The following is a 288,358-nucleotide window of genomic DNA, read 5'->3' on the forward strand; positions in this document are numbered from 1 at the left end:
TCTATGACTCACACTCCAATCAGGAACAGACTTTTAAAATGGAGGATTACTTGGCAATCAAAATACTAAAGTACACTCTAGAAACAAATGATTTGCAATAATTATTCTGAATATACACGTTACTTATTTTAAAGGGTATAAATTGCATTGAGAAAGGTAATGAACATTGACGTTTTACCATTTTTTTCCTTAACCACATTGACTGAATCACTGAAAGATAATTTTATATTTGTTATGTATCAGGAAGGGTGTCAGATTTTGGTTCATCGCTTTTCTTGCTCTGAATCTCAATCAGCCAACTCACAAAACCCAGAGAATTTCCAAATATTTTTGAATGTAACACATGCATGTTATTATTTTTCTTTTTACGATCCTATACTCCTTTTTATTGGGGTGGAGTTGGAGTGACTGAATGGAGTTGAGCATTTACTAGTCAGATGCCCTTCCTAATGTGGAGTTCACAGCAAATATTTTCTCTTTGTGCCCTAACAGAGAAACATCTGTCGCTGCCTAGGACTGAACTCTCAACTTTCTGAGTGGGAGGTGAGCGTCTTCACCTCTAGGCCACCGTGCTGCTCAATCTTAGATTGATATAATTGCTTAAAAAGTAATGTTTTTTGTCAATTAGACATAGCTAGTATAGTTTGGAACCTTTTATTGGAACATGTATTCAGACAGATTACATACAAAATTACAATTAGAATATGGCATTCTAACTATCAAAGTATTGTATAATTTTGCCTTTTTGGAATATGGTAATTTAGTTTGGAAAATTTAGTTTAATTTAGTCTGGAAAATATTTTTTTCACCCAGATTTTTAAGATTAAAGATTTTTCCACGAGTGTGTTATTGCAACATGTTACAGCAATTCACTGTTTCCAATCTGAATTCTTCACAGTTTGCAAACACTGTTATTGCACCAACTTGTTTGGGATGGGGACAGTGAAGAAAAAGAGAAAACAGAACAAAGTTATATGATGTTTCCAACAAATGCAGCTCTTTTTTTTGAAAGTTTATGTTTAAGTTTATGTTTATTGGACTTATATACCGCCCTTCTCCCATAGGACTCAGGGCGGTTCACAAGGTATTTAAAATAACAATACAAATTACAAAAGTTAAGAACAATTAAAATAATTAAATTTAGTCCTTGAAAAAATAAAACCCCTATTAAACTCCAATTAAAACCCAATTAAAATAAAATTACAATTAAAATTCTCAGTCCTGGCCGGAAAGCTCAAAGAGCCAGGTCTTCAGGTCTCGGCAGAATGAACGAAGGTCAGGGGCAGTCCTGAGCTCTAACTAAGGAACTATGAAAGATAGTTGAACTGTGTAAACTAGTTATATCTCTTAAAAAATATTACAATTATACAACATTCTAGCTTTAGGTCTACAATTCTTAAACTAAAAGGAATCTTTCACAAGTTAGCTTGTGGGGGTGGGGATTGCATCAGATTATCACTTCATGCCAGATATCAATGGCAGTATGTTTTAAAAAAAATAACCTCACATCAAATTGTCATAGTGTCTGAAAAATGTGCCACCCTAAAATACTATTTTAGAAAAGAACCAGAATTAAACTGGGAATAGAACCAGGAATAGAAAGTAAGTGAAATTCAATCACTTGTAAAAACAAAACAAAACATAAGCTATAAGTATTAAAACTTGATCAGGGATGATTTGGATCATGACATCATATTTCTTTAACACTACGAGTCTGGGAAAGACCACTATTGTGACTGAATCACAAGATGCTTTCAGCAAGAAATAGCAGTGAAGACTTTCCCACAAGAATGTTAACTGAACTTTCAATCTTATTGCATCAAGCAGACTCCCAAAAGCCACTTTAAATGAATGTTGCCATGTTGTAATAGATTTGTTGTAAGAATACAGGTGCCCATGTTACAATAAATTTGAAATCTCAGTTAAAGAGTCGTGTGCAAGGGTAAAAATGACACCATATTTACCAATTATGATGCTTGTTGTATATGTCACACATCTATAATGACATATATGGTATTATCATATTAACCTATATGGATACTACTATTTCTTTCAATACCTGCATTCTAATTATAGAACATGATTAACACCCACTATCCTAGCTTTCATCCTCTTGGATCACTATAAAAAGGGCTTAAATAAAGTCACTCTTGAGGACAATTTCAGACATTCCAACACTGCTGTGTCCAGTAGCTATCGGCTATCTAGGAAGGCATCAAGACTATATGGATGAATAAACATTACATTAACCCCAAATTAAACTTGTTTGCTTTTGCTTTAGCATAACATGCAAGTTTCTAAAAGATGATTTATAATTTAACATGACTTATGGAATGTAGTCAGTTGTGATTCATTCAGGAAACAATGGTCAAACAAAATACAGTTAATTCAGTGGGTGACCCCATGCTTGTATAGTTGCTATTCATCAACTATCCAAGCAACTGATTGTCTTCTGGGTTCAATTTAAATCTTTTCTAACCTGATCCATCCAACTTATTTCACGTACAACTATCATCAGTTCCAGCAAGCATGACTAAATACCAAGAAAATGGAAGATTTTTTTTTTATCATATGGGGGGTTAATTTGGGAATATCTGCTTAAAAGTCTTATTGAAATATGTATTATCACTTTGAAAAATCATCTCTTCCTATATGAATTTGCATGACTATTGTAGCCAGAGGCCATATTCCAGATGCCCATACCAAAGGAAGCATCACCACAATCTTCTTCTTCTCTTCTCTCTCTCTCTCTCTCTCTCTCTCTTTGCAGAGACATAAGAAATGCAACCAAGTGCTTCATGTGGCTTGTCAGCATCCCCTCTGAAACCCCAGACTGAGCAAAGTTTAAAACATCAGCCTTTTTTTTAAGGAAAGTTGGGGGCCTCAAACTTTGTAGAAGGTAAATACATGGATTTGACCTGTTAAAACACCTCAGCAGAAAAGGATCCTGGCTACCCAAACTTTTGAGCTCTGAACATGATGTAACAGATATAATAGGCACTTGGCAGCATGAATCCCATGACTGGTGTATAGCAACTGAAAATTAATGTTGTTCAAAAGGAACAAGAAGCTATTGGGGAGGGGGGGAGAGGTTACACCACATACATCCTTACATTTGTTAGAGGTAAATCTGCCAAACATAATCCTTCCAGGAAATTTTTGCAATTTTCTCCTTCAGGGACTACAGGATCAGCAATCATTGATTTGATACTAATAAGGGAAAATTTAGTCAAAGAAGTGGAAGAAACTGGGGATACTGAGGAAAATGACTATGTAATCCTAGAATTATGGATTTTAAGAGAAACCAAGAAAGTAGTTGAAAGTATATTTTGGATTTAAACAGTGATTTAAAAAAAATGGTGGTAATAGCAATAGGACTCCATGGTAAGAGAAGCTAATGGAAAAAGGAGTTCAAAGTGAGTTACCTGTTCCTAAACCTGAGATCCTAAAAGCATTAAGGCAAACAATTCCAATAAGGGAAAATGGAGGATAACAGAAGCAGCCGAGGTGACTGTATAAAAAGCTTAATGAATATCTGAAAATAAAAACTGCATACATACATACGATAATGGAAAGGGGTGCAAGTGATCCAGTGTTAGTACATACAGATAACCTGACCTAGGACAGATGTTATTAAGAAAGTTAAAGCTGAATATGAACAGAGATGTCCAAGAATGTTAAGAATCTTGACTTGATCTGCTCCTATAAGAAAATATGTGTTCTATCAGGCAAATATTGAAATTAATATAAAATTGTCAGGGAACACCTACTTGCTTTGAATTAGTTTAAATATTCAGGATGAAATGAATCGCATCCTAGGACGCTGAAGGAAGTTCCTAATGAGCTGGCCAAAATTTTATGCATTGTCTTTTCCCATTGTCCTGGGAAAATTATTAACTACCACATGACTGTAGGAAGAAATGTTGTTCCTCTATTCAAAAGGGCAGAAAAAGAAGAAGAGAGAACTACAGGCTATTTTAAGGAAGATAATAAAAATATTGCTCCATATGTACCTTAAAATAATGTGATAATTATCAAGTCACCATGGATTTTCTCAAGAACAAATCCTGCTAGCTTAACCCAAACAAAATGAGATAAAGTAACTGCTTTAGAAATGGGAATGCTGCAAATTTCAGCTAAGCATTTGGCAAAGTAAACCATAATATGTGAACAGGATGGTATGACACTGAGATAGAAACACAGCTGCTCAAAAAACATACTTAACTGTTGTTCAGCAATATTGCTTTATCAAACTAGAATGAGGTACCGTAAGTTACCACAAAGTTCAGACTTTAGCCTGTCACTCATCAACATTTTTATTAATGACTTGAACAAAAAAGCAAAGAGAATATTAAATCTTAAAATATAAAAAAAAATATCTGCTAGAAGTGTGAAACACTAAACAATCATATTTAACTACTTTGTGTAGTGATTAAGGTGCTGGCCTAGAAAACAGAAGACTGAGTTTTAAACCTGCCTTAGACATGAAAAACCAGCTGGGTGACATTGGGGCAATCTATCTCCTTTCAGCCCAACTCACCTCACAGATTTGTTGTTGTGGGGAAAATAGGAGGAAAGAACATTAGTACGTTCCACACCTTGAGTAGTGCAGGAAAAAAAGGCAGGATAAAAAAATATTTTAAAAAATGTTAGGGAAATTGGTTAAAAATAAATAAATTTAACAGATAAAAATTCAACTTCTTCATTTAAACATAAATTAATTAATTATACCTCTTTAGTTTGGGGAATACCTGGCTTACTAATAAATGCCTGTGAAAAAGATATTACAGTTGATTGTGACTACAATAAATGTAAATGCGTTTTTAGGGAAGATCAACAGAAACATTCCTTCCAATTCATTGGAAGTAATAAATCCATTTTTCTATATGTTAATGACTCGGTTTGCCTATCTTTGTATCTAGTTCTGAACACTACATTCAGGATTTAAACAAACTGGGACGGGTTCAGAGAAGGGTAAAGAAGATTAATAACGTCCTGTGAAGAAGAATAGCCTGGAGAAAAAAAAAGGCTGAAAGCAGTCTTCTAGCATCAGAAATAATGTTACTTTTCTTACCATAAGAGGAATAATTTAGTGCAGGGGTGGGCAACTATGGCCCCTTTATGACCTGTGGACTTCAACTCCCAGAATCTTTGAGCCAGCATGGCTGACTCAAGAATTCTGGGAGTTTAAGTTCACAAGTCATAAAGGGGCCATAGTTGCCCACCTCTGGAAAAATGGACCAGAGTAATGATGGCCTCTTCTTCATTGAATATGTTCAAATAGTGATTGGAAAACCGTGAATCTGGGATGCTTTAATCTGGTTTCTTGCTTATGAGTTCTAAAGATGAGACTTGATGAGCGCCTCTTACAACTCAAGATTGTATGAAATGCAGTGTAAAATGGCCCTTGAATCAACTAAGTTGATTCAAGTCCCAGTGCCAGGAAACGGAAACCAAAGCATGCTTTAATAGGAATAAGATGCATATATTTATAAATCTTTGCTATTTCTCTCCTATTAATTATCACTGCACAATGACATTTCATATAAGCCGAAAAATGTTTTAAAATAACAAATCTTTTAATATATGTTCTGACAACAAACTACTTTTCTTTAGTATCTTTTTTCAGCTGAAGGAATTTGCTTGGGTTCTTACTAAATATAGGAGTGTAGTATTTATATTTATATTTAAAATTTCCATGTCCGCATCATTCTTGGATACATATTTTCCAGCAGTTTTTCTGTGCTTTCTGATTCTTTTGACAGATTTAAGGGCCTGTTAATTGGTTTCTCCTATCAAAAGAGCTGCATATATACAGATCCGGTGGCTTTGTTTTGTTAATTGACAACTAATGCTATAGCCCAAAGCAGCAATTTCCTAAGAGCTGTTTCAAGTAAAAAAACAAAACAAGATAAAATGTACTTGAAGTCTATCTTCCGTCTAAAAGTTCCCATGAGTTTTGCGGTCATTCCAGTGGTATGGTGGGTAAGGGGAGAAGGGTTTAGCTATCAAAAATAAAGTAATGGGTTCATACAAACATACTTTTCTTCAAAGTTGGAGACTTTCACTCCTGCATAAAAATACGTACTTCAGAATTCCTGTAGATTTAAAACCTTTAAAAATACGAATTTAGGATATTTCACGAGGCACTTATCATCCAAGGGAAAAGCTGCCCTTTGGTCTTTACTCATCTGTTGACTTTCAAGTTCAGTGGCACTCAATACAAAATAGGATGTTGAAATACCACAAGCATTTCAATTCAGTTATCTCGTGCCCTTGGTACAACATGAGCGATTTCATGGTGAAGAAATCATGGGGTCTCCTACAGGTACGTAAGCTATCTGGATAGCTTCTTTAGCAAAACAAGAGCATTTGATCAGAGCAAATGCCTGAAAGGGTGGTATATGTGAGAGCAGAAGCTGCAGCCACCCATGTCTGCCAAACTGTCTTGAATCAAGCAATTCAGCTGGCTTTTTGTCTTTTATTTACAAAGCCCCTATACAAACCATTTCTGCTGACCAAATGCATCCATTTCCGTGTTTGCCAGTGGTAGATAGCAAGCTTTTCCTTTTCAAAGGCTTAGTTCAAAAAAGGAAGAGCAAGGAGAGATTTTCATTTCAGGCTTTAACACTGTGTGTACAGACTGGGGAGACAGCTCTGAAACACATAATAGAGCTTGTTTTTCACCAAGGCACCACAGAATTGGGCTATCTGGTTCATTTGCAATCATTTTTAAAGCATTTATCAATATCCCACAATTTAAAAAATATTTTGAATAAAAAACCCTGTTGCCTTAATCAACAAAAGATCTGGTCTATAAATACATTCAGAGTGACAGTATCATATTAAAAAGTTTGCATGTTAAACAGATGGACTAATCAAACATCAATAAACTAGGAGAAACTGATTGCAGCTCCCACTGTATTCTCATTTCATTGACGTTCATTTCCATTCCTTAAATAAAACAGAACCATTCCCCAAACCAGTTATTTAGTTTTAATAAAACTGAAGCAGGAAAAATCTACTCAATTTCTTCAACCTTCCCTCCCAACATTCACAAACTACAATACTAAATGTTGGTTTTCTATCATGTTAATGAAAAAAACACATTAGGGGGTGGGGAAAAAACCTTAGAAGAGATAACAAAAGGGAAAACCTATCTGCCCAAATAAGCATAGGAAAAAACATCTCCTGTAGATGAGTAAGAGTCAGCATAGTCCATACACCTGTTGTAATCCCAGGTGTATTATCTAGCAAGTTCAGTCCAATTCACGTGAAAGCAAGTTAATTTCCCTTGGCCAGGTATGGAGTGCATTCAGGTCTTTCGAACTGCCAGCATGGAGATGCCCAGGTACTTCTAAGGCTGCCATGATCCAACACTGAGGAAGTGGTGTATCTCAGCATAGCCAAAGATGCCTACATAATTCTGCTGCCAGGGTAGCTACTGCTGACTGCTTCCTCAATTCTCTCCTCTAGGCCTCCAGCAGGTGCAGCTGAAACATTCATCTCTCTCTCTCTCTCTCTCTCTCTCTCTCTCTCTCTCTCTCTCTCTCTCTTTCTATGCAGCATTTTTTTTAAGGTGGCACCCAACAAACCTCCAGTTGCCACCGTCACTAACTCTTCAGGTCACAACTATATTTTGCCTCCTTAGACAGCCAACCATAGTGCTGTGTAAAAAAGGTTCCTTCACTCTTTTAGAAATCCACAGTTTTATCCACCAGTGAAATTTGGATTCAGCCTGCTAGAGTTGTCAGGTAGTAACTACTATAGTGAGGCTCTTTTTAAGGGCATAAGCAGTGCCCTGCTGGATCAGACCCTGGCCCAGCTTGTCTAACAGTCTGTTCCCATGGTGGCCAACCAGCTGCACAAAGAAGTCCACTACTCTCCCGACATATGGCTTTCAGAGGCAGTCACAGGGCCACCATGGCTAATACCAACTGATCCCCATGATTTCCAAGAATTGGTCCAACGCTTTTTTGAAGCCAGCCAAGCTGGTAGCCACCACATCTCATGATACTGAAATTAAATTCCAAAGTTTATTTACTGTATCTGGTGTCTGTCTGTCTGTCTGTCTGTCTGTCTATCTATCTATCTATCTATCTATCTATCTATCTATCTATCTATCTATCTATCTATCTATCCTTTTGTCTGTCCTGATTTTTTTCAGTATTCAATTTCACTGGATCAGCTGTGGTTTTAGTGTTTAGAGCTTTTTGTCTACTTCATCCACATCATGCATAATTTTATACACCTCAGTCACACCCTCTCTTTTTCATATACTTTCTAGACTAAAAGACCCAATTGTTACAATCTTTCTTCATAGGGAAGCTGTTCCAGTCCCTTGATCATCTTCGTTGTCCTTCTTTGAAACTTCTCTAGTTCCCCTAAATCCTTTTTGAGGTGCAGCGACCAGAAGTATATGCAATATTCCAGCTGTGGTTGCACTACTAATTTATATAAGGGTATTATGATATTTAAAGGATGACAGGGGGATGACTATGGCAGATCTGAAAGAGGCGGAGAGAGAGAGAAGGGCATGGAGAATGCTGATCCATAGCGTGGCCAAAGGTCGGACACAACTGAATGGCTGATGACGATGACGATTATGATATTAGCATCTCTATTTTCAATACTGTTTCTTATTATCCCTAACATGCTGTTATCTCTTTTTACAGCTTCATTGAACTGTTTACCATTACTCTAAGATCTCTTTCCTCATCAGTCACTGCTAGTTTTGATCCTATTAATTTGTGTTAGTAGTTAGAACTTTTGGTACCCATGTGCATCACTTTATATTTGTTCACGTTTAAGGATATTTGCCATATTTGACGCCCACCCGCTCCATGTGCACAGATCCCTTTGGAGCTCTTTGCAGAGCTTTATTCTTTTTACCATTCTGAACGATGTGGTGTCATCAATATACCTGACTGATCCATTAATTAGAGCAGATTCCATATAATTTATAAATTATAAAGCACCAATCCTAAGACAGAATCCTCCTACTCTTTGTTTTCTATTCTTTAGACATTTGCTTATCCACAAGAGGATCTGTCCATTTAGTCCATGCTTATTAAATTTACTGAGACATCTGTGATAAGGCACTGCTTTGAAAATCTAAGTAAATGATATCTACTAGCTTGCCCTTACCTACATATTTATTAACACCTTCAAAAAAACTCTAGTAACATCCTAAAAATTCTAACATTCTTCTATGATCTTGAGGAAGTTCTTTTCCACATATACTTGTCGCAGTCATTTTAAACTATCCAATCTTCAAAAAAACTGCTTGGAATCTGGAAGGATTCAGCAGCATGCAGCTTAAATGTTAATACTAATATGGAATTTTAAAAAATAAAAAATAGTCACACATAGGTTGAACTTCAACTAATTGATCCAAACGGCCACACACTGTGTTTTGTATCTCAGATAGCCAGTACTTTCTAAATAATGGCAAGGTGGACTGCTATCACTCTTACGCACTAGTGACATTCATCAGATAAAATGATTAAATCTACATCAGTCGCTAAAAGCAAAAGAAATAAAGTCGCTGTAACAGAAACCTGCCATAAACGTGCAATGTCTCTTGCGTGATAAAAGAGTCCCTGGGCTCTGCATAGAATTTGTTTTTGATAAATGGGAAGCCATGCCAAGATGTTTATCTAGCAGTAGCAGACTACTATCCCATGCCAATATTCCATTCCGCTAACATCATCTGTTAAATTCTATTATCTGTTACTGACTCTCATTTTGGACCCAAGCACTTTTGGCTAAGATTCCAAGAACATTTATATGGAAATGTGTACCATCTGAATCAAGTCAGTTCCACATAGCAGTACTCCCACTCCCCGGTTCATTCAAACATTTTTGAAGCTGGCTATCTGGTTGTTTTCCTTGTTTCAAACCTCAGAACCCACAGAGCCAGGCAGAGAAAAAGCAGAGTGCTCTCCTCCAGCTGGCATTTTGAGACAGCAAATAATAACACTTATTAGTGCCCCACTCCAAACCACTGTAAGTTCTGGAACAAAATCCTCTTGCTCCCTTCTCTTCTGTCCAGAATGGAGGAAAAAATAGATTGCTATTATTCTATTCTTTCCAATCACATAAGAATTGCTTTGCCAACTGCAGCAGAAGCAAAAGAACGGCACAAAAAAGAAAAAGAAAAAAAAGAAATCTTGTCAATTTCATCCTAGTACTTTTCTCTGGGCTTCTGTGCAAGGAGGAAGAACTGCAATGATATATAAAGAGTCAAAACAGGCCAGATCAGTCTTCACATTTTAAAGATGAATCAGCAGAACATGGGCATTTGTTGGGTCATATGGGGGAAAAAACTCTGAACAACTATTATGAAGAGTGACTTGCAAAGCCATCCAGGCATCTTTCTCCTTTAAAGACCTATGAGCCAAATCCTGAAGTCTAAGGGATAGACATTTGAGAACTCCTGCCAATGGGAAAGTATTTACAAATACAAACACTGGTGCTTGTTCTATGCATCAATCCATAAAAGGATCTGTTTGTGGCTTAACATGATGTGCAAACATCCTTATGACTTAGTTTTGAATGCAAACTCAGCTATTGCAGCCTGTTTACTAACCACTATTGTATCTGTCTTATTGCTAGGCATGAACTCAGCCTGAATTGCTTCTGAATACTACGAAGATCTTCTAAAGGGAATAACTCAACAGTGGTTGTGCTCTCATAACTTATAAATCTCATTTAACTATAATTTATTCAATTAATTCAACAAATCATGACACACTGAATAAGAAATAAATACTCTGCCTAAAATTGCAAGCATCCTGGGCAATAAAGAGTTGGCTAATTTGTCCAATGAGTTGTGCAGACACAATCATTGATTTGGCTATAAGACAATGCCTAGGAAAAGTAGTATAGCTCTGCTCAGGCAACACATTACACCGGATTATTTTTAAATTAAGCTTGCCACACAAATCCAAAACTTATTTAGTAGAAAATAAATCTTGAATCTACCAACAGGTCAAATGAAAATTTGTCATTTTACTAAATGTCATACACCATAAAACAATAATACAATAAGAAAATGCAATGTCATATAAGATAAAAAAAGGTAAAGGTAAAGGTTCCCCCGCACATGCGTGCTAGTCGTTTCCGACTCTAGGGGCTGGTGCTCATCTCCGTTTCAAAGCCAAAGAGCCAGCGCTTGTCCAAGGACGTCTCCGTGGTCATGTGGCCGGCATGACTAGACGCCTAAGGCGCACGGAACGCTGTTACCTTCCCAATGTAGTGGTCCCTATTTTTCTACTTGCATTTTTATGTGCTTTCGAACTGCTAGGTTGGCAGAAGCTGGGACGAGTAACAGGCGCTCACTCTGCTACACGGCACTCGGGATTCGACCCACCAAACTGCCGACCTTCTGATCGACAAGCCCAGCGTCCTAACCCACTGAGCCATCGCGTCCCTGTCATATAAGATACAACAGCTTAAACAACAAACGAAGGTAGATATGTCTTCATTTAAACCCTGAATTGTGGAAGGCAGTTCTTGAATTCATTGCCCATCTTCAATTATATAGTACCTTTAAAACTACTTCTCTACTTCTCTCTGCCACCATTTTTCTCCATTATCAGAAATATTTCACCCAACAGTTTTGCAATACTGACATAGAGGTACTTTGGTAAAGGAAGGGAAAGAAAAAAAAAAGAAATCAAAACTGTCAAATGATAAAATGCCATAGCCAGATACAGAAACCAAAATGTTTATGGATTAAACTATTTGATACATTCTTTCATTTGTGAGATCCAGTTTGTTATGCTTGTCCCCAAAATTTGATGGAACAGAGTCATGTGCATGTGTTCATGCTTACTTTATGGTTTATGGTTAGAACAGTATGTGAAAGATGCACATATATTTAACTTACAATGCAATTGTAGGCATATAAAATTATTTCACTTTTTTCCCCTGTTATAAAAAAATGAACTCTAAATAATAACAGCACAGAGAGAGGTTTGGGTTATTTTGTTTTCTAAAATATAAACCTCTGTAAAAGACAAAAAAACACACCTTAAGGTGCAAATTACTACATAATTTTTAGGAAAAAAACAGTGATATCTAAATTGGAAGAATAATATTGGCAAAAATTGACCCTAATAATGTTTACTACTTACAGATATGAGAGGCAGAGAATGAAGTAGCAACACTTTTTCTATTTAGTGCAGTAAATCAATGCCCTCACTATTAAGAGAAAAAGAGAGAGAAACATTGTTCCATTACGAAGCGCACAGAAGGCATGAATATAAATACGAATTACTAGTCAGGACTTTATGCAATATATTGCTAGGAAACAGTTTTATCTAGGCATAGGACTGTGGGTGAATGTATGTTTGCATATATATGTGCATATGTATGCATGCACATATATGTGACATCCACCTACAATATTTGTAGATCACGTAATTTATTTTTGTGTACCATTCAAATGTCTATAAATGTGAAAGAGACACAAACTAAGCAGACATGTGGAAAATACCAATATAAGGAAGAGGAAATTAAAAGGGTATAATTGGGACAAGAATACTGTCATACAGAGCAGTTAAGAAGAAACCCTGTGTTGATTTTGCAGTGATGCCTAATTACCAACAGTTTGAAGCTAGAGAGAAATTAATGCTCAACGGGGTTCTAACTTTGATTCTTCCATTATTGTGTATGTTCTTCTAGCTTGTTTTTAGAAAAGGTTATGCTGTAACACAGAATGTAACTAATGCATCAAAAAAGAAAAAGATTTGCTTTCCTTCTCTTGGAAACAGCACAACCTAATACAGTAAATGATTATGTTTACCGTGATATAGAGTTGCATGGCACAATGAACTAAAAATGAGACCAAACTTTAGCCTAACAAGTTGTGCAAACACAACCCAAATTATGAGGATGCTGCATGTCATATGACAACATAACATGTATTAAGTTGGGTATGGATAAGCATTCCATGTAAGTACTCTATATCAGGGATCCCCAAACCCCGGTCCATTGCCCAGTACCGGGCCACGGCATGCCAGCAACCAGTCCGCACAAACAAGCAAAGCCCCATCTGTGGGATGCAGGCAGCACACGAAACCATGCACCCTCTGATCTGCGGAAAAAACTCTCTCCACGAAACCGGTCCCTTGTGTCCCAAAGGTTGGGGACCTCTGCTCTATATGTTTTAAAGGTTTTTTTTCCCCAAAATCTTAAATAGTATTTCTATAAAAAGAAAGGGTTAAGATTCAAGGTTTTAATTCCTTACCCCCAAAGTTGCTATTTTCTAATAGAGACAAAGTGCAGTGGGAAATGATAACTTTCACTGGGATTATAATGTAGGCAAAATAATAAAATAACTTTCCCACGTCTTATAGTCATGATCCATAGCTCCCCCCATATTTAATAAAACATTATTAAACCCTGTGTATATGGGAGTTCAGATGAGATAAACCACATTTTCATTAAGCTTAACATATAATCTGAACCCAAATCAGGCCTAAATTGGGGCTGAAGCAGAAAGTTTTAACAACAGCCTAAAATTATTATATATTTTATGCTAGCTTCCCTTAACTACAGTCCTGAGAAACTTGCCATTGGTTAACTCCTCCCTTTCAGTTTCTGGATACAGAGCCTCCACAAGTAGATTTACTTGGGGAATAATGTGAAGCAGGAATAAAAATACACAGGAGAATGAAAGTTAACTCTAGGCTTTGCAAATGATAACTTTGACTATCTCTGAACCTGCCTGTCTGCACATGTGTACATTCTGTAAACAACAAACTTCTGTAAGGGTGGTTGCAGAAAATTTGCATGCTTGCTATAAAGATGCAACTCCTCTTCTTATATACAGTGCGTGTTCTTTCTTTCCAGAATAAATTGACAGGTTTTAATGAACAAACTGCATGAAGACTTCGTCATACAGAACTGGAAACCATTCCAAGACTGCTTTCCTAGTTCTGGTTCAGATGGAAATGGATGACCACAGTTTTAAACATCTTGACAGACTGCACTTGTGCTAAAATAAAACCTGAAGGTATAGATCAGTTTAAGAGGGGGGAAAACTCAATGTCAATCTTCCAAATTAACTGGGCTCTGCTCTAATTTTCCCCCTTATCTTTAATGGCTAACTAGCATTATTTCAGAAAGAAGGAGAAAGAACGAGAGGGGAAAGTGACAAAGGAGCAATTAGCAGGCAATACATCACTAAAGCCGTGCCATGCTCAACTGTGAGCCATTGGCAGAAGCCCTAAAGAAGTGGTTTTGTGTGAATCATTGCTGAATAGAATTACTCCTAAGTAAGATCTGGAGAAGAATCTTGCCCGTAGAGATGGCAAAAGAGCTAGTATAATATAGATAATATAGAATAGGTAAAAGGTAAAGGTTCCCCCGCACATGTGTGCTAGTCGTTTCCGACTCTAGGGGCCGGTGCTCATCTCCGTTTCAAAGCCGAAGAGCCAGCGCTTGTCTGAGGACGTCTCCGTGGTCATGTGGCCGGCATGACTAGACGCCAAAGGCGCACGGAACGCTGTTACCTTCCCACCGTAGTGGTCCCTATTTTTCTACTTGCATTTTTTACGTGCTTTTGAACTGCTAGGTTGGCAGAAGCTGGGACGAGTAACAGGCGCTCACTCTGCTACACGGCACTCGGGATTCGACCCGCCAAACTGCCGACCTTCTGATCGACAAGCTCAGCGTCCTAACCCACTGAGCCACCGCGTCCCTTTAATATAGAATAGAGCTATACTAAGTGCTATGTAGAACTGTCATTTCATTTCATTTCCAGCTGACTGTAAAACAGCAAGAACAAAACTGCCTCAGCAATGCTACTGAATCCAGTTTGAAAGCAGCCACTGATTTCAACAGTTTTGTGGCTGACAAGACCTAGAAGACACAGAGAACTACTTGTGATTTTTTTTATAAATATGTCTACCAGAATTTTTATTTCAGGATTCAGTTCCTAGTTTGTATCCTCGGCCTCCTCAACATTCTATTAATATTCCCAATATACCTCTGAGGCAAATATTAAAGGACAGGTATGTAGCTGTGTAGGCACATTAATCGCTATCAGAAGCCATTTGCTGTGGATTGTGATTGCTATAATGGTTATCTCACGCTGCTGAACATTTTTGATTGAAACTGGTTATAATGTTAAATAGAAATTACTTTTTCTGGAGTTGAGAGACAATTAAGTGTTTGATGCCTAAGCCTTCTATAAACATACTTATCTTTGGGTACGGTTGGAGCTCTCTATCATGAAATGATTGATCCTTTAAGTAAAGTTTGTACATCACTAAGATTAGCCTCTTAGGTATCAGAAGCTTGGACAGCTGCCAAAGAAACTTTGATTTAAAAAAATAAGATGCAGGGAATTAGAAATCTGTCCAGCTAAACTCTCTCCCATTCAAACAGGTTAAAATAATGTTAGAGTATACAACATGCAATCTCCAAAGGCTTGCTGCTTAGCTCCTCTCTCTACCAAAGCAATCACTAAGGACAGAAAATGGACGGTTGAAGCACAACGCTTAGGCAGCCTCAGCTCTAAGTATATTATAAAGGGGATTAAACCTTCTATCTTCAAACCTTTGAGTGTGAGCAGCAGTAGGCTATAATACTACAGAAAGAGCATGAAAGTATGGGAAGGAGTAGAAGTACTCCTACTTCCTACTCCTTCCCATACTATAAAAAAAAGTGGGAGGGGAGGGCACCCACAGCTTGAAACATCATCCCTCTGGAGATTAAATTGGCCTTGATGTTCAAAGACATGGCTTGTGTCACAGCTTGTGGATCTGTATACTGTGTGTCACAGAGCCTGTGCAGCAGTCATGCTGATTTTTTGTGGGTTGTTTAGTTTTTTTCCCTTGGTTGCCAATTTGTATTATTTTTATTGTTATACAGGTGGTCCTAAACGTATGATCAGTCACTTAGCAACTGTTCAAAGTTACAACAGATCCCCAGAAAGATACTCACAACTCAGTAAGTACAAGTTCTGGCAGCCAATCTCCCCATGGTCAGGTGATAGCCTTTTGGGCACTTGGCCTGCATTTATGGCCACTTGCAGCATCCCACTGTCAAGTGACCACAATTTATGAGTCTTTTTGTGGGAAATTGACATTTACTTCTGGTTTTCAGCAAAAACTGCCCATTGCAGTCAACAGCTTTGCTTAATGACTAGTGTTTGCTTAATGTCTGCAATTCGCTTAACGGCCACGGTGATTTGCTTAACAACTTAACCACAAACATGATAAAATCATCTCAGTCATGTGATGATTCTGCATTACAACTGGCATAATTTATAAACATAATTCTGGGATCAATTAAAGTCATAAGTCAAGGACTACTTGGATGATTTTATATGGCATCTTTAATTGCTATTACCCACCAAGAAAAATGAATTTGAGAACGGTAACCCATATAAATTGAAGTACAAATAAATGCTGAAAAAGAAAAATGTCCTTTTATGATTAGAAGAATAGTTAGAAATAAAATAGAGGAGTTTGCAAAAGTGAAAATTTTTGCAGGATTTTTTAAATAGGAGTAACTGGGACATAGTGCATAATTTACCCACCCCATTCAATCTTTACCTGCTGTTCTGTTTATATTTCTACATGCTAGCAGTCCATACACATAGAATGCTGTCCTTATATTGGGGTTAGACAAGCAGTAGCAACAATGATTACATTTATTCTTTCAAGAATAAATGCTTGTGGATAAATGCTCATATTGATGTGATGGCATTCTTTTTGCAATTACATTCTCATCACCTATATCAGAAAATGCTATGCACTTTATATAAGCTATTTTTCTAATGGGGAGGGTAGTGGAAGAAGTTTAAAGGTGCTCTGGAAGAAGGCCTATGGAGGGAAGGAATTATCAGCCTCACTTAATAGTTGAATTTTGAGGTAGGGGCAAGGACATCAGAGAAGATTGCTGCATTTCCAATGACCCAGAAGATCATTAGATCACTGATACAGGGAGTGCAGAATTATTAGGCAAATGAGTATTTTGACCACATCATCCTCTTTATGCATGTTGTCTTACTCCAAGCTGTATAGGCTCGAAAGCCTACTACCAATTAAGCATATTAGGTGATGTGCATCTCTGTAATGAGAAGGGGTGTGGTCTAATGACATCAACACCCTGTATCAGGTGTGCATAATTATTAGGCAACTTCCTTTCCTTTGGCAAAATGGGTCAAAAGAAGGACTTGACAGGCTCAGAAAAGTCAAAAATAGTGAGATATCTTGCAGAGGGATGCAGCACTCTTAAAATTGCAAAGCTTCTGAAGCGTGATCATCGAACAATCAAGCGTTTCATTCAAAATAGTCAACAGGGTCGCAAGAAGCGTGTGGAGAAACCAAGGCGCAAAATAACTGCCCATGAACTGAGAAAAGTCAAGCGTGCAGCTGCCAAGATGCCACTTGCCACCAGTTTGGCCATATTTCAGAGCTGCAACATCACTGGAGTGCCCAAAAGCACAAGGTGTGCAATACTCAGAGACATGGCCAAGGTAAGAAAGGCTGAAAGACGACCACCACTGAACAAGACACACAAGCTGAAACGTCAAGACTGGGCCAAGAAATATCTCAAGACTGATTTTTCTAAGGTTTTATGGACTGATGAAATGAGAGTGAGTCTTGATGGGCCAGATGGATGGGCCCGTGGCTGGATTGGTAATGGGCAGAGAGCTCCAGTCCGACTCAGACGCCAGCAAGGTGGAGGTGGAGTACTGGTTTGGGCTGGTATCATCAAAGATGAGCTTGTGGGGCCTTTTCGGGTTGAGGATGGAGTCAAGCTCAACTCCCAGTCCTACTGCCAGTTTCTGGAAGACACCTTCTTCAAGCAGTGGTACAGGAAGAAGTCTGCATCCTTCAAGAAAACATGATTTTCATGCAGGACAATGCTCCATCACACGCGTCCAAGTACTCCACAGCGTGGCTGGCAAGAAAGGGTATAAAAGAAGGAAATCTAATGACATGGCCTCCTTGTTCACCTGATCTGAACCCCATTGAGAACCTGTGGTCCATCATCAAATGTGAGATTTACAAGGAGGGAAAACAGTACACCTCTCTGAACAGTGTCTGGGAGGCTGTGGTTGCTGCTGCACGCAATGTTGATGGTGAACAGATCAAAACACTGACAGAATCCATGGATGGCAGGCTTTTGAGTGTCCTTGCAAAGAAAGGTGGCTATATTGGTCACTGATTTGTTTTTGTTATGTTTTTGAATGTCAGAAATGTATATTTGTGAATGTTGAGATGTTATATTGGTTTCACTGGTAAAAATAAATAATTGAAATGGGTATATATTTGTTTTTTGTTAAGTTGCCTAATAATTATGCACAGTAATAGTCACCTGCACACACAGATATCCCCCTAAAATAGCTATAACTAAAAACAAACTAAAAACTACTTCCAAAAATATTCAGCTTTGATATTAATGAGTTTTTTGGGTTCATTGAGAACATGGTTGTTGTTCAATAATAAAATTAATCCTCAAAAATACAACTTGCCTAATAATTATGCACTCCCTGTACAACAAAAAGATGGTGGTGTGTGCACATTCATTTTAGTAGCACTAACACAAATTAGATTCACATATCATACTCAGGTCTTAGAAGTATGTGGTATAAACCCATTCAGAGCCTCAGCTATTTGTTCCCCTTGACTTTTCAGCACCAAATCATTCCTATGCAACTTGGAAAACAGAATCCAGTAATATTTTCAGTACGATAACCAAGAATGAATTTTAAAGCTTTAAGAAAGCAATCTTAAATTACAATGCAGAGTTTCTACATTTATAGGGATAGTAAAACAGCTATTTAAAAGTAATCTGAACAATATATTGGTGCTATTTATTGTGAAGATTTAATAATGCTAAAGTGTTAAATGTGAAAAGATTTAAATATGCTAAAAGAAGTTAAGTTCAGATTGATGTAGGATAATTCAAGAATGCACAAAGTTCATCTCTAGATTCCCTTTGATGTCCACAATCTGATTCTTTGTCAAAATGTTCCTTTCTTCCAAGTTATCACCTCCTTTCCCAATATGCAATCCATTTCTGCTTTCATTTGCAATATGTAATCTAGACAAGGAGAGATTACATTATTTAAATCCTGAACTACAATATTCCCCAACTTCAAAAAGAATAAGATTACCGTAAATCTGAAATACCTGAGTGAACATCTGGGCATAGAGAAGTTCAACTGCAAGCAAAATTTTAAATGCTGCTTCTACTTACATGAGATGGAAGTTATAATGATTCCACTCATTTAGGATAGCTTGCCTCGAGTGACAGAGATGATTTTGTCCCTGCTGATATTTCCGAAGTGATTTAGACCTGGCTTTTCCTCAAAGCTGCTAGTTATGGAGTGTAAAGAGGTTGTTGAAAGTCAATCTCAAATTAACAATTACAGCGAATTGTTGATGGAGTATAGATTATGTTTAGAATCTGTCTTTCTCCATAGAGTTGGTGGACTGAAATTGCACATAAAACACTTTACACTTAGGTAAAGGTAAAGGTTCCACCGCACATGCGTGCTAGTCGTTTCCAACTCTAGGGCCGGTGCTCACCTCCGTTTCAAAGCCAAAGAGCCAGCGCTTGTCCGAGGACATCTCCGTGGTCATGTGGCCGGCATGACTAGACGCCAAAGGCGCACGGAACGCTGTTACCTTTCCACCGGAGTGGTACGAGTGACAGGCACTCACTCTGTTATGCGGCACTCGGGATTCGACCCGCCAAACTGCCGACATTCTGATCGACAAGCTCAGCGTCCTAACCCACTGAGCCACCGCGTCCCTTTTACACTTAAGTGATATGTAATAAACATATGACATATGCCCACTTTTTTGTTCACAAAAAATAATTGTAAGGAACTCCTGAAACTGAACACTTTTCTGATCTCACAATGTCCTCATTTATTTTTAAAGAAAAATATTAACCTCAAATTAAAGTGACGCTTTATCAAACAAACCAACTCTCTTTCTAATGCATTCTACCAAGATGTTGCCATAGCACCAGATTTCATGAAATAGTCACTGAAAATAAACTATGGATGGATGATTTGTATCCATTTAGCCTTTATTTCAACCTATCCTCTTGATGACGGGCCCAATTATTGGGACCCTGAGAGATGGTTGGGCAAGGACAGGAGCCTCTGTCATAAATTTAATAAGAGGCCCCTGGTGCACTTTTTAGCTCAAATTTTTGTGGGGTTAGTGAGGGGGGAGGGTTCTCAAAAGGTTTGGTTGGAGACTGGGGGGGTTCCACCAACCGTTTCTCAGACCAGGCCTGGGATTGATCGCGCCGTGACGAGGCTTGGGTTGGGCGCTCCGACCCTCTGGTTTCGGCCCATGGTTCCAGAAGCCAGGATGAGCAGCCACCTGAGCTCAGGCTCGTGTATTTCAATGCCAGGTCCGCAGCTAATAAGGCTCCTCTTATACGTGATTTGATCGAGGAGCATGCGGACCTGGCTTGCATTACGGAGACCTGGTTGGGCCCAGAGGGCGGTGTCCCTCTGGTTGATCTTTGTCCATTGGGTTTCTGGGTGCTGCACCAGCCTCGGGCTCAGGGTAGGGGCGGAGTGGTGGTAGTCATGAGGGAGACCTTATGTCCGCGGGAGGCCACCATTGTCCAAATAGTCAGGTGTGAGTCCCTCCTCCTGAGATGTGGCCCTAGAGCTCAGTTGGGCTTGCTGCTGGTGTACCTTTCGCCTAGTCGCGCAGCAGCAGCCCTGCCTGAGCTTCTCGACATCCTCTCAGGGTTGGTGATTGAGTTCCCCAAGCTTATGGTTTTGGGTGACTTTAATCTACCATCCCTGGGGGGATCATCTGAGTTAGCTCGGGAGTTCATGGCTTCCATGACGGCCATGGACCTGACGCAAGTTATTCAGGGTCCAACTCATGGGGGGGTCACACGCTCGATTTGGTTTTTCTATCTGGACGGTGGTTAGATGATCTGAGTGGGGGTTCCCCAATTGTTATGCCCCTGTCATGGACCGATCATCACCTCCTGCGGTTGGTCTTCCGTTTTGCCACTCCCTGTCGTGGGGTAGTTGAACCAATGAGATGGTTCTGCCCTAGGCACTTAATGGACCCTGAGCGGTTCCAGGCGGTGCTTGGGTCCCCACCTGCCTCCTTTGCTCACAGCTCGGCCGATGCCCTAGTGGAAGCCTGGGAAAAGGCGGCCACGGAGGCACTCGACTGAGTTGTACCCATGCGGCCCTTGACCCGGTGCAGATCCCAATGGGCTCCATGGTTCTCCGTGGAGCTCTGGGAGATGAAGCGTCGGAGACGGGGCCTAGAGAGCTGTTGGAGATCCAGCCGATCTGAATCCGACCGGTTGCGACTAAGGTCTTTTATGAGATCTTATCTCGTGGCGATGAGGACGGCAAGGTCTAATCACTTTGCTGCCCTCATCGCGTCCGCAGATAATCGCCCGGCTGCCCTGTGTAGGGTGACCCGCTCCCTCCTTAATCAGGAGGTGAGGGAGGAGCCCTTGCAGGGTCGTGCCGAGGAGTTTAGTCAACATCTGTCAGACAAAATCGCTCGGATTCGGACCGGTTTGGACTCCGACTGGGCAGAGTCTGACGATGAGGACGAGGGCAGTCTTGTCGATATTATCTGGGAGGAGTTTGATCCTGTGACTCCTGAAGATGTGGACAGGATCATGGGGAAGCTGAGCTCTACCACGTGTTTATTGGACCCGTGCCCCTCCTGGCTGGTTTATGCAGCCCGGGATAGGACACGAGGCTGGCTCCAGGCAGTGATAACTGCTTCTTTGAGTGAGGGTAGTTTTCCCGCCACCTTGAAGGAGGCAGTGGTGAGACCCCGCCTCAAGAAGCCTACCCTGGACCCAGCTGTATTAAATAACTTTCGTCCGGTCTCCAACCTTCGCTTTCTCACGAAGGTTGTTGAGAGCGTGGTGGCGCATCAGCTCCATTTGTTCTTGGAGGAAGCTGATTATCTGGACCCGTACCAATCGGGTTTCAGGCCCGGGTACAGCACGGAGACGGCATTGGTCGCGCTGGTGAATGATCTCTGGCAGGCTCGGGACAGGGGTTGTTCCTCTGTCCTAGTCCTGTTAGACCTCTCAGCGGCTTTTGATACCATCGACCATGGTATCTTGCTGTGGCGCCTCAGGGAGTTGGGAGTGGGAGGCACAGTTCTTCAGGGGCGTTCGCAGTCCGTGTTGGCAGGGGGGCAGAGGTCGACCTTGAGGCCTCTCGTTTGTGGAGTTCCTCAGGGATCGCTCCTCTCGCCTCTCCTGTTCAACATCTATATGAAGCCTCTGGGTGAGATCATTCGTGGTTTTGGAGTTGGTTATCATCAGTATGCTGATGATACCCAGCTTTTTATTTCAACCCCAAACCACCCCAGTGATGCCCTCGATGTGATGTCCCGTTGCCTGGAGGTGGTCCGGGTCTGGATGGGGAGGAACAGGCTTCGGCTCAACCCTGACAAGACTGAGTGGCTGTGCGTGCTGGCATCTCGGGAAATGCAGATTATTCCATCTCTTAATATGGGGGGGTGAGTTATTACTCCCCGTAGATAGGGCTCGCAACTTGGGGGTCCTCCGAGATTCACAGCTCTCCTTAGATCATATAGGAGCTGTGACTAGGGGGGCCTTCGCCCAGGTTCGCCTGGTGCGCCAGTTGCGGCCCTATCTAGACCGGGATGCTTTGTGTACAGTTACTCATGCACTCGTGACCTCTCGTTTGGACTACTGCAACGCTCTCTACATGGGGCTGCGCTTGAGGACCACTCGGAGGCTTCAACTGGTGCAGAATGCAGCCGCGCAAGTGGTGTTGGGGGTCTCCCGATACTCCCATGTTACACCTCTGCTCCGCGAGCTGCATTGGCTGCCAGTTGCCCTCCGGGTGAGATTCAAGGTGCTGGTAATGACCTATAAAGCCCTACATGGCATGGGTCCGGATTACCTACGGCAGCACGTGCTGCCGGCATCAACCTCCCTCCGTCCAGTGCACTCCCACAGAGTGGGCCTCCTCAGGGTGCCTCCGGTCAGAGAATGTCGATTGGTGGCCCCCAGGGGGAGGGCGTTCTCTGTGGGCGCGCCAGACCTATGGAACCGCTTGCCAGTTGAGCTCCGGATGGCCCCCAACCTTCGCTCCTTTCGACGCGATCTAAAAACCTATCTATTTGAACAATCCGGCCTGGTGTGATGGGTTTGGAGTTTGGATTTGATTTTAACATAGTTTTAATTGTTGTATTATATTGGGCATAATTATTTAATCTTTTTAACTTTTGTATTTATATTTCGATATTTATTGCCCTGTACACCGCCCTGAGTCCTTCGGGAGAAGGGCGGTATAAAAATTTAATAAATAAATAAATAAATAATGGTACTTAGGCATCACTGGCACATTCATGGCTAAACCGTGTTGGTTGATACCATGTCATACAAATGTGTCGACTGACTTCTCACTGCTGCAACTTGCTTATTCTGATTAGAGAAAGAGAGAAAGATCCCACTAACTGATAGTGTTCTACTTGCCCAGGATGGTCTATCTACCATCAGTGTAACTTTTCATCTTAAGCATATACAAGTTTCATTCCCAAAGTTCTAATAAATTCTTGACGAAATTATATGTATCTTTCAGCACACCAAAGCTCTATTAAAGGGCAATACAGACATGTTTTAAAAATAAATTTGTCATTTGACATGTACTAAGTTATTTTCTGCTAAGATAAAGTAATAAACATGATAGCATCCTCCCACCAGAAGCAAAAAAGTGAAATTTTATGCCTTTAACAATCTTTAAACGTAAACCCTCACAGAAGTTTAGATGTAACCCTAAACTATTACAAAGGTCAGGAAGTACCCATTAATGAACACTTAATGAAAACAACAAGAAAGAACAAAGGTCCAGATACTGTATTTTTGGCTAACAAATACAATGATTAAACATCTGCAGTATTTTGTTATAGTAATCCAACACAAAACTCATCATGCTTTTAATCTTCTCAGAAATTGGAAAAACATTAACATTTGAGTCCACTTACTGAGAATTTATCTCTACCGTAATTTATTTCTATATAACTTTGTGTTCATAGGTATTTCTAAAGAGGACTAATAAATTAAATTAATGCTTTAAGCAAAGAACAAAATTGTGTCCTCTTATTCTGCATTCAAAAACATCTGATAGTTGGTCTTTTTCAGCTTCCCTGTGGTAAACATCATCCTACTTGCTGAAAGAAACAGGTTGCTTAAGGCAGGGGTCCCCAACCACTGGTCCGTGGACCAGTACCGGACAGCAGCATGCCAGCAACTTGTCCGCACAAACAAGCAAAGCCCCATTCATGGGATGCAGGCAGCACATACCCTCTGGTCCACGAAAAAACCTTTCTCTATGGAACTAGTCCCTGGTGCCCAAAATGTTGGGGGCCTCTGACTTAAGGAGTGCTAGTCAGACTACATACCATACACATCTGTCTTTTAATATCTTGTCACTACTCCATAACATCAGCTGCTGAGTGACCACTATGGCCACTGATCAACTATAGTGCAAACCAGCATATAATTTTCATTAATATTTTTATTCAACTAGAGGGGATAATATGTGTATATGTGGGATTTTTTATGCACTTTTTAAAATGTTTTGATTGCTTTGTGTTTTTTGTCCTTTTCTTTTTTTGTCTTTTTTTGGATTATTATTTTTTTTTGGTATTTTAACCTCGTCTTGAGCAAAATAAAAATATATATAAATAAATTATTTTTGGAATTTTTTAACTTTTAAACAGCCACGAATGTTCCTACAAAACTGACCAATATACTAGCACAGGCTTTTTACTCCACTATTATCTGAACTTTTTTTTACACAAGTTAACTTAGGTTCCCACTCAAAGGAAGATGGTTTTTAATCGTATAACAAGCTGCTATTTGTGTGCTACAGCACCAACCTAGGGCACAATAAAGTATTATAGAAAAATTGGATCCAATAATGGTTATACATTTAAGATATAATTAGGCCTTGAAGGTATTTAGCTCAAGGTTTATGATAAAGCCTCAGTAGCACCACTAAATGAATTATAGTCAATCAACAAAACAGAGGATGGAGATAAGAGGAGAGAGGAAAATATTATCAAACTGATACCTCAGATCAATCTCCAAATTATTATATGCAAGGAAATCCATTTCAAGAGTGATTAGCTCAACTGAAGCTGGCATGATAGAAACCCAAACTACTATACATAATTACATGAATGGAATAAACAGAAACCTTAAATTTAAATATAATACAATCATCATCTATTCTGTGAAGTAGGACTGCACTTAAAATTAGATCACTTAGGAAGCTATGCTCATTCTGAACACTCCAAACCAAATCTGTGTGAGATATGTTTTTTCTTATTCACTTTAAAAGTATGACTTTTCAGAAACTCTTAGGAAAGTATATGCCACAAGAAATCTTTGAAACTTCACTTCCTAAGTCACAACATTCCATTTTGATTCTGAAGGGTCATGAGATAACAAATCTGAAAACGGTCAAGAGTGGATGTTTTGTTATATTTTGTCTGCTCTTGCCCTCTGAAACTTGAGAAATAGTTTCACAAGCTTTTATTTCATTTCAAAATTGCTGCCTGGAATCTCTCCTACAGAAAGATTTACTAAATGATAGTAGGAAAACTACTGAACTATCTTATAAACCAATTATGTTATAAGGAATAGGAAGAGATGTGGCTCATACTCCAGCAGTAATAATGCTGTATTTGTAGATATCCAGTCCAGGATAGGAAAACAGGAAACTCCAAAACAGTGCAAAAAAGATAGAACATCACTATCCCAGATACATTGAATCCCAAATAGAGCTAATTACCTCAAGGCAACATATAATAAGTACAGGTAGACCTCGACTTATGACCACAATTGAGCTCAAAATTTCCATTTCTAAGCAAGGCAATTGTTAGGTGAGTTTTACTCCATTTTATGACTTTTTTTTTGAAAACTTGTTAAACATATCGTTGTACTCATTAACTAAATCATGTGATTGTTAAGCAAATCTGGCTTCCTCCATGGACTTTGCTTGTTGGAAACTGGCTGGGAAGGTTACAAATGGTGATCACATGACTCCAGGACATGGAACTGTCTGGGTGTCTAGAGTCCTTCCGTGCTACAGTTGTGATTGCATACCTTGGATATTATGAAGAGAGGCAGTAGTACATTATCTTCTGAAATGTTCATCTCAGGGATTTTAGATAACTATTGTCCAATCACTAACTTCCCTTTCTTAGGTATGACTATTCAGAAAGAAGTGTAGACAACTTAGAATAAGCAGATGATTTGCGCCCTTCTCAAATAGGGTTCACATCTGGATACAGGACAGAGACCACACTGATTGTTCTCTTGGATGATTGATGCCAAGACTTAGTTGGGGAAAGTGCTTCCTTTGTGGTTCTGTTTGTTAAGCTCTACAAGGCAGGCAAACTCAAGAAACAAGAACCGCTTGGACTTCTGCAAAGGTCTTGATTCCTATTATGGTAATGTAAAGAATCTTGAAAGCCTACAAAGGAATTCTCCACCTTATTAACAGAATTGAGATGGGAGTCTCTTTCTGATGTTTTCCCCTTCTCCTGGACTCAAATATCTTTATTAAATTTATATGCCATGCGTCTCGCTATCCCAAGCAATTCTGGGTGATTTATTACAATTAAAGTATCAGAATGAAAATAACAAAAGTTAAGTACAGACTAAAAACTAGGAGCTGGAACGATGCGGAGGTAGTGCCTTCTCTGTCACTGCACCAACCGCCTCCATTCCTAGAGTGCCCCATAGTCCTGTTTCTCAGGATCTGTTAGACAGTCCATCACATTAGACCAGGCATGTCAAACTTGCGACATCACGTGACATGTCTGCCTTTTTTTGACATGCCTGCATTAGACTTTTTAAGTGGCTTTCAATACCATGAATTATGGTACCTTAATTTATTTATTTAATGGACCGTGTTATAATAATAATAATAAAAGAATATGAGAGGAGTGCTGATATATATGAATAACAAACATAGACGTACTTTGGAAGCTAGAAGGAAAGAATTGGAGAATGAAATTAAGGAAAAAGAGAATGCTTTGATTTTGAATCCATTGGATATGAAGACTAAGGAGGCTATCAAGCTATTAAGAGGACAATTTAATAAATTAATGGCTGATCAAGTGGCAACCAACTTGAGGTTTGCGAGGCATAATACTTTTTGCAATGCTAATAAGCCAGGTAGATGGCTAGCTTATAGACTAAGGAAAAAGCAGAGGGCCTCTAACATAGACAAAATTGAACATAAGGGGAAGATAGTGTTTCAACAGGACTTTATTAAGGAAGCCTTTGTGGATTTTTATTCTAAATTATATGCTAAGGAGAAGATTAATGAAAAGGACATTGATGAATATTTGGAGAATGCTAGCATCCCGGTTCTTACGCAAGTACAAAAAGAGGAGATTAATCAATTGATTACAGAAGAAGAAATATTTACAGCAATTAAGGAGTTGAAGGTCGACAAAGCGCCAGGTACAGATGGTTTGACTGCGGCCTACTACAAAAACTTACAATTAGAGATGGTTAAACCGTTAAAGGAATTGTTCCAGACAATCCAGAGAGGGGGGAAGGTGCCTCCATCTTGGAGAACTGCTTTTATCTCTCTGATTCCGAAGGAAGACCAAGATGCTACTCAAGTAAAAAACTATAGACCGATATCACTATTAAATACAGACTATAAAATATTTGCTAAGGTGCTGGCTAATAGATTGATGAGGGTTCTGCAACGGGTGATTCATGGGGATCAAACTGGGTTTATTAGTGGTAGGCAAATGAAAAATAACGTGAGGCATATAGTTGATGTGTTGGAATTTTTGGAAAGGAACAACCAGATCCCTGCGGCGCTAATTTTTTTAGATGCTGAAAAAGCTTTTGATCAATTGAATTGGCAATTTTTGATGAAAGTTTTAGATAAAATGAATTTTGGGGATAAATTTTTGCAACCAATTAGGGCATTATATCAAAAACAAACAGCTCGAATAATAGTTAACAATAGTTTAGCAGAAGTATGTAATATTGAGAAGGGTACAAGGCAAGGGTGCCCGCTATCGCCTTTGTTATTTGTGTTAACATTGGAGATATTATTGGTAAAAATACGAAATTCGGAAGGAATTAAGGGTATACAGATTAGAGATCAGGATTATAGATTGAGAGCGTTTGCAGACGATCTGGTTGTTACAGTGACCCAGCCGGAGAGCTCTGTTGTGGACCTGATGGAGATAATAATGCAATATGGGAAGGTTTCTGGATTTAAAGTTAATGTACAAAAAACTAAAATTTTGGCCAAAAACATGACAACATTGCAAAAGGCCCTTTTAGAAGGCTTAACTGGATTTGAGATTGTCAAAAGGGTCAAATATTTGGGGGTGCTTTTGTCGCCCTCTAATACAAAATTATATAAAAATAATTATGAAAAATTATGGGGAAAAATCCAAAAAGAAATGGAGAGTTGGGAAAAACTGCAATTGTCTTTGTTGGGGCGAATCGCAGCAGTAAAAATGAATGTCCTGCCTAAATTCTTATTTTTATTTCAAATGATACCGGTTCTTAAGAAAGATTCTAACTTGGAGGAATGGCAGAGAGGTATCAATAAATTTGTTTGGGCAGGGAAAAGGCCACGAGTTAAACTTAAGATTATGCAGGATACTCGTGAGAGAGGTGGTCTTAAAATGCCTAATCTTAAATTATATTATGAAGCTGCTACGTTAGTAGGTATAAGTGATTGGATTAATTTGACACAAGAGAGATTATTAAATCTTGAGGGCCACGACTTGTTGTTTGGTTGGCATGCATATTTGTTGTATGATAAGAAGGTAGATAATGTGTTTAGAGTGCATATTTTAAGACAGGCATTGCTAAGAGTTTGGAAGAAGTATAGACATAAGCTAGACTGTAAGATACCATTGTGGGCAATTCCAAAACACGCAATAGAAAATATACATGCTGGTTTCAAACATGATGTGACTACGTACAAGGAGATTCTAAGCTTGGAAAGAAATGTCTGGTGTTTGAAACCATATAGTCTCTTGCGAGATGAGAAGATTGTTCAGAATTGGTTTCAATATACTCAGCTACGGGCCAGGTGGAAAGAATATCAGAAAAATGGTTTTACAATGACTGATGAAAATCTGATAAAGCAAATCAGAAATCAGGGTCCAGCACACATTAAACGGATATATCTTGCATTGATAGAGATTGACTCAGAAACAGAGCTTGTTAAGGACTGCATGATAAAATGGGCCCAGAATATTCAAGAAGTTATTACAATGGACACATGGGAAAAGATTTGGGTGAGGAACGTAAAATTTACACAAGCTCAAAATCTAAGAGAGAACTTTTATAAAATGTTTTATAGATGGCATTTAGATCCTAAAAAGCTTGCAAGTATGTATCCGAATTATCAACCAAAATGTTGGAGGTGTGGTGATGAAGATGCAACATATTTTCATGTATGGTGGACTTGTAAAAAGGTTAAGGCCTTTTGGATAAAAATTTGGTGGAATATGCAGAAGATTTTCAAGCAAAGGATAAAGTTTTGTCCGCAACTCTTCTTGTTGGGAATAATCACAGATGCTACGGTTGTGGACACTAAGTTGATGTTGAATTTAATTACGGCAGCAAGACTTTTAATAGGTCAGTACTGGAAGAGAGAGGAACTGCCGACCATAGAAGAGTGGACTTTAAAGGTTTCCGACCTGGCAGAGATGGCAAAGATTTCGGCTTACTTGAAAGATCACTCGCAAGAACGTTATATTATGGAATGGAGAAAATGGGTTGAGTATATCCAGAACAAATATAGGGTTAAGAAGTTTCATGTAGCATTTGAATAAGTCTTCCTTCTCTTTTTCTTTCTTTATTTTTTTTCTTCTCTATATATATTTAATATCATTAAGGTTTGTATTATCCTATATAAGCTAGAGAGTGATGGATTTTAGAGTTTATGGTTGTTAGCATATGGTTGTTTATGATTGTTTTTTCCCCCTATACCTTGTATTTAGCTCTGGGAAGTCGGGGGCTGGGGAGGGGGGGGAGGGGGAGGGAGGGAGGGAGAGGGGAGGGGGAGGGGGGACTGTTAAAGATAAACTGTATGTTAAAACTTTTCAATAAAAATAATAATAATAATAAAAGAATAGAGCTGGAAGGGACCTTGGAGGTCTTCTAGTCCAGCCCCACCCCACCCCCACCCCGCTTAAGCAGGAGAACCTATACCATCTCAGACAAGTGACTGTCTAGCCTCTTCTTAAAAATCTCCAGTGATGGAGCACCCACAATTTCTGGAGGCAAGCTGTTGAGGGGCTAGGCTAGGGATTGGAACCATTGTTTTGAAGTAGTTTCACCCTTCCTCAGTGGTTTCTGTCTGTTTCAATCTGGGATTCTGCAATGTGGGATGCTGCAGGGCTTGATTCTCTTTCCCTTGCTTTTTTAGCAGCGACACAAAACAGAACAGAATGAAGAGAGAGCCAGTTTGGTCTAGTGCAGGGGTAGGCAACCTTGGCTCTTTTATGACTCATGGACTTCAACTCCCAGAATTCCTGGAATTCTGGGAGTTGAAGTCCATGAGTCATAAAAGAGCCGAGGTTGCCTACCCCTGGTCTAGTGGTTAAAGCACTATGCTTCAAACCAGGAAACTGAGCTGTAGTCCCACCTTAAGCACAGAAGCTGACTCTGGATCAGTCATTTGCTCTCAAGCCCAACTTATCTCAAAGGGTTATTGTTGTGGGGAAAACAGGAAGAGGAAGAAGTTATTAGGTATGTTCGCCAGGCAGGATAAAAGAAATCCTATAATAAAAGTGCTGGAAGAGGGTTGGAGTGTGATATTATCAGCCCACTTAATAATACTCAGCTTTATACCACCCCTGCAGATTGTGCTGTTGATGTCCTGTCCTGGTGTCTGGAGGCTGTAAAGGCCAAGATGGGTAAAAACAGACTGAAGTGGAACCCAGATTAGACAGTTATTGTTTGTACATTAGATTTTTCTGATGACACCAGCATCATCTCCAGATGGACAAAAGAGCATTTGGGGATTTTTCTGGGCTCATGACTCCTGTCTGAACAGCAGGAAGAGGCCATGGCTAGAAAGCCTTTAACGCTGTGTGAAATATAACACCACAGTATTGGAGGAACTAGCTCCAATATCATATGCCCTCATTATTTTTAAGCTGGACTACTACAGCACACTTTACATAGGGCTGCTCCTTTAAAGGCGAAAGATTTATACGATCTGAAGAGAAACCAGAGTATGGATGTGAGGGCGATCTGGCTGCGACATCTGTCACCCCATTGATCGCCAGGGTTGATTCGGCTGATCTGGCTGGCTAGGTGGGTGTCCCCTTCCTCCCTCACCGCTCCATGTGCGTCCCTCCCGAAGCTGCGCGCTCGGTGGAAGAGGACGACCATCCCAGATAGAAGGAGTGTACCGATCTTCGGTCAAGGGTATACGATAGCTGCTCCTTTAAAAGATAGTGTGCCATCAAGTTGTTTTGATTCCTAGTGAACACATAGCTAGATTTTTCTCCATGATTTATCCTTAACTTGTTCTTTCAAGTCTCTCAACCAGGCAGACATCACCAGTGTAATTGGATCTATCCACCTTGCTTCTGGTTATCCTCTTCTCTTTCCCTTCACCTTTTCTACCACTAGAATCTTTTCCAGAGAGCTGAATCTTTGCAAAATATGTTGCAAGTAGGATAATTTAAGCCTGCTCGTGTATGCCTTGAGTGACAAGTCTGAATTGATTTGTTTAATGATCCCTCGGTTTGTTTTCTTGATTGTCCATGATATTCTTAAATCTTCTCCAACACCAAAGTTCAAAGTCATCAATACTCTTCCTATCTTTCTTCTTTGAAGTCCAATTTTCACTGCCATAGAGTATCACTATGACTCACAGTTTTGTAGATCAGGGCACTTGAATATCTTTTTCAAGGTCTTCATGGCTGCTTTGCAGAGCCCTACTCTGTGACATAGTTCTGAGTATCCCCTTAATCGCATTTACTACTCAGTAAACGCAACTAGTCCAGAATGCAGTAGCCTATGAATTCACTGGCTCTCACAGCTGGAAATATTTAATATTGATTCTGCAGGCCCTGCATTGTTTGCCAATTAGTTTCCAGGTACAATTTAAGGTGCTTGTATTGATTCATAAAGGTTTTTATAGCTTGACACTGGGTACCTGCAGGACTGCCTATTGTAGCTGGAATCAATCTGACCCACTTCTGATCTCACACTTCTAAAAGGTGAGAAGGGCTGAAGTTAGAGGATTTTGCTTTTCTGAGACAACAATGATGACTCCTAACGGAGGTCAGGTCAGCATCCTTCTTGTTGATCTCCAGGAAGATTTCAAAAATAGATTGGAAAGGGAATTTTGTGTTTTCATTTAAGAACCATGCCACCTTTTATTTCTTTCCTTTTGTTTTCACATTTATTATTGATTTTACGTTTTGGCTTTTATTATGTTATCTTTTGATCACACTAGGGATTCTTTAAATTTTACTGCATGGAAGCTGACAAGAATCATATTGCAGTGGCATATAAATAAATTAAATAATTACTATGTGCAAAGGAAGGGCAGAAATGCCAAGTCAAACTTTTGGTATAAACACATAGTGTTGTTCTCATTCTTACTCATTTTTACACAAGCACCCCCTCCCCATGTTGTTGGTTTTAAAAAAAACTTATGAAAGTTTATTGATCTCAACTATACTGCTCAAAAAAATAAAGGGAACACCTAAACAACACAATGTACTGCATTTAATAGTAGGATGTCTTATCTTGTGTTCCCTTTATTTTTTTGAGCAGTATATAATGTATGAAAAACAGCTGCAACTCCACACATTCAGAAACATTTAAAATCTTGCTTTGTAATTATCAGGAAAATTAAGGAGTAGAAGTGCAATGCTAGTTTAATCATGAATTGTCCTATCACACGCTAATACTCTTATAAGCTGAAGATCTCTTATTAGCAAGCACCATGTGAAATACTGTTCCATCTTAGATGACCTGTTAAGTACTCACATATGCAATTATCTTTCACACATACACTGTAACTGTTACATACAGCTACCCACTTAATAATTAGCTTTTAGCAATAATTGCAATATAGTTAGAAATAAAAGATTCAATATGCTCAAAATCTGCACTTGAGAGTTGATCCACATGCAACAGAATGTTTCAGGAATATGCTTTTTAAGAGTCAGTACCCAGATAAAGAATAATTTATTGTATCCATATATTTATCTTGTAATACATGTATTGAAAATAACATCTTTTAACTCCACAACAGTAATTAAACTAATTTCAATATATATTTAAAGGTTCAAATCTAAGATGGCAAAGCCATTTTATTAGGATATTGCCAACTAAGAATAAAGAGTGATGAAGTTGTTGCAGTAAACATTCATTGCACATTTGTTGAAAAGCAGCCATACAAATTTTTAGTAATTAAGGGAACCCCAGAAAACTAAGTTTATTGCCCTATAATAAACAGGGAATGTGACTAGGTTTAAAAAAAAACATTTCTGGAAGCTAGAATGTTTTATGCATGAGCAAACAAGAGAAAGATAAAAATAAAAAGATAACAGTGTAATTCCGCTGGCATTATTTCTAAAAAGCCAATCTCACTAAAACCAGTGGGGTTTAACTTAGGACACAGATGCGCTAAATCAAGTTTTTCTCCCCAGTGCTTCTAGAATTCTCCCTTCTTATACCGTATAAGCCATTTTGCCTGTTCCTCCATTCCAACTCTTTCCACACGTTAGTCCTTCCCGGTATCCCTCGCATACACACGTACGTACAGACAAACACACGACAACCCCCCCCCCTCCCACCCCCGAAAGACGCAAATACCCCGCCTCGCCTGAAGGAACTGCAGCTCCCTAGCCCTCGGCCGGTCTCTTCACAGCATCGGTAACCTTAGCAACCGCAGGTGCGGGAGCCATTGGCCAGTTTGACACGAGGCCGCGGCCAATCGGGATTTGACTGAGCCGGGCTCCGCCAATCTGAGCCAGGCATAGGGCAGGGCGCCTTGTTGACGTCTAAGGAGGGGGAAGCGGGGGCGCGAGGGGCGGGAAGAAGCGGGAGGAGAGCCCGCGAGGGAGGTGGAGGGAGAATTTGTGCTGCTCGGCGGTGGCACGTTAGTCTCACTAGCATGGACACCCCGGGGTAGGGCCCTTCCCGGCGGGGTGGCCGCGGCCCCTCCGCGCCCACGAAGACCCAGCGCCGGCGGGGGAGGGGCTCCTGGCTCGAGTCTACGCGGTGAGTTTGACCCCCTTCCCGGCTTCTCTCCCGGAGAAGCGGGGAGAAGAGCCGAGAGCTCCGCACCCGAGAGCTGCGGTGGGCGAAGTGCAAAGCGGGGCACGGAGGGAAAACGGCCTGCCGGAGATTCCCGCTGAGGAGGTGGAATTCGGCGCTTCTTATTTTTTATTTTATTTTTTGTGATCCTGCCTTCCTCGTCCGGTCCCCGCCGCTTTTCCTTGCCTACCTGCCCCTCCGCTTCCTCCTGCTTCGATGGATTATTAGCTCGCTCCTCTCGTCTCCTGCTAACTTTGCCTTCCCGCCTTGCTCTGCCTCCCTCAGATCTCTGTCCCCCCCCCTCCGCCACTTTTTAAAGAAACTTGCCTAACTCCAATAATAGTGCCTCCTCTAATAAGCACATCACTTCTTTTTTCCTTTAGTCACCCACCTTTTTCCTGGCTCGCCTGTGCCTGCCTTCTCTGTGAAGTCCCTCTCGCGGTTGCCGTTTAGGGTCTCCCCCCCTTTTTTTTAAAAAAAAAAATCCTCCCTCATACAGTAGTCATCCTCTCAGGATCTTTTTGCTTGTGTGGTATAAAAGAAAAAAAAAATCTGCTTTACACTCTTAAAATAATTTGCATTTCTGTCTTTTCCCTCTCTCTCGTTTCTTTCTGGAAAGGGGCTCCACCTAAATAGTCTCCCTTTTTTATTTATCAGCTTGCTTTTATGCAGATTTCCCAGCCTTTATTCCTGGGTCTCCTTTGCCCTTGCATATTTGGGTGCCTGTGTTAAATAAAATACCTTTCTCCTAGCTTTTACTTAGCCATTTTACGTAGCCTTTTCTATCTTTCCTCTTCAACGGCGGCGCTGGTTCCCTCAGAATCGTCAAAAGCTGCTTCCTTACTAACTCTACATTTTTATATAGTATTATTCTCTCTTCTAAAGCTTCCTGTCCCTTCTCTTTAAGCGAGGCTTACCCAGTGTCCTTCACCCAGTGAGCAGTATTTTAAATGCATAGCTCCCCTTTTTAGCTTTGTCCTTGAATTAAAATGAATATATTATTTCTGTGAAAATGTTCACTCTTTATCTTACAAATGTTGCATTCGGTTAGTTTCTTCTCTAGTTTTTTTCATTTCTTAAACCTACCATGTTACTACATAAACCCTTTCAGTGTCCCCCCCCCCTATTTGTATGTCTCTTAAATGGTCACAAGCTCTGCTCCTTCCTTCCTTCATCTGTCTTCTCCCAGGTTGCCACTGTAGAAATTTTCTGCTTCTTTAGTCTTTTTCCTTCTTAAAAGGGCTGATTCCAGTCCTCTTGATTCCCTATTATCAAGTTTCCCCCCCCCCTTTTGGCCCTCTGATTCCTTCTCTCTTAACCTGCTGAGCCTCTCCTCACTCAACCTTGTCCAGTCTTGCATTTTCTCTCATTTGCTTGTTAGAGCTACTTGCAACCCGGTTGGGGGAGCAAATCCATGGAGAGCTTTTAGCGTGTCTTCTCACAGTAGACCTCAACTACTGCCCCTCTGCAATTGCTCTGTAGGGAGAAGACAAAAAGAGCAAGGGGCCAACCCTAGCTCTGGCTACATATTTGAGGAGTATAGAACACAGCTGTGTGTGTGCGTGGATGGAAGCTGTTGGTGCTCTGGACAGATTAAGAGGCAGGTGTGTGCCTGTGAGTTTAATTGGTTGTGGGGTGGACTCTTGTTTGTTCCTGGAGCTTTTAGATAGGGCAGGAATGTGAGGAATGCCTTGAAAGCCAGCTGCAATAGATCGGTTCCTTGTGTCCAAGCTTTCAAAGGTCACCGGACCATCTATATAGCAGCCAGCATCTCTGCTTGACTGCTGCAGAGAATGTGTGGGAGCATTATCTGTACTACATGCATTACGTAGGATCAGGTTAGATTCTAGTCACAATGCTCTACTACTTGAAGACTGCTTTTGAAGGCAAGAATGATTGCTGTGGCCTATCCCCATTACCAAGGGTACAGCTTGCTTAACTCCTCCTTTTCAAACATGTCAAGTTTTATTCTAACATAATCCAGGTTAGTGCTGTAGCATTCTTTTACATGTTTTGAAGCAGAGCTTTGGAAACTTAAGTGCTGGGAAAACTGGGAGATTCTGAGAGAGTGTGGAATGAGGGAAAATATTAAATCTGCGTTGTGCTAAGGAATGTTTTATAGCTTTTTTATATTAAATGCCGGTGTCAGAAAATTAATCTGATGGTATCTTTGTGGAATGCTTAGAGAGTATTAGAACCTCTTCTTGTTAATACTGAGGTGCAAGTACCCCCACCTCTTATAATACTCATTAACCAATAGAGAAACTGTGTTTTCCTAATGATGGGCCAGAAAGAATTGTTTGGTTCAGCTAAATTACTGGGCGTGTCAATTATCATTTGAAATTTACATTGAAGGGCAGTGGGACAGAACAATTGCCAACATATCTTTTCCCAGATTTGCATCTAATAATTCTGTGGGTTGAGACTGTTCATCTATTTGAGCTGCCAACACCAGTTAATTTGATATTTGGATGGGGGTGCTTGGGTCAATATCTTAGGTTGGAGGAGATAAAAACATGTTGAAAAGTTTGAAGCAGAATAGTTTAGCTGTAGGTAAAGGGGAATCATCTACGTGTCTGGACAGGTCTAAAAGTAGACTTTTTCTGTTTGTCTTAAAAAAAAGCCTGGCAGGTGAAAGGAAATAATTACAATGCTTCAGTAATGAAGAAACTATAGCAGTAGCTGCCAAAGCAAGTCCCAGAGCATATCATATAGGCTGCTGTTCTGACATGTTTGGGGCAGTTTTTGTAAATAGGACATAGTGAATTGGCTATTACATTTAATTAAAAGGTATCTACTCAGAAAAGTTAGACAGGATGATCTGCACCTCAGCAGGTATTGCAGTTATTTTGATGATTATATTTTTAAGCTTTAAAAGGTTCACGGTGTAATATGCTAAAAATAGCATTTATGGATAACTTATTGAAAATAAATGTTGCAAAATATTTAGAGGTATAGCTTGCTTTGCTCAGTACATGGTGATAATCGGAATAGAGCAATATGTTTTGTTAACAGTATATTCTGGATTCTTCTTTCACATGTAAGGTTTTATAATTGATATGTTTGTCTTCTGAGGAAGGATCACAAGTGCCAGCACTTTTAAATGGATGTTTATAATAGTTATATAGAATTAGTAAAGGAAAGCAAAAGATTTGGCAAGCAGTATATTCTTCCTGCCTGCTAAAGACTAAGCATTACTAAAAGGAGATAAAAATACATTTAAAAAAAGAATTTAGAACCTTGAAGCTTTTTCAACTGCAGTGATTACTAAGATCTTTAAGTACCCAAATATTTTTATAAATTATAAAAATGTTGCATCCATATGTTGTCATTTCTCAGCTCAAGGTGGTCTATGTAGTAGTCTGCTCTAATATTACCCCAGGAACAAGAGTACTTGAACTGAACGATTGCAATTTAACATGTGCAATCAGATGAAAAATATTCTATAGCTGGGAAATTAGCTGAGGGTGGAAAAGCATTTAACATAGTAGTAAGTCATTGTACTGCACTATTAAATGTATGTATCGGCTATCTCCTTTCCCAGATGATTTGATTTTTTCTTTAACCATCCTCTGGTAAGGTTACAGCAATTATGGAACCTGCAAAGGTTGTATAGAACTCTGTACATCTTGTAACATCCTAAGAGTTCTCAAACCTCCCTACTATACACAGTTATAGTTACTCCAACCAGTTTATTTTGGCATTAAGGTAGCATCAAATCCTCCTTCCTTTTTCCTTCTAAAATCCTTGTGACAAAAAGATAGTCTTAGATCCTTTTTGTAGGATCATCAATGACGTTCCCAAGTACAGAATATATTTAATTTTATGTTTCATTTTTAAAATTGCTCTCTTTATTTAAATATTACATTTAGAGTAACACTTGTGAATTCCTGTTCATGTGAAATAGAATTTCCCCCAGAATGCTTGAGCAAAATGTTTTGAAAATAAGATTTGTACTGTATGAACAATCCAGTAAGAATGTTTCTGTACTAAAAGGTAAAATACATTCTTGGGAAATAGTTATAGTGACCTGTAATATAGCAAACAATTCTTTTTATCCTGGGGAATAATATCGTCATAGAAGATATAATAATAAAGGCTTAATAATCCAAGCAGTTTCTCAGTCAGTTTTTATTATTCATCACAAGAGATTTTTGTGTACCTCTAAAAATTAAAAAAAGAAAAATCTGCCAAGATACGTTGGTTAGGGTATGTTGATTGTACTTCAACTATCTATTCACTTAAGTGTCAGGAGAGGCTATCCAGTTGGGATTGTAGAGCATTATTTTGCTCTTGCTCTTCCTTTTTTTCAAAGAATTGTATCATTCATGTCTTTTTGTCAGTCTGTTATAACTAGCCTGAAGAGTGAAAGCTAAAATGTGTGCAGTTGCCACCAAACTCAATGAAAAATAGATATAGGATGAGAAGTGACAGAAATAGAGAGAAAAAGGGGAGGACTACATGGAATGGGGAAAGGCCTGTAAAATAAGAAGAGAATAGGAGAGATTAGTCTATGGACTGGTAGTTAGATGCTATAATGAGAATTATGGAGGGGAGGGGAGAAGGTATCTGAGAATTTGAGCATCTATTCTAAGACATTTATGGTTAGGCTAATTGGAAAATGCAAAGTAGCTGACAGGAAGAATGCAGAGATCTATAACTAAATTTTGTATCTAGATTTAGATTTGAATGTTTGTGTTTTAGAATTTTCAGGGCACCTCGAAGTCAATACCTAAAAGTAATGCAATAATTATCTATTGACACGGGCTCCTCCTTAACTGCAATAATAATAGCAACATTTCCTGTTCAGTGGATTACCCCAGTTGATATATGCTTAGTGACAGCTTGACATTTTTGATACGTTTAATTTGATTACAGATTAATATAGTATGGTGAAGTGAAAAATATAGCGGGAACAAATCAGGGCAAGTGGAATTCTAAGGTGATGCAAGAAAAGAAATGCAAGAAGAAAAATCTTCAGATTGATTTATGGACATCTGACCCAAGTACTGACCAGGCCAAACCCAGCTTTGCTTTTGAGTCTAGCCAGGTGCTGCCACCTACTGAAATTATAAAGGAGACCTGGGAGCAACTCTGAAGTAACCAGGGGGTTCCATCATCAGAAAATTGTAGAAAGGGTGTTGCTAAAAACGGACAATGATTTGGGTTTTAAAATTATATATAGGTACGTGCATTTATACATTCTTTAATAAAAAAATAAAATCTGTGATAGTACAACAAAAGTACAATACCGTACATTTCAAGGACTAAGATAAACTAAAACATTTTAATCATAAAATTTAAAATTAAATGTATAGAAATAAGTTAATTATGCCATCTTAAGAAATAATTAGAAGTTTATAAAACTGGAAAGAATATTTACTACTATTCGTCACTATTTCAAAGGTAGGTGTAGATAGGAAAAATAAATATGAAATCAGAAATGAGGATAGAAAAGTCAGTAATAACTTTTCCAATCCTGATCCAAAGGTTTCTTAATAAATTGATATAATTTTAATTCATTTGTTCTAAATCAGTTAGAAAAAAACTTAAGGTTTCAATTCAAACTTTGTTTTTAAAATATTTTGAATAAATGCTTGTACTTCTTTCCAGTACTTTAAAGATTTTTTTATGCGACTACATCATATGATAAAATATTCATTTTGTATAATGGCGCTTCAGACATTTTCATTTTATTTATTTTTGCAGTTATTAATGGAGTTACGTACCATCAGTATTTTATCTTAGGTTATGGCATGGGGTAAATTTTATTGTGATTTTCCATAAGTCTTCCCGGCTGATGGGAGAATAAACTAAAACCAAAGGGGGAACAATGAAGACAAAGGATCCATATAATGTTCATATAAAAGTAATTCTTGAACTTAAGCATAGATCATATAGCAACATATAACTCCCTCTTCTCATTTTAGAATACAAAAATACTCCAAAAATTAGTATAGAACATTTATCCTCAATCTATACTTTAATATCAGGAGTGTATTTTTCCCCCATCTATATAACATAGAGGTGGCTGGATGGAGTCACTGAAGCAGTAGGCGTGAGCTTAAATGGACTCCAGAAGATGGTAGAGGACAGGAAGGCCTGGAGGAACATTGTCCATAGGGTTGCGATGGGTCGGACACGACTTCGCAACTAACAACAACAACAACAACAACATATAACATAATACTCTTTGCGAAAGCCCAAGCTTGATAGATCCAGAGAGTTCTTCACAGAATGTGAAATTCCAAATGTATTTATTTAAAGAATATATGGCCATCAATCTCACATAGTAATCCTAGACAATTCACAGCAAAACCAATACCTTTCCTATGAAAGCAACATAGCAACCAGTAGAACTAAACCTCTCCCCCTCCCCCACAAGTTCAAGTCCATCCTAGCTGAATGGGGGAAGAACCAGGTATTCACAGTCTTCTGGAACAGAGGTCCCCAACCCGCAGTCCTTGGACCGGTACCGGGCCGCAACATGCCAGAAATCAGCCTGCACAAACAATTCTTCTATTTTTCATCCATATTACCAATACAAACCTTTACCTTATTTTTTTTAACTTTTATGCAAAAAGAAATGGTTTATTTGCTTATATTTCCTATTTCTTAACCATTTAACTCCCTCGGAATTGTTGGTTTTACTTGAAATACAAGAACTCTTAGAGATCTTAGTGTTATATTAAAAAAGGTTGGGAGAGTATGAAATACAGCGAAGAGTAAATCTACTGAAGAATGTAATGGAATAAAGATAACCTTTGAAAATTCTTGACTTGAATCAGAAAAAACACTAGCCCATGCCATTTAATTAGAGTCAAGCTTGTTCTGCTTGTCTTCCTTACATCAAGCTTTGTTGCTTGGCTGCCTGCAATTGGGTACTCTGCAGTGGTAATGAAATGCGCCCCATGTTTCTTTCTTTGGCTGCACAAGAATAACCTTGCAGCATTTTGAACCAGGTGGATTTTTCTAAAGTTGACAAAAGTACTGTGTATAGGTTTAGAAAATACATTTGGTTTTTCTTTCTTTTAATCATTGTTTAATAGGTGTTTGCAAAAGTTGCTTTGTTCGTCTTGGAGCAGATATATGGTCTAGGTTTAATGATATAGTGTGGTTATGTCTGTGTTTTAATTATATGGCAAATAAAAAACAAGAATTCAGCCAGTAGCAAAGTTAGATTTAAAGCAGAACTATACTTTTTTTTTCAAAACATAGTCAAATGTCATCAGAAAAAACTATTATACATCAGTGGTAACATTTTTGGATTGTGCCATCTATAGTAGAATAGGTACTATATTTTAGTGGACAGAATAATCTAGTGGTAGAATAGAAGTAAAAAATAAAATTTGCATGGTAGATATAGGGTTGCCAATCCTTTTCCTTTTAAAATATTCCAAAGATTTTAATCATTAATAGAAACTCAAGTTTTTATTGACTGTAGTTAAGTACTAATGTTAAAATATTTTATGAAAATTTGGGCTCTGGGGGGACAAAAATTATTCCAGTTTGAAATGTGAATTAAAAAATAACCTGATATTGGATCTGCAGTAGTTGCTTGCCTCTTTAGGAAAATAGTATATATGCTCATTCATGAACACAGGATTATTCTAAAGTTGATTACTGATGATGGCAGATCACCTAATCATTCCTGATTTAGAACCTTTTGAATTTTTTGTAACCAGTCAGCTACAATCTCTGATCTGAAAGTGATATTTTGAGTTTGTACTTGCATTTGTCAAGATGCCGACTAAGCAGAATGTTTAACTGAAATGTAGTATTGACCTTTTACCCCTACTTCTATGATCATCCAATAGCTAACACGTAAATGTGGTGCACGTATTAAATTCCTGCTGGTGATATAGAAATGTACTGTTTTTGCTTGACACACTTTCCTATAGCAAAGTGCTCTGAGTCTCTACAACCAGGAAGTGACACATTTCATAATTACTTATTGTTGAATTGTCTTTCTGTGGTGGAATGTCTAGATTCCCAGGAGAGGGGGAATGCCTTCCTTCCCTCCTAGGAATCGGAACAACATTTCATCACAATTTCCTCTTAATGTAGTCTACTCGCCCTATGCTTGCACACTAAATCTTCTGAAATCTGAGTATATAAAGAATTTTGATGATTGGTTTCTGGTTATTAAAAGTATAAATTAAAAGAGCTGAAACATATTCCCCAGGTTTGTTGGCTTCAACACTTTTTAAAGGTACTTCCTTCATGGGCTTCATAATCAGTGATCCCTAGATCAGTGCTTGAGAAAATTTTAATTAAATCTCAGATACTTAAAAATGACAGTGACGTATTTCACTAATGATATGATATTACCAGCACATTAACATTTCTGGGCCGTCAAAGGTTTGTATCAAATTACATTCATCTCTTGGTAAAATGGACCTTACTGAAAAAGGTAAATTTTCCTTCACATCAAGCTATATTCCTGGCAGTTTCATGAACAGAGCCTTATAGTTTTCTTGGCACTTAGAAAAGGAAGGGTGAATGGCAATTAGGTATCTCTTCTTCCCCTTTTTTCTTTAGGAAGCATCCATATTATTTTTTTCAAAATAAACTTTAAAATATGCTTTTAAAAGGGTTCAGCAGAAAAGTATGGATGGCAGTTAAAGAAGGAGAAAGAGCAAAAAAAATTGCTTTTTTTTTAAAGAGCTGAAAGACACCCAGAGAGGTCAGTAGTAATGCCTAAAAAAGGCAGATGGGTATCTGAGAAACACAATAGCTATATTCTCTTCAAGTGTCCCAAAGCACTGGCAAATCATAATAGCCTGGGGAGCTAGCCAATTATAAGTGATTCAGGTGAGAAGCTTCCTAAAGCCCATGCTATGGCAAGTATAACAGAATAAGAGTTGGAAGGGACCTTGGAGGTCTTCTAGTCCAACCCCCTGCTCAAGCAGGAAAACCTTTTCAGACAAATGATTGTCCAAACCTCCAGTGTTGGAGCAGCCATACCTTCTGGAGGCAAGTTGTTCCACTGATTAATTGTTCTGTCAAGAAACTTCTCCTTAGTTCCAGGTTGCTTCTCTCTTTGATTAGTTTCCACCCATTGCTTCTTGTCCTGCCTTCAGGTGCTTTGGAGAATAGGTTGATTCCCCTCTTCTTTGTGGCAACTCCTCAAATACTGAAACATTGCTATAATGTCACCCCTACTCCTTTTCATTAAACTAGACGTGTTATTAAATTAGACATGCGTGTTAGTAGGCAGTCCAAAGCACAGGCATCTGAAAGATCCCAGGCTCCGGCATGTAACGGTCCTAGATAAAGTCTTTAAAGTCTTTATTGATTAGCTCTTGGTCCATATCAAAGTGCAAAGTTCCAGCAACAAATTGTTACTGAAATTTGATAAAAGCAATTTAAAATGGAATTTGATAAAATACAATTTAAAATGGAATTAGAATAAAATACGATTTAAAATGAAATGGTAATAAAATACAATCTAAAATGAAATTGTAATAGTGTACAATAATTTAAGATATAGATAAAATATGATAAAATTATATTTCGGAGTCGCCCTTGCAATCTACCCCAATCAGTCCCACATATGCAGATCTCAGCCGAACCATTTTATTTAAGTACTGTGCTACGTTAAATGTTATTTTCCAGTTCTGGCCGGACACAAGGTAAGTTGTTTTGATATGGGGATCCCAATGGGTCATTCGTTTGGTATATAGACCAAGATACCTGTCTCTCACCCTCTTATACAGGCAACAGTCAAATAGGATGTGAGCCAGGTCTTCTACCTCTGCCCTCCGCAAATGCAGAGACGCTCATTATAGGGTATAGCATGAAACCTCCCATATCTGACCATTGTGTCAAGCTGTTCAAATCTCACTTGTGTAAATATCTCCCTAAGATGTTTTGCCCCTTCATGGATTACTGCCTTGTCGTGGCGAAGGGGCTTGCGTAATTCAATGAAGCTATGAGCTATGCCGTGCAGGGCCACCCAAGACGGACAAGTCATAGCCGAAAGTTCTGACAAAACGTGATCCACTGGAGAAGGAAATGGCAACCCACTCCAGTATCTTTGCCATGAAAACCCTATGGACAGTACCAAAAGACAAAACGATATGACGCTGGAAGATGAGCCCCTCAGGTCGGAAGGCGTCCAATATGCTACTGGGGAAGAGCAGAGGGCTAGTACTAGTAGCGCCAGAAAGAATGAAGCGACTGGGCCAAAGCCGAAAGGACGCTCAGCTGTGGATGTGTCTGGTGGTGAAAGGAAAGTCCGATGATGTAAAGATTTTTTCTCCATAGGAACCTGGAATGTAAGATCCATGAATCAAGGAAAGCTGGACGTGGTCAAACAAGAGATGACAAGACTGAACATCGACATCTTAGGTATCAGCGAACTAAAATGGACAGGAATGGGTGAATTTAATTCAGATGACCATCAGGTATACTACTGCGGGCAAGAATCCCTCAGAAGAAATGGAGTAGCCTTCATAGTCAATAAAAGAGTAGGAAAAGCAATACTGGGATACAATCCTCAAAATGACAGAATGATCTCAGTTCGAATCCAAGGCAAACCATTCAATATCACAGTAGTCCAAGTATATGCCCCAACCACCAGTGCTGAAGAGGATGAAATTGACCGGTTCTACGAAGCCCTACAGCACCTTATAGAACTAACACCAAAAAATGATGTCCTTATCATCATGGGGTATTGGAATGCTAAAGTAGGAAGCCAAAAGATAACTGGAATAACAGGCAAGTTTGGCCTTGGAGTACAAAATGAAGCAGGGCACAGGCTGATAGAATTTTGTCAAGAGAATACGATGGTCATAGCAAACACTCTTTTCCAACAACCCAAGAGACGGCTTTACACATGGACATCACCAGACGGTCAACACAGAAATCAGATTGACTATATGCTCTGCAGCCAAAGATGGAGAAGCTCTATACAGTCAGTAAAAACAAGACCAGGAGCTGACTGTGGCTCAGACCATGAGCTTCTCCTTGCAAAGTTTAGGCTTAAACTGAAGAAAGTAGAGAAAAGCACTAGGCCACTCAGGTATGAATTAAATCATATCCCTGTTGAATATACAGTAGAGGTGACAAATAGATTTAAGGAATTAGATATGATAGAGTGCCTGAAGAACTATGGACAGAGGTTCGTGACATTGTACAACAGGTAGCAACCAAAACCATCCCAAAGAAAAAAAATGCAAGAAAGCAAAATGGCTGTCTGAGGAAGCTTTGCAAATAGCTGAGGAAAGGAGGGAAGCGAAAGGCAAGGGAGAAAAACATAGATATGCCCAATTGAATGCAGAATTCCAGAGAATAGCTAGAAGAGATAAGAATGCCTTCTTAAATGAACAGTGCAAAGAAATAGAAGAAAACAATAGAATAGGGAGGACCAGAGATCTTTTCAAGAAAATTGGATATATGAAGGGAATGTTTCATGCAAAAATGGGCATGATAAAGGACCAAAATGGCAGGGACCTAACAGAGGCAGAAGAGATTAAGAAGAGGTGGCAAAATTACACAGAAGAACTATACAAGAATGAGCTTAACGCCCCAGATAATCACAATGAGGTGGTCACTGACCTCGAGCCAGACATCCTAGAATGTGAAGTGAAGTGGGCCTTAGAAAAGCTGAGCAACAACAAAGCTAGTGGAGGTGACAGTATTCCAGCTAAGCTATTCAAAATCTTAAAAGACAGTGCAGTAAAAGTGCTACACTCAATTTGCCAGCAAATTTGGAAAACTCAACAGTGGCCACAGGATTGGAAAAGATCAGTTTACATTCCAATTCCAAAGAAAGGCAGTGCCAAAGAATGTTCAAACTATCACACCATTGCACTCATTTCTCATGCTAGTAAAGTCATGCTTAAAATCCTACAAGCTAGACTTCAGCAGTATGTGGATCGAGAACTACCAGAAGTACAGGCAGGATTTCGAAGAGGCAGAGGAACTAGAGATCAAATTGCCAACATACGCTGGATCATGGAGAAAGCTAGGGAGTTCCAGAAAAACACCTACTTCTGCTTCATTGACTATGCTAAAGCCTTTGATTGTGTGGATCATAACAAACTGTGGCAAGTTCTTAAAGAGATGGGAGTACCAGACCATCTTATTTGTCTCTTGAGAAACCTATATGCGGGTCAAGAAGCAACAGTGAGAACTGGACACGGAACCACTGATTGGTTCAAAATTGGGAAAGGAGTTCGGCAAGGCTGTATACTGTCGCCCTGCCTATTTAACTTATATGCAGAGCACATCATGAGAAAGGCAGGGCTAGATGAATCAAAAGTTGGAATTAAGATTGCCGGAAGAAATATCAACAACCTAAGATACGCAGATGATACCACTCTAATGGCAGAAAGTGAAGAAGAACTAAAGAGCCTCTTGTTGCGGGTGAAGAAGGAGAGTGCAAAACTTGGGTTGAAACTTAACATTAAGAAAACCAAGATCATGGCATCTGGCCCTCTCAATTCCTGGCAAATAGATGGGGAAGAAATGGAAGTTGTGACAGATTTTATTTTCCTGGGCTCCAAGATCACTGCAGATGGGGACTGTAGCCAAGAAATTAAAAGACGCTTGCTCCTTGGGAGGAAAGCCATGGCAAATCTAGACAGCACACTAAAAAGCAGAGACATCACCCTGTCAACAAAAGTGTGTATAGTCAAGGCTATGGTCTTCCCAGTTGCAATGTATGGCAGTGAAAGTTGGACCATAAGAAAGGCTGAGCGCCAAAGAATTGAGGCCTTTGAACTATGGTGCTGGAGAAGACTCCTGCGAGTCCCTTGGACTGCAAGGCGATCAAACCGGTCAGTCCTAGAGGAGATCAACCCTGACTGCTCTTTAGAAGGCCAGATCCTGAAGCTAAAACTCAAATACTTTGGGCACCTAATGAGAAGGAAGGACTCACTGGAGAAGAGCCTAATGCTGGGAAAGATCAAGGGCAATAGAAGAAGGGGACGACAGAGAATGAGGTGGCTGGATGGAGTCACTGAGGCAGTAGGCGTGAGCTTAAATGGACTCCAGAAGATGGTAGAGGACAGGAAGGCCTGGAGGAATGTTGTCCATAGGGTCGCGATGGGTCGGACACGACTTCGCAGCTAACAACAACAACAAGATGTTTTGGGAGTTGTAACTTCAAATAACAAAGTACGCTTGTATTTACTCAGCCATTTCAAGTTACCCACCTTACAAAGGATAGCTCTATCAGTTTGTGCTTCTATATTCTTAATTCTTTGGGCAACTCTTTTTTTGGATTGTTCTCCTGTTACGCAAGAGACAGGAAGGCCACAGCTTCTTACAACATTTATTAGTTTGGTGATCCAGGAGATTTGTGATTGTAGTTTTATTTGCTCTAGTAGGCATAACTTGGGAAGTCTATCAGTCTCCATGTCATTAACTTTGCACCAGTAGTTATAAGCTCTAATTTTAGATAATGCATGAATTGTTTGAATTCCCAATTCAGCTGCTGCAGCAGATGTTCTTGGATCTACACCCAAAATACATCTCAAATGCTGGGACTGTGTTTGTTCTAGGACTGTGGTTGAGTAAAGACCCCAAATTTCTGCTCCACAGAAGAGCATTGTGGTAACCTTAGCCTTATAAACCTTGATTAATGGGGCTAGGGACCCTGGGTAACTATGGTTCTTTAGTTTGAGCAGTAAATTCAAACGGGCTTTTGCTCTGAATGTACTCCGTTGATGATGGCAGGCCCAAGATCCAATCTTGGAAAAAGTTACGCCCAAATATACGAAGGTGTTAACCTGTACAATTGGTTCACCATCTAATTGCCACTTATGTCTCTGATGGTTTCTTCCAAACACCATTATTTTTGATTTAGATTTGCTAAGCTTGTAAGCCGCCCTGAGTCTTCGGAGAAGGGTGGGATATAAATGGAATTAAAATAAAAAATAAATAAATAATGATTAGAGAGTTATCCTGGCAATAAGAGCTGAATCTTCTTAATAGCCTACGTAATCCTACTTGTGAGTATGATAATAAAATCATATCAGCATAAAGTAAGCTGTTACAGTAAGTATTTAGGATCATCGGCATGTGAACCATGGATACCTTCATTAACCCTGGCAAGTCATTGATGTATAAATTAAATAATGAGGCCAGGATACACCCTTGCCTTATCCCTTTATTTGTGTGAATCCTGTTAGTCAGGGCCCCATTAACCCCATACTGCACCCTAAAGGTCCTAGATGCTAGCTACAAGGAAGAAGAAAAATAGGAAGATATGTTCAAAATGAAAAAAGAAAAGAAAATCCCTAGTATTTTTTTTTTAAAAAAATGAAAACTAATAAAACCCTGACTTCCAAGAGTATCTTTTATCTCCCTGGCTCTAACTGATACTATCTGACAAGTTGAACTGACAATGAGGAAGTTTGCCACCGTTTTCTTCCAGGATGTTTTTTTCCCCCTTTTCTTTTTAAACTTCCCAGTTCCATCCAAATGCTGACCAGCTTTGACCTTGTGTTGTTTGGGTAGCTCAGAGCTGCCACTTTGCAAATAAAACCTCTGAATTGGAGACTGAAGGAGAAGATAAACTATGGTGGCCATGGAAATATCTCTATATGATGTGTAACTATTAACTTTCTTTCATTTTGCTTCATTATATTTGTATTTTTAAAAAACCACAATTTCTGCATTCCTTGTGCAGAAAACTTTTAACATAAAAAGTTCAGTTACTTCTATGAAAACCATTAAAAACAGGCTAGGAGAGGTTAGTCCTTATGTTGTAAAGCTGGGGTCCCCAACCCCCGGTCCATGGACCAGTACTGGGCCGCGGCATGCCAGGTACTGGGCTGCACAAACAAGGAAAGACCATCCACAGGATGCAGGCAGCACACATAACCACGCCCCCTCTGGTCCGTGGAAAAATCTCTGTCCATGTAACCGATTCCTGGTGCCCAAAAGGTTGGGGACCTCTGTTGTAAAGCATATAAAATTGATATATTTGAATCATATAGCATTTTCCTGAAGCCTTGACTTTTCTTTGAATTAAAAAATACGAAGTATTTTTATTTAGAAGTAAATATTAAGTTTGGTGGATTTACTCCCCAGTCACTATGGATATTCATTCATTCATTCATTCATTCATTCAGCATATAGTACATATGGATAGTAACTACAAACTACAAATATCTTCTGTCTGTACATGTGTTTCACAACATTAATCATGCCATTCAGAGGACTAGTACTTGAAAGAGATAAACTCCCCAAGAGTCGGGGTCACCAAATTATTAGATGTATTATCTTACATTTTTTTGTTATTTGATGATTGTTTTCCTTGCTATATTTGTTCATCTTTTCAGGGAAATATGGTAAGGCAAAGAATTTTAATTATATGGAATTTATTTTTATTTTCAAATTTAATATATATTTAACCTGTATTGGTTTGATGCTTGGTAATGTGCTTAGCAGAGATGTTGCTTTATTTAGAGGAAGCTTGGTTGCTTAGTTACCTTTTTCTTTTAATGGAAAATCTCAAACAATAAAAATACAACTGTAGTTGCTCAATATTTCCCATTTCAACAGTGTACCCTAGAGTATCCACATTTTCATAGAAAAGTTTTATCTTGAATAGCAATCCAATGCATACAGTAGAAAAGGCAAACTTCTGTCATTCTCGTGGGCAGAGCAATAAATTTCAGGGGTGAAAAAAATGTGATTGTTATTAATTTTTTACCATTTTTCAGTCGAAAAAATTTTATTTAATATAAGCCAATAAAATCATTTGCTAGCGTAGATTATCTTCTGGCTTTCTCATAGAGTATTACTAATTTACAAGAAGCTGATGAAGAGTGAATTTAACTGCATTGCATTAGGAATCTTTCTAGTTACAAACTGGCATTACCTTTACATATTTTTATATGCTAGTAAAATAGTTTGATGCATTATTATTAAGAATTGCTGGTCTTATTACAGAACTGTCATGCTGTGTTTTAAGTAATACCTTGACATGACTAAAACATTAAAATAATGGATTGCTCCTTGAGTAGATTAGAATGATTCCTTGAACTTCCTTCCGAGGTATGTAAAATGAGGACCCAGATTGTTGGGGGCAATAAGCTGACTTTGTAATAATGCCGCTTGGGGGGGCGAAAGCCCTAATAAGCAGGCATATACACAGAATGAAGGCTATTGCTAAGCACATTGGTTTGTGCTTAAATTGTAAGCCGCCCTGAGTCTTCGGAGAAGGGCGGGATATAAATGGGATTAAAAATAAAAAATAAAAAATAAAACTTATTTATTAATAGTCATTCAGTGAGGACATTTATCAAAACTTATACAAATTGAATGTCAGTGGACTGAATTTACTCAATCTCTTATTAGGAGCCTATGCTAAACAAAACTGGTGCTTTCTCCAATTATCTGTTTAATAAATGCTTACTATGTTGGCATTGTTTTTTGAAGTAAAATGACATGCAAATTAGCATGTTTTTAAATATACTAAATGGAGATTTAAAATATTTGGTATTTTAAAAATTTGCACTTTTTTAAAAAAATGAAGTAAGGCTAGTTGACCTGCCAAAACTACCTGGTTGCTTTCCTAGCTGTGGCTTCTACTTGTTGTGCCAGCAGGAACTTTGAATCCAGGAGAACACCAAGATTGCACACCAACATTTTTTCAGAGGACGTGTAACCTTGTTCACAGCAGGGGATGGTACCTCCATGGATCCATAGGGATTCTATACAAACATCAACTCTGTTGTATTGAAGTTCAGTCCCAGTTTGTTTCTCCCATGTGGGTTTGATTGCTTATAGGCATTGGGATTTCCACTACAATTCACATTGGCCAGGGGTCAAGACGTAAAGCTGGGTATTAACAGTATGGTTAATAAACCCAACCAACAGATTGTCTCGCTTAGTAGTCTAAAGTTTTGATATGTGGAGATATCATATAAGATGGAGTCAAGGACTGGTCCCTACAATACCCCATTTGGTTTATTAATAGTATTAATGAAAAAGATCTTGGAATAATGATTGGTTGCAAAATGAACATAAAACAATAATTTGATATAATTGCCAGTGCATCCACAGAAGCATTGTTTCCAAATTACAGGAAGTAATTTCATTTTACACCGTGTTGGTAAGACTCCAACTCTCAAGTATTGTATCCAGCTCTGGACACTAGTTTCTGACAAATTGGAACAGGTTTCGTGAAGGACTGGTGGCATGTACATGGCATTTGAAAGAATTGGTAATAGCTTTAAGAAGAGAAGACTAGTAGTGGACAAAAAATATGCCATCAAATGAGATTCAACTTTGGTGACTATGGAAAAATGCTTATTATTATAATTAAACATTTTGAAATATTTGAAAGGAGTGTGTACAAAATGTTTTGAATGTAAACTATTTCAGAGTCGAAATGCCTCATTTTGAGTTGTAAATACTGTAGCTTGTTTCAACTGTGAAATTGACTGCAAACATTTTGGAACTGTTTTGATCTCAAAATGTGCTGTTTTGAATTTAAGGTGGTTCAGTTAAAGATATTTAAAACATTTCTGATCAAACTATTCAAATATTACATGAGGGCCAATTCTGATTGTAGGTTAGAAGAACTTTCTCAGTAGTAACAGTTGAATAGTGGAATCAATTCTTAGAGAAATTACCTGTGCCTATAAGCTTATTTTCCAGTTATAGGGCTTATGTTTGGGAAAATACGGTACTAAATGTGTATGTCTGGCTGACAATCTTAACTGGGGCTTATTTTGGGGTGGGGATTATATTAGCGTTCCTGAAAAATCATGCTAGGGCTTATTTTCCGGTTGGGTCTTATTTTGGGGAAAACATGTATTATTTCTTCACAATGTGTTCATAAAGAGAAGCTAGATACAGATAGTCCTCACTGAACAATTACTTTTTCAGTGACCTTTGAGGATAATGGCATTGAACAGGGAGAGGACTTGGATGTCCTCATAGTTACAGCTGTTGTAGCATCTCTGTGGTCACATGATCATGATTTTAATACTTGGCAACTGGCTTGCAGTTGTGACATCACAGCACACTTTCAACAAGCAAAGTGAGTGGGGAATAGGACACTGATTTGCCTAATAAAGGCAACTGGGATTGCTGCAGTTGTCATAAGTAGAAGCATGGTGTAGTGCTTTACGACTGTGTCACTTAGTGACAGAGTCGTTGGTCCCAATTACCATTGGTAAGCAAGGACTACCTGTAGTTTTCTGTCAGATTGTTTAATTTGAATTTCCACATAAAGCAGGAAGTATGACCAGTGTTTTTAATAATACCTTTCATATATGATTAGGTGATTTATTTTCATTGTGAATAGCTCCTTGTCATCAAGAAGATATGTCCAGAGGCTATGCAGATTCTTCTCAGATTGAGGGTGGAGAGAGGACATTACTGATGTACAGTAATGTACAGTTGTGTTCATTCTTGAATCAGGAGGCATTTCAGATAGTCCCTCAGGCCCTAACTACCTTACAAAGGGACTATTGCAGTGCATTTTTGTGGGTCTATTCTTGAAAACTATGAAGCAACTACACCTTGTCTAGAAAGTAGTGATGCAGACAATGAAGGGTGTGCCACACCATGCCCATGTGACCCAGAGGTGAACTGGTTACTACTTGGCTTCCAGGTGCCATTTAAGCTATCACCTATAAATCACTTTACAATATAGGCCATGGCTAAGTTTGCTTATGTCCAATTGTTTCTAGTTTAGTGAGGTCAAGCAGAATAGGTGCGCTTTGGGTCCCTTCAATAATACTATGCCATCTGTTGGGATTGAAGAAGGTTGCCTTCTGTGTCTCGATACCCGCCTGTTGGTAGAGCAACTCCGCAGAGTCATTCAGCTCCACCCTGATGTCATTCAGAAAATCATTGAAATCACAGCTGTCCTCCCAAGCTTTGGAGCATAGTGCTGGTTAAGCTGTAGGGTATCTTATTGTTATATAAAGTTTGCCTTTTTAAAAAATGTAAGCTCTCTAGTCTTCCAGACTGAATTAAATAAATAAATGAATCAACAACTTAATTATCTCTGGCTGTGTTAATAATCTGATGATAAAGTAACTAATTAAAAAAATATTTTAAATCCCTATAAGAAATACGATAGATGTTCATGTCTGAACTGCCATATTACAATACTTTGCTTAATTTGGTGCTTTAGAGAGAACATATAGTAATCTAAGAAAAAAATGCCTTTTACATTTCTGCTCTTTTACTAGTCTGAGTGTATATGTCATTCTGGATTCTGGCAACCAAAATGACACGGTCAGTTAATAAGTAATCACGTAAAAGCATTTCAAGTCAAATTGTAAGGGGCCTGTACATAAGGTGAGACTAAGTAGAAGAAAGTGAGATTGGGCAAGAGACAGCATTTCTTAGAGATATAATGGTATATCATCATATGTGAAAATTGGGTTCCCCAGTAAGGGAAAAGAAACACTACCTGTTTTTCGGATGGTGAGAAATTAACTTGATTGACCTTAAGTCAATTAGTCTAATTTGCATTTCTGGACTAATGTGCTGGTGGGACATATTTTTCTACACATCATGAAATGCAGTTTTTGGCTCAGAATTGCATTTGGATAAGCTTATATCGGGGACCATTGACATGAAAATTTAAACATTTTAAAAGATATTCTAATACTTACAACTGAATGCGTGAAAAATTGATGCCCACCAAACATTCTGATTCACCATTACTTACACATGTCTCACTTGCTACATAATAAACACAAGTAAATAATCATAGAAATATTGTTTCATTTGTTCAAAGTGACTGTCAAACCTAATTCTCCTCCAGTGTTTTATTTTAATTGCTGCTGGGTATAATTTTGAACACACACACAAAAAAAACAACCCCATAAAAATGCAGTGCTCATTTTAATATGAGTTTGTAAGGGATTTACAGTTAAAACATCCCATTTCATACTTAAACTAGCAGTTTCAAAATGAAATGGGATGCACTCAAAACTCATTTGAAAATCACTTCCAGTCCTGCAAAGAAAAATTACTGAGCATCTGCTAATTTGCTAAGTAAATTACAAATAAACGCACTGGATCCCTTCAGAAACAAAGTATATAGCTTATTAAGGGAATGTATGGGAGACATACGTTGAGATTGTGCATAGTAACCAGCTATTATTCATGACTAATCCTTTCAATAAATCCAGCAGTTTGGGCTAATTCAGAACAGAATTTCTTTCCATTTTTCTCCAAGCCTTCTGAGTGAAAAGTGAAAAGTGAAATGCCCCTGTGTTTTGGAATAGCTTTCCCTTCTGACCAGGGTCAGTATTTTCCGTAGCCGCATACCAGGAGTTGGTAAAAACAGAATTGTTCTGAAATTTAAAGATTGAGGCATGGCTGTCATGTTAATTATTATTATGGGTTGCTATTTTGGGCTGTATTTTTTGCAATGTTACAAAGTCGTTTTGTATGATTTAAATGTGTTTCATATGGTTATAGTTTATAGATGTAAACCACTGGAAGTTAGGATAGATTATGTTAACGTATACATAAATGGCATGCAGCAGTTTTCTTTGTGAATGTTCAAAACTCCTCCAGAATTTAATGGCATTTGTAAAAATGATATCCCTCCTCAGTTATTCTTGATCTAGATATTCTCTAATGTTCTCTGAATTTCATATGATTTGTGTAAATACATTATTAAGACTTTTCTATAGAAGAAAGCAACAAAATCTCAAAAACTATGATTCCTTTCTTTTTGTTTTTTTTTTAAAGTTAGTGTTGCTTTGGTTTCTCCTTTTCTGTATGCATAATTTCCTCTAATACAATTTACATTTAAGTTGGTGGTTAAATTTATCAATTTAGGGTCTCTCTGAGATACAGTGACGGCTAAGGTGCTAGACTGGGAGCAGAGGGATCGGACTGGGAGACGCTAGGTCAGTTATTCCCTTTCAGCCCTTTTATTAGGAAGTTGAACATCTACCTATCAGTCCTCACTGTGGAATAATATGTAGATTATGATTCATAACTTTCAGTGAAGAGGTCTTATGATTGTTTGGGTTGATTTTAAATGTACCAATAGATAAGAATATTTGTAGCACAGGGTTGAAATGAGGGATCATTGATGCTCTCTAAGCATGGTTGTTTTCTTGCAGAAGTTTTATTACCAAATAAACTAATATGTACTAAGGCAGGGGTTGTCAAACTCAATTTCATTGAGGGCCACATGAGCATTGTGGTTTCCCCCGGGGGGGGCAGGTGGGTGGGGGTGAGGGTGGCCTAGTGGATGGGTGGGCATGGCCTAGTGCATGGGCATGGCCAGCTCGACGTCGCTCGCGTCAGGGGCACCTGGGCAGGACTGGGCTGGATCTGAGGGTCTCCTATGGAGAGGGGTGAGACTGGGCAGAGCGCCAGGGCATGGTCCACTGGAGGAGCCTCACCATCTCTCAGGCTGTGGGAGTGGAGCCCCCAGATTGTGGCATGGGCTGCCTGGAGCCCTGGGCAGCAGAAGTTAAGTACCCAGCCTGGCACTCAAGCTCCCACGGCACCAGACCCCGCAGCCCATCCTAGCCCAGCCCCACTTCCCCAGGTGGGTGCCCAGCTGCACTTACCTCTTCCTCAAGGCTGCTGCTGCTGTGCTCACTCTCCTTGGCCAGGTTGCTCATGGTGGGTGCACACCCTCTCCATGCGAGGAGACATGGCTTTGTAACAGTAGGATGGGAGACCACCAGGGGTTGGCAAAAAGGCAGCAGGGCTGCTGGTGGCCGTGCTAAGGCAGGACTTCCCTCAGACCCACCTTCTCATTCCAATCTCCCTCCCTCCCTCCCTCCCTCCCTCCCTCCCATTCCCCTTTCCTTCTTTTCCTTTTTGTCCCCCTCCCTCCTTCCTTGCCTCCCTCCTTCTCTTTCCCATCTCCTTCTTTCCTGCTTCCCTCCCCTCCTTCTTTCCTTCCTTCCCTCTGTCTCTCTGCGCCCAGGAAGGGATGAGGGGAGGGGGAGAGGTTGGCAGTGCTTCTCTCAAACGATAACAGAGTTGGAAGAGATCTTAGAGGTCTTCTAGCCCAACCCCTTGCTCAAGCAGGAGACCTATACCATTCCAGACAATGGAATATCCAATCTCCTCTTAAAAGCCTCCAGTGATGGAGCACCCACAACTTCTGAAGGCAAGCCTTTTCACTGACTAGTTGTTTTCACAAGTCCTTAGTTCTAGGCTGCTTTTCTTCTTGATCAGTTTCCATTTATTATTGCCTTCTGATGCTTTGGAAAATAGGTTGACCCCTTCTTCTCTATGGCAGCGCATCAGATATTGAAACACTGCTATCATGTCACTATGCCCAGTTCGCACAAACATTTGTCATATGTTTTAGCTTCCAGCCCCCTAATCATCTTTATTTACCATCCATTAAGACCACATGGTCCCACTGGCTTGGTTTATAGAGCAGTGGCCACGAGCAGAGCCTTCTCAGAGACAGCACCGAATTATAGAACTTTCTCCCAAGGAAAATATGAACAGTACATCCCTCACCTGTTTAGAGGCAACTCCAAACACACTGTTCAGCCAGGCATATGTAGAACAACACCACATTTTATGGTCAAACAGCACTAATTAAATTACTACTAATATTTTTCTTTCTTAAAATACACACTTTTAATATTTTAAGCAGTGCTGGTGATGCTTTACAATAGCTATCTTTGAGAGTTTTCTTGTAAACCACCCTGGATTTCTCCGAAACATTTAATTTCAAATTGGACGTTGATTTAATAAATTAGGCAGAAGGATCAAATGTTTAAATACATCTAAATCCTACAGACCTACTGCCCCCTAGGTGCAAATTGCAGAGAAAATAAGGCATTCTATTTCTGGCCAGCATAGCCACAGGATGATGGGAACTGTGATCCATGACACCCGAAAGACACTAGTTTGGGTAAGACTGGATTAAATTATAAAAGAGCAGATTAGAGGAAGTAGAAGCGAGAAACACTTTCCACGACTCCGACAAAATAATTGGGGGGGCGAGAGTTGACTCAGCCTTTTAATTTCAACTCATGCCAGTTCCTCTTACCTTCCCATTCAGTCCAGTGAGTTCTATTATTGCCTGGATTTAGGTAAGGGAGGTGGCAAGAATAGACCATGAAGCCAATCTGCGAGTTTGCTCTTTCGCCTGCCTGTGCACCATCTCCCCGATGCAGCACACGGCTCCAAGCCATCTCCTCAGAAAGTCCTTTGCAAACAATTAAACATATTTCTTTTGGGCCTCTCACTTTTCTGGGAATCACAACGCAATTAACTTGACTCCCCAAACGGCCTCACCTTCCCACTGATCTTCTGCAAACTGCCTGGCATCTAGTTTTGTCATCTTGCTTCTCCTTGCTACCCGTGGCTGTGGCTTTCCTACATGGGGGCGGGGGTGGTCCCAGTGAAAGGGAAGTGCTCGCAGGCTGCAAAGCTGGGCCAGTGAGCAGACTATGGAGACGCTACTGGCGACGCCGATCTACAACTTCATGTCGGTCATACAAAATGCTGTCAGTTTTAGATCCACAGGGCCACCTTGGAGGGGGACCGAAAGAGGGGGCCCAGGCCACCCGCTTTCCAGCAGACGGGACCCAGTCTGTGGGATGAAAGGCGGGGAGATGGGATCGTGCGGTGTCATAAGCTGAGTGTTGGCAGGGGCCGGCTCCCGGTCACCCTCTCTGTCACGTGGTAGGGCCTGAGAAGGGAACACAGCACTTATGCCACAGCTTGAAACTGCCAGTGACTGGCAATGTGTGAGCTACGCTGTCGTGAATGGTTGCACCCCACAACGGGGTAGCTCACACATTGCCAGTCACTGGCAGAACTCCCTGGCCCAAGTGAGGAGAGGAGAGGCCCAGAAAAAGGACCGGGTATGGTGAGGCATGGCCCAGCAAAACAGAGCTGGATGCGAAGAGGAAAGGCCCAGCAAAGCGGAGGCATAGCTGGGCATGACAGGGCAAGGCTGGGAGGAATGGGACGGGCTGAGGCAAATGAGCTGCTGCTGCGTACTGCCAGCCCCCAAGCTCTTGCCGTTTCCTGTGTGTGCGCTGGGGGGGTACGCCCAGCCGGGTTGCTGTGGGCCTGGGCAGTGGGGGCTGGTCCCTTGCCATCTCTGGGACAAATCTGAGCCCTTTGAGGGCCAAATTTGGCCCGTGAGCCTTGTGTTTGACATGTCTGTACTAAGTGCTACTAGGGAGTGGGATTTACTCTCACTTTATATATTAGTGGTCTGCCCTATCAATGTTGGTGGAAATAGTCTGGTGGTTTCTTGATTGGGCTGTTGTTTACTGTTTGTTTGAGTTGGGGTTAGGGTATTGTTTACCTCTTGATTGTTGGTATAATATTAATCTTGGTGTTAAACTCTCATCTGGTTGTTGATTGCTGGTGAGGAGGTGTTTTGGTCGTCTTTTTTCTTTTTGGTTTTTTGATTGTCTCTCTTGAATGATGTGCAGATGTTGTTTATCTCTATGTGCCTGTTGAGGGCCGATTTGAAAACTGCGAAGCTCAGCACCAAGAACCCCGTGTGATTTTAGTTGTAGATATATATATATTTTTACATTATGCAGATCTTCAGAGAAGCCAAAGAAATATTTGTGCTGAGGAACATTCTCTAAGAAAACCATTTGCCACTGGCAGTCAAGAATGTGTACATTATATCAAAGCTTGAATATTAAATGGAAGATATATCAAGCAAATAAAATATTTGGTGAGGCAGTAAGGCTTCATATTTTTAATACAGTACAGTTCCTTCTAATCTTTCAATATGATGAGCTTTTGGAGAATGTAGAGATTTTTTTAAGTGCTTTGCTTAAAGACCTGGGAAAAGACCTGGAAGGAAGGGAGATAGCAACTTCTGTGATTTTTATGAAGAATCTCATGCTTGCACTGACAAAATTGCTACCACCTACACAAGTTAGAAAATTGCTGATTGCATGAAAGCAGCTATGATGTCTAGTCTTGCTGTGACTAAGGTAATAGAAATGCCCAACCTACATTCTCTTACCACATTAAAATAGTGTCTTATCATTCTGTCTTTAAGAATGCTTTTATAGCAGTTTTCCCTGTCTTTACTAGTTCCTAGAATTCTCTTGGGTGCTTAATATTTTTTTCTTGAAATCTAAGGTAAGTTTTCTGATGAAAGTTTAGGCTAAATAGCTTCTGAACAAATTTGTATTTCTTACTGCGATTTCTTATCGCTGAATGAATTCTTGCATGCAAAGAGAGCAGGCCTGTGTCAGTCAAGCCAGCATGTTGTTGACATAGATGTGATGTAATCTGATTTGCTTATTTATTGCATTAATTTGATAGTGCCGACTCTCAAGATTCCAGATAGCATATAAACAATATAAAAGGTTGCCAACAATTTCCTCAATTAAAACCCAATTTAAAAACTGGCACTGCAATAATGATTACGATGATGGCCTCTAGTGCACCAAATGCCTGTTTTAAAGAGAACAATTTTTGACATCTTCTTGAATACTAGAACAAAGAAGCCCAAGTACCCCTATACAAGCAGTGTATTTCATAGTATAGGGGGCAATCGTTGAGAAGGCCTGCTTTCTGCTTCATACTTTTCTCACCTCTTTCAAAGTGGGTCTTGAATAGACCCTATCTAGATATCCTCATAGGATGAGTAGGGTCATGTTGGATAAGGCAGCTCCTTATGTAACAGAATACTACTCCTTATAGGTATTTACAAGTGAAAATCAGGAATTGAGAAGGAACTAAAGAACTGGCAACTGAGTAACATAAAACGTGTAGGGAAAAGAAGCACATCAGTCATAAGATCAGACCATGTATCTCAGATATTTAATCTTAGCAAAGTACCGTATTTTCCGGCGTATAAGACGACTTTTTAACCCAAGAAAACCTTCTCAAAAGTCGGGGGTCGTCTTATACGCCGGGTGTTAGGGTTAGGGGCGGTTTTATTGTCCGATTTTACAGGAAAAACCAGAGGCAACACCCCTCCACACATACACACACGTAGGCAACCTCGGCAGCTCTTTGATGGGAGGAGGAAGGGGGAGAGAATCACAAAATTGCTGTCTGTTGTCGAGCCCTGCGGGCCCGACACTACGCAGGGGGTCTCGTTCCAAAAACAACTCCTGCTTCACCTACTCACCCCCCCCACTGCACATGCCTCGCTCCATGACCCGGCGCTCCGACAAACAAGGGAGGAGGTCGCCCGTAATCAGCAAGCTCGACTATCAGCTGATCGCCGGTTCTTGGCTCTGCAAACCCGATGACCAGCTGCTTCACGGTGTTTGCATGTGCCTGCATCGCAGGGCTTTGCTGAGGACTCCGCAGGCACTCAGGAGGACAGCCTAGTCTGCCTTGCCGTACAGGGAGCCTGGGCACTACAAAACATGCTAGCTGTTCCCTTGCCTGCCGACGGACCTGTGCCAGGACTGCATGCTATAGCCTGCGCGCTGGAGGCAAGGGCCGGCTATTTTCCGTCGGTGTCAGATGGACCGGAGCCGGGGACTGCTGGAGGGCGGCCCTGGGACGTGTGGACGAGCCCACTGGAGCCAGATACGGATGGGGGGCAGTTGGTTGGAGAGGGATAGGCACACACTGGGAGCACGTTAGCGTTTTCACCTGGGTTGGGGTAGAGGGGGTTTGGAGAAGAGTCACCCAGGATACTAACAGCAGCAAGGTTTACAATGTTGAAGTTGTCGAGAGTCGGAAGCATGTGGAGGTTAAAGAAACGCAGGCAGGCTCTGGATGCCGGAAGTGTACTTTGTACATTGCTAAGCACATTGATTTGTGCTTTAGATTGTAAGCTGCCCTGAGTCTTCGGAGAAGGGCGGGATATAAATGGGATTTTTTTAAAAAAAAATTGCGTCTTGGAGACAGGGAGGGCTGGGCAGGCAGGGAGGGAGAGAGAGCTGACCCACCCAATCCAAGCAGACTTTGTATGCAGTGGGGTAGTCTTATACGGCGAGTATAGCCCAAACTCTATAATTTAACAGGAAAAGTAGGGGGTCGTCTTATACGCCCAGTCGTCTTATACGCCGGAAAATACGGTATGTTTTCAATAATATGTAATAGTATTTGGAGAAAGTGGGACTGTCTAAACCTTCCTAGCCAGGAGATAATCCAGTCTCCCCTGGATTTGAAGAAACAAAGACCTTCTGAATAAAAAAGACACTGGGGTACCAATGTTGACAGGGCTGAAAGTAAACAATCTGCTATCTAGGCAGTCACAAAAATCAGCCACCAAACAGACCTATCTTTGATACTGGGCCCTTGCAGAACTAAAGTCTGAAGGAATTTACTATCTCTACAAGTACTATTTATATTAGGGTTGGTCACACAGCCAGATGTTTAGACTAGAGTTGGCATTTTTGTCTGCCTATTGAGTCCTTAAGGATCTGGGATAGGCAGATGTTTAATATTTATTTATTTATTTTATTTTAATTCCATTTATATCCCGCCCTTCTCGGAAGACTCAGGGCGGCTTTACAAACTTAGCAGTAGCCTTCATTCTATGTATATTCCTGCTTATTAGGGCTTTCATACACCCCCCAAGCGGCATTATTACAAAGTCAGCTTATTGCCCCCAACAATCTGGGTCCTCATTTTACCTACCTCGGAAGGATGGAAGGCTGAGTCAACCTTGAGCCTGGTGGGATGCGAACCTGCACTAATTGCAGGCAGCTGGTGTTACTTAAGGAGGCATTAGCCCACTGCTCCACCAAGGCTTATTATTATTAAAGGTATTGTCATAGGATGTAGGCTGATTCAAGTAAAGCTGCCTTTTGCAATTTTTGCTATTTTGCTGTTGGTCTGCTAGCTTCTGTTCTGTTATTTATGATTCTGAATGTTCTTTCTAGAATTGGTGCATTCTTTTCCGATATCTTCTTGTTGCTTGATTTGTAACAGTAGATTTCCCCCCCATTTTTTCCCATTGTATATTTGCAAGGAGTAAACCACTTTTCTTCTTGTAGTTTTGCAGCTGATGGCCCTGGTTGCTCAGCCAACAATCCTGTGGCCCATTTGTCACCAGATTTCCAGAAACCAGAATACACAGTGCAGTTTTTGTTAACGTAGGTCATGACTGTAATTTCTGTAAATTATTAATGAAGGCGAATCTACCTGTCCCAAGACAGTGTTGCAGGATCCAATCTGTGTTGGTCACTGCTACCAGAGGTTTTGTCTTCCATACTTTCAGACTTGTGCTGGAGCCCATCCTCAGGGAACTACTGCAGCTACTAAGATTGTTGGACCAGCAGGCACAAAAACAGCCAGGGAAGCCTGGGAAACAGGCTCCTTGTCAATCAACAGGAGTGCTGATTTTCTCCCTGCTTATCAGTATTTAGGAGGCAGGAGCTTGACAGCACAAGGAAACAACAACCAACGACTTAGTAGCTAGCCATCAACACCCCAATCTACATCTAAAAAGCTACACACAACAGGCACCATATAAATACCACACACAGAACAGCCCAAAACGTACACAGCCCTGAGGATGGGCTCCAGCATGAGTCTGAAAGTTCGGACAAAATACTCTTAATATGGGGATTAATGGACTTGGATGGGTGATCAGGTAGCCCTGGTTTATAAATCCTATATAGTACCTCTTATCAAGATAACTGTCAGAGAACTGACTTATAGTGAATGTGTATATGGCGACACAAAGCTCAGGATAGTTTCAGGATTTAATTAGCAAATTGCCCACTCTTATTGCCTAGTGAAGTCTTTAAAACAACTAACAGAGCCACATGCAGAATTGGTAATAGAATTGCTCAGACTTTTGGTGGTGAATTATTTTAATGTTCACTTTGGAGAGATACCTGGTACAGTCTGTGGCGGCTGTTTCCATATTTGAATTAAAAATGGAAACAACAACCTCTGTGACACATATTGAATTGCTCTTTCACTCAGGATGTTCTGTGAGTGGGAGTCCATACAGTTTGCCAATGTTATGAATAGATCACTTCCTGATTAAGGCTGAGAATACTGAAAAGCTGCACAGCTTGGCATAGCATATTAACTGTTTTTGGGATCTCTGCCCAATGAAGCTGATTTGTCATACAGGGAGTTGTTACATTTGGCCAGTTCATCATTAAGGCCGCCCTGAAGGACTAGACTGCTATCTAGTTTAATGCTATCTTAAAGTAACTCTTTAAGAAGCCTATCTTAGATTCCTTATTGATGGAATTGTATTGTAGTTAATTTTTCAAATTCCAGAGATTAGAAACTGTTACGGAGAGAGTGTTCGGCAATCAGAGGTTTTGGAGGAAGCAGATTATCTAAACCCTTTTCAAACTGGCATTAGAGTAGGCTGTTGGCTCTTGGTTGGCCTGTTAGCTGATCTTCATCAAGGAACTGACAGACAAGTAAGACTATTTTGATTGTATGGAATCTCAGTGGATTTTGGTGCAATTGAGCATGGCCATCTTTTGGATTGCATGAGAGATTTGGGGAATGGCATCATTGAATTGTACTTTCAAGTGGTGGTGCTTAGTAACAGGGCTTCTTATTTTGAAAGTTTTAGGGCTCCAATACTGTCTAATTTACTAGACTTAATAACACAATATTTTTGCTTATATTACCAACATCCTGGTGATACCCAATTCTATAGGTAGTAGTCCTCAGGTTACAACTATTCATTCAGTGACTATTCAAAGGTACAATGATGCTAAAATGGGCCCAGGAAGCTGTGGCCGTAGCAGCATCCCTGCAGACAAGTGACTGCAATTTAGGTGTTTGGAAACTAGCCTGCAGTTACAATGCTTGCAGTGTCCTCTGGTCACATGATTAAGATTTGTGACCTTCCCTGCTGGCTTCTCCCCATGAGCAAAGTCATTGGAGAAGCTGGCAGAAGTTCTCAGGTCCCTCCCATTCCAACCAATTTTTTTCATCCACCTAAAGCACCCACATATCTGCCTGTGCTCTATAACACCTGCCCATGGCACCGTCAACTGCCCGTAGTTCTCACCTGCAGCTCTCGCTCGCCAGCCTGCTTTCCAGGTACTCCCACCTCTTCCTATGTCATGGTCATGTGAGATCTCTGTTTAATAACCTGTTCAGTCCTGAGGTTATGGCAGCAACCGGGACTGCTGGAATTGTCATCACTAAATAATGCAGTGATGTAATATGTCACTTTACAACTGGATCGCTTAGCAACAGAAATACTGGTCATTTGCCATCGTAACTTGAGGACTACCTGTACCTTTACTTCATTATTCTTAAATAATGGCAACATTCCCCTTGCCTTATTTTAAAAATTTCTTTGAGAGATTTATTTGAATGGTAGGGTCTTTTAGATTGCTCTTACCTGTGTAGGGGTATTTGATCCTTCTGCGTACTATCACTTTATGTTAATTGTTTTTGTTTAAATTGGGCAACCTTAAAAACAATCCAATCGATCAATGCCTTCCTAAAGGTAGTAGCAGGCCAGAAAAGAGTGATAAATTGAAATTGAGTCCAAACAAGAAAAAGTTGCTGGTTTATGACAGCTGATGCTTTTGAGAATAGGATAGAGCACAGGTCTGTAACCCGCGGCTCCGGAGCCGCATGCGGCTCTTTCAGCCATCTCCTGCGGCTCCCAGTCCTCTGCCATGTGCAGTCCAAAAAAAAAGGGACTAAAAAATTTCAACCAATCAATTCAAATATGCAGGGTAGGTACATATCTTGCCTTGGCTCCACTCTTCAGTGAAACCCTGTTCTGCGCATGTGTGCATGTATGCGCATACATTTTTGCGGCTCCCAGTTTTTCCTTTTGTGAGGGAACCGGTTCCGAGTGGCTCTTTCACTGTTTCAGGTTGCTGACCCCTGGGATAGAGTCACCATTTCTGTTTGTGGCTGCAAATATAAAACAGAAATACGTTTTGGAACTGCTCTTGAATTATAGTCTCATCCTATTGAGGCTATGTCCAGAAAAGCATTTTAGTAACTGTTGCTCAGGTTGGATAATAATAAATGATTTTTTTTAAAAAAATTGAAAAGAATTTTTTTAATTTAAATCTGATTTTTTAAATTTAAATCTGACTTTTTAATTTTTATCAAATTTATTTTAATAAAATGCTTTTGGAGTAAAAATCTAAATATAGTTTTCTATTTAAGATATATTAATAATTTAGTTTATTTAGCATGAAATGGAGCTTAGTTATGTAGCATAAGGCTGTATGAGTTTTCCTATTTAGAATAATAAGCTGTCAGGTTAGTAAAACAACAATATTGGAACCAATTTTAATTTAATAGGTTAATCACACATAGTTGGAGAACTACTCAAATTCTTTTATTTAATTTAAACATTTAGAGCCTGGTACAGATGCATTTCTCTTCAAACAATTATACAGTTTGTAGTGTACATAGATTTGCAAAGCAATGGGATAAAGGAATATTCCTGAACTTTGTTTTATGATTTATCCCATGGTTACTGTGAAATTGTGTGAATGCATCAAGGCAGTGCATGTTGAACGAGTTTACCAAAAATGTAAATATTGCAGAATATATACAGCCTCATGCTACATAACTAAGCTCCATTTCATACTGAATAAACTAAATTATTAATGTATCTTAAATAGAAAACTATATTTAGATAGATTTTTACTCCAAAAGCATTTTATTAAAATAAATTTGATAACAAAAAAATCCGATTTTTTAATTTTTTTTTAAAAAAATTGATTATTATCCAACTTAGTAACTGTGTATATAATATAATAATAATAAACCTTTATTGTCAAAGTACAACATGTGTACATTGAGATTAGCTGAGCCTCCCCCCCCGTGCGCTCTCCCCCCAACACACAGTGACAACAAACCCTCCATCCCACCACACCATGTGAACCAACTATACCACACACCGGGCGCCCAAGTCAATTCTGCATAAGATTATGTCCCATTTAAAAGCCTAACAGCCCACGGATAAAAGCTATTTTTCAGCCTGTTGGTACGGCTGGCTATATTCCTATATATAACAAACACACATACACATACATTCACATACTTTGAGTGCTGCATATAGTGGTAGTTAGACCTCATGTTGCAGTTGGCTTCATTCTTATCTGCCACGAAGCCATGTAGCTAAGTCAGTTGTTTTGGTAAGTCTACCATTGCACAAGCAAATTCCAAACAGGCTGAGTCTGGAGAGCCAAATACACAGCTCTGCCCGGCTTAAGCATTAGCACCATCTGCCCACATCCTATCCTAAGGCTACCAGTGTAAGGCCACAAATAGACAAGAGATCAGTGATCTTGTTGCTACCCTGTTAATCATTGATCAAGCTGCCAATACTTTGCTCCAGCACTAAAGTGAAGTTGCAACCCAAGTTAACGCAGACAATGAACTAGCTAATGCTGCAGGAAGGACAAAGTCTGCCTCAACAGGATGCCCCTTTATCATTGCTAGTCCGAGGTCCAGCCACCATTACTGGAACAACTGCAACACCCATTAATGCCAAATATCCAACTTTCTGTCTAACAAATTAATAGGAACCCAAGCAAAGCTTTCTCATTCCTGTTGTAATGGGCTGATTTGAGAAGCAACTGCTGCAGTTCTTTTCTACGCAGATGTCTTTCTAAGGAACTGGGAAATTTAAGTGAGTCCCACATGCAACTTGGGAGTTTGATTATTGAGGTTATTTAGAGATTATAACATTCCTGTTCTTAAACAGGAATTTTGCTCAGAAGTCTGATTTCTGCCTTTATAGCTCCAAATAGCTTATTAGATGTGATGGAATGTACTAATTTAGATGCCCGGGAGGGAGGGGGGCTGCATTCCAGAGGAATAAGAGGTAGCTCAGTTCAGATGGTTTGTGTAGAGAGAAAAAAAGGGAGACAGCCCCACCTTAATCATTCTCTGCGTCTGTGCTTGATGTAGATAACAGAGTGCCTTAAAGTGGCAAGCTGCTTTCTGTAGGTGTAGATTGAACATTAAAAAAGAAATCTACTTGGAAGAACCTCCCCGTGTCTTTCTTGGGTTTGGGGCCTGACATCATCTGATTTAAAGGAAACCTCTCTGAATGTGGCCTCACTACAGGTAGTCCTTGCTTAACAACTGTAGTTGAGACTGCAATTTCCATTGCTAAGTAATAAGCATGATATCATCTGAGTATATTGCTTACCAACAGTAATCCCAGCATTCCCTGTTTGCTATCATTAAGCGAGGATCTATTGACCACAACAAGTCAATGGGAAAACCGGCAGAAAGTCACAAGTCCCAGGCAACTTGCAAGTAGGTCCAAGGGCAGAGAGTGCTATGGAGTGCTGGTCTCTCTCTCTCTCTCTCTCTGTGTGTGTGTGTGTGTGTGTGTGTGTGTGTAATGGAAATGGGGGGGATGCCAAGTACAGGCAGTGGGTACAATATAGTTAAATGTTCTGATATAGGGTTTTAGCTTCTTTTGCTTTAGCATATTTAAATTGTTTAATGTCAAATACTTTTTTTTAGAAGGGCAATAGAGAAATGAACTACTATAACTGTAATTACCATTATACTTCCATCTGAATTCTTAAGTAAACTGGATTTTCAGCATCTAAACCCATAGGTAATGATGTTGGTAGATTTTTATTTTACTGGTATGTATGTGTGTATGTGTTAGTCAACTTAAGACAACAAACATACCTAATAATTCTGTCACAACAGCAACCCTGTGAGACCGGTTAGGCCAGGGATGTCAAACTGCTGGCCCGCGGGCCGGATGCGTCATGCCGAAACCACGCCCACCCCATTGCCGGCAATGGAAAAGAAAGTCGTGACACGTCACGTGACGTTGCGAGTTTGACGCCCCTGGGTTAGACTATATGATCATCTCTATTTGAATTAACGGCAAATGAATGCGTGTTTTTGTTTTTTGCCTAACACTTGAATTTCACATTGTATGAATTTGGGCTAATACAGTTCTATAACTTTTCCTTTTTTGGATTTTATGAATTTTTGCATAACATTACTACTGAACTACATATATTCTTAACTTACTTTTATCTCACCTTTATTATTTTTATAAATAATAATAATAAAAAATAATCAAGATGGTGAACTTACCTAATGCTCCTTCCTCCTCCTGTTTTCTTCACAACAACACACATGTGAGGTTAATTGGGCTGAGAGAGAGTGACTGACCCAAAATCATCCAGCTGGTTTTCATGCCTGAGGCAGGAGTAGAACTCAAATGTTTCCCGCTGTCTTGCCTGCTTCCCGTTATCAGAGCTTATCTATGTTTTGTTAATACACTGCTCAGAGTTGTAATAACTTTACAGGCAAGTTATAATTCATTCTTTTCATAGCATTTAGTTTTTAGGTTTTTCAATCTGAAATTTGCTTTCTTTCATTTTGTTACCTTCCAGACTCACCTAGCTTCTCTATACATTTAGTGAAATAGTGCCATTATTAAAATTACAGATAAATAGATATTTATCAGTGCATATTTTTATTGGTTGCTAAGCCTATATATATATATAGAGAGAGAGAACATAACCGTAGTAAAAACTACATCTGAGTATGAATATAAAATATTTTAATATGTACATCCCAGATGAATCCTTTCATCGGTCTTAATGTTCTTGTAAAGACTATCGTATACCTTAAAGCACTTCTTTCAGTGCTGATGGTTTTTTTCATTGAAAGTGTAAGCATCCTGATTGTTTCATTGACATTAACCAGAGATTATGGTGATATAGTATTTATTTTTTAAACTTAAGTTTGGCAGTGTAATATTCATTTCTTTTGTTGCATATATCTGTTGGTACTGTAAATTGTTTAAGATTTTAAAAAGAATATAATTATCACATATTAGTTCACCCACTAATGTTAACATGGTACACTAAACGTATAATTTAGTAATATGGTGATGTACCTTAGGACATTCAGTATTACCTTTTACCAAGAAATTTACTTTTTCTTCGTGTGATTTTTGGAAATAAAATGAAAATTAAAGTTTAGATTATTCTGCCGAATTACTTATTAAAATTTATATGCTACAAGGACAGAAACATACTATCCATATCGGTATTACATACATCTTAAGTAAGAGGTAATGGTCTTGAGAGCTTGCTGATAGAAGTTTCCTGATACTGAAATAATTTAATCGCCAAGACGGATTATTAGTTGGTACTGTGTAAAATATTTGGAAGAGGTCCTTTGCAAAGGGAGCGTAGAGGAGCACAGAGATGATGTCTAAGTATGCAGAAACTATTAGCAAAACGTGAGCTCAGTCCATTAGCAAAACATGCATTTTGCCCAGGAACATAAGAAAGCATGGCAGACATTAAGTTACCCAACATTGACTTTGGGCTGCTGTCAGTGTTTCAAATTCTGTTGTTAAAGCTTATATAACATAGAACAGGGGTCCCAAACCCCCAGCCCATGGACTGGCACTGGTCCACGGCATGCCAGAAACTGGGCCGCGCAAACAAGCGAAGCCCCATCCGCGGGATGCAGGCAGCACACGAATCCACACCCCCTCCACTCCACGGGAAAACCTCTCTCCAGGGAACCAGTCCCTGGTGCCCAAAAGTTTGGGGACCTCTTACATAGAACATAAATTCTAATATTTCTTGTGGGTCTCTTTCCTGAGTTGGCCTACCTCAAAGGACTCCAGTGTGTGTTTCTGCCAGCAATCCTCCCTTCCTCAAAGCATAAAGGGCAGTTGTATCTTTCAGAAGGTTTGCACAGCTGCTTCAAAAGTCTGCATGTGTTGTGTATGCATGAAGTGATATTGTTTCTGAGACTGCCAGTAAAACCTAAGAGATGCATGTAGCAATAGCACTTAGACTTACCGTATTTTTCGGACCATAAGTCGCACTTTCCCCCCCCAAAAAAGGGGGGGAAACGAGGGTACGTCTTATGGTCTGAAGGTGATCCGTATGGCCAGCCCCAACCTCCGCAAGTGGAAAGCAAGGGAGATTGCCAGGAGCACAAATCGGCACATGCTGAGAAACGCCGATCTCGCGCTCCTGCAATCTCCCTCGCTCGGTTTCAGCTTCCCTTGCTACAAGAGAAAGCAGGCTGAACCGGAGCGAGGGAGATTGCCAGGAACACGAATCTCTCGCTGCTGCAATCTCCCTCGCTCTGTTTCAGCCTGCTTTCTCTTGTAGCAAGGGAAGCTGAAACCGAGCGAGGGAGATTGCAGGAGCGCGAGATTGGCCGATTCGCGTTCCTGGCAATCTTTCTCGCTCCGTTTCACCCTGCTTTCTGCAAGAGAAAGCCGGGCTGCCTCCGCAGGTACTGCTGTAACGCAGAGAGAGAAGGACAAAGAGGGAGGGAAGGAAGGAAGGAAGGAAAGAAGGAAGGGACAATGAAAGAGGGAGGGAGAGAGAAATAGAGAGAGAGGGAGAAAGAGAAGGAGAAAGAAATAGGGAGGGAGAGAAAGAGGGAGAGAGAGAAGGAGAAAAAGGGAGAGAAATAGAGGGAGAGGGAAAGAGGGAGAGAGAGAAGGGGAGAGAGACAAGGAGAAGGAAAGGGAGGGAAATAGAGGGAGAGAGAGAAAGGGAGAAATAGAGGGAGAGAGAGGGAGAGAGAGAAGGAGAAAGAAAGGGAGAAATAGAGGGAAAGAGAAAAATAGGGAGAGAGAGAGAGAGGAGAGAAAGGGGGAGAGAGGGAGAGAAGGAGAGAGAGAGAAATTAAATTAGTAACATGATTGTTAAGTGAATCTGGTTTCCCCACTAACTTTGCTTGTCAGAAGGTTGCAAAAGGCGATCACATGACCCTGGAACAATGTGACCATCATAAATATGAATCGATTGCCAAGCATCCGAATGTAAATCACATGACCCTGGGGATGCTGCAACGGTCATAAGTGTGAAAAATGGTCATAAGTCACTTTTTTCAGTGCCGTCGTAACTTTGAACAGTCACTAAGTGAATCGTAAGTCGAGGACTACCTGTACTATCATTTTTTTCCTTTTTGGGGGGGGTCAAGTTTTTGACATCTTGCTGGGTGACTGGTGGTACTCGGACATTGCCTTGTCCTAAAAGTGGTACAATGGATGAAAAGATTGAAAAGCCCTGTTTTAGTATACCGGTACTATTTGGTTCAGAATATTTTTTTCTTGTTTTCCTGCTCTAAAAACTGGGTGCGTCTTATGGTCAGGTGCGTCTTATGGTCCGAAAAATACGGTATATACCTCTTCACGATGCTGTGGGCAGAATTAGCCTGCAATACTGCAATACTGCATGAGCTTAAATGGACTCCAGAAGATGGTAGAGGACAGGAAGGCCTGGAGGAATGTTGTCCATAGGGTCGCGATGGGTCAGACACGACTTCGCAGCTAACAGCAACAACAACTGCATTCTAACCACCGCACCATCATGGCCCTTATGCACAGACATGCAGAAACTTTCAGAGCAGCCTTACTCTTATGCTTCAAAAAGAGGTCCTTAATTTGTAGTAACTTACTTTGGTAAGCACTTGTTTTAAATGCTTTATACAACTCTTCTTATGTGCTTGATTTTTTTTTTTTAAAAAAAGGTTTGGTGAATAGGTGTTGCGTTCCCACAGAGAGGGCCTCCTCAGGGTGCCTCCAGTCAGAGAATGCCGGCTGGTGGCCCCCAGGGGGAGGGCCTTCTCTGTGGGCGCCCCGGCCTTATGGAATGAACTGCCGGTGGAGCTCCGGATGGCACCGGATCTCCGCTCCTTCCGGCGCGGGTTAAAGACCCACCTGTTTGAACAAGCTGGCCTGGCCTGATGGGGAGTTAATTTGGGTTTTTAAATATTTGTATATTTTACTGTTTTATCTTGGGCATTAATTTAATTCTATTTTAACTTTTGTAGTTTTGTACTTTTATTATCTGCCCTGTTCACCGCCCTGAGTCCCTAGGGAGAAGGGCGGTATAAAAATTTAATAAAAACTAAACTAAACTAAACTTACGAATACTTTAAACTTTGAAGCGTCAAACAGAACATGAAAAAATATGGTGCATCATTAAACAACTTTAGGCTGTAATTCTATCCACATTTACTAGGATTAAGTCTGGCAGAATGTTTTAAGCATCTAACTTCTTTAATGATGATAGCTTCGCTTTGTAAACAAGAAATAACATCTACAATGGCAAAAGAAAATTATGAGAGCATAAAATAAATATATAAAACTAGTTTCAAAGCAATAATATATTTGATGTCATTCATGTGCTATCTGATCTTCATAGTTGAAGCAAAATTACTTTCCAACATCACAAAAAGATTTTACTCCAATAAAGGAAGAGATAAAAGTGTAGAAAGCTATTTCTAACTGTTTGATTGAGTGGGTAGAATATAACACTTTAAAAAATCCAAATGATGCAAAATTGTCTCCTTGCACATAACGTTAAGTTATGATTTAGTAGAGAGGTCTGTTAACCTTCTGATGATTGCAAGGAACACGAATGGTCTTTTTGGGGACGACTCAAGGTGATTATTGTAAGGAAAGAAAGCCCATGTCATGTACTTGGACACAGTCAAGCTTTTCTTAGTTTTTTGGGTGGACAGTCAACAATTTCTTTTTTCTTTTTTAACTGTGTCAAGACTATTAAATCATTTATGTCATTTTGTGTTTCCCATTTCATTGTGTTTTGTGTTTCCCATTGTGTGTTTTGACTAATCTCTGGCAATTATAATTAACATGGTTTCTCTCTAGCTCATCATAGCATAACACCGTTCTAAAGTTTTCTGTCTGAAAAAAAAGGCTTTTCATGATGTTCAATATTTACAGAGAGTTGCTCAAGCAGATCATCTGGAGCTTTGGAGTGTGAGGTCCCTCAGTGCCAACTGTTCAATTCTAATGAATTATCTGGTATTCTCAAATATCGTCAAATAAAATTGATTATGGGGTGGATGGAAGAGAATAAGTTGACGTTTAACAAGGCAGAGGTCCTATTGGGGAATAGAGAACATGAGCACGAGAATTTATCTTTAGCCTGTTTATTTGTGGGTTCAACTCCCTGAAAGAGCAGGTTTGTAGCATGAGAGTGCACACTGACACTGATTCACAGCTTTGACAAGGAGTGTGTTTACGCAATTACATCTGGTATAGCATCCTAGTTCCCTGTGCTTTCGCTACATCTATCTTGATTATTACAACACTATTGTGGGATGGTCTTGTTAGGTGTCCAGAAGTCACAAATGATACAATTCTTGGTTGCTCACTGATGCAAGATACAGATATTACATCATGTCCATACGGAGAAATATTCACTGGTTTTATTGCTTATTAGATGCAGTACAAGATTTGGTCTTAGCATTAGTCCTTAACATTCTAAGGAGCTTAAGATTTGACTATTTGAAAAATGTCTTCTCTCATTACCAACTTGTCTAGGTTTCATAAGGAGGTAGCCCTTAGGCAACCTTGTCTGGGGTTGGAAGCTAGGCAAGTTCAGGATGGGTTATTATTTAGGTGAGAAAATACCAGAGTAGGCTGGGCTGGGAAATTGAGAAACATTGCAGATGAAGACAATGGGAAACCATCTCTGTAGTGCTGCCAGGAAAATTACATCCATAGGTTCCATAGACATCGATAAAATCAACAGGAGTTAAACTTGACTTAAAGGAGGGCCTTTATCTAGGTGTTTAATTTAATTTAATTTAATAATATTTCTATACCGCCCTTCTCCCGAAGGACTCAGGGCGGTGAACAGGGCAAGAATAAAAATACAGGATTACAAAAGTTAAAACAAGATTAAATAAATGCCCATATACTAAAATACATCTTAAAAACCCAATAATAACAATAACAACCCCCCCCCCCAATCCCCTCATCAGGCCAGGCCAGCTTGTTCAAAAAAGTATGTTTTTAGCTCGCGGCGAAAGGAGCGAAGATCGGGCGCTGTCCGGAGCTCAACCGGTAGCTGATTCCATAGCTCCGGGGCGCCCACAGAGAAGGATCTCCCCCTGGGGGCCACCAGTCGACATTCTCTGACCGGTGGCACCCTGAGGAGGCCCTCTCTGTGGGAACGCACAGGGCGGAGGGAAGTCGATGCCGGCAGCAGGTGTTCCCTAAGGTTTAAATATGGAAAGGCTCTTCTTAGGATGCCACAGCTGACAAGAGCTCACTTTTCAGGCACAGGAGAGATAATTAGATTAAACATTAGAATTAAGGTTGATTTAAAAATTCTGGATTTTCTTATGTGTGTTTTAAATATGTGAATTTTATTAGCTGCCTTGAATAAGTATATGCAAAAAAATAGGTATATGCAACCTGCGGCCTGAAGGCCCTTCAGTTGCCATTTTGTGATCAAACATTGCAAATCCCCCAAAGCAAAGTATTCTGGTTGATATATATATCCCTGCGTTGTTCTGTCCCCACCAATCTGTCAGATCCCCTTCTGCCGTCGGGTTGGGCATACCCGTGTGCCTGTATCGCCTCTCTGTTGTTCCTGTCTTTCCTCTCCCCTTCTGATCGACTCCGCTCCCTCCAGTCGATGTCCATCCATATGTGTAGCCACTGGATGCGGTCCACTCTTTCCTCGCCCCCTCTGCATCCAGCTGTCAGGAGTTGTCACAGGCTCACTTTTTACCTGTTCCCTTCCTGGCCTCAACAGGTTGTCATGTGTGTGGTGTCCTTTCCTCCACATGGGTCATGCAGTTGTTGTCCTCCTTGGCTCTTCTTTTGAATGTGATCAGCATTTTGGATTGCTCTTCATATGCTTTCAATGCTTGATACGCTGGTGGAAGCTCTATATGTCGGTTGATCGATTATGTGTCTGAGAGCCAGGCTTCCCTAAGTAGCCGGCCTCCTTTGGAGGCATCCTGGGCGATTGCTTCTGCCCCCATGAAGTCAAACGAATGGCCATTGCTGGCCATATTTATGAATACTGCTCCTGCCTTTTGACGGCCAACTTATGCTCATGGATTCTGGTTTTAATCCGTTTGGCCATCTCCCCTGTATAATTGCACTGGCAGTCCTTACATTGTACTCTATAGACCACCAATGATTTCCTCTGGTAATGGCTCCTTGGGGCGCATCATCTTGTACCGGAGTGTTTGGTTAGGTTGATGGGCCACACTGACGTTATATGATGCCAGTATGTGGCCGTCGGTTCCGATACCCCATTGATATAGGTTACTGTTGTCCAGGTTGTTGCCTCCAAATTATTCTGTCCTCTGTGGGGCCTTTGGTGTCTGCTGTATCGCCAGATGAAGTTGGTTGGGTAACCATTCTGCCTGCATATGGGGTGCAGGTGGGCACGTTCTGTTTGCTTAGCTTTCCTTGTACTGCAGTGCGTGTTTATGTGTGCAAACAGCGTTCGGATGCATGCGACCTTATGGGCCGTTAGGTGGTTACTTTTGTAATGCAGCATTCTGTCAGTGTGGGTTGCCTTTGGTTTGGCGACTGACCAATACGTCTAAGAAGGTACCATTGGCCTCCTCCTCTGCTGTAAACTAGATGTTGGAGAACACTGCATTAAGTTTTTCCATAAAGACAGCCTTGTCCGTCCTTTTAACAATGGCAAACGTGTCATCGACATATCTAGCCCAAAATTTGGGGCGATAGTTGGACCTTGGCTTCCAGGCACTGTAGGACCGCTCAGCGATAACCCCAGAGATGGGGGACCCCATCGGCGTGCCTTTGATCTGTTCGTACATCGTGCCCTGGAATACAAAGTGCGTTTGCAGACATAGGCACAATAGTTGGATGACATCTTCCATCCTAAGTGAACCATGATTCTGTGATCCCTTTAGCTGCAATAGATCTTTTATTGTCAAGACAGCTAGATCTTGTGGGATGGATGTGAATAACGACGTCACATCGAATGATATCATGATTTCGTCATCCTGAATTCTTACTGACTTAAGTCTTTGCAGGAACTCTTGTGACAATTTCACTGTGGTCGTACTCCCCTCAAACAAATATTGTGTCCGTTGGCTTAGCCATCTGGCCAGACCAACTATTGGCATGTCCCTGAATGCCACAATGGGTCTTAAAGGGAACCCCTCCTTGTGTATCTTCGGCAGACCATAGAACCTCTTCATTGCCGAGTCCCTTGGTCGTATGGCCCTCAAATCCTCTTCACTAATTCTCCCCCGTCCTCTAAGTGTTTCTATGATTTTGTTAAGTTGGTTCTTTATGGACGTTGTGGGCTCTTTTGTGATTACTCTGTATGCATTGGCGTCATTAAGTAGGGATCGGCTCTTGCGGTTGTATTCGGTCCTGTCCATAATGACCGTGGCCCTGCCCTTATCAGCCGGTAGGATGACGATGGAGTTATCCTTCCATAGCTCCTCCAGGGCCTTCCTCTCCCTTGTTGGTAAAATATGACGTCATTTATGGCCCACGAGTAGTCCTGTGACTCGTTGTCTTATAGAATTTCTTACCTCATCGCTGGTGCTTATGCATTGTATCATGGGTTCTACAGCTGCAATGAAGTCAATGGGTTGTGCATCCATTACATTGAGGCCTGTGTCCCATTGCAGAAGCCTGGTTTGTTCATCGGTTAGGCTCTTCGATGATATATTGTGGACCAACCCGACGGTGTGATTGTGATTATGCGCCCTTTTTAAGGTTTCCATCTTTCTTTGAAGTGTCTCAGTCTTGTGCCAGCGTGCTCTCTGTGTGGTCTGATGTATATGGCGGTTGAGGGTCTCATAGTGTTGGTGCGCCAACGTGATTCGGCAGAATTCCTGGCACCTCCGGATCTCTGATGCCTAGGCACTGATACGTCTGTGGTGGTCGTTGATAAGGCACGTAATAAAAACACTCACTCTGATGATGCTGGCAGTAGACCAGCAAAAGCTATGGATATTTTAGATTGTAAATAGTTGTTTTTATTGTTTTTATTTTTAACAATAAATGGCTGTTTTGTTTTCATCCCGGAGCTCGAGGATTTTATACTGCTGTACAGATATGCCTGGTATTCGTATTTTTATAGTTATTAGGTGTGTGTGTGTGTGTGTAGGACAAAATAAATGAAAATAGTTAATTGTAATTATTTTTCAAATATCTATGGTGGATAAACTGCAATAGCCAAATTCACATTTGCTTTTAAGTTATTTTTTTTTAAAAAAGATGAAGGCAGCTTCCTTTCTTTAGCAATAAACTGCTGTTTGAAATCATGGCATATGATCAGCTTTCTAATTGTAATTGTGGCATTAGGGTGATATGTCAATAGGATTGTCGTTGTTTGGACTTTTTGATTATTCCTGTTTACTACAATGCAAGCAAAAAACTGCTTAAAATGAAAAAGAACAAATCAGGAATTGGCCAAGAATGCTATTATTGTTTAACTTCTTTGCAAGATTGACTCTGGCCTGCTTCTGGGTTCAACAAAGTTTACAACAAGCCATGTGTAAATGTAGCCACTGTTTGCATTTTCTCATAGTTTTTAAAAAGAGCTTTATACAAGGAGCCTGAATAAATTGTGGGAAATTGTGGAAAAGTTAATGGAATACTATCATAATTACAAAATTGCCAAATTTCAATCCCAAGTTATAGGTCCCAGATTTAAATTAGCCCATTTGAGGTATGTTGATTGAAAATCATTGCCCTCTTATGTACTCTTCCATCCATTTGAAGGCTACAAAGAAATAGACACAAGAGGTTTAGTAGTATAAAGATAGACTCTGATTATCAAATGGTATTTGCCTTTCTTCTGCATTGGGGAACAGAATTTACTGAAGTTTCATATCAAAGTTCCAGGTTGTTAAAATCTGCTAATTGTAAGAATTTGAAATAGGAAAGCCCTTATTTTATTAATTCAACCAAGTAGAGTTTACAAAATGAAATATTGTGATAACTGATCAGCCCTTCAATTTCACTCTATAATAACTGGCACTTTAAAAAGTCTCCAACTCATTCAAGCATATTGTTGAGTATTTCATTTGTTTAAGGCAGACATGTCAAAATCACGATGTCATGTGACATCGCGCAACATATCAGGACAATTTTGCCATTGCCGGCAATGGGGTGGGCGTGGCTTCTGGATAATGCGTACGGCCCATGGGCCGGCAGTTTGACACCCCTGGTTTAAGGTAAACCAGCACCCTAGCTTTTACATCCTGAGCTTGGCAGGTGACATGGCAGTTGGAAGACAGGGGTGGTTTATTTTTGTACCTCATTTATTGTTCTTTGGCCTTCACCATTGCTAACACTGAAGGCTTGAATGGAGCCGTTGAATGAATTTATAAAAAAATTATTTTAAAAAATTGAATTAAAAAATGGGTGATTTGGTATTGAACTGGAAAAAAAGTTTTGTAAGAGAATTACAACAAAAATCCAGTTTAAAGCAGATTTCACATTCAAGATAATACAAGTTATTTCTGAAAGTTGGATTTATTAGTTGTTTCTGATAATCATAAGGTATTGGTTGTTCACAGTGTTAACTCTTAAACCCATTTAAGTCAACAATTTGCTCTTTGAAAATATTAGCTTATTACCTGTTAAAAGGTACATACCTTAACTATAAACTAATAGATTTATATAGCAAAAATACTGTAAATACAAATTGCGTATCTTATCTAGACTCGATAGAAGCTGTGTAGCTTTGCTGGAAAAATGAGAAAGGTCAGAAAAAGTACTTGAGCTATGCTGTATTTTGCCAATAAAATTACAACAAATGGAGTTCTGAAATTTGGAGGGTACATACCTTGCTATGTGTGTTAAAGAAAGATAATGAAAAGTATCTTGCAAATATGTAAATCACCACGTTTCCAAAATTGGAAGTAGAAAATCTCTTGATACCAGTAGCTAGGAAACAAGAAGCTTGTATATTGCTTATAGACTTCTGGTTGACCTAAGAAACTCCTTCAGGAAATTAAGCCTTTTAAAGTAGAAATAATTTATTTTAATGTCTTCTTAGACTAGACATAAGCTAGTGGGATATGTGGACTTGGTGCATCAGTATTAGCTATGATTACACGATTTGTATCTTGCAAGATACATTCACTTGCTAGCAATTGAAAATTGATCAACCAACCAAGTGTGATAACTCAAGTGCAGAGGTGTCATCCCAGTCTAAGGCCAGCATAGACATTTTCCTCTTCCTGTTTCTAATTTCTTGCTTATATGAATCTTAAGAAATAGGAAAAAGCTGGTGTACTTGCATGAAACATATGTATAATGGAAGTTGTGACTTTTCATTTAAGGCAGAAAGGTATCAGCATCCTATAGGAAATATCTATGAAGACCATTTACCTGATGACGCATATGAAGCAGGGTTCTTCAAACTTGGCCCTTTTATGACTTGTGGACTTCAACTCCCAGAATTCCTCAGCCAGGCACACTGGCTGAGGAATTCTGAGAGTTGAAGTCCACAAGTCATAAAAGGGCCAAGTTTGAAGACCCCTGATATAAAGGGATATAATGCCCTTGCTTAGATACAGGCAGTCCTTGACTTACAACCATTTACTTAAGAATTATTCAATATGGTGATGGACTTGGACAAAAACCTACTTATGAGTCGACCTCAAAGTTACAACTACTGCATGCGCCTCTCTGTAGTCACATGATCACATTTTGTGTGCTAGTAGCCAGCTCACATATATGACCAGCTGCATTGTCTCACGGTCTTGTGACTGTGATTTATTAGAGTTTTTGCTGGTTTCTGGTGTTTTTTCCAGGTTTTTGACAAAAAAATGTGCGTTCAAAAAAATGGACTTGCTTAACAATTATGATTTGCTTTTCATTCTTCATAAAAATGGTTGTAAAATCGAGATTGGTCACTTGGTGCTTTGCCTTATGATTGAAATTCGGGAGTCCATTCTGGTCATAAGTCAGGGACTTCCTGAAGAAGAAGCAGGTAACACAATTGAATCATTTTTACCCGAGGTTATCAAAAGGTGAAAAGCTTGATATTTTTAACATATAGGTGTATCTGGGGAAAATTACACCAATTATCATATAATAGCTATCCAGCAAAATTACTGCAAACACTTTTATTCCTTAAATCTAGGGCTACAGACTATCAAAGATACTTTAATCTGTTTTAAAATAGAGATATACATAGATAACCGCATTCTTGTAAGTCAGACAATTTTTTTGTGGACAAAGGCTGCATTATACATGTTGGTAAGGCTGGAGAGGGAATTTTGAGGTTTTTTCCCCTTATTTTTTAAGCTGTGGCATCCTATTTTAGGAGATATATTACAGCTTTCATATGTTTTCCAATCTCAATAATAAGATATTATGCTCTTACTTTTTAGTGGCCAAAATGAGATGGGAGCTGTTACCTATTCCACCTTGTTTCTTAGCCATTATTATAAGAAGTAAAAATGTGAAATTCTTATTGCTTAATTTCATATCATACTCATTTAGATTTGGGAAATGTTATGGAATATTTTTAGAGCAGCAAAGGTAGCATGTCAATTGAATCCATAAACATCAGATATCAAACTAATTTTTTCCCCCCACCAGGCAATATGCCAGCTCCCGAACAGATCCCTTTGGAAGATGGGCTGCAACCAACTACCCAAGAATCTTCTGCAAATCCTGCCATGGAAACAGAGGCTACTGCCACTACTATTCTAGCTTCTGTAAAAGAACAGGTATTTAAACAAAAGAAATATTGTAGATAGATGTAATTAATAAGTAGATATATTGGGATTTCGTGTTTGGGTAGTTTTGAACTTCGTTGACTTGCCACATAGTTGGGATAAAATATTTGCTTAGTTTCACTGTTTTTTATCTCTTTTTCAAGTTTTATGAAGTCATCATATTCTGTAATGGATAATAACAAACTTTGATATTTTCTGGGTAATGTTATCTTGAATTTTGGGTTTACACAAAATGGAAAATGTGTTTTCTTTGACTTAAACAAGCTAAAAAAAAGGTGCAGAACTATAGGTAATCCTTACCAACTATTCATTTGGTGACCATTCAAAATTACAACCATACTGTAAAAACTGACTTGCAACTGGTCCTTGCATTTATGACCATCTCAGCATCCCCTTAGCCACATATCAACATTCAGGCACATGGCAACCAGCCTGTATTGACAGTGGATGCAAACATCCTAGGATCATGTGATCACCATTTACGATCTCCACAGCCAGCTTCCAACAAGCAAAGTTAATGGGAAACCAGATTTTATTTAATGACTGTGTGATTCACTGAAGTAATTTCGCTTAACAATTGTGGCAAAACTGGTTGTAAAGCTGGGTGTGATTCATTTAACAATGGCCTTGCTTAGCAGCAGAAATTCTGTTCCCAGTTGTGGTTGTAAGCTGAGGACTATCTGTATGTAGATTTATTTTAAGAGCATCAAATATATTTGTAGACTTTAGTGTTTCTGCCAGTATCATGTTTGATTTACAGTACTATTTGGGGTGTTGGTTAACACTATTAAAATGAATTGATGCATTTATCTGTGAAGGAAGAGGAATCCATCACGTAAAAAACATCTGAGGAGTTAGAAGGAGAGCCTATTTTAGATTAAGTTCAGTTGGATACAATTGATGTGTTGTACTTTTTTAGGAGATAAAATATAAAGTTGGAGTTCATCACATCTCTCGGAGAACTAAAAAAAAGTAATTTATTTTAAGATCAAGGAAGCTGTATAATATTCATTAAAAAGAGATCGGTGCCTCTTGTTCTTTTTTCTTAGCCCCTTGACATCAAGGTACCTATTCTTCTTTTGCCCATTTGATTTGTTCTCACCTAATCTTCCTATATGAATGGTTGTTGCTATATTTTCAGAATGGTTGTTGCTATATTTTCTTTCCAATTTGCAAAAGAGGCTCTTCATGGTAGCTTCTCAGAGATGAAATAGTAGTGTTCTTTATCTGTTTGACTTAAAATGATTCCTGTGTTCAAAAAGTTAATTGAGCAAGTTGTGCTATGGCTCATACTCTCCATTTATGGAAGCTTACAAGAAGTGCAATGTCTCCTAAAATGGGATGGATAGATACATCATAATTAGAAATTAGAAAGTCTTCTAGCATACCAAGTGTTTTTGCCTCAATTTTCACAACTTCAGAACACTATGGGTACAAGCCATTTTCATATTCAGATACACCCCAAATATCCAATAAAACACCAACCTAGATATGGTTAGATATATAGTTCATTCTGTTCTAAATAGACTAGAATTCATAATTCATACTTCTGTCAGGAAAACATTCTCCCACCTCTCCACCCAAGTTATAATTTATTTTGGTCCAATTTATTTAGAAATTCTTCACTAGAATGGGTTACATTCTTATATGCAACAGAATTACTTTATTAATCAATTTTTATTATGGTCACAAACCAGCATTAGAATTACTTTATTTCTTATTAATATGCCTTCTGAACCTTGCCAAGAAATCCAAGACAGTAATTTGGAATCTTGATTATTGAGTGTTATATGTATATAAATGTTGTCAGTAAATTAATAGAGGTGCTTTACATTCTGAACTATGAGAATGATTTTAAAGGTTTCCCTGTCTTTATGACTATTAAACAAAGCTATCTTGTTTGCAAATAATTATCTTATGAATCAGAGAAATGACATAAAACTTGAAGAGATCATTTTTGTTTTGCTTGTGTTTTAGTGTAAATAAAAGAATACTATACTACCTAGTAATCATGTGCAAAACATAATAGTTTAAACTCTGGAGCATTCTTATTTTTCCTTTCAGTGAGTCAGTTTGAACAAGGCATGTTTCCATAAGTTATCATCTGGAACAGGAGATAGTGGATGATGGTTGACATGGTACAAAACGACCCTTGCAATGCTCACTGCCCATAGGGTAAAGAAAAATGAGATAATCCCAGAGGTAAATTCTGCTCTCTTCAGTATGATGTAGCTATTGCTTCTAACCAAAAATAAAAAATTGCTACTAGCAATCTCGTTTTCTGAAAAGATTGCATCTTTTTGAGTAAGAAGGCAAAAGTGTAATATAATATTTAATTAAATCTATTGCTGCTGTTCTGCATCTTATTGCATGTGGAAATTCATTTGCCCTTCCAAAAATATTTCACATTTTAATTTGACAAATAGACATGGCATTATTGCAATTTTCTGAACTGGAAATGTATCTAGTTATGAATGTGGAAAAAGCTCCTGAACGCATCCTGAACCAGATTAAAATGCAGTTGGGAAATATTGGGGGGGGGAATGTAATAAAAATACAATAAAACATAAATAACACATTTGAAAACTAATAATAAATTTAGTCACCAGCCTCCATAAAACTCTTGGCTCGTGATGCACGTGGAATCCTGCACAAGCTCCACACCACCTCAATTTAACTACAACAGGAGGGTTGCCTGGTGCTATTATGGTGCAGACTGAATAGGAGCGCCCTCTTAGGCTGTACTGCAACCGTAACATGTGACCTTGATGCTGCGAGGAAGCTGAGTCAGAGAGATTGTGCCTTTTCTTTGGGTGGCACTGCTGACCTACTCCGGACCCCAGAGTCTCCAGCACATGAGAATGATTGCCTTCTTCCAAAATAGGTTGTGTTAATTTCTTTCTGCCCATCAAAAAAAGGTTGAAGTCTTTTTCTTCAGTTTACATAACAGGTTGAATTAGTTAGTATCTGGGGTTATTTGTCTTCACAAGGTATATGATTATTGTTAAGTTTATAAGAATAGTTTTTAAATTAATAACCTTTAAATGTTCAGAATGCATCCAGAGAAGAAGGAAACAATGGAGAAACATGATAAGGGCATGGCTCTAAATGTTTTTCTTTTTTCTAAATTCTGCTTTCATTACAATGAAAGAAAAGGAAAAAGAAAGAAAGAAAGATTTAAATTATTGCAAAATATTGATTGCAGTTATCAGTGATTGATGTATCATAATCTGTAAGGATGTGTAGGTGGACCGAGTTTGTTGGGGAATTCTGATTCAGCCAGGTGACCTTGGACTAGTCACATATTCACATATTCAAGAAAGAACTGCAGAGTCACTGATGAAAAATGTTGCCAAGAAAAGTAGAGGGCAGGGACCAGGATCCAAAATGAATTGAGAGCACCACTTTCAAGCATGTTTATTCTTTCTACTTTCTTTATGTTAACTAAGAAATATATATTGTAGCATCACTATTACTTGTATTTGAAATTTAGTCATATTCTCATATTGTGGCACACAAATTTGTACTTGGTTTGGAAGCTGTGGAAACATTTTTTTTCCCCCTACACATAGAACGTCAGAAATTAGAGGGAACATTACAGGAAGTTGCAAATGGGAGGAGGCAGTTTGCGTGATAATATGTTAGTAGGTGAGAAGAAGCCAGAATGGGATGGGGAATGTTTGTGTTTGTACACTATATACTCTCAAAAATATGTAAATACATTTAAATATTGAAAATAAATAAACTCATAATGTTTCTTTTTATATATTGGTTGTATCTAGTTCAGGGGTGTCAAACTCGTGACGTCACGTGACGTTGCACGATGTATCAGGGCTTTTTCCCCATTGCCGGCAATGGAGTGGGCATGGTTTTGTCGTGACGCATCCGGCCCACGGGCTGGCAGTTTGACACCCCTGATCTAGTTCCTGTCAGATTTTAATATGTTGATGCATTAATAAAAAAAAATACATGCAGTTTGCAGAGATCATTATAGTTTAGTCACAACCAAGTGACTCTGGGCAGCATACAACAAAACTAGTGGCCCCTGTTTCTATTTCAATTTGACACCATTGGTATAGAGCAGGGGTGTCAAACTGCCGGCCCACCTCACACCAAAACTGTACCCACCCCATTGCCGGCAATGGGGAAAAAGACCCGATACATCACGCAATGTCACGTGATGTCACGAATTTGACATGCCTGGTATAGAGCATCAGTTTTTCATGGCAAGCTGTATTCTGTGTATGGTATTCACAGGATGTTAGTTGTTATAGCCAGTGGTGTTATTAACCTCAGGTGGTCTGGCAGAAACCCGTTCCCATCGCCTTGAGAGTTTCCAAACTTCTACCAGGAATAAATAACAGTGCATGCACAGAATGGCTTGACACAAACATTCCCCGCTCTAGTCTGGCATGACAATTTTCCAATAAATCATGTTCATTGAAATTATTGCTAAGTGGTGCTTGCCAATACCACTTCGGTTTCTCAGGTTGCATCAGGGTATTTTTTATGATGAATGCCAAATGGAAGAATGTTCTCTGGCTTATGTCCTCTTCATTTTTTGTTTCACCTAAAATTATCTCAAAAAGAATTTACGCAAGCTCCTCAGATTGGTTCCGAGAGAAAAGGCAGATTCCTTTATCTTGGCAAATGATTGAAAGAAGAGATGATCTTGGTTTTCTAGCTTTCCTTCTCTTCCAGTCACATAAGTAGGAGACAAAAAAAAAACCCCTACAACTCCTTTGAGAAAAGGGAAGCAGCAGCAAGCAGCTTGTCCTTTCTGGGGATGTCTGAAAGATAACTCGAATGTGGGAAAATATCACTTCAACCTCCCTAAACTTACAACTTCCCTCGGAATGGCTTTTTTCCTCCTCCTCACTTCCTTCTCATTCCTGCTATGTGTAGTGTGTGTTTGTTTATGTCTCTGTGTTCATTCATTCCACTGAATATACTGTACATTGGAAAGAGAGATTTGAATAGATAAAGACAGAAGAATTTGGTTCTTACCCTGACATGTCCTAACAAAGAAAAAGGTGCAAAGGCATTTAAACAAAGCTAATAAATCTGGAAAATAATGCATATCAGAATGACAAAATACTGTAATGGTAAAAAAAATAAATCCGTTACCATGGTGTAGTGGTTTTATATGTGTCCTGAAGTTTCTCTTTGTTATGTATGAACTTAGACTGAACAGTTAAATTAAGGGATTGGGGTCTTATGGATAATACTTAATGGGAACATTGTGAGATTAATTTTAAAACTAGCATTTCAAGTTTTAATCTGATATACTAGGAAGTGTAAGATGGGTTTAAAGGAGAAGCAAGCATATTTTCTTTAGACCACATGTGCAATTATAGATTTAAAAGGTGCTTTATTTGTTGTTTTGAAGAGAAAGAATCAAATGTGTTACATAATAATATGGCTTTTCTGCATTTTCAGATTTCTGTTGATAAATACTTTTTTTATATGGCAGGGAACCCAGAGATATATGTTTTCCAATACAAATATTTACTTTTATTTACCTCAAACAATTATTTGCTCTTGCCTCTTGAATTTCCTTTTTAATTCAGGTGAACCTTTTATTTTAGTGAGTTTCTCTTTGCAAAATAATTAAGGTTGCTATACCACAGCCACTAAAATTGCTAGAAGTGCTCAGGTGAATAATTCCTTATACTCAGCTATTCATCAAGGTGGTAGCGAGCGAGTAATAGGAACTGCAGAATGAAATTGTTAAAAAAAGAAATTAATCTTCATGATTGGAGCTATTATGTGTTAATGATCTCAAAAAACAAAAACAAAACCCTAAGCAAGGTTGGACCCAGTTAGTACTTAAATGGGGGAACACTACAAAATATGAAAACTGTAAACTAGGCTGAGAAGTCAAACATTCTTTACCAAAGCATTACCAAGGCATTTCTGTACTGTTGTCAAGATTTATTTATTTAGCGTATGGCATATCATACATGGACTAGCAATATATATTAACATTGCATCTAGATTAGTAAAACACAATAAAATATAAATGTTAAAAAGATCTGTGTTCAAATACCAATGTCTAGGGCTAGGCCAGCTAACTATTGAAGTGCAGCATCGTTTATATTAAAAAAAATCAGATACTGGAGTGGTATATGCCCTTAGCTTGAAGCAGCTGGTCACTATGTGATCTACACTTTGATGTGGGATCCTACAGTCACACTGAGGGGAGGATGCTATGCTCCATTTATGCAGAAAGTCCCAGCAGACGCCATGTGAGATGTGAATCCTATTTAGGATTGTCCATTATTGACATGATACTTCATTTATATGCCTTCCTATGCCTACCCATTTGGTTTTCTATTGGGGATCTATTTAAAGTTGTTGGACAGATGTTATGCAAGTGCCAGTGGAGGCTTCCTGGATTTGAGTCTTCCTGCTGATAAATAAGGTTGGCATGCCCCAGTAGGAGTGAGTTGTTCAAAATTTTTGTTGTCAAGAAAAATGTATTGACATGTTCATGAAGTCACTGGGAGTCAGGCTTGACTCAAAATAACCTTTTTTAGAAAACCAAGATATGTCAATAAAGTCCTTCTTCTAGTTGCAACATATGTAAACTAGCCATGACTAGATACGTAGTTCTAATCTAGCCATCTAGTTGTGTGCTTCAACTCTTAGAATTCCTCAGCCAGCATGGTCTTAAAGTTGCCAAGGTTGAACACCCCTGGTATAAGTCAAAAAGTATAGATGACAGAGATTGTTTTTACTTGTGAATGCCATATATGAAATTTCAAGTGTGTTTCCCCTTACCTCTTTCTTCTTATAATCTTCCTTAGTTCATAGTTATTTTGATCGAGATTGACAAAATATTCAAGTGTATTACAAGGTAATAAGTTCATTACGGTATCAGTAGTTGCTATGTTCACAAAAATTATTAAAATTTCTATAGCTGCCCATCTCGATAAGTGACTCTGGACAGTGTGCATTATAAAAAAAACCAAATAATTAAAACAATACAGAATAAATATATGCGATCATCAAGTAAAAGGTATAGCCAAGACACAGGGCCCTTAATAAACTTGGGGTCCCAACCCAGGGTCATAACCAGATCTTCATGGTTTTACAATACAGATCTTCATGGTTTTACAGCAGGGTTGGTTGCAAGGAGATGCAAGCAGGGTTGGAGCAAATGAACAGGTAAAGAATTTTTTTCCTCTATCTCAGCACAACTATTTCATCCATAATAATCATAATAAATGAAGTTGCTGTTTCAGAAATTGAAATAATGATGTCAATTGAGCCTTTGTTTACCGTATTTTCCAGCATATAAGACGACTGGGCGTATAAGACAACCCCCTACATTTCCTGTTAAATTATAGGGTTTGGGCTATACTCGCCGTATAAGACTACCCCTCTTCCAACGCACACCAAATAAAAATTAAAAAACATCAGATTTGATTTTAATATGGTAATTTTAATTCAAATGCTTATGACATGCAGGTGCTTAGTAGGAAAACTGTCACTTATAAACATAAGGCTGTTTGTCATCAAACATGTAAACATAAAACAGTGCAAGTGGATTAAAAATAAATAATAATAATAATAATAATAATAATAATAATATAATAAGTTGGAAGGGACCTTGGAGGTCATCTAGTCCAACCCCCTGCTAAGGCAGGAAACCTTATACCATTTCAGACAAATGGCTGTCCAGTCTCTTCATAAAAACCTCCAGTGTTGGAGCATTCACCACGTCTGGAGGCAGGTTGTTCCACTGATTAATTGTTCTAACTGTCAGGAAGTTTCTCCTTAGTTCTAGGTTGCTTCTCTCCTTGACTAGTTTCCATCCATTGCTTCTTGTCTTGCTTTCAGGTGCTTTGGAGAATAGCTTGGCTCCCTCTTCTTTGTGGCAGGCCCTGAGATATTGGATCACTGCTATCATGTCACCCCTCACCCTTCTCTTCATTAAACTACACATACCCAATTCCAGCAACCATTTCTTATTTTCCTAATTCACTTTTTCACTTTTCCTAATTCACTCTAAAGCTTTCCCTACGCAGAGCCTTAAGTAACACCAGCTGCCTGCAATTAGTGCAGGTTCGCATCCCACCAGGCTCAAGGTTGACTCAGTCTTCCATCCTTCCGAGGTAGGTAAAATGAGGACCCAGATTGTTGGGAGCAATAAGCAGACTTTGTAATAATGCTGCTTGGGGGGGGGTGAAAGCTCTAATAAGCAGGCATATACATAGAATGAAGGCTATTGCTAAGCACAGGGGTGTCAAACTCAATTTCATTGAGGGCCGCATCAGCGTTACGGTTGCCATCAGGGGGCCAGGTGGGTATGGCGTGGGTGGGCGTGGCCTACTGGGTGGGCGTGGCTAGAGTGCATATGGCCTACTGGGTGGGCGTGGCCAGCTCTACATCGTTGGCATCGAGGGTGCCTGGGCAGGAATGGGACAGATCTGAGGGTCTCTGGCAGAAGGAGGGTCTCTGGGCCAGGGCCAAGGCAGTGGGGGCCGTTCCCTCACTGTTTCCAGGATGGCTTCGCGGGCCACATGAAACCACTTCACGGGCCGGATCCGGCCCCCGGGCCTTGTGTTTGACATGTCTGGCTAAGCACATTGATTTGTGCTTTAAATTGTAAGCCGCCCTGAGTCTTCGGAGAAGGGCGGGATATAAATGGGATTAAAAAAAAAAGACCAAATGGGAGATCTGCTCCAGGTTTTCCAGCCAGCCCGCCCAGTTCCTGAGTCAAATGTGTCCTTAGAGCTAAGCAGCTGCTCTGGCTGCGGCATTCCCCACCTGCCTTTCAAGTTGGGATAGACTACAGCTGCTCTTTAACTTTAGAAGGAAAGACACCCAGACCCCAGCCTATAAAAAAACACAGACTGCAGCTTCTACTCCAATTGGTCCCGCTTTCCCTGCACAGACTAAATGGGAGATCCGCTCCAGGTTTTCCAGCCAGCCCTGTCCCTAAAGTTTCAGCACCCGGCGTATAAGATGACCCCTGATTTTGAGAAGATTTTCATGGGTTAAAAAGTCATCTTATACGCCGGAAAATACGGTACTTGCTTTATTATGCACTCCCAATACAAAAGATTTTCTCTGGCCATGGTTGCTTTTTTTTTCTTTTTCTTTTTTTTCCTTTAGAATAATAGGGGTTTTTAATTATTTTTTTTAAAAAAACTAGCTGCCTCAGATAATAGAAACATTTTATTTGCATTTTGTTTTTTAAAAATACATTATCTTAATGAGCAATAACTGTTTATCCCTGATCACTTTTCTTTAGTGTTTTTATTAGACTATATGTTTATTTTATTTCTGAAAAATTTCATAAGACATATCTGTACTCAGAAGTGGAGTATCAAACCTTCAAACTCGACAGCTGTTCATACACCACATTTATATTCACAACCATCCTTTCTAAAGATCATCTGCAAGAGTTTTGTAAATAAGCTTACAAAGCCTATTTTGATTTTTTTTAAAGATACTGCTGGGACAAGTTAGATTTATCACTTTTCTTATAAATGGGCACTGTGATTGAGAGACTGAAAGAAAATCCTTAGGTCATTGTTAGATGGAGGGAACACTATGAATGTGTAAAGAAACTAGTACAGGGATCCAGGAATAAAAGTCTTCAGTAATTCAGCTAGAATTAAGCCACCTCCTTTGTTTATTATTTTATAATTATTTTAATTGCAAGAAAAAAGTAGAGCTATCAGAGGTAATATAGGGACAGTCTAGGCTGCAGTAAGGCTTGGATCAAGAGGGATTGATTATATGGGGTATCAATGTTTAGAGTTCATTTGATGTATCTGGCATAGAATTATCCTTAGTAAAGGGGTAAGCTACAAAAATGTAGTGTCCTTAACTGTTTGGACTAATTTGTTGTTATATTCCAAGGTGAACATTTGGCCTTTATTATATGTACTTGGAAGGAAAGTGCTTTAGCAAAAGGCTTTTTAAACTTTCCAATGCTAACTTGAGTGCCATTCTGAATAAAAGCAACAAAATTTGCTATTATGTGTTAACTGGCCTTATTTCATTGCCAAGGGCCGGGAAACAGTGGATATTTTCTTCCATTGTTTTTGCTTAATTTGCTAATTTGAAGTCATTTATGACTGAGTAACCTGAAAGAAAATTGCTTTGTCGTTCTTAAGGATAAATTCCTAATATGAAATGTTTTTCTTTTAATGTCCATGCAGTATAATTTATTTTGCTCTCCACACTCTCTCTCTATTGCATGTGTCAACAACTGCAGTTGGGAGAGTGAATTATGATATTGAGTACATTCTGGTATTTTTTTTAATCTAGTATGCCAATGCTATGAAGCACATTTTTGTTGAATATCTGCAATATATGAATTCTTGTTGCTATCCTGCCATATTCTTTTCTTACAGCATTCAGAAATTTTTTAAAGCAAAAATAATAATACAAGTGAATGTTCCAGAAGGCTTATGGTGAAACCAACCATGTAAAGCAAACTCTTGTTTCAGAGCTGTTACAAGACACAGTGAAAACATTGTCATATTTAAATAGATTAATGTTCTTTTTGTTTGATGCTCAACATTTCTCCCTAGTTCATGAAAGGAAGCAAAATAATAAAATTTTAGGATTGTGAATGCTTTTGTGTGCCTTGAACTTTTGTTTAGGAATAACAGTATATATATTTTTTAAAAATGTCTATCATAAAGACTAACAAATACGAATGAAATGAATCAATACATGGCTGTCAAAATACTTTCCATTTTATCTAAGCAGACCTTATTTATTACTGGTATTTTTATGCCTCTTAGTTGAATATAAGCAGATTGCAAAATTATAACAACACATGTAACATATAGCGTAATAAAAAGAATACCAGTATTAATAAGCCATTATTTATTTGATTGTTAATTTTTTTTGCTGCCTGTCTCACCATGGGGTTACTCTTAGGCAGACTGCAACAGTAAAAGCAAAGAAATGAAAAGAAGTGTAAACAGTGGCAAAATAGTGAAATAGTAAAATACAGTGAAATAATGAAAATACAGTAATGTGTGCTGGAGAGGCCTGTCATAACTTTGAAGTATTGTTAAGCGATTGCTCATTAAGCAACTGCTCATTAAGTGAGGACGACCTGTAATAACATAATTATAATATCCCCAAACAGCTGCTATGCAGTGGGTAGCAAAAATACGTGCACAGCATCACCCTTCTAATACTATGTGGTGATTTGTTGTACAGGTAGTCCTTGACCTACAACTTTTGGGGCCAGAGCTTCTGATACTAAGCCATGCTGTTGTGATGTGAGTTGTGCCTGAGTTTACAACCTCTTTGCACAGTTGTTAAGTGAATCACATGGTGGTTAAGTGAATCCAGTTTTCACCCTCTTTGCTTATTGGAAGCCATTTCAGAAGGTCACAAAAGGTATTCATGTGACCTCGGGATGTTGCAACCATCATAAATACATCCCTGGTTGTCAAGTGCTCGAACTGTAATCATTTGACCATGGCGGACACTGCCATGGTCTAAGTATGAAGAGTGATCATGAGTCTCTTTTTTTTCAGCGACATCATGACTGATAAATGGCTGTAAGTCGAGGACTATCTGTCCTGTAATGTTGATCCTAGTTATTATATTGCTTTTGCTCCTGTGCAGTTTACTTTATTACTGAGAGGCAGTTTGGCATAGTGGTTAAGGTGCTGGGCTAGAAACCAGGAGACTGGGAGTTCTAGTCATGTCTTAAGTATGAAAACCAACTGGGTGTCTTTGGATCACTTACTGTCTTTCAGTCCAGCTCACCTCATTAGGGTTGTTATTGTGGGGAAAATAGGAGGAGAAAGATTAAGAATGTTTGCAGTCTTGAGTTAATTTATAAAGAAATGGTGGGATAAAATCTAATAATAAATAAATATTTTTATATGCTTGGCTGTCACTGGACATAACTTACATCCATTGAATTAGAATCAGTCCCTGTGTTTTGGTGAAGCAAAGTAGATTTGTAGCTGAAGCAATGTTATATTTTTATAGGTCTATTTTTCTAGTTATTTCCAATTGGCACTTTACAGTCTTCTGATGATAAGACATCTTATTTGATCCCTGGTTGGAATGGGAGAGGTGCACAGGCAGTAGATATAATTACAAGCCTGGTTAACTAATGAAAGTTTGAGGTGAATCAGCCAAGAACCTATCAGAATAAGTAACTCATTTGTTTAAAATTAGGAAAAGGTTTTGTGAGGTGTTCCTTATATACACAAGGAATATCCTGGTGTATATTAGGAATATAAGGATACAATGAACATCCTCTGTTCTGTTTCTTGTCTTAAACCAGAATGGAGCCAAATAGTTGGTAGTACAGGTAGTCTTTGAATGAGGACCAAAATTGAGCCCAACATTTCTGTTAAGTGAGACATTTGTTAAGTGAGTTTTGTCCCATTCCTTTCTTGCTTCAGTTGTTAAGTGAATCACTGCAACTGATAAGTTAGTAATCTGGTTGTTAAGTGAATCTGGCTTCCCCACTGACTTTGCTTGTCAGAAGGTAGCAAAAGGTGATCACATGACCTTGGGACACATCAACGGTCATAAATATGAACCAGTTGCCAAGCATCTGAATTTTGATCACCTGGTCATGGGGATGCTGCAAAGGTTGTAACTGTGAAAAACGGTCATAAGTCACTTTCAGTGCCATTGTAACTTTGAATGGTCACTAAATGAACTGTTGTAAGTCGAGGACTACCTGTTTAAGCATTGCTTATCATTTAAACATATTCTTTAAGGCAGTTACTGAATTTATTGTACCTTCTGTAACAAAAAAATTAGAGGCAGAAACTTTATAATAGGTAAAACTAATTATAATATATTAATATATATTAAAGGGACGCAATGGCTCAGTGGGTTAGGACGCTGAGCTTATCGATCAGTTTGGCGGGTCGAATCCTGAGTGCCGCGTAACAGAGTGAGCGCCTGTTACTCATCCCAGCTTCTGCCAACCTAGCAGTTCAAAAGCACGTAAAAATGCAAGTAGAAAAATAGGGACCACTACGGTGGGAAGGTAACAGCGTTCCGTGCGCCTTTGGCGTCCAGTCATGCCAGCCACATGACCACGGAGACGTCCTCGGACAAGCGCTGGCTCTTCGGCTTTGAAACGGAGATGAGCACCGGCCCCTAGAGTCAGAAACGACTAGCACGCATGTGCGGGGGAACCTTTACCTTTACTAATATATATTAATGTATTAATATTAATTCATTAATAACTAATTATAATAAAGTCATTTCAAGTTGTGTATCCAGGCCATTTGACCAAGAATAGGTGTGGCATATCCTACCACCTGGTATTTTTCAGGAGCTGGGAATTTTCAGGCTTCAACCTTTGAGCGCTGAAAGTCTGTTCTAACCCATCATTTATAGATAAAAGAGAAGTTAATGCTTTACATATAATTCACATTTATCTCAGTAGAATCTTGTTTTCATATGTGTGGACCAGTTTTTATTTTATTTGACCACTATCTAAATATATTTTAAAATTGTTTTTTAATTACAGGAACTCCAATTTCAAAGACTTACCAGAGAACTTGAAGTAGAAAGACAAATTGTTGCCAGTCAGTTAGAAAGATGTCGGGTTGGAGCAGAATCGCCAAGCATTGCAAGCACAAGGTATCCATCCGTATTTAATTTTCAAATTGTCGGCTACTTCTTTCAAATAAGCCTTTATTACAGCATGAATTATGAAAAACTTTCAATCTTTAAGTACCACATTCAGCATTATTTCACAGCCATTTTCCTGCCAGCTACCTGGGAATCGTGGATTTAGCTCTGTAGCAGGAAAGGCAGATGACAGATTGGAATTGTCACTGGCAGTTCTCTCCGTGATTTGCAGTAGATCACTAACAAAACCTACAGTTCCCCTTGCTTTAAATGAAAGCAGAGCAGTGGAAGAGAAAGGCATGTTACTGTGCTAGTAATATATATATAAGAAATTTAGAATTTCAGTTCCAGATAGTTCTCATTTCTGTTACAAATGTATTAAAAGGGATCAGTTTGATTCTGAAGCTCAACAATTGTTTTGACTCTGCATATGGAAAAGTTGGAAACTAATGTACTGATACAAGCATATTCTGATGTGCAGATTTTTAGAACATCTTACAGCTCCATATTGGATACAATACGGATCTGTGGCTTGATATGAAAGGCAACAGTCTGGTATCTTATCTAATCTTTTCTTGTAGGGATGTTGTCTAGCTCTTAAATCATCCTTTTGAGATTTAGTGATCATAACCTGACATGATATTTTGGGATTTGTGTAATCTTTTGTGCATCATGTTACCTATAATTTTATTTTGGATTCCTTCCTTAATAAACCCCAAACATTGCCTTCACAAAAGCAAACTGAACCATTATTTCATTTTCTCTTTTCATATGCTTAAAGCATACCAGTTTATATGAAAAAAAATAATATATAGCCTACCAGATAGTTTTGACTGGATTTAATACTTCCCAAAAATCTGGGATAAATATATGGTCATAATTTAGATACTGTTCCAAGTTGAAACATGAGTATTGTTATATGGATCAGCACTATTCACTTTGCATTTTCTCATATTGAATTAATTTACCAGTTTAATGTCCATTTTCCAAAACTGATTTTTTTTCACTAACCATTTTAGAATAATGGAAATCATCAGACTTAACCACATCATTGCTCATGTCAAACAGCAAATCATTCATAAGCAAGTAAAAAATATTAAACTCAGATTATTCTAATGATAAATTTGTTTTAATCTACTTTTAATTCAGATTGCCTATTGTTGCTTACATACTGTCATTTTTGTAATAGCTGCACTGTGGAACTGTGAATATAGCCTACTTAGAGTAACTTGGAATTATATGATCTATAAGTATTTGAATGCTTCATCAATCTTAAAACAAAACTTGAAATAATTTAGCTTTTCATAGGTTCAGACAGGCTTTTTGTTTTTTGAATACTTTCTAAATAAATTTCTGCAGCTTGATTATGTTTGTAAATGCAGAATGACCACGCCACTATATTTTTAAATCTAATACCTGCTACTATAAACATCTGGTAATGATTATTTTTCTTCTACTAGGTGGCTGTCCACATGATTAAGATAATGGAGGCTTGGAGGAAAAAAAATTACCATAAAATTATGTCAATTTTTCATATGTACAATTTATCTGAATCAAAAATTCAGAAGCAGTTAATTTTTCTAACCAGGAACCTCACTAATTATAAATAACAAATTTTCATAATCGAGAAAGGAGGTACAGAGTGCAAGGGATTAAAATTAAATACAATTATCAGATCTGAGGCTTTTGGCTTGAGAACTTCCCATTCTATATTTCTTCTATTATGTTCTGAACTTTTAGTCAGCAAAACAATGAAATATGTCTGGAGGTAGGAAATACCTTAAAATAGTGCCCACAGTTTCATGATTAAAATGGATATATAAAGCATTCAGTTGATCAAATTTGTGTAGGAGATCATCAGGCTGAACATGAGGAAGGGATCAAGTGCAGCATCAGTTTGGAGTCCCTTCGCATCCACAAGAGATCTAAGTCCAGCCCCTCTTGAATTCCATTGGTTGTTATCTACCACCAATTTGCCTTGACCATTAGTAGTTCAGATTCTTGTTTAGAGATGACATGAAATAAACTTGTACTCATTTGAACAACTCTGGTTCCTGATTTCTTGCACCTGACAATTTGTGGTGTATGAAAATTAGTACTGTTCCACTGTTACTGCTTCAAATTCAATATGCCAAGATATAAGTAAGACTTCTGACTGTGGGTGCAAACTCTTTCCGATAGACTTGTCTACAGATTTTGATTCAACAAAATTATAGTTTACTGTTGCATGTGAAATGGGAAGTCACAAGCACCAGCTTTAGAATAAGTAATCAAACTTTAAATCATATTTTAATAATTTGACTTGTTCTAATCTTAATTGTTACAAACAAAAGGGGTAATATGCTCTTTTATATGTCAGATGAATGAGCTGTGTGTGCAAACAAGATGCAAACATACAAGAACATTGTTTGTATGGTGATATATTTGCTGAGGTCACCACAGCTTGCAAATCCTTTTGAGTTCATATGTCAGTTTTTAAGTAATCAAGATTTTTACTATGTTTTTATGTGAATATTAATCTAAGATAAATATTTTAAAACATTTACATAAAGATATTTTGCTTCTGGGAGAAATATTGTAAGATTTAATTTTCCATAAATACATTAGAACCTATATAGGAAGAATATGAAATTAAATCCAGTTAATTGAGTAACTTGGGAATTTCCTTTCTGTTGTACTATTTTAATAAATATTGACTATGGAATGTTTCTAATCAACAATAAGATCAGATATACAATTAGCATATAGTGATAATTTATGCTCATGCATTTTAATGCCCAGAATGTCTTTCAGTTGCCTAGCAAGATAGGCCAAATTTAATTCCTCAAATTAAATATAAGGGGAATTAAAGGGCATCCTTGATAAGTCCTAAGCAAATTTTTGGTAGATGAGGAAATAATTCCATTTGTAATATTTCTAGCAAAAGAACTAGAACTGCGTACTTTGATCCACTTGGTAATGAAATATGTAAGTCCATAATTGGCAAAAAAATTAAATTGTGCCATATCAGAGACCTTTTCCATATCCAGGGAAACATCACTGTAAATTTCAGTTTTCAGAATATATTTCTAAGATACCAGTTTACTTAATTTTATCCAAAACTTATTACTCTCCTATGAAACCAGACTGTACTGTCTGATAGTCAATCAAAGGTAAAATCATCTATAGGCTATCTGCCAAGATTGTTGTCAGAATTTTTGATACAAGCATTTAACAAAACATCAGACAGTAGCTTGCATAGTCAGCAAAATCTGTAAAAAGATTGATAGAATGTCTGGTCCTCCAGCCCTAGTCTTGCTGTGGAGGAATTAAAAGTTGCCTGTATCTACCATATTTAATATACAGGTAGTCCGTGACTTATGACTATTCTCTCAACACCCATTCAAAATTACAGAAATTTTCAGTGGTGCTGAAAAAAATGGACTTACGAGCCGTGCCCAAAGTTATACCTGTTGCAGTGCCCCTGCAGTCACATGATCAAAATTCAGATGCTTGGCAGCTTGCCCACACTTGCCACCATAGGGGTCCTTCAATTACCCCCACCTGCCTGTCTCTCCCGATCTGTGCTCTTTTGGCCGCCCTGCATCCTGTCGTGTGGTACAGCAAGCAGCCACAAACAGTGCTGTTCTATGGCTGCTTACCACTCCCCAGGATCCCCAACGGACTTAGCATTCCTTTGCTCTCCAGCAAACGCCAGCAAGCATTTATTTGTTCAGAGCCTTGTCTCCCAATTTTCCGAAACCAACCTTTTGCACCTAGTGCCTCATTGCCTTGGTTTCTCCTTTTCATACCCAGCTTCTCTGGCAAATGTTTCCCATATGTGGCTATGGGTTCCAAAAACAATGCAGCTTTAGCCACTTCAAAGATGAGGGACGAAAGGTTTCCAAAGACTGTACAGCTTTAGCTATGTTGTTTTTGGAAACCTTTCATTCAGTCTGCACCCAACTGAAAACCATCACAGCTCATGGTCCACAATGTATTTTATAGCCAGTACCAGGCCATTCATTTGTACACCATGAAATCAGGAAACACTGTAAGCCAAGCAACCCTTATTAGAATGGGTTATTTTGGCTTTTTGTATCCCCTTATGCAGATTGAAATATGATTGTTTCTCATAGTAATCCTGTTCCTATTCTTTTTCTATCTGGGAAAACTTGTTACCTTGACATATTCAAGAATCTCCTGTCTTCTCCCATCCACTTTTCAATAAAAGATTTATATTTTGCAGAGTTATATTCACTTATCATAAGTTGGAAGCAGCTGGTGGTGTTCTAGTGACCCTAGCAGCCTAGGTCATGTGGTTGGAAGGTGGTGGCAAATAATGATAGTGTAATTTCCCATTGGGAATCAGTGGAAGACCAGCAAAGAAACCATTATGGGACAAGCTTAACACTGAGAAGGCAGGAGAGAGTGACCTGTCTCACCCCTCCAGCATATAAGATCCTTGTGCTGAGTATTTTGGATACTGAATCTAAAAATATTGTTTGTGGCTAAATTATTTCTGCTTAACTAGTATTGGGAAACCATTAACATTGCTCTGATTTTACTAAATGTTCACAAATTTTTAAACATATTCTTACTTTAAAATAGAGATTGAACAATACCCAGTCTTAGACAGTATGTACTGGAAAAGTGTATCTCCCCCCAAAAATGCAGTTTATTTGGAGCAATTCACTGAAGCAGTATTCTTGAAGCAGCCATTTTTAATTACTTCCACTCATTGCCATTCTGTTCACAAACCTGTAATGCCACAAGTCAATTTCCCCAGAGATGTAAAAACCCAAATTGTAACAGTCCCCACCGACTGGAATTAAAAATGTATATCTAAATCTTCTGTAGAACTTTTATACTCTGGGTAACTCAGCCAGTATTCCTATTAAATAGATGCAGGCAGCTGGCTGCAGTGACCTACTATAGGGGCTTTATGAACATTTCCATTTTAATTTAATTTAATTTAATTTAATTTTAATTTTAATTTAATAACATTTATATACCGCCCTTCTCCCTGAGGACTCAGGGCGGTTCACAGGGCAGAATAAAATAGTGAATACAAACATTAAGAAAGATTAAACAAATTGCCCTAATTAAAACAGTATAAATACAACACTAAAAACCCCCAGAAAAGTTAAAAAAACAAAAATAAAATAACCCCAACACTCCCCCTCAGGCTAGGCCGGCTTGTACAAACAGAAATGTCTTAAGATCGCGACGAAAGGAGCGAAGATCGGGCGCCAACCGGAGCTCAACCGGTAGCTGATTCCACAGCTCCGGAGCGCCCACAGAGAAGGATCTCCCCCTGGGGGCCACCAATCGACATTCTCTGATCGGTGGCACCCTGAGGAGGCCCTCTCTGTGGGAACGCACAGGGCGCAGGGAGCTTGATGCCGGCAGCAGATGTTCCCTGAGGTACTCCGGCCCCATGCCATGGAGTGCTTTAAATACCGTTACCAGTACCTTGAATCTCACCCGGAAGACAACTGGCAACCAATGCAGCTCACGGAGCAGAGGCGTAACGTGGGAGTATCGGGAGACTCCCAACACCACTCTCGCGGCTGCATTCTGTACCAGTTGGAGCTTCCGAGTAGTCCTCAAGGGCAGCCCCATGTAGAGAGCGTTGCAGTAGTCCAGACGAGAGGACACGAGCGCATGAGTGACCGTGCATAAATCGTCCCGGCTAAGATAGGGCCGCAACTGACGCACCAGGCGAACCTGTGCGAAGGCCCCCCTAGTCACGGCTCCTATATGGTCTTCCAAAGTGAGCCGTGAATCTAGGAGGACCCCCAAGTTGCGAGCCCTATCTACGGGGGGTAATAGTTCACCCCCCATAACTAGAGGTGGAATGTCCGAATAAACCCGGGACGAAGGTATGCAAAGCCACTCAGTCTTGTCGGGGTTGAGCTGGAGTCTGTTCCTCCCCATCCAGACCCGAACCACCTCCAGGCAACGGGACATCACGTTGAGGGCATCACTGGGGTGGTTTGGGGTCGAAAAGAAAAGTTGGGTATCATCAGCGTACTGATGGTACCCAACTCCAAAGCCACGAATGATCTCACCCAGCGGCTTCATGTAGATGTTGAACAGGAGAGGCGAGAGGACCGACCCCTGAGGAACTCCACAAATGAGAGACCTCGCGGTCGACCTCTGCCCCCCTGCCAACACCGACTGCGAACGTCCCAAGAGATAGGAGGAGAACCACTGTAAAACTGTGCCTCCCACTCCCAATCCCCTGAGACGCCGCAGCAAGATACCATGGTCGATGGTATCGAAAGCCGCCGAGAGGTCTAATAGGACTAGGACAGAGGAATGCCCCCTGTCCCGAGCCCTCCAGAGATCATTCACCAGCGCGACCAATGCCGTCTCCGTGCTGTACCCGGGCCTGAAACCCGATTGGTACGGGTCTAGATAATCCGCTTCATCCAGGACCAAAGGGAGCTGATGCGCCACCACACTCTCAACAACCTTCGCAAGAAAGCGAAGGTTGGAGACAGGACGAAAGTTGTTCAATACAGCCGGGTCCAGGGCAGGCTTCTTGAGGAGAGGCCTCACCACCGCCTCCTTCAAGACGGCGGGGAAGATACCCTCACTCAAAGAGGCCGATATAACTGCCTGGAACCAGCTGCGTGTCCTCTCCCGGGCTGCATAAACCAGCCAGGAAGGGCACGGGTCCAGTAAACATGTGGTGGTGCTCAGCCTCCCCATGATCCTGTCCACTTCCTCCGGAGTTACAGAATCAAACTCCTCCCAGATGATATCGACAAGACCACCCGTGTCCTGATCGTCAGACTCTGCCCAGTCAGAGTCCAAACCGGTCCGAATCCGAGCGATTTTGTCCGACAGATGTTGGTTAAACTCCTCGGCACGTCCCTGCAAGGGATCCTCCCTCACCTCCTGATTTAGGAGGGAGCGAGTCACCCTAAACAGGGCGGCCGGGCGATTATCTGCGGACGCAATAAGGGTGGCGAAGTGGTTAGACCTCGCCTCCCTAATTGCAGCGAGATAAGACCTAATATAGGCTCTTAGTCGCAATCGCAAACTATTCAAAACTGAATAGTTTTGAAATAGTGCTTGAATTACTTCCAAACTATGGGTTGTCTTTAGAGCAGGGTCTTCCCAAAGAAAGGTAGGTTTTTTGTTAACATGTTTGTTGAAAACTATATTTTTGATTGTATCCATAAACAGTCTCAATCTCTTTTTTCCTCCTGTCAAACATGTCAGTTTGACATGTCAAACATGTCAACTTCCTCTCAAACATGTCATTTAAATGATAAAAGATTAATATATACTACATAAATACTATATAAATCAGATAGTTAAATATGAGGGTGGAGGTGTGTTCTCCGAGCTTATGGGTTGGCTTCCAAATTTTTTGTCATCTTCATCGGAGTTTAGGGGAGTTTAGTTAGATATGTTTACATCAGGGCTTTTCACTTAGGAGTTCAAGGTAAAATAGGTGGTATTCCCTCTTATCTTTTCCCTCAGTAAACTATAGACCAGAGGTCCCCAATCTTTTGGGCATCAGGGACCGATTCCATAGAGAAGAGTTTTTCTGTGGATCAGAGGGGGCATGTTGTTGTGTGCTGCCTGCATCCCATGGATGGGACTTTGCTTGTTTGTGCGGACCGGTTGCTGGCATGCCGCGGCCCAGTACCGGTCCACTAACTGGGGATTGGGGACCCCTGCTATAGACCATATTCTGGTGGTGTACGAAGTATGTGCACAATTTAAAACCTCCATGTCAGGTGGCATTTCAGGACTTTAAATTTGTCTTCTATAGCTAAAAGGATTTTATGGGATAAACTCAGAAATAGTCGGATGGATAAGGCAGCATCTTTATTTGATCCAGAACGTTTACATCCGTTCCTGCTTCAGAATAATATGTAACTATCAAGGCTGTTTTCTAATGATAACACACAGAGAGATGTGCAGAAGGGATGCACATCTGGCCCTTTCCATGATTAATTTATTAATTCCATGATTGAATTGGTGAGCAGCTCAAACTATCACTAGACCCCAATATTGCCTCCAGGTGATACAGTTCTTGTTGCCCATTCTCCTACATGGCTTAGAAATGCAAGGAAAGCTATAGTCCAATACTACATACAAAACAGGATGGTTCTTCAGAAAATCTGAAATCGTGGTCTTTGCTAAAAAGATTAAGATACAAATGTGGAACATAAGAGTGGAACCCAAAAGACCAAATCCATGTCTTTAAAATCTTGGGACTGGTTTTTCATTCCAAGGGAATTTGGAGAATTCACCATGATTGTTGGGCAATTGTGTGGAGATGCAACAAGGATGGGGGAGTACTGAGGTTTTGCTACCCTTATCACTGCAAGGTAGCAACAGCAATAGCACTTAGACTTATATAGCGCTTCACAGTGCTTTACAGCCTTCTCTAAGCATTTTACAGAGTCAGCCTATTGCCCCCAACAATCTGGGTCCTCATTTTACTGACATCGGAAGGATGGAAGGCTGAGTCAACCTTGAGCTGGTGAGACTTGAACTGCCAAGTTGCAGGCAGCCGGCAATCAGCAGAAGTAGCCTGCAGTACTGCATTCTAACCACTGCGCCACCACGGCTCATAATTAGTTATTAACAGCAGCTCTAACCCATAGAAAATCAAGTTCACTGATCATCCTGTAGACATCTTCCATTTCATCTTTCCCAAGCTCCTCTGTAAACCAAAGATAGCTTCAGGCTGCATGGCGCAGGGAAGGCAACATAGGCATAATCAAGTCCAAAGCCCGAGCTGCCCTCTTATCCCAAGTGACAACCAAAGTCACAGACTGTTTAATCCTAATTCTTGAATAATTCCTTTTTCCCTCTGGAACCCCACTGGCTTCATTAAGCCTCTGAGAACCAGTCAAATAGGTTCAGCCTCTCCATAGTCAGGAGTGGCACCAGAGCATTCTCAGGTGATGAGAAAGTCATCCGACTATGGCAGGGGAGCGATGACAATCTCCCCAATGCCATATCATGTCACCACTGCTCCAACAGGAAAACAAGTCCAAAGAGGGACCTGATTTCGATTCATGGCTACCATGGTGACCATGAATTCCTGAGCTATCTTAGACTCCACCCAAAGGAATGCAGATTGAAGACCCCTAAGACATTATGCCAATTTAACAAACAAGTTCTCATGCCCAGTAACCTGCAGAGCAACACCTCTGGCTGCCAGCAGAATGCCCCAGACAGTCATAGCTACTTTACCCTAGAATTTTGGTTGATGACAGATTTCTAAAAGGGGAATCACTCTCCATTCCCAACAAATCACATACGAGAGAGGCCTTATTTATTTACGGCAATAGCAGCAGTCAGAAGCCCTTTGAAAGTTCAGTGAGCAGGATTTAGACTGAGCATAAAGGGTAGAATAGTATCAAGTCCACCCCTGCTTCCCATCCTATCTTCTTCCATCCATCACTACCTAATTGTCCCTTCCTGCTCTCAACCCCCCTGAAATGTCTTCTTCCCAAACTACCTGACAACCTCCCTCCCAGCCAAAGGTCTTGTTCTCTTCCTATTAATTATCTGCCCACCAAAAAGGGTCCAGGCTGCTGAGATGCTTCTGCAGTCAGCAGCCCAGCAATTCCTCCCTTAGCAACCTCAATTACAATCCAACTCATGTACAGTGCACTCTGAATCAAGCCCACTCTCATCCAGCCCTCAGGCAACCACCCCCAATAGTGAATAGAACAAAATCCATCCATCTATCCATAGATGACAAGTCTAAAAATTCCACAGCTTCTCTCTAAATATTTTAAGAGTAGATAGGCCTCAGGGATAAGCACATAGTCCAGCTATGACTGTAGCACCATTTTCCTGGGTCCAGCAATCATGGGGCAGAGTAAGATGGTCACCAGGCTTCAACAGGCCACTTGCACAGAAATCCTCAGGGTCCTGGCTGGTCCTACAACGCTGCTGGCCTACTTCTGCCTCCTCTGCTGGCTTTATACTCCATCACATACTGCTGCTGTCAATAAGATCCTTTTGTATGTGTATAATGCTACTTTAATTATTTAATAGCCATTCTCTGTACTTTGAACATTATAAACAGAGGGAATGATACAGATTCATGTTTTCAGTCTCAGGAACAATTAAAATAATTTCCTGTCAGTTGTGTAAATTATATACCATGTAAATGAACATCCAGGTCATTTTGGAGTTGCTGCTTTTAATGAACACTTTAAAATCAATTGCTTATGTTTTGAGCATTGTTTAAGAAATGTTGTTTTTCTAAAAGTTAATGAAAAGTTTTTTTATTATCTATGTTTTTTCCTGCCATCATCCAAGACTATGATCATAATTCAGCTGAATGTATTTTGGCATTCATTTCCATTTGTTTAATGCAGTCTTCCTTAAATGGCTGTTGCATTATTTATTATATTTTTTTATAAAATTACAGAAGCTATTTTTCCCCAATCTATGTGTTTTATGGGACAGAGGAAGAAAGGGCTATCTGAAAAACTAAAAACAAAAGAATTGCTTAATTTCAGGAAAATGCATGCAGAGTGTAGCCAAAATAAACTTCAGTTAATATTACAAGTAAATTGAGTTACAGCCTTTAAAGGTTGTATGTTTGAGTGCATGGAAGATTCTCATAATTTATGATTGGAGAAAAACATTTCATTTATTAAAGGTGAAATTCAATAGTATTTTGTTTTTAAATGCATGCCTTGTCTTGCAAACATTACTACTTTTGCAGTAAATTAAGTAATTCACCTAATGCTACATAATTCCTTTATTTTTGCTTTTCTGGATTCATGTGAAAACTCTTCTAACATTAATTTAAGAGGACATCTTTAAGAACATTTTTTGTGATATAACCACAAATTCCATTACCACGTGCAACAAGAGAAGGTCATGTTTATTTTAGTTAACACTACCCATCTGGAGAGTAGGTGTTGATGGGTTTAGAACAGAACTGCTCTGATTAGCTTTTTAAAAAACAGTCTGAGCATTCCCACAGCACAAAAACATAAATAAAACTGCCAGTGTCATAGTAATGGAAGAGATGATAAAAAATATTTGGTTTCTGTAGAACAAAAAAGAAAGAAGAACGAATTGGCACTAATATCCCAGATATAATAATATCATATAGTTTCATTAGTTGAGTGTACTTGGTATTGCCTTTAGTCATATCTTTTGGATCAAACAGCATCTCTGTTTTTGGGGATGAGATCCCAAGGTCCATGTATCACTACATTTCTCTGTATATCCAATAAAATTTTCTTATATACTTATATCTTTTAAAAGCTTTGAAGTTTCAAGTCGCTGAACACTCATTACTTGAGTTTCTAATATGTACTGTCTCTGGAGCAAGTGCATATTAATAGCTCGTGTATGTTTTCATGGGAGAAAATATATTGAATTTTTTTAAAAAATTAGAACATTAAAATGCTGCTTTTTTTCTTTCTACCCTGGATTTATTGGAGGATCTGTTCTCTTCAGCTTTTAGTTACTGCCTAAGTGCTAAAGCATAAATGTTTAGTTATTATTTGTTTTCTTAAAAAAACAAGCCTCTTGAAATCTACAAATTTAGAAAAGTGACTTAAGGTTTCTTGAGGTAAGAGTTATTGATATATCACTTCATATACATTCTCATTGGATGATGCCTATTACTTTCATATCTACATTTGCACAAGTGAAAATTCTAATATCCAATGTACTTATTCTAGTTCAAGCTACATTCAGTGTAGTTTATGTCCTGGACCTAGGTGATAAAAGGGGCTGTGATGAAAGTACTAGATTAGGACCCATGAAACTGAGATAATCCCTCTCCAATCCAAATTTCTGTTTTTTGGAAGCAGAGAATTTTGGAAGCGATGTTATAATACATGCTACTTTATATAGTACATTTTACACATCGCAGATTAATTTAAGATCAGTTTTTTCTGTTTCTTATGTCACTACTTTTACTACAACATGTGAAAACCAATGACCAGGTGCGCTTCATTTCATCTATCTCCATCCCATTCATTCATCTAAATCAATTTTATCTCTCACAGGTGCTCTTACTTTTATATCTTTCTAATCTCCCCTAGGAGGGGGAAATAATCCCTTGCAAAAAAATTAACATGATAAAATAGATCAGTAAGAAAATCGATGTATTTCCATTCTGGAAGGGGGAAAAAAATCCCATATCCTCTGAATATCTGAAATGTTCAAATACTGTGTATAACTTTTTAATTTGATAATTTCTTTAGAACCACTGGCTCTATTTGAAAGACTAAGTGAGAATGAATGTCTCATAAAATGGTTTATGTGGGGTGGTGTAAGAAATTAAACTAGGGTTCAGATACCACATTTTTATTACAAGATAATATGACAATTTTGAAGTATTATTCAGGAACAGTGATTCACTAAGGGAAGGATGACCTGATTTATAAACTTAATGGGGGAATGCCTTGCTGCCGCTTTTTTTGTTGTTGCTGCTGTTACATAGGTTTTACTGCGTTAGCCAGGAAGCCTAGTACTGTTTAGCTTTGATGTGACCTTTTTATTTGATTTATTTATTTACTTAATTCCTCCTATTTTTCTACTATTTTTATCTTTTTCCTTTTATTATTTTATCATTTCTATTTACTCCCTGCTCCCTGCTTGGTCAGGAGGGTAGGATCCTTGCCTTACTTGCGAGGAGCTCTGCCATTGTTTGCATCGGGACTTGCTTCTTCTCGGCTCCTGACTCCTCTTCCTTTGGATCCAGGACTCGTCTCAGGGATTGGACTCTTTGCTATATTACTCTTTGCTCCTCCTCTATTGTGCTACTTAACATAATGAAGTCAAGGAAAAGGAGCAGATCCCTCACTGACCTGATTTCTCAGCCTTCTCTGAAGCAATCCAAGATTGAGGACTTTGTTTTAACTCGGCCTCTCTGCTTGAAAACTCCAGCTCCCTTTCATCTGGCTGCTGCCGGTCGCTGTGATCCTCCGATGGTTGAGGGTGTTGCCCCTCGAGTTGAGAACAAAGGCTCCCCAAAAATTACGGTCCCTAACCAATCTTTAAATGAGCCCACCCTCACAGAACTTTTGGCCCAGCAATGTTTTCTGGTTGCAGATAGAACAGCGAGCATACAGCTCCAGCTTGATAAAATTATAAGTACTCTAAACTATCTAGTTTCCTGGGTTGCCACTAGTAGCCCTGGACTGGCTGCTCGGCAGCCCGATGCGATGGCAGGGTCCTCCCTGTCAAGCCTCAGCAAAAGATCTGTTCAATGTAACCCTACTATTAGTTCAAACTTTACACCTTTAGACGCAAACAGTCACCTGGTTTTACATCCAAAACAGGTGGCCCTTAATATCAATCCCATTAACAGCTACTTGCCTCGTTGGGGCTTAATACAGCTGGCAAGGGGCCATATTCTACAGCTATTGGGGCTGAAAGCTGATGATTTGAAGGAGGTTGCATTTTTACCCTCCCCTATATGGTGCACTAGAGTGCTACTCAGTTTTGACAACCCCAACACTCCAAAACTATTCTTCAGGAGAAGATCTCTGCTAAGATCCTTCGGCATTTTGCCAAGTAGAGTCTTCAAAGACATGTTGACTAAGCCTCTTTTAAGCAATCGACAATCGGTGAGCGTCCGGAGATTTATTGCCCTCAAAAGTCCTTCAGCAGCACATGTTAACGTGCCAACCCTGAATGTCATTCCTGACACTAGACCATCTACTAATTACACACCCATTCTTGTAAAATCCCCTGATGGTGTCCTCTCAGATGGTAGCCTGATTGATCCTCCCACAGCCGGTCAAACCAACCCCCCTCAGCGAGTAACATCTTATCAAGAAGCTTGCCTTGACTTGATCAGCTGGGAAGAAATGACCCCAAAGGAAGTGACACCTGCCCAGGGTATCCAAGGCTTCTTAGTGAATAAGCCTCAGGCCAGTGCCTCTGGGATTCCACCTATCCATGAGATCGACTCATCTCAAGATTATTTCTGGAACGTAGAGGAGACACAGCTTTTTGACTCTTTTCATGCACTCCCACAACCAGAAAGGGCCCAAATTATAAAGCGTCTGGCTGCAGTTAAATCTAAGCACTGGAGTCTTTCACTACCTGACAAGGATCTCCTTGGATTTCAGGGAGTCCATACCAATTCATCAGTGGAAGTTCCCTTGGCCCTTTCTTCAGAATGTTTAATTCGTAAATCCGAAGATCTTGGGCTATCTCAGACTCCCTCTGCTGATGACACTGAATGCCTGCCAGCTAAGCAACCAACTAATGCTACATGTACGAACTGGAGCACGTTTAGAGCCCTACAGCCCCATGAACAAGGCTCGCCTCCCTTTCCCTCTTCCCTGCCTTTGTCTCCCAAGAGGGTGACACTGCCATTTAACAACGGGTGTATCTTACCGGACCTGAAGGGTTCTCTGGAAAAATTAACTATACAAAATGACTATCAAACCTGGCAAAAAAAAACAACCTTGCACTCTCAAATGCCTTTCATGGAACATAGCAGGTTGGGGGAGAAGGTGCGGCACCATAGAATTTACCAACTATATCCAGTCATTCGATGTGGTCTTGCTTCAGGAGACCTGGGCATGTGATAAGATATCCCTTCAGGGTTTACGGTCACTTCTTTGGCTGCTACCAAACAATCTACGACGGGAAGACCCAAGGGTGGTCTAGTTTGCCTGGTCTCTACCTCTTTAAAAGTGGAGTCAGTGGAGCTGCCCCCCTGTGGCTCCTTAGTCATGGCGCTTCTAATTAAGAGAGGACGCAGCAATTTGTTATTGTTTAACATCTACCTGCCCCCGTCAGTGAGGCAAGCCGATACTAAGGCTCAATGGGGCGAACTGGAGAACTATATTACTTGTATTGAAACTAAATTCCCAGTGCTGTTCACCTTTATAGGGGGTGACTTTAATGCCCAAAAGTTCCATCGATAGACGTCTCTTGTTCCTAATTAGATCCTTGTATAATCAGACCTCCAGCCAGGTCAGGTGCGGCTTGCAGGGAGAACTCTCAAATCCTATCCCGATTAAGAGCGGAGTAAGGCAGGGTTGTGTCCTGGCCCCTCTTTTGTTTAATTTATTCTTTTCTGATTTGGCCTCTTACATTGGACGTATTGAATCCCATGCCCCAAAGCTGTCAGTTACAAAGATCCCGCTTCTCCTATATGCTGATGATACGGTCCTTCTATCACTATCAAGACTAGGACTGAAAAGATTACTTTCTGCATTTGGGTCCTACTGTGCCGAGAACCACTTGTCCATTAATTACAACAAATCTAAAGTATTGGTGTTCTCTAGAGCCCGGAAGTTATACAACTGGGCTATTAATGGTAATGCTGTTAGGCAGGTCTTCCACCAAGTATTTAGGTATTCAATTTCAGAATACCGGCGCTTGGACCAGACATCGAACCCAGGTGCTGAATTCGGCTTCCTGTAGCCATCAGCAGATTCTAAGATTTTTCTTTACTTGAGGCCAGTTCATCCCTTCTGCTCTGCGTATATATAAAGCCAAAACCTTGGCCCAAACTCTCTACGGAATTCCCATATGGATACGGGGCTTCAAGGATTGTATTGAAAGAACCCAGGCTGTTTTTCTTAGGAAACTTCTGGGTCTCCCTCCCTGTGTTGGCTTTGCTCCGATGTACCTGGAACTGGGCATTCGTTCAGTCGAATGCATGGCGTGGATCAACACCTTTAAATGGTGGTTTCGGGTGCTCTTCTCAGCAGTCCCTGGTATCTACCTCTCCCTGGTGTTTGCTGACCCTCATACTTCTCGTTGGGAGAGGGAGCTGACGAAGAAACTCCACTTTCTAGGTTTTTCGGGTGATGCCTTGGGAGATTATGGCCTTAAGGATGCCCAATCTAGGGTAGTCCAACGGCTTGTAGACATAGATTTGCAATATTTAAGAGCAAGGGCTAACAAAACCTGCTCCCCTCTGATCTTCAGCCAATCTAATAATTATGGACTGAGGATGGCTTCATACTTCTATACTCTAACTATCCCCAAGTATAGGAGAGTCTTCTCTCTAGCCCGTTTCAATGACTTGCCCTCAGCACTACTCGACGGGCGATTTAACAGGCTCCCAATTAGCGAGCGATTATGCCCCTGTGATAGGGCTGAGGTTGAAACTGTGGAGCATGTCTTTTTATACTGCTCTATGTATAATGCAGGCAGAACTAAATTACTGTCTCTCCTTAAAATAGACCCTTCTGGTCCCAATGCTAGTAATTTGGTCTTATATTGTTTAAGGGATGGCTCCTCATATATTACTTCTCAGGTCTCTAAATTTTTTCTAAGAGCTGTAACTATTAGAGGAGAATGTTGTAATTCCCCTCAGCCAAGGCTTCTGGTGTCCAATTGTCTATGATTTTACTTTTTCTATGTTTTTCTTTTGTTGTATTTGTACTTTGGTCTGTGACCTCAAACAAATAAATTGAATTGTATAAACTTAATGAGATTTGAAAAATCAAATGTGTTCTTTTTATATATTTATGTAATATATTTATATGGCCGCCCATCTCACAAAATGTGACTCTGGGTGGTATACAACAGTGAAATAAAAAGAAAAAATGTACTTGTATTCACCAATCAATTCATCAAATGACTTGCTATAGATATGAACTTCAGTAAATTAGCAAAAATATATATAACATGCAAGTTTAATCCAAGATTCAATTTAAACCATTACTCATTCATTTAAAACTGGCTAAGCCCATCAAAAATAACAGAATGATGAAATTGATATCTATAAGTGGCATTGATCTGTTGAAATGACCGTAGCCTTTTGAACTAGGGATTCAACTCTTGAGAATTATTCTTTGGCATTCAAGTATTGAACACATGTAATACACTGTGCATATGTTTTGGCTTATGTTTGCCAGAAATTTCTCATTTAGAAATTCAGAAATTTAAAAAGTAGGTGCTCAATAGTAATTGCACTATTATCAGACAAGAAAACCAGTCTCTCTAGAGCAGAATTCTGTTTTCTGTATTAGTAATTTGAAGATAATCTAGAATCACAGTAACAAGAAATTAACATCTCTGTCAGCTTGTCTGCAACATCATATGTCTCAATGTACAGAACTTCTTTTAGGAAGGGTTAAAAAAAGCTAGAAACCTCGCTAATCTTTTCACACACCTATCCTCTTTGAAGTTGTCTAGCTGCTTTTCAAAACCATGATTCTTTTGGCTATTATGGTGCCTTGGTTACATAATGATTATTCATGTTGAAATAACTTTTTTGAAAGTTTGACATTTTTTTTTTACCATTTTCTGGAAACAGTTGCTCACCACATTGTTGTATAGGAATCATCTCTGCTCTCAAATGTTTTATTTCCCTTAACTAACAACCCTCAGTATGTTTTTTAGAAGTCCACGTCAGGGCATTAAGCACCATTTGCTTTGGTGGTTAAAGGAGTGGGGAGTCCTAAGTCACAGACAAGACTTAGACAGAGAAGACAACTGGGTAACTGGGCCAGACATTTTCACTCAGCCACAGGAAGAAGGAAATGGCAAGCAACTTCTAAAAATGTTGCCTAGAAAACTACATGAGAGTCTCCATGTAGTTTTTCAAGATTCTAGGCTAACTTAAAGGCAACAAACATGGGCAATATTTTTATTAGACCAGTTTATTACTTGGTTATTTTGAACTGTTCTAATAAAAACATTGATCTAACAGAGATTTAATCGGTGTGACTATGATGAATATGTGATTTTCTCCCCACTCCACTGTGAAGCTTTAAATACATACATCCCGTAGCTCAACAGTGAGGGCTCTTCTGTACTGCAAACTTAAGCTGCTTGATTTCCATACGTAAACTACCTGGAAATAAAGCTGGCAGAAAAAAAAATCCCTTTCTGAATTTCAATCCCTTCCTCTGCTTTGTTCACAGTGACAGCATTCTTGCATGTAAATTATTTCAGTCTAAGCTATTGGCTCGTACAGAGTGTAGACAGAAAAAGTAGGCCATCCAAGAACAGTCTGTGGGTCAAGAGCCAGAGGAATCCATAAAAGCCAACCCCCCAAAAATCAAACTGACGGTCTATCTACAGAGCAAAAGACAGGAGACCGCAAAAGTACTGTTCAGGAACCTGGAGAGTTGTTCCCATACACGTGGAGGTATAGAGCAAAGTTTTAATATAATCAATGTTCCTGGCTTTGCCCAATTAGAGAAGTTGACACCTTGTCCTCTCCCAGAGGCATGCTGGAATGGATTTTACCCACTTTGACTAAAGAGACAGGACAAGAAGCAACGGATGGAAACTAATCAAGGAGAGAAGCAACCTAGAACTAAGGAGAAACTTCCTGACAGTTAGAACAATTAACCATTGGAACAACCTGCCTCCAGAATCTGAATGCTCCCACACTGGAAGTATTTAAGAAGAGACTGGACAGCCATTTGTCTGAAATGGTATAGGGTTTCCTGCCTGAGCAGGGAGTTGGACTACATGATCTCTAAGCTCTCTTCCAACTCTGTTGTTGTTGTATTTAGAGTCAGACATTCTCCCAAGGTGTGGCTGGAAGTCTGCTATCCTAATTGACATCCACCTTCACTGAGTATGCTCATAATCCACAAGTGGTGGATATCCTACAGTCCACGCCCTTTGCTTATCAATTTCATCTGGTTAAAAAAAATAAAGCCCCAGTTTTTAACCAATGCACATTTTAAGGAGAAACCAGGGTTAGCCTCCCACCATTCTGGCAACCCAGGCTTTTTTTGTCTCTTATCGTTTTGATCCTTTTCTACCTTGACTCCTAATACATTGCCTGGGATCTCATGGGGACAGGTGGCTGAACAGAACAGAAGTAATAGGAAGAGGTGAATGAAGGAAAACATTGGTGCAATGAAGAAAAAGAAACAAGTTCAATTGAGGTCTCTTCTTCTTCTGAATAAAACGGGGAGGGGATGTACAAACTGGAGTGGAGGTGTTTGCTTGTAATAGCAGTTGAATCAACGGAAACACTGCTGCCACAAGTTGAAAATAGTGCTTTTGATGTACGACAAGAAAAGATAGGTGAAGTTTGCTTTCCAGGTAAACTGGGATCAGCTATAGGATGTTATGTATTCCTATCCTTGCAAAACTGTTGGTGGTCCATACTCATGCTGGAGCAAGCTGATCGTGTAGATCAACTCAATTGTGGTCATAAATCAAGTACTACCTGTATATATATATTTACTATTTTGTGTGGAAGTTTACTGTTGGTAAAATATTAATATTTTAAAATAAAATTCAGTAAATATACAGAGGATGAGAATTGGTAGAATGAAAGGGTTAGTCATGATGGATTTGAGCTGAAGGGACTCAAAAGAGGAAACTGAGCTCTGTTGACCTTTAATGTTTAAATGTTTTACCTAAGGCCTGGATCCGCTTAATGACCATAGCATGCACTTAATGACCACCATAAAAAAGGTTGTGAAATCAGGCATGGTCACATGGTGATCTACTTAACGACCAGCATGACTTACAGCCAGGGCTCAATTATGGTCATAAGCTGAGGACTACCTATAACGAAATTCAGGTTTAGGGATGTTTTACACAAACATTGAAGGATGCATACTTAGCCTAATCTCTCTTGATTTTGTAGGAAGTATAGATTTGAGAATAAAACATCCATCATATACTAATCCAAGTGGACAATGAATGGCATAGCTACATAAAGAAAACCCCACTGCATTAGATCAAGACTCACTGTAGTCCAGCATTTTGTTTTGCACACTGACAACCAATAATTTGCAAGTGGAAGATTTATCCTTCTCCCACCAACAATCTCCTACAACTGGAATTTGAAGTCAAGTTTCCCCCAGTCCAGTGTTAATGTTGACTCTTCAAAGCTAATGGTTTTGAGAGACTTGTCCTTCATGAATTTAACCAATCTCCTTTTAAAGTCACCCAAATTAGCACCCATCGCTAAGACTTGTTTTAATTGTTTGACTTTATTGTATGCTGCCCAGAATCATATATGTGAGATGGGCAGCTATATAGGTAGTCCTCGACTTACGATCCACCATTGAGCCCAAAATTTCTGTTGTTAAGTGAGACATTTGTTTCTGTTAAATGAGACATTTGTTTCGTGAGTTTTGCAAACTTTTATAACCTTTCTTGCTTCAGTTGTTAAGTAAATCACTGAAGCTGATAAATTAGTAACATGTTTGTTAAGTGAATCTGGCTTCCCCTTTGACTTTGCTTGTCAGAAGGTCACAAAAGGTGATTGCATGACCTTGGGACACAGCAGTGGTCATAAGTATGAACCAGTCAGTAAGCATCTGAATTTTGATCACATGACCATGGGGATACTGCAAAGGTCGTAACTGTGAAAAACGGTCATGAGTCACTTTTTCCAGTGTCATTGAAACTTTGAATGGTCACTAAATGAACTGTTGTAAGTCGAAGACTACCTGTATAATTTGATAAAGAAACCAAAGCCCCTTTAAAGGAAATGGTTTCATTTTGTCTGTTTAAAATAGCCTTTTGTCACTTTGGTTGCTAATATCTAGTCATACCTCAGACAACTAGGCTATTTAAGGCTATAAATAATATATTTAAGTACACACATATCATAAGAATATGAGCATAAAGAAAGTATCTAAGGAAACAAATTAGTGCTGGTTTCTTTGCTCTGTCTGTATGTGTATGTGTACAACTTGATTTTTGTATGTGTATGTGTACAACTTGGATGCATAATTTTTTCTCTTTTAAAGTTACACCGTTTCTGTCTAAAATTGCTGATCCTTGCATATTTTTGATGATTTGAGTCCCATTTTTGCTGAAATGCCTGTTATTTTTTTGAAATTATTACTCTGCCAATCTCACACTATTTGCTATGTGATATAGTATTTGTACATTATTCTAATGGAATCACTAGTGTGGGACTGAATAAAAAGCCTGACTTCCTTCAAAAGTATACAGGAATTGATCTTTGTCATTCTCACTAATCTCTGAGAATGCTTTCTTCAGTATGCTATGTCTGTGGATCACTGGAAGCTTTGCTTTCCACCAACTCTTCATGTTTGGTTTGATCTACAGCTTTTCAAAAATTTTCATGGAGTATCTTGCTTTTCTGTTCAGAATGATTGTTCATACTGACCTATTTTGCAGGTAGTAGTGCAGGATGGAAATGCAAATCTCCATCGATGGTCCATTACCAGGTTGACCGATATTCAGCTTTTATTTATTTATTTTGTTTGTTTGCATTTTAAAACTGCCTCAACCTTAAAAGTCTAGCTTGTGCAAAAAGAGCAGCAACAATGTGCCAATGTAAAATAATAAATACATAGAAATGCAGTGATTCTAAAATAAGATTATTAAATTAGAATGTATTTTGACAATGAGACATCCGGCAGCTCCTAATAGTCCAATCCCAGAAGCCTTCTGGAACAGGCAAGTTTTGAAGGACGTGAAACTGGAAGCCACTCTTAACTTCCATGGATAAGCTGGTCTGCAGTAGAGTAGGTCCGCTAAAGAATTCCCAGTTCCCAAATCCTTCAATATCTTCTTTTTTCCCTCAGATGATGAGAGAAGTTAGATTCCTCCTGGTGTGGGGAGGGGAGACCAAATGCTAGCCTCTGGCATTCTTTGATGATTCCTGCTGATAAAATATACTCCTTCGCTTTCCTCTCCCATACCAGAAGCTAAATATTACATTTCCAACAATAGCTAAAGAATACTGTAGAGATCTCTAGTACAGTTGCAAGAAAAAGTATGTGAACCCTTTGGGATTACGTGGAGTTTTGCATGAATTGGCCATAAAATGCGCTCTAAACGTCATGTAAGTCACAACAATAGAAAAACACAGTCTGCTTAAAATAATACTACACAAACATTAGCTGTTGTCATGTTTTAATTGAACATAAGATGGAAACATTCACAGTGCAGGATGGAAAAAGTATGTGAACCCCTAACCTAATGACTTCTCCAAGAGCTAATTGGAGCCAGGAGTGAGCCAACCTTGACTCCAATCAGTGTGATGATATTGGATGTGTTGCTGACAGCTGTCATGACCTTTAAAAACACACACCTCTTTTGGGTTTACTGGTCTCAAGAAGCACTGTCTGATGTGAACCATGCCTCACAGAAAAGAGCTCTCAGAAGACCTACGATCAAGAATTGTTGACTTGCATGAAGCTGGAAAGGGTTATAAAAGTATCTCCAAAAGCCTTGATGTTCATGTGTCCATGGTAAGACAGACTGTCTACAAATGGAGAAAGTTTAGCACTGTTGCTACTCTCCCTAGGCATGGTCGTCCTGTAAAAATGACTGCAAGAGCACAGCGCATAATGCTTAATGAAGTAAAGAAGAATCCTAGAGTGTCAGCTAAAGACATACAGAAATCTCTGGCACATGCTAACATTTTTGTTGACACATCTACAATAAGGAAAACATTAAACAAGAATGGAGTACATGGGAGGACACCACGGAGGAAGCCATTGCTGTCCAAAAAAAATATTGCAGCACGTTTGAAGTTTGCAAAAGAGCACTTGGATGTTCCACAGCACTACTGGCAAAATATACTGTGGACAGATGAAACCAAAATTGAGTTGTTTGGGAAAAACACACAACACTATGTGTAGAGAAAAAAAGGCACACCACACCAACATCAAAACCTCATCCCCACTGTAAAAGTTGGCAGAGGGAGCATCATGGTTTGGGGCTGCTTTGCTGCCTCAGGGCCTGGACGGATTGTTGTCATTGATGGGAAAATGAATTCCAGAGTTTATGAGGACATTTTGCAGGAAAACATACAACCATCTGTCCGCCAACTGAAGCTCCGCAGAGGATGGGTGATGCAACAGGACAATGACCCAAAGCATACAAGTAATTCAACAAAACAATGGCTTCAACAGAACAGAATACGCCTTCTGGCGTGGCCCAGTCAGAGTCCTGACCTCAACCCGATTGAAATGCTGTGGCATGACCTTAAGAGAGCGATTCACACCAGACATCCCAAGAATATTGCTACACTGAAACAGTTTTGTGCAGAGGAGTGGTCCAAAATTACTCCAGATCGTTGTGCAGGTCTGATCTGCAACTACAGGAAACGTTTGGTTGAGGTTATTGCTGCCAAAGGAGGGTCAACCAGTTATTAAATCCAAAGGTTCACATACTTTTTCCACCCTGCACTGTGAATGTTTCCATCTTATGTTCAATTAAAACATGACAACAGCTAATGTTTGTGTAGTATTATTTTAAGCAGACTGTGTTTTTCTATTGTTGTGACTTACATGATGTTTAGAGCGCATTTTATGGCCAATTCATGCAAAACTCCACGTAATCCCAAAGGGTTCACATACTTTTTCTTGCAACTGTAGATTTTGAATGGAACACCTCAATTTCCCAGAAGTTACTAGGTCTAGAATGTTGTACAAGGAGATGTGGTCTCTTCCCTGAGAAGCCTTTCCTTATGAACAGTTGTGTATCCTTCCACAAAGAAGGATTACAGAGACATACTAGATTAGTTGGGAGTATATGCATAAACCACAAATAATAAAAATATGCGAGGACTGAGGTTTTCCGCGGAGCTCCGAGAGATGAAGCGTCGGAGACGGGGCCTAGAGAGCGTTTGGAGGTCCAGCCGATCTGAATCCGACCGATTGCGACTAAGAACCCATATTAGGTCTTATCTCGCAGCGATGAGGGTGGCGAGGTCTAACTACTTCGCTGCCCTCATCGCGTCTGCAGATAATCGCCCAGCTGCCCTGTTTAGGGTGACCCGCTCCCTCCTTAATCAGGAGGTGAGTGAGGAACCCTTGCAGGGGCGTGCCGAGGAATTTAGTCAACATCTGTCGGACAAAATCGCTCGTATTCAGACCGGTCTGGACTCCGACTGGGCAGAGTCGGACGATCAGGACACGGGTGGTCTTGTCAATGTTACCTGGGAGGAGTTCGATCCTGTAACTCCGGAGGAAGTGGACAGGATTATGGGGAGGCTGAGCTCCACCACATGTTTATTGGACCCGTGCCCTTCCTGGCTGGTTTATGCAGCCCGAGAGGGGACACGAGGCTGGTTCCAGGCGGTTATATCTGCCTCTTTGAGTGAGGGCAGTTTCCCCGCCGCCTTGAAAGAGGCGGTGGTGAGACCTCTCCTCAAGAAGCCTGCCTTGGACCCGGCTGTGTTAAATAACTTTCGTCCAGTCTCCAACCTTCGTTTTCTTGCGAAGGTTGTTGAGAGTGTGGTGGCGCATCAGCTCCCTCTGGTCCTGGATGAAGCGGATTATCTAGACCCGTACCAATCGGGTTTCAGGCCCGGGTACAGTACGGAGACGGCATTGGTTGCGCTGGTGAATGATCTCTGGAGGGCTCGGGACAGGGGATATTCCTCTGTCCTAGTCCTATTAGACCTCTCAGCGGCTTTCGATACCATCGACCATGGTATCCTGCTGCGGCGCCTCAGGGGATTGGGAGTGGGAGGCACGGTTCTTCAGTGGTTCTCCTATCTCCTGGGACGCTCGCAGTCGGTGTTGGCAGGAGGGCAGAGGTCGACCGCGAGGCCTCTCGTTTGTGGAGTTCCTCAGGGGTCAGTCCTCTCGCCTCTCCTGTTCAACATCTACATGAAACCGCTGGGTGAGATCATTCGTGGCTTTGGAGTTGGGTATCATCAGTATGCTGATGATACCCAGCTTTTCATTTCGACCCCAAACCACCCCAGCGATGCCCTCGACGTGATGTCCCGTTGCCTGGAGGCAGTCCGGGTCTGGATGGGGAGGAACAGGCTTCGACTCAACCTGACAAGACTGAGTGGCTGTGCGTACCGGCATCTCGGGATATTCAGGATATCCCACCCCTCTCTATGGGGGGTGAGTTATTACCCCCTGTAGATAGGGCTCGCAACTTGGGAGTCGTCCTAGATTCACAGCTTTCCCTAGAAGACCATATAGTAGCTGTGACTAGGGGGGCCTTCGCCCAGGTCCACCTGGTGCGCCAGATGCGGCCCTATCTAGACCGGGCCTTACGTACGGTCACTCAAGCGTTCGTGACCTCTCGTCTTGACTACTGCAACGCTCTCTACATGGGGCTACCCTTGAAGACCACTCGGAGGCTCCAACTGGTACAGAATGCAGCCGCGAGAGTTGTGTTGGGAGTTTCCCGACACTCCCATGTCACACCTTTGCTCCGCGAGCTGCATTGGCTTCCAGTTGTCTTCCGGGTGAGGTTCAAGGTGTTAGTAATGACCTACAAAGCCCTACATGGCATGGGTCCGGAATACCTTGGGGAGCACCTGCAGCCGGCGTCAACTTCCTTCCGCCCAGTACGCTCCCACAGAGAGGGCCTCCTCAGGGTGCCACCGGTCAAAGAATGCCGACTGGTGGCCCCCAGGGGGAGGGCGTTCTCTGTGGACACGCCGGATTTATGGAACCATCTTCCGGTCGAGCTCCGGATGGCGCCTGATCTCTGCTCCTTCCAGCGCGATCTTAAAACCCACCTTTTTGAACAAGCTGGCCTGGCCTGATGGGACGGGACTGGGTTTTATAAATTGGTCTTAACTCTTAATCTGTACTAATTTATTACGGGCATTTGTTTAATTACTTTTTAATAATTTTTAATTTTTGTATCTTGCTTTTATTATGTATTGCCCTGTTCACCGCCCTGAGTCCTTCGGGAGAAGGGCGGTATACAAATTAAATTAATAATAATAATAATAATAATAATAATAATAATAATAATAATAATAATAATAATAATAATAATAATAATAATATTCCATTGCAGGTAGTAAAATACACCTGCAACAGATTTTAATTGCAGTGCATTAATGACAATTTTGACATTGTTTTTAAATAAGTAGATATTTTTGTATAAAATTATGTTTCCAGTGAAACAGCTCGTTCACATAATATGATTAGTCTCAAAAGTTTATTTACATATTTAATCCATTTTTTGGCTGCCTGTCAAGTCCCCAGTGCTCCCAAGTTAGCTGTAATTGTATATTAGAAAGAGTTGCAGTGGAAAATGGAAATGCAAATTCTATAATTTTTATATTTGCATCTAATTACCAATAAACGTAACTGAAATGAGCAGAAATTCTTATTACTTTTCATTCTATTCTTAACATTTTATGGAAAGTTGGTATTAGCATATTTAGCATATTTAGATAAGTAAGGCATCACAAAAGTGATTTGCCATTACTGTTGTCTGGGATGTTTTTTTTTTGAACTACCAAATCTAATTTACAGCCTTGGGATTTTCTTCTTTTTCTTTGCCTTTTCTGTAATTATCAATTGGCTCAGACCCTGCTTAGTCTTTTCATGATTAATCAAGATTGGTTAGGTGTTGCAATATAATTTGTTATGTAATGATAGTTGATTTGGGGTTAAGGTTGGTGTCAGCTTGTTCTGGGAATCTGAAAATTTATCTATAGTTTTTAAATATTGCTTTTTCTAATATCAGATTTTTTATCAGTTTATTATTTTGGGGGGAGACTAATATAACTTCTGTAGCATTTAATAAGGCATTCCTCATATCACAATGATAGAATTGAAATCTAATGGAGGTGAAATAATGGCTCGGGGGGGGGGAAATTAGCAAACATAGAATCTCATTCTTAAACCTGTATTTGTGTAATTTAATTGATTTAGATTGAATGTCTGGCTATAAACAAATACAAACCATTACCCAAAATTGGTAAAAGGAAATGTCACTGTAAATTGCCTTGTGGTATAACAAGATCAATCAATAAATATGTAAAATGAGTTGTGCAGGATGCATTATAGACAATAGTTTTGAACGATTGCACTGGAACGTGTAGGTAATAGCATGTGGCATTCTGTTGTTTTCTGTTCTGGATTTGTTCCATAGTAAATTATTCCTGGTTGCCAGACCTGTTTTGATGATCTGTGGCTTGCATTTTTTATGACGTGGTAATTGTGGTCCAGTGAAATATCAGATGTAGATCCTTAAGCAAGCGATGAGTCATGTCCCACCAGACTGCACAACAAGGCTGAGCTGTGAACTAAATCTGTGCAGACTGCAAAAATTATTCAGAACAATTATATGAGCACAGTGCAGTTCTGTTTTTGTTAAAACTGTCTTTTTTTCAGGATTCTGCTTCAACCTTTTAATAGGTGCACCTGCTTGAAGAGTCAAATTAACAATAGATTCCTCAAAATATTTAATCTCAGATTGATGAGATTATTCTGTGCAATGGGACTGAGAGCCAGTTTTGTCTTGAGAGCCAGTTTGGTCTAATTAGTTAGATAACTTTTGGGCATCACCCTCCCTCAGCTTGTGATGTCGTGCTTGCGTGACTGGGTCATACTGTCCTAAACAACTGATCAACATTTGGTTGATCCAAAAAAGCAGACTCCATATCTGTAGGAAAAACACTGGAAGAAGAAAAAAAAAAACCCTGAAATTCCATGCAACATTGCTAGACTTTCCTTTTGATGGCTTCAGATAGATTCAGGCCATTGCGTGTTTTATAATCCCATCTAATACTGGAGGATTTAACATGCTCTTTCTAATGTTGTGTCATGACTACTTACAAATAGTTATTCAATTATCTCAAATTAGCCATTCAAGATTTGTGGGGAAGAATAGAATAAGAAATTAAAGGGACTGATTAGAGTGGAAGAGTGGCCACTGTGTTACCTTTCTCTTTTAAAAAGTCTCCGTTAGATTTCTGGCAATTTAACGGAGTCTTACATGCAGGGTTTCCGGTGTGGGAAGTGGTTTGCAATTATCTTCTCCAAGATGTTTTTTGCAACTCTGGAAAGGTTGGTCTGCAACTCTGGTGTACCAAGGTGGTCTCCTATCGAAGCACTAATTCAGCCCAACCCTGTTTAGCTACTGAGTATGGTCAAGGTCAGCCAGATGGTATTATTGGCTGAATTCACATTTGTAACATAATTGAAGTTACTTCCACAAGACTAGGCAAATTGCTAAAATATGTATTGGTGTCTTCCCATTGTTAACACTAAGAGAAAGTGTTAAATTAAGCTAGCATAAAAGCCATACAGTATTTTATTTTTACTATATTGAAAAGTTAGGGTCTAGACACAAAGCCGCTATAAACCAATTTAGCATACACATGACTGGAAATCAAACATATATTACTTTGTGACTCTGCATCCAGGTACTTTACCAGATTATTTTCAAAACAATGGTGCAGTACCAAATCTAGAAGAGAATCTACAAAATTCCAATTTGTTTTATCAGACTCTCTTTACATAGATGTATATTTGTGGATGAAAGGCGCCACCTGAATATAGGGACTTTTTAAAAATTAAAGAAGACCCAGACTCTTCCATCAAAACTAATCTTGTCTCCAAGCACAACATACATGTGATTGTTTCTCTGTTTACATTGCCCAGCACCCAGGACTGCAAGGCTACAAGAATAAAATGCAATTATTTTGGCTGAACCATTTCCAACTGCCAGTTTTTTCTTTAGAATATCCCGATGATTCTGTACAATAGCCAGGATATTTTTTTAACCTCGTATACTCTTGCTCCCTTAAAGATTTAATAGTTCCCTTTAGAGCAGAAGACATATGTAATAGTAGCCACATTTGCTTGGTATATTTTGAATGCGTTCCAACCTTCCTCTGTAGATGATTGGAAGTCCACACCAATTCTGTTAAGTAGCTTACTTGTCTAATTGGATTCTTATCAAAGTTATCTCTGTGGAGTTTTCTCTGGGTTTTTTTCCCATAAAACCATATGCTTGTTGTTTTTATAGTTGGTGCCCAGCTGTTCAAACTTGCAAAAGAATGTTTACCCATGTAGTGTTATTCCCAAATGTTTGATTATTGTATTATATTGATAGAATAACATAGACAGTGATCTATTTTCAGGCTAGAGGGATGGTTAGCATAATCAGAAAAAATAATTAATAAATTAGGGTTTTAAAATATACATCTATGTTATCCATTTCATAGAGGGAATTGCCTCTAACCTTCTGTTGAAAATTATATGTACAGTTGGTCATTAACTTACAACCGGTACTCCTTAACTTAGTGACCATTCAAATTTATGATGGGCAACCTAAAAGATTCTTATGACCTGCTTCCAAAGTTATGACAACCACACTGCCATGTATATGTGCCCACATTTCAGGTGCTCAGCAGCTAGACTTCATTTTTTATAATATTTTATTAATTTTCTAATTTTACAATCGTGAGTACTTAATAAACAACATCTGGTTCCATTGGTAATTCAGTAGTACATATTAACTTTCTCAGTCTAGTTCCAATACTACACCATCCAGTGCTTCCTTGGTCCTCTCTTCTTCCAGTGGTATGCATTTTTCCACACTGGGCAAATACAATTCTTGTTACTGTTAATGCATATACAATTATATATACACATTTTCACTACATTTTTCTGGTATTATACATAATATCGATAGTGTCATAACAAAGTATAATATTCTAGTTACAAATCCTATCCTTCTAACTATAATAATACTTCTATTAACAGTTATCTGTCTTCTTAACCATATTCAAACATCTGTTTAATATTATAATATCCCATCTAATAGGTCAAAACCTCTATGTTCTTCAGTCTTAACTCTAGCTTTCTTCCTTTGCCAAATAACTTTCCAAGTCAGTACATTTGAATAATCAAATAATTCTTCCTCTGTTTATATATATATTGTTTGGAATGAGGAAGAGAATTCGATTGAAGTATTTTTGGAAGAACACTCAACCCATTTATATTCATTAAACAGCCTCCGTCATTCTTCAGTTTTTCTTTTCATTTCTTGTTTGTCAATATTCAGCATTTCTCCTAACGGTTTTATCATCCATTTGATCAGCTCTTCTTCCTTATCCTCAAATGTGTTCTGAGATCTTGACAAGTAAGATATCTTTTCCATTTCCGGTGTTATCACTGGATATTCTAATTTTTCATTTGTTTGCATCTGTTAATTCCTTCCTTTAGGTCCTCCATCTTTGGATCCATTTTTTCTAATTTTCCTTCTGTTTTCTGGGGTACTAGCTCCTTTATAGTCATTGTCTGGATTTGTATGTTTAGGTTAGAAAATTGTTCTTTTATCTCATTTGCGTTGAGTCTCATAAAATAAAACAATTGTCTCTTGGATTGATTTCAACATAGAAAGAATTTCTTTCTGAGATTTATAAACATTTTCTTGTTGGTATATCAAGCTGGGTGCTTTGGAGACAAGTGTTAAAGATGGTTTTTTACCATTTGCGGCTAAGTATGGAATACCCATTTTGCTTTTGTAAGTAGTCTTTATAGTCCAATAGGGTCCCCAACACAGATAAGCAGCTCAAAAGTTTTTTTTTTACCTTTTCCCAGCTACAGTCTGAAAAAGTGAAAGTTTCCAGGAACAACAAAGAGTATTATCTAAGTCCAGGCTTCAAGCCAAGTTTCCTTTAAGCATAATAAATTGTAGTGCCATGATCCACCACTAGATGTCATTGACACCATCTTCCAGCTTTCCAAATGCAACCCTATTTTACAGACTTCCAAATATCTTTTCTAAAAAGAAGTCTCAAAGGTACTTTTAGTCCCCAAATTTCAAAGGTATGTATCTGTATTAATTCCAGATTGATCTTGTAGTTTCCTCTATTTCCCCCCAAAGCAATTAATTCGCCACTTTTCTTTTCCTGAGGGAGCGGTGTAAAAACTTCCCTTCCCTCTCTCATCGGGGAGGATTCTTTTCTTTGGGCATTCTTTTTTTCCAGGAAGGTAGTATTAAGGTCATAAAAAGAGGATAAAGTCTCACCCAGTTCCATCCACGTTGCTCAAAAATTGCTAGTTAGTGCTTATCTTTGGTTGTCAGCAGCTTCTGACTGGCCACATGAATGTAGCCAGTCATTCCCCTGCCAGTTTGCAGGGCTTCCTCGGATCCAGTGGAAGGGCCACTGCCCCTCCGCGATTGACGAGAGTCCCCTCCTTCTTTGTCGCCTCTCCGGGGTGACTTTCAACACTTTTTAGGGTACCCCTCCCTCTCTTTCTATTTCATTTCATTTTTATATATTTGTTATTTTTTAAATTTCGTGTCTTATTAAAAATTATTTCTACTCCTTTCCATTCCATTTTCTCTCTCCCTCTTTATTTTTAATTTAATTTCATTTTTCATTTCTATATATTTTTCTTATTTTTTAAAAATTTTTTGTATCTTATTAAAAAATTCCAATAAAAATATTTTTAAAACACAGAAAATTTCTCAACATAACTGCTACAGTTATGTTGGTAGTCTTCTCCTTACAGATAGTTATTTGCTTTAATCAAAATCTTTTCTCCTTTTCCTCTGTATGTATGTGTTTGTTTATTTACTGTGGCCAATTACTTTCTCTCTTATAATTGACTATGAAGGTAGGGATGTGTGTGTGTGTGTGTGTGTGTGCATTTTTCATTGAACCATAGTTTGGATTTATGAAGGCATCCTGAAGCCTATTAATCTAATCGCTGAATACCAAATCCCATAAAAAAATCATTAAGTCTAGCATTCTAGATGTTAGAGGCAGAAAATCACTATTTGGGTGACATTGTAGTACAAATGATCAATAAGATGAAAGAGATCATGAGATATAATCACATAATCATTATAACTGGTGCAGCTATTTACCCAACATACACTATGCAATTCCTTTGAACTTGATCTCTTACCATACCATTAAAGTACCGTTCCCATACTTGGATTGTGGGACTGGGGACCATATACACCCATCATTGTGAAATGTATACAGGTTTAATTTATACATCTAGCTTCATTGTTGCATTTCAATCTCCTGTCCTGGCTCTGGAGGCCTTTTGGAGGAGTCTTGTTTGGTTAGCTATCAACCTTGCTAAATAGTCCAGAACCTTTTGATCTTATGGTGTAAGGGAGATAAGTATACATTCATAATCAGAATACTACTTCTGCTGAAATTAATTTTAAAACAAAGGTTAAATGATTATAATTGATTAAGGCTTTAAACTGTACTTCATCACTTTTTTCCTTTTTTTTCTTTTTTCTTTTCTTTTTTCTTTTTTTTTTTTGGTCATCAAGTTTTTGACACCTTGCTAGGTGACTGGTGGTACTCGGATGTTGCCATATCCTAAAAGTGGTACAATGGGTGAAAAGGTTGAAAAGCCCTGCTTTGGAGAATAGCTTGACTCCCTCTTCTTTTTAGTTACATACCAATAGGATGGAAATTAAATAAATACTGCATGCATCTGTTTATAGTGAGAGGGAGGGAGGATGTGTGCACAAAGTTGAAAAAGATGCCCATTGTCTGTAAAATTATATAATGGACTTAATAATGGTTTGAAGAGCTCACCTCTTATTTTGAACAAGTATTTTATCTCTAGAAAGTAATTCAGAAGCTTCTTTATAAATTGTCTGTTTAATTTCCCATTAGTTTTCATAAGTGAACTGTCTTAAATTAAATGTATATAAATACCATATGGATAAATGGGTGGGTATGTCTGTCTTAGCTGATGTGTATTATGTATATGTGTCTTGTATATACACATTTACCATATAATAAATATATTGTTGGGGGAAGAGGTTCTGCATTTTTCCTTTCCTCTCTTTTATACACTAGACCAGGGGTCCCCAAATCCCAGTCCATGGACTGGTACCAGGTACCAGGCCGTAGCATGCCAGCAATCAGGCCGCAAAAACAAGCAAAGCCCCATCCGCAGGATGTAGGCAGCACACAAAACCATGCATCCTCCAGTCCACACAATAGCCTCTCTCCACATAACCGGTCCCTGGTGCCCAAAAGGTTGGGGGCCTCTGCCCTAGACAGTTAGGGCAAAGCCTATCTGAATTTATTTCTGATACTTTCTTTGTTTCCCAGGCTTAAAGTGTGTTTTTATACATGTTTTTGTAACCATCTCTGCATAGTTTCTCCAAAGTTCTCTTTGGCTGTGTTGTGGCAATTATGAGCAACCACAGAGATGTTTTCCACTAAGCTGGAATAATTATGAATAGGACCAGTGGGGCAAAATTTGATGATTACATGATTATAGCATGTATCCAGTGATTAGTTTCTTTTTACTCTCCAAAAGTTATAGTTTCCAGAATAAGCAGTTTCAATAATAGCAGTAAACATAAATTTAAACTATTTTTCAGCTGCCTTCAGAGCCTTGGTGGAGCAGTGGGCTAATGCCTCCTTAAGTAACACCAGCTGCCTGCAATTAGTGCAGGTTCGCATCCCACCAGGCTCAAGGTTGACTCAGCCTTCCATCCTTCCGAGGTAGGTAAAATGAGGACCCAGATTGTTGGGGGCAATTAAGCTGACTTTGTAATAATGCCGCTGGGGGTGTGTGTGAAAGCCCTAATAAGCAGGCATATACATAGAATGAAGGCTACTGCTAAGCTTGTAAGCCGCCCTGAGTCTTCGGAGAAGGGCGGGATATAAATGGAATTAAAATAAATAAAAATAATAAGCCTGCAGAAGTACAGCCTAGGTCTTTGACATAATTTTTTAGAGGGACCTCAATTTATAAAAATATTTTAGTGTAACAGTGGTATCATCCTTAAAATTCTTTATCATTGAGGTCAAATTAGGAGCTAACTTGTGGTTGAAATAGCAACCGGTCGTTAGAAGAGACCATTGTGGTTAACTGGATGCATAACTAAACTATTTAGCTGTATTTAGCTATATATTTTTCTAACTTTACCTGTAGAGGTTTGAGCATCTGTATGGCTATTATTGCAGAGTGAGCGCCTGTTACTCGTCCCAGCTTCTGCCCACCTAGCAGTTCGAAAGCACGTAAAAATGCAAGTAGAAAAATAGGGACCACTACGGTGGGACGGTAACAGCGTTCCGTGCGCCTTTGGCGTCTAGTCATGCCGGCCACATGACCACGGAGACGTCCTCGGACAAGCGCTGGCTCGTCAGCTTTGAAACGGAGATGAGCACCGGCCCCTAGAGTCGGAAACGACTAGCACGCATGTGCGGGTGAACCTTTACCTTTACCTTTTATGGCTATTATTCACAGGGTGCTCACATGGCGGGAATCTAGTTACTATAGCCTAAGGCAGGGGTAGGCAACCTTGGCTCTTTTATGACTCGTGGACTTCAACTCCCAGAATTCCTGAGCCAGCCATGCCTAAGGGGGAGAGAGGTGAATATAACCAAGTTTCCATTCAATTTGTCCTTTCTCTCATTGGCTGCCAAGGAAATTTCATTATAACCATTCAGATCAAGTTTGGAGGGGGAATCACATATCCTATAGGAACAGAATATCTGTTTTAATCACAAGTTCTGTTTATACGGCTAAAGATGAATATTTCAGTTATGCTGGTTAAAGTATTATTTCAAAATTCCTTGGTAGCTAAGCAGGAATAATTTTCAAACATGAGAAGAGTAAGAGCAGGAACAAATGTTAATAATGTTAAAATTAATCATACAAGGAAAGATTTTAGTATACAGTTTTGATTAGTCCTTGTTAATTAGTCAAAAAGACCAATATGTTGCAGATTGGACACATTTATTTTAATTCCCCTGTTGATGTCAATAAGAGTTAAAGGGGGCTTGGAATAGACCTTCGTATTTATTACTGCCACCTTTTGCACTGTAATGATCTCCACCATACTCTCAGTAATTATGATAAGCTAATGAATATAGCTCTAAATTGTGTGGTCCCAGAGATCTTTATAGGCAAGTTCACTGGACGGATATGCCAGAGACACGAGATCTTTTTCAACAGTTGGCAGATTAATGAATAATTAATTAGTCGACTTCTATGCTTTCCTGGTGAAGGATTGTTAAATTAATTGCTTGCTTTTCGTAATGAGATATGATGGGGATGTTAGCAAATAGCCTATGGGGTTCAATAGACCCATGTTTATCATCGCTTTTGTTGGCACAGCAGTGCAATGGTCAATTTGGGATATGGCATTCCAAGCCAGTTCTCACTGGTTAAATAAGGATCTCTTATAACTTTAGATAGCTAAAAAGATAACCTGAAGGCAGATGTGGGAAGAACACGCTTTCTTTCCTTGAACTGTCCTCCTGTGCTTAAAATTGTCCATAAGGATAGTGGGTGAAGGGAGATGTGTAGAAATGTTCTACCCTCATGAGAATTTTTTACACGTGTGGGTACGGATCAAAATGTACTCTCTGTATTTATAACAATAAAGAACGTGAACGCCTGAAAAGTATTACATTTGGTTTCTTTTTTTCCTTTTCTATAGTTCTACTGAGAAGTCTTTTCCCTGGAGATCTGCAGGTATACTTTTGCTTTTATGACTACATAATTCATTGCTTTCTTGTTAACCCACTTGTTCTGAACCACGGTCATATAAGTTACACGAAAGGCAAGGTGTTATATAATCTTTTAAGGAGATGTACAAATGTTCCTTGCACAATCTGTTGTATTTACATAATAGCGTTTTCCGTGCAATCCAGGCCCTAACTGAAACATTCATACTTAAGTCTGTACACAGGACAAAAGAGAGTTCTTTGAACTATGCATGGGTCAAAACAGGGTTCAACCTTTCAAAAGTAGTTCAGGGATGGGATGGGAAGAATAGAGAAAGTGCCAGGAATATGAGCAGTGGATGGAAGGGCCAGATTGGTGCATCATGTCCCCCCTCTTCCCTCCTCCATTCAGCATCAATTAATATAGCATATCCCATCAACCCATCTGAGCTCAACCTTCCTAGTCCCACCCCCACATCTGCCATCACTTGCCCAGTGTAGCTTACGCTATTTATTAGTCCATCTGTTCCCGGATCTCAGCATCTCCCCTTCCCTATCATCCATGAGCTGTTCTCCTTGAAGAGCAGAAAGGAAAAATGAAAATATGAAAGCTTCCACAGATTGTGATGCAAAAATGGAACTTTTTTTCCTTTGTGATGCTTTCATTTTCTTTAGATGGTTTCCTAACCCCACCCCAACACAGAGGAGCACTCTAAAATCTAATTGTGACATGTGACGTAGCTTTCCTTTCTGGGTAAGCAACATTATGCAAAGTGTAGAAAAGGGCTGAGAAATATTAGACCAAAAAAATTGAAGGCACTTACATACATATATATATATATATCAGTCCTCGTTCATTTTCTGTATGTGGCCAAACCATATGTACTTGTTTTATACTGCTTATCTTTCATATTCACTCTCCATTCATTCAGCACCATTCATTCCTGACCCGAACTCTTCATGTTTTCACATAAAAAATCCAGTATAGGCAGTCCTTGTTTACTGACCACTCATTCACTAACCTTTCAAAGTTATAATGGTGTTGAAAAACAACTTATGACTGGTCCTCAAAGTTGTAGCTGTCGCAGTCTTCCTGCAGTCATGTGATCATGATTTCACAGCTTGGCACACATTTATGTTGGTCACAGTATTCTGCTGTCAATGATCACCATTTACAATCTTCCCGGGCAGCTTCTGACAAACAAAATCAATGGGGAACCAGCAGGAAATCATAAATCAGGGGTCTTCAAACTTGGCCCTTTTATGACTTGTGGACTTCATCTCCCAGAATTCCTCAGCCAGCATTAAGTATGATGTCATAATTAATGACTACAGGCGATTCACTTAACAACCACAGACGGAAATGATGTGATCACTTGATGTTTTACTTAACAACTGCACCACTTAGCAACACTGTTGCTGGTCCCAATTGCAGTAAGTAATCAAGGACTACACTTGTAGTCTTCTCCCCCCCCACTGCCTCCAGATGCACTTCATATTTCCTCGGGTTCAGCCAAGTCCTACTTCCATGTAGCATCTTGCCTGTGTGTCATACATTGCACAAACCTTTAAGGTGATAGGACATACAAGCTATATTGGCTTGTAAGGTTGTCACTAGATTAGTAATTCTAGCATGCATAGAATAATAAGATTGCATTTGGGGATAAAACTTTGGTTGCTTACTATAGTGGCATATTGGCCAAAATGTGCCCCAAAATACTGATCTTTCAGTTAGCAGGGAATGAAGCATGTGACACAGTTAATTTAATAAATACTTTTCTGTCATACAAAAATTAATTTACCGGAAAATTCCTTTGACATAAATGAATTGTATATAATCATGAATATCATCAAGTTATTCACCAAGCAATCAATGATCCAAACAACTCCTTATGACTGAGATTTTCAGGACTAGCATAATTTAATTTTTCTGTATTAAATGTCTGTTACCTTCCTTGTTCCTTTGGTTGTAATCCAAATAAATGTATCAGTAGGACTAAAGTGTAAGCCATTGCCTATTTCATTGTAAGTGGATATTTTAAGTCAAGGCCATAATTCCAGTAGCGCTTCCTTCATATAGTGAGTTGACCCCCACACATATTCATTTCCTTTTTAATGTGTTAAGTGCTTGAGCTTCTTACTGTTAATTGTTTTCTGTATTAAGTGTCTGTTATCTTCTCTGTTCCCTTGGTTATAATGCAGATAAATATATCAATAGGCCTAAATTGTAAGCCATTGCCTATTTCATAGTAAGTGGATATTTTAAGTCACAGCCATAATTCTAATAATGCTTCCTTCATATAGTGAGTTGACCCCCAAACATATTTTCTTTTCTATGTGCTAAGTGCCCGAGCTTTTAGCCTGTTAATTGTTTTAAGCTGTGAAGCTAAGAAAACATTATTTAAATAACTAACAAACCAAAAGCTGATTCTAAAACTCTGATTCACAGATGCTCCAATATTTTTTTTGTGTGCCTTCTGGTGCAAATGCTTTCAACTGCATTTCATTTAAGACATATTGAAAATTGCCAGCTATTGCTTCAAAACTTTCTTCATTCAATATCACAGAATTGTTTGGAGAAATAAACTGATAACATATCTAAACTATCAGCATGGCATATATAGTTCATTTTTCCTTAAGCTCTTGAAGGAAAGAAGTATGGATGTTACGTGGTGTCATATTCCAAGGAGACTTTACATGACTTATACCACTTCCCTTTGTTTGGAAGGAGGCATTTTTATACAGTATATCCTGTGTGGTATTTTTTACTTTGGTTGGCCATCAGCTGGCAGGATGTGACAAATGTAACAACTTGAAACCAAAAAGGAGCCATCAATGGACATGAAGAAATCATGAATCAGAAAGCCTCAAATTACTTGTAGTACCAACACAAGATATATAAAAAGAGATCATTGCAGCTAACAGAGCTGGACTACAGGAAGTCCTCAGCTTATAGCCACAATTGGAACCAGAACTGCTGTCACTAAGTGAAGCAGCTGCTAAGAGAGTCATGCCTAATTGTATGACTTTTTTGCCGTGGTCGCTAAGTGAATCGTGCAATTGTTAAGTGAATCTGGCTTCTCTTATTGACTTTATTTATTGAAAGCCCCACCCCTACCAAGGTTATAATTGGCAGTCATATGACCTGGGACCCAGCAACTATGGTAAATAAATGGCAGTTACCAAGCACCCAAATTTTGATCACATATCTGCAGGGTTGCTACAATGGTTGTAAATAGGAAGACCAGCCACAAATCAGTTTTTAACACTATCGTAACTTCAAATGGTCGCTAAACAAATGGTTGTAAGTTGCAAACTACCTGTATAAAAATTCAGATGACCAGTAGAATATATGAACGCTCTGCTGCCATTTTGAGATAGACTGCATTTTTGCATTCCAAATCTGATAGCCCTAGTTTTTTAAAAACATTTTCTGTAGTAACAAAGAAAGAAAGATCACCGGAGGTTTAAAGCCTTTCTGAATACAGACCTCGTAATTCAACATCTGGTATCATTCTAGGTATTGAAGACTGTTGGGAATCTGTATTGGTTTCATTCTATGGCCGCCACCAGAATAGCCGACAATTTCTTCAGTTATTGTTTTCAAATTTCCCTGCATGGAAAATGTATGATATCATCTTTTTGGAGCTGAGAAGAAAAGAACATTTGCGAAAGAGGGCACTTTTCAGATAGAAATATTGCATACACAGTCATACACTTGCTTACCTGTTTCCGTATGGAGAATATACCATACTACCTACCTTTGTTGGTAATGTTATGTAGAATGAAGTCATGAACGCACAGAAAGGTATATGTAAGCTGTTTTTATTGACTAACAAAACTCTGCTTTCAGAATTTCCAAATGCAGGTGTAAATAAGCTCAGAACATCGGAGAGTGTTCCTATCACTTCTTACCATGTTGGAACAGAGCCTGAACAAGGAAATCTTTACTCTCCAGAGCAGACATCGCTTCATGAAAGTGAGGGTCTGTTATATACATCTTAAATAATCTGACATTTTTCAATTCAAGAGGGTTTTTTTTGTGTGTGTGTGTGTGTGGTAACTTGTAATAATGTCAGTCTTGTAATGATTTATTTCCGCAGGATCAGTTGGTAACTCTAGAAGCTCAACACAGATGAATTCATATTCTGATAGCGGGTACCAGGAAGTAGGCAGTTTCCATAACAGCCAGAACCCAGGAAAAGGAGAGAGCAGACAGCAGCATTCTTTTGCAGGAGCAAACAATAACCATTTAGTGCGAAGTTCACGTGCTGAAGGACAAACTTTGGTACAGGTACAGCTAAATTCCAGCACCTGTTTTCGTTCAGTGTTCCATGTGCTGGACATTTGCAAATAGTTATGCTTTGTCATTGTGTAAGGAGATATGTCTGTATTTTACAAGAAAAGGCCCCCAACCTTTTGGGCACCAGGGACTGGTTCTGTGGAGAGAGGTTTCTCAACGGACCAGAGGGGTCATGGTTTCCTGTGCTGCCTGCATCCCGTGAACGGGGCTTCGCTTCTTTCCGGGGCCCAGTTTCTGGCATGCTGCAGACCGGTGCCAGTCCACAGACTGGGGGTTGGGGACCCCAGCACTAATTTATGTAGTAGAGGTCTGCTATTTATTACAATATTGATTTCTTTCTGCCCATGGGGCACTCGTTTCTAGTACCATGGGATTTTCTTTCTTCATAGCCTCCCCCCTCCCTTCATCGTTTTCCTCCAATATCTGCTCGGGAAAGGCTTCCAACTATTTTGAGCAGATGTGGAGAATGGGCAGCGTATAGGAAGAATAAATTCTCTTCCTGGGTACTGTTCTGCCATATAAGTTGCCCAATGTTTTTTTAAGTTTGCAACGTTTACTCAAATTAATTTATTGTTCATTAAAAAAACAAAATATCACAGCACTTGAAAAGCTGCCCACAAAAAGTGAATTTTAAATTTTGAAAGTGTGTGTATGAAAGTACATTTAAGAAAGTACATTTAAGAAAAGTCCACAAAATTATAACTTAGTGTATATGTAGTATAAAAAAATAATATTTACCAAATTAATATAATTGTCTTAAGACATAATTGTCTACAGATTATAAACAAATCATATAAAAATTTATAGAAATAAAAACCATGAAACAACACATTTATCACAGCTATTCCACAAAAATAAAAATAAACTCAACAAAAACATTGTTTATTGTTACATATTGCAATAAGTATAGTTTGTATGAAAAAGGTCAACTAAATAAGCCTGAGCCTATATTTGTAATGAAAAGATGACTGTTAAACTAAAGATACAGCGATGCAAAATTATAATGGTATAATTATATAATCATTTTACAGGGTTATTATCTTTATAGCCTCTCTCAAGGAAATCTGAAAAATATTTTCTATTTCATTTTTTATTTTTCTATTTAGTAAACAATGTTCAGTGTTCTCTAACAATGCATTCTAGATGGATGCTGTAATAAATAAAATTGTTTAACAACATTTTAGGCTCAGTGTAACAAAAGGAAAGTATTTTACTTTTCATTGGGAGAAACTGAGAGTTCAGTCCTGTTCAGAAGTACTTTCCAGTGCATCCAATAGGGCCTAATCCCAAATCTGTATATGAGGTTTTCACTTTACACTTAAATTTATTTTGTTGATATCGTTATTTTTCTCCTTTTTAATAGACAGCACCAAACATAGCTTCCACCAACAGAGCCATGAGACGTGTAAGTTCTGTTCCATCAAGGGCCCAATCTCCCTCATATGTAACCACTACAGGAGTTTCCCCTTCAAGGGGATCACTCAGAACTTCTTTAGGAAGTGGCTATGGTTCGCCATCTATTACTGAGTCACGGTCTGTCAGCTCTAATGTTTTCTCAACATTACCTGTTCAAAGAGCAGCATCTCCATTTACTACACAGAGGCCTGCCTCACCAGTAGCAGTGCGCCGAATTGGTTCAATAACATCTAGGCAATCAACCAACCCCAATGGAGGAACTCCTCAATACCAGCCTTCAGTCAGAGTTGGTTCACCTCTCACAATAAATGATACGCAGACAAGAGTAGCCTCTCCACCCTTAACTCAAGTTGGATCTTCGTCACCAAAGCGCTCTGGGATGACTGCTGTTCCACAACATTTGGGAACATTACAACAGACACTTCATGACATTGAGCAATATGCACAGCAGTATGATATCTATGAAAGAATGGTTCCACCTCGTCCAGACAGCCTTACAGGTTAGTAAAAAGGTAAAGACACAACTTAAAATTTTGTGCAATTATATTTTATGTTAATGACAAATGGAATTATCTGAAGCAATTATTGCAATTATTTTTCTGAAAATGAATGTTTTAAAGAAAGGAATTGATTCTTTCAAAAATAATAACAATTGGTTAGTGTGGTTGCATATTTTCACTTTTTTTTCTTTTCTAAGTCAGAATTGAATTTCAAGCTGAGGAAGAAAGAATAAGCAAATCTAAAAAAATACAAAATTACTAATATTTCTGTGCTGTAAATATATGTCAGATCTCACATATATAGGTTTGCTTTCATTGCACAAATGATTATGCTCTAACTCATGGGTGTCAAACTTGCGACGTCATGTGACATGTCGCGACGTATCGTGATTTTTTTCCCCATTGCCGGCAATGCGGTGGGGGCACGGTTTTGGCATGATGCATGTGGCCCAGGGGCCGGCAGTTTGATACTCCTGCTCTAACTAAATAACAAATGGTAAAAATAAAATATATCATCTTAGTTGGCTTAAAAATTGTTAATCATATTATAGAGTGTCCTCTTAATATCTCAGAGCATTTTTTTTAGAAATAAAAGGGGGGAAAAGTACAGAATAACATTCTTCTATAGTTTGCATTTATCTTGCCTAATAATTAAATTATTAATACTATGCTCCAAAATACCTTTCTGCTATTTTTTCAAGACTGAATCAATTTGATGGGGAGAAATGTTTTCATATTTTTTCTAAGAACATTTTTATGGATTTTTCACTATATGGCCATAGGGCTGTGCATTTATTTTATTTTATTATTTGTATCCTGCCTTTATTATTTTTACAAGTAACTCAAGGCAGTGAATTTATCCAACACACCTTTCTCCTACTATTTTCCCCACAACAACCCGCCTATGAAGTGAGTTGGGCTGAGAGAGAGAGACTGACTCAAGATCACCTGCCGGCTTTCATAGCTATGGCAGAACTAGAATTCACAATCTCCCACTTTTTAGCCTAGTGACTTCTGACCAAACTGGCTTTCAATTTATTTAACTTATACATTGGTGGCTTCTAATTATGCACAATAAAGATCTAAAAGATCTGCAGCTTCCCTGCTTTCCAGTCCTCAATTACATTTCAACAAAATATCTCACAGGTTTTCCCCCATGGAATTTTTTCAGATCATAAAATATTGGAGACTATAAAATAATGAAGAAATATGAAACATGAACACAATTTCTGCTCTGCAGTGGTGAAGTTAGTTAAAAATGCCATTAACTTTTGTTCTAAAGAAATTCTAAAGTATCTTGAGAATTAGAAAAACGCAAGCTACTTTTTCAGGAAAAAAAAACTTTAGGCAAATAAGCTATTGAAACATTACTTCTGCAGTTGATAATTATATCTTTAAGTAGCCAACATGATATTTAATTATTTGTTTGGAATATTTATAGCTCACCCACAATCTATTGACTCACATGGTGAATTGCAGTCCTCTTTAAAAAAGAGAAAAGAGTAGCACCGGGTAAAATCAGTAATAAATTACTTAAAAATACAATATAAAACTACAATGAATAAGTATCAGGGAGGCATTTAAAAGACAAAGGCCCGGTGAAACATAACATGAATTGTCAAATCCGAGAGCTAAAAAATCAGGTCTTCAACTGGCATTAAAATCCGATAACATTGGCACCAGCATTACCTTACAGGAAACTATATTCTTTGTTAGATGTCTATGGAAATTCTCAGTCATCCAGGTCATGGTTGTCCCAAAACTGCTTTTTCAAGAGGCAACTGGACTTTTCTGTTTTTCTTTGAAGATGTTTCACTTCTCATCCAAGAAGCTTTTTCGGCTCTGACTGGGTGGTGGGGAATGGAAGGATTCTATGTTCTTTGTTAGCTGGATCTTAAAACGAAGCATGTATTTATTTAGAAATTTCTATCCTTTTGCCCCAACACAATCATTAGTATAATTTCAGCATAAGAATATTTTCAAGTTTCAATTTAAAATGTTTTCATTAGATACATAAATTCTGAAATTAACCCATTTTATCCAGTGATATTTTTCAAAACAGATTAAATCAGCATGAATAAATTTTACAGGTTTTGTTAAGAAATAAAATATGGCAGCCGAGAAAATGTGTTTAAATTTATCTTAGAAGAGATACTGAAAAGTTGATACTTTGTGCTTGATTCAGCAAATTTCAGTGAAAATAGGCATGTATGTTTAAGTCATTTATTATCACTGCATCATGCTCATTTTGCCCAAAAAAGAAAACTCAGAATGTTTTTAAGAAAAACTCTCTACTGGTTTAATGAGTCTCTTTCAAAGTATGATATCCACAGAATTGTGATCTGTTTATTATTTGCTTTATTTTCCATATATTTTTTCCTTATTTTACAGAATATGCAAGCTTCCCAAAATCAGTTATAATTGGGGCAGCATATAAGCTCACTAAAATAAATAATAAATAAAATAAATATCCATCCGCATAAATTTGTTTATAGTTATATAAGACAGCTGAAATTCTGAAATAGAGTTCTGATACAAATGTTTCATAGAAACATGGTTTAACAGACCAGTTGTGGGGAGATAGCATCTGTTACTCCCAAATGTCTGTCAAATCTCAAATTATGTAATTTACAATAATTTGTATCATTTGCATAATGATATTGTTAAGTAAATGATGCAACTGACATCAATTCATGTCGTTTACATAATGACATCATTACACAAATGACGTAAATCTCAAATGAGATAAAAGTATCATAAAATTAACATATTTAATTGCCTTATCTAGACTACTTTGGGTGCCGTGGGCTTGTCCATTATATTTGGGGGCAGGGGGGGGATATCCAGATTGAAAATTTATCTGCTGCATCTGAAGACTGCTAAATAAGGATCTGTTAAATGGAATTTTCCCTCTATTTCCCTAAGATTTTTAAATTTTTATGCAGTTAAGAACCCCTTCTCACTTTTAAAAATTGTGGAGAATCCCAAGAGAGCTTTTGTTCATATGGGTTATATTTATCAACATTTACTGTATTAAAAATTAAAATTGATGTATCTGCTGCACTTTTGCTTCTCACAATTGTTTTATGTAATTTAATCATGCATTATTTTTAATATAGGCTGGCAAATAATTTTGATTTTGTGGATTTCTGACAGCCTCTTGGGGAAATTCTAGGAGTCCCAGGACCACATTTTAAAAAATACTGGTCTAGTTTATGGGGAACATACTGTATGTTGGGATGAGAGGGTCCTTGGTGCTCTCTGAGCTTGTTTGTTTTCTTGCAGATATTTCATTACCAACCTAGGTAACATCAGTGCTACCGTGTTTTCCCAAAAATAAGACCCGGCCTTATCTTTTTTTTTGCCCCCAAAAGAGGCACCAGGTCTTATTTTGGGGGGGGGTGTCTTTTCCACGCAACTCCGGCACCGACAGCCCCACCCAGCCGGCCCACTTCTGTGGCTGAAGGAACAGCTTCATTCTGCAGTTGAGAATGGAGCTCGGCCCTGCATTTCGCCATCAGAGGCCTTTCCGGAAGGCCTATGCAGCCAAGAACTGACCTATAGCCTCTGACTGCAAAATGCAGGCCTGAGTTCCATTCTCAGCTGCAGAATGAAGCTGCTCCTTTGGCCGTAGTGGGCTGGTAAGGCAAGTGTCGATTCATGGGAGGCCTGGCTGCAATGGTAAGCGCCACCCACCCCCACCCTACCTTGATTTTTAGGGCTTATTTGGGGGGGAAACGGTAGTAAAGAGGGCAGTTTGCTGCCTATATTCTGGTGGTTTGTACTGTCAGTGTTGTGGGGGTGGTCTTAGAGATTCAGTTTACTGTTGGCTCTTTGACAGTTTCTTGATTGGGGTATTGTTTACTTGACAGTTGGTCTGATGTTAACTTTGGACTTAAACTGTGCTGATGTGGATGCTGATTGCGGTGGTGAGGTGCTCTGGTCTTTTTGCTCCTTTTTTGGGCTGGGTGATAGTCTGTTTTGCATAGTCTATAGATGTTGTTAATATCTGTGTGTCTGTTGATGGATGATTTATCAGAGTGCCTGGCTTGTAAAAATTCCCTGGCATTTTTGAACTTGGCCTGGTCTAGGATGGTCACATTTTCCCAATTGAAACTATGGTTAAATCTGTCTGTATGTTGTGAAATTAAAGAATTTTCATCATGTCTTCTGACTGCTAGTTTATGTTCATGGATGCGTTCTGCCAGTTTTCTGCCTGTTTGTCCTACATAGTGGTTGCAACATGCAGTCGTTACATTGCATGTTGTAGATGGCTTTTTTCTTCTGGGGTTGTTGGGTCTTTTGGTCTGGTTAAGATGTCTTGAAGGACTTTAGTTCGCTTGTGTGCTACGCTGATTCCATGTGCTTGTAGGAGTCTGTTGGTGGTTTCTGAGATATTCTTGATATATGGCAATGTAATTCTTGCTAGGGTTTGTGTTGGTTGTGCTGTATTGGATTGAGTGGTCAGGGACTTTTTGATAAAATTGCATGGATATCCATTTTGTTGGAATACGTTGTATAGATGCTCTATTTCCTTTTTCTGCTGTTCCAAGTTGCTGCGTGTGTTTGGGCTCATTTAAATAAAGTCCTTATGCAGCTTCTCTTGTGGGAGGTTGGGTTGTTGCTTTGATAGTGGAGCACCTGGTTAGTATGGGTGGGTTTTTTTTGTAGACTTGCATTTCTAGTAGTGCCATTGTGGTCTTTGCTCATCAGGATGTCCAGGAAGGACAGCAAGTTGTTATTTTTTCTAGTAAACTGGATTCCTTTAAAAATGTTGATGGTTCTATGTTGCTCTCTCATTGGTCCTTTATTATTATGGTGAAGGTGTCATCTACAGACAGCACGCAAATGGGAAAAAGTTGCCTGCAGGGACACTTCCACCAAAGTCCAACTTTTCTTCCTGAATGAATGCCCTACCTTATTTCGTATTTCCTGCACATGGTTTGTGTTCTTCATGGAAGAAAAATTTAATGCCCTACCATAACAGTTGTTTCTGGACAATGTTTTATATACTTGAAGTTCCCCTGCCCTCAAAATCCTTGTTCATTCTTTGATTCATTACAGTATGTATTTTCTGATTCCCTGTGTGTAATATATGAAGCCTTTTTATTTTTTTAAATTTAAAACATAAAGAATAAATCTTCAGATAATGAAGAAGACTTTATATGGCCATCCATTTTTATCTTCTAAACTAGCAGATTATAAGTTAACAAAAGAAATGAGAAAGAAGCAAACGGAAAAAAGTGATCATCCAGTTTGTTTTTAAACATAGCCAGCAAATACATATTTGAAAATATAAAAATGCTTACTTTATATTGTAATAAGATTTCGTTTTATGTAGAATTAACACTATTGTCTATACAGTATTGGTTAAGGATGTTTCCTCTCTGGAAGTGGCTGTTGTTTTTTAGATGCTAATTTAACTGAAAAGATGCTGAAAGGGTAGTATGTAATAATTAGTGGTGTTTCACAAACAAATATGTTGGTATCGTAATCAATTACATTTTCTAATGGAGCAATCCTATAGTAGCCTAATTACACAAGTCTTTTGTAAGAACAGAAGAATGACCTTAATAGATAAGACCAAAGCCCATCTTAGTCCAGCATTTTATTTCTTGCAAAGATCAACCAGATGCTACCAGTGTGCTCACAAGCAGATGGAGTCATAATGCTCTCCTGCTGGTAGTTGGAGACATGCTGCTCCAGCATAAAAGTAGTATTAAATGTTCGAACTAATAATAAGTCTCAAAGGGCCTGCCTTCCATGAATTTCTCCTTTGAGAGCTTTCCAAGATAGTAGTCAACAACCCTGATTATCAGAATAGAAATAATTTAAATTATTTCTACAGAGCAAAGCTAGCCCAGTTTACTATAAAGGTAAAGGTTCCCCCACACATGCGTGCTAGTCATTTCCAACTCTAGGGGCCGGTGCTCATCTCCGTTTCAAAGCCGAAGAGCCAGCGCTTGTCCGAGGATGTCTCCGTGGTCATGTGGCCGGCATGACTAGATGCCAAAGGTGCACAGAACGCTGTTACCTTCCCACCGTAGTGGTCTCTATTTTTCTACTTGCATTTTCTACTTGCTTTCGAACTGCTAGGTTGGCAGAAGCTGGGACGAGTAACAGGCGCTCACTCTGTTACGTGGCACTCGGGATTCGACCCGCCAAACTGCCGACCTTCTGAGCCACTGCGTCCCTCCTTCAGTTTACTATACATTGCAGTTATTAACCTCTCTAATAGAAAGCACTTACTAACTGACTTTGGAAAATCTCTGACTAATTCACAGAAGCTACTCAACATCCAATAGACAGTACCTCTGATTGGTTGGTTGGTTACTTGTACCTCAAGAAAATCTGATTTTTAAAAGTAAGCACAATAACCTCTGTGATCATTCTCCCTTTTTCAGTACCTCTGCTTTATCTATTTCATTTTAAATTTATCGGTCTCATTTAGACTTCCAAAAATATCCTTACAGCATTTGCTATTTCATTTAGATAGTAGGAAAAAATCTTGCCTGTCATCTTAATATTGATGACATTTTATTTCAGAACTCTTTAACAACCACTCACAATGGCTTTAGTGACATAAATTATCTTCAGGTATCTTCTAAACCATCTAAGAAGTGTATGTTCTTGGAACTAAATAACATATTTGTAAACCATCGAGTGTAACTTAGCTGAGATGGGAAAGGGTGTGTGTAGATTGTTAAATAGTTAAATTGCAAGACTGTTTTTTCACCTGTTTGAAGGATGGAATTGTGTTGTCAGATGTAAAATAAACACAGCCTCTCATAGGCACTGTAAATTTAAATATTTAACAGTCTCAATTGTACAATTCCACATGGATTTAGGAAAAAATAATAAATGATAACTTACAATTTGTTGGGAATGATTATGTGCCAAGTGTACATCTATATGTTTCCAAATTCTCACTGGCTTTATTCTTATTTCAGTCAATCTATTGAAACACTACATTGGGTGGTATTATAAACAAGCTGGCCAGGCAGCCAGACCAAAACTAGAAGGGTGAGAAAGGTCAGGAGACTTCTGAGGCGTGAAGAAAGCCTTATTTTTCAATAGCAGAAGCACCAGCTCTGTCCTCCAAAATCCAAGGTGTTGTGGCTCTAAATGTTAAATATTGATGGCAAACATTTCAGAAGAAAGGTTGCAGTTGTAAGGACACATTTTTCATGGAACAGTGAGGTGACATAGTCAGAATGTGAAGAAAGCTTCACTGGTTTAAAGGATCAAAAAGCATATGCCTATCAATCAGACAATTGGAAATGAAGTAAATGTGATGCACTTCCTACTTTGGGCAGTTTATTTGTACTGCATCATATATGGCTGCGGAACAACTTTTGATTTATGTTGGAATGAATGGGATTGCTTTCCAAACCAAAGGCAATAATTCCAGTTAATAAACAGAATTGTATTAACTATAATGCCACTACAGTACATCAATTTTCACATATTTTATTTCCCTGTCATCTTGAACAATTAACACAGATCCAGATAACAGTGGAATTGAGGAGTGGATGAAGATTAAGCAAGCACAAAAATCATAAGGGTTGTAAATAAGAGAAAGTACCAGGGGAAAATCTGAACTTTTCACTTCATTCAAAAAGTATAAGTCTGGATTTGAATTTATTTTGCTTAAATTACTTCCTGCTTACTTCAATGTCTCCTCTTTGGGGGCAGTGAATTTTTCTTGTGGTTTTTTTCCCAGTACTACTGACAAAAACCTGGAGGAAGAAAAATAGATTACTTATGGTAATCATCATACCCTGGTAATTGCCATTTATTACTTTTTTTCTGTTTCTTTTCCTAGGCTTAAGGAGTTCATATGCTAGTCAACATAGTCAACTTGGACAGGAGTTACGTTCTAATGTATCTCCTGATTTACATATCACTCCCATTTATGAAGGTAGACCTTATTATAGTCCAGTGTACCACAGTCCAAGCCATGGAACAGTTGATGTACCTCAAGGATCTCAAACAGGATTGTATCGAACTGGCTCAGGTAAGTTTGAAATAGTTATTTCTCTGTTATCCTAGAACCTCTGCACCAGCATTATATTCTTATTTTGTGGTTAGATTCATATTCATATTCAACCTTTCCTTCAGAAACATAGTATGAAATAAGCTAATTTAGAGATAATTATGTATATATAACTGCAGCAGCTGCTTGTTTTTTAACTGTAAAGATGGAGAGCTCATACCCACACACTCACCAGGCCCTATGGGTTTTTTAAACACTCTTTGATTACACTGCTAGAATTGACAGCAAAATGGCTAAATGTCAGCCTGTTTTTCACAGGGTTGCACCTCCTAATCTTTAAAACTCTCCCCCCTCCAAAAAAAACCCAGACAAAAGTTTTGGCCTTGCCTTTTGCAGCCCTTCGTAGCATCAGGAAACAAAATTGTCACCTTCTGAAAATTACTTACAGCCTTATGTCTCTGTTAAGGCACATTGAATTTATATTAGACTTTTTTGTTTTATGGCTTTTTTACTTTACTCTCATTTAATATAGAATTTCAACAATGTTCCTACATTTTGATAAAAAGTATAAAACAGTATAAACATTAAATCCTGTTTAGTGTGAATGTTTAGTGAAAAAAATAGTATTTTGCTTTGAAAAAAAATGCAAAGCAAATTCGGAGCAGATGTTGAGATTTTTCAGGGAGGAAAGTGTAAGAAAGCATTATTGTAGGCCAAATTTATTTTACTTCTAAACAAGTTAATAACCAAATGCATTATTTATTGCAGACCAAATCTGGGTTTTTGTCATGGCTAATTTATATTCCATTAATTTCAGTTGATTAACTTCAAAGAAGGGCTAAATTTGGATCTAGCTCTCTCTGTTTATCACTTTTATGACTAACCCGTTTTTTGAAGATACAGAATAAGAGATTAAAAGGTCAATCAGTACTGAAATTAAACTTCAAAATATTTTTTAAGTATCACTGTACCTTGCATCCTAAAATAAGTTAACTTAAGGAAGTTCATAGAAGGAAATACATTAACTATTCTTCTCCTTTGAATCCCATAAAAATATTCTGAAGATTGTAGATCTATGACAAGCAATATGAGGAAAGGCGTTGTGGAATCTCTCACATAATCCGTCCTCCACTGTGTGAACAATACCATTCATATTTATTTAGCAATAAATCTTAGAATTTTGATTAATGCTTAGTTGCAAATATATTTTATGTGAGCAATAATAGGACAAGTTTATTACCCTTAATTGTCTACTTTTGGACTACCCATAAGCATTTGATTGGCTCAGCAGAAAAAATAATGATGAACCTAGGAGCCGTTAGTCCAGTGTTTCTCAATCTCAGCATCTTTAAAATATGTGGACTTCAGCTCCCGGAATCCCTCCTCACCTCCCAGCATGTTGGCTAGGGGGATTCTGGAAATTTTGAAGCCCACAAGCCTTGATATTGCTGATGTTGAGAAACACTGCATTAGTCTGATGCAGGGAGTTTTCTTATAATGCTATATTCTTTTCTAAGTCAACTTATTTTAGGATCACAACTATCTTCTGCTTAGCTACATTCTTCACAAACCAATATAGAGAGAAACATTCAATATATTTTTAACATTCTTGAAAAGGAATTAAGAGAAAGACAACAACAAAGAATACATGCCGGTATCTGTGTATACTGTATGTTTGTTAACCATACAGAGGCGTATTCTCATAATTATTTGGTATACTAGGTGTTGGAAATCTTCAAAGATCATCTAGTCAGCGTAGCACTCTTACATACCAAAGAAATAATTACGGGCTGAACACAACAGTTACCTACGCAGAACCCTATAGGTCACTTCATTATCGGATGTCTGAATCGAATTATAACAGGATGCAACATGCAGTCCCTGCTGATGATGGAACAACACGATCTCCCTCTATAGACAGCATCCAGAAAGATCCCAGGCACGTATAAATGATATTTTAATCAGTTACATACAATTAGCACAAGAATAATAAAGATAAATCCTTAAGTGATTCCTTGAATTTCATTTTTAGTTTTTTGCCTCTGATTTAATTTAGTTAAGTTTAATTGCAGATATCCAAAAATTCAAACTATCGTTGGATTCAAATACACATTCTCAAAGCCACCTCTCCTAGGGGCTAACTAATAAATCTCATAAAATAACAACACGTTCATTCTTTCCTTTGAATTTTCTTATCTACTGAAGAGAATTTGCATGGCGGGATCCAGAGTTGCCAGAAGTCATTCATATGCTTCAGCACCAGTTCCCATCAGTTCAGGCCAATGCAGCAGCCTATCTACAGCACCTGTGCTTTGGAGATAATAAAGTAAAAACCGAGGTATGGAACGGGTCTTACTATTTCATAACTATTACAACATATGGCTTAATATTGAAATACTCATCAGATTAGACACTGTAAACTCTATGAACTGAGAAACCCTGTAATGGAAATATAGTCATGCTTTTAAGCTTTATTATGGTCACTAGAAAAACATTGTGCAAGTAGCTATTTCCCTCATTAACATCATAATATTTTGCTCATACTCTTAGACGCAAACCCTGGTGATTTTTGTGGAACATTTCTAAATATTTGCATATAAGGCTAATGGGGGAGATTTTTAAAATGTCAATTTTCTCTGTGTGGCTCTTTAAAACAAGTATATGAATATTTATGAAGTTTTTAGTGAAATTTATGCATATATGAAATGGAAGGGAAAATAATACTACAAAGAATAGTGTTTAACTTCGAATTACTTGAAAGTATGCTTTCCAGTATTATTTGCCACCTCTTAAACATTGAAGAAATCCATCACTTCTCTGCTGTGTTCACAGTACAGTATTTATATAAGGAAGTATATATAGAAAGAGAATCTTGTTAAGCCAGTTTCAAAATAAACAAATTAAAAGGTGTGTTTCTAGTTTTGTTTTTCATGCTTTCTCTATTTATAAGGGAATTTAATTTAAACCCCAGTGCGGACTTTTGCAGATTTTCATATCTAGGACAAAAGCATGAATATTTTCTTAGACTTTATCCTTAGTGATTCAAATAGCAAGTATATTTATACAGAGATGAGATTTACTCATTAATTTTGAGCTCACCTGAGACTGAAGCAACACTATGAATAACAGACATGATTTGAACTATTTTATTTCCAATGTTTGCTTTCCAGTAGGAGATAAACAAGCCATCTTGGCAACACAAAATATAGTACATTATTTTTGTTCCTATGTTTTCTTTCTCTTTTTTTAAGTTAAAAATCCCCTTGGCCAATTTCTCTGTAGATCAGTAGTAGATAAGTAGCACAGATTACCATGTCTTCTCATAACATTTTGATCAAAGTTCCTTCAAATTAGTTACATCTGTAACATTGACAAAATGAGAGCTATCTTTGGGTTTTGATAATTAATATATTATTATTATTATTATTATTATTATTATTATTATTATTATTATTATTATTATTATCATCATCATCATCATCATCATCATCATCAACAACAACAATCCCAAATGAATGGAGCACCACTTGAAAACCTTGGCATTAACAAATTCACCATCAGCCAATTGCAAAAGTTGACTTTACTCAGAACAGCTTACAACCTGCAATGATATCTGTAACACCATCAGACATCCACATCTGCCTATCCCAGGTCCTTGGGGAAAAAACTCGATAGGTAGACAGAAATTCCAAATCCAGTCTGAACATCTAGCTGACTGTGTGACAAACCATAATAACAACAGAAGCACTTTGTTAATTGTGAACAATTATTAAATTGTCTGAGTTAAAGGCCATGCAGGATTTCAGAGGCTATGAAAGAAAGAGGATCAAACCATGTATACAAGTATTAACTCTAACTTGCTGGAAAAAAAAGCCCAGTAACCGGAAAGGCTGGCAGAAATCTAGCTGCAAGCAATCTACCTGCATCCCTATTTGCTGCTTTCTTTTCAGCACTCCATTCTTACATCTCTCCATTACAGTAACTCCAAACCAATAGCACTGAGTACATGATTGGTGTCTGCTGCTCTACTGACTGAACTGGAAAAACATTTGAGGGGAGGGGAATCCTAAAGGCAAAACTCAGACAGCCCTTGAAACACCTACAATGAAAACATTTGAAGCAGCTAATTTTGGGAATAAAACACTACATTTTATTCCAATCTTAAAACAAAACTCATGTCCTTTGCTTTGAGCTTTAAGCACTTGAAAAGGTCATATTTATTATCATATATCTATAAACCGCTAGCGGGATATTTCATATAAAAATTATACACTGTACAATGTACACGCTATATATATTATATAGGGATTTGGATTAATGCCTATTTTCTGGATATTTCAAAGAATAAACTTCAAGTTACCTTCATTAATATAAAGATGTTTGAAAAAATAATTTTCCCTAAAAGCTTTCTTTAACCTATTGTCTTTCAGAGGTGTTACTCGACAACTTCCATCATCTGCAATCAGAGCAGCTAAATATTTGTGTGGCCAGGGATTGGGAATATTATTTTTACAATCCTATGAAAGATTGAGAAAAGTGCATCTCTAAACTGTTGAGATACAGCCAAGCATGTTTATAAAAATTACTATTAATGGGTTTTATTAAAATATCTGTAAATCATGTTTTAATTCCAGAACATTTATTTTATCTGAAAATGGGGGGATAGCTAATACACAGATTATACACAGCACTGTATTTCAATAAATTAGACATACTGTATATCCCCTAGAAATGCCAAATATTAAATTGGCAGACAGTAAGCTTGGTATATGCAACCTGTGTGAAAAAAATATATTTTCCCAGAATTTCACTTCACATATTCACCGACTCCTCTATTCAATGTGTTTTATAGGTATGCAGGTTAGGTGGAATTAAGCACTTGGTTGACCTGTTAGACCACAGAGTTCTTGAAGTTCAGAAGAATGCTTGTGGTGCACTGCGGAACCTGGTATTTGGGAAATCTACAGATGAAAATAAGATAGCAATGAAAAATGTTGGTGGAATAGCTGCACTTTTACGGTTGCTAAGAAAATCAATTGATGCAGAAGTAAGAGAACTTGTCACAGGTAATTCTTAATAGATAGCAGATAAATGATTTATAGTCAGGTACAATGAATATATGTGCAAGAAAAAGCATTCCTTTGAAATAGCTATTATTTATTTGAAAAAAATACTTATCACTGTTCTAAGGCATGTCTCTTTGGTTCACTGAGACTTATACCAGAGTTAGACAACCTGGTTTCCTCCAGATGTCTTGTATATCGGCTCCTATCATTTCCTTATCAGTTCTGGTCATCATGTTCTTTAGTAAGATCTGAGGGTATAAGTGCTATTCAAAACAATTTGTGATATATGTGAGTAAGCCTTACCTCCGGTTGGATATGCATAAGACTATTTTGGGATTCTTGGTGCTCTCTGAGCTTGGTGGGTTTCTTGCAGATACTTCATTACCAAATTAAATAACTTCACCAGCGCTCATCCACACTGATGATGTTACCTACTTTGGTAATAAAATGTCTGCAAGGAAACCACCAAGCTCAGAGAGCACCAAGGACCCCACAGTTCAGTCCTGAACTACAAACAGTCTTCTCTATGAGATTGTATTGATAAGTCAGGTAAAAATTTAAAATATTGCCTAAAAGCCTACAATCTCTCTAGAAATAATTTAAACAGTGTAAGATGTTTAGTATACCTGTATGATTTCACTGTGTGTTCAGACTGAGACATGTGCTGTGTATTTTCTGCACAATAAAAATTCTGTTCTATTCTCTTAATCTAAGCTTGTTTAAATATTTTTTTAATCCTTGGGTAGCTGAAATCTGGTGATATTTACAAATGCCAGTAGGAAAGACTGATCCCCTAATTTGGGAAATATATTCTGTGAGAATCCAATGATGCCACATTTATTGACACCAGCTGAATCTAAAATCTGTGTGCAGATTCACTTCCTCAATATCTGCTTCTAACCTACTTAACCTGAAACCTTCAACCTTCCTAGAAAATTGTTCCATCACTGCTTAGTCATTCACTCTTGAGTACTCACATACAGTGAGTTGACAACTATTTCCTGCATTTCTCCATTCCCAAAATAAGACAGAAAGAACGATAATTGCTTATGATAGAGAATAATCTTGCATAGCTATTTTTTGGTAGCTCCAATAATTGGAGAAAGGAGGAGCTTGGAATTCTAGAGACATTCTTTGCCAATCCTGGTATACCTCAATAGTCAGAAAAAAAGATCAGAAAACACTATTGTCCCTCTGAACAACATTGCAACTGCAGGCTATAGTGCTGCAGGAAGTTCTTAACTTAGAAAGTTACAATGGACCTACCCAGAGTTACTTATGACCCAGTTTCAAATTTAAGACAGTCAGTCCCCCCCCCCCATATGCAGTGATGTAATTGTATTTTGGGCATTCGACAATTGGCCCACTTTTACAGCCATTTGCAGTGTCTTGAGGTCACATAACCACAATTTACAACTTAGTTGTTGTTTTTTTGCCAGAAACTAGTTTTGCTTTCATTTCAGGAAAAAACACCCATTGGCTTAAATGGGTTTGCTTAAACACTGTGGTGTTCATTTAACAACCATGGATCACTTAACAACTGCCACAAGAAAGGCTATGAAATGAGGCATGTTCACATGGTGAACTGCTTAATGACCAACAGAACTTATGATCATAATTCTGGGTTCAGTTACAGTAATAAGTCAAGGTCTACCTGTACTTATTTTTCCCCAGGATATTATATAAATATTCTTTCTTTACCAATTCATTCAGGACATTATTGAACTGTTGCTTATACTGACTACTTAGATGACAATTTGCTTTGGAAATTAAATGAATTTAAAATTAAATTGAAAGAGTACATAGGTAGCATGATGTTGTTAAATTAGTCCTACTTGCAATAAGGTAAAGGTAAAGGTTCCCCCGCACATGCGTGCTAGTCGTTTCCAACTCTAGGGGTCGATGCTCATCTCCGTTTCAAAGCCGAAGAGCCAGCGCTTGTCCAAAGATGTCGTAGTGGTCCCTATTTTTCTACTTGCATTTTTACGTGCTTTCAAACTGCTAGGTTGGCAGAAGCTGGGACAAGTAACAGGCGCTCACTCTGTTACGCGGCACTCGGGATTCGACCTGCCAAACTGCCGACCATCTGATCGACAAGCTCAGCGTCCTAACCCACTGAGCCACCGCGTCCCTACTGGCAATTTAGTATATAACAAATGCAATTTTGGTCAGGGCCCATTTTCCATCCATGTCATGGTTTATGAATACTGCCAAAGATTCTGAATATTCCATTACACAGCTAGAAGGTATGCATAATATTTTACATAATATTCAGTGTAGTATTTGTAACATTAGCTCTAACGTTGCCATGATTTTCTCAGACTCTAGTATTCATGTGTTTCTTGAATGATGACACTTAGTTGGCATGTAGGAATGATCTTGCTGGATGAGAGAAAAAGATGTTGCCTAGAGCAGAGTTCCCCAACCTTTCCGGCTTTGCGGACTGGCTGGGGGGGGGTAGAGAGAATGGTTTTACGCGAGTGGCAGGCAAACATGCGGACAACTCTATTTGCACAAGTGGGCGTACGCACCCACCATTCACGCAAATGGAGCACCCGTGCTTTCCCACTGCTCGGCAAGTGGGGATCCGCGTGCGTACGCATGAATTCACCCTCCACTTCCATGGCCTGGTTCCAAAGGGCTCAAGGCCCAGTAGTGGGCTATGGCCCATGAATTAGGGACCCCTGGATTAGAGACTAGTCAGCCAAGAGTGGGGAAACTCCCTAGTGGCTTAAGAGACAGAGAAAGAAACTTAGGAGCAGGTTACTAAAAGTTGATGGCAGAAGAATCTTGCTTTCAGGCTTTCAAGATTCGGTCAATGTAGCCTTACAGTAAAGTAGATTTAGCTTATCATGTTTCCTCCCTGGTTTACCTGGGAGGATTGGCAAGTAATCTTATAGAATAAATAAATAAAATAAATAATGTTACCTAATGAAGTTATCTAGTCAGGTAACAAAACATCTGCAAACAACTAAGCTCAGAGAACACTAAGCACTCCATAGTTCAGTCCTGAGCTATGTATATTCTCTTTTGATGGAGCCACATATGGATGTCGTACGCTTCAATAAGCACGCAAATGACAGAAATTTGCATGTAGGCAAACCTCCACCAAGGAACAACTATTCTTTCTGCACGAATGCCTACAACAGTTTGCCCTGCACACCAGCATCAGATGCAAACCTCCAATAAATTGCACCGCTGAATGGAAAACAGTTCAGCACAGCAGCCGGAAAATGACGCAGCTAATAATCATAGATGCAGACCTCAGAGTATTCTGATTTAAGTTTAATGTTAGGCTTATGTTAAAAATAAAACAGTGGTATTGGGTAGGGGGAATTGTATGCACTTGGCATTTTACTTACATCAAGTGTTTGACTCTGCACATGCAAATTAACAGAAGAGCATAATTTCAAAGTAAAACAGGATTTCCTGGTGTGTTACACCTGCAAGTGCAACTAAGAATACATAACATTGCTGTAATTATGAGCGCATGACTATCTAAATGTGATCTTTACACATGGCTCTTTTGATTTAAATTTGGTTTCAGCTTGATACATTTTGAGATGACATTGAAACTGATCTTAAGACATTTTCCCATTTTTTATTAGAATTGTCATTGAAATTTCATTTTCCTCCTTTCTTTCTCAAGTATCTGCAAGAGGTAAAGTTTGTAATAACTTAAGAACAGAATTATCATCCTACTGTTCAAACAATAAGGGAATATAAATCATACAATCTAAAGCTGAATCAAAACTGTAGCAAGAAACGATACAGAATATTTTAGAGCCAACTATCATTAAAAAATTTCATCATTTTAGAAATGATTCAGGCAGTATGTGTCTTTTCCTATATCTTCTTTTTAGAATATGCAGTGCAAAGTGTTTAGTTGAATATGAATGCAAGAAAAGAATATGAATGCACCTGGACCAACATTTATTGTAGGGCCATTACTCATCAGTCGTATTTAGCATTGAGTACGAAAAATAGCACTTTCCATTTCCTCTGAGATATTAATGTAAGCATGTCAGTAGTTAGTTGCAACTAAACCATGCCAAATTTAATTAAGTGTATTTTTCTTTGCAGCCCACCCTGTTGCTGAATAATTGCCCCAAATCTTTGTAAATAAAGACTTTCTCCTCCAAATGTCTGTTACAGGTAGTCCTTGCTTAACTACCACAATTGGGTCCAGCAATTCTGTCATGAGCAACATTAAGTAAGACATCACATGACCACAACAGACTTACTTCCTCCATGGTTGTTAAGCAGATCATCCATGATCATTAAACAAGACACGACTATGGCTTGCGATTTTATTGCTGGCTTCTCTGTTGACTCTGCTTGTTGGAAGCTGTCCTTAAGAAAGGACTACATCTATTATGCAAATGTCATTTTACTGGGACTGTAAATCTTTTGCCTTTTCCATATCTATAATATGTACAAGGGAAGGAAGAGAGAAGGGAAACAGACCATGTTCACCCAATATGTTGCCTAACATTATGTTTGAATTGGTAAAAGAATGGGAATCATATTTTATAAAAATTAACTCTTCACTTTCTTTACAGATGGTTCCTACTGGTTAATTGGATATTATGAAATGAAATTATAATGAAGGAGATAAATTATAACAAAATCAATTCTCAAAATTCTTCCAATTTTTCATATTCTGGAAAGACTAGTACCCATTTCAAATTCTGGAGAGGTTATTTTAAATAGCACTGTCAAGCCAACATTTAGGGATTTTTTTTTTTACTTCAGATTTTATTTGTGGCATTCCTATTTATACCAAGAAGAAAAAATGGTTGAATAATTATACCCATAAAATTAATAAATATTATAAAAACAATTCAATAGAGTGATGAATTATAACAAAGGAAGCATTTGGATGGGTGCATTAGTGATTCATATACAGAAAAATCTCCCCAAAGTTTGGTCACAGATAAAACAGAAAGGATTCTGGGAAGGAAAGCTGAAAAGCTAATTTGATGGAAAGCATCCTATTTTTGCTGCCCTAATTCTGACTTGGGATCTGTTGACAGTGGAGAAAGAACCCTAAAATGGGAAATGTTGGAATTACACATCCTTTCTTCGGTATCCAGAAACTAACAGAATATTTGTTAAGAAGAGGCTGCTCAGAAGTTCCAGATACTGGAAATATTTTTTCTTTATAGAACTATATAAGGGAAAAAGTACATGGTTAAAAATGTTTGCACCAAAAATATTTTGCAATTTGGTGAGACATATTATTGTTATTTCGGATTCTCTTCTTGTAAGTATTTGTCAAGCATTAAGTTTGAACAGTGAAGTAAATATTAGCTCAGGAAGATTGTAAAAGAAAAGGCTATGCTGAGACCCCTTCAACTCACTCTCTTACAAACTATAGTGACTCAATTGGTGGGGTACATTAGGTCAGTCTTATGATCGTAGCCATTAATGGGCTTTTATCTTCCATGAATTTGCTTCTTTTAAAGCCATTCAAGCAAGCAGTCATCAGGAGATGTCAGCATGATTACCTAGTTTAACTGTGCCACTGTTTTTAAAAAAGTATTTCTTGTCTGTTCTGAATCCCACACAGTTTGCTTCCTTGGATGACCCCACTGTTCAGAATTTTGAAAGACGAAGAAAGACTCATTTATTTTCTCCACACCAAGCTTCACTGAATACACTTATAATGATCACCCTTATATGACTTTTTTCTAGAGGAAAAAAATCCTTAAATGTTGGTTTCAGGCTATGATTTAGAGTATTATTTATAGAGCTGCAGAAAGAAGGATAGGCTTTATTTGCAAATTGATATTGCAATACTTCTTTTTCTTTTTGTCAATCTTTATGAAGATAAGGAATGTAATTCCATTATATTCATTATTTATAAAAAAATAGCTTTTGTAATTTCATCCAGAATAAATCCATTATAGTGATTGTTTACATTCTGATTCTTTGGGGAAAAAATAACTAAACCACTATTACACTGAATCAATTTTTAACAATACCTTGAGTCAAAAATTTTACATATTTCCTAAATCACTCCTGCTCTGTATTTCCATTATAAATGGCGGGTCCCTGTTCCTTTCATTCCTTAGAATATACAGAAATATATTAGAAAACCTTTATAAAGCAGTGCACAATGCTATATTTGTTTATTGAATTAAGTGGAGCTTACTCCAGAGAAAATGGATGTGAGATTGGTGTTTAGGTTGCATCAATCCACCGTTTGCACTACAGTCGCGTGCCATTCTAAGTTCTTTCCGATTTATAAAATCGTCAGTAGCTATGACACTTCATGTTTTATAGACCTAGTAAGAGCTCTTTCTTTGTAATAAATTCAGTGGCAGACCAAAAAACACATAGAAAAAAGGATATTTTTTATGCTGTTCGATGTTGGCAAGGGTTGCATTCCTATTAGAATTGCCACGATTATTTTAAAATATATCGGGCTTACTGCTATCAGTTCGCTCCTCTTTTGAAATGATAGCTGAAACTGATATGCCGCTTGACCTTTTCTGTTACAACCTGTGATATATCCTTATTCCAAAGGTGTCCTCTGGAACCTGTCTTCGTGTGATGCAGTAAAAATGACAATCATCCGAGATGCTCTAGCAACATTGACAAACAGTGTGATAGTTCCTCATTCTGGATGGAATAATTCTTCCTTTGATGATGATCATAAAATTAAATTCCAGACTTCTTTAGTTCTGCGCAACACAACAGGTTGTCTAAGGTAAAATCATAGTTTCATAATAATCACCTTCACTAATAAATGCTTGTGCATCCTTTTAAACCATTCGTTTTTGTCATTCAAGGTAATTTTCTTTTCAGTAATGAGTGCTGCAAATGTAGCCCCAAAGGTAGACTGTTGTATGAATAAAATAATTCTGTGTATTTGATTAAATGCTCATTCAAGAGTTAGCCTTCACCTAGTTGATTTGGTCCAGATCAAAGTAGTAATTTATTTTGTAGCATATTACCAATGTTTGTATGGTTTTTATTAATGCAAGCATTGCAAAATTAAGACAAAGTACTTCCATCAAAATCAGTATAAGAATAGCTAGTATGTATGTACTTCTCATATTTTACCAAAAATGTTTCAGTAGGCCTCTGAGTGCCAAATATCCCCATTTTGCATGGAAGTCTATTGTTCAAGTTACACAATTTCAGCTCAGGGAAGACTTTTCGATCTTGGCCGCATTCTGTAAATCCAGATTCTAAAATAAATCTATAGACTTTCACCCCAAAATCTAAAAACGCACTCAATTTATTCTATAACTTTTCTTAGTAATCGAGCACATTAACATCAGAACTCCTTCCCTGGTTACTGGTCTTTATCAGTTTCCTTTGGGTACTTACTACTTCCAGTGGACTACCTTTACATTTTCAAAGTGGGCTTTTCTTACCTTACAACAGTACAGTAATTTCTCAAGGAAACCTTATTGCTTAAGTTCTCAGCCCTACCGATCTTCATATTGGCTTGCAGGGGCTTTGAAATGTCAAGTTCAAAAGTAGGTGGTACTTTTGACATGGGAGCCAGATGAGGGGGAGGCTCAGCTAATCTCAATGTACACATGTTGTACTTTGACAATAAAGGTTTATTATTATTATATATTTGCCTGTTACAGAATTAGTTCTACCCCTTCAGCATTAGCAGCTCTGGTTCAAACAATCTTGGCTTCAGTGGAGATTTCAGTTCAGTTGTCATCCAAACCAGGTGCTGCTTCAATACCACTTAGAATCTTTTCTGGAAGCTCATTGACTGATATATTTCTTAAGGTGATTACTGGATTTAAAAGCTTTTGTTTTGAACTGGCTGCTCATTCTTTCTCCAGACTTGTTGATAATTGACCAAGAGATCTCTCTCCATCTGAGGAAGCCCACCCTTAAACTCCTGGTCATTGACCCAATAAATGATATTTCATTTCACCCGTAAGCTTATCCAAATGGTTACTGAATATTGTATTGGATGTCATCCAGGCTCCACCAGTTATGAGTTAGTAGATATGTGTACCAGATTCCCATTCCTTTATTTCCAGTTGCTCTTAGATGGGCAAGAATGCATAGCAGAAGCCGCTTATTGTGCTCCATGCTTCTAGGTAAGTAGGGAACCTATTAAAGATGAAGCCTCGTTATTTATCTTAACCTCCATAACTGTTGAGTATGGCCCAGCACCAAAATTGGAACCTGTTGACAGACAGGGAAGGCAGGAAATTCAGCTTCAAAGAATGTAATTCTTACAGTATTCAGTCATTGCTTTGTCCTAGCATAACCGCTAATCCCCAAGCTCCTACAGGCTATTTTCAACAATTTATGTAGGGAAAGACAAGCGATTGTTCAGGGGGGAAAGAACAAACAAGGAGTTACTATCTTCTTTATCATCATGCCAAGCAACAAATCATAGCAGCTTAAGATGTAGTCGTGCTTTAGCAAGTGCTGCCTGCTTCGTGTGGTGACAGGGATGAAAGAAATAACATCTCAGTCCCTCCACTCTTGTGTCATATCATTTTCTTTCATCATTTGTCATCTAAAATTCAGTGAGCTCCAGTAACAGCACCTCTGACTCATCTCCACAGAAAGGCCATTCATAGCTCTTTTTTCTTGGAAAATGCTCTTTTTCCCAAAGTTGTGGCTGTTCTATATGCCTCTTTTTTCGGGTCTTTGAATTAGTTATACAGGTCTTCTGAGCCAGACTGCAGGAACTTTTCACAGAAAAATATTCTATGCACATCTAAAGAGCAAATAAAATTCTTAACCATTTTTCTAAGTAGCAAAGTTAATTGCAGATTCCAAAATCTTTTGGGTGACAGTTCTCAATTATGCTCTGTTTCTGGATCAGACAGTGCCTTACAGTGCCAAGTGACATGGCAGGCAGCAACAGTACATGGCAAGAAATACGCCATATGGGTCATTTATTAGTGACTGTGTATCTGGGTAAGAATTTGCCGATCCCCAAGAACAAAATGGAAACATTTAAGGGGAAAAAATGGTGGTTTTTTTTCTCTTTTGTAAATCTTATACTTTCTGCACTCAGTCATACAACTGACCACTTTATTTATTTGTTGATGGTGTATATACGCTGTTTCTTATCATGCAAAATCCCACAACTTGATTTCCTAACATCACAATTGGCTGAATACAGTTTCACAACCAGTGTACTTCTGTAGCTGCCATTGGGAAAACTGCTTTGACCATTAGTGTGATTTTTGCCAGTCTACAGCAGACTGGCTCGGTTTCAATTTATCCTATTTAGGTTTTACGTGGTGCCCTGCACTGAACTTTCCAGCCACGAGGTCATGTTCTCCAGCATAATTTGCAACAGAATGAATTATGTCTAATATTGCCCCAGTCTCTCTCTCTCTCATCCCACCTCAAAAGGTGGTTGTGAGAAAAATAGGAAAAGGAAGATGTATTAGATATGCTCACCACCTTGAGTTATTTGTAAAAATAACAAAGGAATACAGATAATTAAAAAGTTATGCAAATATGCTACATCCATAACTGTTTGGGGAATTCATTAGCTATTACTGGCTAATGGTTCTTTTACTGCTGGATGGCTTCATTTTTTTATGCAGTCCATCAGTGTAATGCCAGGGATCTTACAGAGACAATGCATTTGGAAGGTATCCTATTTTTAGATTTCTAATTATAGAAGTGTCTGTGATTCAGCCCCATAGAATAACACTGGTAGTACCGCTGACTGAAAAATTGGTGTATACGGTCATGTTAGACAGTAAAAGGCAGTAACAGTAGACAATAAATAAGTTAACCAAAAGCTGTGGTGGCAGCACTAATTTAGTTTTTACTACTTCAGCTACACTGAGCTGTTGAGAGAACTCTCTTTTCTGTACTATGGAGCTGCAATATTTGAATTCTTTTAATTGTAGCTCATTAGCTATATGACTCTTGATGAGCCATCACCACTCAATATTTTCATATTTTCCATACTGATTACCAATCCAAATGACCATGTTCCCATGGCAAAAAATTGCAGCGTCATCTGCATACCCATCTCATCTTTATTTATTGATTAGCCCTTGGGCCATATCAAATTGCCAAGTTCCAAAAACAAAATATCACTAAAACTTGACAAAAGCAATTCAAATGAAACTGGATAAAATACAATTTAAAATGAAACTGAAGCAAAATACAATCGAAATAAAATCAGTATAGAATACAATGATTTAACATACAGGTTAAATATGCTTAAAATTATATTACAATATCACCCCTGCGTCTACCCCAAACAGTCTTAAAACTACTTTTAAAATCACATTTTTAAATCAAGTGATCTTTCCCACAATCTACCACACTCTGCTGCATCAACTTTGTTCTTATTTCCATCAACTTTACAGCATCCATTTGGCAATCCATTTCACCAACTGCAAATTAGAGCCTAACAAACAATGATGCAAGAAGCGCTTTTTAGACACGGGTACTAGTATAAAAGATTCTGCCCAAATGATGTTCCCTCAAATCTGAATACGGGGGCAATCAAAAATTACATGGGACATTGTTTCAACTTCCCCCGTCCCACATAAACAGACTCTTTCACTTACAGGAATCCCCCTATATCTGCCCCAAAGCATGTTTGATTGAAGTTGGTCCAATCTCAGTTTAGTAAAAAAAATCTTCTTATGATGGGAGATAAAGGCAAGGTTAAATATTTTTCTATTTTAAAAATTTGTTTATTAGCCGATAACCAGAGGCAAACTTTTTCTACTGTCACCTGTGCGATGTCCGATTGTGCACTTATGTCCTTAAATCTCTGTGTGATCCAAGATCGAATCTGCCTATGATCATACAGCTGCCAGTTTAATGGAATACCAAAGCTAGATACCCGCTTCAAAACTCTTGATAACCAATTATTTTTGTTACTTGAAACAATCTGATCCATTAGCACTAGCTTAGGTAACCTCCCTTCCTCCATCTCAGATATTCTTAGCCAATAATAAACGGTCTTCAGCATGGCCCTAGTGCTGATTGCATGGACTCCCATTTCTGCCCTAACTATGCATGCTGGGGTTCCAGGGGACACTGCCAAAATTCTCCTCAGAAACCTATTTTGAGGAATTTCCTGCCCAGGCAGCTTAACTGATCCCCATATTTCTGCCTCATAGGTAAGTATTGGTTCAATTTTCGCTTGATAGACCTTTAACACACGGGTTAATGAAGATGGAGTTTTCTCTAAAATAAGTTTGTTTAATTGGGCCATCCGAGCCACGGCCTTCTGAGCTCTGGCTTTTACATGCTTATTCCATTTACCGTTTGTCTGGAATACTAGCCCTAAATAGGTAAATGACTGAACTTGTTTTATTCTTCTGCCATTTAAAACCCATCTCCTCATCTTTTGTTGCCTGCTAAACCTTTCATTTCTCTACATTAATTGTCAAACGATTTTTTTATACAATATGCTGCCAACCTTCCTAGTGACCTTCGTAGCCCCACCTGTGAGGCCGACAGCAAAATTATATCATCGGCATATAACAAGCAATTTACCTGTCTTGTTCCCATACTAGGCCCATGAAGTAATAAGTCTTCCAGACATTTTGAAAAATCGTTTAAATATAAATTGAAAAGTGTTGGGGCTAAAATGCAACCTTGTCTTACGCCCTTCTTAATTGGAATTGCATTTGTTACCGATCCTGTTTTGTTCACTCAAACTCTTACCTGGGTTTCCGTGTATAACAATCTAATTAAATATAGCAGTTTCTTTTCTGTTCCCATGGCCTCTAATTTATCCCATAGAATTGATATATCAATTGTATCAAAGGCTGCCTTCAGGTCTATAAATGCCACGTACAATGGTTTTTTCCAAAACTTAAACTTTGTTATTAGATGGTCCAACACAAAACAGTTGTCCATTGTAGATCTTCCGCTCCTGAAGCCAGACTGTTCTTCAGCTAGAATGTTGTTTCTCTTTATCCAGTCTTCTAATTTATGAAGCAAATACTTAGCATAAATTTTTGCTGAAATATCAATTAGACTAATTAACCGGAAATTATCCAGATTGTCTCTAGAGCCTTTTTTATGTAATGGAACAATTATTGATGTACGCCAACTGGCAGGAATTTGCCCTGTTCTATTAATAAAAGTAAAGAGACCCTCCAGGACAGGCGCCCACCAGGCTATGTTTTCTTTAAATTGTGATGCCGGGAGCGCATCCTGTCCTGGAGCTTTGTTTGTCTTCAGGGAAGAAATTAACTTCCTCACCTCTGTGATTGACACTTCTGCCCACTGGGGTAAGGCTTCATATCCCTGTATCAAGCTCAGAGAGGATATCACTTCATCAGAGCTTTCCGCAACTGCTGGAATGGCCAGATGCCTCTTCCAACTTTCTGCAGTAATATTTGGGTCACTTATTGGTTTTCTATCTTTAATAATTTTTGAGATCCCCAACCAGAAGAGTGTAAGTGAGGCCAGCATTGCTGCCTGTTCTAAGCCAGCCTATAAGTCGTCAATATAAGAAGCCTTTTTCCTCTTCAGTAGCTGCTTATATTTCTGCCTCATGATAATATACTTCTTCTGTAATTCCATATTCGGGCTCATTAAGTATCTCCTAAGTGATTTCCTAAGCTGTTTTTTCCCTTCCTTGCAGTCATTATCAAACCATGTTGAGTAACTGGAATCAAACTGACCCATTGACTTAGTAGTCATGAAAAAATGCTTCAATTTCTGACATATTTCCACAAAATATACTATAAGCTCTTGTTCACCCGTACTATTTGAACATATATGCACTAGGGCTTCCATACGTGATGAATTCATAAATTCTGTCACTGCTTTCCCATCAACCCTCTTCCATGTTAGCCTTCTCTCCTGGGCTATATCCAGGTTGAAGCCTATTTGTTGAATTATTTGGTTCCTTTTCCTTAAATCAGAGGGGAGTGCCAGGGACATCTCAATCGGAAGATGATCACTTTCTGGTCTTGGTGACATCCAGACCAAAGTAGCCCCTGCCACTCAACTGTGAGAAACACAGAAGTAATCAGTAGAGCTACATGCCTTGGGACCAAAAAAGGTTATGGGGTACCTTCTAACCTCTGTGTACTGGCCTACTATTTGAAGGTTACAGTTGTATACCATTGTTAGAAATTTTCCCACATCTTTATTCTTTTTCCTATCTTGGGAGTCCCATAATTGTTGGTTATGTAAATAACCATCTGGGATTGTACCATTTTCAACAAAAGGCTCCAACAAAGGACCCACATGGGCATTAAAGTCTCCTGCCAAAATTAAAGATGTTTTTATAAATTTTTTACGTATATCTAATATCTTCTAGTGCCTCCCACAGATCGCCCATTGCTGGATTGACATACACATTTATAAATACCATTGATTTCCCTCCATATGCCAAATGGATTGCTTGAAAAAATAAAGGGCCGGCACATGAGCATATCTCGTTTCCCTTCCAACCTAATTCAGCTTTTACCAAAATGCACAACCCTCCTGAAGCTCTTCCCTTTATAGTTACCCTCTTCGCTGGCAGCTGCCAAATATTAAACCCAGGGAGCTCAATTGGGGCCTCATCACCACTAACCCAGGTCTCCTGCAAGGCAATTACATGATACCTGTTTAAAAATTTAATACAATCATCTGTGCACCAACTCCCTCTCCATCCTGCCACATTCCATGAGAGGAAGTGGACTCTTAAAGAAAGTGATTGCTCGCTATTTCCTAGTCAAGCTTCTTGAATATTCTCTTCCACCCGTCCTCTCCCGTTTACGCTCACACACCCATTTAATTGCCTGAGCTCCATAGAAGACTGTTTAGCATCATTTCTTTGCCTGTTGCTTTTAGGCTTGCAGATCCATAAGTTCTATTAATCTCTGCCTCCTCAATAAATGATTTTACTTGAGGCTCCCCGCTTACGTCGTTTCTTGGTATCATTTTTGCCACTGAGGAGGACTGGGAGATTCCTTCCTGGGTACCTTCCATCTCCGGTGTTCGTCCCACAGCACTTTTCACTGTCAGGTCAGCTGTCTCTGGCACTTTATGCTGTATAGACGCAGGTATCCGTCTTCCCGAACTTATAGGCTGCTGACTCTCCAGAATTGCGTCATGACTTAATGGGGACAGAACTATCGGCACCAAAGGGGTGGCAGAGGAAATGGTCTGCTTCAGCAGCTTCCTCGTCTCTTTAAGTTTTTTAAGTACTTCTTGCTGCTCCGTTAATGAAAGTATAGAAGTTTCTAAGCAGGCAGAATCAAATATCTCATCTTGCATTAAGCCAATTGAAGGAGATTTCACAATAGCTGGAACCAAAGCCTCAGCCAACGTTTCCTTTGTGATGCTAGATCTCCTCCCTGTTTCAGTTAACTTACTTTCCCCATTTCGTTTACTTTTCAAGTCAGCTGTCCCATGCACTGCACCCCCCTCCCTAGGGGCTCTCTGGATCAACGGGCTGACTTCGCTACTAGAAAAGACTTGGGTTGGTAAAATTTGGTAAAAAGCCAAGAATCCTCTCATTCGTGTGAGCAGACTTGGAAAGAGCTGTTGTTTGAACTTAAGAAGAATTCTGGAATAATTATCACATTGTGGAAGATATTCATATGCTACCAGATCTATTGCCCCCTTGTCACTCCGAGTAAGCTGTGACAAAGAGGTCACTATCCGTCTTTTTGAAGTCCATCTACCCTCATTTGTCTCAGAATTATATATGTTCAATACAATCTGCTCCTTCAGCAATCGCCTGCTTCCCCCCACACACCTGTGACATGGGATTTCAGGCCCATCCAGCTCACCATCTTTTTTTCCGCCATTACAGCCAATATGCTGTCTACTTACTCCTTCCCTCATTCGCACCATTGATATCTGACCAGGTTGCTCTGTCTGGCAACCAGTCGAAATCTCCTGCAGCTGTTCCGTCTGTACCGCAGCAACAAGATTGATCACAGAGTTCAACTTCAAACGCACCTCTGCAAACTGGTCAAAAATGGCCCGGACTCTCTGAGAAGTGAGCATGCTGTGCCGGCTGATGAAATCCTTTATGCTGTCACTTAGCTGGTTTTCAAGCCCTAAAGCTGATCCACTATGATTGTCAAACTCCAACTCTAGTCCCTTATCCTGGCTTGGAGCTGACTCACTTAAAACTGCTGAGTCATTTATCATCCAATTATGCGGAGGGATTAGCAAACCTCTCAGCTGGCTTCTCAACTGACTCTCCTCGGCCTGCGCCCGCATATCCCACTCCAGGGAAGAATCTCCAAACAATGCCAAAGCCTCGCAGCTATCCGGCAGGAGAAAGGGGGAGGATGCACGACCCACTGCAGATGGTATAGGCTGACAGAAACCGTCAATTTTCTGTTGTTTTTGTGTATTGGTTCTATCTTCCTTACTGTTTGGTGAACAGTGTGCCGTCTTTCTTTTCTTCCCCTTGGGAGAGGCCATTAGTGTCCTCCATTTTCTATTCTGAATGCAGTGCTTCTTTCCAGTATCTCTTTGCCTAGCTCCCGTCCCCCAGTCAGTTCAGTCCCAGAAAATCTCTTATTACTGCAATCTGGTAGCCTTGTTAACCTCCTGGAAGGGAGGCATAAGTAGTTGGCTATAAACCGAAGGTCATGCCAGGGTGCTTGAGGGTTTGCTGTTGATCATTTGGCCATCTGCATACATTAAGTCAATAATGAGCTGTCCCTGACCATTTTCAAGTCCATGCTTAATGGTGGAGATTTTTTTTCATGAAGGCATCTATTGCAGTATTGAACAGCAGTGTCAGAATCCATTTATATCACATTTCATAAATGTATGGGTAGAATATTGTGCTTATTCTGGGGATTCTGCCATCTCTCCGAGGGGGGGGGAGAGGATGGTTACTCAGATTGTAATAGGCTGTCTTCAAAGACCAGGGAAGCTTTTGATCTGGGGGGGGACAGGGGGAGAGAGAGATCTGGATTGCATCTCCATTTGCAGCTGAAAAGGAAGAAGCAATAACAATAAACACAAGGAGAGTTCTCTTTCCCACGAAAGGGCCTGACACCTAAGTAAATGCTGTGAGCCTGACCAAATGGATGAGGGGAGGGGGCTGAAATGGGAATGCTTTATATAGGATTGAAATGTAACTCTGTTAGATCCTGTCTTGTATTGCCACAATCGATCTCATCCTAGTAAACTTTTCCTTTTGGACAAACTTGCATCCAAGAGTTCTTATTTCCTAAGATGTGGATTGAGGTGGGTCCTGACAAGCAGTTACATTCTTGGCGTATCCAGTGCACTCTGGGAAACCCTCTTATAATTCACTTTGGAGGCAAATGCAACTGATTAAGGTATTATATCTGTGCTGTAGGAGCCATGGGATCTTGCTTGGCATTTCCTCAGTGGCCAGCGCTAGCTGAACTTCATTCATTCTTCCATGACATGATGTAGCATAAATATTTGGTGACAGCAGTTTGGAGAGAAACCAGCAAGCCTCTTGTTCTGTTTGTTTTTGTATTTGGAGTAGTATTGTCCATGTGAACATTTTATCAGCTATAGAAAGTAAAACTGATCCCATGATAACATCTACACTTTTGGCTGTCCCCCCTTTATTTTTACATATGGAGATTCTGATGGCTTGCTTTGATGTCCAGATCAGAAAGTGGAGAAATAGTGGTGTGCATAATTAATGAGCACAGGTCTTAGCAAAGTTTACCTCCTGACTTCAGTGTGCCTTGCTTTAGTTATTTTATAGCAGACATGTCAAACTCGCAACGTCACGTGACGTGTGACGTATCGGAGCTTTTCCCCCATTGCCGGCAATGGGGTGGGCGCGGTTTCGTTGCGACGCGTCTGGCCAGCGGGCTGGCAGTTTGACACCCCTGTTTTATAGCCTCTTCAGTCTCTCTGATTCTTGATCTTGCCTCTGGTATTGGTTCTGGAAGAGAATCTAAACTCTTTCTTCAAGTGGTACATCATTTCGTAGTGGTTATAGATGTGGTAGAAACATTATTCCATCAGTTCAACTTTTCAGTAAAGGTACCATGGGGTTTGCAAATGTTATCATTGATGTTATGCATGTGACCTCCAAGATGGTGCAATATAGTATATAATATACAGTATTCTTGTTGCCAAGCTACTTTTTGTGACTCTGCAGCAATATTATCCCGGTACTGTCAACCCAGCCATATAGATAGTAACATCTATATGCCGGTCCCAAGCCCGGATAAATGGGGAGGGTTAATTCCCTATTGAGGAAATTTTAAAAAAAATCATCCACCTATCTACATAAATAATGGGAAAGAGATTTTTTTACTGAAAATCCAGAAGCAAACTACATTAGTCGTAAAATAAATTAAAAATCACACAAAAAACAACAATTGAATAAATTAAATTAAATTAAAATAGAACCATGACTAGAGAGAACACCAAAAAAGATGGGTTTTAAAAAGCTACTTGAAACACAATATTTTGGGGCTCAGAAGGGAGGTGCTGAAGATCTCATTCACAGATTTGTCAAATTTGCACGTGTAGCTTGATCAGTGTGGACCGATATGTTTAAAGAAAGCCGTAGCTTGTTAAATATTGTAGAGGTTTCTGCATTTTCTCTCCAAATACGAATGGTGTTTGGAAAAAATAGAATAGGTTGTATTCAGAGATGCTAATCCACTATTGCTATTATATTCTCCAGTGAAATGGCCTTTTCTCCTTTTGTTCATATTCTCCAAATGAACTCGAGTGTTGGAGGTAAACACCAGAGCAAATCAGAGAAATGGAAGAGGAGGCAGAAATATGTTTGTACAATATTAGTTGTTGCTCATTGTGAAAATAATGTAGATTTTCTGTTAAATTATTGTTTTGGTTACCTGTTCACTTAGCAAACAATAATGACAATGTCCTTGTAAAACGACAACAACAGATAATGTGTTTAATTATCTTAGATTCTTGAAAAGGATCCAATAGAGAAAAGTAACAAAACTAGTCAGAACTGTCTGATAAACTATGAGTACATAATAATATCATCATCATCATACATGAAACTGAACACTTCCAGATTTTTTATACTTCCCTACAAGTCAATGGTATCGTTTTGGATAAATGTTCATTTATAATCAATTTATTGCATAGGTATAGCTGATGTAATAAAATATCGGTGGATATATCACAGGTTCTGTATTTTTTGCTTTATTTTGTGCCTTAGGAATTTAAGTTCTGCAGGAGAAGAGGCAAGGAAACAAATGAGATCTTGTGAAGGATTGGTTGATTCTTTGTTATATGTGATCCATACATGTGTGAACACTTCTGATTATGATAGCAAGGTATGCAAATGTTTTAATTATCAATTTTCTTTTCAAATAAGAGTTATATAGAATTGACAGATGTCTATATTATTTTAAGTCAGAATTTGTCTTTTTGTTACTGAATAATTTGTATGTGGAACGTCATCATTAGTAAGTTTTTCGTGTGGACAGACAACTTAAACAGACATGGGGTTTGTTGTTGCTGTTGCTTACTTTTCAGCCCTTTCTAGTTCCTATTTACCCCTTATTCCAATTTAGCATTTTTAAGAGAAAAACTATACTTGTTGTTTAGGGAAGATTCACTGTAATAAAGTTTGTGAACACCTACAGGAGGTGTTAGCTATATTAGCACTATCTGATACTGACAATAATTCATTAAGTTAGTACTTCAAAGTAAGGAAAACAGTCGAGATATACCACAACATCTTAAAATATCTATATAATTTCAGCAAAGATTTTTTAAAAAAACACATTCCCAATACAGCCAAAAAGACAGAGTCAGCTTTGAGGTGCCATGTTTGTTAAATTTCAGACAGGATTGATGTTTATTATTTCTTCAATATCACAAATTCAGGATTTGAAAAATGCAGTAGTTTAGGAATTTAACATGATTTTTTTTATATTAATCATTCCAAGCATTATGATATTAAAAGATTAGAAGATTTAATCGTCATTGCTTTACTTGGGAGAAGTGAAAAACTTAAGGAGAAATGGCTTGATCCTCCCTCCCTCCCTCCTTCTTTCTTTTTTCTTTCTTTCTTTCTTTCTTTTTCTTCCTTCCTTCCTTCCCTTCTTTTTCTTTCTTTTCCTTCCTTCCTTTCTTCCTTTCTTCCTTCCCTCTTCTTTTTCTTTCTTTCTTTCTATCTCTTTCTTTTCCTTCCTTCCTTCCCTCTTCTTTCTTTTTTCTTTCTTTTCCTTCCTTCCTTCCTTCCCTTTTCTTTCTTTCTTTCTTTCTTTCTTTCTTTCTTTCTTTCTTTCTTTCTTTCTTTCTTTCTTTCTTTCATTCTTCTCAACACACTGATTCCCTAAATATTCTCTAAACTTGTATCTGCCCAAATCATTATTGGATTTCTTTGAATCTCTTCCGTTTCACTTTTAGACAGTCGAAAACTGTGTGTGCACCCTTCGGAACCTTTCTTATCGTCTCGAGCTTGAGGTTCCTCAAGCCCGCCTTCTTGGCATCAGTGAGCTGGATGAATTTTTGGGGAAGGAATCGCCCAGCAAAGATTCCGACTCAAGCTGCTGGGGAAAAAAGAAGAAGAAAAAGAAAAAAACTTCACAAGAGGATCAGGTTTGTTCTTTTTTTTTTTTTCTTCTTGCGTAACTCTCTCAGGAATACCAAAGAAAGAATTTTTTCCATTATCTATTTATATTACAGCGGAATCTTTTTATGAGAACATTGAGTCACTATATGTTAAAAAGGAATAACTGTTTGCATGTAATATTTTTATTGTGCTTATTTTGTACAGTGGGATGGAGTTGGTCCAATACCAGGGTTGTCCAAATCTCCTAAAGGCGTGGAAATGTTGTGGCACCCATCTGTCGTAAAACCGTATCTAACTCTTCTAGCTGAAAGTTCCAATCCAGCCACTTTGGAGGGTTCTGCAGGATCTCTTCAGAATCTTTCTGCAGGCAACTGGAAGGTAGTGTAGGAAACTTGGGAGTAGTGATAGTTCATTCCTACTGCCTTTATTACAACATTGGTATTTGTGACATAGAATATGAGGTTTGGAGTATGAGTTGCAATATTACAGCTAACTGCAAACAGTTGTGTGTCCAGTTGCTTGAAATCACCAGGTCTCATCTGAAATGTTTCTAAAGTTACTTCAATCTAACAAAACTTGAATCTACAAGTGGATCAGATGACTGTTATTCGGCTAGTAAAATTAATTTGACCTGATTCCTTGTAGTGCATTTGCAACCTATCTGCAGATTTAACATTAGGTTGCAATTCTGTGGGGTAGAAAAAGAAGATAGGATTTTGAAGGACAAATATGTATATGTATTTAGGCATTCTTTGTTAGCCATCTGAAAAAGTTTTGGTACTGGAACAAGCAAGAAAAGGGAGAAGGTTAATATACATTCCCTGAGCACGCTAGGAATCTTTCCTAGCTTTCTTGGGCTTCTAATATAGTCATAGAATAGAGAAAGAATAATGCTGACCTTGAATTTGATCTAGTTCATGACCTTACCATTGCTGTCAACAACAATTGCAAGACCAGGAAAGTAATATTTGGGCGGCCTCTAAACAATATTCTGTCCCTCTGAAGAACAAACAGCATGGTTTGGGTATCCTGGCAGGTATATCGCAGCTCTACATCACAATGTAGAACTCCTTTTCCAATCATTGTCATGCATAGTTAGGCCTTTATATATAGGCCAATTGAACAAAGCCAATTGCTCCTCAACATTCATTGTTTAATAGAACTGGAAAATCAGAGAGTTGTTTGAGTATTCATTGCATTCTTTTCAGATCCAATGACTAAATTCAAACAAATGCTAAATGTTAAGATACATCTGGAGATATTCTTATATGTTGAATGTTTTGTAGCAATCAATTTTATTTCGGTCATAGACCAGCATAGAACTAATAACAATTACTCTAAAACGAACATAAAAATAAAAAAAATCAAATTTATAGAATAAAATAAGGTGTGGATAAAATGAACCCTTTGGAGAGCTTCAGCAAGTATTAGATTTAATATAAGCTAGTATAGCTTGACATTCTTGTAATATCTTAAAATTTCTAATATCATTATGGTCTTTTTAGTTATCTGTCCTAGTTATTTGTAGCAATTATTGCCCAACCAATTATAACCAAGAAATAGCAGAGTAAAACATAGAATGTTATGTGCTTATTTAAAAGGAAAAGAGAAAACGCAGGGAGGAAATGGGGAGAGAAAATACATTGAGTTATGGAAGCCTAGTTAAGGTTCACCTCACTTGAAGCCGTTGTTTATATTTAATCATAGTTCTGATACAGAAGTAGACTACATTCTTTGAAGTCCCTGCTTCCAGTCAGTTAGCAAGAGATTAAGGCGGGGTCTTCAAACTTGGCCCTTTTATGATTTGTGGACTTCAACTCCCAGAATTCCTCATCCAGCATGCCTGGCTGAGGAATTCTGGGAGTTGAAGTCCACAAGTCATAAAAGGGCCAAGTTTGAAGACCCCTGAACTAAGGCAATCGGTCTCTGCTGTCTAGGTATTTATGTTATATACATAGGGAAATACAAGTATCTCATAGGTTTTTTTTAAAGGCAATGCAGCAAAACATGTCCCAGAGTTTCAAATTCCCACTCCTCTCAAGGACAAAGCTACAATTCTTCTTTCCTAATTTTTCTTTAAAAAATAAGCTATTAGAGATTGATGGTGGTTCTTGATCACTGCCTTCTGCAGTTTATAAATCTGATCTTTTACAGCATATAACAGAAACAAAAAAAAATTTTTTCAGGAGAAGAGCATTACAAATAGCACTCTGTTAAGAATACTGGAGCATCTTGTCTGAACATAGTTTTATAACTGTAGTATCATTTATCATACTTTTTAGATTATATTCTAGTAAGATTCAAAAATTAGCATTTTTCTAGTAAAAGAAAAAGAATTTAATTCAGCTAATTGACTTTGCTGAAGTAATAAAAAAGTGAAAGACAAAGATACTGAACGCTTCAACTTCTGAATTGCAAAGCTCGTAAACGTTACTTTACAAAGTATTTTGTCATTCCAAGGATTTTTTTTTAATATCTACTTTGGAAGAAACTTATAAATAAATAACATACTGCTATGTTAAATTGCTTCAGCAGCTTGACTTTCCAAACATTTTGTCTTTATTCTATAAATGTCACTGCATCTTTAATGGCTATTGAAACAATGATCACATAATTTAGTATTTTAATTCATTTTATTTCTCTATGACTCATAAGAAAAAGCCTTCCGAACTCAATCAGTGCCAAACTCACACTTAATTTAATGGCCGCTGGATGCAGGATTCCCATTTATAGTTAGAATAAACTCATTTGAAAAGCTATAAAATAAATTTTGAAAAGTTATAAAAAATTATGTTTTGAAAGGTAATTTTGATGGATTCATAAATAAGAAAAGACTTGTAAGTAACTTTTATTTTTATGCAACAGTTTGCAGCATATATTCGAGCGGCTGTCAGGAAAGAGAAAGGACTCCCAATTCTTGTGGAATTGCTAAGAATGGACAATGATAGAGTTGTTTCTTCTGTGGCAACAGCCCTGAGAAATATGGCACTAGATGTGCGTAACAAGGAGCTTATAGGTGAGTATTGAGGGGCACAATCCAAACTATAAATACGAGAAACTTTGAAGACATGTTTTTTAAAAAATCATTTTAGAATTCTATTATCCATTCTATGCCTCTCCACTGTGAAAAACTGCCATCAAAGATAAATTAATTTGGGTGGAATTTATATTTGCTGAACTTGATTGGATTTTTTTTTCAGTTTCATTATAACCATAGATCTTTTACATCTAATGGTGGGTTCTGACAGCTCCCAAAGATGCTTTTCCTTTGGAGATTTACAGTTTTTTTATAAAAAAAATTAAAACCTTATTTTTAACTTTTGTATTTCTCTCAAAATGGCAATGTGGATACATAAGACCCATTTCTTACCAATAAGCCACTCTTCCCTTCTTCCTCTGTATTTCTTTTTATAAATGAAGGAAGAATCTTTATTAATATGTTTATTAATACAGTCTAGATTATTGGTTTGAGTTTGTGAAAAGCCTATGAATAAGAATTGATTTGGTATTTCTCAAGATCAAACCAGATGAATTTGCTTGAAATATACCTTGCTAGCCAAGAAATGTTCCTTCTTGTAGAGCAGAAAGTATATAAGGTTATACTTTTAGATCTAAAACCAAGTTTTTTATGAAGTTTAAATCAAATACAAGAAATCAGAATAACATTCTGGCTGCAATGCTTGGAATACTCTGTGCCTTTTGGTAGTGGCAGTGGACAAAACATTCCTTCAGATACTCCCAATGTGTGGAGAGATTACAAAAGTAATTATTAAAAACAGGGGAAACTATGAAATTGATTAAAACGTTGTGCAAGGAAGCATTTAAAATATTATAAAGTGATTTTGTGATCACTTAATATAAAAAGCTAATTAAAACATAGCTAGGAAAATAGGAAGGTTTAAACACACTATCTGAGAAACAACACACCTGGGAAAGGATTTCATAGGCAGGGCAAAAGCTTATAATATGGCTCTGTACGTAATAATACGCTTTGGTATTTTGTTTAGCTGAAAGAATAAGGAATGGATTTGGGATAAGGAACCAATGGATTTGATCAATTGGTGAAATGATTCCAAGGTGATGCATCTGAGATGATGAGAATGTGCTAACATTTTGTTAGCCATATTCTAGCTTCTTCAGAAATGCTTAATGTCATGATAAAATGTATAAATTCAAACAGGCCTCAACATTTTCTGTACAATGTAGGGCTCATTCAGCAGATTAATCATGGACATGGTAACTTGAAGCATCATTTATGTTGCATCTGTTTTTATCATCTGACAGGCCTCATAACATAGCTCATAAAAATTGAGAGAAGTGCTGAAAAAAGGATGAGATACATACTCAGTGCACATTTCAATGAGGCACAAGCTGAGAATCTAAGAGAACCACAAATTGCCATCAACTGGAGGGGATGACCCATCCCCTCCTGTAAGGAGACAATATAAATGTTTAAATCATAGTGTTTACTTAAATACTGAAAGTTGTCTGCAGTTACCATAGCACAGAATTAATACTTTTCTCATCTATATATTATTGAAAAACTTGTCACATCTTTTATCTGGGTGAAACAGTGCGCCATAGGACAACAGTGTTTGAACCAAGGGACCTGAAATGGACTAACTTACCGCATGTGTCCAAAATATGGGATCAGTGACTCCTTAGGCTTAGAGCATGAAATTTGGGGAAGTTGTGGCTGCTTCAGGCTGCTGCAGTCACATGATGGTCATTTTGAACATTCCATGACAGTTTCCCAGCCAATCTTGCTCCTTCCCCACCCAGCAGTGAGAAATTGACTCATCATGTGACTCTTAAAGAAGCAACAACTATATATGCAATGAACATAGGCTTGGATATTCAGTCAAATACATCAGCCAATTTGTCTTAGTCCTTACCTGTTTTATTTTTCAACTGCTCTTACTTTGAAAATGAGTATAGACCAGCCCCTCCTTCGGCCACTGGAGATAAGGTAGTGGTTTCCACGTTTTCTTCACCACGGACCCCCAAGACTCAAGATTTAAATCATAACATTTCTTCAAGCCTTCTCAGATCACAGGTGGAGAACCACTGAGGTAGACTAATCCTGCCCTAGCCCTCAGGAAGTCATGTGATTGTATTTTTAAACGGACTCTGAGAGCTTCCTACATCTCAGTGGAGATTCCTGCAGAACTATTCTCAAAGAACTCTATCTTGGGTTCCCCCCAATGAAGCAATGAGAAAAATTAATTCCACATGCATTACAGGTTTCCTGAAATGATGAAAAAAATATTGTTCCTTCAGTACTGTCAGTGAAGGAAACAACACTACTCATTTTCCAATAGAATTTCTTGATTCAATAGCAGTCTGTTCATAGTCAATGAAATATCTGGGAAAGGATGACCCAAACAGGGCACCGCTTGTCTAATTAAATCCAAATGTTAATTATGATTTATATCCATATACATTTCATGTTTGTAAAAAAAGAGACTAATTAAAAGTCCCTAAATTGTATCAACCCAAAGCTTGAGGTCATTATTTTTCTTTATCATGCAATGTCCATCTTTTTCTTTCTAAGAGATTCACAGAGATTATTTGTAACAGGTGAAAAATGAAGCAAGCAGAATATCTGTGCCCTATTCAGTTGTTCATGAAATAAAAGGAACAGACCCATAATGTGAAGAACTGGTTTTTCTCTTCTATACACATTTATTGCCTCCATACTCACTAGAGCCAAGATTAGGTCATAACATTGATCTTGTTTTGTTGTCTGCGTATTCCACGTTATGCTTGAAAGAAAAAGAGAGAGCTGCCTGATGAAATATCTGCTGTGTTTCAAGAAACCACATATTGAAAGCTATGCAGTTAATTCGACTGTGCCTTTTTATCTTTAAAAATAGCTCAGCTAAAACAAAGTTATCTAAAATAAGTAAACGGATTTGTATATGTCTGTGTACTTTGGCTTCTTGCCAGAATCATTTTAATCACATTTTCCCTTAATCAAATAAAAGAATCTAGTACACATATTTTTTTAAAAAATTGAAAATTGATACTGCAGTACCTACTTTTTCCCTCTAAACCAGTGTTTTTCAACCTCAGCAACTCTTAAGATGGATGGACTTCCAATTCCCCAAATTCCCTAAGCAGCATGGAGAATGATGGGAGTTGAAGTCCACCCATCTTAAAATTGCTGAGGTTGGGAAACACTGCTCTATAAAGAGTTGCATAGGACTATTTATTTTTTTATGAAATTAATTTTCCCATATTAAATAGAACCTCTTTCCATTGTTTTGAATATGTGTATTTCTCCGTATCATCATTCTTTACGATGTTGAAAACCTATCTATTTGAACAATCTGGCCTGGTCTGATGGGTTTGGGGTTGGATTTAGTTTTAACACAGTTTTATTATTGTATTATATTGGGCATAATTATTTAATCCTTTTTAACTTCTTTTTAACTTTTGTATTTATATTTTGATATTTATTGCCCTGTACACCGCCCTGAGTCCTTCGGGAGAAGGGCGGTATAAAAATTTAATAAATAATAAATAACAATAATAAAATATACTGTGGCATAATTCATAGCCTGCTTTTCAGGTAAATACGCTATGCGGGACTTGGTAAATCGCCTTCCCGGCGGCAGTGGGCCCAACATTCTCTCTGATGAAACAGTAGCAGCCATCTGCTGTGCTTTGCACGAGGTCACCAGCAAAAACATGGAAAATGCCAAAGCTTTGGCTGATACAGGAGGAATAGAAAAACTGGTGAACATAACCAAAGGAAGAGGGGACAGGTCAGTACCGAATGTTTGAATTTCTCCAATAGAAACCTTTGATAGCTTCTGAGAACAGGAATGTATCACATTAGGAAAATAGCTGTTGATTTGGGAAACTTTGTTTCCGCACTGTCTGCTTATTAAATTCACTGACTAGCCTTATATTTTGTTTGTTCGGGAGGAAATAGAGGGAAACTTAGCGTTTTTTCTTTTTTCATTTTCATAAGGTCCACATAGCGCCTGCCACTCTCCTTGTTACAGAGCATTTATTTGTAAGCCCTTTTCTTGCAAACTGCTTCAGGATTAAAAATTTCTGTAAATCCCAGTGATATTTATCGCTTTTCCGAGTTGATGCTCTGCACCGGATCAAAGAAAATGTGGTATATATGTGCTCACATATATATGTCTCTCTGTGTGTATTTATCAGAACCTCCAGCCAAAAGCTGGTTGAAGTCATAAAAAGACGATGTCTGCCTGATCATTAAAAGGTGGCTATGTTGCAAAGCATGAAAAAATTGCTGGGAATGTCTGCTGTGACATTGGGAAAAAAGAGAGACTGAAATGAAGGATGCTACTATGAAGCATTAAACTGTGTTCGAAGTCTAGTCTCTTTATTGCTCTCTCTCTCTCTTGGTTTACTCTCAGTGCCACTTAGGGATGATTTTTTAAAATATGCAATTCTTACGCATATGTAAGGACACTGGGTCACCTGTACCAAAGGAATTCTTGCTCTCTACTTCTATACACATGAACAATTGTTCCTGAGGTTGTGGGATTCTCCTAAATGAAATGAGGTGTGTCAAAAGACCTTGAATTTTTACATAAGCACTTGCCAATCCAAGCCAGTGGCCCTAATATCACACATTTTTTTATTCAATTTTGTTGCCCCGTGCTAGTCAATACTGCCAGCCAATGCAATCTTAATTATTTAAAAGTGTGAGTATATTTTTAGCCATTATATTTGTCAAAGTGCATAAAAGGACATTTCAGTTGAATTATCAAATTCCTAAAAGTTGCTTTGATGATCTAGCAGTGATCTTTCAGGTGCTGCATTAGTTATCTGCTTGTTTCCAGTTATTATTTATAAAGCTTTATATGCATAGGTCTAGATCAGACATGTCAAACACAAGGCCCGGGGGCCGGATCCAGCCCGCAAAGTGGTTTCATGTGGCCCCCGAAGCCATCCTGGAAACAGTGAGGGAACGGCCCCCACTGCCTTGGCCCAGGCCCAGAGACCCTCCTTCTGCCAGAGACCCTCAGATCTGTCCCACTCCTGCCCAGGCCCCCATAGGCACCCTTGATGCGAACGATGTAGAGCTGGCCACGCCCACCCAGTAGGCCATACGCACTCTAGCCATGCCCACCCAGTAGGCCACCCCCACCCTGGCCACGCCCCCCCCGAGGGCAATCACAATGCTGATGTGGCCCCCAATGAAATTGAGTTTGACACCCCTGGTCTAGATTACCCTTCAGGGCTTCCTACTTCAGACAGAATCTACCAATTTTATTTGATTAAGTTTTAAGGACTTGTCTGGGTGTCTCCTCTTCACTCCTCTTGGGAGTGGTGTGAAAGTTGGTGTTTTTTTACAGTTGCTGTGTCTGTTTTGGCTCCAACACTCAAAAGAACTAAATCTTGGCCTGGCTCTTTAAGAATTATTTGGAGATCATAAGATTGGTGCCTGGGATTGCTTTTTAAGTTGTATTATAGAATTTTTTAAAAAAATATTTTATTCTTATTACTAGGGCTTTGAATCCTGTTATTCTCATAGTCAGTGTTTAGTGGTTCAGATTCTTTGGGGCAGAGCAGAATACAGTGTGAATGAATTACCGTAGTTTCAGGTGTATAAGACTACTTTTTAACCAATGAAAATCTTCTCAAAAGTCAGGGGTCGTCTTATATGCCAGGTGCTGAAAATTTAGGGACAGGGCTGGCTGGAAAACCTGGAGCGGATCTCCCATTTAGTCTGCGCAGGAAAAGCGGGACCAATTGGAGAAGAAGCTGCAGTCTGTGATTTTTTACAGGCTGGGGTCTGGGCGTCTTTCCTTCTAAAGTTGAAGAGCAGCTGTAGTATATCCCAACTTGAAAGGCAGGTGTGGAAGGCAGCAGCCAGAGCAGTGGCTTAACTCTATGGATACATTTGACTCAGGAACTGGGCGGGCTGGCTGGAAAACCTGGAGCGGATCTCCCATTTGGTCTTTTTTTTAAAAAATCCCATTTATATCCTGCCCTTCTCCGAAGACTCAGGGTGGCTTACAATTTAAAGCACAAATCAATGTGCTTAGCAATAGCCTTCATTCTGTGTATATGCCTGTTTATTAGGGCTTTCACACCCCCCCAAGCAGCATTATTACAAAGTCAGCTTATTGCCCCCAACAATCTGGGTCCTCATTTTACCTACCTTGGAAGGATGGAAAGCTGAGTCAACCTTGAGCCTGGTGGGATGCGAACCTGCACTAATTGCAGGCAGCTGGTGTTATTTAAGGCTCTGCGCAGGGAAAGCTTTAGAGTGAATTCAGAAAAGTGAAAAAGTGAATTAGTAAAATAGGGAACGGTTGCTGGAATTGGGTATGTGTAGCTTAACGAAGAGAAGGGTGAGGGTTGACATGATAGCAGTGATCCAATATCTCAGGGGCTGCCACAAAGCAGAGGGAGCCAAGCTATTCTCCAAAGCACCTGAAAGCAGGACAGGAAGCAATGGATGGAAACTAGTCAAAGCAACCTAGAACTAAGGAGAAACTTCCTGACAGTTAGAACAATTAATCAGTGGAACAACCTGCCTCCAGAAGTGGTGAATGCTCCAACACTGGAAGTTTTTAAGAAGAGACTGGACAGCCATTTGTCTGAAATGGTATAGGGTTTCCTGCCTTAGCAGGGGGTTGGACTAGATGACCTCCAAGGACCCTCCAAGTTCTTCTTCTTCTCCTTCCATCCTTCCGAGGTAGGTAAAATGAGGACCCAGATTGTTGGGGCAATTAAGCTGACTTTGTAATAATGCCGCTTGGGGGTGTGTGTGAAAGCCCTAATAAGCAGGCATATACATAGAATGAAGGCTACTGCTAAGCTTGTAAGCCGCCCTGAGTCTTCGGAGAAGGGCGGGATATAAATGGAATTAAAATAAATAAAAAATAAATTATTATTATTATTATTATTATTATTATTATTATTATTATTATTATTATTATTATTATTATAGTTTAATCCACTTGCACTGTTTTATGTTTACATGTTTGATGACAAACAGCCTTATGTTTATAAGTGACAGTTTTCCTACTAAGCACCTGCATGTCATAAGCATTTGAATTAAAATTACCATATTAAAATCAAATCTGATATTTTTTAATTTTCATTTGGTGTGCGTTGGAAGAGGGGTAGTCTTATACGGCGAGTATAGCCCAAACCCTATAATTTAACAGGAAATGTAGGGGGTCGTCTTATACGCCCAGTCGTCTTATACGCCCAGTCGTCTTATACGCCGGAAAATATGGTAATGAATTAATGGCAAATAATAAAATAAAGGATATGGGGGAAATATCAATAAATAAATAATGGCACTGTGTTCATGTTCCAATCTCATAAAGTAAATCAAACCCAACAGGTTCAACAAAATAAAGGAGGAGAATGAAAGTGAAATTCTAACTTCAAGGGAAGAAAAGCCATGTTTAGAGGTCATCATTGATAGAAACCCTGATTTTCATAAACAATTAGACCTGTGTATGTTAAATCTTTTGTAAGTAATCCCAAAGAAATATTTGAAAAATGCATGGATCTCCAAGTTAAAAGAACCCTGCCTACATGTTCATACAAAATACCATTTTTCACTGAATGATAATTATAGTTGCATTTGTGTGTGCCTTCCCATCCACCCCATTTTAAAAGTCCCTTTTAATCAAATTTATTATGTACCAAAAAATTAAGTCAAGTCATTTTATTTTGATCATGGACCTGCAAAAAAATTTTTTTGAAACAAAGGCATGTTTAACTTGTTAAATATCAATACAGCTCCAAAATTTTCAACATACCATTTAAATTATTTTGTGCAACATATGTCATACATATCACCTCTTAGCACAAACATGCCCATTTTCCAACAGAAATTTCCTATTCCCCTTCCCATTCCACTTCTTGAGTTGCTATGTCACAATCACAGTTCCATGTAGGACAGTACACCATGGATGCAAAGTGAGTAACTAAATGGATGCCTCTTCGGAGGTGGGGTATATTATTATTTTAGTACAGTACCCATGTGCCACTTCTGAACTTCAGTGAATTCGGTTTTTATGCATTCCTTTGAAGCAGTTGACTGACAGGGAATGACATTGAGAGGTGGGAATTGAAATTGTGTGTTCTGCCCAGCTGGCTGATGGTGAATGCAGGGAATGCAGTTGTCCTTTTGTGGCTCAATTGTAAGTCACAGACCCTAGTTTGAGAATCACTGCTTTCAGCTTATATGGAAGGAGCTGTTCAGAACTTGCATCATGTAAGCCAAAACCTGCATCTTTAACTGGGCTTGTAAATGGATTGGTAACTAAGGCACTTTTAAATGAAGTATGATACATTCGAGCTTGTTTCTGCTAATGAATGTCAAGCCCTGTTGTTTTCATTTGGAATGGCTACATACTCAAAGCTATGCATGGCAATCTCCACATTAAAAAAAAAAAGCTTGCTGCAATCTAATCCCGAAATACCCCAAATTTAAATGACACTGGATTTTGCATTTTGTGGATTTGAAAGCAATAAACACACAAATAAAAACACAAATGTTTATTAAGTAAAGCATAGCAAAAGGATAGCTTTAACTAAAAAACATAATATAGATAGAAATATCCATAGGCAAGGGAACAAGACACTGCATCATCCAGCAGAGAAGTGTAAACGTAGGAAGGAATCGCATATCCCTTTAGTAACTTGGAGTCTCTCATCGTCATCAGGCATTTTCCAGATTATGCTGTCTAGCATTTAGCACCTTTCCTCATTAGGTCTATAAAGAGCTTCATTTCTTAGTGGTAATTTAGTGGATATTTGTCTTCCCCTCTTTCTGAATCACTTAGATTAATTCTTCCTCGGTGCTGTTAACTGTGCCATAGCCATTCCATAAATAAAGAACACATCTGGATAGATCAAAAAAGCCCACCTGTCCATGCCAGTCTAACTCCCTACACCAGGTGGTTTTGAAATATACATCACAGTATGCTGGCATAACTGGTACAAGGTGAAATACAGGTATCATGCTATCCAAACAGGATAGGCACATGAAATAAGTTCTCTGTTAACCTATCAACTCTTGGTTTACAGCTTTTATGCACTTCTGTCTCCTAAAAAGGAAGAGCTGTGCACTTAGTAAAGGGGTGCATTTGGTTATCTCCTCATCTTTTTTCCATGTGTACAGTCAAGGTCCTTTGCTATCTGGGTCATAACCTGTTTGTTTTATAGGGATATGAGACTTACTTTCCAACTTATCCATTTACCTGTTTGTTGCTGGTAGTTCATTTTGATCATAAAATATTGATGTTCTTTCAAGTGAACTATGGTTCACGTAAAGCAGAAGTTAATTTTCAGTCAAGGAATGTTGCTAGCAGACCCACGTTAGCTTAATAGAACTTCTCACTTTCAGAGCTGCAGACTCTGCTTTCAGAGTTAATTTTGTGGTTGCAAGGGGAAAATTCTGTTAAAGGAAACTATTTTAACGGTAACTTAGCACTGGATGCCAACCATTGTGTAGTTGTGTGGGTGTGTGTGTGTGTGTCTGATACATCTTTCTTTCTTAGATCATCATTGAAGGTTGTCAAGGCAGCAGCCCAGGTGCTCAACACATTATGGCAATATCGTGACCTCCGTAGCATTTATAAAAAGGTAATATATTAACTGCCTTTCTCACAAAGATAATATTCTTTAAGATTCAATGCCATAGTGAAGTCTGAACAATTTCTCTTAATTAAATGGAATTTATTTATCCTGTGACCTTCTTTTCCTTCCTCCATAGGATGGCTGGAATCAAAATCATTTTATTACTCCTGTGTCAACACTTGAGCGTGATAGATTCAAGTCACATCCCTCCTTGTCTACAGCAAATCAGCAGATGTCACCTATTATTCAATCTGGTTAGTCAATCAACTTTTTTGTATGTGCCAAACTTGATAGTCATTAACCAAACAGGTTTTGCACACATCTTTTCAAACCTTAGAAAATTGTTCTCTGTCAGCCTCTCTTCTCCTACGCAATTGAAGCTATCTTTCCTGACTTGATTTTGATATGACAAAATCAAGCAAGGCTAGACTATAAACTTTTAATCAAAAGCTCTCCAAGGTGACTTATAAAGCCGTCTGACCCAATCAAAAAGAGAATACTTGAAGTTAAACCTTAACAGTATTCATACTGGAACGCTCAGATCAGAGAACCCAAGGGCAGCAACATCTTCCTTCAATCAGAGAGGCTACAGATAGTTTTAGCCCCCATACCCATCCACTTGCATTCCTGAATATTGTGCACCTGCATTCTACAGCTATGCCATTCATTGCAGCCTCCCAGGTAGGACTTCTTTGACCAATCCTCACAGGTATGCTATCCCACCTGATAAGGGAGGGCCAAGAAGAAGACGAAAAGAGATACACAGGAAGTTTTCTGCTGACCAGAAATCATGAGTATATCAGGCAGGGAGCTGGTTCTTTGAAGTTCTGCAAACGTTAGAAATTCCAGAGTCCAAGCATATTGGTCTGTTCAGTTTCTTGCCAGCTGCCAAGATGTAGCTATGTGACTTCCAAAAGAGGCTGCAATACACATGTGGTATCAGATACACTGAAATGGAGGTGAAAGAGGGGCAGAAATCTATTCCTTGATGCTTATCGTTGTCCAGGATTTAGATATGAATTTTATTTTCCCCTCCCCCCTTTTTTTTTGGTCCACTGAAGTGGGAAGTTCTTTTCAGGAGATATATGCCATTTTCTCCCTTGGAGCAGCAGAGACCAAAAGAAGGCTGTGGTGCTCCAAGAAAACGACTACTTTGCATAAGTAGATATATTTTTGTGATAATGAAAAAGTATCAGCAAACATCCTCCAAAGATCCGTAAAGTCAAAAGTTCTTTGCTAGAAAATTGCCAATGCCTTTGTATACATTAGGACATAGCCTTGCTTTTAAAGATGTTTGTTTGTTTGTTATTTTGTTTTAATCATTTCTGTTCCACTACTTAGGAATTTAATGTTCTAAAATCCATGTATTTAATGTCTAATAAATGTCTATTTTACCTAGTTGCTGATTACATATTTTCAAACTTGTGTCCCATCATTATGTCCACGGTATTGCTACCACCTAATTTAATCTTTACAATAGCCTTGTGCAATTGGATAAGTGGAGAGCTACAGATGAGCACATTGTCCAATAAACTGATGGAGTTGGAGTTTGAAGTTAACATTTTAACTGGATCATCATATTTCTAATCTTAACAGATTACTTGCTGCACTGAGTGCAAAGTCTCTCTTCCAGATCACAATTAATATTGGCAGATATATACTTGTTATCCTTTTTTTGTCACTAGTCAAGTAGTTGATTATTCTCCCTCCCTCCCCCCCCCTCTCTCTCTCTCTGTTTGATCCGCTCTCTCTGCCTCCTTCTTTTCCTAGTTGGCAGCACATCTTCCTCACCAGCACTCTTGGGAATTCGAGACCCTCATTCTGAATATGAAAGGACCCAGTCTTCTATGCAATATTATAATAGCCAAGGTGATGGGATTGCACATAAAGACATCTATACTGGTAAGGGCCCAGTGGGATGAAACTGAAAGTAGGAATGTAAATTACAGGGGTTGGGATGGGGGAAGCATACTGGAAGCAAGTTGAGGTTATATTTGCAAAGCACCTATAAAATAGCTTCCAAAATAATGTATTGAGTTACAGTGGAGCTTTTCTGATACCAGACCAGTTTATTTATGACTTATTGATTGGAAAAAAAATTGTTCTTTCAATAAAGCATAAAATACTCAATTGACATGAAGTTTGGTTTTAATACAATACTGCTATTTACCTACAGGCTCTAGTAAACCTTCGCCAATTTATATCAGTTCCTATTCCTCACCAGCAAGGGACCAAAATCGGCGCCTACAGGTAAGGTGTGGAAGCTTATTCTGAAGATAATCAGTTTGTGTCCCAGTGAGGGTGCATTTTATGTTAATGGCATTGTAGTAATCTACACAGCATTATCCTGAGAAATCATGTAAAATTTTCTGAAAAAAATATCTCTTCACCAAAAATGTCCGATAGCACAGAAATATAGATGTATTCCCTCTTCCCTCCAAGAAAAACTCTGGCCAACACCCATGATAGGGAAGTAGACATAACAAGGTCCTAAAAAGTCTAATTATATTCCTCAAGAAATTTGTCTGATAAGTAAAAGCAAAATGACATTAGTTAATAGGGATACAAATAACACATAGACAAATTAAACAAAGGAGCCATGGGTATACCAAAGTGGGTTATGGAGCATCTTCACTGAAAGTATATATGCAATATTTGCACAACAGGTGGCCTATACATGCAAAATAATTTTTCCTACAGAGGCATAATTAATCATATCCTTAAAATGTGCCACCAGAAAAAAGAAAATTATAAAATCAATTGCACAACAAGATTTGCAATTAGTAAGGAATGAAAAATGACATAGAACCAAATCCTCAATACAGAAAAATGCCTTTAGCAGGAGGTTGATGAGATGCTAGTGTGTGAGCTTACTAGTGGAACAGCTGAAGAAACAATATGACACTTTGGTTTTCCATCATTATTCATAGTAATAAACTTTGTTGAAATGCAGGGCATAATTCTTACAATTTTGAATTTTCATGAATTGTGGGGAAAGTACAAACTAATAATAGAAAAAAAGCAACTCTTCTCAGGACGTAGTCAAAGATGGAAGTTTATAGAGAGGTAAATGATTTCTCTAAGGAGGACATTAGTTTGTGTATGTTGCCCAAACACAAATGCGCTAGAGAGAAAATAATGCAGTTGCAGCATTCTAGCAAGATAAATGAATAGGCAATGGAACAAGTATTGAACGGAGATCACAACTTTATTTTGAAGATGAGATTTAAAAAAAGTGTAGGAAACTCCCAGTTGGGGTTCCTTTCATGTCCCTGGCAGGAGATGGAGCAAAGGACAGGAGCTCAACCCTGCTCCACGGCAACATTCATGTCTCAGACATGAGCTTCTAACCTCCAGCCCTAACCACGTGAGCCACCATATTCCTCAGGAAAGTAATTTAACTATGTTTCATTAAATAACAATGAAAGTGTCGATTGAAATGGACTACAGTCATTTTCCCAAGAATAAATATCTCCTGTTAGTTTTGTATCTTCACTAGGGAGGACAAAAAATGAAAATAATGTTACTTAAAAGACTGAAGCATGCATAATCACCATCATCTTCATACTTGATTAAGAAACTGTCTCTTGACTCCACAGATGCTTGGGCTCAAATACCGGATCAAAAGTATTGTTTTATATACACACTGCACTCGTGAGCTAACTCATTATAAAGCAGATTATACAGGCTCATTGTTGGCTTTCTTGAAAGTGGATCTAAAAAAGGCTAATAAAAATAAACTGTGCAAGATTTGATAAATATTATTTCTCACTGTAGAAATGTCATCACAGAACTCATTTATCATATGACTAATTTACTGCTACTTCTATGCATGGAAATCTGTTATATAGTTCTAAGAAAGTGAATAATACTACTTGTGCTTTTGTTTTATTTTCCAAATAGCATCAGCACTTATACTACAGTCAAGATGATTCCAACAGAAAGCATTATGATGCATACAGATTGTATTTGCAATCCCCACATAGTTACGAAGACCCATATTTTGATGATCGGGTTCACTTCCCAGCTTCTACAGATTACACAACACAGTATGGACTGAAATCAACCACAAACTATGTTGATTTCTATTCTACCAGACGACCTTCTTACAGAACAGAACAATATCCTGGGTCCCCTGATTCTTGGGTGTAGCATTCATAAATCATACAGTTTCTAACTTTACTTGAGAAGAAATTGAGTAATGGATTCATTGTTTTGAGGGAGAAGTGTGAAAGTGAATTACAAAGAAGGAAAGAAGGAAGAGTTTTAATAATCAGGATGACGGGAGAGAAATTGGAAAGAGAGGAGGTTTGCTCCATTTAGATTTTAGATCTCATTACTTGTAGTTCCTGTAGTTCGGTGAAGGTGTGGGCAACGTGATGAAAGGTTTGAGAACTGAGGGAAATGGATTTGGGAAATGTGTAGATCAGATCAAATTACAAATGATTTTTTTTAAAAGAAATGTGAATAGAAGTCTTATTCTCATAGTTGTACAGAAAAAGCCCAGATGCCATTTTGTTTTACCGCTATTACTAAATGTCAAGATTGTATGCTATCATGTCTTGTAAATTTATTTTTAGTTGTTGTAAATATGGAAATGCCACATTGGTTAGAAGTGCCATCATTTTAATGCCAGGTGTCATTTTAAAACTGATTTCAAATATTGACAACTCTAGCCAGAAAAAGAGAAAACACATATGGAATTGATTGTTATAAATAAATATCATTTGGTTTTTAAAACAAATAGTGTACTTTTGAAGCACAAACTTCAGTCAAATATATCTGCACCTTTCTCATTCTTTGCCTCTTTCTCAGAAGACTTCACTGCCATTTTAATGCCTTTGGGGGGAAAATAAATATGGACATCTCAGCCATGGAAAGTACTTCCCTTCTCATTCTTTATTTTTCACATTTACTGTTAAAGATCAAAAGAGTTGTAAATGCTCACTGTTAGTTGTAAAAATGGATTTAAATATATGCATATGCAACATTTTTGGCATTTTTTTTCTGTTGTCCAGAATTATTTCTTATTTGTCGAAACACAAAACTATGTACTTTTTGGTCATCTTTTTTTTATTTCCCAGCATCCATTATTTTTTGCTGTTCACAGTTGATTTTCTGTTCAAAAATACATGATACAGAATAAAAAAAATCCTCTTTTTTTCTCTTTTATTCCCGTAGTGTTTCCAATTGGCTCATATACCTCTTCCTACATTTTTTCCTTTCATTTAGGAGCATTATTTCCATTCACTTTTTTTAGGCTCATTAGGGCTCAGTGTTTAGACCCAATTCTAATTAGTTAGGATTTATTTGTTGCTTATCTGCATCTGTTTGCGATTGTGTTATTGCTGCTATTCCATAAGTAGAACTTATTACAGTCTTCATAAACAAAATGAAGCCATAGATGGAAGAACAAGCAAAAACAAAAATGTTTGTAATTCTGAGCAGAAGATTGATACATGCCTGGAGACTGAGCTTATATACTTCCTTTAATTCACAATGCTTAAGATGCCAATCGTATAAGTCGAGGTAAGGTGCCATCTGGATCATTGACCATATCCCCATCTGCAGTGCTTTATCAAATACCTTGAATTCACTCACTGGTATTTCTCTTTGATGTAGTTCTGGCAAAAAATGTTTGCTGTAGAATCATTCGCTTTGAAGTTTAGTAATATCAGAGAATGTTTACATGATGCTGTTTGTATTAAGGTTTAAAAGAAATGATCTGGCTTTCTACAGACAAAAAAAAACACCATGCCCACTTCTGAGAACACTGGAAATCACTGAGGGGCACAAAGGTGTAAGGAACATGTGGTTATAATAACATATAGAAAATAGAGAATGCCATTTGGAAAAGGCAACTTCAGCAATTTAAGCTCAAAATATGACCTGGATAGCTGAGAATCTCCACCGACAAATCTTGATTTTAGTCCCTTCAAACATTGTCCCAGAACCTGGTCTTATTTCTTTTTTCTTTTTTATTAATTTTCCACTATTACAATAATATCTTTAAAAAGCAACGTGGTGTCTGGGTTACAATAGTTCCATTTCAGACAAATACATATTATTACAGATCTCCAAGTTGTTGTAACTAATATTCCCTCTTATTTCTTTTAATACATATTATCTCTCATCTAAATTAACATACTTTTCATTGCTATCCATCAGTCATTTAATAGTTTTCTTATATTTATCAATACCTTAGTATATTTTGTTTTAACATTCCATTTTTAAGATATTAAAACACCTTATATATTTTCCCAGTTTTAATTTTACATTGATATTAAGATTAAATGTTTAAAGTTTCTCATTTTCATATTTGTAAATAACCACCTTTCCCTTTACACAGTTTTCTCCAATACCTAGCAGTGTAAATACACTTCTTATTTATCTTATTTTCATATCAATGTTAGTAGTACAATATGAGAACGGTAGTCATTAGAATACCAATTGCAGGCAGGAGGAAGAGGAGGAGGACAATATAATGTTCTTATCATTTATAATTTCCACATATTGAAAGTTAACCAAAATTTCTCTGTTTCAACATTTAACACGTCTTTTCATGTTACTACATCCAAGTATATTAATTACATTGTATCATTCTTAACATATACATCTTAATCCATTTCATTTAAAGAATAGAGTATTTCAATGTTAGTATTCATACATCTGTATTTTGTTTTTGTTTTTTTAATTAGTATTTTTATCTACTCATCACAGCAATCTCTCATAATCCAAGTACAATCCTATCTATTTTGGTGTTATCTATTTCAGGCCTCTTAAGTATGTCCATATTTCTTCAATCTTATTCTTGCTTTCTTCCTTTCTTCCTTTCTTCGCTTCTTTGCCTCAGGGTCATCAAAGCATTCTTGTATTGTTGTATCATATTTAAGTAGCCCTCCAGTCTCCATGTTTGAAGGATTAATTAATCATCTCATTATTTTTGCCTCTTGATATAGTTGCGCTGGGCTGAATTTTTTCCATCTGTTTCTCATTTTTGTCTTCGAAAATCTGTGTTTGTTGAGTAGTTAATTCTTCTGCCAATGTATTTGATTCTTCTGTTAAGTTCTGTCCTGATAAAATATTGGTTGTGGTCACAATTTGAGTTTGTTTCTTTGAGATACTTTCTATTTCTTTTCCAAAAGCTCTTATTTCATCACCAGCTGCAGAAAGGAACTGATAAGTTTGGTAGGATATTTCCCACATAGCATAGATTTGTTTTTGAAACTCTTCCATGGTGGAGTTTTACATCTGGTGTTCAAGGTTAATCTTATCTTATTTTTCTTAAATGTTTTCTTTTTTTTTTTTTAAGAAAATCAGATTGCAATTTCAGGTTTAGCCACTGGGTGTCCCCCAAACGCTTTGAAAATTCTTTTCTTTTAGTCCGTTTCTTTTTTCAATGTTTAAAGAAAAAAAGAAAAACATCCCTGAGCTTGCTCATCACTTGTTTGAAGGGAGGGTTGAATTCCCTCCTCCCTCTCCACAGGGGGGGAAGGTACTTAGCAGCTTATTTAGGTGAAAAGAAGAAGATTAAGGTATAAGAGAGGAATCTTTCCCCGTCTCTTCCATGCTGCTTTAATGTTGCCTGATGGTAAATTTGACTTCGGCTGTCTGCAGCCTAGTAACTGGCCATATTACTATGGCCATTCTTTCGTCCACCGGTACGAAGGGAATGCAGGCACTAATGGGAGGGTTGCGGCTCCCCCGCATTTCTGCAAAAGCCCCTTCTTTCTGGTCACCCCTCCGGGGCAACTCTTTGGCCCTTTTAGGACCCCCCAGCGATGCGAAACTGGACGTGGAAGACGAGAGCCATCCTCCAGACGTCCATGCCAGCTGGCTCGGCAAACCGGAAGTCCCTTATTTCATTTTTTCTTTGTTCCTTCTCACAACATCCTTCAATACTTTTAACAAGTCTCTTTTGTAAAACCATATAGGAAAGTTTTCCAGGTCAATCTTTTGGTTTATTACTTGCATATCCCTTTTAGTAATAATAATTATCAAGACATCAACAGGTTTCATTTGTATATTCAATGCAGTATTGTTTTCCATATCATTCTTGTAACCTGTCATTCTGAAATCTACTTTCATATCAATTTCAGTTCTGTCCAATAAAACTTGTTCCTCTCCCTTAATGTTTTTTGAACACATTCTGTAGAGGCAGATACTCTTAAAATAACTTCTGGGTCCATTGTTGAAAAATAACCTTCAATGCATCCAATGCAAAGATATTTTACTCTATTCTGTTTTGCTGTTTATTCTAAAAGAAAAAGAGAGAGTAAGTCCTTAAACTTGTATGTAAAACTTCTTTTACTAAGGATTGAAAGAAAATCACCCAGTGCTGTAAAATTGTAGATTAAAAGGTTCCTAACAGCTGAAAAACAGTTAACCAGCAGTTTTTAGAAAGGGTGTGAACCCTTTTTAAAGGCACCAACTTAGGTTTGAGTAAAGATGTCTTTGCCTCGTCTCCCAGAACTCTAAGCCCACTGGAGACTGCTGTCTTGTCCCCTCATGAGGAGCAATTGTCTGGAGTGCTTGTGAGCAATCTCAAGTATCTCCTTGTGCAGAGAGGAATTATGAAGAGCCAATCTATTTGCCAGCTCTTCATTGCTGTGGTCATCGGTTCTGCTTTGACTGGAGCCATCTTCAATTCAGCATTCTTCCCTGGAAGTCCACACACGTCACACTTTCTATTATGCAAATGAAAGACCACGGTGAGTTTCAATTTATTTCTGTTCAGCCTGTTCCATTTTATATTAATGTAGAATTAATGGTAGGTTAGCAAGCTCAACTCACAAGTTTTGTTGACCTCTCCTATGAGAAAGATGACACTGATGAAAAGTAATTGTTAAGGCTGACAGCTTTGGAAGGAGGAGATGCTCTTATGAAAATTAGTGTCAATGTGGACACAGTTCTCTGCACTGATGAAAATATGCAAAGAAAATGCAATAAAACTTAAGTGCAGCTGATGCAAAGCTTACTACTAAACTTCAGTAATTGCAGATAAATACACTAGAATTTTTCTGGGCTTCCAAAATTCCCATAAAAGGGTGATTCCCAAATTTTTGACTCAATTTAACAAACACAATGCATATAATTTTTTTAAAAAATTATCTAGATGCTGCTCTGTTTTATTGATGTTCCTTAAGAGCTCATTTCATATTTGCATCCAGCACATAATGCATCCATAATGATAGTAATAAGGGCTACAGAATCGTTCTGTTAAACCACCTTTTGTGCTGCAGAAGATACTGATAGGTAAACGATAACTTAAATCATGAAAATACACTTCATTGTAACGATGCATTAAAGGCTTTAAATAATGGTATGAGATTCCTTGACTGGGCAGGGGGCATAACTAGAAAACTTCCACGATACTTTCCAATGCTATTAATTCAATAATATCACAATACTATTTCTTATCCACCATTAGTACTCTTCCTAATTGTTCCAAATGCTTCATGTGCATTTTGTTAATATAGATGAATGGCTGAGGCTTTCAGCTGAGTTTTGAATAGGATTTCACAGATCACAGCCCAGTTTTGGATCATTAAAATATACAACTCTTCATCCTCAGTAAAAGCTTCCTCTATGAGTTGAATAGATTATTATGCCCTTTGGGTTCTTCAATCTCAATGGACATTTGTGTGGGTGTTGCTCCTACTCTGCCAATGGTGATGCATTAGTTTTTGCAGTAGTTCACAAAATGCTACCAAAATTAATGGATTAAACACTTTTGTGGTCCAGATCACATTTCTTTAGATCCAGTGACTTTCAACTGTAATAGAGGGATTTTTAGAACTATAGTATATTTTTCTCAGTCTTCCAAGGAGTTTCCATCAATATTCGTGGTCCTTTCTACTACCCTCCTCTTCATTTTATGCCTAAGGGAGTGTTATTTCCCACCACCATCAAAGAATGTTTGGGTAAGATACAAATACGATTCTTTAAACTAACGACCAAATATTCTTCTGGTACACAGTATTCTGAAAATTGCTACTACTTTTCAAAACATCATACATTTGAGAACCAGAAATAGCAACATGGCTCAACTGTGCAAAACTGAAGTGGTGCTTTTGGTAAGAAGTGAAACATTTCTTTACCCAAATGTGTTTCCTTAGAGAAGAATTAACATAAACATTTCAGAACAAAGACATCATAGCTGTAAAACCCCACTCAGAAGAAGCTAAAAGAAACAATCAAAAACAAAAATGCAAAAACCAAACGTTTGGTCAGTAAAGTAAAATAGTAAATTAAAACAATGATAAAGTAAATATTGAAGTCACTTAAATATGATTTATAGAGTTTATACTATACATACATGCATACACACAAATACAGCATCTCTGAAGTGTTTTTCAGTCAAAGCAATTCTAAGCTTGTCAGCATTTTCATTCAACACATTGGCATTCGGTTTAATACAGGCTCTTCAAGCTGCCTATGATTCATGGGAAAATATTTACACTGCCATTCATTACAGTACTTCAGGGGTGTCAAACTGCTGGCCCGTGGGCCGGTTGCATCATACGGAGACTGCGCCCACCCCAGCTCTGGCAATGCAAAAAACATCGCAATACATCACGACACGTCACATGACATGGCGAGTTTGACACCTATGCAGTACTTGAATAATAGATTAAATCAGCTTTGTCCAATCTACGGTCTTCCAGTACAGTATGTTGGATTTTGACTCCCATGATCCCTAAACAAGTAGGAATTACAATAGTGGTAATCTCACAGATTTTGAGGGAACCATAGTGGGAAAGGTTGCACTGGAGATGGTTCCTATGTCACCTTTGCAGCTACTACCAACATTTGTTGCTCACATGTTACACCAAAAGCAGGAAGATTCAGTCTGCCACTTCGGAAGGGAACATAACTTTGAACCAGGACTCAAGTTTCTAATTAATAATTGGATATAACCACCATGACCTGGATTAGATACCCATATCCCAAGCAATAGCAATAAAATACAAAACTACCACATCCATTAAAACACAAATATTCCATTATTAAAACAGTAGCATAGCCTGTTAGGTTTAAAAGGAGCCCAATTCCCAACATTAAACTTAGTTTCAATAAAATCCCAACATGATAAATGCCAAGACCTCTTGAAACTGCCTTTGTATCTTCCCATTTTAAGCTTGGAATGCAAATGTGAAATTCAAAAAGATCAGTTTAACATAAGCCTACATGTCTATTACAGCCTGTGTGTGTATTTATGTGTGTGTGTGTGTGTGTGTGTGTGTGTGTGTGTGTGTGTGTGTTTGTGCACAAACGCACACACCTTCAAATGAGTGTTGGCTTCAGCAACTGCCTGGAAAGATTTTCTTGGAAAGATTTCCACTAAAGCAGAACTAGAACTCTTGGTTTCCTGGTTTCTGGTGCCTTCACCACTACACCAAACTCATGTAGGCTCCATCCATTACAAGGTATCCTTGACTATTTATTCTTGGTGATGTATATGGACTATACTTTTATCCTGAAGAGATCTCACACTGTCAGAGTCTGAACTTCCAGGAAAAGGATGTGATCATAGGTGTTATTGCTGAAGTACTTCAAACTTGCTGGAATATTTGCTGGTTTCAGGAAACAGCTGTTTCCTGTATCATTCCTTCATTTTCCATACTTTTTTTTCCTGTTGAAAGAAAACTCTCAGGGTGATGTCACTGCTCGTCCAAGTTTATTTGCTGAACCCTGAAAAAGTATGATGACTATCATAAATAAATCTTTGGTATCTCTAGCCAGGCTTTATTTTGGGATCCAACCCTTCCAGAGCCTTTTTTTCTGGGAACACAGCTATTTTTATCTTCAAAATAGATTGCATTTCTCTGATACAGGATTTATATCTTTAATAGTTCCCTTGCAGCCAAGTGTTCATTTGGTCAATAGACAAGATGTATGGGTTAAGGAAAGCTATAATGCTCCATAACTGCTGGAGGGCTCTGCAATCAAAATGGCAGCCACCTGGAGTGCTATCAGCGCAAGATAAAAGTTTTGTTGTTTATCATAATGTTTATTTAAAGGTTTGTAAACACGAGATTGTTTTAGAGCACCCAAATCAAACTTACACCATTTTCAAACATTTTTCAGGCCATGAATGCTTCCAAATAATGTTAAAATATATCCAGTATATTTAGTTGAGCAAATCTATTTGTCTTCATTAAAATCTGTGGATGTTTCCTTAGCCTCTCTGTATTAAATACTTTTGCTTGTGTTGAAAAGAGAGAGAGAGAGATAGTTATTTCACTAATCGAATAAACTTGCCTTATAAGAACAGCAGAAGTAGAACTGGGGTGTTGACATTTTCAAAGAAATACTATTCTTGTATCAGACATGTTAACTTTATTTCAATCATGAATTCTCAGCAAGTGATTGTAGTTGGGTGTGTTTTCTACTTTATTTTCATTTTCTACCATACACCTGAAATGATCTGTAAATAGAATTCCCATCAGTTGCATAGGAAAATCAGGAGTCTCTTTGCTTTGAATTTTGGATTGAAATACAAACATAAGAAATTGCTTGCAGAACCACTTTAGCTACAAATTTAGGAGTTCGTTCACAAGCTACTTTTTAATGGTGGTTAGCATTTCAATGTCTTACTATTGGGACATTAAGTAATCATGCCTCGAGTATTGTAAACATTAGGAGCTGAGCAGGGTCCCAAAACTATTTATTATGCTGTAATTCTCACATATTCTCTAAAATAATTGTAGAAATTACAGTCTAGTCAGAGATTTGCAGAAGTCTGTCAGTCAGAAGATTAAAGCAATCAACTGGATATTTTTTAATAATGTATAGAATAATATAGTAGTAATTATATTAAATACATGGTGGCTGGCACAATAGTAACTAAAAGATAAGTGATGTGGGCAAAATCTAATTGAAACCATGAAATCATTAGCAGATCTATGTAGATGACATTGCTGTTATTGGAAGCTTATATTTTGTACTAAATAAATATGTTGTCATAGCACATGTATTCATCTTTCAGCTTGCAATTACCAGAAGCAGCTCTTTCCTCAAAGCTACACTCCAGCCCTACTCTCAGCCCAGTTTAGCAAAATCAAAGAACAAGCATAGGAAAGACCTTCTCTGAGGTAAGACCATTCATCTCTCCAAGTCAGTTTTGTCAACACTGAGTAGCAGAGCACTCAGTTGAACACATCCTTCAGCTGGTATCTGATATTTTAACTAACGATGTGCAGGAATGTTGTGACCCTCCTGGATATGAAAAATGGATTATGTCATGAGCTCCTTATTGCACAAAGAGAAAGCAAGTTCCTGCAAATAGGTCTGCTATTTTAGACACCAAAGACATTAATACATGATTATAATGATATATACAAGACACCCCTTGTTGAACTTCAGGTGTGATCTTGTAATGTATTAAATTTATAATCATAGACCCAAAAAGTCCATAAGGAGTCTCCATGCATCCATGAGTATCAATAATGACCTTTCTCTAATCAAAGAAGATAGTTTGGTCATCTCGGCAAGTTCTATCAATCTCACCATTCATTCCTTCTTGGTGGGTAATACCAAATCTTTCCATCTTTGTGCGTATAATCATCTTACCACAGTAATCATATACTGAAATAATATTTCATGATTCTTTTCTAACTATATATCCATCAGTCCTAAAAGGAAAGTTCTGGCTTCAATTGAATATTAATCTTTAAAATTCTGTACCAGTGTATATTTTTTTAGCTTTTTTACATGTCCACCAAGCATGATAAAATTTCCCTTCATACTACTCACATTTCCAATACACATTTGAAATGTCTTTATACATTCTAGATAGTTACTTTGGGATCATGTACCAACAATACATCATTTTATAATTTTTTTCTTTAAACATAACATAAATTTCAACGCTTTACACCACATATTTTCCTATTAATCCATCTGTATTTTATAACCATAATTCTTAGCCCATTTATCATAAATAACCTATTCTTCATCTATTTCAAATTTCAACAAACGTTTATATGTTTTAACAATTACATGCCATCATCAGGACACAGTTCACTTCAAATTTCTGTCTTACTTTGTTCCATACCATAAGTATTTTTATCCACTTGAAATTTTTCTGGTAACTAAATGGGAAAACTGTTGACAACTAGATCATTCTGCCATTAATCATTTGTCTTTGCCTGTTGTTTCTTTTCTATAAAATGCTTTGGAGTTTCATAGAGAGGTTTTCTTTTTGTGTAAAAAAATAATAATAATGATTTTGTGACGTATGGTTTTGATGATTAGAAAGAATAGGTTATGGAAAGGGAATTATGATGTAACCCTGGAGAGAGAAAAAGGTTTGATTACAATTGTATAACTGCCGAGAGGAAAATTAGAAGCCACTTCTTCATATATTTTTCATGTGTTATGATCTTTTTTTCTTTTTTTACATCTCTTTTTCTTTCTCTCTTTTTTCTTTTTCACATTTGATATATTTTTCACTGAGTGTATTTTTAAAATATAATTAATTTTTTTAATAAAACCTGTCTTAAAAAATTACAGTCACAGACCAAAGGAACAGTAAGAAAGTAGAAAAGACAGATAAAGTGTGTCAAGAAGTGAATGTAAAAAAGCAAAAAAAAAAGAAGCAAAATGATGAGGAAAGCAGATATCAACATAAAAAATAGTAAAATGGAAAATGGACATTATAAGTCAGTATGGAAACTGTGGACCCACAAATTTTAACAGACTTTTGAGAGATTTTTCTAGAAACGAAAAGATCAGTTTACAATTAGGAGGATGAGCCTGGACATCTGTTAATAATCAGAACTCAGGTATCAGGTGTGGTACCAGAGACATCTCCAAAAAAGCCCATGTGATTCATTCAACCTCTGCTTGAGCAAACGTTACTCTACGTGGTTCCCTATGGTAAGCTGAACAGGTTGCATGGCAAGGGTGGCTGGGATCCCCCCTGCAATGGACTCATCCAATGAAATCGGCTTCTTCAGTCTCCTCACCAGGATTCCTAAATTCCCCACCAGGGTTGGGCTTACGAGGCAGCAAGTGCAGCCAGAGTCTATTAGAGCTCTTAATGTGACTTTTTCCGGCATCCCTGGGCTAAACAGTTCTACGGTTCTGCAATCCACCCTGGGATTTCATTTCATTAGCCACGCCATGCCTAATATGAGTGGGCATTCCATTCCAGAGGTCACCACAAACATTAAAAAAAAATATCTCTCCATGATTTTTAAAGATAGCTTATCAAAAAAAAATGCCCTGCTTGGAACTAAAAGAATATGTAAAATTATTTGGAAGACGTGCTGATAAGAGTAAGATAGGAGTGAGATTCTGTTTTGAAAATCTGAATAAAATATTTTATGTGTAAGCTCACCCATAGCTTTTTCTAAACCAGCATGAGTAAAGTGTGGGTTGAGAGGCCACAATAACCCAAATCAGCAGCTATTTATTTCTTCCAAGAAGAGGAAAATTGATCAGCCAAGGAGAGGTGAACCAAGAACTCATCTTCAAACACTTATTTTAACCAATATTTCAACTGGCAGGGTTTCACTGGGGCCTTTAACAAGGCACAGCCGGAGGACGATATTTGTCCTGGTGTGGTGAAAGGAGAGGGCACACTGGATGATTTCCAAAAGTTGCACGGAATTGCTTCAAATGCAAATGGTCTTTAGGTGCAAAACTCTACATGAGAAAGTTTGTCTTCTTGGCATTTAATAGTTTGAATGTGGCTGAAATACAATTATTACCCATATGGTTATTGGTTTGATTTTAGCATTAGTAGCCTGTACTAAAAGGTCATGAATTTGTTGTTTTTCAGGCAGGGGAAGATTTGAAATAAATTCCCAGGTATATCTTGACCTGCTCAATTTGCATATAATTTCCAGTTATGCAAGCTGTTTGGCTCTTTGTGATGCATCTGTCATCATCCCCAAAGGTTGATTTCCAGCTTTTATCTTAAGAACAAGATGTGCAGGCCATTCCTGGACACAATCCAAGAAGCAACGTCATCAGCATTTAGAAGGATAGAAATTGATTGGCGGGCCAAGGTTCAGGGATGGAAATCAAATTTGGTGTGAGCCTGAAACAATATTGTTAACGGAAAAGATAAATAATAGAAGAGCTAAAATATTGCCACGTTTGATTCCTTTCAGAGTGGGAACGGAATCCACTGTGTCATTATTACATGAATATTTAACAAACATAAATGTTTTCATGTAGCATTTTTATACGTTTATCAAAAAGTGAGAGTGTTAATGCCCTTCATAGCCTTTCCTGAAAATTGACTAAAAAGCCATCTTCAAATCAATGAAGGTGGCTTAGAGTAAGCTTCAATAATATTTTTTATTTAAGAAATAAATTAGTACTATATTTATATCGTCAGGCATGAGGAACCAAGAATGAATCCAGGATCTACTCAGAGTAGTTTCTTAATTGCTATCCACCCATAGAAGGGATGCAGTGGCTCAGTGGGTTAGGACGCTGAGTTTGTCAATCAGAAGGTCGGCAGTTTGATGGGTCGAATCCCGAGTACCGCATAAGAGTGAGCGCCTGTTACTCATCCCATCTTCTGCCAACCTAGCAGTTTTAAAGCACGTAAAAATGCAAGTAGAAAAATAGGGACCACTACGGTGGGAAGGTAACAGTGTTCCGTGCGCCTTTGACGTCTAGTCATGCTGGCCACATGACCACGGAGACATCCTCGGACAAGCACTGGCTCTTTGGCTTTGAAATGGAGATGAGCACCGGCCCCTAGAGTCAGAAACGACTAGCACGCATGTGCGGGGGAACCTTTACCTTTACATTTATCCACCCGTAGACCGCATTCTTACCAGACAAAAGCACAATTTGTCTACATATTTATATATAGTCCCTGTGAATTGCTGGCGGGGCGGGGGTGTGTGTGTTCCACCTTGGGACTCCTCCTGCTTACCAAGGATTCCAGGATGATTTGTCTTTTAGCTCCTTGGGAAAGTCCCCTTCTCTCCTATGACTCTGTCCCACATTCCAGCACAATATAAATTATTATCATTTATAGAAATATGTATTTATTTAAGATTTGTTTAATAAATTGGAATTGCTTCATGGCAACATTTGGTCATGTTAAGAATTGTCACAATAGTAATTATTTGCACCCACGAGTAAATATGAGTCCCAGCACAGCAGCCCCCATTCAGGATTTATTGTTAGCTTGTCATTTGGATAATAAACATGAGGATGTCTGAAGGAGATTCTGGGAGCCAACAGGTACTGTGTCAGAAAAGGCCAAGCCTGAGCACAAACCAGTTTCTTTTCTGAAAGTGATTGCTGAATGAACATTTCAGTTCATTATATTATTCATTATAACTATCAATATGTATATACATAGATATATGTACATTTATATACAGATGGATCTCAACTTACAACTATTTGTTTAGTGACTGTTCAAAGTTACAACAGCACTGCAAACAGTGACTTATGACCCTTTTTCACACTTACAATTGTTGCAGCATGCCCATGGTCACGTGATGAAAATTTGGGCATTGGCAACTGGTGTATAATTATGATAGTTACATTGTCTCAGGGCCATGTGATCACCATTTTAACCTTCCCAGCTGGCTTCTAACAAACAAAGTCAATGGGAGAAGCCAGATTTGCTTAATGACCAAGCAAGTGTAGTGATTTGCTTAACAACTGTGGCAAAAAAATCATAAAATAGACTAAAATTCACTTAACAGCAGAAATGTTGATCTCAGTTGTGGTCATAAGTTGAGAACTAGCTATATACAGTGGTGGATTTCAAATATGTGAACAACCGGTTGTCTGTGTGAATGCCACTTCCATAAGTCCATTATGGGTCTGGGCAACAAAAAATTAGCTACTGGTTCTGCCAAAGTGGTGTGAGTTGGCTGAATCCCACCACTGGTTATATACTAATTCAAATGGAAGGAGACAAAATGAATGGGATTTAGAATCTTACTGGATTTCTTTTTTTCAGCATTTTTTATCCCTGGGCAAAGGAGAAGAGGTATGATATGCTATTAGTTTAGATCTGAGCTTACTTGCTCATGTAAACAGTTAGGAACAGAGATTCCTGCCTGAGTAAGGAAGAGAGGCCAGTCCTGCTTTTCTGCCTTTAAAAGGTTAGTGGATGCACTCATGATCTGAAGTGGTATAACAGTTGCTTCATATTTTACTACTTATTCATTGCTTGGTTTCTTACATTCACATCTCACTTTTTCTCTAGTGGCAAAAGGTAGCATACATTACCATTTCCTCCTCCACTGTCTCCCACAAGAACAATCCTTAAAAGATTGGGTTGAGAGAGGGTGGCTGGCTCAAAGTCATCTAACAAGTTTCCATGACTAAGGGTGTCCCCAGTTCTGATCTTAACCACTACACTGGCACACCTAATGGAAAATATCTTAATCATAGCCAGCTGAACAGCAAAACATTCTTAGCCCATTGATGAGTAAGACATCCAATAATGCCTGGGAAACTTGGGCCTAAGAATCTGGATATATAGGCTTCCAGTTTGCCAACGCTGCCTTTATGGACGTTTGGAGGATGGCTCTCATTTTCCACGTCCAGTTTCGCATCGCTGGGGGGGTCCTAAAAGGGCAGAAGAGTCACCCTGGAGGGGCAACCAGCAAGAAGGGGCTTTTGCAGAAATGAGGGGGGCTGCAACTCTCCTGTTAGTGCCTGCATTCCCTTCGAACCGGTGAACGAAAAACTGGCCATAGCAATACGGCTGGTCACTAGGCTGCAGACAGCCAAAGCCACACTTACTGCCAGGCAACATTAAAGCAGCGTGGAAGAGACCGGGTAAGATCAACCTCTCTTATACTCCAATCTTCCTCTTTTCACCTAAATAAGCTGCTAAGTACGTTCTCCCCTGCGGAGAGGGAGGGGGGATTTCAACCCTCCCTTCAGGATCAGCGGCGATTGAACCTCCAGGGGTGTTTAAAAAGAAATGTTAAAAAAACAAACCAATTGGACCTCAACTAGAACTTTATTCCTTTAAAAAGAACAACTTGTGGACTAAAAGCCTTTGACTATTTATTCCTTACTTCCTATTTTTATTTGAAAATTTGGCTCTGCTCTTTTAAAACAGAAGAAACAATTGAAAAGAGATTAACAGGCAGTTCCCTAAAAGAAAAGAAAAGAATTTTCTAAGCACTTGGGGGACACCGTGTGGCTAAATCTGAAATTGCAATCTGACACTCTTTAAGAGAGAGAGAGAGAGAGAGAGAGAGAGAGAGAGAGAGAGAGAGAGAGAGAGATGGCTGAAAACAAGATAAGACTAACCTTGAATACCAGATGTGAGAGTCCACCATGGAAGAAATACAAAAACAAATTTATGCTATGATAAAAATAACCTTCCAAACTTACCAGTTCCTTTCCACAGCTGGTGATGAAATAAGAGCTTTTGAGAAAAAAACTAGAAAGCGTCTTGGATAGGTAAAGGTAAAGGTTCCCTCGCACATGCATGCTAGTCGTTTCCAACTCTAGGGGCCGGTGCTCATCTCCATTTCAAAGCCGAAGAGCCAGCGCTTGTCTGAGGACGTCTCTGTGGTCATGTGGCCGGCATGACTAGATGTACACGGAACGCTGTTACCTTCCCACCGTAGTGGTCCCTATTATTCTACTTGGATTTTTACATGCTTTCGAACTGCTAGGTTGGCAGAAGCTGGGACAAGTAACAGGCGCTCACTCTGTTACGCGGCACTTGGAGTTCGACCCGCCAAACTGCCAACCTTCTGATCGACAAGCTCAGCGTCCTAACCCACTAAGCCACCGCGTCCCTCTTGGATAAGCAAACTCAAATTGTGACTATAACTAATAATTTATCAGGACAGAACATAACAGAAGAAATTGAACAATTAAATACCCTGACAGAAGATTTAACTACTCAACAAGCACAGACAAGAGAAAATTCAGAGAAAAACCTGACAAAATGGATAGAAGGAAAAATTTGCTACATAAAGCAGAAGGAATTTGAAGATCAAAATGAGAAACAGATGGAAGAAAAAATGGACAGTCCAGGACAATTACACAAAGAGGAGAAAATAATGACAAGATTTGGTATTTCTATCAGACCCATCAACCCTTCAAAAATGGAGATTGGAGGGTCATTTCAATATGACACTACCACACAAGAACTCTTTGATGACTCTGAAGTAAAGAAACAGAATGACATGGCAAAGGAAGAAAACCGGAATAAGATTGAAGAAGAATGGACATATTTAAGAGGCCTGAAACAGAAAATATCTAAATAGACAGGATTGTACTTGGATTATGAGAGATTGTTTTGATGTGCAGATAAAAATACTGGTTAATTAAAAAACTTAGATGTGTGAATATCAACAGTTAAATTGAAATATTAAATAGTTTAAATGAAATTGACTAAGGCATTTATGTTAAGAGTGATATAATGTAACTAATATACTTAGATGTAGTGATAAGAATAAAATTATAGTCTAAGCACGAGAGAGCAGATGTAAAGGAGAAGAGAAAAGATGTATTAAATGGTGAAATGGGAGAAATTTTGGTTATTGAATTTACATTATGTGGAAATTATAATGAAAACAAGAATATTATATTGTATTATTAACCTGTTGATATGGAAATGAGATAGATAGGATGTGTATTTATATTATTAGGTACTGGAGAGAACTGTGATAAAGGGAAGTAGGGTCACCTAGAAACATGAAAATGAGAAACTTCAAATGTTTAACTTTAATATTAATGCAAATTAAAGCTGGAAAAATTTATAAGGTGATTGATGTCTTAAAGATGAAATGTAAAAATAAATAAAAAATATAAAAGTATTGACAAATGCAAGGAAACCATTAAATAACTGATAGATAAAATAAGAAGTATGTTAATTTAGATAAGAGACAATGTGTATTTAAGGAAAAAAGAGAGGAAATACTGGCTATAACAAACTGGAGATTTGTAACAACCTGTACCTGTATGAAATGGAACTACTGTAACCCAGACACCACATTGCTTTTCAAAGATATAAGTGTAATATTGGAAAATCAATAAATTTGTATATTAAAAAAAGAATCTGGATATATAATTTTCTGAAAACAGGTTCTAAAAGCACATGAAAGGGACATGCTTCAGAATCAATCAATCTCTGGTATCTAGACAGATTTAGAAAAAGAATAATCCTGCCATCTATATGCATAACCTAAGAAATAAGAGTGATTGATTCTGTGCTCTTTCATTGTAATTAGATAGAAATAAAATGCCAAGAGGCGGGTGCTATTTGGCTGTAAAGGAAAGTGAGAACATAGACATTTTTCAACATTGATTTTAACCTGGTAACGAAGATTATCAGAGAAACCTCTTCCACATTAGTCAATATTAGAGTTGTCTCATCTTTGCTAAAAGCATCTTTTAAAAATAGAACCAGAAGCCATATTTAAGTTACTAAGTGCCACAATTAGCATTCATATCAGCTAAATATTTAGATATGACATGAATCACAGCCGTGACCTGTGGCTGGATTAAATGTCAACCCTGAATTATAATATATTTCACAAAATATTTTATTTTAAACCCTGAATTGTTCTGGGTTCCATAACAAAAATCTAAAGTATATCTATCTTGGAAGAGATGTAACATTACTGGAAACACAGAAAACCACTTAGAAGAAAATGAATGAATGAATGAACCTTTATTGTCAAAGTACAACCATGTATACATTGAGATTGGCTGACCCTCCCTTCGTGCCCCCACCCCCAACTTACAGTGACACAAACCCTCCATCTTATTACACCATGTGAGCTAATTGCACAACGCACCGGCCTCGCAAGTCAATCATGCATAAAGTTTATAAAATTATTTCCCGTTCAAAAGCCTAACAGCCCATGGATAAAAGCTGTTCTTCAGCCTGTTGGTATGGCTGGCTATACTCCTATATCTCCTACCCGATGGTAGGAGAGTAAAGAGATACCGTCCAGGGTGTGAATCATCTCTGAGAATTTTCCTCACTCTTCCAAGGCAGCAAGCCCTGGTGATATCACCCAGTGGTGTCAGGGGACAACCCACAATGTCTTGTGCTGTGCTCGCCACCCTCTGTAATGCTTTCCTATCCGCGGCTGTCAGACCAGCATAATAATAATAATAAACCTTTATTGTCAAAGTACAACATGTGTACATTGAGATTAGCTGAGCCTCCCCCCGTGCTCTCTCCTCCCAACACACAAACCACAATACCATAAGAGAGGGCGCTCTCTATAGTAGACCAGTAAAGAGGGTCATAAGCCGTTGTTCTACCCTGTTCTTCCGCAAGACCCTGAGAAAGTGAAGTCTCTGTTGGGCCTTTCTGCCACCTGGGTTGTATTAACTTTCCAGGTAAGATCTTCGCAGAGGTAGACTCCCAGAAATTTAAAGGAGAAAACTTTCTCCACACAGTCCTCCCCGATGTAAAGTGGGGCAGGTTCCTCCTTTTTCCTCCGGAAGTCTAGCACCATCTCTTTCATCTTGCCAATGTTCAGGTGCAAGTTGTTGTTACAGCACCATATGGATAGTTTTTGTACCTCTGCCCTATTTTGAGCAAATGTCTTGACTGTTATCTGAATGTTGACTTTATAAATATTGAAATACCTGAATTTCATCCCTCTATAAGGAATATGGCAAACAAATTGTTAAAAATTCCTATGACTCAATAGGGAAGAATAAATATAATTAAATTATATACAGAGAGACACATATACACACTAAGAAAAAGATCCTGAAGTTAATAAGTATGTAAAATATATTGATAAGTCCCTCCAGGTTTTTTTTAAAATCTAACCTGTGGCTTCCATATAAAGATAAGGAGTTTAATTTTCCTGATTTTCAACTTTATTGTTGGGCTTATATTTTGATTTGTATATATTTGTGGTAGCTTTTTCCCATAAAACACCAAGACAAGGGTGTCAAACTGCCGGCCCGCAGGCCGGATGCGTCATAATGAAATCATGCCCACCCCAGCTCCGGCAATGGGGAAAAAGTCACGATATGTTGTGACACGTCATGTGATGTGACGAGTTTGACACCCCTGCACTAAGACATATTTGTTAATATTTTTCCTATTTTGACATGCCAATTTTCATGCTGGAAATGTTATATATTTGAAATGATCACATATATGTTTGGCTTTTGCTCTACAGTTGTTCCACTTGGATTCAGTATTCATATTATTGTTAATCTGAAGTAGAAAGTGAAAGAGAAATAGGTTCCAAGATGTTAATGTGATATTGAATTTATTTATGACAAAATTTGGAAGAGAGACAGATGATAGATATTGACTCCTGACAATTGTCCCTGCAGTTTTCTGAGCAAGATTTCAGAAGTGGTTTGCCATTACCTACTTTCTAGGGCTGAGAGAGGATGACTGGCCCAGGATCACCCAGCTGGCTTTTTGTCTGAAGCACGGCTAGAATTCATAATCTCCTGATCTCCAGCCTGGTGCTTTAACTGCTATATCAGACTGTCTCTCTATAGTAGCTACTAAGATTCTCCAAGTATTTTACAGCTAATTGTATTGTAACTCATTTGTCTAATCCTAATAAGGTATTTGAGTGGCTTCTTGTTTTAGGCATGTTCATAGAAATTTTTCCCCCTTCCCCAACAACCACTAAACATAAGAGGACACCTACATTTCCAGCATCCATGATTTTGTTTTCAAGGTAATTTAACACTTGGCCTTGCCTTGCTGCAGGGAACTGGAATATTATGTGAACAGATATGCTTATCTCAATGTGATTAGATAAAGACATATGGTTGTTGTGGCAGTGGCCCAGGAAATGGCTGAGTACATCATGCGGGCAAGAAAGAACAGCTATTGAATATGCATTATTTTGAGTTGCCAGCCTGTTTTTCTAATCAGGGAGGTTAAAAACAACAAAGAATTTGCTCCTCTTTCTGTGAAAAGAGTTCCAGCTAAGTAGCATTTTTCTTGTTTCTAAGAGGCTGAGGTTTGGAATTATTGTCTCATAGAATATCAGTACCCAGTAAAATGCCAACCAGTCATTTTTCTGTCCAGACATGATGCGCAGGTTCCCTTTATTCCCTGGATTTTGAGTTCCTCTTCAAATGTATATTTTATTCATTTATTTTCAGGCTGTATATATTGCTCCATTTGGTACCAACTCTGAGCAGTTTACATATACTTTTTTTGTAAATAAGAGCCAAAATAAACAGTGCCTGGTTGCTAAGAGTTGACAATGACTGAATGCCAGATAATCAATTAATCTTAATAATAATTTGCAGTAAACGAATCAGCAGTCATGAAATGCATAGTAGACTAGCCCTAAGTAGAGAGGCAGTGAAGGCCTTGGAAAAAGATGTCCGGATGCAGAGATATGCCTACTACTACAAAAGATCGGAATCATGCAGGCAGTGGGCTTCCCTGTGACACTCTATGGAAGTAAAAGCTGGTTTTGAAAAAGCAGGAGAGAAAGAGCATTGAGAAGACTCCTGGGAATATTATTGTGTAGTGGGTCCGACGCAAGAGAGACGCCAGCCGGTGTGTGAGTTCAGCTCTTTATTGGAAGGGGAAGTGAACTGGGGAATGAGGGCTACCTGGCCTCCTTATATACCTGGCCAGGTAAGCTAACAGCCAATGGGGTTGGCCCTAGGTTTCCCACCGAAACTGTTCAGGCCAACGTCCCCTGATGGCTGTTGCTATGCAGATGCCTGCATACATAACACCCCTCCCCCCTTAGAGAAGACCCACATAACAACAACAACATGCAACTACTATAACTATGAGTATATATATAAAAAAAACAGTGGTGTCCTTGTGTGAGGGTCACTTGCACACACAGTCCGACAGGTAGGCTGGTGTCCTGTGTGGACGGGTGGATCGTCTGGGTGTGCTTGGCCCCTGGGCTTGGACCGTGGGTTCCTGAGGCCTTTGTGCAGGGCTGCAAGGAGCCGGCATCAGGAAGTCCTCCTCCTCTGGTCCCTGCCCTGTGACGTCCTCAGCTGGGTTGACCCCTCCTGGAGTGTGGTCCTCCTGTTGATCGTGTGCGTTGAGTTCAGGGACGTGTGTGACGCGCTCAGGGGCGTGTGTGACGTGCTCAGGGACTCTTCCACTGAGCTGATCGATGTGTCGCCTTATGCGTCTGTCCCCCTCCACCCCTACAATGTACGAAAGGGGTCCTGTTTTCCCGACCACTGTCCCCGGAACCCAAGGATGTCCAGCCCCATAGTTCCTTGCCCAGACCAGGTCCCCCAGGTTGAGGACCCTGTGTGTGGGTGATGATGGCAATGGTGATGGTAGTGATGCTGGTGGTGATGGTGATGATGGTGATGTTGCCCTTCCGGTTTCGGCTGCTACCCGGTCTGGGTGTAGGCGGTCCAGCTTGGTGATGAGGCGCCGTCCCCATCGCAGTTCTGCTGGGCTCTTGCCGGTAGCCATGCATGGTGTTGTGTGTTGGGCTAGTAAAAATTTGGCCAGTCTGTGGTGCCAGTCCCCGCTGATGATGCGCCAGAGTGCGTCTTTGGTCGTCCTTACCATCCGTTCGGCCTGCCCGTTGGTAGATGGGTGGAAAGGCGCAGAGGTGGCGTGCCTAATCCAGTTCGCCTTCAAGAACGCCTGGAAATCAGCAGCAGTAAACTGAGGCCCATTATCAGACACAATTACGTCGGGGAGGCCGTGTGTGGCAAAGAGAGCTCTGAGCACCTGGATTGTCCTCCCCGAGGTCATGTTGGGGACAGGGACTACCTCTAACCACTTGGAGTGACTGTCCACCACTACTAAAAATAGTTGACCCTGGAATGGCTCCGCATAGTCAATGTGAATGCGGGACCATGGCGTGTGTGTGGCCTCCCACCGGTGTACTGGTGCATGTGGCACTTCTGGCCTGGATCTCTGGCACGTATAATAGGCCTTGACCCGATCCTCAACCTCCTTGTCCAACCCGGGCCACCAGAGGTAGCTCCTAGCCAGTGCCTTCATCCTGACCACCCCCGGGTGCCCTTCGTGTAAGGAGTCCAATACCCTGGCGCGTAGTGCGGGTGAAATGATGACCCTGCTACCCCAAAGGAGGCACCCCTTGTGTGTGGAGATTTCATCGCGTCTAATGAAATAGGCCTGAAACTCTGGTCCCGGGGATTTGTCCTGCCACCCTGTGCAAACCCATGAGTGCACCCTGCCCATGATGTTGTCTGTGGCTGTGTGGCTGGCAATATCCTTGGCAAGAACTGGACACTCGGGTAGTTCCTGCAGGGCTAGGATCTGTGTGGCTGGTGCTGGATCTGGGTCGTGTGTGTCTAAGGTGAGCCTACTTAGACCGTCTGCGTGGCCCATCTCCTTCCCTGGCTTGTGCACCAGCTTGCAATTGTATGCTGCAAGGAAGATGGACCACCAGAGCATCCTGGGGGACAGAATCTGGGGGATTTGCCTGTCTGTGGTGAACAGGCCCAGGAGTGGTTTGTGGTCCGTGAAGACAGTGAACTCCCTGCCATATAAGTAATCGTGGAATTTCTTGATTCCTGCCACGATTGCCAGGGCTTCTTTGTCTATTTGGGCGTAGTTTCTTTCTGCTCCAGACAGTGTCCTAGAATAGTATGCTATGGGGACTTGTGCCCCGTTGGGCTCAAGGTGGCTTAGGACAGCACCCACACCATAAGGCGATGCATCCCACGCGATACAAATGGGCTTGGACTCGATGAAATGGGTTACTGTGGACTTGTCCGACAGCAATGCCTTCAGGGCCTTGAAGCTCTGATCATGGGTGGCCGTCCAGGCCCATGTTGCCTGTTTGTCTAGCAGCCTGTGGAGCGGTTCAGCGATGGCTGCCTTGTGTGGGAGGAATGTATGGTAGAAATTCAGCAGACCCAGGAATGCCTGAAGCTCTGCTTTGTTCTTGGGTGTGGGTGCTAGTTTGATGGCCCTCACCTTGGATTCTGTGGGGTGGATTCCCCTGGCGTCTACTCTGAACCCCAAAAATTCTGTGGAAGGAACGCCTATGCTGCATTTTTCCTTTTTGAGTTTGAGGCCAGCTGTGCGCAGCCTTGCCAGCACTTCCCTAAGCCTCCCTGCCAGTTCCTCTGCTGATGCTCCTGCGATCAGGATGTCATCAAAATAGGGGCAGACTCCTGGAATGCCCTTGAGTGTCTTTTCCATAACCTCCTGGAAAATGCCGGGAGCAACGCTGACTCCAAACTGCAGCCTGTTCACCCGGAACGCCCCCCTATGGGTTACTATGGTTTGGATGTCAGCTGTTTCCCTAGTGACCGTGAGTTGCTGGTACGCCTGTGCAAGATCGAGCCTTGCAAAGATGGCGCCGCCTTGGAGGGAAGCGAGAACGTGACTGACCGCGGGAACCGGGTAAGCGTGCGGGTTTAGGGCGCGGTTCACCGAGCACTTATAGTCGGCGCAGATCCTTATTTCCCCATTGGATTTGAGGGGGGTCACGATGGGGGTTTCCCACTCCCCTCCATCTACGGGCTCTAAGATTCCCTGGGCCACCAACTTGTCTAGTTCGCGCTCGATTTTGTGTTTGAGCGCAAACGGGACTCACCGCGGCCGGACCCTAATGGGGGAGATGTTCGAGTTAAGCTTGAATGATATGGGGTCCCCGGTGCACTTGCCTAATGACCCGTCAAAGACGTCGGCGAACTCCCAGCAAACGGCCTCAACAGAGTCCCCCTGGATCCGATGGATCCCGGATACTGAGATTCCCAGGGCCTCAAACCAGTCCAGCCCAACCAGGCTGGCTCTGCGGCCCTCTACCACTACAACGTCCAGGTGCCCTTCACGACCCTTAAACCCCACTGAAATGGTGGCCTCCCCCTTCACCTTGACCGGCGAATTCTGAAAATCGGTTAGGGTTAATTTAGTAGGCCGTAATTTAATCCGTTGCTTGCTCTGGCTAATTATGTGGTTAAGGGTCTCGTCCGAAATAATCGAGACCACTGATCCGGAGTCAAGCTCCATGCTGCAACGGACGCCTTGCAAACGGATTGCTAATCTAATTTTGGGTTTGAGCAGCCGCCGGCTACCTGTGTGGTTAATGGCCAGCCGGCTCTCGACATAGCCAATTTTTGTTTTGGTGGGGGCCCCAGTACCTACGAACGGCGGTTCCTCCGGCTGCAGCTCGTGGATCTCCTCCCGGCGGCGGCAGCTACGGCAGACAGCGGCTATGTGGCCTGTTTTCTTGCAGGCCCAGCACGTGGCGGACCGGAACTTGCAGAGGCTGCGCATGTGGTTCCCACCACACCCTGCACACCTCTGGGGAATGGCGGTGTTGCTGGGAGGCCTGGGCCTGTCTGGGCGTCTGGCTCGCTGGTCGGGGGTCGACTTCCGCTGGAGGAGGTCGATGCTCAGGTCGTCCTCTGTGGCCCCTTGCCGGTGGACGCTGGTTGCCTGGTTGCCGGGCCGGGTTCCCTGGCAGGTTTGGATGGCCCCGCAGGCCGCTTCGTGTGCTAGGATGGCGTCCTCGGCTTCCTGGAGAGAGACCTCCTCTCTTTCGAACAGGCGCTCCTGCAACCGCCTGTCACGTAGGCCGCAAATCAGCCGGTCCCGTAGTCGCTCCTCCAAATTTGTGAACCTGCAAGCGACGGCAGCTTCCCTCAGGGCGGCGAGGAAGTCGGCGCCGGTCTCGTCAGGGCGCTGGTCCCTTTTCTCAAATTGTGACCGTGCGGCCACCTTGGAGCGCCGGGGCCTGAAATGTGCGTTGAGCCTGGCCACGAGGTCTCGGTACGTGACAGTGTTGATGGCCTCCTGGGGGAACAGGTTCGCGGCGACTTCCAGCAGCGCTGGTCCCCCAAGGCAGAGCAGGGCGGCCGCCTTTGCACCGTCCTCCGATATCTGATTGAACCGCATGTACAGTTCAACATGAGCCAGGTAACGAGTCCAGGTTTCGGGGCGGTGGGTCTCGAATTCGCGGGGTTGTCCGGCTCTAGCCATGGCGGCAGTTGGTCGTGGATGTGGCGCTTGGCATTGCCGGTTCGGCTGGCAGTCGTGGGGGGAAGAAGGAAAAATGCCTTTCCCTTCAGCTCGCAGAGCGTTTCCCCAGTGACTTCAGCTCTTGGTCGGCAGCAATCCCATCCTCGTCGCCACTATTGTGTAGTGGGTCCGACGCAAGAGAGACGCCAGCCGGTGTGTGAGTTCAGCTCTTTATTGGAAGGGGAAGTGAACTGGGGAATGAGGGCTACCTGGCCTCCTTATATACCTGGCCAGGTAAGCTAACAGCCAATGGGGTTGGCCCTAGGTTTCCCGCTGAAACTGTCCAGGCCAACGCCCCCTGATGGCTGTTGCTATGCAGATGCCTGCATACATAACAAATATCATGGATAATCAAAACAACTCAAGCCAAAGTTCTCACTTGAGTGCTCTAAGTCTAAATGTCTTTTCTGCTACTTTAACCACTCAGAAAACCAGAGTACCACTTGGCTGATGCACATAGGTACAATCTAATCCAAAGCCCTCATCACATACCCATTCAATGCAGAGATTAAAATCTTAGCTGAACTACGTACACATCCCCAAGAAAAAGCCTAAGCCTTCTGTGAAATCCATCTGGATCTATTAGTCACCTGAATGAACTGATCAAATAAATCCTTTCTCCCTGTAGGAGAAGGCAGCACCAGAAAGCTAAAAGGTGATCAGAAAGCCAAAAAAGTCATAAAGTAAAAACATCAAAGAAAGCCCCATGTGAGGAGAAATTAAGATGTGATTGAGAGAAGGAGCTCATTGTAAGAAGGGTCAATGGAGACATACAGACAGTGTTGTGTAAAGGCCCTCTTTGCCACAGCTGCTACTCAGGAAATGGGGGTCAAAAAGGAATTCCCAAGTTATGAACTAGTTTGACCTTGGGATTACGACCTTGTTTAAAAATGGAATACTCCTGGAATCAGATGGAATTGTCACTTAAATCCATGCTACCTCACAGGGACTGAGCTTAAGTTTGTGAGGAGGCTCTAACAGCCTCCAGACAATACTGTGACCCTGAAAAGGAGAGATACCAAAGAGATGAAATCAGGTTACAATGATAAAACATGGGGAGAACTTCTCTACAAAGCCCATGAGATGGGGAAACGGATGTTGTCTTCTGATTCAGTGGTTCTCTGCCTTTCACATAGCTCTCTGCCTTTAAGTCATGCCTGCCATGTTTTTCCTCCTAGCAGTCTGGGTAAGGAACAGTTAATTCAAAAACTACTAAGATTTATTAGAAAGAAGATGAAGGTTAAAGTACAAGAATTCCATTTGTTTTCAAATGAGGTTTCTCTGTTTACCCAATTTTGGCAGCCAAAGCCTTATATGTTTTCTCAGGCTCTCATAATAAAGGGGACTGAAAACGAGCCATTTGTGTAAAGAGAGGAAAGTTTTGCACCTGTTCATGGTTCTGATAAAAGTTGTAGTGTCTTTAGCAGCCTGAGAATCCACTCCCACATCAACCATTTCTTTCAAAGAACCTGAATTCTTTCACGATTCATCCTTTAAAAATGCACTTTTCCCAAGAAGGATGTTTACATAGAAATGAGGGCATGGAGATGGGCATCCTTGGTGAATGCTCCCTTCATTAGCAGTTTATCCCTGAGGCAAAAATGCCTCCAGAGAACATTTAAAACTTGTCTTTCCAGAACAGGTAGAGAAAGATCCACACCAATATTGTTTGTTCTTGTGAACAGCTCTCTCTCTCTCTCTCTCTCTCTCTCTCTCTCTCTCTCTCTCTCTCTCTCTCTCACACACACACACACACACACACACACACACACACACACACACACACACAGTACATCCTCTCCTTTTTGTAAAATCCAGTCCTTGTTCTTAGTTTTTGATTTTGTATATTGCCTAGAATTCTGGAATAGAGTAGTTTGTAAACCTTATCAATAAATTTAGGCATTCTGCTGTAATAGTTATCATTTGTGATAAGTTTCAAAATGTATAATTTGAAACACTTACATTGTGTTACAGTTACTGAGTCCCATCTAAAACCTGTTCTAGACTGCTGATCATCCTACCAACACATCCAGACTTTGCTCTGTTCCCATTTATGACCACAATTGAGCCCAAAATTTCTGTTGCTAAGTGAGACATTTGTTAAGTGAGTTTTGCTCCATTTTACAACTTTTCTCTCCACAGTTGTTAAGTGAATCCCTGCATTTGTTAAGTTAGTAACATGGTTGTTAAGTGAATCTGGCTTCCCCACTGACTTTGCTTGTCAGAAGGTCGCAAAAGGGGATCACATGACCCCTACAACACAGCAACCATCATAAATATGAGTCAGTTGACAAGGGGCAGAATTTTAATCACGTGACCATGGGGATGCTGCAACAGTCATAAGTGTGAAAAATGGACATAAGTCACTTTTTTCAATGCCTATGTAACTTCAAACGATCACTAAATGTACTGTTGTAAGTTGAGGGCCACCACCTGTATTATTTTCTCAAGAATGTTGTTTATTATTTGAACGGTGGCCTGCATGATCTTCTGCAGGTGCAAAAGATTATGCCAATCTTGTGCCATTAAAAACCTCAGGAAGCTGAACCTCTGGACGCAGCTTGGTGTTCTCCAAACCACACAGACGTTTGGCAAAAGTGAATGCCAGTGGTGATGCATAGCATGCTGGATTAAGCAATGTAATTCTCCAGGAGCCAAGATTGCAGTTGACTGGTTTCTATTTCCATCTGAAATGAGTATATGCGGAGCTTAGGGTTGACATAAGGGGTACTTGGTGCTCTCTGAGCTTGGTTATTTTCTTGTAGACTTTTCATTACCTAAACTGGCTAACATCATCATTGCTAATAAGGAATGGGGTTTGCTCTGAGTTTATATTCTAGTGCAGGGTTAGGCAACCTTGGCTCTTTTATGACTCCTGGACTTCAACTCCCAGAATTCCACAAGTCATAAAAGAGCCAAGGTTGCCTACCCCTGTAAGTGACTTGCCTGTCAGTGTTGGTGGGGGTGGTCTTAAGAGATTCTTGGTTGGGCTGTTTACTGTTGGCTTGTTTGGCATTCCTAGATTGGGTATTGTTGACTTGATTATTGGTCTGTTATTAATCTTGGAGTTAATCTATGCTCATCTGGATGCTGATTGCTGGTGGGGATGTTTGGGTCTTTTTGATCCCTTTTTGGCTTGTTGATTGCTTCTTTTGCATAGTAGGTGTAGACATTGTTTATGTCTAGTGTTTATTGATGGCTAATTTGTCAGAGGTCAACCACCATTACTGCCTTGCAACTCTGGAATGTTGGGAGTTGAAAGGATATATCTGGTTGATACCACCAGTCTTGGTTAGGAGATGTGGAGCCATCCTGCCATTCCTCCTTTGCTTTTTCCATGGTTATCAGTCGCAAGTGATCTCCACTAAAAACAGTTGTGCTGCCTTGTTTCTGCTCACTGGAACTTGCCAGGCACTATTATGGCATCTGAGATGAGATGCTTGTGGGAAAGGAGAGGAGTAGCTAATGTAATGCTGCAGGGATTTGGGGTGGGAGTAGTTTTAAAAGTAAGGGAAGAGAAAGTGGGACAGGCATGGGAAAGTAACATGGGAAGTTTGTCTGTGGCCTTTTCAAAATTAGTCATGCCATTACAAGAAAGCAGCCAAAATTCTATTCTAGCACACGTTTTGACACATTGTGTGCTCAAAACTCAGTTCCCTTGCAATTAATCTGGTAAATATATTAAACGTATTCTACTGGTTTTATTCTTACTTATGCTTCATTTGATCCTTTTTATTGCTGACTGCTTTTCTTGTATCTGGTTGCCAAATAAGGCCCTCTATTGTTTTTCATGTTAAAGCAAGAAAGGTTAATTAACGCCTTCCATTATATGTGTTCCTTTTAATTGTCCAATTAATCAATGTTCTATCAAGATAATGCTGTCTCTCCTCAAAGCTTATAAAGAAAAATCAACAAAATCTAGGGACGCTCTTTAAGTTTTATATTGAACTCTGCCCTTGATAAATTCTTGTGCCCAGAAGGGATTAGAATGCAAGTACCATTACTTTTTTTTTTTATTTTGCCAAAACTATAAAATAGTAGCAATTAATTGTTATTACCCAAATGAGGCCTTGAACTGAAAAAACAACAACCCTCTATACAATTTAGAGATAATTTATCATCATATACTTAGAATGGAGTCACTGGGTAACCAAAACACTCACAAAAGGAGAATTGGCAAGGTCAAGAATTTTCACTGCATGTAAAAAATAAATCCTGGGGAACTTTATCAGGGGAAATGGAATGCTGGATGAATATGGGAAGCTCGCATGGTAGACCTGAGGCAATGGAATGGAATATTCTTGAAAAGGGCATGACTGTCTGGGCAGTAAACTCAGACATTAAGTGAAACTGTGACTATACTTGCTAAGAAAAATCATAATTCACCATTCCTTATTTGTCCACCTAGGAAAGAAGAAAAGCAAGCATCAGCAAGCTTCTGAGAACGTGAAGATTTCGATAAAACAAACCTAAGGATTGTAGATCCTTCTAAACAATAAAGCAGGTGTGGAAAGTATTATCAAACAGGGCATTTCCTATACAACTTTTTCTTTGGGGTTCTATTTTCTCTATATAATAGCAGCTAGGTAGGTGAAGTTTGTTACTTTTTTTTAATTATAAGCCACCCTGAAAAGCATTTGTTGATGGAAAGTGGGTGTATACTTAATAAATATTTACAATTATCTAAGGACAGATTGTACAATCATACCACTGCCAATATGCCAAGCCTGAATAGTCCTTATCACCAGGCCCTGAACCTAAAACACCTAATGAATATTGTGCAAAAGACCACAATGTGTACTATCAGAAAAGAAACATAATAAATAATAAATAATAATAAATAAATAATAATAAATAAACATATAATAAATAAATAAATTCTTGCAGCTATTCAGCAAGATTCCAGTCTGAGATCCCAAAACAGACCAAACAAAATAGTTTTTCAATTGACTTGAAAAGTTTTGCCAAATAGTAATAGGCCCTGCAAAAAATATCTGGTACTAAGAAAATCTTTGAGAGCAACTGATCTTACACACACACACACAAACACACATACACACACACAATCTCAGCCTGTGACAGTCATCTTGAATGCTTTCCGTGACTTAGTTTCCCAATGTATTCTGGTACATAAGCTATGTTTTTTTAACTCTGTACTTGGAGTATGTTTGTCTGCACTTCTTTTTCTGCAATTAAGTATTGCTTTAGCAGAAAAAACAGCCACAGAACAGGCTTTTTTTTAAATTAGAAATATGGTTCTCTACAGGGTATAGTGGAAAAAAAGAAGACACTGCAGTTCAAACTCTGCCTGGTTTTTATGTGGATTGCAGAGCTTGTGTCACACTGTTGCAGCCTCCATCTTCACTTTTTCCACCACATTTTTATCAATTATGTATTTATTAAATTCATATGCTGCCCATCTCACTATCCAGAGCAACTCTGGACGGCTTACAATGCATTAAAAATAGAAGTAAAAATGATAAATATAGGAACAATTAAAATTACAAGAATTAAATAGACTAGGGATGTCTTGATGAGGAAATATAGACCACCAATGAAGACAAATTCTGGAAAGATGCTTTCTCCCACATGATCCTGTCTGAAATTTCATAGCTGCTCTGGGCATTCGGGCATTCTGAACCAGATGGGGGTCAGATGTTGGGTGGAATGAACTAGCAAGCAGACTGCTGGGGATCCAAATTTTATCCTCAGATTTTATAAAGAAAGGCTCGTATTCCAAGCACCAGTTATAAGTTATTTATTGTTGATTCAGGATCTTCTACTATAGTTACAGTTATAAATACTCTCCAGGGACCATGACTGAGAAGTCTTCCTGAGGGTATGAGAAAGGGACACTCCCAGGTTCCAGGATCGACTTTTTCATATTTCAGGCAATAGGTGAATAAATGTCAATGCTAATTTTTAATTAATGCGTTAACGGTTGGCTTAGTACTGAACACATTTAAAAGAACCCTTTCTATTCCCATCCTTGTCACTCGCAAATGGGCGGCGGGGGGGGGGGAGAGAATTGAAGCATAATTAGATGCCTTCAGGTTAATACACTGTGGTTTAGTAAATTAGGATATAAAGAAATATTCCCTCCTGTATCCATCACTTCTGATTCATAGAACCTGTGAAACCAGCCAGGAACTTTTCAGGTAATTTAATTCTTTCTCTCTTTAGCTCTGTTACACTCAAAACTGGGAAGCAATTCAGTAAGTTCCCATTTCAATAATACTGTCAGTGCCTGGCAACATCAACCAAAGCCCATTTGCTTAAAAAAAGAGAGCAAATAATCACTTGGCCTTACAGTACGAATGCCATACTAAACAACTGCATTTATTTGGGGCCAGGAACCAAAGAGCAAGAGGTCTTGCTAAAATCAATTTATAGGTGTACTCATTAAGCAAAAACCTGATTTTTAAATAGCCTTTTTGGCATCTTCAGCTCAGAGCACTGGCAGACCAGAGAGTAAGAGAAAAATGACTGTGAATTTCATGTAAAAAATTGCTAGCAGTTATAGATCTTGTCTACATGAGGCTAAGCAGGGCAGAAAGGACACAGATGCTGTCATTTATTATCGCCTTAATTGTGAACTGTCTGCCATCTATAGGTAAATACAGACATTGCAGGAGAAATATATAATTTCCAGATGTTTGTCGGCCACCCCAACCTCCAAAAGGATTTAGCAATATATTACAGAATAAACATTCCAGAACTATACATCATTTCTATCTTCTTAGCAATATTTTTACATCAGATGAAGGTCATGTAATGAGTGACCATAGGAAATAGCTTTTGAGCAAGCATGGCAGGAAACGGTCCTCTGCTAGCAGAGAATTGGAAAGCTACAACCTGGAGATGGGAGAGAGATGCAGTGGATGTACAATATACTGTTCATATGACAACATTATTACAATATACACAAGAGTGCTGTTGGATGTGATGATCCTTTGCAAGGGTCTGGATGAAGAACAACAGACTTCAGCTGAACCCTGGCAAGTCTGAGTGAGTGGTTTGGGGACCTGCCAATTCTAGGACTATTTTATTTTATTTATTTATATCCCGCATTTATTATTTTTGTAATGAAGCATTATATAGATAGCCTTCAACTTATGACTACAATGGTGCCTGTCCATTATGTGCATAAATTACCACAGTCAAAAAGTAGGTCATCATATGACTGACCTGATTTTACAACCTTTTTTTTTTGTGTGGCAGTCTGTAAGCCAATCATTATGGGTGTTCAGTGAATTGAGGTAGTCATGGGGTGTTTTTGCCGAAAGCCAGAAGTAAAGGCCAGTTTGCAGCAAAAATTTTGTAAATTATGGTCACATGACTGTGGAATGCTGCAAATGGACATAAATGCAGGTAGTTGCTGAGGGCCTGTGAGGAGTGAAATTTAACTCCAAGGGTGTTGGAAAACAAGACAAGTTTTATTGAAGCATTTGCAAAGGCTGGTGGACCCTTCTACCTGCAAGTAAAGGGCCATACCTAGATTAGTTCAGCAGAAACCTTTATACCCGTCCCATAGAATACGCCACATCCTTCTTTTCCAGACCCAGTTGATAGGTCCAGTCTGGTCACATGCTTTCTGACTGCCTAGTAGACACTCCACCTGTACAATTAATAATTCTCCTTTGTTTTACCTTTATTTATTTTTATTTTATTTTATTGGATTTATATACCGCCCCTCTCCCAAAGGACTTTCCCTTTTCATGTTTGTGACACTCAACCAACTCAGCTCACAATAGGATTGGGTTTGTCTAAGCTGGATGATACAAATATTTCCTTGCCTATCTATCTACAATGTAATTAATGCCTGCCTCAAACCAAAAGTTGTGTATGTCATCACTTTAGCAAGGTGAAATATGGCTGCACTTTGGCTATATGATTATACCTTAAAATACTGGCTCTAAATAGTTTTTATAAAATATAAGCTAATCTATACTATGAAAAATTTTAACATATACATTTATTATGTACCTCACAGACCCAAACAGCAGTCACTTAACTGCAGGGGCCCTCAGCCATCAGACCAAACCAGGTTGCACCTTTTGGGAAGTCTGTCGTAACTTCAAACGGTTGCTACGTAGCCAATTGTAAGCAAGGACTACCTGCAGTGACATAATTGGGGCAGACGTTTTTAAGGTATGTGGAGAGAGAGAGCAAGAAAGAGAGAGAGAAGACAGCAATACATGGAGATAATACATAGATGACAGATAGATAGGTAGATTGCAGTAGACTTCATGGAGAATCAGTGCACCAACTTTGCATCATTCTGATGCCGAAAAAAAGGTTGGCTCTCCCCATCATTTCCCACCACTTGTATTAAGTATGGCCTTCAGCCACTAAAAGGTTTCTTACTTTTGTTTTAGTCAATTACCTGAAAGTACCCCCATTTAACCAGTTTGTGCTGTTAGGCCCCTTCCATTGATACTGTAAGATTGGCCTTTGACACCTCTCACCCTCTACTTCCAAAAAGCAACAAAATTTCCAGGTATCTTCACAATGCATAATTGTGGAGGTAAGTCTGCAGTATTTACTGGAGCTGCAGAATAAGTGGTTCCCTACTAATTTAATTCCCTTGGTTCCTGAATTTTTCCTCAGCTTGCCTCTTACTATGAAGATACTGTAATTCTCTGACCTTTCACAGGCATTGAGGGGAGTGACTGCTGCAGAAGGTAAGGGAGGCAAAAGTAACAGGTGTGCAGAAGTGTCTCTAGTAATTTTATTTGGTAAAAATGCCAAAATTTAAGCTATACGTACTATTATTACTTCTATTCATTATCCCACCTAAAAAAACACATCTTTTAAAAGAGCAAATGGAGTTTTTAATTCTCTTTTTTTCCCCATCTTGAACTTCTTGACTTCCTGGGATACTTGTAGGTAAAGTTAATGTAACTAACATTGGTCTTTTCTTCCTAGATGGATAGAAATGGGGGTGGGGGTGGGAAGAAAGATCATAGGGGAAGAAGGCAGGGAAGAGTTAGGACATTAATTTTGAAAAAACAAATGAACAATCTTTGGAATTCTGTGTTGTGAATACAAAATTGAAGGCTGAAATCAAAAGGCTTTTTCTCTAGGCATTTGGTTAACTGAGGTGTTTCTTAATGCTCCAATAATTTTTAAGACTGAAAAAGACTAGATTTTCCTTCCTTTTCCTTCCTAAAAGTAGGAAATAGGGCCTTCTTTCTTGCCCTACATATTTTGGCCTGCCTCATGTTTCTACCACATTCTAGAATTCCCTGATTTCTCAAATAATTTGTTCCATTTTTAATTTTTTACTACCCACTAAATAATAGGGATATTTAACTTTACCTTTGGGCAATATCTGTCATGTAACTACCCATTTAGCAGCAATACATTATATCTGAAGTATGGGACTCTGAAATGTGATTAATCACGATGGCAGCCTACGGTTTGTATGTTCAGAGTATTAGTTGTCAGAACATAAAAAGAAGGGAGATCTAGTTCTCTGTGTCCTTTTATTTGGTGACCCAGAAATATCTCCACAGCCTCTGTTGAAAACTGTAACCTTGACAATCGATGCAGTAATTAAAATGCAATATTCAGGTAGGTCATCTTGATATAATTATATCAAGATGACCTATCTGAATATTGCACTTTAATGTGGAATATTTTGAACTTTAATGTGGAAACGTTTTAATCCATAACCTACACATAGCTTTATGGGAACTGTTGAAATTAATGTAAGAATTTAATATTAATTTATTAAGTGAGCCTTCTGTCAAAATCAGTAGTTTTCAAGTGGTGTACTGAAAGTTTTGGGAGTTGTTTGTGTTTTTAGTTCTGAACTTCCTTTAAGCTGCTTGCTTATGGACTTTAGCTATGACATGTTGTGGCCCCGGTTGTCAGGCACAAGTAACCAGGATCAATAACTAAAAGTTGTTCCATGCTACTTATACTGTACATAAGAATCTGGGCTGCTAATGATCAAGCCAAATTGGTGCTAGATAAAGGTCAAAGGAATTCATGGGGGGAGGGCTGGACTTGGGTCTCTTGTGGCTGCGCAAATGAATAAAGGGGTTTTTTTGGCTTTTAGAAGATTTAGAGCAGGGGTCTCCAATCTTGGCAACTTTAAGACTTGTGGACTTCAACTCCCAGAATTCCTCAGCCAGCTTTGCTTGCTGAGGAATTCTAGGAATTGAAGTCCACAAGTCTTAAAGTTGCCAATTTTGAGGACCCCTGATTTAGAGCACACCCCAATCCAAATGGATTTTGGGTGGAGTATAGTAAAATCAAAACAGAAACAAAATGTTAAAAATCACATAGAAATAATAAAAATCATCACATGTTATTTTTTTATCTTCCAGATACACTGAAAATGCATTTTGTTCTACTAGCATCCCCAAATATGTTGGCAGAACTTAAGATATTTCACTCATGGACCATTTCAAATATAGCTTTCAGGATTCTGTCTTTATCAGGTTTTATCAACATTGTTTTTGTTTTGTCTATGGAAATGGGGGTGCTTGTTTCAGTATCTTGGCTTGGCTTGGTCGTCTTGGCCTTACTGCCATTTTTTTTAATGAAATCTGAATTATGAGAATTTTATCTTGGTTATTGTTTTGTCGCTTTTCTCACAATTTCCTCAATTTGAATCTTGTCTTTTTGACATTCTACTGTGTACTGGGTTTTTTGCAAGCAGGAGGCAAGACAAGATAGTTCAAACAGGAACATTGTTTTATTGGATAACAGGAACTGAACTAGTAACCAAGGCTTCTACGCAGCTACTTATACTGCTGGCCACTAGGCAGCGGCCAATAGGTTTGAAGGAACCTATTCCCGCCCTAGAGCCAACCAATGGTCGTCCTGGAGACTGCATGTCTGGGCAGCCCTGCGACCGTTACACAGACTCCCTGATTAAGCAGTCTCAAGCAGCATTCAAAGAGATGTGGAAACAGTTCAAGTAAAAGGCCCAATACATTACACATTCCATGCCTTTTCTCAACTTGGCTGACATTTTTTGTCTTGCAACTTGCCGGAGATCTTACTTTGTCCTTGATATTCAAGTATGTTTTTTCATGGGTTCCTTGTGAGGTTCCTAGTCTTCCTTCAGCATTGCTTCTCCCATTTCAAAGGTTTCCATCCATTCACACATTAAGATGTGTTATGTATTTGGGAAGTTGATAACAAAAACAGCAAAGCAAACTAACGGCTAGCTGTGATGTGGCAATCTTTCTCTGTGTTTTGTCCTCTAGAAATCTTTCTTGCTACTATTTCATGAGGCAGGTGGGTCTTGTTCAAAGCATTTAAATTACCCTCTCTTTGTGTGTGTGTGTGTATGTGTGTATCTTTTAAAAATGTATAAGGCAGCATTCCTTTACTATATAGGGGCCATACTTTGGCATCTTCCAGATGTGTTTAGATTGTAATTTCCATAATTCTCAAACAGCTGTTGGCCAAGGCTTGGCAGGAACCTGGGAGTTCTGATCCCCATGCATCTGGACAGCACTAGGTTTGGAAACAATGATATTAACAACAACAATAAAGCAAATAAAAGCTAGGCTTTACTGACGCTTTCTCACTCACTGATCATTAGGCAGCTACTCCTAAAAGGAAAGCATTGATTGCATACATGCTGGGTAGGCAGCTTTGTATTATAAGTTACCATGGTACTCTATTCATTTGCCATTATGTTAAATCAGATTGTGAATCAGGGCTATAGGGGTGCAACCAACACAGAAAGAACTCTAGCAAAATATCTTGGTGTAACATTTTTTTTTAAAGCATCACCGAGAACAATGTAAACCTGGCCGTTGCCAGCAAATGTTTCCCCAGGAAACACAATAGCAAATCTCCCATGGAAGTTATTGGCAAGATAACTTCAAGCACATGTCAGAGTAGAAAACCAAATGTTTGCTTCTTAGTTGAGAGGCTTGATAAATATGTTCAATTGTCCCCCTTGTCCCAAAGCAAAGGAAGATGGAGTAATTACAAAGAATGGCAATGCAAGGATATTTTCCAAGAGCAAAGGACAAATTTAAAGCAGCTGGGAGACAATATTTGAGGACCTGAGATAATAATTCTGCCACCTCGCATTCTAGAGTGCTGCTAGAAGGATAGGGGGTCTACATTCTTACTATTGGAGGAGGACTTCAAGGATAGGTGCTGAGGCCTCCCACTCCCAATACCGGTGTTATTTTCCACAAAAAACAAAGAAATCATTACCCTGCTAAAAGCTGTCACCAAAACTCAGCAGCAGCAGCTGAATTTACAAGATAGTGGGGGTGGCCTGCAAATGGGGCATTGTTGCACCGCAAATAGCTTTATACAGAAGACAGAAGGCATATAGCGGGAAACACTGGAATATAACTTTGATAAGAAATTATTTTGGGGGCAGGTGCTTGCATGAAAAAATAAATAAATATCAGCTTTATTTGTGGGCGGGACGAAACCATGGTAACCGGAAAACCTGAGTTACTTAAACTAGTCTGCACATTTAATGTGCACCCCTCTATTATGGGGAAAAGTTCATGTTGAAATCGAAAGAAAAGGAGAAGTCAGCCATGAGTGTTAGGATGCAATGAAAAGAAAGCTCCAAGAAGGTCAGCTTAATCAATAGGAGACATTTCAAGTGGAGACATCCAAAGTAAGAATTTTAGATGAGGAAAGTAAGTAGAAATTCAGTAGAAACAAAACTGGATATATTCTTTTCTCTAATTAAAAAGGTCAGTTTTGCCATCTCTGTTTGCTCTATCACTTTCTCCATTAGTTCTTCTATTGTGATGACTGATGTACCTGTCCATCTCTGTGCATAAAGACTTCTCACTGCAGTCAGCGGATACAATAATAAAGTTCCAAATCTTTTTTCCAACTGTAATCTTTTCCAGACTCTTCTCAAGACTGCCATCACTAGACCCTTATGGGCACCCGTGTCTCCCACTCAAGAGCCTCCCCCCCGAAGCTCCTCCTAATTTGCCGCTGTACCTACACCCTTCTGCTCTCCCACCTCCAACACACCAATTCTCCTTCTTCTCATCTCCTTCTTTTGTAAGATCCTGCCCAGTGAAGAGTTCTGAAGACTCTTAAAACTGTCATGCTCGTCCAGGCCATTTTTCTTGCTCTTAGTAAAGGAAATATTATTGTACGATTGGAATTTTTTTTGCTTTACAGACCAACATGGCAGTCAATTTCTATTCTGAAGTACTAACATAATTTCCCCTTCTCCCAACAAATATACATAGCTGCTTTGCTGTAGCTACCAGTGCGTGTAATAGGGGAGATAAAAGCCAGCATTTGCAGTCTACTACAGTACAGAGCCATAGCTCTCCCTCCCTCAACATATTTTTCCTTTAGCTCTCCGTTATCCCACCAGATAAATGTGTGCTGAAAGATAGCAATGCAAAGCTCTTCTTCCGTCTGCTATGTGAGCAAGATAGCCCGATCAAGAGTTATCCTAGGCAACTGCTCAGAATCACCCAGGGTGGGGGGCCTTCCACTCACTCCTGCTTATTTGAAAGCTCTGGGCATTGTTTTCATCAATGAGGCCATAATTGCACAGTTAATACAAATGAAAATGCAGACGATAGAAAACCAGAGTCCCGTCCTTGGAGGATATCCCTCTCACCAGTACTGGATGAGGCAGTCTGAGGAAGGGGATGTCATTTCACAATAATTAGAATAAGAGAGAATATAAAATGCTCCATTCAAAGCTGTGCCCAAAGTTCTGCCTTTGCTTCATTGGCCAGCATAGGCATTTTTCCTCTCATTCCCAGAAAGACTTGACTTTAGTTTGTTGCAAGACTTGTTCTATATCAATCTCCTTGGTTTTTCTTTTTTTTCAGTGGAATTAATGGAAGTTAAAGGAAGGGAAAGGGTACCACGTATTGGAAAGATTCTACGCGAATCTTTGGTTTTTTACTTTCCCTTGCCTGCAGATAAGATGGTTAGACAGTCTGAACTTTCAAAGTCTATTTGCATTTTTCTAAAAAAAAATGCAAGAAAATGAAAATGCCTGGCTCCATTACTCAGAAGACAAATTTCTTGAATGCTACTGCAGAACTGAAGAGGAATTAGTCAGTTCTAGTAAAATTAATGTTATTAACTCCTGGTCAAAACAAAATGGGGAATTTCAACAGCAGTAAATATTTGGTTCATTTAATGACAGAAAAAACACATGTTTCCATTGTTCAGGACAATCTTTATCTTTCTTTTTTTCCCTCCCCCGCTTTATTATATTTAATGAGACAGAGCTTCATCAATAATAATGTCAAACAGTATCCATTATCTGGACAAGTCCCTGCAGTTTTCTTTCAGAAGTATGTTGCCATTGCCTGGTCCTTCCTAGTACTCAGAGAGAATGATTGTTTTGTTTTTTGTTTTAATCCCATTTATATCCCACCCTTCTCCGAAGACTCAGGGCGGCTTACAATCTAAGCACAAATCAATGTGCTTAGCAATAAATAGCATTCATTCTATGTATATGCCTGCTTATTAGGGCTTTCGGGGGGGGCAAGCAGCATTATTACAAAGTCAGCTTATTGCCCCCAACAATCTGGGTCCTCATTTTACCTACCTCGGAAGGATGGAAGGCTGAGTCAACCTTGAGCCTGGTGGGATGCGAACTTGCACTAATTGCAGGCAGCTGGTGTTACTTAAGGAGGCATTAGCCCACTGCTCCACCAAGGCTCTGGTCTGAGGTTACCCAGCTGGCTTCATGACTAAGGCAAGATTTGAACTCACAGCTTTCTGGTTTCTAGTCTGGTATCCTCACCACTATACCAAACTCATTCTCGACTGTCTATGTGTTACTACAATAACAAAAAGGGACTGGATAATCTCATACTACTTTAATGGGAACAGAATCAAGGCTTTGTGGACTAGTCAACCTTTCTTGGCATCTCAGTCCAAAAGGAAATTCCCATACAGACCTTTTCCTTATTAGAATACAACATGAAGTGAACAAACAATTTGCTGCCTTTTCCTAACAGCCATTATCACTAGCCCTTCTCCCTAATTAGTGGTAGAAATGATCAAGACACCACGGGTAATTTTGCTGACCACTCTGAATCTTTGATTGGTAATCTTCTCTGTTACAGAACTCAATACACAGATAAAAGGACTGTGTTATCCTTTTCCTGCTGATTAACTAAGGGAAGGGCGAAAGATGGAAAGCTGTGAATAATGGCATTGGAAAGGCTGTGGCCACCAGCACTCTTCCTAGTAACTTAGAAGAGCAGAAAGGAGATGGTACTATAACCTCAGCACCTTGTTATTCATCCCAGAGCATGAGGTCATTGACGCAGGACATGGGCCCATGACCTCTCCATTCTGCCTCTCCCCTGGATTGATTCATTATTCATTTATTAATGTGTAGGCCACCTGACTTCATTGCCACTCTAGGTGGCATGCAAGATGAAAGAGCTTAAAGCAATGCAATGCAAAGTATACATGTGGAAAGAACAATAGATTCATCTGATAGTGTGTTGGCTACACCCTCCAGCCAAAGCCCTGGAGGAAGAGATAGATTTTAGGGGCTCATTTAAATAAATGTGAGGACAATATCAGAGGCCAAGCCCTGTGACAGAGAAGACATACTTCTCAGGTGACACTGTTTAATCAATGGGACTTAAAGCATGATGATTCTGCTGGATTGTATGAGACAGGCAGAAACTACAGAAAACAGATGCTCCTTCAGACAACAGGCCATATTGTAAGTAATAAACAACACCTGGAATTGCACCTGGAAGCTTGCTCTGGCCAGTGCATCTCATGAAGCAGAAGTGTCAAGTAGCTGTAGCTGCAGTGGCTGTTAGTTTTTATCTGTTTTTTAAGAGAGAGTGAAGACTTTGACACAAGCTATTTCTGCTTTGTTTTTCTGAGTCATCCTTGGGAAGACTCAGCTAATTATAAGAAAATTAATTTCCTTTATACACAGACTATTTGTACAAGGGAGAAAAGGGGATTGATCTCAGTTAGGCTAAAGAAGAAATACATCACGCTCTTCTTAAAAGGCTTATAATCAAGTTATTGAAAAATAATGCAATTATTTGTCTATTGTCTCCTGAAACAATTCAGACTGGAAATGGCATTGGCATTGGCCTTAGATGGTTAGTAAGACAGATAGGACTGAGATGGTCTTTGATCAAAAGTCTGAATTGCTTTTGATATCACAGTGAGGGAATCAATTCCTCCTATGAATGGATGTCATGGGAACAAAATAAACATTCTTCTGTACTCAGTTGAAAATCTTTTTTCCGATGTGTTCTGATAATTTAGATTTGATGTAAAACTCAATCACATTCAAATAGGGTATCAGTTTGTCCAAATGGATAAGGATTTCTGTAATCCTAGATTATGCACAACTGTAATTGCCTGCAATAAAATAACCATTGGGGACATTTACCAATTGTCAAAAAGTCATAGATTAAATTTCTCCAGTAGTGGTATCTTGAAAGCAATTCTTCAGAATCTTTTTTTGCTAAAATCTTGTCCATGTACTTGCCTAAAAGCAATTTGCCTGAAATTAATGAGACTTATTTCTGAACACATACATGAAATCACTTTATAATTAATGTCACCTTTGTTCCACTTTTAATAAATATTAAAAATACATTTAGCACAACCTGCTACTGCTTTGAGGATGGCCAATCACAGTATTTCTATAAAAATAGGTAAAGTCTGAACATTTGAAAGAAAAAACATATTTCATATATTTTGAAAAACAACTGAGATAGTGGTAGGATTATTATTCTTTTATTTCTTTTTTAAAAAAGCATTTTACAGGAGGGTATAATGTTGAAAACACACAAGAAAAAATGGAATTAGACTTTTTTTAAGGTAAATTACCTTAAAAGCACTACATTTATAGTCCTGCTTTTCCACTACAGCTAGTGACTAGATGTGATCCTTCCCTTAGGCAAAATGAGAGCGCTTCAGGCAGCTGCTCTCTGGATATCATGAAATGGCAAGAAATTGTCAAGTATTTAATTAATTTTCATTGCAACTTTTACTGAAGGAAAAGGAGGAAAAATATTGTAGGCTTTTCCCTTCATTTGCTAAAATAACTTTGCTGGCCTTGTAATTCACTTTGATAAGACAGCGCTATTTATTCTTTTGGCTGAAAGACCAAATGTTTTGTGGCAGCCCTAAGAAGGTCTTGCGGCATTGTTGTGAATTGTGAGTGGAAGGACTGCCAAAGTGCTTTTTATTGTGCAATTCTTGTGCCGTACTGATAAAATTTGATAGATGACCTGGTCATCATCTTCACTTGTAAATCTCCTAGGTTTTCTCACATACCTTATTCATTTAACAGTTCTAAAGCAATTTTGGGTCAAAAGCTTTTAGTCTGTTTTGTATATTATTATTATTATTATTATTATTATTATTATTATTATTATTATTATTATTATTATTATTATTATTATTATTATCTATCCATTCAGTGATTATCACCAACTTTAGACTGATACACAGCAAGGTTTTGGAATTTAAAACCAAATGCCATAGAATTAGGAAATTGTTGCTACCATACATTTGTTCATAAGGGAAAGAATGAGTGGCCAACATCAATGAATATTTTAGTTAGTAGTATTAGAAATAATGTTGGAAGCCTCCTCAAACTATGCAAGTTTTCTTCTTTATGGTGACAAGAAACGGAATGCTACAAATGAATATTCATATTTTACTGGGTTTGTATATCACCTATCCTATTGGAGTTCAGGGTGACTGTTCCCTTCCCATTCACAGTGATGGAATGGCAGAAAAAATATATATTTGAGGAACAAGAGGAAGAGCTGCAACCAAGACTACAGACAGATAAAAGAAATCTCTGGTTCTCATCAAGATTAAGGGAGACATAAGGGGAAGTGCATTCAGATTCAGATTGTGCAACTATGCTTTCATAATCAGAGTTATATTGGCCTTCATGATTTGGTTTCCTAGTCTGGCCTGCCTTAAAGGGTTGACAGGTTAGAACGTGTGTGTGTGTGTGTGTGTGTGTGTGATGTTCTGGAACCCCTGATTAAGGTGGTTGGGGCTTCTGCACATCAGCTGACAAACTCTGCCCTTTCTGGGAGCAACTGACTGAGTGCATTTGAGAGTTTATCCCCCTTTATTCCTTTTTTTTCTCCTTAGTCCTAGAAGGAACTACAGATGAAACTCGAAAAATTAGAATATTGTGCAAAAGTTCATTTATTTCAGTAATGCAACTTAAAAGGGGAATCTAATATATGAGATAGACTCATTAAATGCAAAGCAAGATAGTTCATGCCATGATTTGTCATAATTGTGATGATTATGGCGTTCAGCTCATGAAAACCCCAAATCCACAATCTCAGAAAATTAGAATATTACATGCAATCAATAAAACAAGGAGTGTACAAATTGCTAAAAAAAAGACATTCCCTAATACAGGGGTCAGCAACCCGTGGCTGAGGAGCCGCGTGCAGCTCTTTCATCACTTTGCTGTGGCTCCCTGTCCTCTGCCGTTGTGTGCAGTCCCACAAACAAAAGAAGTTTGTGGGACTAAAAAAAAAAAAGTTCAATCAGTTAATTGCAACTTCTCGTGGGGAAAAAAAAGATCTTGCAAGGTTGAAATTGATTGATTTATTTTTTAGTCCCACAAACTTCTTTTGTTTCTGGGACTGCACACAGCATCGGAGGAAGTGATGGAGGACCACGTCGGAGATGGAAAGAAGGTGCCGCGTGGGTCTGATCGGGGCTGGGAAACGGGGTGGGTTCTGCCAGGCATCTTGTACAGAACCAGGGAAACAGGCCGGGTGAGGGGAGCTGCCAATGCCACTGCCATGAGGCTTGGCAGATCCCCCACCAAGCGGCCAAGATCCCCACTCCCCAGCCAGCCAGCCACCATCGCCTGACCTACTCCTTGCCTTGCTGGCCGGTTGGCACAAAGCATCACTGCTCTTCTCCTCCTCCTTGTCCTCCCCACTCAAGTGGCAACCAGTGCCTTGGGTGCTTCAGACACATCCAAGGTGAAGAAAATGGAGGCACAGCAGTGGGATTGCTCTCAAACAATAAGAGCCGGTGCAATCCTCACTCGTGTATGCCCACCTTATTGAGAGCAATCCTCCTCTCCACTTTCTTCAACTTGGATGAAGCCAAGGAGCCAATGATGGCCTCTTGAGTGGGGACGACGAGCTACACCCTGGCACTGCCTCCCAAACTCCACCTTCGCCACTGAGGGAAGTGGCAGTGGGGTATGCTTTCTGGGGGGGAGCAGAAGTGGTGAAACGCTCCATTGCGGGATGGGAAGGAAGCAGTGATGGTGCAGCGCTCCATGCAGGGTGGGGGGAAGCAGAAGGGTTTTGTGGCTCCCGGGGTTTTCTTTTCAATGGGAAAAAGGTCCAAACGGCTCTTTGAGTATTTAAGGTTCCTGACCCTGTCCTAACCATTCTCAAGCACTCTGAGTTTGTTCCGATGTCCATTTTCCTCTCCGAGTTCATGCTGACATAACCCTAAACCTAAGTGGAATATTCCTCAAATTGGATTTTCCCATGTATTTTACCATGAAACATAGATAGGGCAGGCTAGAAACGTCAGTGCCATCCTAATCATACCCAAGCACTCTGAGTTTGTTGGCGATGTGCATTCTGCTGTCCGAGTTCCTAGTGAACTAACCCTAACCCTAAGTGGAATTTTCCTCCAATGGAATTTTCCCATGTATTATTCCAGGAAGCATACATAGGGCATGCTGGAAAAGTCAGTGCCCTCCTAAGCATACCCAGGCACTCGAGGTTTGTTGGCAATGTCCATTTTGCTATCTGAGTTCATGGTGACCTAAACCTAACCCTAAGTGGAATTTTCATCCAATGGAATTTTCTCATGTATTTTACCAGGAAATATAAATAGGGCAGGCAGGAAACATCAGTGCCCTCCTAAACATACCCAAGCACTCTGAGTTTGTTGGTGATGTCCATTTTGCTCCCCGAGTTCATGGTGGCCTAACCCTAACCCTAAGTGGAATTTTCCTCAAATGGTATTTTCCCATATATTTTTCCAGGAAACATAGATAGGGCAGGCTACTAAAGTCAGTGCCCTCCTAATCATACCCAAGCACTCCAAGTTTGTTGGCGATGTCCATTTTGCTATCCGAGTTCATGGTGACATAACCCTAACCCTAAGTGGAATTTTCCTCCAATGGTATTTTCGCATATATTTTACCAGGAAATATAAATAGGGCAGGCAGGAAACGTCAGTGCCCTCCTAACCATACCCAAGCACTCCGAGATTGTTGGCAATGTTCATTTTGCACTCTGAGTTCATGGTGAACTAACCCTAACCCTATGTAGAATTTTCCTCCAATGGGATTTTCCCATGTATTTTTACCAGGAAACATAGATAGGGCCGCCTAGAAATGTCAGTGGTCTCCTAACCATTTCCAAGCATCCCGAGTTTTTTTTTTTTTTTTGGCAATGTCCATTTTGCTTTCCAGGTTCATGGTGACCTAACACTAACCCTAAGTGAAATTTTCCCAAATAGGATTTTTCCATTTTACCAGGAAACATAGGGCAGATTACAAAAGTCTGTGCCCTCCTAACATAACCAAGCACTACCAGATTGTTGGCAATGTCCATTTTGCTCTCTGAGTTCATGGTGATCTAACCCTAACCCTAAGTGGAATTTTCCCAAATAGGATTTTTCCATGTATTTTAACAGGAATATGCATAGGAAAGCCTAGAAAAGTCAGTGCCCTTGTAACCATTCCCAAGCACTCCAAGATTGTTGGCAATGTCCATTTTGCTCTATGAGTTCATGGTGACCTAACCCTAACCCTAAGTGGAATTTTTTCCCAATGGAATTTTCCCATGTATTTTACCAGGAAACATAGATATGGCAGGGTACTAAAGTGAATGCCCTCCTAACCATACCCTAGCACTCCAAGTTTGTTGGCAATGTCCATTTTCCTCTCCGGGTTCATGGTGACCTAACCCTAACCCTAAGTGGAATTTTTTTCCAATGGAATTTTCCCATGTATTTTACCAGGAAACATAAATAGGAAAGCCTAGAAATGTCAGTGTCCTCCTAACCGTTCACAAGTATCGCGAGTTTTTTTAGCAATATCCATTTTGCTCTTTGAGTTCTTACGAACCTAACCTGAAGTGGAATTTTCCCAAATAGGATTTTCCCATGTATTTTACCAGGAAACATAGATAGGGCAGCCTAGAAAACTCACTGCCCTTCTAGCCATTCCCAAGCACTCCAGGTTTGTTGCCAATGTTCATTTTGTCAACCGATTTCATGGTGACCTAACCCTAAGTGGAATTTTCCTCCAATGGAATTTTCCCATGTATTTTTCCAGGAAACATAGATAGGGCAGGCTAGAAAAGTCAGTGCCCTCCTAACCATTCCCAAGCATGCCAAATTTGTTTGTGAAGTCCATTTTGCTCTTTGAGTTGATGCTGACCTAACCCTAACCCTAAGTGGAATTTTTCCAAATAGGATTTTCCCATGCATTTTACCAGGAAACATAGATAGGGCAGCCTAGAAATGTCAGTGGTCTCCTAACCATTTCCAAGCATCCCGAGTTTTTTTTTTTTGGCAATGTCCATTTTGCTTTCCAGGTTCATGGTGACCTAACACTAACCCTAAGTGGAATTTTCCCAAATAGGATTTTCCCATGTATTTTACCAGGAAACATAGACAGGATACTGTAGAAAAGTCAGTGCCTTCCTAACCATTCCCAAGCACTCTGAATTTGTTGCCGATGTCCATTTTGGTCTAACTCAAAGTGGAATTTTCCCAAATAGGATTTTCCTATGTATTTTACCAGGAGAGATAGAAAGGAACCTGTAGCAAACTCAGTGCCCTCTTACAGAACCAAATCCAAAGATGCTCCTTTTTGGAAGTGAATTTCTGAGGAAGGGCAGTGAACATCTATCAAATACAGACTTTCATTACACTTGTTAATTTTTGCTTTTGATTAGTGTAATATGTTCCTCATTCCAAACTGAGAATGCCTGCCCTTTATTCTATAGCAATTTTTAACTCTGCTTGTTCTTACTATTTCCCACCCCCCTTCCAGTAAATTTGCCATAAGAATATACCTTTATTACAATTCAGCATGCATTTGGCAATCAGTGACATGTAATGACCTTCATTTTAATCATCTGAAACTAGAAATTTATTTCAGGCTCTAAGATGACACATATTAGCAGAATTTGGGCTTCATATAAAACATTAAAAAATCTCCTGAGCTTGAGCTCAGCTCTTGATGACAGCATCCCTGCCGTGTTTTTGGCTGTATTCTGGAAGAGTTTACAACTCCTTTCTTCTAGGGTGTGTTTTTGTTTGTGTGTGTTTATATTCCCAATCTACCCAAATGCCTAGGCAGCTTCCCAAACAAGTACTAACCAAGGCCAATCCTGTACAGCTGCCAAGATTCTGCAAGACCTGTTGAACAAACACTAAGTCAAAAAATTCAAATCTATTTAGTAGTCTCAGGCCTTGGCCAAGCTTTGAAGTACAAAATGAGTTCATTAAATACAAAAATGTTTTGAAATATTCCACTGATTCCAGGGGAACCTTTTTTTTAATCTTCCAGCTGGGCATTACTTCATGTAGTTTGGCTTTGCAATAGGTCTCTCCGATGAGGTTACACTAAAGATACCAACAAACAGAATCCAAAGACCAAAGACAGAAAATGGGCAAGCTAGAGTTCTGGGGCATGAAGCAAAGAATTAAAAATCAAAGGCAGCAGATATGGAAAATGTGGCAACAGGACTGAGAATCAAGGTCTGGAACAAGCAGATAAAGGAATCTGTATGGCCATTTGCTAAAAATAATTGTTTAGACTGAGGAGCTACAAACTACAACCACAATTCAGCCCAAAATTTCCATCGCTAAACAAGACTTTTGTCCCACTTTATGAACTTTCTTGCCAGTTGTTAACGGAATCACTGCAGTTGTTCAGTTAGTAACATGTTCAGTTTAGTGAGTCTGGCTTCCCCTTTGACTTTGCTTATCAGGAAAGTGATCACATGACCCTGGGACACTGCAACCGTCATCAATACATGCCAGTTGCCAAGTGTGTGAATTTTGAACATGTGACCATGGGGATGCTGCAATGGTGTCAGTGTGAAAAACTGTCATAAGTCACTTTTTCCAGTGTCGTTGTAACTTCAAAGAAACACTAAGCGAATGGTTGTAAGTCAAGGACTATCTGTAGATACATAATATGAGGCAAATCTCATTAGTTTTCTTGGTTAATTGCTCCAGCTGATTTTTTAAAGTGAAGTAGCACTTCCATCCATTTGACGAATGGAGAATACAGTATTGAGAATAAGGTACAGTATCTAGTCCCAGTTAGATGGGTCCCTAATTCCTGTGGATTGCCATCTTGACTCAGCCTTCCATCCTTCCGAGGTAGGTAAAATGAGGACCCAGATTGTTGGGGGCAATTAAGCTGACTTTGTAATAATGCCGCTTGGGGGTGTGTGAAAGCCCTAATAAGCAGGCATATACATAGAGTGAAGGCTACTGCTAAGCTTGTAAGCTGCCCTGAGTCTTCAGAGAAGGGCGGGATATAAATGGAATTAAAATAAAAATAAAAATAAATAAATCTTATTAGTATTTTCTAGGATTCAAAGTTTATTCTTCCATGATTAATTATTATTAATAATAATAAAGTTGGAAGGGACCTTGGAGGTCATCTAGTCCAACCCCCTTCTCAGGCAGGAAACCCTACACCATTTCGGACAAATGGCTGTCCAGTCTTTTCTTAAAAACTTCCAGTGTTGGAGCATTCACAGCTTCTGAAGGCAAGTTATTCCACTGGTTAATTGTTCTAACTGTCAGGAAGTTTCTCCTTAGTTCCAGGGTGCTTCCCTCCTTGACTAGTTTCCATCCGTTGATTCTTGTCTTGCCTTCAGGCGCTCTGGAGAATAGCTTGAGTCCCCCCCTCTTTGTGGCAGCCCCTGAGATATTGGAACACTGCTATCATATCACCCCCAGTCCTTGTCTTCGTTAAACTAGACATCCCCAATTCCAGCAGCCATGTGCAAGATTGCCTGTTATCCTCTTGTACTATTTCTTGATCTGTAAAACTTGTGATCAAGTATTATCAATCAGAGAGCTTTATGTGCCCTCTAGTGGCAAAAGCACAGTTTGGCAGTTATGTTAAATTTTGGCCTTATGGAACTAAAAGACAGCTCCACACATGGCATCTACATCGTTCCCAATCAGGCTGGAGGATCCTGGGCTGTTATCCCCACTGGACTGCTGAGTTGATTTGTTTCCAGATGAGCTAGGAGCCACAGGAATTGTTCTTGAAACCACTGAAAAGTAGAAATGCAGGAATTCAACATTTTAAGACTGGCTACAGGGAGGGAACATGGGAGCCGATATGAAACATTTCTTAAATTTGGAGAAATAAAAACACTAATGTGTAGAAGTATGCATAGCATCAAATTTGATTTTGTTTTGTTTCAACCACATTTTGTATGCACTCATATAGAATTAAGGGCCTGCATTTGTGTGAAGTATGTGTGAACCCAACTAATCATGGCTTACTCAAACCATTTTTTAACAAAACGTATGTGAATGCAGCTAGTATAAGAAAGCCTCTGGGAACATGGAGTGATAGGTTGCTTGCATAAAGAACAGAGTCAACAAAAACATTCTAAATAATTTAGTCCAACTTTCCTACTTGATGCAGGAAATCAGAGCGGAAATGTTGCCAATGGCAACTATCCAGTTTTTGTTTGAAAATTCCACAAAGGAAGAATCTATCACCCTTCTACTGTAAGTAATTAGGTTCACATTAAGAAAACTGTGTTCTGAAAGCAAAATAGCCAACAAACCCTAATAAGATATGGTCTTTCTAAAAAGAGGTTTTTAAATTGGCTGAAAAGTCTTTGTTCCGCTCCCCCTGTACATGACAGCCTATATCTGGATTACTGGATCAACTGTGCCTGGTCTGACCTAAATGGCTCACTTGCCCCCTGCCACTTACAACCCTATCCATGCCAGTGGTATATATCTTCATTTGCACAAAAAACCACACAAGGTGCTGTGATGAATGCCAGATTCCAAGCGAGGGCTTATTTTGAGAAAGGGTAAAATGCCTGCTTTAAGCATCTCCAAGACTGTCTTACATCATTCATTTTGCCATTTAAGCCCCCCCCCCTCAACACTTGTGAATGCAAAAAAAGAGGCTAGGTTTTGGGGACTCAGTTAATTAAGTGGGCTGGGAAGCAGAAATGGGATGCTGGTACTTTTTTGTATCCTTGATATATGCTTCCATCTGGCTTAAATGTAGTGAAGGTGGAAATCAAGGATTTGTTGTTGAAAAGTAGACGGTTCTAAGAGTAAAAAAAATATGCAATGAAGCAATCAGACAATGCAGTCACATGAATCTTAATTAGGAAATAAAAATGCTGAAGGCAGAAATTAATAAACTATGGTAACTGTACACCAATCTTCTTGAAAGGTATGACTCTTTCATGAAATCTAAATCTTTGAAAAAAACCTAGGGCTTGTTTTATTTTTGCTTTTATTAGTACATGGACCATTAATTGCAAAATGTCAGAGTGACAAAAGTATGTTCCTTTTAATAGTAATTTTATTAAAGATTATAATGACAACAGTAAAAACTAATACAAGATAAAAGAAAAGAATACAAAGAAAAAATAGAAGGCGCAGAAAAGTAAGAATAAAGAAAGAAAAGTAAGAATATAGTAAAGAAAAATAAATATATAAAGAAGTGATTTCCCCCCTTTAAGACAACTAGGTACTAGGGGTGCCATGATAGCAGTGTTCCAATATCTCAGGGGCTGCCACAAAGAAGAGGGAGCCAAGCTATTCTCCAAAGCACCTGAAAGCAGGACAAGAAGCAACGGATGGAAACTAACCAAAGAGAAAAGCAACCTAGAACTAAGGAGAAACTTCCTGACAGTTAGAACAATTAATCAGTGGAACAACCTGATTAATTGCTCCAACACTGGAAGTTTTGAAAAAGGCATTGGACAACCATTTATCTGAAATGGTATAGGGCAGGGGTAGGCAACCTCGGCTCTTTTATGACTCATGGACTTCAACTCCCAGAATTCCTGAGTCAGCTATGCTGGGATTCTGGGAGTTGAAGTCCATGAGTCATAAAAGAGCCGAGGTTGCCTACCCCTGGTATAGGGTTTCCTGCCTGCGTAGGACTAGAAGACCTCCAAGGTCCCTTCTAACTCTGTTATTGCGTTAAAGTGAAAGTATAAACTATTTTAGTAACTTATCACCTTTTCTTAAAATACAACCAATGATTTCTTCTTCCCATATCCCATCTCTTATCTCTCATGATCTCAAATCCTCTCCTTTACCAGAGAGGAATTACTAAACAGCCAATCTACTCGCTGGTTTTTCATTCCACCACGGTCGTTGGCTCCATTTTTTTGCAAAGCCATCTCCACCATTTCTCCCTCAGAAGTTCTTGAGCTTGTAGATAAAGAAGCCTTAAGAAGCATCTCCTTCAAGGTGACCACAATCACTGGTGATTTTATGCTCATGCCTATGTCCATGTAGTTGCCTTAGCAACTAAACAGAAATGGCAAATCCTTGTCTTCTTTTGGGATATTTCCCAAAAACTTTTGAGGTTTTCTTTCTGGTTTTCTCATTTAAAAACTAACAAGATCTAGCTCTGCTTAGTTTTTAAACTTTAAGCGACGTGGGTGGAGTATCACCATCTTGCAGTCTTTAACTGAGATATTTGCTTATGTTGATAGTTTACAATGCCTCTGGGAGATTAAGATGTTGTACAGAAATCATTCTCTTCATCTCAAAACATTGGTTGTTGTTGTTGTTGTTGAAGGATGACACCCCCCCCCAAACACACAGAAAACTTTACGAATGAGTTGAAATTTAAATCTGGAACTTTACTGTCAGGATTCCTAGTCTCCTCTATACAGCACACTAGTTCTCCTCTATGTTTTTCTCCTCTTATATAATGAGTTATGGATCTTTAGGCTAACTATACAGGTACTTCTTACTTAATGACTGCCCTGTTAAGCAACTAATCAAAGTTACAGTGGTGCTGAAAAAGTAACTTTATAAGCAGTCTTTGCATTTACAACTGTTGCAGCATCCCCACAATCATGTGATCGAGATTTAGGTGCTTTCCAGCCGGCACCCATTTACGGCTATCTCAGTGTTTAGTGGTTACATGATTGCCATTGGTGAATTTCATTCCTGGTTTTCTATAGAATCAATAGAAAAACCAACGGTAAAATTGTAAGGCATGGTCATGTGATGTTTTACTTAATAACTGCATCACTCAGCAATGGAGTTGCTGGTCCCAATCATGTTTGTTAAGTGAGGACCATCTGTATTTATTTATTTTGAAAATGTATACGTGGCCATTGGTATTTATGGCTCTTACAACCTTTCCACCAAAAAATAACTAAACCCTATCTAAACATTCTATTTTTAAAAAACAAACAAACCAACATTAAGGAAAAGGAACCCAATTCTTTCCTTTCATCCATTTATTTGCGTTTTGCCTCTTTTGGGATGATCCAGTTTTCCTGAGATTTGACAAATAAAGCAAGAAGAGGGGGGAAAATAGCCAATAAAATTTATACCATTAATTTGATTGGTTTACTTCCCTAGTATTGTTGCATGGAATGTCACCTTCCATTCAGTTCTCAAGCAAGAACATTGCCCTCTCCGCATAAATCCTATTGATGCCAACGGACAAGCAACTTCTGCCAATACTTGTCACAAAAGATACACTTTATCTGTCAACTTCTGATGGATATAGGAGAGTATCTGAATAGTTATGAACTTAAAAAACTAACATATAATGAAGAAGTTTTTAATTATAATGATGACAGGAGTAGGTTTAAAAACATCCATACCTGACAGAGTTGGGTGATAACTTTAACTGACAGGTAACAAGCCCTCAATCAGTACATCAAAAGGGAGCTTTCTCAAATGCTTGGAATCCATGCTGTTTCCATTAGATTGGTGTCAGACTGATAAAACAGCAGTTTGTTTCTTTGGGAAGATGTATTGCCTGACACTGGAGGAACCTGGAAAATAATAATGGGTGTTCACATTTCAAGTGCCAAACAACAGTGTCAGAAGGAGCATTATGGGCATTAGTTTTCCCCAGAGTTGAGAGGGGTGTGAAAAAAGAAGCGCTGATTGTTGTTCTGTGTATGGGTATGAGTGTTGTTCTTGTGTACAACCATCTCAGGATTTTCCCCTTTTGGAAGTGATAGATTAATGTATTGTTTAAAATGTTCCAAGAGGAAAGCCATGCTGGTCTTTGGTGACAAAATAGGAGGCTTCTAGTGTTTGTAAATCTGCTTTGTGTAGCCTCCATCTGCAGAATAACCCTATCTTACCCTCCCTTTCCTATCCCCACCTTCCCTCCCAATTTAAAGCTACATCATTCCAGCCACTCTATGCAACACACAAAACCTCATGCTCTTCAATCAAATGTATTAGCTAGAAAAAATGCTAGCAGACTCATCTTTCAAGTAACCTACAAAACATCTTTCAACCCAGATGATACTGGATATAAACACATCTGAATGTATCTCTCAAACAACATTCAAATATCCTGAAAATTGCTATCTTTAATTTACTTTGTATAAGCAAGGATTCTGAAAGCAAACCTTTGAAAACACCTGAAACGAAAAGGTATGGGGCTAAAACAGGAAATAATTTTGTTATAACTAAAAAGTGAAAAACAGTAGAGATGATACTGAGCTGTTTTTATGTTTAAATGTAGTATACAATTCTGGAATATGTTCCAGTGAAGGGAAGCTCTGTACATTGGGTACTTAAATATAATTTCTTTGCACAACTTATCTTAACCATGTAAAGGGATTTTTTGTATGGGATAGATAATATTACTACATTATATTAATTTCTTAATTAGTTATATTTATAGCTACATTTTTATCCCTTTTTGCCATCAGCCGATTAAGGTTTACATGGTACGTCTCTGTTTTAACCAACAACTACAACTTTGGGCAAGGTTGGGCAAAGGCTGAAAGTGTGATTGGTCTAAATCCATCCAGTGAACTTTATAACAGTGGCTGAAGGTGGGCTAAAACCTGGGTCTCTTTAATGCCCTTACTACCACAACAGCTGTCATAGAGTCTTTGTGAGAGTTAATAAAGAAGAAATATGTGTATGGAACAATAATTTACAGTTCCACCACTACAGTTCAGATTTCAGGTCATATATAGGAACACACAAGCAACTTAATGCCTACAATCCAATTGCTGCTGCTCAACTCCTTCAGCCTTTATTCTTGGCTTGTTTGATACTGTATTATGCCTGAATCAGGATCCTTCACAAACTCTTCTCCTAGGAAACCAATGCTACAAACAAACAAAAAAAAACAAGCCTTGATCAGAGATCTTGTGATTCGTTCATCCACTCTCACTAACAGGAGTAGATATAGAGAGCAGTTGGTTAGCATTTGTTTGCCTATTCCAACATCTGAACCAGCCAGAAGAACTCAAGAATGCAGAAGAGACCATAATATTGGAACAGGTGGCTTCATGCATTGCTGGCTGACACAAGAAATTACATCTTTTGAGACATTTCCCATCTGTTTCATTACATGCTTTTTTTTTAATCAACAAGCAGAAATTGAAGTACAACTGAACTATTGCCACAAAGGAAATGTAGGCCACTGCTCCCCAGAAACAATAGTTTGGCACCAAGCTTATAAAGTGCAACTAGCATCATTACACTGTAGACGAGAGAAGATTCTCCAATGTTATCTTCCTTTCTGAAGAACTTGTACACGTTTCACAATGTACCTTATTCAAATGACCATTTAAAAGCATTGAAGCAAAATGCTACAAATGAAATGCTTGCTTGCCTAATGTGTCCATTTATATTAATCTACCAGATTAGTTCACTGGCTAACGGACCAAAACCTCTACCCTGATAATTCATTGCATGGTATTCTCCAAGCTTCTGATGTATTTGGCTACATCAGATCTCTTTTGAGCCAAATAAGAAGGGAGACGTCAAAGGGAGAAATATCAGGTTGAAATGCATTTTTTGTACCACATGAAGCTGGCAAGAAAATAGTAGCAGCTTAATTGGGTAAAATATATTTCAAGAAAACACATGTGTATGTTATGTGTGTACTGTATTGCAATCAGGTTCTTACAAGACTGTAAGATCTTACAAGACTGTTCTGCATTGAAAAGGAAATGTGAAACAAAGCAAGGAAGTATTGGTCCACCCAAATACATTCTTTTGATTGCTGTTGAAAGTTTGGGTTTCCATCTAAAGTAGTGTGGAAAATGTATTTGATTTGGGGTTGCCCTATCATTCAAGAAGAAAGTAACGTTTCTTTTGCACATATCTGCACATTTAGCCGGGGGTGTGTGGGGGAGAGAGATTTCTTCATTTTGATGCATTTGTGCAAGTTCAATGAATGTGCATTGTACCAATCAAGATATCATTATATTAGGAATGCATTGATAAACTCTTGGCGTACGGTAAGAGGGTGGATCTATACAAAGATACCTGGCTGGTTTACTCCTTTGGAAGCTGTAATTTATTCAATGTTACACAATCCAGACAGAAACTATAGGTATAAAGATCTCATAGATCTGAGAGGTAATCTTAAATCCAGGGAGGAGTTATATTCTGGGGGTATAGAGTTGGATTGGTGGTCGTATTCTCAAATGAGCTCAAGGTTTAATAGGGATAAGCAGGAATTTGGAATAAATATAATCCCACAAGAATTAGACAAGATTTTATGGGGAAGTGATGCTAAATTTTTATCTAAGACCTATAATCTACTTTTGTTCCATGGGATGGAAGGGGGAACAATAAATGGTGTAATGAATGCCTGGGGGAGAAATATTGGTCGCACTATAGAATTAGAAGAGTGGGAACAAATTTGGAAGAAAAATATAAAATTAACGTTAGCAACAGCATTTAAAGAAAATATGTACAAAATGTTGTATAGATGGTACTTAGCTCCCGCACGAATTTCAAAAATGTTTCCCAATGCAAATGACAAATGTTGGAAATGTGATTCTGCCAGGGGCACTTTCTACCATCAATGGTGGACTTGTCCAAAGGTTAGGCGTTACTGGACCAATATAAAAAATTGGTTATTTCAAATAACAGGATATGATCTTCAATTGGACCCAGCTATTTTCCTCTTGGGGATGAAGTCACAAGAAGTACCAAAAAATGTTTGGTATTTAGTAATACATATTACAACAGCGGCGCGTATGATTTATGCGCAATATTGGAAGACGATGGAAATCCCAACGGACTATCAAGTAATAGAGAAAGTATTACTATGTGCAGAGTCAGATCGTATGACATATATTCTCAAAGGGAAAAGTGAATCACTTTTCAATAAAAGTTGGGACTCCTGGTATTCATGGTTACAAAATAGAAGATTTAATCCCAACGGGGGAAATACTAGATGATTATGTATTTTTTATTTGAGGTATAGAATCTGGAGATATATACGATTATAGATTTCTAATATTTGGTAATTAAAGGTTACTTAGCCTGGGATGTACGAGAAAAAGAAACTAGGGGTAGTATTACACTCCCCGGTCCTGTCTAATGTTGTTCTTGTTTTTTTGGTGTCTAGGATGTCTTGGTGTTTTTCTATTTGATGCACCTTTTAGTACTTTGTAATAATGTTCTTGTTTTTTTTATTTAAAATTTGTTTAATAAAAATATTTTAAAAAATAATAAAAAAAGATATCATTATGCTTCCTCATTCACTTTGCCAATTGTTCAAGAAAGATCTCCAATCAAAACATGCATAGAAAAATTTGTAATATTGGGCAAAAACACAAACAAAAACTTTGGTGAAACCCATGTCCCAAATGCATTGTATTAAGGAAAACTGCTTGTCAAACAGTATATTAAAATGGCATATGAAAACAATTTAGATTTTAGATCTGCATACCTTTTTTTTTTAAAAAAAAGGATAAATTGAAGCAGAAATAGGATTAAAAGAACCTAAGGTCCTAAAAATGAGAATTTGAGCAAAACTGAAATGTATATATTCTTTACTTAGTGAAAATAATTTAAACAAACATTTTAGTTAAGTACTCTAGTTCCTAGAACACAATTTTCACTCAACCTCTTCCCTTCCTAATCCTTCCTAACAAGAGAAGAGGTAGTAGCCGTAGTTGTAGCAGTAGTAGGACTAGTAGTAGTAGGACTAGTAGTTATCCAGCTTTCTTCTAGTTTGTGATAAATCTATGCAGGTCTGGGAAACATGTCCCAAATGAGATATCAACATGGAAACATGGAGAATTGGAGCTGATCTAGGACTGATACAAAGAATACATATAGATAGTGTGATGGTAAGATATTAGAAGTGTCATTCCAAGGACTTCCGGGTGGCAAGGCTCCATTGATGGCGGTCATTTCTGACCATCAGCCCCGCTGTTCCGTTTAAACCACGAAAACAGCGATGATCAGCTGTTTTGCGGTTTGGGAATCCCCCCTTCGGGAGAAGAGGGGGGTGAGTATTCAGGCAAGAGGTAGAGCTCCCCTAGACCCCCAGAACTTAATCTGGGGGTTGGAGGGTGAGAGCTCCCTCGGAGCCTGAATTAACTCCGGACTCTTCTGTTTCAAGGCTTTGAAACAGAACAGGACGCTGCAACCATCCCTGCTTTTAACATTGTATTTTGGATTACTTGGACGTAGGCAGAGCTGAGCGGGAGAATACAGAAACAGCAAGTATATGATCTTTTAACTCCGGTTTAACTTAAAAGAAGGGGAGGAAGATGGCGCCGGAATAACTTCTGAGAGAAAGCATGAAGTACAAAAGAACAAGGAAAATAAAATAAAAGCAAGGGGGAAGACAGAAAGTAGATTTTTAAAAGTTGTAAAAGACTTTGTTTAAAACATTTGAAGTTGGTTCAAAGATGATTTAAGAGACTTAGCTATTTGACAGTGAAGCAACAAAGTTGCAATTAGTGCGGAAAAGTGAAAGTGAGAAACAAAAGTTAATTGGGTGTTAAAATGGCTTCCAAACCACCTAGATTCCCTGCTTCTAAAAGTGCGGGGGCTTCACCAGTTCAACAATCTGGTCTTCAATCACTGATGCTACCCCTGCAGCATCTGCACCCACATTAACATTGAAAGATTTACAAGATGATTTAAAACTCCAATCTGAGCAAATATCTGAGCAAGTGGCAGAGCTTATTAATGAGAAAAATAAAGAAATACGAGAGGATATTTTGCTGGCACTTCAAGGACTGACAGTCTGTATTGAGAATCTGGATGATCGTGTGGAAGAAGTTAATCAAAATAATTTGATATTGGAAGCTAAAGTCAGTGAAGCTGAGAATAAAATGGAAAAAATCGATGATGAGATGGTGATGATACAATATAGAGACATGGAGTTTGCTTTGAGGATCAGAGGTCTGAAAGAAAATCCACAAGAAAATTTGGAGGAAATAGTGGCAAAAGCTGTGGCACCTATTTTGGGTTGGCGAGTTGAAGATGTTATATTGGAAATAGATAAAATATTTCGCATCAACTCTTGGATTGCTAGGCAAAGAAAATTGCCAAGGGATGTGGTTATTTTACAAAAAGAACAATCAGAAATGCGATTCTTCAAGCTTTTTATAGATTTAAAGTGGCTGATCAAGAGGTTTTAATTCTGAAAGAAAGTTTTAATTTTAATTCTGAAAGAAATTCCACCAAAAATTTTAAGAAGGAAAGAATTTGTTTTTCTCGCACCCATTGAAATGGTCTGGGATGCAAGTAAAGCTTATATGAGAGGAGTGTTAATATATTTGAACAATAAATATAGACATAGATTGGAATATAAGCGTAAAGAATTAGAGGAGGAAATAAAGATGAAAGAGAAGGCTTTTATTTTGGATTCATCTAATAAAAGGTTGAAAGAAGCAATTAATTTGCTAAGAGGGCAGTTTGATATGCTGATGGCAGATCAGGTGGCAACCAATTTATGATATGTCAAACACAATACTTTTATAATGCTAATAAGCCAGGTAGATGGTTAGCTTATTTGTTAAGGAAAAAACAAAAATCACGTAACATAGATAAGATAGAATATAAGGGTAAAGAGGTGTTTCAGCAAAATCTTATTAAGAAGGCTTTTAGTGAATTTTATTCTAAATTATATGCAAGGGATATAACTCAAGGTTTAGATATAGACAGGTATTTACAAGAAGTGAATATCCCTATACTTACACAGGAGCAGAGGGAAGGGATGAACCAACCGATAACTGTTGAAGAAATTATTTTAGCAATTAAACAATTAAAAGTGGGTAAATCACCTGGAACAGACAGTTTTACAGCCATTTATTATAAAAATTTACAATTAAAGTTGGTGGAACCTTTTAAAGAATTATTTAGGACAATTCAATCCGGAGGGGAAGTGCCTCCATCATGGTGAACAGCATTCATATCGTTGATTCCAAGGAAGATCAAGATCTTACCCAACCAAAAAATTATAGACCTATATCGCTCTTAAATACAGACTATAAGATATTTGCAAAGATCTTAGCAAATAGATTAATGAAGGTTATGCAGCAAATGATTTATAGTGATCAAACAGGATTTATGAGTGGTAGACAAATGAAGAGTAATATGAGACATATTGTAAACCTATTAGAATATTTGGAAAGAAATAATCAAGTCCCTGCAGTGCTTATTTTCTTGGATGCTGAAAAGGCATTTGATCAATTGAATTGGCAATTTTTATTTAAAGTTTTAGAGAAGATGGAGTTTGGCGATAAGTTTTTACAACCTATTAGGGCAATATATCAGAAACAAACAGCTCAAATAATAATTAATGGTAGTTTAACAGAAGCTTGTAAAATTGAAAAGGGTACAAGACAGGGATGTCCGTTGTCACCATTGCTGTTTGTTTTAACATTGGAAATATTGATTAAGTTACGTGACTCAAATAAAATAAAGGGAATTAAAATTAAAGATCAAGATTATAGATTGAGAGCGTTTGCAGATGACTTGGTTATTACATTAGCTCAACCGACTCATTCGGTTATAGATTTAATGGAAATAATTTTACAATATGGGCAAGTTTCTGGATTTAAGGTTAATAGACAAAAAACTAAAATTTTGTCTAAAAATATGACTATGGAACAAAAGGTAGTTTTAGAAAAATTAACAGGATTTGAGATAGCTAAAAAGATTAAATATTTGGGGGTATATCTTACAGACTCAAATGTGAAATTATATAAAAATAATTATGAATTGTTATGGTTAAAAATACAAAAAGAATTAGATAGTTGGAAGAAACTACAATTGTCTTTATTGGGAAGAATTGCAGCAGTTAAAGTGAATGTTTTACCAAAATTTTTATTTTTGTTTCAAATGATACCTATACTTAAAAAAGATTCAAATTTGGAAGAATGGCAGAAAGGCATTAATAAATTTATTTGGGCAGGGAAAAGACTGAGAGTAAAACTCAAGATAATGCAAGATATACGTGAAAGAGGTGGTCTTAAATTGCCCAACTTTAAATTACATTATGAAGCTGTGGTTTTATCATCAATTAGTAATTGGTTTACCGTAATTTAACAGAAGGAAGATTGTTGAATATTGAGGGACATGATTTATTATATGGTTGGCATGCATATTTATTGTATGATAAAAAGGTGGATAATATCTTTAAGACACATATATTAAGGTATGCCCTGTTGCGAGTTTGGAAAAAATATCGATATAAGTTAAATTATAAAATACCAATTTGGGCAATACCTAAGCATGCAATAGAAAATATAAGTCTGGGATTTAAACATGATGTGACTACATATAAAGATATTCTTAGACTGGAGAGGAATGTATGGCAATTAAAGCCATTTAATATTTTAAAAGAAGGGAAAATAGTACAAACTTGGTTTCAGTATGGTCAGATACAAGCTAGATGGAAAGAAGATCAGAATATTGGTATTACAACAACAGATGAAAATTTGGTAAAAAAGATTAGAGATCAAAGTCAAGCGCATATAAGAAGGATATATAATGCATTGATAGAAATAGATTCAGAAACGGAACTTGTCAAAGATTGTATGATAAAATGGGCCCAGAATATTCAAGAGCCAATAACGATGGATGTTTGGGGAAAAATTTGGGTCAGAAATGTAAAATTTACTCAGGCTCAAAATTTAAGAGAGAATTTTTATAAAATGTTTTATAGGTGGCACTTAGATCCTAAAAAATTAGCATGTATGTATCCAAATTATCAGCCTAAATGCTGGAGGTGTGGTTGTGAGGATGCAACCTATTACCACATATGGTGGACTTGTAAAAAAGTTAGCTTTTTGGATTAAAATTTGGTGGAATATGCAGAAGATATTTGAGAAAAAGATAAGGTTTACCCCACAGTTATTCTTATTGGGTATTATTACTGATTGTACCGTTATAGAAATTAAATTGATGTTGAATCTAATAACGGCAGCAAGACTTTTGGTTTTGCAATATTGGAAGAAGGAGGAACTGCCTACTATAGAAGAGTAGACTTTGAAAGTTTCAAACTTGGTAGAAATGGCAAAGATTTCAGCATACTTGAAAGAACAATCGCAACAGAGATATATTTCGGAATGGAGAAGATAGATTGAATATATTCAGAATAAATATGGGACTAAAAATTTCACTTAATTTAATTTAATTTATTAATATTTCTATACCGCCCTTCTCCCGAAGGACTCAGGGCGGTGTACAGGGCAAGAATAAAACACAAAGCTACAAAAATTAAAAAGTAATTAAATACATGCCCATAAAAACAATAAATACATTAATAAAACCCCAATAAAATGATAGTAAAAACCCCACCAATCCCCCCTCAGGCCAGGCCGGCTTGTTCGAACAGGTATGTTTTCAGATCGCGGCGAAAGGAGCGAAGATCGGGCGCCGTCCGGAGCTCAACCGGTAACTGGTTCCATAGCTCCGGGGCGCCCACAGAGAAAGACCTCCCCCTGGGGGCCACCAATCTACATTCTCTGACCGGTGGCACCCTGAGGAGGCCCTCTCTGTGGGAACGCACAGGGCGGGGGGAAGTTGACGCCGGCAGCAGGTGTTCCCTAAGGTACTCCGGACCCCTGCCATGTAGGGCTTTAAACACCATGACTAGTACCTTGAATCACCTTAGCATATGAATGAATATTAGAATTATAAGATGTATTATTATTTACCTATGTATAAGGGGAGTTAAAGTGCGATAGGATTTAAAGTGTATTCACAGTTGGTTAGAATATTTTAGTTTAAGTTTGTTAGAGGCAATGCCCTGTTTTCAGCTCTGGGAAGTCGGGGGGGGGAGGGTGGGGATGTGGGGGGGAGGGGAGGGATGGATTATATTTAAAATGTACTGTAAAACTTTTCAATAAAAAAAAGAAGTGTCATTCCAAGATGGTATTAAAAGATATCTCCTTTCAAAATATATTCTGGAAATAACAGGGATTAAGAGAGGGATTTGGGAGTCAAAGATCACTCTGAAACAAGCTTGGAGTTCTAGGAACAACCCCTACCAGAATGACAGTTTTATGAATATATATATAATGCGAGCCAGGGAAAGCGTTGATTGGTAACCTGTAGATACATTGTAAAATATAGGTTACTATGATTTAAGAAGAGGAGACAGGCCCATATTTCCAACTAAACGACATAGACCCATATTTCCAACCAATTTAATGCCAAGTTCCAAAGCAACTACAAATGATTTACATATTTCTTAGAAATTCAAAGGCATTTTTCCACTAAATTCAATGGCATTTTCCCTAAGTGTGCATAACAGTGATGGCACATGAAATCAGAGCCTCAGTAATATTGATATATTACGCTGTTTGTTTGAATCATCATTACTATATATACATATACACATACACACAAACACACAGACACACATATATACATTTTTAAAAGAATGGATATTTGTATGTGGTTAATCACTCATGGCTCTTAAGGGATTATGTGGCATTTAAATATCTAAATTAAGCTAACATGAACTGAAAAAATCTTTAATCAGTCTGCATACTTGTAAATCAATTGGATAGTAATGAAATGCTTTGGTTAGCCAGTATATACTATAAACTTTTATTAGGTTTTTATTGAAATAAAATCATTACGTTTTCTGTTTTTCTTATAAGAATTGCCACAGTGTTAAAATGTGAGACAGCTATATAGCTGGAAGCTTTGAAACAAAATAATCAATAATAAACCTTTATTACAGGGAATCATTACAGGGAATGTTGCTGACATAAGTCATTCTTCCAAATGCACAAGAATTTTCACAATGCAGTGTAATTTAAGATTAAGAATCTAATTTTTCACCATCAAATCATGTGCAATAAACAGGTGAGTTCTCTTTGTTTTATCCCGATCTAATTGTAGTGCTACCCCTGAAAGGGCTGCTGGAACCTGGATTCCTCTGGCCTTCTTTTCCAATCATCCAGGTGCCTTCCCCTGCTACAGTCTGTTGTTATGGCTGCCAGCCCACTCTGGTCCCTCGCTCAGGCACCTCCTCTTGTCTGGGTCAGCTAGACTCTGCTGTCTTGTCATTCCAGCTGGTCCCTTGTGCAGTCTCCTCTCAGCAGTTGGATCACGCGGTGGGGTGGTGGTCCGATGGCCAGTCGGCCCTTCTTCCTCTCTCTCCTCTCTCTCTCCGTCCCATCCTGCTGCTTGCTGGTTTCTCCTGCCATGGCCTCTGTTCCTTCATTGATTCCTCTGCCTGCCTCCCTATCTCTCTCTTTCCTCTTCCTCCTCTTCTTTTCTCAATGTTTCCTCACACACTTTCCCCTACTTGGTGGCCTTGGTGGAGCAGTGGGCTAATGCCTCCTTAAGTAACACCAGCTGCCTGCAATTAGTGCAGGTTCGCATCCCACCAGGCTCAAGGTTGACTCAGCCTTCCATCCTTCCGAGGTAGGTAAAATGAGGACCCAGATTGTTGGGGGCAATAAGGGCGGGATATAAATGGAATTTAAAAATAAAATAAAAAAATAAATATTTTCCCTACACTCCTTTCTCCACCTTCTCTCCCACTCCTTTTTTCTATCTTTCCTCTATCTATCCTCAAGCAATGCATCCCCCCCCCTTTACTTAGTGGGGTGGAAGCCAAGTGGGCCAATAGGTCCTTTTTCCTCAGGTCTGTCCCCCAAAGAGACTCACCTCTCCCTGTTGCCTTCTCTCTCTAACCCTTGCTCTCCTTGCCCACCAAAACCTCCTCCTTTTCATTCCCCCTTCATTTGGTGGGGTCAAGACCAGATCAGCTGGTAAGTCCTGCTTCTCTCTCTTTTCCCTCAGGCCTGTCCCCCATGGAGAGTCACCTATCCCTATCCTCTCTCTCTCTCTCTCTCTCTCTCTCTCTCTCTCTCTCTCTCTCTCTCTCCCAGTTCTCACCATGCCTCTTTTACGGGGTGGGTCTCTCTCTCTCATTTCCTATCAAAACCACCTCCTTTCATTCCTTTTTCCCTCTTCCCCCATGCTACATAATATTAAGGTTGTTTGTTGATAGATAGATAGATAGATAGATAGATAGATAGATAGATAGATAGATAGATGTTAAGTAGTTAAATAGGTAGATATAGATGATAGATAAAAAGTGTCAAAAGAGGCAAAGATCACATTCTATTCCATAAAGTTACTACAGTACCAAAAAAGATTCAGCAACTGCAGTCAACAAGCGCAGATTTCATGCATGAAATTGCATAGTTTTCAATCTATACATCTGCTTGCGAGAGGATGAACATCTGTTACTGCCCTGCAGATAGATTGGTGTCATTAGCCATGGTAATGGGAATTTGCTGCAGAAGCAAAGCGATGTGGCAGACATGGACCGAGACATGGTATACAACCCAATGCAATTCCCTTTGCAGTGAAAAAAGAATCCAGAAGCTTATGTTTTAGACTATCTGCTTGGGCTGCTTTAATCAAGTGGGATTTGGAGCACTCTTTGCTCAAAGACAGCCCTCTCCTCCCACCCATTAATCTTTTTAGCTACAGTCTTTCCAACAGACAGCACAATATTCTTGTTCCCCAATAACTATTTGATGAAATAAAAGTGAAGTATGGAAAAGTTTACAGCTCTTGAAACTTGGAAATACTAGATGCACAACATATACATACTGGTAATAATAACCTTGTTTCTGAAGGGATTAAAAATGAGACCTTTAAAAATTCAGGGAAGGTTTATAAAGTTGGCTTATTTGATCCAAACTAAAAGAGGAAAATAGTTGTATCCAGTTTCCATACTGGACTTTTACTGACACGGAACAATGGATGAAGTACCTGGATTATGTTTTTTTACCAAGTGATGAACTATGGGTGGGTGGAGAGAGATTATGTTGTATTTAGAAATATGAGTTATTAAAATTATCTTTAATTTCTGGGATGAAGTTTTTCTTTTCTCTTTCCTTTCTCATACCTTTTTTCCTTTTTGTATCTTTGCATTTTTCATAGTTTGAATTTGCTTTTATTCTTTCATTTATATTTTTTAAATGTTGTTGTTGTTGTTAGCTGCGAAGTCGTGTCTGACCCATCGCGACCCTATGGACAACGTTCCTCCAGGCCTTCCTGTCCTCTACCATCTTCTGGAGTCCATTTAAGCTCATGCCTACTGCTTCAGTGACTCCATCCAGCCACCTCATTCTCTGTCGTCCCCTTCTTCTATTGCCCTCGATCTTTCCCAGCATTAGGCTCTTCTCCAGTGAGTCCTTCCTTCTCATTAGGTGGCCAAAGTATTTGAGTTTTAGCTTCAGGATCTGGCCTTCTAAAGAGCAGTCAGGATTGATCTCCTCTAGGACTGACCGGTTTGATCGCCTTGCAGTCCAAGTGACTCGCAGGAGTCTTCTCCAGCACCATAGTTCAAAGGCCTCAATTCTTTGGCGCTCAGCCTTTCTTATGGTCCAACTTTCACTGCCATACATTGCAACTGGGAAGACCATAGCCTTGACTATACGCACTTTTGTTGACAGGGTGATGTCTCTGCTTTTTAGTGTGCTGTCTAGATTTGCCATGGCTTTTCTCCCCAGGAGCAAGCGTCTTTTAATTTCTTGGCTACAGTCCCCATCTGCAGTGATCTTGGAGCCCAGGAAAATAAAATCTGTCACTACTTCCATTTCTTCCCCATCTATTTGCCAGGAATTGAGAGGGCCAGATGCCATGATCTTGGTTTTCTTAATGTTAAGTTTCAACCCAAGTTTTGCACTCTCCTTCTTCACCCGCAACAAGAGGCTCTTTAGTTCTTCTTCACTTTCTGCCATTAGAGTGGTATCATCTGCGTATCTTAGGTTGTTGATATTTCTTCCGGCAATCTTAATTCCAACTTTTGATTCATCTAGCCCTGCCTTTCTCATGATGTGCTCTGCATATAAGTTAAATAGGCAGGGCGACAGTATACAGCCTTGCCGGACTCCTTTCCCAATTTTGAACCAATCAGTGGTTCCGTGTCCAGTTCTCACTGTTGCTTCTTGACCCGCATATAGGTTTCTCAAGAGACAAATAAGATGGTCTGGTACTCCCATCTCTTTAAGAACTTGCCACAGTTTGTTATGATCCACACAATCAATTTTTTAAATAAAAATTGCAAAAAAGGAAATGTAATGTCATATACTAAAAAAGACACACATCTCCTTATACATATGCACGCATCAAATACACACCTTACCTATGTGAGACTTTTTTTTTTAAAAAAAACCCTTTTTACATTAGGTGTGTTATAAAAAAAGAATTTGGGAGGCATGATTCCAATCTGTGAAAAGGACCATCTAACCGACAGGTGTCAAACTCGCCACATCACGTGACGGGTCGTGACATATCGTGACTTTTTGCTTTGCCAGCAATTGGGTGGGCACGGCTTTGGTATGATGAAACCGGCCTGCAGGCCGGCAGTTTGACACCCCTGGTCTAACCTCTTATATATTATGAAAAAAGCCATTAACATTAGTTGAGGAATAATGTTTTCTAGTGGGAAATGAAACTTAAGAGCCATACATAATTTATACGGTTAGGTATGACAAATAAACCCAGGATCAAGGTAGTGTAAATAGCATCATGCTTGCTTGTGTTTGTTGTGCAACTACATCTAATTAGTACTTTCACATATATTTTATTCTGGCCCACCTACTTTTTGCTGAAGCCCCATCCACCCCATGGATCCAAGAAATCACCCCAGGAGAAATGTGGTCCTCAATGGAAAGAGCTTTTATCCACACATCTTCCGTCCTGAAAGTCTCATACATAAACATAATATGGTTTCCACTCCATACTGGAAGCAAATTGGCTTTGAATTATACTGAAATCTCCAAACCCGTGTTTTATAGCCATTTATGATCAAATACAGTTCTGTTTCTGCATGAATTCACATGTTCAAATATTTATACCACAATTGTGACTATTACACTGAAGGGTTTCTTTTTCAAACTCCATGAAAATATAGGCTGATGTTTTTTAAAAGCAGTATTTTCACTGTATGAATAGCGACTGTCAAAATTAAGAATACATGCAGTTGATGATAGTACCATGTGAATAGTTATTCTAAATGCGTTATTAATATTCCATAGACAAAGCTGAATGAGACACATTTTTTAAAAAATTCTTTCTTTTTGTCTCCCTGTCTCTCCTCGGATTGCATTGGTGAAATGTGGGAGACAGCCATCCGCATTATGAATCATGCTTCATGGTACAATTATAATATGTGAAACAAAGTACTTGCCATCCAGGAAAGTAGGCATTAAGATTTCCAAAGTTTTGCTTTGTCAATGTCAAATGACACTCATGGCTGTTCTTTTCTCTGGGATTATGTAGGTCCTTTGAGGACACAGACCTATGGCTGAAACCACTTGGCTCCTTTGAATTCTCTTAATCATGAAATGGACTGGGAAAAGGAAGTTCATCAGGTTATTGTCAGACTCAGGCAATAGATGAATACATGAAGAGTTCAAATTCACTACTTTATTGCAATGCTACCTATAATAAAGGAATCTCCCCAGACTTCTTACCTTCCCTTGGGAAAAGATAGATAAGGTTCCGTGAAGCTTGGAGAGGGGTGTCACTTGTGGCTGCACAGTGATTCAAGGCTAACTCCCTGCTTGACTCCTCCTCTATCTGACTGGGCATTCCCAACAATTATTAACTGCCAGCCTTGCAAGTCAGTTCATACAGAAAGCATGACTAGATGGATTAATTCTACTTTATAAGGTCACATTAACAGAATCGTGCAAGACTGAAAGTACATTCCCCCCCCCCTTTTTACAGCCCAGGAAACTAGGCAGAATCCCTTCTGTGGCATTTGCAATGCCCACATTTGTGTTGCGGGCTAAGCTACATTTTATCAGACTGTTGTCTAGTCTGTGGCTCTTCCTCCTTTTTCCCAAAGTCATTCCCCCCAATACCAAGACACTGAGGGTCTTAGCATCTTAGGGTCTAACTAATTCTTCTACTTCTCCTAGTAAAAAAAATGATATAGTGCTGGATTATAGCTGGGAGGTTCCAGGATGAAATCTATTTTCTGCCATGAAGCTCAAGAGGTAACTTTGGGGCAATCTTTTAGTCCAGAACTAGGTATTCTGATGCCTTCAAATATTTTGGGTTTCAGTTCCTATTTGCTTCAGTTAATATGCCAATGGCAAGTGACTATAGGAATTCAAAACATCTGGATGACACCAATTTTTCAAGCACTGAAGTATCTTACAAGACATGAGGTTTACATATGAGAGATGATAACTGTGACTCTTGGATTAAATTATAATACATATACTACAATTATATGTTCCTTGACCATTCTTAATTTATTTATGCTGACAGAATACTTTTTCTGTTATCCAGCCACTAAAATACAGATATCCATCCTGCTAGGCTGGTTCTGACATGGTTATGTACATAGTGGCTGGACAGATTCTATTTATTTATTTATTTAAAATATTTCTATAGCCCATCTTAAAACCAGAACTCTGAGTGGCTTGATGGGTTTAGGGTTGGAAGCTCAAATATAAATCTATCCCGGGGCCACTTGGGATCTTTTTAAAGTTATTATTACTAATTTTGGACTGCAGTTTTTATATCCTTATTTGAGTGAACCAAACTGAATTTCATGAATAGCAACTTTTCATAGAACCTTTCCAAATAGGTTCTATGTCATGCTTGCATCATTATGTTTGTTTAAATAATTTTAATTTGATGTGAGTTATTTTTGATGAGGGAATGGTATTAAAATAAATAAAGTAGACCACATCACCACCAGATGGATCTGTAGCCACCTGGCAAACCGTATTCAACGAGTAGTCCTCAACGGCACTACATCTACATCGAGAGAAGTAAGCAGTGGGGTACCACAAGGTTCCATCTTAGGCCCAGAACTCTTCAATATCTTCAACAATGACTTAGATGAGGGAATATTTATTTTATTTTATTTTTATTTTTATTCCATTTATATCCCGCCCTTCTCCGAAGACTCAGGGTGGCTTACAAGCTTAGCAGTAGAATAGAAGGGGAACTCATGAAATCTGCAGATGACACCAACCTGGCAGGAGTAGCTAACACCCCAGAAGACAAACTCAGGATCCAAAAAGATTTTGTCAAACTTGAACAATGGGCCCTATCTAACAAAATGAGTTTCAGTGTGGTAAAGTTTTACATTTAGGCAGGAAAAATCAAAGATACAAGTAAAGATTGGGCAAGACCTGGCTTAAAAACAGTAACTGTGAGAGGAACCTTTGAGTCATAGTGGACGATCACTTAACCATGAGTCAGCAGTGTGCAGCAGCAGCAACCAAAAAAGCTAATACAATCCTGGGTTGTATAAACAGAGGCATAGAATCAAGATCATGTGAGGTATTAGTACCACACTTGGAATATTGCTGCCAATTTTGGTCAACATATCACAAAAAAGATGTTTAGAGTTTGGAAAAAATTCAGAGAAGAGCAACTAAGATGATCAAAGGCCTGGAGACTAAAACATATAAAGAATGGCTGCAGGACTTGGGTTTGGCTAGTCTAAAGAAAAGAAGAAATAGGGGAAACATGATAGTAGTATTCCAGTATTTGAGGGGCTGCCACAAAGAAGAGGGGATCACGCTATTCACCAAAACACCAGAGGGCAGGACAAGAAACAATGGCTGAAAACTAATCAAAGAGAAACTTCTGGAGAAACTTCTGACAGTGAGGACAATTAACCAGAAATTGCAAGAAATTGTGGGCGCTCCATCACTGGAGATTTTTAAAAAGAGGCTAGACAGTCACTTGTCTGAGATGGTATAGGTTCTCCAGCTTTAGCAGGGGGCTGGACTAGAAGACCTCCAAAGTCCCTTCCAGCTCTATTCTTTCTATTCTAAAAATATTTTAAATTATTAAACATAAATATTTATTCAGATTGCTTCATCTCACAAATATTGCTTGTGCCTTTAAGAAACTGCATTTTTTTCTGGAGGTAAGTTGTACATTTATTTACATGGAAAGAGCACAAAGAATTTTCTAACAATGAGAGAATGTAAAATGTAAGCAATTAATAGGAAAAAACTGTAGCTGGTTAATTTAGCAAAATAACTCAACCCAGATAGCGTAAAGGTAAAATAAGAATAAACTCCTTGGACCAAGACTGAGGAAATAAACAATGTCTGGGTGAGATGTTCGTATCATATTTAAATGAAAACTAAATATAATTTGTATGAATTAATGTGGCATATCCAATCTGCATATTGTTTAGTTACTAAAAACTAAACAAATTCTACTATATAAATCAATAAAATGAATATTTTGTATCTCATTTATAGAAATGTATGGTATCAACATTTTAACTAAGGAAAGCCATTTCTACTTTTAGTCACTTTTCCATGTTATTTATAGTACATCTGTATGAATATATGCTATTGTGAAATAAGATTATAACTTTAATGAAAAACAAAGAAACCCCAAATTTGCAAAAATAATAATTTAGCAAATAATTTGGGTGCCAGTGAAATTAGTGGGAGGTGAGCACACAAAAACTAACATTTTTGTCCGAACATTAAGCATTTGATTGTCCATTGTTTTTCACAAATTATAAAGCCCCAGTTAGTTCCCAACTAGTTTGGAACTGGAGCGTTTGAGGGGCTGTGAAAATTTTATGAAGCCCTCACTGCCAGAAATCCATTTGCCAAGCACACACAAGGCCTCATTCTCCTTTCTTGATCCCAGGCTGTGGAACATGTTCCTTTGCTTTTCCCCATTGCTATTCCTGATGTTAGGAAAGAGTTCAAGCTTTTGGAGGCTTTTTAGTAGGTTTATAATTATATAAGGGATGCGGTGGCTCAGTGGGTTAGGACGCTGAGCTTGTCGATCAGAAGGTCGGCAGTTTGGCAGGTCGAATCCCGAGTGCCGCATAACAGAGTGAGCGCCTGTTACTCGTCCCAGCTTCTGCCAACCTAGCAGTTCGAAAGCACGTCAAAATGCAAGTAGAAAAATAGGGACCACTACGGTGGAAAGGTAACAGCGTTCCGTGCGCCTTTGGCGTCTAGTCATGACCACGGAGACGTCCTCGGACAAGTGCTGGCTCTTCGACTTTGAAACGGAGATGAGCACCAGCCCCTAGAGTCGGAAAAGACTAGCACGCATGTGCGGGGGAACCTTTACCTTTTAATTACTGTAATATTTTTAAATGGCATATTAAGTTAATTTTTCTTTAAAAAATGGCATTAGCAAGCCTATAAGTGCCTGCCCTAGGGGCAGAAAAGTAAGATATAACAAAATAAAATATGGGAGGTGATCAAATAATGTAGTAAAACAGGTCTCTACTGGCTATCTGGATGATTACATCTGTAACATTTTGATGCTAATTTTGTATTCTGTATGTATAAAAGCTATGTGCATGTATATACAATTAATTATGTGCCGTCATGTCAATATCAACTTTTAGGTACTACATAGATATATTTCTCCATGATGATCTGTCCATGACCTGGTCTTTCAGGTCTTCCAACAACCCTTTAACTGAGTTCATCCACTTTGCTGCTGATCAACCTCTTCCACCTTTCCCAACATAGAAGCTTGTCTAAGGAAATAGAGTGTTCACATTAATGTGTCCAAAGTAAGATAATTTGAATCCATTTCATTTATGCCATAAGTGAAAATTCTGGCTTGATTTACTTAATCATCCATTGGTTTGTTTTCTTCATTGAGCACTTCTGAGTTTGTATATTGTCAATATAGCACGTCTAACTTAATGATTTTTGAAATCCAAATTATCTGTAGCTTTATCATATCACAAATATCCATGCCACCTAAATCTCAGGTCATGTGTTCCTAATTCTGAAAGTCTTTTTTTTCTCAACAACACCCATACCAAACTTTAAGGTGCAAAATATAATAAAACCAATCCTTCTTTTTCCTTTGCACCTTATTTAACTTGTGGCTTTTTCCCGTGCCGTACAAACTTAGATAATATTTTTTGCCATTTCTTTAAGTGATACATCATTTGTCAAATCTGGGTATTGTCTGAAACAAAAAAACATCATACTATTTTGCATATCTAAACTGAAAAAAAGGAGAAAACTGAAAGAACCAAAACAGGTAAAGAACCAAAACAGAGAAAAAGGCTACTGCAGTAGCATATTCCTCTTAAGCTGTCCGAGAGTTTTCAGATGTATACTGGTGGGACAATATTGGAAGAAGGATAGTTTGCCCACTGTAGAAGAATGGTTGTTTAAAGTTTCGAATCTTACAGAAATGTCTAAGATTTCTGCTTATTTGAAGGATCATTCACAGGAAAGATATATTTCAGTTTGGAGGAGATGGATAAATTATATTCAGAACAAATATGGGACTAAAAAGTTCCATTTAGCTTATGAGTAGATTTTAGAGGGATATTGTTATTGGTACTTTGTATGTAGTTATGTTAAAGGGGAGTTAAAGCACATTATGAATTTGGTTAATTGTATATTATGCATAATTTTTATTTTTATTTTTTATTGAAAAGTTTTAACATACAATTTTTCCCTTATAAAATCCCCCCTCCCCCCCCCCTTCTCCCTCCCCCCCTTCCTCCCCCCCCTCCCCCGACTTCCCAGAGCTAAATACAAGGTATATATAAAAAAACAATCATAAACAACCATATACTAACAACCATAAACTCTAAAATCTATCACTCTCTAGCTTATATAGGATAAAATAAACCTTAGTAATATTAAATATATATATAAAAAAACTAATATAGAAAAAGAAACAAAGAAAGAAGCCTTATTCAAATATAAAACTTCTTAACCCTATACTTATTCTGGATAAACTCAAACCATTCTCTCCCTTCCATAATATAGCGTTCCTGCAAGTAATCTTGCAAATAGGCCGAAATCTTTGCCATTTCAACCAAGTCGGAAACCTCTAAAGCCCACTCTTCTATGGTCGGCAGTTCCTCTTTCCAGTACTAACCTATCAAAAGTCTTGCTGCCGTAATTAAATTCAACATCAACTTAGTATGTTCCACCAGACTTTTATCCAAAAAGCCTTAACCTTTTTACAAGTCCACCATATATGAAAATATATTACGTTTTCATCACCGCACCTCCAACATTTAGGCTAATGATTCAAATACATACTTAGCTTTTTAAAATCTAAATACCATCTATAAAACATTTTGTAAAAATTCTCTCTTAGATTTCAAACTTGTTTAAATTTTACATTCCTCACCCAACTCTTTTCCCACCTCCCACTACTTGGCTGTAAGTACGTTGTGAAAGTTCCATAGACTTCTGCTGTTCTTGTTCTTTTATCTTTTTTGATCGTTTTAAAGCAGCACGCGTCACCCTCTGTTCTCTGGGATCATCCAAAGGTGTTATAACTTGATCTCCTCCAGCACCATTCTCCTGTCTGTCCATCTTCAGCCTCTTGATGTTCTCCTTCTCCAGATCCCTTTGCAGCTTCCAGAAGTGTTAATGGGGTTGCTTTTAAAACATTATTGTAAAAATCACGCGCTTGCATCACAGTAACCAGACGGTACCTTTTACCTTCATGCATCACCATCAACCCAGCTGGGATCTCCCATCTGAACCTTATATCTCGTTGCTTGAGCTCTTGCACAAGAAATGTAAAATCCTTCCTTCTCCTTAAAATCTTTGGAGGAATTTCTTTTAGAACCAGAACTTCTTGATCAGCAATCACGACTTTAGTATCATAGGCAGCTTGTATAACTTCATCTCTAATTTCCCTTTTTGCAAAATAAACCACCACATCTCTAGGCAACTTTCTCTGTCTAGCAATCCATGAATTCACACGAAACACTTTATCCATGCCTCCTTTTATTTCGGATGCTGGCTGATTCAATACCACTTCAAGAGCCTCAGAAACCAGCTGCTTTAGATCTTCCTTAATATTCTCCTTTAAACCTCTGATTCTAATGGCAAACTGCATCTGGAAATATTGAGCAAGACTCAAGTCTCTATCCATTTTATCTCTTAAATCTTCATTCTCCAGTACTTTTGCTTCTAATATGGCATTCTTTTGAGTCAAATCTTCCACTTTTTCATCCAAATCTTCCACACATTCAGCCACTTTATACACTGAAGTCAAAATGTCTACCTTCATCACCCTAAACTTCTGTTCCATCCTCTCCTCCATCCTCTCCTCCAACTTCTTCAATTTCTCCTCCATCTGTGCAAATTTATCACCAATTGATTGATTAATTGATTCAAAAAGTACCTGGGCATGTTTATCCAAAGCATCTCGTAAATCCTTCAGTGTCAATACATCAGGAGGGTGCAACGCCTGTAATGAGGATTGTTGCACCGGAGAAGATCCACCACTCCGAAGAGTTTTAGGGGGAGGTTTAGCCGCCATCTTTAACTTTCAATTGTGACGCACTTTCACTTAAAGTTTAAAAAAGTCCATCAAGCTCGAGAGTAAAATAAAATAATCCTCTTCACCTTTTCCTCTTGTACCGCTCTGCCTGCTCCTTTTAATCCATAGTCCTTCCTTCAGGCAGGGGTGGTCGCAGACGCCTGGCTCTGCTCCATGAAATCAGGAGCAGAGGCGCTGGCCAGCTGGGAGCGACCCAGGCTACGGGGGAGTTCAATCCTTCAGCCGCCCAAGCTGCAAGCTCGGGCGGCCCCGGAGAACTCGACCCCTACCTGGGGCCTCACCCCCTCCTCTTCTCCCGAGGAGGGGGCTTCAAATTCACCCGAACAGCTGATCGGCGCTGTTTCGGGCGAAAATCACTCAGCTGAGCTGCGGGCAGCCCGGGAAGGCTGTCTCCGGCGCCGCGCAGCCACCGGAAGTCAATTTTTATTTAGTATATGATTATTATAACTATAATCCTGTATTTAGCTCTGGGAAGTGGGGGGGAGTGGGCGGGTTTGGGGTGGGAGGGATTTGGGGATATATTGTAAAATTTTGTTTTTGTAAAACTCTTTAATAAAAAAAAAGAGTTTTCAGATGTGTACACTGTTTCGAACATCCTTCACAGGGCCCTGACCAACTGGTCTCTAAGAGTGGGGACAGTACAGTGCCTAGTGGCAAACTTCAGGGTGACATGGAGTTAGGGTGGGCAGGTGCCTGTTGTCAAATTCATGTTGGCACAGATAGGTTTGTGTATGGATATAGGTAGTCCTTGACTTACAACTGTAATGGAGCTCGCCCATTACGGTTGTAAATCATGAAGGTCATAAAGCAGTTATCATGTGACTGGACCCAGTTTTATGACTTTTGTGGCAGTGATAAACTGACGGCTGCAGTCATTAATCAACTACTTTGGCCACCTAATGAGAAGAGAGCACTCATTGGGAAAAACCCTGATGTTGGGAAATATTAAAGGCAAAAAGAGTAGGGGACGGCAGAGGATGAGATGGTTACATAGAGTCATCGATGCAATCAGAGTAAATTTGGACAAGCTCTGGAGAACAATGGAGGATGGGGGGGAGCAGATGTGCTACGGTCCATGGGGTTGTGAAGTGTCAGACATGACTTAGCAACTGAACAACATAACAACCTCCAGTTCTGACCTCAGTTATCATATCTTCCAATCCTATAATTCTTATATTATAGTCTTTAATTCTGAATGAATTAAAGGCTCCTTATTCTGAATAATTGTAAAAGGTGAACCGTACTTCCTCTCACCAAAAGCCCTTGCACACCTCTTGCTTTACTTTCCTGCAATAGGTCTGTTTGTTTTTTTACTTAAATAAAAGTGCTGCATTAGCTTTGGAGAACTACAAGTGAATGCCATTTATTTTTCTTGAAAACTTCCATGAATGAGTTAGAGCGAGAACACAATAAAAACATCTTATCTGGAAGCGTCTTTATTCTGTGTGACCCCTTTCTATTTCTAATTCAAAAAGCATTCCAACAAAACTTACAAATACTGTATAAACAAGATTGGTTTATTTTGATGATATGAAAAAAAGGAAATTGTTGTTTCTCTAATGGATTTCCTACTGGTATTTCTAATTTATCCCTACCATGCTTGAATTGCATCTTATAATAGCCTCATTTGTGCTAGAGGTGTATGCTCTGTAAAAAAAAGAGTACATTCTTAAAAAGAAAGTCAAAAGAGAAAGAGTATTATGTTGGCATTCTTAGGAATCAGAGCCTTATGCTTGAATAGACAGGAATTATCTTTGTAGCATATTTTCAATGAATACTTGCAATAAAAGGAATATTTTTGCTTCTACCGGTATTCAAGAAGCAAAACAAGAGTAATGAAAGCCATTCTCATAGGATCTGAGTTTCAGCTATGAACATAATGTCCCATTTTCTCTTCCTGAGTACTATTTAAGGTGGATTGCATAGAAAGACAAAGTCCTATTATAAAGCTGCATTCACACAAACAAGGAATAGAGCGGTAATATTGCACCTGCACTGTATCCCAAGAAGCCCACGATCATTCATATGGGAACTTTTCTGCATACACACACACACACACACACACACACACACACACTGTATACTACTCATTGTCATGATCTTTTAACTGGGTGAAAAGGATTTTTGAACCAAGGATCTCAAATGGATTATCTTACAGAATGTGACTGAAATCCAGGATCCATGACTCCCAAGGGAATGAAATTTGGAAAAGTTGTGCCTGCTTCAATGCTACTAGTAGCTGCTATATTGATGAGGCAAGGATGTTATTTTTATTTTTAATGTTCTATGAAAGTTTCCAGGCCAGTCCTTACTCACTCCCCCCACAGCAGCAGCCACTTACCTGCTACTGGAAAGAAGAGGGGAGGGTGGATAGGAAGAAACCCCTACACACCCATTCCAACCCTGTGTGCTCCCCTGACCTGTACCTGACCTGTGTGCTTTCCTTGACCCACGTCCCAATATACGATTCCTGACTTACAAAGTACATATCGTTGACTCTCTTGCACCCTTCCTGACCCACCCACTCTTCCCACATGCCTTCCCCAACCCATGCATCACCTTTTCATCATACCAACACACCCCTCTCAAATCACAGCATCCCCCTCATGTGCCATCCCTGACCTTCACAGAATCTTGTGCGCATTCTCAAGCACCTTCAGGCACTCTTCCCAATCTATGTCATTCCCTGTGTGCCATGCCCAAACCGCCCGTCACCCCTGCAACCCCCATGCATTCTTCTTGATCCATGGCCCCCTCATGCACCTTACTTGACCTGGAAGGCACCTTTTACACATTTATGACCCACGCACTCCTGACCTACACTGCCTACCATGTACCACCTCTCCACCCATATGGCATCTCTGGCACACACCCATACATCCTCCCAACCCACACAACACTTCTCACATACCCACAGATACCATTCCTGACCTGCACCCCACTTCCTCCCTCAGCCAGCAGCAGCTACTTGCAACTTCCTGCAGGTTTTCCCACTGTGACTTCCTGCAGGCTTCCCCACTGACATGAAGGAATGAAGGAAGGCACAGAGAAGGAATGTAGGAAAAAAGGAAAAAAAGAAATGGTGGAAGAAACTGTAAGGGAAGAAGGGAGAGAGAAAGGAAGGAAGATTTCTGATGTATTCTGCTAGCTTCCTACAAGGAAACTCAATGGAGAAGCTGGTAGGAAATTGATGTTGCTCCCCTCTGTTTTTTTGCCCACCCATTGTCATTCTGTCATTCTGTTTCTCAGACTCAGTTCCCCACTTTCCAAATCTCAACATGGGGAAAAATAATACTTCTGGAATTATTATAAGGATAACAATTGGATGAACTTCGTGTGATTCTTAAAAATATTATTTGAGTGCTTTTATTCATCATTATATCCTGAATTGCACATTATATGGATGTTTCTTTATAAAATGCTAAACAGTCGTCTTCATAAAAAGAATTCCAAGCTCTGATTATTTTAAGACTGTTACAATAATATTAGAAATTAAAATGTCAATATACTAAAGTAGAGAGATAGGGACTTGCTAAATCAGCAAGCAACAGAAGCAATTTAATATGTTGAAGTAATTGAAATGGCCTTGAACTGTTATCGAAAGTAGCACAAGGTCATCATCAGGCCTATTCTAAAAGCTTTCAGTAAAGATCTTAGGATGCTTTAGAAGCATTTGCTGAAGGGTGAGTAAGCACCTGTTACTCGTCCCAGCTTCTGCCAACCTAGCAGTTCGAAAGCATGTAAAAATGCAAGTAGAAAAATAGGGACCACCACGGTGGGAAGGTAACAACGTTCCGTGCGCCTTTGGCATCTAGTCATGCTGGCCACATGACCACGGAGACGTCCTTGGACAAGCGCTGGCTCTTCGACTTTGAAATGGAGATGAGCACCGGCCCCTAGAGTCGGAAACGACTAGCACGCATGTGCGGGGGAACCTTTACCTTTACCTTTTATATAAAATAGTAGTGTAAGTGAACAGTAATATATTGTTGTTTAAGCAATCAAATTGTTTACATTTTGATAGGTGTGCTTCAGACAAGCCTGATGCTCAAGAAAAACCTAATCATAGCTTATGTTTATAAACACTGTCTCAGGATAGTCAAGAAATTCCAATCTGGTGCTTTTTGGTTACAATTCTCAGAGGTCCATCAGAAAGTTTGAGGATTCTTAAAAGCATTACTTTAAAAGATGTCTTTGCACCTTCTTGCTGTTGCACAACTGAATCTGAGGTTACCTTTGCTTTAAAGTGTTTTCTAAATGTTTCTGAACAGAGCATTCTAAATATACCAAATCAAGAAGTCACAGTGGGATTATATCTGAATGAAGATGATTAGATTGCACTGAAACAGAACAAAATAATCATGACTAGAAGAAGAAAGTTCAGATTTACAGAAAATATAAAATGAGTGTGTGGGAAGTCAGCCCCCCCCCCCAGAGAAGGAAATATTAAAAAGGCAGAATGTTATATTTCCTCAAAGGATCTTAAAAATGCAGAAGAACATGCCCAGTTTTTCTTAATAGTCCCAAGTCTCCCTCCCCCAAGCAGAAACCAGCTCTGTAGAAGTGCAGATATCATAATCTCTTCAGAAAGACTGGCACCAGGAACCTTAGAACTGACGGGATTAGAAAGACAAAGATACCTAGAAGTAACAACCCTTCACCCAAAAAAATCCAACACAGGACATAGCAACCAGCCACAGCCACAACCACAGGGAAGCAGGATATGACCTTTAGGACATAATAGGATTAACCCATCACCATCAGACTATCAGAAAGGCACACTGAACCTCAGGTCAAAGTTCATGCCACAGGAACAACTCCAAACACAAAAGCCCAAGAAGGTATAAAAACCCACCATTCCCTGCTCCATGTGATCAGCTTTCCGAGAGCCATGCTTCTGTCTGCCTCTGCTCTTCAATAAACCACAACCTTCTTTCTAAAGCAGTCTCCATTTTGTTTATTCCCAGCTTGCACTCGACCCTGATGAAGATTTTTCTTTCAACAAGTGTTTGGCATGGTTTATTCCCTGGAAAATATGCATTGTTAATTCCCAAAGACTATAACCAAGGACTTTAACATTAGTAGACAGCAAGTCTCTACTAGTACAATGGAAGTGGAAATACACTCCCTCAAATGCTAGACAATATTTGTGTTGTGTTTTAACTGTATGATTATGACTCTTAATGAGTATTGTGTAATTCTTATACTATTTGGACGCCTATCATGATCACAGAACAAGTATCAACACAAAAACAATTATGTAAGTTGAAATTTCTCTTGAAAGGCAAAACCCAAACCAGCTTTTCTATAATGAGAATTTTAACATATGTATTCCTAAAACAAGGTGCTGACTAGATCTTTGCAAAACTGAGAGGACACAAGGCATTGTAACTTAGAATGAAGTGTTTCAATTAGGATAGCAATTCCAGAAAGAAGTGTTTTAACATTTAACATAATTTGCTCATCGCAACTCTGAGTTATTTACTTAGTGGCACCTTCACACTGTTTTCTACTTTATCTCCAGTGTGCTTAGATAAAATAATCTGGACAGAGAGAAATAAGATAATCTTTGGGCTTAAGGTATAGAGAGGCAATCCAAATCCCATCTGCTGTTATGCATTAAATATATAGATATGAAAGCATATATGAATAGGAATTGTTTGTCTTTTAATCAAGCAAAAAGGAGAAAGAAAAATGCACCTAACTAGGAAAACTACGAGTGAACAGTCTGGGACTGGCTACTGAACAAGCTTGCATAGGACTGTTGGAGAAAAATCTGCAAGATAGAATTCCTGAATTCATTTTCATCACGCTTATGACTTAATAAGTTTTTCTTCTCCCTTCTCCCTTGGTCCCTCAGGACAAAATGAACTTCATTTTCCCCAGTCAAGTGGGACACCAGAGGCCTTCAGTTTCCCAAGTTTATTACACTGTCTGCAAACCCAGATCAAGAAAACAAGGGCCTGTTTAATAATACTGCATGGACAGAGAAACAGAGAAAATAGCTTGATAATGGTAATTGGGACTGGCAACTCCATTCCTAAGCAATACAATTATAAAGTACAATATCAGTTAAGTGTACCAACTTGCAATGGCAATTCTGGCAGTCTCAGTTGCTATCATTAGGTGAATCTGGTGCAGTTACAGCATCCTGTTATCATATAATTACCATTTGCAACTTTCTGACAGCTTTCCCATTGACTTCGCTTATCAGAAACTAGCAGTGAAGGTAGTAAATAGCAATCATATGACTGTGGGATGCTGTCATGTCATAATCGACAGGCTGTTGCGAAGTGCCTGAATCACCATCACATGACTGCAGACCAGGGGTGGGGAACTACAGTATGGCCCTTTTATGACCTGTGGACTTCAACTCCCAGAATTCCAGAGCCAGCATGGCTCGTTCAAGAATTCTGGGAGTTGAAGTCCACAGGTCATAAAGGGGCTGTAGTTCTCCACCTCTGCTGTAGAAGGACTGTAACAGTCACAACTACAAGGACTGTCATTAACTCCCACTTAATTAGTGCTGTTGTAGACCTGAGGAGACATTGAACAAGAGAGGAGTTCCCACTACCTGTATTTATGACTGAGCAATAAGGAACTACAGAAGTATAACAGGACTGGTTACAAATTTATTACAGGTAGACCTCAATTTACTATCACAATTGAGCTCAACATTTATGATGCTGAGACAGTTAAGTGAATTTTGCCCCTTTGTATGACCTTTCTTGCAAGTTGTTAAGTGAATCACTGCAGTTAAGTTAGTAACACTGTTGTTAAGTGGAAATGGCTTCCCCATTGACTTTACTTGTCAGAGGTTGCAAAAGGTGATCACATGACTCTAGAACACTGAAACTTGTCATAAATATAAGTCAGTTACCAGGCATCTAAATTTTGATCATGTGACCATGGGGATGCTGCAGCAGTTGTGTGAAAAATGGTCATAAGTCACTGTTTTCAGTGCCATTGTAACTTTGGTCCCTAAGTGAACTATGGGTAACTCAAGGACTACCTGTATAAAAAGGGAACAAGTTTAAATAGATTCTTTATGTTGAATCATATTTGTTTAATGTCAAACTACAACTTTGTATTACCGTATTTTCCGGCGTATAAGACGACCCGGCGTATAAGACGACCCCCTACTTTTAAGAAGTTTTTCAAGGTTTTGTCTTATACGCCAGAAAATACTTACATGCCCTGCCCGTCGCAGAGGAGGCGAAGGCCCGACTGGCCCCGCCGGCCCTCCCGCTGCTCCCGCGCTTCTGCTGGCCCCCGAGGCGCAGCGTTTCCCGGGCGGCAGGCAGCGCTGGAGGGCAGCCGCCACCCCGCCACGGCTGGCGCCCCTCCTGCTTCCCCCCCAGGCCTTGAACTTCTCCCATTGGGCGCAGGGCGGGGCAGCTCCACCCGCAGCTTTTTTAGAACTCGTGCGCTTCCCTCTCACTGTCGGCCGAGGCACGCTCGGCCCGGGCTACCGGTCCCTCTTCCCGGCCGGCTTCCCACCCTGCCCCTCATGGAGCTGGACTGGGCGTGCAGCCTCTCGGTGTGGCTGCTTTTCCTGGGCACCTTCTCCTCCCCCTGCGCTCCGCTCCTTCCCAGCTCACTTGCTGCCGGAAAGCATGCTGCTTGGCAGCGGCCTGCAGGAACCCTACAGAGGGCGCGCGCAGGCGCAGAGCGAGGCCCCACCCTCCCCAGGGACTTGTAGTGCAGCAACCAGATTAACTTCTGATCAGCGCTTCTTCGGGGCATACATGGCCGGGAAAGTGCATCAGAGTCCCAGGTACCTGTAAGGCGATCAGCCTGCTTCTCCCCCATTGCCCCACGTGAGTGCCTCACTGGCCGCCGAACCCTGCCTTTTGAGCAGGAGCAGCCTTGCCCTGCTTGCCCTTGGCCGCCTCCGCGGGTACCACTCTGGCACAGAGCAGGTGAGGCCAGTCCCCGTTTGGCCTGCCAGCTCTGGGAGAGTTCCGCACGAGCGCCTTGCCGGCTGCTGAACCCTGCCTTTTGAGCAGGAGCGGCTGTCAAGCCCCGGGCTCGACAATCAACCGAAGTGGGGGGGGGAAATCCGTGCAGCAACCCGGCTACCTGGCCTGCCAGACGCTCGTTGCTCCGCTGATCAGCTGGGAGGCTGAGACTCCGGATTTGAGCCACCGACAGAGCACAGCACAGGGAAGACGTGCCAAAGCTCATCCCAGAGCCTCCTGCTTCTGGAAGCCTGCTTGCAAAAAGCAGGGCGGGCAGTAGCAGCTGCTCACGGCGCCTCCTTCCCCCCTCCCGCTGCCCTCTCACCTCATGAAACGGCCTCTTAGTACGGCCTCTTAGTCCGGCGCGCAGCTCCGATCCCGGCTGCCTGCTGGCTCGTCTCGGTTGCGCTGATGCGCCCGAGCGGCTGCTTCTCCCATCCTCGGCGGCTCGCACTCCTAGTTGCAGCGCATTGGAGTAAGCGCCGGCAGAGGCTGCTCTTCGGTCACCCGCCGGGAAACTTGCCAAACCGGGAGAGCGACTGCCGCGCCCATGCCCCGCCTGGGATGCCGCGCCTGCCTGCCTCTTAAAGTGCCCACCCTGCATCCCTCTGGCCAAGGCAAAGGCGGCTGATGAGGACACCGACCTCGCTCCACGGGCGGCGGGAAGAGCTGCCACGTCTGGGGACTCCTCCTCCTCCTTCCCCCCTCCCGCCGCCCTCTCGCCTCACGAAATGGCCTCTTAGTCCGGCGCGCAGCTCCAATCCCGGCCACCAGGCTGGCTCGTCTCCGACAGCACCGCCTGGCGGAAGCGCATCCCCGCAGGGGGGAGAGCGGTGCTGGTGACAGGTGAGTCCGGCGGGCACGAGGCCCTCCCCTCGGGCCAAGAGCCAACAGGCAGCGCCGCCTTCACGTGGGGAGAGCCGCCCGACGCTCCCGCCCAGCCGTGTCCCGGAGCTGCGCCGGAGTTTTTTTTCCGGCGTATAAGACGACCCAGCGTATAAGACGACCCCCCAACTTTTGAGAAGATTTTCATGGGTTAAAAATTCGTCTTATACGCCGGAAAATACGGTACTTCTAATTCTCTGATCAACTTCCTCTTGAAATCTGTTAACAGAGTTACATCTATGCTACAAACTTGTTAATTAATAGTTGCTGTATTTAAATTTCTTGCTATGCACAGGACCTGCATTAAAAAATATTAATATTCAAACTGCTTACATTCTTTTACAACTGTTTTTTCACAAAAGTGTTATTTTATTTTACAAATGTTCTCTCTCAACAGATACAACTATTTAACTGGAATTCCTGCACATCCAGCAATAACTGGTAGTTTTCATCTAAGTAGTTGTTTTTGTTTGTCAATTCAATCCATTTTGAGCTGCTTTTTAAGCCTAGTCATCCCAAGCTGTTTTGTACAATTATTCAGGAACTGAAATGCATATGTGAGCACCAACAAAACTATTTTTACACACTCCCAAATCTCTAGCATAATAAATTACCAGGATTTCATGCACAAAGACAGGCTGCCCTTGATCCCTATTGTTATATTTCTCATAATCCTGTTTTCCAGCCTTGAAAATATAACAAGTGTATGCATTATCCAGACATGATTTCCTTTGGAATGAGGTCACTGGAGGTTGATGGCTTTGCTTTTTTGTCTTAATGCGAGAGGATCATTTAAAGTTTATTTATGCACGTCTACAGAAGCTCAAAGTAATCATGTGCCAAATAGATAGATATTGCTATCCATTTGATTTTTTTGCAAGCTCCTGCATCCTAACCATACTTCCAAAGCAGTATAATTTAACTGCAATGACTAGAAACTGTTCTCACTTTACAGATCTTAAAAGAGCAGCACAGAAGGCTTAGATCTTTTTTCCTGATGCCCATAGCCCTTTTTCAAATATTTCCCCAATAAAAAAATAAATGCAGCAGGCTGCTCTGGGGTAATATTGGTTTTCCAACACAAAAGTTTAGTTCAGGCTTATTCAGCTATCCAGCTTGGATCCAGCAGAACAGATGTGGTACTCTTGAGCAACAAAAACATAAAGAGCAAGACCTGGAATTTACTGGTAACAAAAGGCTGTACAGTATTTTTTTAATATGCTGCTTTTTGGAACTTGGAAGCCTGCAGAATAGGTGGAACCAGATTACATGTGTGGGCAGGACTGAACTGCTGCTGAGTGTTTTGGAGCAGCGGTGTGTTTATTTTAGGACTTATATTACAGGGTTTCTCTGTTTTTCAACTCAAAGGGCAGGAAATGGTGCCGTCAGTTTTCAGCCATCATAGACAGCAGATGATTTTTGAAAGCTGTTCAGGCTCTGCAGGGGTGCACTGTTGCAAAGCAACAATCTAGCTTTGCTCTGGTTCCAACTAATAATCTAATCATTTATCTCCCCAAAGAGTCGACATTGTGAAATCAAACATGCCTGTAGTTGCTTCTGAAATGTAACCGAGGCCTTGTGTTGAGATGTCTTATGTCAGAAAATGGACAATCTATAATCTTATCTACTGCAGTATGTGATAAAACAAGCTAACCTGAAACAGTGATTTCCAATTTTTACTTTGTTTTAAACCAGCAAGATCCATCACATTTCCAGTAAGCTGAAACTGTTGATAAAAATAAACCAGGTTTAATGGGAAAAGGAAATAAAAATACTGAATATCCCTATTATAGGCCAGTGAATGTTGGAGAAAGAAAATATCTGAGCTTAAAAACACTTGAGACTGAATCATAATCTTAATCTAGCTGGGAGATGCTTTAGTAGCTTTGTTTAGAAGATATTGGTGAATTTCAATAAACCTTATTTTCTACAATTATTATACCCCTCCAAAAAGATATTGTCTTGTCACTAATGTAATGGATTAATAGAAGGTATAGATCACTATATCACATATTTGGGTTTTTTTAACGTTTTGATAACTATATTTGAGTACAATTGTTTTCCTTTGCAAGTCTGTAGCTATGTATTTTACTTTGTCTACATTTTTTATGAAAGGACTCTTTTAAGTTTTACGACTCTCAAAAGAGGGTTAGTTTTCTATGATTCCCAAAGCATTCCTGCTGTGTACTAACATAGTAAAATAAAAAACTCTAAAAGATGCTACAGATACTAACTTATTATCTTAGTTTGCTGAACTTTGGTTTAGTTTACTTTCCTCTGACTAGTCACTTGTATTCTTTTATTAGCTGGGTTCACAGTTACAATTTTATTCATATCCTCTGCTTTTATTGTTTTTATAAATAACTCAGGAGACAAGCATATCCTACACACATTTTTCTTCCTATTTTCCCCACAGCAACAACCAGATGAGTGGATTGGCTGAGAGAGAGTGACCCAGTCACCCAGCTGAGTTTCATAGATAAAGGCTGAATTAAGAGTTGCCTGCAACAGTGCATAGGTGTTGCCACATACATACGCTGCCAAGGGATTGATGGACAAGCATAAATTGCAGATCTCTGCAGACAGGGTGGTGCATAATCTCCCAAATACCAATTGCGATTGTGTGAGGTGCATGTCCTGCACGGTGATTGGTTGATCCAACTTCCTATTCTGTGCTCTGCTGTTTGAGCACTCGTAGCCAGAACGAACATTTGCAGAGTATAAATGTAACAGCTGTGCAACTGTATTCAAACAAGGATGCATGTTTCCTGATGTACGGTGCTAGAGAAGTCTGCTCGATCCTTAAGCCAGGACTTGAAACTCATGGCCCCCTCTTTCTAGCCTAGTAGTAATCTTAAACACTAGATTAACAAACCAGCATTGACTGATTGACCCAAATCTAAAAGATATGTGAAGCATGTCATCAAATTGGATGATGAAGAGAAAGAAGCAAAGTGATGTAAAACCTTACTTAAAATTATAGCAACCGATATAAAAAGGATATATCTTGCATTGATAGAAATTGATTCAGAGATGGAACTTGTTAAAGATTGTATGATAAAGTGGGCTCAGAATTTTCAAGAAGTTATTACAATGGATACTTGGGAAAAGATTTGGGTGAGAAATGTAAAATTTACACAGGGCCAAAATTTAAGAGAGAACTTTTACAAAATGTTTTATAGGTGGCATTTAGATCCTAAAAAATTAGCAAGTATGTATCCGAACTGCCAGCCCAAATGTTGGAGGTGTGGTTGTGAGGATGCAACGTATTTTCATATATGGTGGACTTGTAAAAAGGTTAAAGCTTTCTGGATTAAAATTTGGTGGAATATGCAACAAATATTCAAGAAAAGGATAAAGTTTTCTCCACAATTGTTTTTATTGGGTATTATCACAGATACCACCGTTGTAGATATTAAATTGATGTTGAATTTAATTACGGCAGCGAGACTTTTAGTAGCGCAATATTGGAAGAAGGAAGAATGCCGACTAGAAGAATGGACTTTAAAAGTTTCTAACTTGGCAGAGATGGCAAAGATTTCAGCGTATTTGAAAGATCAATCGCAACAGAGATATACTGTGGAGTGGAAGAGATGGATAGATTATATTCAGAATAAATATGGGACTAAAAAGTTTCACTTAGCATTTGAATAAGTAGCGGATTTATATGATGTATAATTAGCTTGTAGTTATTTTATTAAGAGTTAAAGTGCGATAGAATTTAATATCTTATTGTTTGCATATTTTAGATTATGTTTGTTTGTATTCTTATACCCTGTATTTAGCTCTGGGAAGTCGGGGAGGGGGGAGGGGAAGGGAGAGTTGGGGAGGTTTGGGGAGAGGGGAGGGGGAGGGGTTTTGTATTCAAAAATGTATTGTAAAACTTTTCAATTAAAAAAAAATTATAGCAACCGCCTTTTGGATTCCGCTAACAACATACAAACCATAATTTAAAATATGACCGGATTCTCACACTGCTCAAAACGCCAACACGGTTTGGTCGATTTTGGCTCGGGGAGGGGGGGAAGGTTTGTAAGCAGGAGGCGTTACCCTAATCCAGGGGTCGGCAACCTCGGCTCTTTTATGACTCGTGGACTTCAACTCCCAGAATTCCTGAGCCAGCATAGCTGGCTCAGGAATTCTGGGAGTTGAAGTCCACGAGTCATAAAAGAGCCGAGGTTGCCGACCCCTGCCCTAATCTCTCCTTCGCTTTCTCTTCCTCTATTAAGCACGTCCCGAAATTATGTGAAACTCCGCCAAGCTTTCTTCTTTCCCGCCCCTTTCTTTGGGCTGCACCGCCCCACTTTTCTCTTTCCCAATAAAAAAAAAGCAAAGCAGCGCCCTGCGCACTAAGGCTAGTAGTAACGCTACCTACTAGTAGTGAGATCGCGTGCTCTTTCAACGAACTCTTATGGCAAATCCGGAATTGTCCCCGCCGCCTTCCCCGGCTAAAGGGGAGCACCTTCCCGCAGGTAAGGAGGCTGGTTGTTAAGAGAGAGAGAGAGAGGGGGGGGGAGGCAGGTGTGGAACCCGTGACGCAGTTCTTCAAAGTTTCTTTCTTTTGGAGGAAAGGCGATTCTCCCCCCCCCCCCCCAAAAGCTAAGATTTACTGGAAGGGAGAATGAGGGGCTTCCAATCTTCTTCACGACGGCTTAAGCTTGTTACTTTGGGATGGACTTGCCAGTTCTTTAAAGCCTAACGGGTCATCTTCTCTTGCACAATAACAAGGGGAGGGGGGGGAGGGGGGGAAGAGAAAAATGTGAAAGTATACGCTAGATATGACGCTTTCACCTCGCCCCCCCCCTCTCCCCCAATCTTCTCCGCTGACGTCAGGAGAGGCTGCAAGGGTCTCTTGTTTTATTTTTTATTTCTTTATTTTTTATTTTAATTCCATTCCATTGTTGTCACTGTGTGTTGGGGGGGAGAGAGAGCACAGGGGGAGGCTCAGCTAATCTCAATGTACACATGTTGTACTTTGACAATAAAGGTTTATTATTATTATTAATAATAATAATAATAATAATGATAATAATAATAATAATAATAATAACAATAACAATAACAATAATAATAATAATAATAATAATAATAATAATAATAATAATAATAATAATAATAATAATATCCCGCCCCCTTCCGCCTTCCCGGGATGCCCTTCTCCCTCGTCTGGGTTCACTCTCTTCCGCACAAGACGGGCCAAAGTGCAGGCCGGCATCTCCCTTGTTTTGCTGGGGTTTTTATTCAAGAGCGGCGGAGCGGCGGTGGGGGAAGGGCGGCGCTTTGATCTTTGATGGCGACTGCGGTTTACGACCCGAGCCGTTCACTTTCCCTCAGCCAGCCGCATCATCCAGAGTACGGCTCCTCCCCGTTCCTTTCCAGGGGCGGCTGCATTGTTGTATTCGGGCTTTCTTATGCCTTGGCTCGGGGTGGCGCAGCTGTTGTTTCCATCCCAGATGTTTTGAAACACGAGCCTTTGCGTTTCCACAGTTCTTCCTCTTGGGAAAGGACCCAAGTTCTAGCTAGCTAGGACATATTTGGATCACGGTTAGGCCACAAACGTCTTTTAAGTCGGGGGGGGGGGTCCTTCAAACTTGGCCCTTTTATGACTTGTGGACTTCAACTCCCAGAATTCCTCAGCCAGCGTGCCTGGCTGAGGAATTCTGGGAGTTGAAGTCCACAAGTCATAAAAGGGCCAAGTTTGAAGACCTCTGCTTTAAGTCTTACAGATAGGGCCACGCAGGCACTTTCTGACTTCAGCTTCTTCGCGTGCACGTGGTTTAGCCTTGCACCTGGCTTTGATCTGGTTAGCGATTGAGATACATCACTAGTTGGATAAGTGTGGTAGTGGCTTAGTTTAATGGGTTACCTGTGATTCTCAAAATAACGTTGAATGGAGTAGGAAACTGAGTTAGCTAGCAATTGCCTAATGTTTCCTCCAACTAAAATTCCACATCAAGGAGAAAGTTGTATTGGCAGCCCCTATCGTTCCCCACATCCTGTAGAAATCAAAAGCCAACATAAGAACGCCAAAGGAAGGCGAATTTGCTGATCTTACTCTCGTTTCCACCAGTAAGTGGATCTGAAAGATTTTAAACTATAATTAAAGTAGAACTATGTGAGGGGTGCATTGTACTTCAAGTGTAACATAGTAAGTCATACCACAGTTTGATTTTGGCCTAAGCATTGTGTTATTCATGCCACAGTACTTTATATAAACTATGATATAGTTGTATAATGTCCAAACTGGTCACCTTTGGCTGGGATTGCACTACACAGAGATTAAAGTGTGGGTAGTTTGTCTTGATGTGACTTGTTTCTTCAGACAGCTACAGTCTTCTTTATCCAGGCAAATACAGTCATAGCCAATGGTAAGATAGTGAGTTACAGCAGTGATACTGTATGAACACCCTATCCCCCTTCCTCATTGGTTGGGCAAGGAAAAATGGGTTTGGCTTGAACATAGCAGCCAATCAGTGTTGTATACTGTAAATCTTTTTTAAAGACAATATCGTTTCCTTGAAGAACTTAGTGGGGATTTTGTTCTTGTACCCCAATCTGACCAAGGGTAGATGTTTGTTTGTTAAATTGAATTAATCGGGATTATGGATATGTATAGCATGCAGAACGTAGAAGTTAATCTGTTGACTGTGTTAATTATTAAATTTATTTGCCACCCATCTTGCTACAAGAGAGACAATGTTGTGTGAAGGCAGGTGATTTGGGGTAATTCAGCAAATTCTAGGTCAGTGTGCTGTGCAACTATCAAATATAGTTGCTTGTCCAAAATCAGTTTAGTCTAGTGCAGACATGTCAAACTTGTGATGTCATGTGACATCACGCGACATATCGGGATGGTTTTGCCATTGCCGGCAATGGGGTGAGTGCAGCTTCCGGATGATGCGTCTGGCCCATGGGCCGGCAGTTTGACACCCCTGGTCTAGTGGTTAAGGCATCAGGCTAGAAAGACACTGAGTTCTAGTTCTGCCTTAACCCTTATCCTGAAAGCCAACTGGGTCATTCCTTCTCTCTCAGCCCAACGTACCTCACAGGGTGGTGGTTGTGGAGAAAATAGGAGGAGGAAGGAGTGTTAAGTATGTTTGCCACCATGAGATATTTATAAAAATAATACACGGTAAGATTAAAAAATGTAAAAAAAATAGTTAAAAATTATAATTTGTCAATTCAATAGTACAAGTTAATGTTAAACTGTGGCCAGTCACTACACTACACTTCATCCTATTCTTTATTCTTCCTTACAGCAAGGAAGCTGTAAATACTGTCCTGAGACACGTAGCATAAGGCTGGAATAAAAATTCTTTCAGTTTCACATTGTTTAAACGTGCTACTGATTGATCAAGAATTGCAAATATCATAACTTTATTCCCTAACAGAAAAAAGCAACAAAGACTCTCCAACTTTATTGAATTGAATTTTTCCTGAATACTGCCTCCTAATACCTTCCATTCCCCTTTGCGGTTGGGAAACCCTTACATTCGACTTCCCAAATATAATTCTTAGCAGATCAATAAAGAAAATAAATACTGTAATTATTTAGTTCAAGTGCTATTGCTGCTTTGAATTTCCATAGTTGGGAGGAATCTGTTGAGGTTCCTAAATCAGCAATCTATTTTTATAGTAAATTGATGAAATGGATACTGTTTACATGATTTTGGAGCCCTGACATTGAATAATGGAAGATTGCTTTTAAAATGTGGCATTAGTTCCTTTTTTTAAATAAAATTATACTTCCAAAAAAAAGTACAGATAGCCCTTGACTTACAACAGTTCATTTAGTGACCATTCAAAGTTACAACAGCACTGAAAAAAGTGATTTATGACCATTTTTCACAGTTACAACCTTTGCAGCATCCTCATGATCATTTGATCAAAATTCAGATGCTTGGCAACTGGTTCATATTTATGACCATTGATGTGTCCCAAGGTCATGTGATCACCTTTTGCGACCTGACCAGCAAAGTCAATGGGGAAGCCAGATTCACTTAACAATGGGGTTATTAACTTATCAACTGCAGTCATTCAAACAACTAAGGCAAGAAAAGTCATAAAATGGAACAAAACTCACTTAACAAATGTCAGAGTTAACAACAGAAATTTTGGGCTCAATTGTGGTTGTAAGTCAAGGACTACCTGTATTTCAGATATAATTGGATACCCCTCAAAATAATACTATAAACCTTGGTGGCAATGTCTTGCTGTTGAAAATATAAACTAGGAGTTAAAATATTCATTCATATGGTCTAGTATTCTACCAAATTTTTATTTGAAATCCAAAAAAAAAAGACTTAGTAACATGACTTAGAACAAATCAGTGCAGGGTAAGAACATAGCGGTTTGGTATGGGTATATCTCCAGTACTTGGACTTTATTAAAATATCAAGAACTGGATTTTTTCAAATGGATGATGGCCAAAATAAATATATACAATACTAGGAAAAGAAGTCTAAATCTGTTTTGCAACAGCAGATTATTAATATGTGTTTTTAGTAATATACTTTAGTTGTTTGAGATAAGGAAGAACACTTCACAGAAAGTAATTTAGTCAAATTAGGATGCTGAGCTTGTCGATCAGAAGGTTGGCAGTTTGGCGGGTCAAATCCCGAGTGCTGCATAACAGAGTGAGCGCCTGTTACTCGTCCCAGCTTCTGCCAACCTAGCAGTTCGAAAGCACGTAAAAATGCAAGTAGAAAAATAGCGACCACTACGGTGGTAAGGTAACAGAGTTCATTGCGCCTTTGGCGTCTAGTCATGCCGGCCACATGACCACGGAGACGTCCTCGGACAAGCGCTGGCTCTTCGGCTTTGAAACGGAGATGAGCACCGGCCCCTAGAGTCGGAAACGACTAGCATGCATGTGCGGGGGAAGCTTTACCTTTACCTTTGGACATTTTTAATGTTAATTGTAAAATCAAGTTTCCTTTAAGTTGAGACTAAATCTCAATTTTTCAGATACATCTGTGTAATTTTCTTGGTCATATTCCAGATTTTTTAAAAAATATTTTCCAGATTAGTTTATAACCTTGGGCTTGTTTGGTAGTTTCTGATCCAAGTAAGGCCTATCCTTACTTAGTTTATGGATTTAAAAAGATCAGAAAAGTGGTGTCACATGCTGAAATCCTGTTAATAGACACCTGTTAGGACGCTGAGCTTGTCGATCAGAAGGTCGGCAGTTTGGCGGGTCGAATCCCAAGTGCCGCGTAACAGAGTGAGCGCCTGTTACTCATCCCAGCTTCTGCCAACCTAGCAGTTCGAAAGCATGTAAAAATGCAAGTAGAAAAATAAGGACCACTATGGTGGGAAGGTAACAGCGTTCCGTGCGCCTTTGGCATCTAGTCATGCCGGCCACATGACCACGGAGACCTCCTCGGACAAGCACTGGCTCTTCAGCTTTGAAACGGAGATGAGCACTGGCCCCTAGAGTCGGAAACAACTAGCACGCGTGTGCGGGGGAACCTTTACCTTTACCTTAAGTAGTAAAAATAGAAATGTATGAAGACAATGTGATATTGTGATCTGGACATTGTCCAAAAGACAAAGAGATACTTAGTTATTTCTTGTGGAAACATGTAGCAATTAAATATTTAAGTCAATTTACAACATCAAGTAACTGCAACAATAAATTGCATTTAAAATAATATTTGTTTGCTGAAGCCTTATTTTCTTTTTCTGCCCAGAAGGTAGTGCCTGAAAACAAAAATCCAGATGTCACACCAATAATTCAGAAGAAATAAAACATTTAAAAATGCTGCTTTAAGAACCTTGACAAAAACAAATTACATGGTACCAAAAAATATCGAGGCACCTCGTGTACAAACCCATACATTCTCCTCTCTCTCCTTTCTTGTGAAACCTGACATACCATTTTTTTAAAACTTTGTCTCTTTTTTCCTTAGACAAAATCTAAGTAATATATCTCTTTCCTGGGCAGGGGCTTTTTCTCCAATACACCACCAGCATAGTGTGTGGTGTCATGTGTTCTCCTGTACGCAACCAGCTACAGGTCCGGTTTGAGTTAAAGTTTCATTAGAATGGAATCCTGTTTGTTGCACACTATTAATATTTTCCAGGTTAATTTTTATCAACTGTAAACTATAATGAGTACCCATGCAGCTTAAAAGAGAAGATACAATCATTGTGCAAGTATTTAAATACGTATCTGATTTTCATGTTTGCCAAAATTATCTTACTATGGTGATATTATACATTCTGTATTTTTTTTTATGCTTTGGGAGTAATTTTTACTATACACTCTGTACTTTTTTCTTTCCTACTATTAGTTTCTTTGCAGTCCATTTCAATGGAAGGCAAGATTCTCTCTTGAGAGTTTTATTGAAGAGAGTAAGACGAAGTTTAAAAAGTTTAGCACTGGTGTTCAGGTTTAGAACACCATAAATCCCTCAGTTAAGGTAGAAACTTTTTCAATGTGTCCTCTCAATTGATAAGAGAGAAAATTCAGAGTGGCTGGGATGTGACTCTAAAATTCTGAACATAATGAGTTCAAGTTCTGAAAGCGAGCTGGGTGTCCTTGTCTCTCAGCCCAACTCACCTCACAGGTTTATTGTTCTCAGTGCTTTTTTTGTAAAAGAAAAAGGTGCCGGAACTCACACGTGTCATACAACCCGCCTTGCCTACCATACAAGGTTCCATCCAAAAAAGGTGCCGGAACTCCGTTCTGAGCGTTCTATGAGAAAAAAAGCAATATTGGACATCCACATGTCCAAGTAGGTCAGCTAGGGTGGGCATACGTCTAGTCCTTTCCCCAAATATTGTCATCTAATGAATCTTTCTGGCTCTGAATCAGCAGTACCTAAACAGCTGGTGGGGGAGGGGATGGTTTCATATTCGTGCCTGTCACTTGTGCAAATGGAGGTTTGCACACTCGCCTGCCACTTGCATGGACCGGTTCCCAACGTGCCATGGACCAGTATCAGTCTCTGGACCAGGGTTTGGGGACCCATGTCTAATGGGAAGTAGGAAGTGGTGGCAGCCCCTGCTTTATGGCAAGTGTTCCCAACCCCCAGCCTGTGGACCAGCACTGGTCCGCAGCATGCAAGAAACTGGGCCGAGCAAACAAGCGAAGCCCCATCCATGGGATGCAGGCAGCATGTGAAACCACGCCCATTCCGGTCTGCAGAAAAACCTCTCCATGGAACCGGTCCCTGGTGCCCAAAAGGTTGGGGGGCACTGCCTTATGGAACACTTTGCCTCCTGAAGTTCAGCCCCACCCTCCTACCTTTCCATAAAACTTTAAAGATCTGGGTTTTCCCTCAAGTGCTGGGATATGATTGGATAATGGGACATTATAAGGTTGTTTATTTCTCTTTCAATGTTTTGGAAAATTATATCAAGATTTTCATGTGCAAGTGTAATTTTTTTAAGTAAATATTGTTAGGTATGGTGATAACTGCAACACTTCGTACAGGGTTCATATTAAACTGCCTGAAGACAATTACTGTAAATATATGGGACAGCTCTGCTTGTACCTTTATGAATGCCACAACTGCATAATGCTTTTCAATCTATTGACACGCCATTAGGAGAAAGAGATAGCCTTATGAATTATAGCTACTTATGATGTTACTTATGGTTATGGTGTAGACTAGCAGGATTCCTTCCTTCCCTTCCCTTCCCTTCCCTTCCCTTCCCTTCCCTTCCCTTCCCTGCCTTCTATTTAGCCCACCTTTATTATTTTTATAAATAACTCAAGGCAGCGAACACACCTAATAAACCTTCCTTCTATTTTCTCAACAACAACAATTCTATGTGATGACTTGGGCTGAGAGAGAGTGAGAGGCCCAAATTCACCTAGCTGGCTTTTCGGTGTAAGGCAGGGCTAGAACTCAGAATCTCTTGGTTTTTAGCCTGAGGCCTTAACCACAGATCGAACTGGCTCTGTGTAGCTAGGAGAGCCTCATAAAAGAACAAATTTCACAACTGTAATAAACATATTGTTTCTGGTTAAATATCACTACCAGCATTCATTTGGCTTCAATGCATATAACTGCACGAATGTCTTTTTCGCTAAATAAGAGGGGACAATAATATCTCTGTGTCTAAGTGTAGCCTAAGAATTAAGATATTCAAGGGCACTAGCTTGTAGACAGAAAACATGTGGCTTCCGATGCTTTCAAGTCCATAAGAAATATTCTGCTTGAAGATCAAAACAACTGTGCCAGAAAACAATATGGAGGGAAACAGATCTGTAGATTGATCCAACAGCTGAATTTATCCAAGTTGCAAAGACATAATATGGTTTCTATGATTTTATTTTGTGAACTCAGCCAGTAAATCATGGTTTGCCCCACAAACCAGAGATAGCCTTATGAGCATAGATGCTCATCTAGTTGACATCCTCCTACAATAAATAAATCTAATTCTTTTGGTGGGATTAGGGTTGGATAAGAAATAAGTATAAACAATCATTTTTAATAATAAATGTTTATATTTCACAAGAATTTTCCAGCTTTGGGGCTAACACAAGTATAGCAGGGTATGAGCCTTGACAATGCTCAAGCTTTTCCTGATTAGACTGTAAAAAAATCTGTGACCACAACTGCCCCTCCCTCCCCCCAGTTGCTCCCAATTCTTGGGCTGTGATCCATAGTGTGAGCGTCTCTGGCTTAGCATAATGTGTTAATTGAGTCTGTGACAACATTTATGTAACACAATCAAGCCACAGCAGTTGACTTGTTTGTGTACAAATATATCTCTACAGCCAATTCCTGCCTACTTGTTTGTGGCTTATCATGTTGTGTGAAATGAACCTTGATTAAAATACAGCTTAGCATATGAAGTATGAATTTGATCTTATTTCTTTTTAGCATTTTTGAATGAAGATTTGGTAATATTTGCATAATATTTGAAAAATACACTATCCCTGCTTTTTTCAACAGTCAAAGCTGGAGGCATGAGAGTTTCTAAGAAGCTAGAAAATGCACCAGCTGAAAGAAGTTCTAAATTGCCTGGAAAAGAGAAGACTAGGTATATGACCTGCTCATGTTTTTATTTTGTTTTATTTTATTTCTGTTGAACAGTAAATGAATTAGGGCATAACGGAAGGTTTTGCATGGTAAATAGCACTTCAACAGCAAAATGAAGATTGTATGAAACAATTCAGAGAGAAAAACAAGTACAGCGAGGTCCTCTCTGAGCGTGGTTATTTGCTTGCAAATGTTTCATTATTCAACTAGGTAACATCAGTGCAAGTGAGTGTGGTGTTTGCTCTGTGTTTACATTCAGTGGCTTAACTCAGGGGTTCCCAACCTATGGGCTGTGGCCTGGGATTGGGCTGCAGGCTCTTGGCCAGCGGGCTGTGAAAATGGCTGGCCGGTGCGCATGGGTACTCATTGCCCCCCACTTGCGCTAGCACCCATGGCCCCATTTGCACATGTGCACACGTGCAAACGGAGCCATTAGCGCTGGGTGGGTTGCGCAGCCCGTTTGCGCATGCACAAATGGAGCCGCTAACCGCCACAGGGTATGCAGCCATTCACGCATGTGCACGATGCCAGCACGCTAGTGTTGTGCCAGAGCATGTGGCCCCATTTGCATCCGTACCAATTAGCAAGCTGCTCTCCTTCCCTCTGGGCTGCGATCCCAGAATGGTTGGAGACCTCTGGCTTACCTTACTAATTTTGATGGGGGCATGATTTTCTCTTTAGTAGTTCCTTGATTAGGGTATTGTTTTGCACTCATTCTTACATAGCTCCTCTGGTGGGAAGTTATTACTTTGGTAATGGAGCACTTGGCTATTACCAAAGTACCCAACCATAAGTACTCACTCCTCCTACATAAGAGGAGTTGTGTAAGGATATTGTTCAGACAAGTACAAATGCATTGTAGCAATCCAGAATACCAAAGATACCAAAGACTCACAATTCAACCCTAGCCACATACATTCTCTTCTATTGGAACATGAGACATATTCAAGCCTAGGGAATTGTGTGCGGATAGCTGTTTTAACTGTTCAAAATTAAGGACCTTCTAAACTTCCATTTTTAAAATGACTTTGTAGCTGCTTGGCCTTTATATGCAGGGATAAATGTTTAAACTGCTACATTACCAAAGATTGTTTCTGGCATTTACTTAATTCTCACTTCCTCGGGAATATGCACTGAAAACTTTTCATTGCTACCTATCTCGTCCTTTCAGTTGTAAAGTGTTTGTAATAGTTTCAGGACATTACAACGTTTTGAGCTATATCTTAAACATTAGAATGATGCCCTTTATCACTACTGCCTAAAATTCCACAGCAATTAAAAAATACACTTGTTCTTTAGTGTGTGTTTTATTATTGGGGGCGTAAAATTCATAAAGCATTCTATTATTTGAAAAACAGTATATACATTAAACCTTAAAATAATGTTTAAATAAGCTGAGGAGATGTGTTTTATGTAACAGTGCTGAAGGTTTTTATTATTATTTTCTCTGGAACTAACAGCATTTTTTAAATAAATTTCTCACACAAAAATAACTATTTTAGTTTTTTCTTTAATCTTATAATCCTATTCCCAGACTTAGGCTAAACTATTATCACTGATTTCCCTTTCCACTAATGAGCAAGAGAGATAGAATTTGCTCTCTTTAATTATTGCCTTTTATAGTAGAAAACATTGTAAAATGTGTTTGAAATGTGTCACTGTACTTTCTTATTCTAATTTCACAGCTGCTTACTAGTCATAATTAAGGGGTGATTATGTTTGTTATCCAAATAATCTGTAAAACCTCAGCCATTTTTGTGTTTACATCCCTAAGACAAGGACTGAATCAACAATGCTGGAGTTGTGCTTAACCTTTTTAATCACTAGTTAAATAAGAGCCAGTTACTATATCAAAGAAGGGAAGTCTAGAGAAGAGCAGAAATGTATAATTGGTTGTGGCTTACCTGTGAGCATAAAATATAGGTGCTGCAAAACTTTTACCAAATTCCCCACCCTCAGCCATGATAATTTTCACTGGAGAACCTTTTCCTGAGACTATTCAGTGACTCAGGCATTTTTTAAAAAATCAAAATACTATGTTTTCCCTGCAAGGTCAGTTTTTATCAACAGCCTTATTGTATTAATCATTGACCACAACAGATAGTTTTCTACAGATTATTTTCATTGCAAATGTTGTAATTAAATTATATATGTTTCACCCAATATAAAAAGTTCCACATTTATCCTATATGGTTTTCTTACAGTGACTGGTTTACACATCGAATTAAAGTATTACGATAGTAGGACTATGGCACCGAGAGGCTCAAGTGTTATTTAAGAAGAATAAAAATGGAATGTACAAGAGGCCAGATGCTTAGTGTCATCTGATTTAATCATAAATTTGGGAAGGGGGACTTAATTGGTAATATCAAAAGCTTTTCTATTTCTGCTTTGCAGCTCTGCTCCAGTTACAAAAGTACAGAACATGAGTATCTTACTGGCAGATACCTTTCAGAAAGTAAGTATAGAGCAAAAAGCAATACTTCATTCAAAGTTTTTCATTTGAATTGATAAGGACAATATCCAGAAGTAGGCATATATATTAATGTAGAGTAACATGAGTGAAAATTAGTATTATGATATTTTAATCCCTAGTAAATGGATCTGTTCTAAAGTAGTTTGCTGGCCTTGTTGCTTTATTAGTTTCTTTTCTCAGTTGAAGATCCTCTAGTATATTTTATATATTTTTAAGTGTGGTAGAGAAGAGGGCAAAAAAGTTGGACAAACTGCCATGAGATGTGAAAAATACAGTCAGACATCTTTTTTATGAATTATATTACAATGGATGGAAGCTTATCAAGGAGAGAACCAATCTAGAAATAAGGAGAAATTTCATGACAGAACAATTAATCAGTGGAACAGGTTGCCTTCAGAAGTTGTGGGTGCTCCATCACTGGAGATTTTTAAGAAGACATTGGACAACCATTTATCCAGAATGGCATAGGTCTCCTGCTTAAGGGGGTTGGACTAGAAGATCTCCAAGTTCCCTTCCAACTCTGTTATTCTGTTATTAGTGACCAATTCAAAATATGAATTGATGATAGGAACAGAATCATCTTGGGAGAGGCCAGTGTACTTCGTTTTTTTTAGTAAATAACAGATTTAATGTATGGTAAATGTTTATAAGATAAGCAGTCAGGATATTGGATCTTACTGGGTGATTCTGTTATCAACTCTTACTATTGTGAATGGTTATTGTACTTACTTTGTATACAGATACACTGTGCATAGAAGCTGTCCTATTTGTATTGCAAACTATGAGGTATATTCTGGGGAACCTGAAGACATTCTAATGCAGAGATATGGAATTTATAGAACTATGATCAATATAAAAAATGCAGTAATTTTCAAATGGGGTTCTAGTGGACTGGGAAGAGATTAGTCTGATGGTAGAATGGAAATCTATTGAAGATTGGTGGCTAGGTGGTCATTGAAAGGTAAGGAATGGGTGAGCTGATAGAAGGCATGGAGACAAATACACTTTGTTTCTATTATTGAATTGCATTTCAATTATTTTTTGTTAGCAGAAAGTTATTTTTGCTTATTTTAAGAACAAAAATGTACATCAAGTTTGTGTCTTTTAAACATTGATCTATATACTGACATGTTTGTTAAAGGAGACAGGTTTGAATGAGATGTATGACAGTTTGAAAACAATACCGTGTTTCCCTGAAAGTAAGGTCTACCATGAAAATAAGCCCTAGCTTGAGTTTTGGGGGTGGGCCTAATATAAGCCCTACCCCAAAAATAAGCCCTAGTTTTGGGAGGAGGCACACACCTAAAAATCAAGCTATGGCAGGGGTGGGGGTGTGGAGCTGCCCCACATGCCCTGCACCCACTTACCTTGCAGCCAGGCCTCTCCTCACTGGCCCGCTTCTTCTGCGGCGTCTTCTGCAGCCAGGCCTGCATTTCTCAGTCACAGGCCTTTCTGGAAGGCCTCTGCAGCCAAGAACCGAGCTATGGAATCCATAGCTCGGTTCTTGGTTGCAGAGGCTTTCCGGAAAAGCCTGTGACTGAGAAATGCAGGCTGGAATGCAGCTGCAGAATGAAGCTGCTTCTTCAGCCGCTGAAGAAGTGGACCGGCTGGGTGGGGCTGTAGGTTTTGGAGGTGAGTATAAAAAGGCATCCCCCGAAAATAAAACCTGCCTCTTTTGGAGACAAAAAAAAAGACATGGTCTTATTTTCGGGGAAACACGGTACTTGAAAAGCACTGGCTGCTGTCTTATTCCTCCCTTAGTCATCAAGGCCAAGTGTTCCAGTTCCTTCACTCCATTCTCATTTTCCAAGCTCCAGTCATCCTTGTTTCCTTTCGCTGCACATGTGCCAGTTTCTCTGAACCCTCCTTAAAAAGTAGTATCCATAATTGGACCTAGCATTTGAGGAAGGTCTGACCGGTGCAGAATAAAGTAGAGATATGTTTGTAAAAACTCTAGTAGAAAAACACTGTTCTCCATAACTAGTGGTCCGAAGTGTAGTTGTCTCTTTTCTATTAATTATATGCCTTTTTGTTTTTATCCTGTATTTTTTTACCATGTTGTGTGCCATACAGAATCTACAAATGTGGGCAGATTATAAGGAGGTAGAGAGAGGAAGGCAGAAGGATGTCTCAGTTGAGGAATATGAAGGCAGGATTATATCACTTGTTTCTTTGTCATCCACTCCCAAATTGCTGTTAATGTAGTAAGGGGATAGACAAAAACTAAAACAACAACAACTCTAGATTGCTAATTTTTTCTGGCCTTCAAATTGACCTTTAATTTAGGATGGTGAAGGGAAGCAGGGATCACATTGAAGAATCTGAAAAGAGGAACATTAAGGCAAGGATAGGATAGTAGGCCTGCTTTCTTGTTATTTTGCTACCTCCCTCCCTCCCTTCCTTCTGTAATATAGTAAAGGTGAAGGAGTCTCTGCGGATTTTACTCTGCTAGTCCTTGCCTACTAGATGGCATCTCCATTTCAAGGCCATTGAGCCAGTGCTGTCCAAAGACATTTCTGCAGTCATGTAGCCTGTATAATGTCACGGAGTGCTGTTACCTTCCCACCAAAGTGATACCTATTTATCTTTTGCATTCTTTCAAACTGCTAGGTTGGGAGGAGCTGGGGCGAGGACGGGAGTTCACCCTGTCATATGGCACACGGGTCTCAAACTTGGGCTGCTGGCTTTGCAGCCAATGAGCCCAGAGTCTTAACTGCTGAGCCATCCATGCCACCCCCTACTTTGTATAATATAAACTAACTAAATATTTCCAGGAGGATTATTTTGTTTGTTCATCCTAATATGGTATTCTTTTTTATTCAGTATTAAAAGTTCTGGGGTGTTTAAAAGTTTGCTGCTTCATTCTTCTCCTTTTTCTCATAGGCCCGTTTTCTTTAGGATCTCATCTTTAAATCTAGCTACCCATTAAGTGATCAGGAGCACTCTGAATATTTTGAAACTGAGCCATCAGTTTGATAAGGGAGGTCTTTTGTTAGGTTGGATTTGAACATGGATGATTTGTAAGCAACAATTAAAATTATTTCTTCTTTTTTTAACTCCTGCAGCTGAGACATAAATTTCCAGGCACCGCAGCACAAGGAGCATATGAGAAGCCACGACCTACTCTGGAAAAAATTATATTGCCCAAACGAATGTGCATTATTCAGCAGCCTCGTAAATGTTAAACATGTAGAATAAAATATTCATGTATTTGGCAGACCTGCACTTAACAAAAACACCAGTTAGCTAGGCAAGCAGTGAATACACCAAATTGCTCAGGCATTTTGTTTTTCTCACAATAAAAAATGTATATATTCCATTGTTGTTGTTTTTTCTTGAAATGATTTTTGTTTTAGTATGGCTTCTTAGTGACCACAAACCCTTATTTTACCATTTTTCACCATGTTATTATAGCAATTACAGCTTGGAATAGAGAAGTACTTTTCTGAAACTATATCTGCTAGAGTGGCAGAAATGTTCTAGCCTCATTATGTGTCGTTTTTTAAAAAAAGCAAACAAAACCATTAAGAATGTGGATATATAGAGAAAAACAGAGGACAGTAGAACTTTCATAACTTCTGTATTTAAACTTAGATACCAATTGTTATTAATAAACTAATTGTTTCCTGATAATAGTCCAGGTTCACTAAGGATAAGGATAAATAGGGACACTTTGTTTCTCAGGATACTGTTAGGTTGGTTTGGAGAGAGAAAAAGAAAATTATTAGTTGCTGTAATGATGAATCTATTACCAGCACATGAAAAATTAATTCTTTTGCACACAAATAATCTTGACTTACTCCTTAGAATCTAGGTTTAGTTTATATGTAATAGTTTAGGCTATGTCAAAGAGCATGCATCTTTAATGGCCATGATTTCTATTCCAAATAGTCCAGGTTCATAAAAGTTATATTCTGGTGCAACCAGCCACAGTGCCTTAGAATAACAGCAAAAAAAGACAATAAAATTTCTAGAAAAGTAGATGACACACCAAACAAAAATTTTTAAGTTCTCCTGTTTGGATGCCTCTTAGTGCTTAGGACTGATTAACAATGATTTAATATAATGTATCTTTTAGAAACCTTCAAGTAAAATCAACTCTATCCCATTTATATCTTCCTTTTTTTCCTCCAGGAACTCAAGGCTATGTATGTGATTCTTCATTCTCCAATACTATTGACCCACAAGCCTGTGAGGCTGAGGGTTTCATGCCTGAGTGAGAATTTAAATGTAATCCAACAAGCATAAGCAGTAATTATTAACTGAGTAGGAAGTCAGCTTACATGTAAGTGAACCTGGATAAAAACTGCCTTTGCCTGCTAATGGAAGAGCAGCTAACCTACTTTCCCTTTGTACAGAATCCTACCCCCTTACGACACAAGGCCTATTGGATACATGTTTGACAATATTTGTTTGAAAAAAATGAAAACAGACAGACAAGATTGAAATAGATTAACAGAGAAATAAACACTGAAAGAGGTGGGAAAACCTGCACAATTTGGGACTGGGCTACTACAGCTACTTTTAAGGAAAAATGTAAAACTCTACATTTATGCCCAGAAAGACATTTGTGCTAATAAAAGGAGAATATTTGTAGCTCAGGGTTGACATGAGGGGTCCTTGGTGCTCTATGAGCTTGCTTGGTTTTTTGTTTTGTTTTTTGGTTTTTTGTTTTTGGTTTTGCAGACCAGCACTAGAACTGATGATGTTACCTAGTTTGGGGAATGAAACATCTGCAAGAAAACAAACAAGCTCAG

General features: G+C 39.1%; 2 protein-coding genes across 3 annotated transcripts; both read left to right on the plus strand.

Moving 5' to 3' along the window:
• Positions 1-34,095: 34,095 nt before the first annotated feature.
• On the plus strand, positions 34,096-185,696 carry PKP4 (plakophilin 4). Of its 2 annotated transcripts, XM_083350437.1 has the most exons (22): positions 34,096-34,281; positions 80,507-80,637; positions 94,139-94,251; positions 129,286-129,320; positions 133,146-133,271; positions 133,396-133,586; positions 134,959-135,511; positions 143,337-143,528; positions 145,230-145,446; positions 145,713-145,845; positions 148,360-148,573; positions 155,105-155,288; positions 166,668-166,785; positions 167,867-168,058; positions 168,237-168,410; positions 170,898-171,048; positions 174,607-174,802; positions 180,551-180,635; positions 180,766-180,883; positions 182,400-182,531; positions 182,806-182,879; positions 184,533-185,696. In XM_083350437.1, the coding sequence occupies exons 2-22, from the start codon at positions 80,512-80,514 to the stop codon at positions 184,779-184,781; spliced, it is 3,573 nt and encodes a 1,190-aa protein (XP_083206563.1). In that variant the 5' UTR covers positions 34,096-34,281; positions 80,507-80,511; the 3' UTR covers positions 184,782-185,696. The 2 variants fall into 2 exon arrangements, with proteins under 2 accessions (XP_083206563.1, XP_083206564.1); XM_083350438.1 differs by lacking the exon at positions 80,507-80,637 and having other exon boundaries at positions 34,120-34,281.
• Positions 185,697-272,423: 86,727 nt separating this feature from the next.
• Positions 272,424-286,918, plus strand: DAPL1 (death associated protein like 1). The gene is made up of 4 exons (XM_083350490.1): positions 272,424-272,599; positions 281,039-281,126; positions 283,523-283,583; positions 286,667-286,918. Exons 1-4 carry the CDS (start codon positions 272,539-272,541, stop codon positions 286,784-286,786), a joined length of 330 nt encoding a protein of 109 aa, XP_083206616.1. The 5' UTR covers positions 272,424-272,538; the 3' UTR covers positions 286,787-286,918.
• Positions 286,919-288,358: the final 1,440 nt, after the last annotated feature.

The sequence above is a fragment of the Vipera ursinii genome (assembly GCF_947247035.1).
Source record: "Vipera ursinii genome assembly, chromosome: 1".
Taxonomy (NCBI): Eukaryota; Metazoa; Chordata; class Lepidosauria; order Squamata; family Viperidae; genus Vipera; species Vipera ursinii.

What these genes read in the sequence shown, in the direction of transcription:
- PKP4 (XM_083350437.1), top strand. Translation starts at nt 80,512, where the DNA reads ATGCCAGCTCCCGAACAGATCCCTTTGGAAGATGGGCTGCAACCAACT. An exon ending in TTTCTGCAGGCAACTGGAAG is followed by an intron (nt 168,411 to 170,897) that starts GTAGTGTAGGAA and finishes TTTATGCAACAG; the next exon opens with TTTGCAGCATATATTCGAGC. An exon ending in ACCAAAGGAAGAGGGGACAG is followed by an intron (nt 174,803 to 180,550) that starts GTCAGTACCGAA and finishes TTTCTTTCTTAG; the next exon opens with ATCATCATTGAAGGTTGTCA.
- DAPL1 (XM_083350490.1), top strand. Translation starts at nt 272,539, where the DNA reads ATGGCAAATCCGGAATTGTCCCCGCCGCCTTCCCCGGCTAAAGGGGAG. An exon ending in AGGGGAGCACCTTCCCGCAG is followed by an intron (nt 272,600 to 281,038) that starts GTAAGGAGGCTG and finishes TTTTTTCAACAG; the next exon opens with TCAAAGCTGGAGGCATGAGA. An exon ending in TGGCAGATACCTTTCAGAAA is followed by an intron (nt 283,584 to 286,666) that starts GTAAGTATAGAG and finishes TAACTCCTGCAG; the next exon opens with CTGAGACATAAATTTCCAGG.